This window comes from Bombus vosnesenskii, unplaced genomic scaffold (genome assembly GCF_011952255.1).
Source record: "Bombus vosnesenskii isolate JDL3184/JDL3185 unplaced genomic scaffold, Bvos_JDL3184-5_v1.1 scf7180000013263, whole genome shotgun sequence".
Taxonomy (NCBI): Eukaryota; Metazoa; Arthropoda; class Insecta; order Hymenoptera; family Apidae; genus Bombus; species Bombus vosnesenskii.
The window spans coordinates 4,594,814-4,836,377 of record NW_022882923.1 but is presented as its reverse complement, the minus strand read 5'-3'; the positions used below and the strand labels follow the sequence as shown (position 1 = coordinate 4,836,377).

At 37.3% G+C, this 241,564-nt stretch overlaps 1 protein-coding gene across 3 annotated transcripts; it reads left to right on the top strand.

Moving 5' to 3' along the window:
- Positions 1-58,714: 58,714 nt before the first annotated feature.
- Positions 58,715-241,070, top strand: LOC117232198 (A disintegrin and metalloproteinase with thrombospondin motifs gon-1). Of its 3 annotated transcripts, none has more exons than XM_033491421.1 (30): positions 58,715-58,956; positions 76,391-77,459; positions 116,109-116,237; positions 121,778-121,938; positions 123,183-123,308; positions 178,565-178,754; positions 207,253-207,439; positions 209,246-209,453; positions 222,176-222,390; positions 222,870-223,022; positions 223,579-223,728; positions 224,638-224,782; positions 225,553-225,887; positions 226,139-226,227; positions 226,557-226,904; positions 227,493-227,659; positions 228,327-228,577; positions 228,735-229,113; positions 229,292-229,453; positions 229,624-229,761; positions 229,849-229,971; positions 230,096-230,266; positions 230,634-230,849; positions 231,663-231,854; positions 234,320-234,508; positions 234,945-235,270; positions 235,803-235,924; positions 236,006-236,196; positions 236,645-236,782; positions 237,097-241,070. In XM_033491421.1, the coding sequence occupies exons 2-29, from the start codon at positions 77,162-77,164 to the stop codon at positions 236,732-236,734; spliced, it is 5,451 nt and encodes a 1,816-aa protein (XP_033347312.1). In that variant the 5' UTR covers positions 58,715-58,956; positions 76,391-77,161; the 3' UTR covers positions 236,735-236,782; positions 237,097-241,070. The 3 variants fall into 3 exon arrangements, with proteins under 3 accessions (XP_033347312.1, XP_033347304.1, XP_033347322.1); XM_033491413.1 differs by having other exon boundaries at positions 224,638-224,792; positions 225,557-225,887; XM_033491431.1 differs by lacking the exon at positions 231,663-231,854 and having other exon boundaries at positions 224,638-224,792; positions 225,557-225,887.
- The last annotated feature ends 494 nt before the right edge of the window (positions 241,071-241,564 follow it).

The following is a 241,564-nucleotide window of genomic DNA, read 5'->3' as shown; positions in this document are numbered from 1 at the left end:
ATAGTTCGACGCTAAATTTTCAACGTCGTTTCATTTCGAACGAAAGCGTAAATTAGTCGTTAACAAGCCTCGAGTTCGAAATCTGGTTTAACTAATAAGAAATTTATAGCACCGGTAAAGCGTTTAATTTCGTTTATGGATACTTCAAGACAGACTGTTGATCATGGTTCGTTTTGCCCTCAAAGAAAATAGGAAACATGTATGTCGAGTAAATGCGTAAACTGTTGATTTAACATATTACGACCAAAAATAATTACAAGCCTTTGAGCCTTGCTAGTTACCATGCTCATAGGAGATGTATGATGGCCTACGAACGTATTTGAGCGTTTATCATAGAAAATCATTATGTATATACTGTATACGTTATATAAATTTTGATATTCCGAAACACGCACTGAGTGTTAAAGATAATCCTACTGAATACCGAGGCTTATTAGTATAATGAATAATTAACTGTTTAAATAAATTTGTGACTCAATACCTTGCAACTTCTACATATGTACATTTACAGATTTGTTTTAAGGTATACTAATGTAAATGGACATGAAATGAATACTTTCGTGAGCTACTGTATGCAGCTGCGTCCCATTCTTGTCACAAGCTGTTAAATTTCACGTGGAACTAAGTATCCTAGACTACGCGTGAATTTTCCGAAGCGCTCTTTGCATTTTCCGAATCGGTTCTTGCATTTTATTAATACTCCAACATAAATATTCACACAATTCTCGAAGTCTTATCCCCACAAATATCTCAACTTATTATGAGCTACAATCCACTATATTTAAACTACATACGCATTAATTCACGTACGTATGTTCGCTATTAAAACTATTTTTTTTTATTTGGTAGACTTTTTACAATCAATTCTCATTGAGAATTATAAGTAAATTATAATTAAAGTTATGAAAATATATTAAAACTATAACTATATGTAAATGGATCCAGTGAAAGCGTAGGAAATTAAAATGCTCTGTAACATCAGATTTCGGGACTGTCGTGTATATAGAAATATTTTAAGAACTAGCCGAAAAGTGATTTTGTTTCACTACTCGGGCAGCAGCAGCCAAAACTGCCAGAGAATATAAATGTAGACTGGAAGCTACAGCGTCGCCATTCGAGTGGGATATTTTTCGGGTCCAGCAGTATACTAGAGAATACGAGAATGATTTACGATCCGTTTAGGACACAGGGACAAAAGCCAAGCCTCGGCCCAAGTTCCGTTAACAATTCCATTCTCCTTAATTGCATCGTGCTGTATAAACAAGAAACGAGTCCTGGGTCACGCCTGGTACGTCTGGTATGAACAGAAGAGGGGAGTGCAAAGAAGTTTGGAAACTCTCTTGAGCATTTTCCGGGCGAGAAAAATGACTCTCGAGCACCCAGGCACTTTCTACGGTGTCGCAAAAAGTACGTAACGCGATCAGGAAATAAATATCACCCTTTATTCGCACTCGAGTCAAGCGTCACGAAGAAACCGTGGACTGTATCCGTCTCTTGTTTACCGATCCCGACTGGATACGATGTTTACCGCTTCACAGTCCAGGAATACGCGAAACCCGAGGGAATTCAATCGATACGGGTGCCTCCACGAAATTTTTATTCGAGCAAGAATGAGAGGAATCGCGATTTCCTGAATAGCGAGATCCGGAGAAAACCTAAAAGCTTTCAGAAGTCGGTTCCGCTACGGATTGAAAGGAATATCGTTTCGTTGATCAAACGATGCGGAAATCGAGTTAATGAAAATTGTTTTTCACGCGATATGGTGCGCTCGCAGTAAGAGTGCAACGGATGCGTTAATCACAGAAAAATTGTTCGATAAAAATATATCCCTGCTTGTTTGCCAGCGGCATAACAATGAAAAACAAACGACTATGGGGAGCGTTAAATAAAATTCTGTCTGTTTCGATTAAATCTCTGCGTCGAACGTGATATTAGAGCGTTCACAACACGGCGGTGTAATATTTGATATACAGGTAGTACACTGCTTAATCCGGATCCGGCACAATAAAGTACTTGATGTACAGGTAACACTAGCTGTCGCGCTTCTAATATACAGGTGTTTGGCTACAGGTGTCAGGAAATTTAAGGGGTGATTCTTGAAGCCGAAATCAAGAATAAAAAAATTGCGTTTTGGCTTCGTTTTTTAGTTAATGACAATTAAAATCGGACAAAATATTCCTGCACGCGAGCAATCCTCCTTACACGAACGAAAAGAGGTCAGACTAAGCAGCGGGGCGTACAGTAATCCTCAAATCGAACGACACATGGGGTGGCAACTAACCTCGTACAAGTCGTAGAGAAAAAAGCCATGATATTCACAGACGTAAACGACCCCGCTCAACGTTTTGCAATAAGAATGTCACACTAAACGTTAATCCTGCTTGCTCATGGAAATCCATAAAAGCATATCGAAAACCGTTCTATGAAATTTCCGAGTAGAGGGAATTAATGTTTCTTTTAATCCCTTGCCTCCATAATTCACAAATAAAAAAACACATACCAATGTGCATATGCAATGGTCATAAAAGGCTCGCATAGATGAATGAATATTGATACGAACACCTAGTCAGGATTGCAGCCAATTATCCCATATTACTTGCCATATAATTAATAATTATACCAGTTATACAGTTAATTGCTTTACTGTATAGTGATATAATCAGTAATTATATATCAAATAATACTGATTGCCCGCATCTCACCGTGACGAAGTGCTGCGAGTGGAGACTCACCTTTTCCCTTTTCTATCTACGTAATAATCTGTGGCGGCACGGGCCACGGAACTTTCCAACGGCTCTGGATACAAAGCGCGACGCCGTCAAAGCGCAACACCGACGTGCCCAATGTACCATCGATATTTTCACGCTCTTTCCGCCGAATTCTCGAAAGAGCATACACGTGCCAGCCGCGGCGGCACATCTAATGAATGCACGCTAGTGGGGGATATCGATGGACAACGAAGGGAAGAATCCGTTCGATCCGGAACAAAAGGGCAGTCAATCTGTCTTACGCCGTGAAATAAATAACTCCTCAGTACCATTGCATAGCAACGCGTCGATTGAACTCTTGATGTCTATTGTTACTTGTTAATCGTTACCAGTTATTTGTTGATCGTATCTGTTAATTGTTATTTGTTGACTCTGACTGTTAATTCGTTCTTAATAAACTATTGTTCGTTAAAACATCTGAGTATTCCTTACGCACCTATCACGACACACCACCTCAAATCTAAACGTAAAAAAGGAAAAGTGAAAGGAAAGCGATATTGTATGGAGTATGAATTCTCTTCACTGGATGTCACAAAAAACCCTGAAACAAATTCAATTTGCGAAAGCTTAATAAAATTCTATAAAATACGTATAATTATTTCCTGTACTTAGTATAAGGCTCAAACATTATTTCGTAATATTAGCTTCTTTCTTTTCTTTGCTCGCTTCTTTTATTTCTCTCATTTTTAATATTTTTTTTCTTTATTTTTGAGCCTGAAACATATTAGATATTTAAGATGCTATGAAATGTTCAAATATGTAACTGAAATGTATTTTCTGTAAATTGATAAATCTGAAACAAACTCATTTACTGGATTTGGTATATAAGAGAAACAGGCATCTCTAAACAGAGAATATTTTACATATGAAAAATGAACTACTGATAATGGTTAATTAAAGATAAAATTACTATTGATTAAATGTTAGCAAATATAGAGAATTATTTGTATCTTTTTAATGGAAACTAGGGTTACGTTGAAAACAAGAATTTTAAGTAATTGAATTTAATCTAAATTAAAACTTGAAAATTTCATTTGGAATAACTAAGATGAAAGAAAATCCGATCATTATAAAATCACTTGCTTTGTCTTTCAACTTTTAACAGTATCTGTTATTTCCTACAACAACATAGTGATTTGCAAAATAATGAACCGATAAATATGTACATAAATCATTTTATGCAGAACTTTTGCTACAAACGAACAATAATGGCGAATGAACTTTTGTTTCATGCAAATGAAATTCGAATATTTATAAAATTCCACATTGCTGTTAAAAGGTTGAAAATATCGCGGTCGAAAAGATTCTAAAAGTTCTGGTTCTAAGAACGAACAATCACTACTATTAATTCCAATAGCAACGAATTATGTTTTAAAAAATATTTCAAGTCTTCATAGCAACATTAACACATTTCATTATAATACTTTGTTACGCATGAAATCGCATACAATTATATACATAAAAAAATTTACCAAATGTCCTGCTGGACAAATTGTAAAGCACAAAATAAAATAAAAAAAAAAATTTCTGTCATAAAGTTCTGTATCTCAGTGGTCATGATAACGTTAACGTTAACAAAGGAATAGGGATGTTTCATTAATTTACTACTAATATTTATGAAACACAAAATTTCCAAAATCAAACGCGAAGAATGGTTCGTTATATCTGCAATAGCAATTAACCTAGCACGAAAAAATGAAAAAAAAAGAAAAAATAAAGTCTGAAAATCCCCGAAATTTGATACACAACGCTAATAAATATAAATCTACGCTAATAAATATAAATAAGCAACACTAACAGCAAGAGATCGCAGTGCAACCATTTAGGAGATTGCCGATGAACGATCACACTTGAACAGCTCTTGCTTACTGTATTGTGTCATCCAGGAACAATGTGCGATAAATGCAGTCCGAGGGTTTGGGCATTTTGTCAACGCAACTCTACTTAACAAAATGCGATCATTCATTATCGCAACGCTAATTATTACAGTGCATTCAATGAAGATTACTATTTACTATATGAAAAAGCTACTTTAACAATTCTTGTATTGTAACTTGCAATACCATAAAATTAATTAAAAACTAACATTTCTATAATCTAATTTTAAACAATAGAAAACAGGATAAATTCTGATACGTATAGTTCAATAAGAAATTCTAAAAATTCATAATAAAAATTGCAAAATACAATCGCGCTATCGTAATTCGCAACTCTAAAGTAAACGCGATTATCATTTTATGGCAACTCTAATTCAAACAGTAATAATTCTCTCGCCATACTAATGAAAAACCGCGATGTTATGTCGCAGCTCTAATTCAACCCCTAATTAATCCGTCGCCACACTAATAAGAAAAATCACGATCTGCCCAATGTAACGATGAACCGATATGTACATCGGTCAAAAAGGCAAAAAACTGCTACTACTACTACTACTGCAAATACAAAAGCGAGCATAGTGACAAAGTAGTAACAAGAATGACTACCCATGCTCCGGATGACCCAGAGGATCATTAGTAGTTGCCCCCTTAAATGGCAGTTTACCGGGCCTCTTCGACTTAGCCCCTTCTTTCTTCGGGCGCAATGCTCGTCGAAACTTAAATCTAAGCTCGAGACTTCTAAATCGCAAACAAAAAAAAAAACTTATAAAGGTAAAATAAAAATATAAACCGCGGAAGCTAATTGAAGTGCACATGGACTGACCGATGATCACAGCAGTGATCGTTGCCCACTCGCATGTACGTGCTCGAGCAATATAAGTTCGTTTCGAGCCTATTCGCGACAACGACCGCGAAATTCGAAAAATCGAAAGGACAAAACCAGAGACGAGAGCGTGCTCTACTCTTGCCAGTTTCACCGTTGTTTTTTCAAATTAAATTCCCAGAAACAGGTTGGTCACACGAAAACGCGCCTACCAGACCAGAGACTGTGTCAACCTGCCCGGGTCTACCTACTTATAATTAACAGACACCACAAAGTATGCTATCCTACTTAGGCACACCAACACATTCACTCCACGGTTCTCACGTAAATGTCCGACAAATGAACTACATTTCCCTTAAAAAGTAGGGAGAAGCCAAAGAGAAACAGCAATCAAACACAGAATAAATTCAAAATTGCGACCCTTTCTTTCGTTTGCCAAATCAATGGAGCCACGCTCCCGTACATGAAACAATAAATTAGAATAAAAACGGGAAAAATGATAGGAAGGAGAATAATCTTTTTATATCGTTCCTAGTCAGATAAGTATCATTGTACAGAATGGGCTCACGATGGACTTGACATAATCAAGACATATCCCACGGTGTCCAACGATGTCTAACGGTGTCCACCGATGTCCAACGGTGTCCAACGATGTCAAACGGTGTCCAACGATGTCAAACGATGTCCCACGGTGTCCAACGATGCCCCACGGTGTCCAACGATGCCCCACGGTGTCCAACGATGCCCCACGGTGTCCAACGATGTCCCACGGTGCAGTCCAGTCTAGATCATCCAAAATTCTCTTAGAGGATTTTGGTGATCCAAACTGGACTGTTGCGTAGTTCTTGGCTTGGTATCGTTTTCTAAAGATTAATCAACTGATTAATTTTTGGAAAAGGATGCCAATTACCAGGTCTCACCACGAGGAGGTGACTACGCACGAGACCCGCCCATGGGTTATGTAACACTACACATCGATCTCGACATTCAACCTGTTGGCAGAATGTCGAGTTTTGACTCTACTTAACCATGGGCCTGCGTATGGAAATAGTTGTTTCGTAGCCTAATTGCGAAACACATATCTCCAACGCAGCGCTTACATGAATCTTTACAAACGGAGAACAAAGCCTACGTAACGCAATATCCATCTCCCACACAACGATTACATCGATCAGTACAAATATCGTACAATAATTCGCATCCCTACTGGCATCATTCGGTATCAAACACACATTTATCTAACTTGGAATGAAAGGAAGAAAATGTAGCTATTGACACTGTATATACCATTTCGTGTCTCGCAGAAGGGACATACGAGTCGCTGTACTAAACTAGTTATCGTTCTATTTTTGCGACACTGTAAGATATTGAAGATACTGAAAAGTTATAAACTCTAACGTGATCTCAATCAGTATCCCTTAAAAATGGGTAAACAAGAAAATGCCCGATGAATCAGATGATAAAGGAAAAAAACGCGGCGCGCCCGAAACGAACGAGATCGCGATCTCTCGAAAGAACTAACAAACCTACACGACATACCCCCGTACACAAGATAACCCCGAGGTTCAGCGGAAAGCCCAAGAATTGACCGTAACTCGATTCCTGTTTCGCCGTTCGAAACTTACACGAGTCGCGGTCGATGGCGCCGACCGATGATGCTAGTGATCCACGGGTAATTCAGCCGTGGATCAAGCACATAGGCCAGCAACTTAACACACTCCAACTGAACATGTGGAACCCGGGGATGGACCGCTGAACAGGATTACGAAGGCAAGAGGCCTCAACTGAACAGTGGGGTCCACTCACGGGGAGGGACCGCTGAACAGGATTACGAAGGCATTGACCTCAATTGAACAGTGGGGTCCACTCCCGCGGGCCCGAACAGAATTACGGAGGACGTGAAATTGCAGGTCCCTGACCGAGTACCAAAGTACCAATCGGACAGGACTGCAGATCCACGACTGAATCCCCAACAGATTCGCCAGCATCACCGGCGCGACGACAACTCCCGCGATACGATGCGAACGTCGAGCAGTCGTCGAGCAGTCACCAGGACAGAGGTGTCCTTGGGGCGACTTACGAATCCAAAGAGTTGTCCAGTGGACGTTCACCCGCACGTACGCGGAATACGCGCGAGCGAGTACGTCACGCTACGGTTTGAAAGAACTGAGTGATCGCGAACCGATAAATCGCGAGTACAATAAGTACTGTGTGGTAAGCGAGTGAAGGGAGACGAGATTTTTCTTTTTTTCGTTCTAAGGTGGATAAATGTCGTTGTACAGAATGAGCTCACAATGCACTTGACATAGGTATCTACCTTACGATTAATTAAGACTAAAACGTACGCATCCCACGGTGTCCCACGATGTCCCACGGTGTCCCACGACGTCCCACGGTGTCCAACGATGTCCCACGGCGTCCCACGATGTCCAACGGTGTCCAACGGTGTCCAACGGTGTCCAACGGTGTCCAACGGCGTCCAACGTTGTCCAACGGTGTCCAACGTTGTCCAACGGTGTCCAACGTTGTCCAACGACGTCCAACGACGTCCAACGATGTCCAACGATGTCCAACGGTGTCCAACGATGTCCAACGACGTCCAACGGTGTCCAACGCTGTCCAACGATGTCCAACGGTGTCCAACGTTGTCCAACGATGTCCCACGTTGCAGTCCAGTCTAGATCATCCAAAATTCTGTTGGAGGCTTTTGGAGACCCAAACTGGACCGACGGTATCCCACGGTGTCCCACGGTGCAGTCCAGTCTAGATCATCCAAAATTCTTTTCGCGGCATTTGGTGACCCACACTGGACCGACGATGTCCCACGTTGCAGTCCAGTATAGATCATCCAAAATTCTTTTCGCGGCATTTGGTGACCCACACTGGACCGACGATGTCCCACGGTGTCCAACGATGTCCCACGGTGCAGTCCAGTCTAGATCATCCAAAATTCTGTTGGAGGCTTTTGGAGACCCAAACTGGACCGACGGTATCCCACGGTGTCCCACGTTGCAGTCCAGTCTAGATCATCCAAAATTCTGTTGGAGGCTTTTGGAGACCCAAACTGGACCGACGATATCCCGCGGTGTCCCACGTTGCAGTCCAGTCTAGATCATCCAAAATTCTGTTGGAGGCTTTTGGAGACCCAAACTGGACCGACGGTATCCCACGGTGTCCCACGTTGCAGTCCAGTCTAGATCATCCAAAATTCTGTTGGAGGCTTTTGGAGACCCCAACTGGACCGACGGTATCCCACGGTGTCCCACGTTGCAGTCCAGTCTAGATCATCCAAAATTCTGTTGGAGGCTTTTGGAGACCCAAACTGGACCGACGGTATCCCACGGTGTCCCACGTTGCTGTCCAGTCTAGATCATCCAAAATTCTGTTGGAGGCTTTTGGAGACCCAAACTGGACCGACGGTATCCCACGGTGTCCCACGTTGCAGTCCAGTCTAGATCATCCAAAATTCTGTTGGAGGCTTTTGGAGACCCAAACTGGACCGACGGTATCCCCCGGTGTCCCACGTTGCAGTCCAGTCTAGATCATCCAAAATTCTGTTGGAGGCTTTTGGAGACCCAAACTGGACCGACGGTATCCCACGGTGTCCCACGTTGCAGTCCAGTCTAGATCATCCAAAATTCTGTTGGAGGCTTTTGGAGACCCAAACTGGACCGACGGTATCCCACGGTGTCCCACGTTGCAGTCCAGTGTAGATCATCCAAAATTCTTTTCGCGGCATTTGGTGACCCACACTGGACCGACGATGTCCCACGTTGCAGTCCAGTGTAGATCATCCAAAATTCTTTTCGCGGCATTTGGTGACCTACACTGGACCGACGATGTCCCACGTTGCAGTCCAGTGTAGATCATCCAAAATTCTTTTCGCGGCATTTGGTGACCCACACTGGACCGACGATGTCCCACGTTGCAGTCCAGTGTTGATCATCCAAAATTCTTTTCGCGGCATTTGGTGACCCACACTGGACCGACGATGTCCCACGGTGCAGTCCAGTCTAGATCATCCAAAATTCTTTTGGCGGCATTTGGAGACCCAAACTGGACCGACGGTATCCCACGGTGTCCCACGGTGCAGTCCAGTCAAGATCATCCAAAATTCTTTTGGCGGCATTTGGAGACCCAAACTGGACCGACGGTATCCCACGGTGTCCCACGGTGCAGTCCAGTCTAGATCATCCAAAATTCTGTTGGAGGCTTTTGGAGACCCAAACTGGACCGGCGGTATCCCACGGTGTCCCACGTTGCAGTCCAGTCTAGATCATCCAAAATTCTGTTGGAGGCTTTTGGAGACCCAAACTGGACCGACGGTATCCCACGGTGTCCCACGTTGCAGTCCAGTCTAGATCATCCAAAATTCTGTTGGAGGCTTTTGGAGACCCAAACTGGACCGACGGTATCCCACGGTGTCCGACGGTGTCCATCGGCGTCCAACGGCGTCCCACGTTGCAGTCCAGTTTAGATTATCCAAAATTCTCTTCGTGGCTTTTCGTAATCCAAACTGGACTGTATTAGCGTGGTTCTTAGCTTGGTATTGAATTATTGTGCAATGCTTGTATTTATGGATGTTGTGGTTTTCCAAAAGTTAATCAACTGATTAATCTGCGAAAACGATTACATCTATCAGCACAAACATTGTACAATAATTCGGTACCGTATTGGCAACATTCTGTATCAAAGATACATTTGTCTAACTTGGAACGAAAGAATGGAAATGAAACTATTGACACTGCATATACAATTTAGAGTCTTGCAGAAGAGACATACGACTCATTGTACTAAACTTATGAAAATATCGAAAAGTTATATACTCCAACGTTACCGCAATATGCTTCTTTTAAAAATGGGGAAACGGGAAGAAGCCTGAACAATCAGACAATGGAAGAAAAATCATTTGGGTATCTAGCATACATATTTAATATGCTATGAAATGTTCATATATGTAATTGAAATCTACTTTCTGCTAATTGATAAATTTGAAGCAAACTCGTTTACTTAGTGTGGTATATGGAAGAAACAGGTATTTTTAAAACGAGAACATTTTATACATGAAAAATAAACTACTAATAATGGTTAATTATAGATCAAATTACTATTGATTAAATTTTAGCAAATATAGAGGATCATTTGTATCTTTTTAATCGAAACTAGGGTTACGTTGAAAACAAGAATTTTAAGTAATTGAATTTAATCTGAATTAAAAATTCACTATGAAATTCGAATATTTATAAAATTCTACATTAATGTTAAAAGATTGAAAATATCGCGGTCGAAGAAATGTTAAAAGTTATGGTTCTAAGAACGAACAATCACCAGCGGAAATTCCAATTGCAATGAATTAAATTTTAAAAAATGTTTGAAGCCTTCATAGCAACTTTAAGATATTTCATTATAATACTTTGTTGCGCATGAAATCGCTCACAGTTTCAAATATGTAAATCTATATATAATATACATTCGTAATAAATTTCTGTATTTTAGCAGTTATGGTAACGTTAACGCTGACAAAGAAATATGTCTTATAGCAGTATTTTCAGTAATAAACGTGGTAATAAGGGGCGCTGAAAAGGAAACAAAGCAGTAGCCAGAAGGGCTACTAAAATTCAATCGTATTCCACTCTATATAAACCCGATCAACACGCTGAGAGTGGAACTGAATATTCTTATTTCGCAACACTAATTTACTACTAATATTTATGAAGCAGAAAATTGTCAAAATCAAACCGCGATGAGTGCTTCGTTATATCTGCAATATCAATAATCTACCATTAAAAAAAAAAATTAAGCCTGAAAATTCCCGATATTTGATACGCAACACTAATAAGTATAAATCTACGCACTCGTATTTTAGCAATGCGCAACACTAATAGCGAGAGATCGAAGTGCAACCATTTAAGAGGTTGCTGATGAACGATCACACTTGCACAGCTCTTGCAGCTGAACGTGTGATCCAGGAACAGTGTCCGACAATTGCAGTCGGGGGGTTAGGGCAGTTTGTGAATGCAACACTACTTAACAAAACGCGATCATTTATTATCGCAACGCTAAAAGGAAAAATAAGCAGAACTCGCGATGGAACAATATCGCAACGCTAACTCTTGTAGTGAATTTAATAAAAATTACTATTTACTATATGAAAAAGCTACTTCAAATATTCTGGTATTGCTACTTGCAATACTAATAAATTAATCGAAAACTAACATTTTTATAATGTAATTTCAAACAATAGAAAACAAGATAAATTCTGATACGTATAGTTCTATAAGAAATTATAAAAATTCATAATAAAAATTGCAAAGGACAATCGCGATATCGTAATTCGCAACTCTAAAGCAAACGCGATTATCATTTTATCGCGACTCTAATTCAAACCGTAACCATTCTCTCGCGACACTAATAGAAAGCCGCGATGTTATTTCGCAACTCTAACTCAACCCGTAATTAATCTGTCGCGACACTAATAAGAAAAATCGCGAGTGGAGGGCCGATATATCGCAGTGCAACCATTTAGGAGGTTGCCGACGAACGATCACACTTGTACAGTTCTTGTAGCTGTACGTGCGATCCAGGAACAGTGTCCGACAAATGCAGTCGGAGGGTTTGGGCATTTTGTAAACGCAACTCTACTTAACAAAACGCGATCATTCATTATCGCAACGCTAATTTTTACAGTGAATTGAATGAAAATTACTATTTACTATATGAAAAAGCTACTTCAAATATTCTGGTATTGCTACTTGCAATACTAACAAATTAATTGAAAACTAACATTTTTATAATGTAATTTCAAACAATAGAAAACAAGATAAATTCTGATACGTATAGTTCTATAAGAAATTATAAAAATTCATAATAAAAATTGCAAAAGACAATCGCGATATCGTAATTCGCAACTCTAAAGCAAACGCGATTATCATTTTATCGCAACTCTAATTCAAACCGTAATCATTTTCTCGCCACACTAATTAAAAGCCGCGATGTTATTTGGCAACTCTAATACAACCCATAATTAATTTGTCGCAACACTAATAAGAAAAATCGCGATTTGCCCAATGGGACGATGGACCGATATATACATCGGTCAAAAAAGCAAACTACTACTACTACTACTGCTACTACTACTACTACAAGTACTAAAATCGAGCATAGTGACAAAGTAGTAACAATAATGACTTCCCATGCTCTGGATGACCCAGAGGATGGGGAGCCATTAGTAGTTGCCCTCTTGAGTGGCAGTTTGCCGGGCCTCTTCGGCTTATAGCCCCTTCTTTCTTCGGGCGCAATGCCCGCTGAAACTTAAATCTAAGCTCGAGACTTCTAAATCGCAAACAAAAAAAAAAACTTACCAAGGTAAAATAAAAATATAAACCGCGGAAGCTGATTGAAGTGCACATGGACTGACCAACGATCACAGCAGTGATCGTTGCCCACTCGCATGTGCGTGCTCGAGCAATATACGTTCGTTTCGAGCCCACTCGCGACCGCGACCGCGAAATTCGAAAAATCGAAAGGCAAAACCAGAGACGAGTGCATGCTCTACTCGTGCCAGTTTCACCGTCGATTTTCCAAATATGTCCAGAAACAGGTTGGCTACACGAAAACGCGCCTACCCGACCAGAGACTGTGCCAACCTGCCCGGCCCTACCTACTTATAATTAACAGACATACCAGAAAGTATACTACCTATCCTACCTAGCGCTATATTTGAAAATATGTGCAAAACAGGCACACCAACACACTCGCTCCACGGTTCTCACACAAACGCTCGGGCGCAAAGGTCCTACACTAGAGAGGACGTCCCGGGACGCCTCCGACACCCGAGCTTAACACACATCATGCACACTCTAAGGTACGTACCGTTTTCCTGAAATCGACTGACGAAGGCTAGTGACCATTGCGTAAGACGCGATAGAACACGTCTGAGGAAATGATATCGTTAAAATAAATGTAAGTAAACTTGGAATTATAATTGTAATTGACGGCAATATTAAAAGCGTGGTTACACTTAATCGCGTGGACGGTATTACCACAAATTGTGATTCTATCGAGACGTAAATTGAATCGATATATGTCTCGACATTTTTAATATTTGAAGTTTTAACGAATGAGAAAAAGCGACGCAGTTCCACGGCCTAACAACACACACACATAATGTGGAAAATACGTCGTGCACGATACACTAACACATCGTCAGTCGCTGACAAATTATTACATTACTTAATTCTAGATCATCGTGCCCAATGTCTCTCTCCCATTCAAGTAGCACCTGGGCACGTGAATGAGATTCTGACAATGGGCACGGAAAGGGTTAAACCTGAAAATCCTGATCTAAAAAGATGATTAGTTTGTGTAATTTTTATTTAACGGACTAACGTTCTTTGATTTTATATTTTACTACTTTGTATCTGATTAAATTTACTTTATTAATTTAATAGTAATCAAGTAACTCTACTTTATTAATTTAATAAATCAGAACAAAATTTTAATATTGCATAAAGGTAGCGTTAATTGAAAAAGACTGTGACTCGATCAAATGGAATAATTGACTTCAAATATATTACTAAGAAAGAAATAATCTCAGGCGATCTCTTTATCAAAGCATATACTCGAAAGTGCAGAAGCAGTGTTCAAAATTATTGCTTTGATTCAAAAATCTGCCTGTCGCGAAGTGTCTTCTTGCACGTAAAATTTCACATATTCTTGTACGGGAAAAAATGAATTTTAACTCGTATTTTAAATTCTAGCTAAAGTGAAATAAACGAACGTGACTTAATATTGTCACGATTAATTCATTGCTTAAGAACAAGTATATTTATGTCAAACAAGTATATTCGTGTATATATTTGCCATTTGCAAATATTCATACGGAATGTTAACATGCATGCTTATAAATAACACGAATATATTCTCAAGTGTATGTATTTAAACTAATTATTATAATCGCGCTGTGCAAGAAGACCTATCCTAAACTAATAAATTTAAAAAAAGAACGTTACTACTCACGGGTATAAAAAATACCCGCGGTCACTATGCTCAGAAAATTCTACGTAATACAACCAGTCACCCGTGCCGATTCGGACCTTTCATCCTACGACATGATTGAGTGACCGGAGGAACAAAAATGCATGCGACTCACCGTTCGATGCGGAGAAACAGAGGACGTTGCCCTGGATGCTGCGGTATCCCAGCGAATATCATCAGGGAGGCTAACATCAGGCAGGAACCGTGTAAAGTCCAGTGGTGAAAATGGTGGTTGTTTATGGGCGGGTGAGGGGAGGGGGGTGAGAAAGAAGCGAAACGTCGTTTCGACAATTTTCTTCTTTTTCCTATCGAACGTTTATTTAGAAAATACTGCTATTTTTTTACACTTAAAAATTATTACTAAGTAATTGGAACAAGTTTGAAAAATATTATTTAGTTGAAAATTGTAAGATATTTCTCGATAGCGAACAAATGCTTACGAATACCGCGAATGCAATGCAATCGTTTGCAAGAATTATACTGTTCGCAATTAGAATATATACTATGAATTTTCGTTATTAGAATACGAAATATGCATTCCACTAATACACTATAGTCGCGTGTTATAAATATTGGAAAATATTTGCAAGGATTCAAAAGTTCGCCACTTAAATATACTTAAAGAATACTGCACAAACGCGCGCGAAACCTTGTTTCGAGGTATTTGAATCCAACTGTTACTAACTGTTATAACTCAATTTGAAACAATAAGATAATTCGTCAAAAATTGGCTTGAAATAAGAGAATGATTTCATACATCGGGATCTTTCAGAAGAATCAATGGACTCGCGCGACGCACTCCTGTGCACAAAATAACCGCAAGATTCAGTGGGAAAAAAGAATAGATTTTTATATCTCGTTCCAAGTCAGATAAGTATCATTGTACAGAATGGGCTCAGAATGGATTCGACATAGCCAAGACATATCCCACGGTGTCCCACGGTGTCCCACGGTGTCCCACGGTGTCCCGCGGTGTCCCACGGTGTCCAACGGTGTCCAACGGTGTCCAACGGTATCCAACGGTGTCCAACGGTGTCCAACGGTGTCCAACGGTGTCCAACGGTGTCCAACGGTGTCCAACGGTGTCCAACGGTGTCCAACGGTGTCCAACGGTGTCCCACGGTGTCCAACGTTGTCCCACGGCGTCCCACGTTGCAGTCCAGTGTAGATCATCCAAAATTCTTTTCGCGGCATTTGGTGACCCACACTGGACCGACGATGTCCCACGTTGCAGTCCAGTGTAGATCATCCAAAATTCTTTTCGCGGCATTTGGTGACCCACACTGGACCGACGATGTCCCACGTTGCAGTCCAGTGTAGATCATCCAAAATTCTTTTCGCGGCATTTGGTGACCCACACTGGACCGACGACGTCCCACGGTGTCCAACGATGTCCCACGGTGCAGTCCAGTCTAGATCATCCAAAATTCTCTTAGAGGCTTTTGGTGATCCAAACTGGACTGTTGCGTAGTTCTTAGCTTGGCATCGTTTTCCAAATATTAATCAACTGATTAATTTTTGGAAAAGGATGCCAATTACCAGGTCTCACCACGAGGAGGTGACTACGCACGAGACCCGCCCATGGGTTATGTAACACTACACATTCGATCTCGACATTCAACCTGTTGGCAGAATGTCGAGTTCTGACTCTACTTAACCATGGGCCTGCGTATGGAAATAGTTGTTTCGTAGCCTAACTGCGAAACACATATCTCCAACGCAGCGCTTACATGAATCTTTACAAACGTAGAACGAAGCCTACGTAACGCAACATCCATCTCCCACACAACGATTACATCGATCAGTACAAATATCGTACAATAATTCGCATCCCTACTGGCATCATTCGGTATCAAACATTTATCTAACTTGGAATGAAAGGAAGAAAACGTAGCTACTGACACTGTATATACCATTTCGTCTTTCGCAGAAGGGACATACGAGTCGCTGTACTAAACTAGTTATAACTAGTTATAAACTCTAACGTGATCTCAATAAGTTTCCCTTAAAAATGGGAAAACAAGAAAATGCCCGATGAATCAGATGACAAAGGAAAAAATCGCGGCGCGCCCGAAACGAACGAGATCGCGATCTCTCGAAAGAACTCACAAACCTACGCGACGTACCCCCGTGCACGAGATAACCCCGAGGTTCAGCGGAAAGCCCAAGAATTGACCGTAACTCGATTCCTGTTTCGCCGTTCGAAACTTACACGAGTCGCGGTCGATGGCGCCGACCGGTGATGCTAGTGATCCACGGGTAATTCAGCCGTGGATCCAGCACATAGGCCAGCAACTTAACACACTCCAACTGAACATGTGGAACCCGGGGATGGACCGCTGAACAGGATTACGAAGGCAAGAGGCCTCAACTGAACAGTGGGGTCCACTCACGGGGAGGGACCGCTGAACAGGATTACGAAGGCATTGACCTCAACTGAACAGTGGGGTCCACTCCCGCGGGCCCGAACAGAATTACGGAGGACGTGAAATTGCAGGTCCCTGACCGAGTACCAAAGTACCAATCGGACAGGACTGCAGATCCACGACTGAATCCCCAACAGATTCGCTAGCATCACCGGCGCGACGACAACTCCCGCGATCCGATGCGAACGTCGAGCAGTCGTCGAGCAGTCACCCAGACAGAGGTGTCCTTGGGGCGACTTACGAATCCAAAGAGTTGTCCAGTGCACGTTGACCCGCACGTACCCGGAATACGCGCGAGCGAGTACGTCACGCTACGGTTTGAAAGAACTGAGCGACCGTGAACCGATAAATCGCGGAAACAATTTTTCCAGTGTGGTAAGCGAGGGGATCATGAGAGACGGGATTTTTATTTTTAGTTCCAAGATAGATAAGTATCTTTGTACAGAATGAGCTCACAATGCACATAACATAGGTATCTACCTTACGATTAATTAAGACTAAGACGTACGCATCCCACGGTGTCCCACGGTGTCCCACGATGTCCCACGATGTCCCACGGCGCCCCCGCGGGGGGGTCTTAGTCCGGTCTAAATCACCAAAACTATTTTGGATGATCTAGACCAGACTATGTTCAAGTAGTTTTTAGCTTGATATCGTTTCTCAAATAATAATACTGATATTCAAAATAGTACTTGGTGTATTATTATTTGGGAAACGATACCAATTACCGGGACCCACCACGAGGAGGTAACTACGCTCGGGTCCCATTTACATAAACAGTTTTTAAACATTGGAAGCAGAGATATAAAATTATTTTATAATAAAGCGACATTGTAGCGGCGATATTGTTTTGCCCGGAGTTTATTTTCTCTTACATTACTTGTAATCTAACGGTCTTGATACTCCGAGGCAAAACAACAGCATGATTTGAAATGTCCTCTGACTCATGTCCAGCTACAGATAAGATGTGGTTGCCTTTGGTTAAATTGCACTCGCTTCCTTGATTCCATGAATATGGTGTTGTTTCCTTAGTTTTGAGCAGACATGGAAAATTACATCTTAAGATTACACTCTGTGTTACCACAGGTTTTATACGAAATAGTGAAATGAGAAATTAAATACTGTATTTAAAACTAAAAAATAATGCTATATAGAAATAAAATAGTACATCAAAGACTTGATAGATTTCGTTAATAAAATGAAACAAAATAAATCATTAATTCACTCACTACGAATTGATGGTATTGATTTAAATCAATGAACGTAGAGTTACAACCGATTAACGGTACAACTGCTATAAATTAAGAGCGCAATTACTTTGAATTAATGGCAGAATGTGGTTAAAAATTATTGGTATAACTGTTAAGAATTAATGGAGTGATTGTTTTAGATTAATGGCTTAAATGTTATAAATTAATGGCTTGAATGTTATAAATTAATGGCTTAAATATTAGAAATTAATAGTTTAAATGTTAGAAATGAATGGCTTAAATGTATAAAATAACAGTTTAAATGTTGTAAATTAATAGCTTAAATGTTATAAATTGATAGCATAAATGTATAAAATAACAGTTTAAATGTTGTAAATTAACGGCTTAGATGTTGTAAATTAATAGCTTAAACCTTATAAATTAATGGCTTGAACGTTATAAATTAATAGTTTAAATGTTAGAAATTAACGGCTTAAATGTTATAAATTAATGGCTTAAATGTATAAACTAACAGTTTAAATGTTGTAAATTAATGGCTTAGATGTTGTAAATTAATGGCTTAAATATTAGAAATTAATAGTTTAAATGTTAGAAATGAGTGGCTTAAATGTATAAAATAACAGTTCAAATGTTGTAAATTAATAGCTTAAATGTTATAAATTAATAGCATAAATGTATAAAATAACAGTTCAAATGTTGTAAATTAATGGCTTAGATGTTGTAAATTAATAGCTTAAACTTTATAAATTAATGGCTTGAATGTTATAAATTAATAGTTTAAATGTTAGAAATTAACGGCTTAAATGTTATAAATTAATGGCTTAAATGTATAAACTAACAGTTTAAATGTTGTAAATTAATGGCTTAGATGTTGTAAATTAATAGCTTAAATGTTATAAATTAATAGTTTAATCGTTGCCAATTATTTGCTTAAATGTTATAAATTAATGGCTTAGACGTTATAAATTAATAGCTTAAATGTTATAAATTAATAGCATAAATGTACAAAATAACAGTTTAAATGTTGTAAATTAATGGCTTAGATGTTGTAAATTAATAGCATAAATGTTATAAATTAATAGTTTTGACGTTATAAAATAATTCCTTAAATGTTATAAATTAATGGCTTAAATGTATAAAATAACAGTTTAAATATTGTAAATTAATGGCTTAGATGTTGTAAATTAATAGCTTAAATGTTACAAATTAATAGCATAAATGTTATAAATTAATAGCTTAAGTGTTGTAAATTAATGGTTTAGACGTTATAAATTACTGGTTGCAATGTTGTTATTTGATTCTTTTTTTATTTACCTTATATTTAGATTCTTCTTCGATGTTCACTCTCCGGAATTTCAGGCACAAAAGAGCTCGCGCGCGACTTCCGTGTTCCTTATATACCTTGACAAGATGCCGGTTTGTTAATCAAACGGTAACGATTTTTTGACTTAGCAGTAGACGGTTTTTCCATTATAGCAAAATCAAATTGAACGATTTCTTAATTTTTATCGTAAATTGGCTTCTTTAACGATTTAATACGATATCCATTTTTATCATTTTAATAGTTTCTGCAAACTAAGACTAAATTCACACTTCTTTAATACTAGTTTTCGACTATCAATTAGTTTGAACAAAAAGGGGGAAAAAGCCTAACGGCAATCGATGACGTTACTGTGAAATAAGTTAAGGTATTAAATAATCAGACAGATAAAATTCATATTAAGCATTATATTATATTATCGATATTCGTTCATTTACTCGTTCCAATTACAAAATGAAATGTTCCTTTCTCTTGAATAACACCTACATCACTGTTTGCGATATTTGAAATTCTTATTTAATGCTTATTTAAAATGCAGGTACCTTTTTAATTCTTCTGAAGTTAAACGAGTAAATTTACTCGTTATAATTGTAACGTAAAATGGCTTTATTTCTTCAATACCGCCTGCATCGCTGTACGTGATACAGTTATTAATTATGTAGCGAACAATATGATCTAATTGGCTGTAATCACGGTTAGGTATTTATTATTGATTCCTTGAAGAATGGTGTGATTCTTATAAATTAATGTTTTACATGTTGTCAATTAATGTTTCAGTTGCTATAAATTAATAGTTTAATCGTTGCCAATTATTTGCTTAAATGTTATAAATTAATGGCTTAGACGTTATAAATTAATAGCTTAAATGTTATAAATTAATAGCATAAATGTATATGTCGGGTCACGATTCGAATTTTGGGCGCGCGACGACTCTTCATGTGGACTAGCCATCGTTTCACAAAGCCGAGATTTTATTTACACGTATATACAGGTCTATCACTAAGCTTAACAAATAATAAGTACAACTAATAATAAGTCTAACAAACACTAAGCCTAATGAATAATACGATCTACGAATAATTAAATTAAATAACACTATTAGCAATGTTTGAGTTCAAACGAATCCACGGTCACCGGGATAACTCGTTACTAAGCGAAACTAATTTAGACGCAAATGCGATCGTCGAAAATGCTCGATGTATCACTCTCCAAGGCAATCGCAAGAATGCCAGCCTCGTGGAGATTTTTCTCCCTGTACGATTGCATTTTGTTTTCTATACCCGTTTGGAAGCATCGAGAAGGTTCCAAACGCCGTTGCTAGGCAGTTTCTGCCTGGAGTTTTGATCACTAATACAATGTATGTCCCATTGCATCGGCACCTCCGAGGCAACATCACACGTGGCTCGGCCCGCTCTCGAGGCCGTATGCCGCCACAACCACATTTCTCGGAAAACACATACAACCACTCCAGACCTCCGTTAGATAAAACATCCATCCCGTGACCGTGGCTACGTTCAGCGACCGATTGTCACCTCGAACCCAATCTCGCTTATTACAAATCTTAAGCAATTACAACTATAATAAAATCTAGGCTAAGGTACCAGAGGATGTTCCCAAAATTTCCAAGGAAAGGCTTCGGCTTTCCTTTCATCTCCGACATATAAAATAACAGTTTAAATGTTGTAAATTAATGGCTTAGATGTTGTAAATTAATAGCTTAAACTTTATAAATTAATGGCTTGAATGTTATAAACTAATAGCTTAAATGTTAGAAATTAACGGTTTAAATGTTATAAATTAATGGCTTAAATGTATAAACTAACAGTTTAAATGTTGTAAGTTAATAGCTTAAATGTTGTAAATTAATAGTTTAAATGTTATAAATTAATAGCATAAATGTTATAAATTAATAGCCTAAGTATTGTAAATGAATGGTTTAGACGTTATAAATTACTGGTTGCAATGTTGTTATTTGATTCTTTTTTTCATTAACTTATATTTAAATTCTTCTTCGATGTTCACTCTCCGGAATTTCAGGCACAAAAGAGCTCGCGCGCGACTTCCGTGTTCCTTATATACCTTGACAAGATGCCGGTTTGTTAATCAAACGGTAACGATATTTTCACATAGCAGGGGACGATTTTTCCATTATAACAAAATCAAATTGAACGGTTTCTTAATTTTTATCGTAAATTGGCATCTTTAAAGATTTAATACGATATCCACTTTTATCATTTTAATAGTTTCTGCAAACTAAGACTAAATTCACACTTCTTTAATACTAGTTTTCGACTGTCACTTAGTTTGAACAGAATTCTCTTAGAGGCTTTTGGTGATTCAAACTGGACTGTTGCGTAGTTCTTGGCTTGGTATCGTTTTCCAAAGATTAATCAAGTGATTAATTTTGGAAAACGATCCCAATTACCACGTCTCACCACAAGGAGGTGACTACGCACGAGACCCGCCCATGAGTTATTCAACCTATTGGCAGAATGTCGAGTTTTGACTCTACTTAACCATGGGCCTGCGTATGGAAATAGTTGTTTCGTAGCCTAACTGCGAAACACATATCTCCAACGCAGCGCTTACATGAATCTTTACAAACGTAGAACGAAGCCTACGTAACGCAACATCCATCTCCCACACAACGATTACATCGATCAGTACAAATATCGTACAATAATTCGCATCCCTACTGGCATCATTCGGTATCAAACACACATTTATCTAACTTGGAATGAAAGGAAGAAAACGTAGCTACTGACACTGTATATACCATTTCGTGTCTCGCAGAAGGGACATACGAGTCGCTGTACTAAACTAGTTAACGTTTTATTTCTGCGACACTGTAAGATATTGAAGATACTGAAAAGTCATAAACTCTAACGTGATCTCAATAAGTATCCCTTAAAAATGGGAAAACAAGAAAATGCCCGATGAATCAGATGATAAAGGAAAAAATCGTGGCGCGCCCGAAACGAACGAGATCGCGATCTCTCGAAAGAACTCACAAACCTACGCGACGTACCCCCGTGCACGAGATAACCCCGAGGTTCAGCGGAAAGCCCAAGAATTGACCGTAACTCGATTCCTGTTTCGCCGTTCGAAACTTACACGAGTCGCGGTCGATGGCGCCGACCGGTGATGCTAGTGATCCACGGGTAATTCAGCCGTGGATCCGGCACATAGGCCAGCAACTTAACACACTCCAACTGAACATGTGGAACCCGGGGATGGACCGCTGAACAGGATTACGAAGGCAAGAGGCCTCAACTGAACAGTGGGGTCCACTAACGGGGAGGGACCGCTGAACAGGATTACGAAGGCATTGACCTCAACTGAACAGTGGGGTCCACTCCCGCGGGCCCGAACAGAATTACGGAGGACGTGAAATTGCAGGTCCCTGACCGAGTACCAACGTACCAATCGGACAGGACTGCAGATCCACGACTGAATCCCCAACAGATTCGCTAGCATCACCGGCGCGACGACAACTCCCGCGATCCGATGCGAACGTCGAGCAGTCGTCGAGCAGTCACCCAGACAGAGGTGTCCTTGGGGCGACTTACGGATCCAAAGAGTTGTCCAGTGCACGTTGACCCGCACGTACCCGGAATACGCGCGGGCGAGTACGTCACGCTACGGTTTGAAAGAACTGAGCGACCGTGAACCGATAAATCGCGAGTACAATAAGTACTGTGTGGTAAGCGAGTGAAGGGAGACGAGATCTTTCTTTTTTTCGTTCTAAGGTGGATAAATGTCGCTGTACAGAATGAGATCACAATGCACTTAACATAGGTATCTACCTTACGATTAATTAAGACTAAGAAGCACGCATCCCACGATGTCCCACGGCGTCCCACGATGTCCCACGGCGTCCCACGGCGTCCCACGATGTCCAACGTTGTCCAACGGCGTCCAACGGTGTCCAACGGCGTCCCACGGTGTCCAACGGTGTCCAACGGTGTCCAACGGTGTCCAACGGTGTCCAACGGTGTCCAACGGTGTCCAACGGTGTCCAACGGCGTCCAACGATGTCCAACGATGTCCAACGGTGTCCAACGGTGTCCAACGGTGTCCAGCGATGTCCAACGGTGTCCAACGATGTCCAACGACGTCCAACGGTGTCCAACGGTGTCCAACGGTGTCCAACGCTGTCCAACGTTGTCCAACGGCGTCCAACGATGTCCCACGTTGCAGTCCAGTCTAGATCATCCAAAATTCTGTTGGAGGCTTTTGGAGACCCAAACTGGACCGACGATGTCCCACGTTGCAGTCCAGTGTAGATCATCCAAAATTCTTTTGGCGGCATTCGGTGACCCACACTGGACCGGCGATGTCCCACGTTGCAGTCCAGTGTAGATCATCCAAAATTCTTTTGGCGGCATTTGGTGATCCACACTGGACCGACGATGTCCCACGTTGCAGTCCAGTGTAGATCATCCAAAATTCTTTTGGCGGCATTTGGTGACCCACACTGGACCGACGACGTCCCACGGTGTCCAACGATGTCCCACGGTGCAGTCCAGTCTAGATCATCCAAAATTCTCTTAGAGGCTTTTGGTGATCCAAACTGGACTGTTGCGTAGTTCTTAGCTTGGCATCGTTTTCCAAATATTAATCAACTGATTAATTTTTGGAAAAGGATGCCAATTACCAGGTCTCACCACGAGGAGGTGACTACGCACGAGACCCGCCCATGGGTTATGTAACACTACACATTCGATCTCGACATTCAACCTGTTGGCAGAATGTCGAGTTTTGACTCTACTTAACCATGGGCCTGCGTATGGAAATAGTTGTTTCGTAGCCTAACTGCGAAACACATATCTCCAACGCAGCGCTTACATGAATCTTTACAAACGTAGAACGAAGCCTACGTAACGCAACATCCATCTCCCACACAACGATTACATCGATCAGTACAAATATCGTACAATAATTCGCATCCCTACTGGCATCATTCGGTATCAAACACACATTTATCTAACTTGGAATGAAAGGAAGAAAACGTAGCTACTGACACTGTATATACCATTTCGTGTCTCGCAGAAGGGACATACGAGTCGCTGTACTAAACTAGTTATAACTAGTTATAAACTCTAACGTGATCTCCATAAGTTTCCCTTAAAAATGGGAAAACAAGAAAATGCCCGATGAATCAGATGATAAAGGAAAAAATCGCGGCGCGCCCGAAACGAACGAGATCGCGATCTCTCGAAAGAACTCACAAACCTACGCGACGTACCCCCGTGCACGAGATAACCCCGAGGTTCAGCGGAAAGCCCAAGAATTGACCGTAACTCGATTCCTGTTTCGCCGTTCGAAACTTACACGAGTCGCGGTCGATGGCGCCGACCGGTGATGCTAGTGATCCACGGGTAATTCAGCCGTGGATCCGGCACATAGGCCAGCAACTTAACACACTCCAACTGAACATGTGGAACCCGGGGATGGACCGCTGAACAGGATTACGAAGGCAAGAGGCCTCAACTGAACAGTGGGGTCCACTCACGGGGAGGGACCGCTGAACAGGATTACGAAGGCATTGACCTCAACTGAACAGTGGGGTCCACTCCCGCGGGCCCGAACAGAATTACGGAGGACGTGAAATTGCAGGTCCCTGACCGAGTACCAAAGTACCAATCGGACAGGACTGCAGATCCACGACTGAATCCCCAACAGATTCGCTAGCATCACCGGCGCGACGACAACTCCCGCGATCCGATGCGAACGTCGAGCAGTCGTCGAGCAGTCACCCAGACAGAGGTGTCCTTGGGGCGACTTACGAATCCAAAGAGTTGTCCAGTGCACGTTGACCCGCACGTACCCGGAATACGCGCGAGCGAGTACGTCACGCTACGGTTTGAAAGAACTGAGCGACCGTGAACCGATAAATCGCGGAAACAATTTTTCCAGTGTGGTAAGCGAGGGGATCATGAGAGACGGGATTTTTATTTTTAGTTCCAAGATAGATAAGTATCTTTGTACAGAATGAGCTCACAATGCACATAACATAGGTATCTACCTTACGATTAATTAAGACTAAGACGCACGCATCCCACGGTGTCCCACGGTGTCCCACGATGTCCCACGATGTCCCACGGCGCCCCCGCGGGGGGGTCTTAGTCCGGTCTAAATCACCAAAACTATTTTGGATGATCTAGACCAGACTATGTTCAAGTAGTTTTTAGCTTGATATCGTTTCTCAAATAATAATACTGATATTCAAAATAGTACTTGGTGTATTATTATTTGGGAAACGATACCAATTACCGGGACCCACCACGAGGAGGTAACTACGCTCGGGTCCCATTTACATAAACAGTTTTTAAACATTGGAAGCAGAGATATAAAATTATTTTATAATAAAGCGACATTGTAGCGGCGATATTGTTTTGCCCGGAGTTTATTTTCTCTTACATTACTTGTAATCTAACGGTCTTGATACTCCGAGGCAAAACAACAGCATGATTTGAAATGTCCTCTGACTCATGTCCAGCTACAGATAAGATGTGGTTGCCTTTGGTTAAATTGCACTCGCTTCCTTGATTCCATGAATATGGTGTTGTTTCCTTAGTTTTGAGCAGACATGGAAAATTACATCTTAAGATTACACTCTGTGTTACCACAGGTTTTATACGAAATAGTGAAATGAGAAATTAAATACTGTATTTAAAACTAAAAAATAATGCTATATAGAAATAAAATAGTACATCAAAGACTTGATAGATTTCGTTAATAAAATGAAACAAAATAAATCATTAATTCACTCACTACGAATTGATGGTATTGATTTAAATCAATGAACGTAGAGTTACAACCGATTAACGGTACAACTGCTATAAATTAAGAGCGCAATTACTTTGAATTAATGGCAGAATGTGGTTAAAAATTATTGGTATAACTGTTAAGAATTAATGGAGTGATTGTTTTAGATTAATGGCTTAAATGTTATAAATTAATGGCTTGAATGTTATAAATTAATGGCTTAAATATTAGAAATTAATAGTTTAAATGTTAGAAATGAATGGCTTAAATGTATAAAATAACAGTTTAAATGTTGTAAATTAATAGCTTAAATGTTATAAATTGATAGCATAAATGTATAAAATAACAGTTTAAATGTTGTAAATTAACGGCTTAGATGTTGTAAATTAATAGCTTAAACCTTATAAATTAATGGCTTGAACGTTATAAATTAATAGTTTAAATGTTAGAAATTAACGGCTTAAATGTTATAAATTAATGGCTTAAATGTATAAACTAACAGTTTAAATGTTGTAAATTAATGGCTTAGATGTTGTAAATTAATGGCTTAAATATTAGAAATTAATAGTTTAAATGTTAGAAATGAGTGGCTTAAATGTATAAAATAACAGTTCAAATGTTGTAAATTAATAGCTTAAATGTTATAAATTAATAGCATAAATGTATAAAATAACAGTTCAAATGTTGTAAATTAATGGCTTAGATGTTGTAAATTAATAGCTTAAATGTTATAAATTAATAGTTTAATCGTTGCCAATTATTTGCTTAAATGTTATAAATTAATGGCTTAGACGTTATAAATTAATAGCTTAAATGTTATAAATTAATAGCATAAATGTACAAAATAACAGTTTAAATGTTGTAAATTAATGGCTTAGATGTTGTAAATTAATAGCATAAATGTTATAAATTAATAGTTTTGACGTTATAAAATAATTCCTTAAATGTTATAAATTAATGGCTTAAATGTATAAAATAACAGTTTAAATATTGTAAATTAATGGCTTAGATGTTGTAAATTAATAGCTTAAATGTTACAAATTAATAGCATAAATGTTATAAATTAATAGCTTAAGTGTTGTAAATTAATGGTTTAGACGTTATAAATTACTGGTTGCAATGTTGTTATTTGATTCTTTTTTTATTTACCTTATATTTAGATTCTTCTTCGATGTTCACTCTCCGGAATTTCAGGCACAAAAGAGCTCGCGCGCGACTTCCGTGTTCCTTATATACCTTGACAAGATGCCGGTTTGTTAATCAAACGGTAACGATTTTTTGACTTAGCAGTAGACGGTTTTTCCATTATAGCAAAATCAAATTGAACGATTTCTTAATTTTTATCGTAAATTGGCTTCTTTAACGATTTAATACGATATCCATTTTTATCATTTTAATAGTTTCTGCAAACTAAGACTAAATTCACACTTCTTTAATACTAGTTTTCGACTATCAATTAGTTTGAACAAAAAGGGGAAAAAAGCCTAACGGCAATCGATGACGTTACTGTGAAATAAGTTAAGGTATTAAATAATCAGACAGATAAAATTCATATTAAGCATTATATTATATTATCGATATTCGTTCATTTACTCGTTCCAATTACAAAATGAAATGTTCCTTTCTCTTGAATAACACCTACATCACTGTTTGCGATATTTGAAATTCTTATTTAATGCTTATTTAAAATGCAGGTACCTTTTTAATTCTTCTGAAGTTAAACGAGTAAATTTACTCGTTATAATTGTAACGTAAAATGGCTTTATTTCTTCAATACCGCCTGCATCGCTGTACGTGATACAGTTATTAATTATGTAGCGAACAATATGATCTAATTGGCTGTAATCACGGTTAGGTATTTCTTATTGATTCCTTGAAGAATGGTGTGATTCTTATAAATTAATGTTTTACATGTTGTCAATTAATGTTTCAGTTGCTATAAGTTAATAGTTTAATCGTTGCCAATTATTTGCTTAAATGTTATAAATTAATGGCTTAGACGTTATAAATTAATAGCTTAAATGTTATAAATTAATAGCATAAATGTATATGTCGGGTCACGATTCGAATTTTGGGCGCGCGACGACTCTTCATGTGGACTAGCCATCGTTTCACAAAGCCGAGATTTTATTTACACGTATATACAGGTCTATCACTAAGCTTAACAAATAATAAGTACAACTAATAATAAGTCTAACAAACACTAAGCCTAATGAATAATACGATCTACGAATAATTAAATTAAATAACACTATTAGCAATGTTTGAGTTCAAACGAATCCACGGTCACCGGGATAACTCCTTACTAAGCGAAACTAATTTAGACGCAAATGCGATCGTCGAAAATGCTCGATGTATCACTCTCCAAGGCAATCGCAAGAATGCCAGCCTCGTGGAGATTTTTCTCCCTGTACGATTGCATTTTGTTTTCTATACCCGTTTGGAAGCATCGAGAAGGTTCCAAACGCCGTTGCTAGGCAGTTTCTGCCTGGAGTTTTGATCACTAATACAATGTATGTCCCATTGCATCGGCACCTCCGAGGCAACATCACACGTGGCTCGGCCCGCTCTCGAGCCCGTATGCCGCCACAACCACATTTCTCGGAAAACACATACAACCACTCCAGACCTCCGTTAGATAAAACATCCATCCCGTGACCGTGGCTACGTTCAGCGACCGATTGTCACCTCGAACCCAATCTCGCTTATTACAAATCTTAAGCAATTACAACTATAATAAAATCTAGGCTAAGGTACCAGAGGATGTTCCCAAAATTTCCAAGGAAAGGCTTCGGCTTTCCTTTCATCTCCGACATATAAAATAACAGTTTAAATGTTGTAAATTAATGGCTTAGATGTTGTAAATTAATAGCTTAAACTTTATAAATTAATGGCTTGAATGTTATAAACTAATAGCTTAAATGTTAGAAATTAACGGTTTAAATGTTATAAATTAATGGCTTAAATGTATAAACTAACAGTTTAAATGTTGTAAGTTAATAGCTTAAATGTTGTAAATTAATAGTTTAAATGTTATAAATTAATAGCATAAATGTTATAAATTAATAGCCTAAGTGTTGTAAATGAATGGTTTAGACGTTATAAATTACTGGTTGCAATGTTGTTATTTGATTCTTTTTTTATTTACCTTATATTTAAATTCTTCTTCGATGTTCACTCTCCGGAATTTCAGGCACAAAAGAGCTCGCGCGCGACTTCCGTGTTCCTTATATACCTTGACAAGATGCCGGTTTGTTAATCAAACGGTAACGATATTTTCACATAGCAGGGGACGGTTTTTCCATTATAACAAAATTAAATTGAACGGTTTCTTAATTTTTATCGTAAATTGGCATCTTTAAAGATTTAATACGATATCCACTTTTATCATTTTAATAGTTTCTGCAAACTAAGACTAAATTCACACTTCTTTAATACTAGTTTTCGACTGTCACTTAGTTTGAACAGAATTCTCTTAGAGGCTTTTGGTGATCCAAACTGGACTGTTGCGTAGTTCTTGGCTTGGTATCGTTTTCCAAAGATTAATCAAGTGATTAATTTTGGAAAACGATCCCAATTACCAGGTCTCACCACAAGGAGGTGACTACGCACGAGACCCGCCCATGAGTTATTTAACATTATGTATCGGTCTCGACATTCAACCTATTGGCAAGAATGTCGAGTTCTGACTCTACTTGATCATGGACCTGCGTAAAGAGATAGTTGTTTCGTAGCCTAACTGCGAAACACATATCTCCAACGCAGCGCTTACATGAATCTTTACAAACGTAGAACGAAGCCTACGTAACGCAACATCCATCTCCCACACAACGATTACATCGATCAGTACAAATATCGTACAATAATTCGCATCCCTACTGGCATCATTCGGTATCAAACACACATTTATCTAACTTGGAATGAAAGGAAGAAAACGTAGCTACTGACACTGTATATACCATTTCGTGTCTCGCAGAAGGGACATACGAGTCGCTGTACTAAACTAAACGTTCTATTTTTGCGACACTGTAAGATATTGAAGATACTGAAAAGTTATAAACTCTAACGTGATCTCAATAAGTTTCCCTTAAAAATGGGAAAACAAGAAAATGCCCGATGAATCAGATGATAAAGGAAAAAATCGCGGCGCGCCCGAAACGAACGAGATCGCGATCTCTCGAAAGAACTCACAAACCTACGCGACGTACCCCCGTGCACGAGATAACCCCGAGGTTCAGCGGAAAGCCCAAGAATTGACCGTAACTCGATTCCTGTTTCGCCGTTCGAAACTTACACGAGTCGCGGTCGATGGCGCCGACCGGTGATGCTAGTGATCCACGGGTAATTCAGCCGTGGATCCGGCACATAGGCCAGCAACTTAACACACTCCAACTGAACATGTGGAACCCGGGGATGGACCGCTGAACAGAATTGCGAAGGCAAGAGGCCTCAACTGAACAGTGGGGTCCACTCACGGGGAGGGACCGCTGAACAGGATTACGAAGGCATTGACCTCAACTGAACAGTGGGGTCCACTCCCGCGGGCCCGAACAGAATTACGGAGGACGTGAAATTGCAGGTCCCTGACCGAGCACCAAAGTACCAATCGGACAGGACTGCAGATCCACGACTGAATCCCCAACAGATTCGCTAGCATCACCGGCGCGACGACAACTCCCGCGATCCGATGCGAACGTCGAGCAGTCGTCGAGCAGTCACCCAGACAGAGGTGTCCTTGGGGCGACTTACGAATCCAAAGAGTTGTCCAGTGCACGTTGACCCGCACGTACGCGGAATACGCGCGAGCGAGTACGTCACGCTACGGTTTGAAAGAACTGAGTGATCGCGAACCGATAAATCGCGAGTACAATAAGTACTGTGTGGTAAGCGAGTGAAGGGAGACGAGATCTTTCTTTTTTTCGTTCTAAGGTGGATAAATGTCGCTGTACAGAATGAGCTCACAATGCACTTAACATAGGTATCTACCTTACGATTAATTAAGACTAAGAAGCACGCATCCCACGATGTCCCACGGTGTCCCACGATGTCCCATGTCCCACGATGTCCAACGTTGTCCAACGGCGTCCAACGGTGTCCAACGGCGTCCCACGGTGTCCAACGGTGTCCAACGGTGTCCAACGGTCCAACGGCGTCCAACGGTGTCCAAACGGTGTCCAACGGTGTCCAACGGTGTCCAACGGTGTCCAACGGTGTCCAACGGTGTCCAACGGTGTCCAACGGTGTCCAACGGTGTCCAACGGTGTCCAACGGTGTCCAACGGTGTCCAACGGTGTCCAACGGTGTCCAACGGTGTCCAACGGTGTCCAACGGTGTCCAACGGTGTCCAACGGTGTCCAACGGTGTCCAACGGTGTCCAACGATGTCCAACGGTGTCCAACCAGTCCAGTCTAGATCATCCAAAATTCTGTTGTCCAACCGACATCCAACAGTGTAGTCCAAAAACGGCATTCGGTGACCCACACTGGACCGGCGAACGAGTGTAGATCCCAAAACATTTGGTGATTGACGAGTCCAGTCCTAGATCATCCAAAATTCTGTTGGTGGCTTTTGGAGACCCACACTGGACCGACGGTATCCCACGGTGTCCACGGTGCAGTCCAGTCTAGATCATCCAAAATTCTCTTAGAGGCTTTTGGTGATCCAAACTGGACTGGTGCGTAGTTCTTAGCTTGGCATCGTTTTCCAAAGATTAATCAACTGATTAATTTTTGGAAAAGGATGCCAATTACCAGGTCTCACCACGAGGAGGTGACTACGCACGAGACCCGCCCATGAGTTTTTTAACATTACGCATCGGTCTCGACATTCAACCTACTGGCAAGAATGTCGAGTTCTGACTCTACTTCATGGGCCTGCGTAAAGAGATAGTTGTTTCGTAGCCTAACTGCGAAACACATATCTCGAACGCAGCGCTTACATAAATCCTTACAAACGTGAAACAACATACATAACACACCATCTATCTCCCACACAACGATTACACCGATCAGTACAAATATCATACAATAATTCGCATCCCTACTGGCATCATTCGGTATCAAACACTCATTTATCTAACTTGGAATGAAAAGAAGAAAATGTAGCTACTGACACTGTATATACCATTTCGTGTCTTGCAGAAGGGACATACGAGTCGCTGTACTAAACTGCTTAACGTTCTACTTTTGCGACACTATAAGATATTGAAGATACTGAAAAGTTATAAACTCTAACGTGATCTCAATAAGTTTCCCTTAAAAATGGGAAAACAAGAAAATGCCCGATGAATCAGATGATAAAGGAAAAAATCGCGGCGCGCCCGTAACGAACGAGATCGCGATCTCTCGAAAGAACTAACAAACCTACGCGACGTACGCCCGTACACGAGATAACCCCGAGGTTCAGCGGAAAGCCCAAGAATTGACCGTAACTCGATTCCTGTTTCGCCGTTCGAAACTTACACGAGTCGCGGTCGATGGCGCCGACCGGTGATGCTAGTGATCCACGGGTAATTCAGCCGTGGATCCGGCACATAGGCCAGCAACTTAACACACTCCAACTGAACATGTGGAACCCGGGATGGACCGCTGAACAGAATTGCGAAGGCAAGAGGCCTCAACTGAACAGTGGGGTCCACTCACGGGGAGGGACCGCTGAACAGGATTACGAAGGCATTGACCTCAACTGAACAGTGGGGTCCACTCCCGCGGGCCCGAACAGAATTACGGAGGACGTGAAATTGCAGGTCCCTGACCGAGTACCAAAGTACCAATCGGACAGGACTGCAGATCCACGACTGAATCCCCAACAGATTCGCTAGCATCACCGGCGCGACGACAACTCCCGCGATCCGATGCGAACGTCGAGCAGTCGTCGAGCAGTCACAAAGACAGAGGTGTCCTTGGGGCGACTTACGAATCCAAAGAGTTGTCCAGTGCACGTTGACCCGCACGTACGCGGAATACGCGCGAGCGAGTACGCCACGCTACGGTTTGAAAGAACTGAGACATGGCGAACCAATAAATCGCGAGTACAATAAGTACTGTGTGGTAAGCGAGTGGAGGGAGACGAGATTTTTCTTTTTTTCGTTCTAAGGTGGATAAATATCGTTGTACAGAATGAGCTCACAATGCACTTAACATAGGTATCTACCTTACGATTAATTAAGACTAAAACGTACGCATCCCACGGTGTCCAACGAAGTACTACGGCGTCCAACGATGTCCCACGGCATCCAACGGTGTCCAACGTTGTCCAACGGTGTCCAACGTTGTCCAACGATGTCCCACGGCGTCCAACGATGTCCAACGTTGTCCAACGGTGTCCAACGGTGTCCAACGGTGTCCAACGGTGTCCAACGGTGTCCAACGTTGTCCAACGTTGTCCAACGTTGTCCAACGGTGTCCAACGGTGTCCAGCGGTGTCCAACGACGTCCAACGACGTCCAACGACGTCCAACGACGTCCAACGGTGTCCAACGGTGTCCAACGATGTCCAACGACGTCCAACGGTGTCCAACGATGTCCAAAGGTGTCCAACGATGTCCAACGACGTCCAACGATGTCCAACGCTGTCCAACGATGTCCCTCGTTGCAGTCCAGTCTAGATCATCCAAAATTCTGTTGGTGGCTTTTGGAGACCCAAACTGGACCGACGGTATCCCACGGTGTCCCACGGTGCAGTCCAGTCTAGATCATCCAAAATTCTTTTCGCGGCATTTGGTGACCCACACTGGACCGACGATGTCCCACGTTGCAGTCCAGTATAGATCATCCAAAATTCTTTTCGCGGCATTTGGTGACCCACACTGGACCGACGATGTCTCACGTTGCAGTCCAGTATAGATCATCCAAAATTCTTTTCGCGGCATTTGGTGACCCACACTGGACCGACGATATCCCACGTTGCAATCCAGTGTAGATCATCCAAAATTCTTTTCGCGGCATTTGGTGACCCACACTGGACCGACGATGTCCCACGTTGCAGTCCAGTATAGATCATCCAAAATTCTTTTCGCGGCATTTGGTGACCCACACTGGACCGACGATGTCCCACGGTGTCCAACGATGTCCCACGGTACAGTCCAGTCTAGATCATCCAAAATTCTCTTAGAGGCTTTTGGTGATCCAAATTGGACTGGTGCGTAGTTCTTAGCTTGGCATCGTTTTCCAAAAATTAATCAACTGATTAATTTTTGGCAAAGGATGCCAATTACCAGGTCTCACCACGAGGAGGTGACTACGCACGAGACCCGCCCATGAGTTTTTTAACATTACGCATCGGTCTCGACATTCAACCTACTGGCAAGAATGTCGAGTTCTGACTCTACTTCATGGGCCTGCGTAAAGAGATAGTTGTTTCGTAGCCTAACTGCGAAACACATATCTCGAACGCAGCGCTTACATAAATCCTTACAAACGTGAAACAACATACATAACACACCATCTATCTCCCACACAACGATTACACCGATCAGTACAAATATCATACAATAATTCGCATCCCTACTGGCATCATTCGGTATCAAACACTCATTTATCTAACTTGGAATGAAAAGAAGAAAATGTAGCTACTGACACTGTATATACCATTTCGTGTCTTGCAGAAGGGACATACGAGTCGCTGTACTAAACTGCTTAACGTTCTACTTTTGCGACACTATAAGATATTGAAGATACTGAAAAGTTATAAACTCTAACGTGATCTCAATAAGTTTCCCTTAAAAATGGGAAAGCAAGAAAATGCCCGATGAATCAGATGATAAAGGAAAAAATCGCGGCGCGCCCGTAACGAACGAGATCGCGATCTCTCGAAAGAACTAACAAACCTACGCGACGTACGCCCGTACACGAGATAACCCCGAGGTTCAGCGGAAAGCCCAAGAATTGACCGTAACTCGATTCCTGTTTCGCCGTTCGAAACTTACACGAGTCGCGGTCGATGGCGCCGACCGATGATGCAAGTGATCCACGGGTAATTCAGCCGTGGATCCAGCACATAGGCCAGCAACTTAACACACTCCAACTGAACATGTGGAACCCGGGGATGGACCGCTGAACAGGATTACGAAGGCAAGAGGCCTCAACTGAACAGTGGGGTCCACTCACGGGGAGGGACCGCTGAACAGGATTACGAAGGCATTGACCTCAACTGAACAGTGGGGTCCACTCCCGCGGGCCCGAACAGAATTACGGAGGACGTGAAATTGCAGGTCCCTGACCGAGTACCAAAGTACCAATCGGACAGGACTGCAGATCCACGACTGAATCCCCAACAGATTCGCTAGCATCACCGGCGCGACGACAACTCCCGCGATCCGATGCGAACGTCGAGCAGTCGTCGAGCAGTCACAAAGACAGAGGTGTCCTTGGGGCGACTTACGAATCCAAAGAGTTGTCCAGTGCACGTTGACCCGCACGTACGCGGAATACGCGCGAGCGAGTACGCCACGCTACGGTTTGAAAGAACTGAGTCATCGCGAACCAATAAATCGCGAGTACAATAAGTACTGTGTGGTAAGTGAGTGAGGGGAGACGAGATTTTTCTTTTTTTCGTTCTAAGGTGGATAAATATCGTTGTACAGAATGAGCCCACAATGCACTTAACATAGGTATCTACCTTACGATTAATTAAGACTAAAACGTACGCATCCCACGGTGTCCAACGAAGTCCCACGGCGTCCAACGTTGTCCACGCGTCCAACGGTGTCCAACGTTGTCCAACGATGTCCAACGGTGTCCAACGATGTCCAACGTTGTCCAACGGTGTCCAACGCTGTCCAACGATGTCCCACGTTGCAGTCCAGTCTAGATCATCCAAAATTCTGTTGGTGGCTTTTGGAGACCCAAACTGGACCGACGGTATGTCCCACGGTGCAGTCCAGTCTAGATCATCCAAAATTCTTTTCGCGGCATTTGGTGACCCACACTGGACCGACGATGTCCCACGTTGCAGTCCAGTGTAGATCATCCAAAATTCTTTTCGCGGCATTTGGTGACCCACACTGGACCGACGATGTCCCACGTTGCAGTCCAGTGTAGATCATCCAAAATTCTTTTGGCGGCATTTGGTGATCCACACTGGACCGACGATGTCCCACGTTGCAGTCCAGTGTAGATCATCCAAAATTCTTTTGGCGGCATTTGGTGACCCACACTGGACCGACGACGTCCCACGGTGTCCAACGATGTCCCACGGTGCAGTCCAGTCTAGATCATCCAAAATTCTCTTAGAGGCTTTTGGTGATCCAAACTGGACTGTTGCGTAGTTCTTGGCTTGGTATCGTTTTCCAAAGATTAATCAACTGACTAATTTTTGGAAAACGATGCCAATTACCAGGTCTCACCACGAGGAGGTGACTACGCACGAGACCCGCCCATGGGTTATTTAACATTATGCATCGGTCTCGACATTCAACCTACTGGCAAGAATGTCGAGTTCTGGTTCTACTTCATGGGCCTGCGTAAAGAGATAGTTGTTTCGTAGCCTAACGTAGCGAAACACATATCTCCAACGCAGCGCTTACATGAATCTTTACAAACGTAGAACAAAGCCTACGTAACGCAACATCCATCTCCCACACATCGATTACATCGATCAGTACAATAATTCGCAACCCTATTGGCCGCATTCGGTATCAAAGACACATTTGTCTAACTTGGAACGAAAGAAACAATATGAGGCTACTACGAAAAGGGAGCCCCAACAATCAGACGATGGAAGAAAAACCGCGGCGCGCCCGGAACGAACGAAATCACGATCTCTCGAAAGAACTAACAAACCTACATGACGTACCCCCGTGCACCGGATAACCCTAAGGTTCAGCGGAAGGCCCAAACATTGACCTTCGCCCGATTCCTGTCACGTCGTCTGGATCTTATCACGGTCGATGGCACCGACCGATGATACTAGCGATCCAGCAAATAGGCCTGCGATTTAACACACTCCAACTGAACAAATGAAGGCCCGGGGAGGGACCGCTGAACAGGATTACGAAGGCAAGAGGCCTCAACTGAACAGTGGGGTCCACTCACGGGGAGGGACCGCTGAACAGGATTACGAAGGCATTGACCTCAACTGAACAGTGGGGTCCCCTCCCGCGGGCCCGAACAGAATTACGGAGGACGTGAAATGCAGGTCTCTGCCCGAGTACCGAAGTACCAATCGGACAGTATTGAGAATCGCAGGTATCACCAGTGCGATGACAACTCCCGTGATTCGAGGCAAACGACGAGCAGTCGTCGAGTAGTCATCAAGACAGAGGTGTGCTTGGGGCGACTTACGAATCCAAAGAGTTGCCCAGTGCACGTTGACCCGCACGTACCCGGAATACGCGCGAGCGAGTACGTCACGCTACGGTTTGAAAGAACTGAGCGACCGTGAACCGGTAAATCGTGGGAACAATTTTTCCAATGTGGTAACCGAGGACATCACGAGAGACGAGATTTTTATTTTTCGTTCCAAGATAGATAAGTATCTTCGTACAGAATGAGCTTACAATGCACATAACATAGATATCTATCTTAAGATTAATTAAGGCTAAAACGCTCGCATCCCACGGTGTCCCGCGATGTCCCACGGTGTCCCACGATGTCCCACGGCGCCCCCGCGGGGGGGTCTTAGTCCGGTCTAGATCACCAAAACTATTTTGGATGATCAAGACCAGACTATATTGAAGTAGTTTTTAGCTTGATATCGTTTCTCAAATAATAATACTAATATTCAAAATAGTACTTGGTGTATTATTATTTGGGAAACGATACCAATTACCGGGACCCACCACGAGGAGGTAACTACGCTCGGGTCCCATTTACATAAACAGTTTTTAAGCATTGGAAGCAGAGATGTAAAATTATTTTATAATAAAGCGACATCGTAGCGGCGATATTGTTTTTCCCGGAGTTTATTTGTTCTTACATTACTTGTAATCTAACGGTCTTGATACTCTGAGGCAAAACAACAACATGATTTGAAATGTCCTCTGACTCATGTCCAGCTACAGATAAGATGTGGTTGCCTTCGGGTAAATTGCACTCGCTTCCTTGATTCCATGAATATGGTGTTGTTTCCTTAGTTTCGAGCAGACATGGAAAATTACATCTTAAGATTACACTCTGTGTTACCACAGGTTTTATACGAAATAGTGAAATGAGAAATTAAATACTGTATTTAAAATTAAAAAATAATGCTATGTAGAAATAAAATAGTACATCAAAGACTTGATAGATTTCGTTAATAAAATGAAACAAAATAAATCATTAATTCACTCACTACGAATTGATGGTATTGATTTAAATCAATGAATGTAGAGTTACTTCCGATTAACGGTACAACTGTTATAAATTAAGAGCATCATTCCTTTGAATTAATGGGAGAATGTGGTTATAAATTACTGATATAACTGTTAAAAGTTAACGGAGTAATTGTTTTAGATTAATGGCTCAAATGTTATAAATTAATGGTTTAAATGTTATAAATTAATGGCTAAATGTATAAAATAACAATTTAAAAATTACAAATTAATGGCCTAGACGTTAAAAATTAATAGCTTAAATGTTATAAATTAATAGTTTAAATGTTGTAAATTAATAGCTTAAGTGTTATTAATTAATAGTTTAAAAGTTACAAATTAATGGCTTAAATGTTATAAATTAATAGATTCAATGTTATAAATTAATAGCATAAATGTATAAAATAACAGTTTAAATGTTGTAAATTAATGGCTTAGATGCTGTAAATTAATAGCTTAAATGTTATAAATTAATAGTTTAAATATTGTAAATTAGTAGCTTGGATGTTGTGAATTAGCAGCTTAAATGTTATAAATTATTAGCATAAATGTTATAAATTAATAGTTTTGGCGTTATAAATTAATTCCTTAAATGTTATAAATTAATGGTTTAAATGTTATAAATTAATAACTTAAGTGTTGTAAATTAATGGTTTAGACGTTGTAAATTGCTAGTTGCAATGTTGTCATTTGATATTTTTTTTTTATTTACCTTATATTTAAATTCCTCTTCGATGTTCACTCTCCGGAATTTCAGGCACAAAAGAGCTCGCGCGCGACTTCCGTGTTCCTTATATACCTTGACAAGATGGCGGTTTGTTAATCAAACGGTAACGGTTTTTTGACACAGCAGGAGACGGTTTTTCCATTATAACAAAATCGAATTGAACGATTTCTTAATTTTTATCGTAAATTGGCATCTTTAACGATTTAATACGATATCCATTTTTATCATTTTAATAGTTTCTACAAGCTAAGATTAAATTCACACTACTTTAATACTAGTTTTCGACTATCAATTAGTTTGAACAAAAAGTGGGAAAAAGCCTAACAGCAGTCGACAACGTTACTGTGAAATCAGTTAAGGTATTAAATAAGCAGACGGATAACATTCATATTAATTATTATATTATATTATCGATATTGGTTCATTTACTCGTGCTAATTAAAAAATAAAATGTTCTTTTTTCTTGAATATCACCTACATTACTGTTTGCGATATTTAAAATTCTTATTTAATGCTTATTTAAGAGTCAGGTACATTTTTAATTCTTCACAAGTTAAACGAGTAAATTTACCTGCTATAGTTGTAACATAAAATGGCTTTATTTTTTCAATACCGCCTGTATGTGATACAATTATTAATTATGTAGCGAATAATGTGATCTAATAGGCTGTAATCACGGTTAGGTATTTCTTCGTTAAATCTGTCGATCTATTAGGCTATTAGCCAGAGACGTATTAATTCCTTGAAGAATGGTTTGATTCTTATAAATGGACCGATATATACATCGGCCAAAAAAGCAAACTACTACTACTACTACTACTACTACTACAAATACTAAAATCGAGCATAGTGACAAAGTAGTAACAAGAATGACTTCCCATGCTCTGGATGACCCAGAGGATGGGCAGCCATTAATAGTTGCCCTCTTGAGTGGCAGTTTGCCGGGCCTCTTCGGCTTATAGCCTCTTCTTTCTTCGGGCGCAATGCCCGCTGAAACTTAAATCTAAGCTCGAGTCTTCTAAATCGCAAACAAGAAAAAAACTTGAAAATAAAAATATAAACCGCAGAAGCTGATTGAAGTGCACATGGACTGGATCACAGCAGTGATCGTTGCCCACTCGCGTGTGCGTGATCGAGCGATAAACGTTCGTTTCGAGCCTACTCGCGACCGCGACAGCGAAATTCGAAAAATCGAAAGGCAAAACCAGAGACGAGTGCATGCTCTACTCGTGCCAGTTTCACCGTCGATTTTCCAAATTAGATTTCCAGAAACAGGTTGGTCACACGAAAACGCGCCTACCCGACCAGAGACTGTGCCAACCTGCCCGGCCCTACCTACTTATAATTAACAGACACACCAGAAAGTATACTACCTATCCTACCTAATGCTATATTTAAAAAATGGCAAAGCAGGCACACCAACACACTCACTCCACGGTTCTCACACAAACGCCCGGGCGCAAAGGTCCTACACTAGAGAGGACGTCCCGGAACGCCTCCGACACCCGAGCATAACACATCATGCACACTCTAAGGTACGTATCTTTTTTCTGAAATCGACTGACGAAGGCTAGTGACCATTGCGTAAAACGTGATAAAACACGTCTGAGGAAATGATATCGTTAAAATAAATGTAAGTAAACTTGGAATTATAATTGTAATTTACGGCAATATTTAAAGCGTGGTTACACTTAATCGCGTGGGCGATATTATCATAAATTGTGATTGTATCGAGACGTAAATTCAATCGATATATGTTTCGACATTTTTAATATTTGATGTTTTAACGAATGAAAAAAGGCGACGCAGTTCCACGGCCTAACAACACACACACACATAATGTGGAAAATACGTCGCCAACGATACACTAACACATCGTCAGTCGCTGACAAATTATTACATTAAATATGATCATCGTGCCCAATGTCTTTCTCCCATTCAAGTAGCACCTGGGCACGTGAATGAGGTCCTGACAATGGGCACGGAAAGGGTTAAATCTGAAAATCCTGATCTAAAAATATGATTAGTTTGTGTAATTTTTATTTAACGGACTAACGCTCTTTGATTTTATATTTTACTACTTCGTTTCTGATTAACTCTACTTTATTAATTTAATATTAACTAAGTAATTCTACTTTATTAATTTAATATTAACTAAATTAACTCTACTTTATTAATTTAATAGTAACAAAGTAACTCTACTACATTAATTTAATACATCAGAACAAAATTTTAATATTGCAAAAAAGGTAGCGTTAACAGAAGAAGATTGAAACTCAATCAAATGGAATAATTGACTCTAAATATATTAGTAAGAAAGAAATAATCTCAGGCGATCTCTTTATCAAAGCACATGCTCGAAAGTACAGAAGCAGTGTTTAAAATTATTGCTTTGATTAAAAAATCTGCCTGTCGCGAAGTGTCTTCCTGCACGTAAAATTTCACACATTCTTGTACGGAAAAAATGAATTTTAACTCATGTTTTAAATTCTAGCCGAAGTGAAATAAACGAACGTGACTTAATATTGTCACGATCAATTCATTGCTTAAGATCAAGTATATTTATGTCATACAGATATATTCGTGTAGATATTTGCCATTTGCAAATATTTCTACGGAATATTAACATGCATATTTATAAAGAACACGAATATATTCTCAAGTGTATGTATTTAAACTAATTATTATAATCGCGCTGTGCAAGAAGACCTATCCTAAACTAATAAATTTAAAAAAACAATGTTACTACTCACGGGTATAAGAAATACCCGCGGTCACTATGCTCGCAACAAAATTCTACGTAATACAACCGGTCACCCGTGCCGATTCGGACCTTTCATCCTACGACATGATTGAGTGACCGGAGGAACAAAAACGCATGCGACTCACCGTTCGATGCGGAGAAACAGAGGACGTACCATGGATGCTGCGCCACCCCAGCGAATATCATCAGGGAGAATAACATCAGGCAGGAACCGTGTAAAGTCCAGTGGTGGAAATGGCGGTTGTTTAAGGGCGGGGGGGGGGGCGTGTTTGAGAAAGAAGCGAAACGTCGTTTCGACAATTTTCTTCTTTTTCCTATCGAACGTTTATTTAGAAAATACTGCTATTTTTTTACGCTTAAAGATTATTATTAAGAAATTGGAACAAGTTTGAAAAATATTATTTAGTTGAAAATTGTGAGATATTTTTCGATAGCAAACAAATGCTCATGAATAACGTGAATGTAATGCAATCGTTTGCAAGAATTATATTGTTCGCAATTAGAATATATACTGTGAATTTTCGTTATTAGAATATGAAATATACATTCCAATAATACACTACAGTCGCGTGTTTTAAATAATGGAAAATATTTGGAAGAATTCAAAAGTTAGCCACTAAATATATTTAAAGAATACTGTGCAAACGCGCGCGAAATCTTCTTTCGAGGTATTTGAATCTACCTGTTACTAATTTGCAAGTTTATGACGTTATAACTCAATTTGAAACAATAAGATAATTCGTTAAAAATTGGTTTGAAATAAGAGAATGATTTCATACATCGGGATCTTTCAGAAGAATCAATGGACTCACGCGACGCTCTCCTGTGCACAAAATAACCGCAAGATTCAGTGGAAAAAAAGAATAGATTTTTATACCTCGTTCCAAGTCAGATAAGTATCATTGTACAGAATGGGCTCAGAATGGATTCGACATAGCCAAGACATATCCCACGGTGTCCAACGGTGTCCAACGGTCTCCCACGATGTTCCACGGTGTCCCACGGTGTCCAACGTTGCCCCACGGCGTCCAACGTTGCAGTCCAGTGTAGATCATCCAAAATTCTTTTCGCGGCGTTTGGTGACACACACTGAACCGACGATGTCCCACGTTGCAGTCCAGTGTAGATCATCCAAAATTCTTTTCGCGGCATTTGGTGACCCACACTGAACCGACGATGTCCCACGGTGCAATCCAGTCTAGATCATCCAAAATTCTCATAGAGGCTTTTGGAGACCCAAACTGGACCGACGGTATCCCACGGTGTCCCACGGTGCAGTCCAGTCTAGATCATCCAAAATTCTTTTCGCGGCATTTGGAGATCCAAACTGGACTGGTGCGTAGTTCTTAGCTTGGCATCGTTTTCCAAAGATTAATCAACTGATTAATTTTTGGAAAAGGATGCCAATTACCAGGTCTCACCACGAGGAGGTGACTACGCACGAGACCCGCCCATGAGTTTTTTAACATTACGCATCGGTCTCGACATTCAACCTACTGGCAAGAATGTCGAGTTCTGACTCTACTTCATGGGCCTGCGTAAAGAGGTAGTTGTTTCGTAGCCTAACTGCGAAACACATATCTCGAACGCAGCGCTTACATAAATCCTTACAAACGTGAAACAACATACATAACACACCATCTATCTCCCACACAACGATTACACCGATCAGTACAAATATCATACAATAATTCGCATCCCTACTGGCATCATTCGGTATCAAACACTCATTTATCTAACTTGGAATGAAAAGAAGAAAATGTAGCTACTGACACTGTATATACCATTTCGTGTCTTGCAGAAGGGACATACGAGTCGCTGTACTAAACTGCTTAACGTTCTACTTTTGCGACACTATAAGATATTGAAGATACTGAAAAGTTATAAACTCTAACGTGATCTCAATAAGTTTCCCTTAAAAATGGGAAAACAAGAAAATGCCCGATGAATCAGATGATAAAGGAAAAAATCGCGGCGCGCCCGTAACGAACGAGATCGCGATCTCTCGAAAGAACTAACAAACCTACGCGACGTACGCCCGTACACGAGATAACCCCGAGGTTCAGCGGAAAGCCCAAGAATTGACCGTAACTCGATTCCTGTTTCGCCGTTCGAAACTTACACGAGTCGCGGTCGATGGCGCCGACCGATGATGCAAGTGATCCACGGGCAATTCAGTCGTGGATCCAGCACATAGGCCAGCAACTTAACACACTCCAACTGAACATGTGGAACCCGGGGATGGACCGCTGAACAGGATTACGAAGGCAAGAGGCCTCAACTGAACAGTGGGGTCCACTCACGGGGAGGGACCGCTGAACAGGATTACGAAGGCATTGACCTCAACTGAACAGTGGGGTCCACTCCCGCGGGCCCGAACAGAATTACGGAGGACGTGAAATTGCAGGTCTCTGACCGAGTACCAAAGTACCAATCGGACAGGACTGCAGATCCACGACTGAATCCCCAACAGATTCGCTAGCATCACCGGCGCGACGACAACTCCCGCGATCCGATGCGAACGTCGAGCAGTCGTCGAGCAGTCACAAAGACAGAGGTGTCCTTGGGGCGACTTACGAATCCAAAGAGTTGTCCAGTGCACGTTGACCCGCACGTACGCGGAATACGCGCGAGCGAGTACGCCACGCTACGGTTTGAAAGAACTGAGTCATCGCGAACCAATAAATCGCGAGTACAATAAGTACTGTGTGGTAAGCGAGTGAGGGGAGACGAGATTTTTCTTTTTTTCGTTCTAAGGTGGATAAATATCGTTGTACAGAATGAGCTCACAATGCACTTAACATAGGTATCTACCTTACGATTAATTAAGACTAAAACGTACGCATCCCACGGTGTCCAACGAAGTCCCACGGCGTCCAACGATGTCCCACGGCGTCCAACGGTGTCCAACGTTGTCCAACGATGTCCCACGGCGTCCAACGATGTCCAACGTTGTCCAACGGTGTCCAACGGTGTTCAACGGTGTCCCACGTTGCCGTCCAGTCTAGATCATCCAAAATTCTGTTGGTGGCTTTTGGAGACCCAAACTGGACCGACGGTATCCCACGGCGTCCCACGGTGCAGTCCAGTCTAGATCATCCAAAATTCTTTTCGCGGCATTTGGTGACCCACACTGGACCGACGATGTTCCACGTTGCAGTCCAGTGTAGATCATCCAAAATTCTTTTCGCGGCATTTGGTGACCCACACTGGACCGACGATGTCCCACGTTGCAGTCCAGTGTAGATCATCCAAAATTCTTTTCGCGGCATTTGGTGACCCACACTGGACCGACGATGTCCCACGTTGCAGTCCAGTGTAGATCATCCAAAATTCTTTTCGCGGCATTTGGTGACCCACACTGGACCGACGATGTCCCACGGCGTCCAAAGGTGTTCAACGTTGTCCAACGATGTCCCACGGCGTCCAACGATGTCCCACGGCGTCCAACGATGTCCAACGTTGTCCAACGGTGTCCAACGTTGTCCAACGACGTCCAACGGTGTCCAACGTTGTCCAACGACGTCCAACGACGTCCAACGATGTCCAACGATGTCCAACGGTGTCCAACGGTGTCCAACGGTGTCCAACGATGTCCAACGACGTCCAACGACGTCCAACGATGTCAAACGGTGTCCAACGGCGTCCCACGGCGTCCCACGACGTCCCACGGCGTCCCACGATGTCCCACGGCGTCCCCGGATGTCCCACGTCGTCCCACGATGTCCAACGGTGTCCAACGTTGTCCAATGATGTCCAACGGTGTCCAACGGTGTCCCACGGAGTCCCACGGTGTCCCACGGTGTCCAACGGCGTCCCACGATATCCAACGGCGTCCCACGTTGCAGTCCAGTGTAGATCATCCAAAATTCTTTCCGCGGCATTTGGTGACCCACACTGGACCGACGATGTCCCACGGCGTCCCACGGCGTCCCACGATGTCCCACGATGTCCCACGGCGTCCCACGATGTCCAACGGCGTCCCACGGTGTCCAATGTTGTCCAACGGTGTCCAACGATGTCCAACGGTGTCCAACGATGTCCAACGGTGTCCAACGATGTCCAACGGTGTCCAACGATGTCCAACGGTGTCCAACGGTGTCCTACGGTGTCCAACGGCGTCCTACGGTGTCCAGCGGCGTCCCACGGTGTCCCACGGTGTCCAACGGCGTCCCACGGTGTCCAACGGCGTCCCACGGTGTCCAACGGCGTCCCTCGGTGTCCCACGGTGTCCAGCGGCGTCCCACGGAGTCCAACGGCGTCCCACGGTGTCCCACGGTGTCCCACGGTGTCCAACGGCGTCCCACGTTGCAGTCCAGTTTAGATTGTCCAAAATTCTCTTCGTGGCTTTTCGTAATCCAAACTGGACTGTATTAGCGTGGTTCTTATCTTGGTATCGAATTATTGTGCAATGTTTGTACTTATCGATGTAGTGGTTTTCCAAAAGTTAATCAACTGATGAATCTGCGAAAGCGATTACATCCATCAGTACAAGCATTGTACAATAATTCTCAACCGTACTGGCAACATTCGGTAACAATGATACATTTGTCTAACTTGGAACGAAAGAATGGAAATGAAACTATTGGCACTGCATATACAATTTAGAGTGTTGCAAAAGAGACATACGACTCATTGTACTAAACTTATGAAATTATCGAAAAGTTATATACCCCAACGTTACCGCAATATGCTTCTTTTAAAAATGGGGAACCGGGAAGAAGCCTGAACAATCAGGCAATGGAAGAAAAATCATTTCGGTAAGTACCATACATATTTAATATGCTATGAAATGTTCATGTATGTAATTGAAATCTACTTTCTGCTAATTGATAAATTTGAAACAAATTCATTTTCTGGTTTTGGTATATGAAAGAAACAGTCACCTTTAAGACGAGAACTATTTCAAAAATGAAAAATAAACTACTAATAATGGTCAATATATATCAAATTACTATTGATTAAATTTTAGCAAATATAGAGAATCATTTGTATCTTTTTGGTCGAAACGAAGGGTTACGATGAGAACAAGAATTTTAAGTAATTGAATTTAAACTGAATTAAAAATTAAAAAGTTCATTTGGAATAACTAAGATGAGGGAAACCCCGATTATTATAAAATCAACTGCCTTGTCTTTTAACTTTTAACTTTTAAGAATATGTCTTATAGCAGTATTTTCAGTAATAAACGCAGTAATAAGGGGCGCATTAATAAGGGGCGCTGAAAAAGAAACGAAGCAGTAGCCAGAAGGGCTACTAAAATTCAATCGTCTTCCACTCTATATAAACCCGATTAACACGCCGAGTGTGGAACTGAATATTCTTGTTTCGCAACACTAATTTACTACTAATATTTATGAAGCAGAAAATTTTCAAAATCAAACCGCGATGAGTGCTTCGTTATATCTGCAATATCAATAATCTACCATTAAAAAAAAAAAAAAATTAAGCCTGAAAATTCCCGATATTTGATACGCAACACTAATAAGTATAAATCTACGCACTCGTATTTTAGCAATACGCAACACTAATAGCGAGAGATCGAAGTGCAACCATTTAAGAGGTTGCTGATGAACGATCACAATTGCACAGCTCTTGCAGCTGAACGTGTGATCCAGGAACAGTGTCCGACAATTGCAGTCGGGGGGTTAGGGCAGTTTGTGAACGCAACACTACTTAACAAAACGCGATCATTTATTATCGCAACGCTAAAAGGAAAAATAAGCAGAACTCGCGATGGAACAATATCGCAACGCTAACTCTTATAGTGAATTTAATAAAAATTACTATTTACTATGTAAAAAAGCTACTTTGAATATTCTGGTATTGCTACTTGCAATACTATAAAATTAATTGAAAACTAACACTTTTATAATCTAATTTTAAACAATAGAAAACAGGAAAAATTCTAAAAATTGCAAAAGACAATCGCGATATCGTAAGTCGCAACTCTAAAGCAAACGCGATTATTATTTTATCGCAACTCTAACTCAAACCGTAATCATTTTCTCGTCACACTAATAAAAAGCCGCGATGTCATCTCGCAACTCTAATACAACCCGTAATTAATTTATCGCAACACTAATAAGAAAAATCGCGAGTGGGGGGCCGACATATCGCAGTGCAACCATTTAGGAGGTTGCTGATGAACGATCACACTTGTACAGTTCTTGTAGCTGTACGTGTGATCCAGGAACAGTGTCCGACAAATGCAGTCGGAGGGTTTGGGCATTTTGTAAACGCAACTCTACTTAACAAAACGCGATCATTCCTTATCGCAACGCTAATTTTTACAGTGAATTCAATGAAAATTACTATTTACTATATGAAAAAGCTACTTCAAATATTCTGGTATTGCTACTTGCAATACTAATAAATTAATTGAAAACTAACATTTTTATAATGTAATTTCAAACAATAGAAAACAAGATAAATTCTGATACGTATAGTTCTACAAGAAATTATAAAAATTCATAATAAAAATGGCAAAAGACAATCGCGATATCGTAATTCGCAACTCTAAAGCAAACGCGATTATCATTTTATCGCAACTCTAATTCAAACCGTAATAATTTTCTCGCCACACTAATTAAAAGCCGCGATGTTATTTCGCAACTCTAATACAACCCGTAATTAATTTGTCGCAACACTAATAAGAAAAATCGCGATTTGCCCAATGGGACGATGGACCGATATATACATCGGTCAAAAAAGCAAACTACTACTACTACTACTACTACGACTACAAATACTGAAAGCGAGCATAGTGACAAAGTAGTAACAATAATGACTTCCCATGCTCTGGATGACCCAGAGGATGGGGAGCCATTAGTAGTTGCCCTCTTGAGTGGCAGTTTGCCGGGCCTCTTCGGCTTATAGCCTCTTCTTTCTTCGAGCGCAATGCCCGCTGAAACTTACATCTAAGCTCGAGACTTCTAAATCGCAAACAAAAAAAAAAACTTACCAAGGTAAAATAAAAATATAAACCGCGGAAGCTGATTGAAGTGCACATGGACTGACCAACGATCACAGCAGTGATCGTTGCCCACTCGCATGTGCGTGCTCGAGCAATAAACGTTCGTTTCGACCCATTCGCGACCACGACCGCGAAATTCGAAAAATCAGAAGGCAAAACCAGAGACGAGTGCATGCTCTACTCGTGCCAGTTTCGTCGTCGATTTTTCAAATTAGATTTCCAGAAACAAGTTGGTCACACGAAAACGCGCCTACCCGACCAGAGACTGTGCCAACCTGCCCGGCCCTACCTACTTATAATTAACAGACACACCAGAAAGTATACTACCTATCCTACCTAGCGCTATATTTAAAAAATAGCAAAACAGGCACACCAACACACTCGCTCCACGGTTCTCACACAAACGCTCGGGCGCAAAAGTCCTACACTAGAGAGGACGTCCCGGGACGCCTCCGACACCCGAGCTTAACACACATCATGCACACTCTAAGGTACGTACCGTTTTCCTGAAATCGACTGACGAAGGCTAGTGACCATTGCGTAAGACGCGATAGAACACGTCTGAGGAAATGATATCGTTAAAATAAATGTAAGTAAACTTGGAATTATAATTGTAATTTACGGCAATATTAAAAGCGTCGTTACACTTAATCGCGTGGGCGATATTATCATAAATTGTGATTGTATCGAGACGTAAATTCAATCGATATATGTTTCGACATTTTTAATATTTGATGTTTTAACGAATGAAAAAAGGCGACGCAGTTCCACGGCCTAACAACACACACACATAACGTGGAAAGTACGTCGTGCACGGTACACTAACACATCGTCAGTCGCTGACAAATTATTACATTACTTAATTCTAGATCATCGTGCCCAGTGTCTTTCTCCCATTCAAGTAGCACCTGGGCACGTGAATGAGATCCTGACAATGGGCACGGAAAGGGTTAAACCTGAAAATCCTGATCTAAAAAGATGATTAGTTTGTGTAATTTTTATTTAACGGACTAACGTTCTTTGATTTTATATTTTACTACTTCGTTTCTGATTAAATCTACTTTATTAATTTAATAGTAACTAAGTAACTCTACTTTATTAATTTAATAAATCAGAACAAAATTTTAATATTGCGTAAAGGTAGCGTTAATTGAAAAAGACTGTGACTCGATCAAATGGAATAATTGACTTCAAATATATTACTATGAAAGAAATATTCTCAGGCGATCTCTTTATCAAAGCACATACTCGAAAGTGCAGAAGCAGTGTTCAAAATTATTGCTTTGATTCAAAAATCTGCCTGCCACGAAGTGTCTTCTTGCACGTAAAATTTCACACATTCTTGTACGGGAAAAAATGAATTTTGACTCATATTTTATGACTCATGTTTGATATTGTCACGATTAATTCATTGCTTAAAATCAAGTATGTTTATGTTAAACAGGTATATTCGTGTACATATTTGCCATTTGCAAATATTTATACGGAATATTAACATGCATATTTATAAAGAACACGAATATATTCTCAAGTGTATGTATTTAAACTAATTATTATAATCGCGCTGTGCAAGAAGACCTATCCTAAACTAATAAATTTAAAAAAAGAATGTTACTACTCACGGGTATAAGAAATACCCGCGGTCACTATGCTCGCAACAAAATTCTACGTAATACAACCGGTCACCCGTGCCGATTCGGACCTTTCATCCTACGACATGATTGAGTGACCGGAGGAACAAAAATGCATGCGACTCACCGTTCGATGCGGAGAAACAGAGGACGTACCATGGATGCTGCGCCACCCCAGCGAATATCATCAGGGAGAATAACATCAGGCAGGAACCGTGTAAAGTCCAGTGGTGGAAATGGCGGTTGTTTAAGGGCGGGGGGGGGGGGGTGTTTGAGAAAGAAGCGAAACGTCGTTTCGACAATTTTCTTCTTTTTCCTATCGAACGTTTATTTAGAAAATACTGCTATTTTTTTACGCTTAAAGATTATTATTAAGAAATTGGAACAAGTTTGAAAAATATTATTTAGTTGAAAATTGTGAGATATTTTTCGATAGCAAACAAATGCTCATGAATAACGTGAATGTAATGCAATCGTTTGCAAGAATAATATTGTTCGCAATTAGAATATATACTGTGAATTTTCGTTATTAGAATACGAAATATACATTCCAATAATACACTACAGTCGCGTGTTCTAAATAATGGAAAATATTTGCAAGAATTCAAAAGTTGGTCACTAAATATATTTAAAGAATACTGTGCAAACGCGCGCGAAACCTTGTTTCGAGGTATTTGAATCTACCTGTTACTAATTTGCAAGTTTATGACGTTATAACTCAATTTGAAACAATAAGATAATTCGTTAAAAATTGGTTTGAAATAAGAGAATGATTTCATACATCGGGATCTTTCAGAAGAATCAATGAACTCGCGCGACACACTCCTGTGCACAAAATAACCGCAAGATTCAGTGGAAAAAAAGAATAGATTTTTATATTTCGTTCCAAGTCAGATAAGTATCATTGTACAGAATGGGCTCAGAATGGATTCGACATAGCCAAGACATATCCCACGGTGTCCCACGGTGTCCCACGGTGTTCAGCGGTGTCCAACGATGTCCAACGATGTCCAACGACGTCCAACGATGTCCAACGATGTCCAACGATGTCCAACGGTGTCCAACGACGTCCAACGACGTCCAACGATGTCCAACGACGTCCAACGATGTCCAACGACGTCCAACGACGTCCAACGATGTCCAACGACGTCCAACGGTGTCCAACGCTGTCCAACGATGTCCCACGTTGCAGTCCAGTCTAGATCATCCAAAATTCTGTTGGTGGCTTTTGGAGACCCAAACTAGACCGACGGTATCCCACGGTGTCCCACGGTGCAGTCCAGTCTAGATCATCCAAAATTCTTTTCGCGGCATTTGGTGACCCACACTGGACCGACGATGTCCCACGTTGCAGTCCAGTGTAGATCATCCAAAATTCTTTTCGCGGCATTTGGTGACCCACACTGGACCGACGATGTCCCACGTTGCAGTCCAGTGTAGATCATCCAAAATTCTTTTCGCGGCATTTGGTGACCCACACTGGACCGACGATGTCCCACGTTGCAGTCCAGTGTAGATCATCCAAAATTCTTTTCGCGGCATTTGGTGACCCACACTGGACCGACGATGTCCCACGGTGTCCAACGATGTCCCACGGTGCAGTCCAGTCTAGATCATCCAAAATTCTCTTAGAGGCTTTTGGTGATCCAAACTGGACTGTTGCGTAGTTCTTAGCTTGGCATCGTTTTCCAAAGATTAATCAACTGATTAATTTTTGGAAAAGGATGCCAATTACCAGGTCTCACCACGAGGAGGTGACTACGCACGAGACCCGCCCATGAGTTATTTAACATTACGCATCGGTCTCGACATTCAACCTACTGACAAGAATGTCGAGTTCTGACTCTACTTCATGGGCCTGTGTAAAGAGATAGTTGTTTCGTAGCCTAACCGCGAAACACCTATCTCCTATGCAGCAGTTACACGAATCTTTACAAACGTAAAACAAAGCTTACACATCGCAATATCTATCTTCCACGCAACGCAACAATCATCTCCCATACAACGATTACATCGATCAGTACAAGTAATCGTACAATAATTCGCAACCCTATTCGCAACATTCCGTATCAAAGACACATTTGTCTAACTTGGAACGAAAGAAAAAAAATGAGGTTACTATGGAAAAGGAGCCCCAACAATCAGACGGTGAAAGAAAAATCGTGGCGCGCTCGGAACGAATGAAATCGCGATCACTCGAAAGGACTAACAAACCTACATGACGTACCCCCGTACACGAGATAACCCCGAGGTTCAGCGGAAAGCCCAAGAATTGATCGTAACTCGATTCCTGTCTCGCCGTTCGAAACTTACACGAGTCGCGGTTGATGGCGCCGACCGATGATGCTAGTGATCTGTTGGTGTTCCAGCACATAGGCCGGGAACTTAACACACTCCAACTGAACAAGCGGCGCACGGGGAGGGACCGCTGAACAGAATTATGAAGGCAAAGCTCCAACTAAACAGTGAGGTTCACCCCCGCGTAGTCACTCAAACAGGATTACGGAGGACGTGAAATTGCAGGTCCCTGTCCGAGTACCGAAGTACCAATCGGACAGGACTGCAGATACGCATGCATCACCAGTGTGACGACAACTCCCGCGATCCGACGCAAACGTCGAGCAGTCATCGAGCAGTCATCGAGCAGACACCAAGACAGAGGTGTTCTTGGGGCGACTTACGAATCCATGAGTTGTCCAGTGCACGTTGACCCGCATATATCCAGAATACGCGGAGCGAGTACGTCATGCGACAGTTTGGAAGAACTGAGCGATTGCGAACCGATAAATCGCGGGTATAATTTTTCAAGTGTGGTAGGCGGGGATATCAAGGGACACAAGATTTTCAGTTCTCGTTCCAAGATGGTAATTATTGTTGTACAATGGGTTCACAATGCACTTAATATAGATATTTTTCTTACGATTAATTAAGGCTAAAACGCACGGATCTCACGGTGTCCTACGGTGCCCCTGCGATGGGTATTCGCCCTATCTAGATCACCAAACAGTTTTGGATGACGTAGACTGGACTATATTGAAGCAATTTTTAGCTTGATATAATTTTTAAAAAAGTAATACTCGGAGATATTAATATATGTAGTTTATTAACAAACTGATTATTTGAAATTTGTAGATAATGAAAAATGGAAGATTATTTAATTTGTAACTTTAGTAACGATAAAGACTGAAATTCCAATAAACCGCAATAAGTATGTAGCAAAATGAAACTGATATAAAAGTTTGAAATGAAGGAATTGGGAATTCAGTGATTTTCGATGCATATTAGAGACAATTTTATTGTAATTGAATATTAACACTTTAACACTTCGATCACATTTATTTTCTAAATAACAATAATTCAAACAAAATACAAAGAAGTGAACAAATTGAAATACGATATATCAAACTACTTACATCTTTCAGCTCCTAGAGAGGCTTTTTCTTATCCTCTTGAGAGATGCACTGACTCTAATACCGAAAACGAATGCTCAAAAATATATAAAATATGACCACTTTTCCGCGACTGCTAAAATTATAATCCGCGAACAAGTACTCCAATATAGCGTACGAATTTCTTTGCTAAAATTTTATTACTTTCGCGTGCGATTATTCGATCGAATTTAATTAAAACTATCCTGATTTTAAAATATTGAAAAGAAACTATTGCGTAGCAAACACTGACTCTACAAACCGCATTGCGCGCGGTCACAAATATTAACTGAAAATGAAGTTGTTTAAGGGCTGAGTGGGTGGTGTGTTGTCCAGGTGGGAAAGGAACGAAACATCGTTTCGACAATTTTCTTCTTTTTCCTATCCAACGTTTATTTAAAAAATACAGCTATTTTCTTTAAATTTAAACATTATTGGAATTGGAACAAGTATAAAAAATATTAATTGAAAATTTTGAGATATTTTCCGATAGCGAACAAATGCTTGCGAATACCGTAAATGCAATGCAATCGTTTGCACTAATTATACTGTTTGTTATTAGAATGTATACTGTGAATGTTCGTTATTAGAATACGAAAATGTTATAAATTAATGGTTTAAATGTTATAAATTTATAGCTTTAATGTTATTAATTTATAGCTTAAATGTTGTTAATTAATAGTTAAAATGGTGTTAATTAATGGCTTAAATATTGTTAATTAATGGCCCAAATGTTGTTAATTAATGATTCAAATGTTATAAACAAATAGTTTAAATGTTATAAAATAATAGTTTAAATGTTGTTAATTAATAGTTTACATGTTGCTGATTAATGACATAAATGGTATAAAATAATAGTTTAGATATTATAAATTAATAGTTTAAATGTTGTTAGTTTATAGTCTACATGTTGTTATTTAATAGTTTAAATGCTTTAAATTAATGAGTTAAATGTTGTTATTTAATAGTTTAAATGCTATAAATTAATGGTTTAAATGTTATTAATTAATAATTTTAATGTTATATATTAATGGGTTAAATGTTGTTAATTAATGGCTTTAATGTTTCTAATTAATGCTTAAATGTTGTTAGTTAATAGTTTAAATGTTATAAATTAATGCCTTAAATGTTGTTAATTAATAGTTTTAATGTTATATATTAATGGGTTAAATGTTTATTAATAGTTTAAATGTTATATATTAATCAGTTAAATGTTATTTTTTAACAGTTTAAACGTTATAAATTGATAATTTTATTCGTAACAGTTCTTCGTTCTTTACGGTTCGGGTGGTGTAAGGCAAATGAGCTCGCGCGCGAGAAGCGTGTTTCTTATAAACCACTGAGATGTATTTGACATTGCACCGAAATGTCAATCGACTGATAACGGTTTTTGATATCTTGAACGTTGGTTCTACCGTTATAACACAATCGAATTTAATAATTTTTTAATTTTTATTGTAAATTGACGCCTTCAACAATTTATTACAGTAATGATTTTTATACTTTCACTCATTTTTATAAGCTAAAGCTAAATTTACGCTTCTGTGGTACTAGTTTTTGACTTAGAACTGTGCTAATTTTTATCAAGTGTCAGTTTATGATGAAAATAACTGTACTATTATAGTGAAACGGTGTAACTATTATAAATTAATAGTATAATTGTAAAAAATTAATGGAGTAATTAGATTAAGAGTAGATTGTTATAAATGAATAGAGTAACTATTATAATCTAGTTATTAATAAGTAAATGAAAGTTCTGTTTCGATCTATACGGTACCGCAGATCAAAAGAATGAGCTCCCACGCGAATTGAATGTCCTTACATATATATAGCATATATAATTATTTTATACTGGTGCGTACTATTGGTAGACTTAACTAACAACAAGTTTGACTGGTTTTGATTAGCGTTAATTATGTTTGAATTAGGTTTATTATCGGAAAAATAGAGTTTTCTCTTAAAAAGAACTTTTACAATTTTTACTCTGGGCTCCTTATCTGACGAGGTATAGAAACTAAATGTGTCCAGTTAATGTTGCGGGCAAACACATTGAGAGGGCGGGTTATAGAGTGGACGATAAAGTTAACAGTCGGTATAGTAGAGAAGCGTGTCGGTACAGATAGGCACGAAGCCTGACAAAGTATGTATATATGCATGTCCGACAGACGATTGCATATGTAGTCAATGTATGTACTTATATACATACATACGAACCAAATAAAAAATAAGCCAGAATTAAATTTTATTATAGGATATTAATATATTATTAATGACACAAGTAATACCATATTACTGATAATAGTAAATTGTTACATTTTCTATTATTTTACTGAAGATTTTTTGGCACTTGATTATAAAAGATCTTAGAAATATATGCAAAAATACTATCGTTGTTAACTCGATTCGTTAATTTTTAAGTTATATTATAAAATTTGTGATGCATATGGCAAAATATGAATATATTATACATGTATATAGGTTGTAAAAAGTGTATAGAATATACAGAATTTTTGTTTGATTACGATAAAAATAATTTACAGACTCAAATTCAAACTTTTAAATACAGATTTTTAAATATTTAAATATTCTATTTAAGCCTGTGATATTTTTATTCTAATATACTGTAATATTTTACGAATTTTTGGATTTTAGATAAATTTTATACGAATAAAATTATGCATTAAATATCTTTATTAAATATGTAATTTATTTAAATTTTGCAATATTGCCAAAGATAATCGAAATCTTGAAAGTTACTTCTTACATTTACTGATAAAGATATTGTTAATAAATTTGATGTTTTCTTACGACGTTCGTAAATTGTACGAAATACGTTATATATTTCTCTTATATTATATAATATTTAATAATGTAATTATAGGGTGATTTAAAATAATAAATATGTTTAAAAAATAATGATCCTATTGTTGTGAAGACAAATTTTACTCGTAATCATAAAATTACCTATGAAATTTTATTTTCAACAAAAAGATGTCAAGAACTGTAATATAATATTTGACATATGATATCATCTTCTATGAAATAAATTAAGTAACATTAAAATGCAGGAAAATTGAAAGAATGAAAAGAGACAAGTTTAACATTAGAAATGATATTTTTCTCTGATGATCGATTATCCATGATATATTAATCCATTTCGACTCGATAACGATCTCAACACCACTCGATCGGACCTTCACGCTTTTCTGTTGCTTCACAATGTTTCTGATGAAGTGTCCTGGTTATAAGCATATTAACAAGACTACTATGTGTAAGAAGAATAATTTATGCATATTCATCCATACTATTAGACATTTTTATATTTTATTATTTTATATTTATTTTAATAGGCTTACCAATTTTTGGCTCATTTTACTTATAACATTACAGTCGATTTTCATACCTTTTTCTCTCTTACTTCGCGCATTATATAATATAATAGCAGCTTCTATTTCTTCGTATCAAAATATAAATATTGTCTGAATATATATCTTTTATTAAAGTAATTAATAAATATATCGTACATAATCATTATGCAAGTTTCACTTCTTATACGTACGTATTTCCGACTTAATACTATAACAAGGACTGCAAGGAAATCGTAATACACCTGTTGCAGGTGATTGCTATATATTTACCATGTACAGAACAAGGATTTTATTCTGCTGCATAGTGGTAACATTTGACATATAAAGAAGCTAAACAGTTACAGGTGTTCTTTCTCGACAATAAATCGCTTAACGGTTCCACAGCTTGAAAACCGTTTTCAATTAACATATTTTTATATTTCTATGTATATCTCTATATCTCTGTATCCTTATATCTATACTTAGCGATTCTGTTGTGTGTATTACATCAAATACAGCATGAATTTTTAGAAGTAAAATTAAGCATTTCCAATAAAAATAAGCTTATCCTAATAAATATTCTAATTAGAGATTTCTTTATCAAATTATCATATTTCACATCTAATTTCCTTTTCTTTTCTTTGTTACCTACATTTAAGTTTGTTTCAGTCTTATGCTTTTCTGTTTATTAAAAATACATTATTGTTGTGATATATACAAAATGATAATCTAATCGGAGCATAAAGATGAAACTTAAAAAATATAATTGGCACACCATATAAAGATTATATAACATTTACTAATTAACTGGACCCGAATATATTCAATTTTATATTATTTAATAATATTTTCATATGACTATAAGAAATATGAAAATGAAATGTCTCATTGGAAAATAAGGGTATGTGCCAAGGGTGTGTATGTACTTTTCGTAGCCACTATACATATGTATAATACCGATCTTAGTTGTGCCAGTCCTATATGATGATTATTATCTCCATGTAACTAATCTTTTGTCATATACTATGATTCTATAGCGTAATCTTAATTTTTTCCAGAAATTCCTTTATACTTGTTGAAATTTTCTAATTTCATTCCCATTTCATCTATGATTCACTGAAAAAGCATCTATCGATCAAAAAGTCCCATGTCGTGAAATTTGTTTAAAATTATTGCCACGAAGAAAAATGATCGATATGGGCTAAAACAACATTCGATGTAAATGTTGAATCTCGTACAAACGGGCACAATTGTATTGGAACCGAACCGAGACGTGGTGGGGATAGCTGCCCGATACCAGAGGTCTGTTCGCTTTCAGTTCAGTTAGTGCGTGCTAGCGGCTCGTGTCGCGTGTTTTCACTCCACTTCTTCATCCATCGTCATCCTTGACACACGATCTGCCGCTTCGTTCTTCACACGCGTTTTCGTCCATGGTTCTTCCTGTACTACCTTCGAATTCCCCGTTGAATTATCACGGTGCGACGTCGATAAGTGTCAGAGAAGATTCTGTGGTTCTGGGCAATCGATATCGATCCTTGGAACACCGATCGCGGATTCAAAGGTAGGTTCATTTCTATAGCAGGTGCTCGTCGAGAAACACGTGGATCAGTCGATCGCTCGATAATACCGGCTCTTTCTGTAATACGTTATGTATATGCCTTATAGTAGTTTACAGAGATTCTTTCGTGATAGATTGACACGATAGAGAAGTTAACCTTGGACTATGATGTTTATGCGTTTATGGGAAATCTGTAATTTTGAGTTTCTTGAATTAAATTAAAGATGTAAGAATGTACAGAATACATATAATAAGCAAAAATATATAAAATATCTAAAGTACAGTAATATTGCAATATTCACAGTAAATACATTGTAGGTTATAATATCAACTAAGAGATACAAATTTCTATTTAGAATCTATTTCTTTAGTTGCATTTACAAAATTACAAAATTGAAATTAAAACTTAAGCTAGAAACTTAAAAGTTCTGATGTGATTTTTATTCGAAAAGTCGAATGGTGTGAAAACTGCCATTGACGATAGAGTTCGCGGTTCCTTCATGAGATTTTGGAGGGAGATGCTCCAATTGGTCGCCGGTAGCGTGAAAAGTCGCGATATTGCTATCGATCAACTTCAATTATTCGAGTTACGTAGTATCGTTGCAAAATTGCGTTTTCGAGGTTTAATGGCCGTTTTTATCATTGTGAAGTGTAACGTATTCAGTTGAAATTCGTGGAAAGGATCGTATATTATTTGTTTGTTGACAATATCTTCGGTAATGAGTGAGATTCCATTGGCGGAGTTTTTAAACAGTCGTGGTATCAGCTGAAGGAAACAAATGTAAAGTGTCGATAAACGGAGATTGAAAAAGTAAAAGCGTTTTACATGATATGATAATTTCTTCGCGTAGTAGGAGGTAAGTGGAGGATTGTTTCACACATTGAGCAACTTGATCGACGCGAATTATGTATGCAATCGTGTCAATGATTTTTAAGAATGGTTGTTAAAGTATACGCACAAAGAAATGGTTAGATTCGGGGCTTCGTTATCACGACGCGACCTTATGTAATATTTATATTTTTCTTTCTTTTTAGTACACCGCGCTAGGCTCAGGCGATCATAAATTTTCTTCGTTCCATTGACATTGACAGTCAAAGCATCGTATCGCTTTTGGCGCGCAAATTTAAGAGCGCGAATATTTGAATTTCTTTAAGTACGCTGTTATATATGTTAGTCTCTTTTTTCTCGACGTAGACTATTCTAAGGCATTTTCACACTACATATGTATTACAATTTATTGCTTGATATTTGTACGATTAAATTTTCGATAGCGAAAGCGGTTATTCCAGAAGGATGACAGCTTTTTAGAAAATTCTTTTTCAAGAAACATAAAATATCACGGTTATTTTGGTAAATTCGGGAATTAATAAATATGCCGATTAAGTTATCTCTCTGAAAATAATCGTGTTTCTGTGATGAAACGCGCGAACAATAAGTTTTAGTTATTCTGTTTTCGGAATGTTAAAATTTTATATTTTCCAGTAACGAGGCAATTTTCTCTATGAAAAGATTCAGTTTCATTGCACATAGACAGAAATGAAAGATAACATAGATAAATAAATGATCGATAAAAAATTATAAAACTTGTATGTAACTTGCATTTGCGTTTTAAAGCAGCGATTTTAATATACAAAAATTTCTCTTTCCGTTGCGAATTTTTTTCCACGTGTTTCTCAGCACACAACGTGAATATTACGATGAAATTGGCTTAGTCAATGTTTACGCAGCTCGATTCAACGTAGAAATCCGCAGAAATCCGCAGAAATTCTCATATAGTATTTAAGGCACAATGAAGAACATTCTTAAAGTGTTTCATTCAATATTTTGCATAACGTACATCTAAGTCATTTCTTTAAATTCGATCTATTTCATTTCAGATTTCTTCCAACGAACTTATTCATTTAATATTCAATGTTTAATTTTTAACCCTCAGCTGATATTGTTAAGTTACAGGCGACTACGATAATTTTGATTAAATTTAGATTTTTTTTTAGAGATATGTAGGCAATTTAATTTCAAATTATATTTTATGCATTTAATTTTAATTGTTATTACACTTCTTAAATGTCACTGGTCGTGTCTATAATATAAAATACCGAATATAAACTAAAATTAAGAAATTTAACCGAAACTGCTATGAATCACTGAAATAAGAATCAATTATCTATTATCTAATATCTAATATTTAATTTATTCATTGCCTTATCTACCAAATTCAGTATCTATCGCCAGGTATTCACGTTCTCTCGTTCGTTAGTATTTAAATCCCATGGATTGGGTAATAGAATTTTTATCGCTGAATCATGCCTGCAAGATGTTAGAGACCAAGGTTGCCCGCGAATCGATCGATCTTATTTTCTCCTTTTTATTTAGACGCTTCGTGGTATCCCGAAAAAATAAGGGAGACATTCAACGAGATGGTTGGGTTAAGTCTGTTTTCGTTCGTGTTATTTTCGTGCTGGTATTCGTCGTGCGTACGATGTCTTTGTAAACTCTCATTTTCTTGTGTGTGCTTTTTTCTAAATTTCGCCAACGCCGCAAGTTGTCTGCCACGTTAAAGGAAAGGTCAATGATGATATACGAAACACGAGAGCCAGATAGCTATTTATCGCTCATTCAGTAAAATTTTACATGCACATCGTGACTCGAGAAACTCTGTTTCTTTGGTTTGGACAAATTTCGCCAGTAGTTGAATTAAAGTTCAAATAAATAATCCTTTCTTTTTCTTTCGTCTTAATTTTATTTTTGCTTTCTATTGGATTATATTTTATTATATTGCGAATGCTTCTATTCGGAATTTTAATTATTTCCTTAAATATTCGTCATTTTCTGCGTATGTCGTAGTTGGAGGTTCGAATAATATTCGATAAAAAAATATTTTTCCGTATTCAAACATAGTTCTGTTTAACGTAATATCTATAATTTTATTTTTCTTACTTTCAGATATTTTTTTTATTAGAATTTTTCCATTTTTATTCATTCAGATACACATACCGCTACTCTCCCAATATACAAAGTTTGATAAAAAGTATAGTGATTCGTATTAAAATATTACTTTCAATTTTCTACTCTGCATTTTATGATTTTTGTGCAATCTTATTTAACAAGTAAATCCGTCTCAAGTAATTCTTTCGGATAATGAAATACCTTGACTTTTCATCAATTATCTAATGTAAAAAGCGCATTAATCTGTAGTCGAAACTTTTTAATCAATTTTGTTCTAAATTAAACTTGTATTTATTAAAAGAGAAAAATAATTTTCTTGCAATTGCAAAATTGTAGTCTTTTTGTTTTACGTACACTCTTCAAATAAGATATTTAAGAGCCGAATGATTTTAACAGCACTCGGAGTTACCATATCGTCGAATTATTTATGAGAATCCAAATAAATTAGTTGTAAAATAACTTCGTAAACATCAGATTATTCGGCGCCAATTCTAACTTTTCGGTAGTAGCGAAACAAACGTTTTATCAGATCAGTTCGTGTATCATAGGTTACACGAACTTTATGAAAAGGTTACGCGAAGCAGAACGATATAACATCTCTCTTCACGAGTACAGAATTGCATAGAAATCACATATATCACGTAAATCTCTAATTTTCCAGTCGTCATTTAAAAAAATCCTATCTACCTCCTCACTAAAATATTAATTGCATTAATTTGAATTTATTTATATTCCTAAATGAAAAAAGATTACATAAAAATAAGATTCATTTTTTGTTTTTTTTTTCCTGTGTCGTGTAACGTTTTACATTTCATATTAATTGCGATATTTTTCGACTGATGTCACGTTGCTGATATAAAAATTATTTAATTAATGAAACGATTAACGAATATATGAATACACGAATAACGCGCAAGATCCTTTCGTTTCTTCTCTTATTTTATTTATAAGTTCAAGCAATTTTGTATATTTTTTCCGAATGTTACATCAATAACATAAGACTAATATCTATTTTGCCATACTTCAAACGTTTTTAAATATCTTTTATAATCGCAGATCTTTTCAATTAATATCATGTTACCAGAAATATTTCTGGTCTACAAGTTTATATTCTTTTATTTGACTTCAACACTTATCGGTTAATATTTCTTCGATCAAACACACGAAAGAAATCGAATAAAAGTAGAGGATATTCGCAAGATAGTAGAATTTCCATTCGTTTTTTACTTCATAATGACCTATCTTCAGATAAATTTGTATACGCATTTAGAAAGAGTTGTTTCAAGAATTGGAAATTAATTATTTAAAAAGACGAAAATCATAGCTGATACTGTCGTTTTACGAACAGGTTCATTCCGTAAAAATCATTATTTCTCTTTCTCCGTCTCGTAAATTTTCTTTTCGTTTCGGCGACACTGCTTGTAAATTAGTTGCATTCTCATGCATGAACATCGAAGGCCGTAAATAAAGGTTAAACGAGCTTTGCGGCTTCTTATAATCGAGCACCGAACTTAATTAAAAATCGATAATAACAAGCGGAAGTTGGCCGCCGCGTTTTCAAAAGAGAAATCACGTGTCATTTTGTCACATTCCAGTTTCTTTATCTTTTTTCCTTGCACTCGATAAACAAGTTGTCAATGAGTAATCCTCCTGTTTCTCTGAAAATAGTTTCGATCGCCTTTTACGAACGTTTCGATACTCTGGAAACTGTCTTCTTTTTAGTATTTAAAAGATATTCAAGAAAAATAAAATTATTTCCTTCATATTCGTCAGAAGTGAATAAATTTTTACATTGAAACTCAAGTCCTATTATTGTAACAAAATTTAAGCTACGATTGTTGAACAATTATTGCGTCATTTACGTCCAAATTTTACCGTTTTTAGGACGTAGAAACGCAAGTTTGACAAAATTTTCTTACGTTTCCTACTAAGATTTACTGAATTTATCAAAAACACGAATAATGATACTTACATTGGGAGAATAAAAATTACCATTTCTTGGTTTCTCAACCTTTTTTACTCTTCGTATAGCTATATCCCTAAAGTATTTATAAAGAAACGCTGCAAGTAGAATATTCGGTTAAAATTTTATTAAAATTGTTTCAGTAATTTAAAAGAGTCACGAAATTCCGGACTGTTCTATAAGAATACAGATTACAAGTTAACAAGTTCTCTAATTTTCCCGATACACAGTTTCGCTAAATAAATTATTCTCAAATTAATGGAAGCTTTTATCTTATGAGTATAACGGATTATTAATTAGATTTTCAACGTGGAACCAACGAGTACCGTAAATGATACAAATTCGATTGGAAGAGCGTTGTGATTTATAACAGGAACTTCGATTAAAAAAATACAATTTGCCCAGCGGTGATATTTATGAATGCCGATAAATTACATATAGGCGACTCAATTTTCCTGTAATTTGTTTCACGTCGAATGTAACACCGTGTCCCGTGCTTCGAAAATTTTTTCTAAAACGAAGGATAACAAGTCTTTCACGTTCCCTTATAAGACCGATCGATAAAACATTATCTGCAATGATTATCTTCCGACCTGTTGGTCGCGTGAATTTATGCGCGGATGTTCTTAAGATAAACGGAAAAATATGCCAAGCAGCGGCAAATAAATTCGGGATAAGCGTAGTTATTTTGAAACCAGCTTTGGTTTTCGCCGTCCTTTAAGCCCATCTCCACTTCCTGGTAATTCTTGATTGTTTTGCTTCTCATTCATTGCTGTTACTGCAATTCCAGTCTTCTTTCCCAGACATTTATTTTCAGTTCGCAATATCCTACATACGCTAAGTCACGAAATTATTCCTTATACCGTTCATTTTACCAGCGATTAATGTTTATTTAGAACAAACAAATGCAATCTTTTCAACGAACATGTATATCGATTTTTATTCAGAAACAGCAGTTTACTATGTTGCGAATATTTTATTTACCGAAATTGTAGTTCAACTGCCGCGATATTTTCGTTGATCCGATAAGAGAGAATTTGATAGAATCGAAGGAAGATTTAAAAAAGAGGAAAATCGTTTATCGGGAAACTTAATTATAAATTAATAATAATTATTTGTTAATCGGATGCACGAATGTGGAATGAAATTTTCGACGGTCAAATTTCCAGTTTCGCTTTTCGTGAAACTTCGCTTAGTGTTTTCTTCTACGTGTGTACGAGATATAAAAGTTGCAAAGTGCAAAAATGACTTCACGTAAAATCTTGGAAAACGCAGCGGCGTGCGAATTCGATGCACTGTGTGCCGGTTCTCCGGTTCCTCAGGTTGGATCATGGTGTTTCGACACTACGCGACGAGAGAGGCCTTCGTAAGCAACGAGACCTACTCGTCCGAACGTCGCGATTTTGCATTCCGAAGCATTGCGAAGTAACGTGACACTCTGTCGCCGATCTAAGATCCGAACGTGTCCGTTCTGAATTCGTTAATATCGTCTAGCAAGACGATTCGTGATCGGTGTTCCTTCTGTTCCTTCCTCTTCCTCCATTGCAAACGATCCTACAGCACTGTGCAAAAGTCTGACACCATTTGGATATGTTACAGGTTTTGCATGGTGGAATTTTACCTGAGTTCCACTTATTACAATCCCATTTCTTTTGTTAAATATATTTCAATTATAATATAATAAAATATAATAGAATTTCGTTTAAAGAAATCTAAAGTCTATTTGTTAGTTGACTGAAATTTTAATTAGTTTAATTAAGTATTTTTAGTATATGAATATACACGTAATGTAATATAAATATACAGGGTGGTTGGTAACTGGTGGTACAAGCGGAAAGGGGGTGATTCTACGCGAAAAAAGAAGTCGAAAATATAGAATAAAAATTTTTCGTTTGAGGCTTTGTTTTCGAGAAAATCGACTTTGAATTTTCGCTCGGTACGCGTGCACTTTATCACGTCTCGTTATAACGGATCTCGCTGTAGATCGTTGTCTCGATGGAAAAATTAAAAAAAAAATTAAAAGAAAAATTTTTATTCTATATTTTCGACTTCTTTTTTTGCGTAGTATCACCCTCTTTCCGCTTGTACATTTCTGCCGGTTCAATCTACTTACGGTGATTCGCGAAGGTATTTCAACGTTTGCCATAGAAAACTGTTACGGATATGTTGTGTGTGTTACGAAGAATTTCTTAATATTTCACTGTTAGCGTAATGAGACCTAACTATTCTGATTATATCTCGTAATAGCTATACGTCGTATACGTAGGCTATAGTAAAATTTCAATCAAGGTGTGTACATAGAAGTTACAAGATACGTATCACAATATGAATCATATTCGAATGAAAATGATTTTCTTATCTATCTAACTATTGTTTTAAATTACGATGATAAGAGAAATGTATCCGCATATAATTTCAAAGTTATGGTAAACCGTAAGAGGTTTATCATAAATGGACAACTGCATATTAATAATAAATAGTCGTTGATTAATTAGCAAAAAAATGTCCTTAGAATTAAAATTGAAATCGAAGTATAATTCACAGATCTTGATGACAGTTTAATCTGGCGCCAGGGTTAACGCACGATAAGGGAACAGTACGATATCTAAGAGAGCTTGTGTATTAAGGTCCAGACCGGTGTCTTGGTTATTTTTAAAGTTCCTCGCTACTGTCGTAGGATGCGCGTTACTGTCTTTTTATGTATCTTTTTTTTCACTTGAGAAAAAGATACACGTAATTGACATTTAAAACGATTATAAATAATTTCGTAATACGTGTCGTTAACGCCATCTTTTCAGTATTAAAAAATCTTCGAATTCAAGTTAGTTATATGAATAATCGTTTTTGGTAGCAAATACAATTTATTGTCCTTATTTCCGTAATTTCGAACATATTTAAAATAGTCATTTTTCTCAGTCCATCCTGTGTAAATATTCAGCGATGTATAAAAATAGCACACTGACTGGATTAAATCATCTAGACGTAACTCCAGACGCACAACTATGTAGACACATAAAGGAAAGGAAAAAATTTCTATTAATATTTATATGTTCAAATAATCTCTTCTTGTAACTATGCTTATGCTATTCCTTTCAAAAGACTCGAGGAAATTTATTACCATCTTTAACATTTTCTTTGAAAACATGTTATGAAATTAAAAATTATTAAAACTAAGTCAAGACTGTAATAAAAGAGATAGAGAGATAGAGAGAAAGAGAGAGAGAAATAAAGTAACTTAGAAATTCTTAATATGAATTTTATGCCTCTGAAATTTCACAAGATTGAAATTACATATTCTATGTTTTCTATATTTACTTGTTTATTTATTTATTTTTTGATACTGATAAATTAATTTTTCTTTAACGATTAGTTAAATATTCTTTTATCCTAATGTAGACACAACGATGTATGCTTTATGTTACTGTCTTTTGCAATCACGGGATGTTTCGTCTTGTAACTGGATAGGATCGCCTTTTTGCATACTATTCGAGAAAATGTCGAACGGTGCCAGGTCAGAATTCCTTCAAGGTCAGACTGTTGGGCGCTTCTTTCAATTGAGAATGATCAAGAGGCGCAATGTCCATGGAAAATTTCGTATGCATCGAGATAAGTAGCTTGTAGCTAGCTGTAGAAATTCTTACGCACTTTTAATTATAAATAATACCATTGCCAATAACTCGAAGGTATTCAAATTGAAGATTATAGTGAAGATACTAATTACGATAGGATTTAATAGGAAATAACGTATGACGATAAAATAAAAATAATAATTATTAATTATAATGAAAATAAAAATAAAATAATAATAGTTTAATAATAGTAATCCTTCCATTGTTACTAATACAATGATCTAATAACGATTTCTTCGTTAGTAACGATCTAACAATAAGTTTGCATTTTTAATCAAGATATCTTCATAGAAAAGGAAACGTAATTTTCTCAAAATTTCTTCGCTGAATTTCCAAGGATCAACATCATGTGTTTGTCCAAAACATCTTTGTCGTAAATTCGAAAGAAAATTATTTCCCTGAATTTTCCACTGGTTAGAAGTATTATTCTGGCCGTGTTTACTCCAGACAGCGGATCGCGAAAAACAGACGTGGCACGTTCGAATTTTATTCGTGGCGACGGCATGCGAATTGAAATTTAATGAACGCCTGTCGTTTGGGGAACATTGAATGATACTCGAGCGGATCGCGAAAAGAAAGCCCGTGGACCGCGCGTGTAAGATTTAAGTTGTGACGTGTGCGCGTGTTCGCGCGACGCCGATATTTATGAGGCTCGCTTCACTCGCGAATTTGCCTAAGCGATTTTCTTATGCTTCGTTTAGAAATGGGCGTGCAAACAGCTATTATAAACGAGCGAGTCGTTTTCAATCTCAGTATTTGATGCTGCTACTGTTACACGAACCATTAACATCTTCCTGAATCGAATTTTATTCGGACCGAGGAAGAAATTTGTATTTTATCGATGAAATCAGTGGAATGCGGATTTTTATACATTTATGGGGAATTGAAAGATGCGATAATGCACAGAATGCGTAGAATGTGCAAAAGTAGGTAAAATATTTAAATTGTAACGATTATCATAATATTTAGTAAATAAAACAAATATTTATCTTGAGCCTTCCTTTCTTTTTTTCTTTTTTTTAGTTGTGGTCGTAAAAATCTAAATTTGCATCATAAATTGTTCTAGAAAATTTATATGTACAGATATATTCGTGTGTTAAAAATTAAAATACGAGAACATACGAATTTTTTAAATCAAATAACGCAAGTTCTCGAATACAGTAGTCAGACTATTTAAAAGAAAAAAAAAAACGTTCATGCATCGTGTAACATACAGAATTTCTATTATCTTGTGGAATGATTGAAAGTACACGCAATAAAATCCTCATATGCAAAGTGTCGATAATTCTCGATACACAGGCAATAATCGATGGAAGCTGATTAAGTCACAGTCATAAATCGAAGTTGTTAGTTGAATATTAATGAAGATCAGATATGTACAACTAATAATACATTCTATAAACGATTGCGATCGCTTCCAGACGAGTTTATAAAGGAAGAAACAGTGTCTGTTATGCGGAACTTTGAAGAATAAACTTTGAAAGTCCAACGACTCGATACAAGTTGGCGCAAATTGCAGAAGCATCGCGTTACAAGCGGATAAGTGATTGACTGAAAATACTACAGGCATCAGATACATCCTCATAAATTCTTCCACTACATTCCTTTATGTAAATTCCAGTTAGGAGAATACGAATGGTATACGCCGAATGTGGTCAATCTTTCAATCGATAAGGAAACTATATTCGTCTCATATTTTCTACTAATTTTCATACCTTGCCAGAATCGATCGCGAATAATAGGAACTTTAACAACAATGAAAAGTCATCAGTTTCATTTGAAGAAGAATACGTTTAAATTACAAGGGAAGTTGAGAGAAAATTCTTAACTATTAAATTATTGGATTTGTTACTTAATTTCTGTGATATGTTATGAGTGATTTTCATTTTTACGTTATTGTTTTATGTCACTATCGTAGCGAGAGTTAAATTAGGGAAAGTTCGAAGATATTTAGCTCTGTATCGAATTTCCTAGCTTTGAAATTTTCAAGCTGACGAATTTTCATTTCAGAATTGCCAAAGTCTCCATTCTTCTTTCAAATTTCTCAATTCTTTAATTCTAAGATTCGAATTGTTCGATCCAGAAATATTTTAACTTTGGATCTTCCCTACTTTGCAGTTTCCCAACTCCGAGGAGTTCCATATTTTGAATTTCCAATCTCCACAAATTCTCGCATTTTCCTACCAAATCTTCAAATTTTCTTACGTTCGTGCTTAATTTTATCTGCATTGCACATTAAACTTGTCTACATCACTTGAAAACTATTTGAATAATTTCAAGCTCACTTTACTTCCAGGATAATCATAATAATTTCTAACTAACCATAATGCCATAAATAGACACGCGTTTACGTTCACGAACGTGTCTTCTCCTCTTTTCTCCGATCCAAAATGCGAAAAAACCTAACAAGATGTAAAACACGATTATCCCAAAAAGCCACAAAATTAGCGTGAAACATTTCGCAAGTATAATATCCGATATTAATCGAGACGCGTGCACGCGTTCGCGAGAAACTAACTCGTGTGTCAGCACGTTAGCCAGCAGACAGAAATTCGCAGACAAAGATTGATCGATCGATGGATCGGACTAGGAAAGGTACGCGACAAGAATAGTTTGACCCAGACCTTAAGTGACTGGCGAGGTCAGCAGCCGACGTCGAGCGCCGCTTTTATATTTCACTCGGCGACGTCGTCGTCGTTCCTCTTGGCCGCAGACTCGGCACACCGCCTCTGTAATGCTTCTCTCTAGCTTTCATTACCGTGGTGCGCGTTTATGTTGCTCCAAGATACCAGACTGTGGTCAACTACCTTTTACAAATATCTTGACATTTTGATCCATTTGTACGCAACAGTATTTAAATTTCATCGAAAAACTATGCAAATTAATGATGAATTAATAATAGAAAATTACAGCAGACACACACGATAAAGCATATTTTCAATCTTTTTATCAGGGAACAATATTATGGTTCGTTTTACATATCGGATATACGGGAATTTTTAAAATTTATTGGGACGTTAATTAATTCTGTGTTACCAAAATTGTACTGTTTGCTCTGTTTTAGATAATCTTGTTCGATTGTAAGATTAGATACATAATTTTCATATTTTTCTGATTATTTCGAAATCACCGGTAAAATGAAGTACCTTAACGTAAATTCTTTGTGGAACATTCACGAATTTCTCAACATTTTCGTTCTTCCTTGTTCTTCGATTTGTTTTCTTCGTTTCGTTTAATTTTTATTTTTCTTCTGAATTATGACACTTTTTTCCATACCTTCGATTTCTGTAGTGCACTTTTTTAACGTATTCTCCAATACGTAGTTTGCATCTTGAAGAAAAAATGACCAACAATGTTACATTTTACCTAATTTTTACGCACCGTTTCACTGCTTGATCTTCGATATGTTCATTTAATTAATAACTCAGAAATTGAATTAATTACGTTGAATTAATTAAATAGAAAATGAAATAAAACTGCAGTCCCTGGAGGTTTGATAGTTGCGTATACCAGCTTTATTACCATATATTGTCTTTTAAAAACCAATTTAATCGCGTCACGATATTCTACCGCACATAAATAATAAAATCATTGCAGTTTGATTTATCTGTAATTTTCCAATTGAAATAAATCTTATCAGATATATGCAAATGCCTTTTGTATACTTTTAAATGGTAGTGTAGTTAGCCACTATGTTGCACGCAGACCGCAGAAGTATACACTTTTCATTGCTATTATACCGTTCGTTGTTGTTCGATTTTCTACCACAGCAAAGGGAACTCTGTGGTCGGTTGGTTTGCGAAGGTTCGTTAGAATCGCGTAGAATTGGCCTGAGTTAGAGGCACGACGAAAAGGTCCTTGAAGCTTTAAGTTGGCGATTGTTAGGTCTGTCCACGGTTCGTCTTTGAATAATCCGTTCTTGGATCCTTGATCGATGGTGTTTTCTTTGAACGATAAATGCTAATGAATGCTCGCAAGATTTATTAATTCTCCGTGTGTACTGTGAAAACTTATGTTTCATTGGAAGTTCGACGTTCTGACTATATTGTGTTTCAAGGTATTGTGTTTGCTAACGAGTAACATTATTTTCTAAGTACTGAAGTACATACACACACACACACACACACACACATATATATATATTGATAATTACTTGATATTTTACAATTTGATGCATTAATTTATGTAGAATATAATTCAGAGTTTGTTAATTATATAAAACATAGATATAGCGATTAATGCGCGCATTAATTTTCTCGAAACTATAATTCACTTTTGATTCACGTAATTTTATGAAACATCTTAATAATTGTAGTCGAACAATTCTCGTTTATTACAATTTTCTGTCGAAATACGCCGATTGTTTAACTTATAAACAATTAAGTCTGCAAGATTCTCGAACGCTTTTTTAAATGCTTTTTCTTCGAAAATTTCACATTCTTTGTGAGTTTGTGATTTTTATGAATATCTTCTTCTATGTGGATACGTTTCGTAAATCAAACGCTACGTACGAAATACGATTCTTTCTTCTTCCACGAACGAAATTAGACTATAAAGTCATACGAAACATTAATCCATCACACCCTAGAATTCTAAAGTAATTTATCGCGACAAGCCTACAAATCCATCGACGAATACTAAAATCCTCGAGAAACAAAAACCAGACCGTTTTACAATTAAGCAGAGCCGAGCAGTAGATTTGGACAACTGTTCGATGAAACGCATGAAAGAAATCGTTGAGCGCTATTTATACCCCGTCTGACTTGGTCTAATTACCGATACTCGCTTCCGGTCGTCGACAGACCAAACTAAATCCTCGCTTAGCTTCCGATAGACTGCGAGAAGTCTAATTCAACTGCATGATATAAACATCGAAGAAATGAAAAAAAAAAAAAGAAAAACGAGATCTCATTTTTGAATGAGAATTCTACAAGTGTATTAGAATGGATTTAAATTAAATATTCAGATGAACAATTAGAATTAGGAATAGAAGTTTGAAGATTTCAACCGTCAGAATAAAAAAATATTTGTAAATACCAAATACAGTATTTTTTAACGAAACTCTTTTTTATTAAGGGCGTGTCCTGAATTAGAATTTCTAAAACAGAACTAAAAAAGTTCGTCAAAAAGTTTATTTAAATAATTGTTGTAGCACCTTAAAGTTTATTTTCTCTTTGTATAAAACACATTTCTTCTTTAAACTCGCCAAAATTTTTAATTTCACACTATTTTCTGCCTTTTTTTTTTAGTTCATCGAGAAGAAAAATATATGATAATTTAATCCTTTTTTGGTTTTTTGTTTCGGTCAAGAGTTACGAGATGGATCTTTCCCGCCGATTGAAAACTGCAGCCTATGAAATAGGCTTAGAAATCTGTTATAATTTTCTTTTACTTTAAAAAAAATTGTTTTGTATTCGTTAAATATATATAAAACCATACCTCAAAATTCAATAACTTCATTTCTTTCTTTCCCTTCTAAAAAAAATCACAAAAAGACGCTGTTTTAGAACATTCTAATTCAGGACACCCCCTTAAGTTCTATATTTCACTCTGATAGTATCAAATTTTCAAGTATAGTATCAAATCAAACAAAGTATAGATAGTATCAAACTACCATTGAACGATACGAAATATATTAAAATGAGATCTAATTAATCGGCATAGAAGTGTAACAATAAATGCAATGTTTTACAAATACTTTTCATAGCCATGTGTATATCATGAAAACCTCAAACTTTTAATTCGGGTTGGTTGAAATCGGTAATTTGCCAGAGTAAGATCTTTGTTTCTCTGTTTCTCATTGCTTGATCCTTTTTTCTCTGCTCGCTTCTGCGATCCTCGTGGCTGCTCGTCGTAAATTAAAGCTCAAGGGCTACCACGTTTGAAACCGTACCGCCAATCGCGATTCAACGGAAAACGACCTCGTTCGCGCACCAAGTGAGAAATAATTTTGACGTTATTTTTACCAAACACTTTCTTGTGGTTTTGAAAGCTAAAAGAGGAATTAGAATTTTAGGCTCCCGTTACGTGTTTGTAGATTCAAGTGAGGAAGTTATGGCAGCAGCATTATGCTGAATGATGTTACACCCGTTTGTGTTGTCACGTTTTGTTTGGCTCGTTTTGGTTGTGTTGCCGTTAATTTTTTAATTCAGATTAAATTGTAGTGTTATCAGTTGTTTAATGCGATTGGCAATTAAACTCCACGTTTCGGCTAACCTGCTACGCGCAGGAGTACTGACACGGGAGAGAATCAAAGTTGGTGAAAATAAATGTTCGCTTAATCCTATTATATTATTAGACAAATATTCTTCACAAAAAAAATGTTTATTCGTATTCTAATTGGATATTGACAGAATTGTCGTTGAAATTTCGAATACTCGAAGTTACAATCGTTCGCAATACGTTTTCACTCTTATTAATTACAAGATTTTAATTTGATAGATTTTCAATAATTTACAAATTGACAAATACAAACACGTCGATTAACAAGACTAACAAGAACTGGGAACTAATGAAACAAAGAACTAAAAGCTAAAGAACTAAAGAACCAAAGAACTTAAAAACTGAGAACAAAAACTAAGAGCTAAAGGAACTAAGAGCTGAAAAAACTAAGGAATTAAAGAATTAAAAGGCAAAGGAACTGAGAAATTAAGAGCTAAAGGAATTGACAATTAATCGCTATGAACAAGGAAATTACTTGCCAAGAATTGGGGAACTGGTCGCCAAGAACCAAGGAATTAATTACCAAGAACTGAGGAACTAATCACACAGAACTGAGGAATTAACTACTCCGTACTAAGGAATTATATCTCTATCTTCTATGTTGCTACGCTTATTTATATTTAGGTCTACCGTGGGGGGGTCGTCATGTGACGGGTTATTCCGTGGGGGTTGTGAGGCTCGAATTTGGTTTCTATACAAATTGTTAAAATTTATTTAAATTTCAAATTGGAACGCTCACTCGCGCTATTGGTAGTTTTAGTCTACGTTACGGTACGTGCGCAGCGCGGGACGTGACAGTGTGTTAATGCTGGTGATTACGTTACCCGAATGGTCAGGATGATTATGTAGAGCGAATCACGGAAACGTTTCGATGTGATTTACGAGGAAAGTGTTTTGGAAAAAACTTGCTTCCAGTAGACACATTTGAGCGAAAAAGTTTTATATCATTAGGCATAGTAGAATGAGAAAGTAAAAGTTTTCCTTGGTATATCCAGGTTTTATTTTTGTATCTCTAGACCTTCGAGTTAATAAATTTTCCAACTTTCCAATTCTCGAATTCTGTAAATTTTGGAGTTTTCCAACTTTCGAATCTGCAAATTCTCGAATTTTGTAAGTTTTAGATTATCAAACTCTCGAAATTTGAACTTCTGTATATTCGATTCTTGTATATTCTAAACATCAAATTCTTAGATTCCCAAATTTTCATTTACTTGAAAATTTATTGTCCCTCAATTTTCGCATTTCCTGGCTGCGAAATCTTCAACGTTTCAAATTTTCTACTTTCGAGTTTTCCACGTCTAGAATTTATAATTCGCAAACTTTCCCTCAAATTTCCCGACGATCACGTACTTTGAAATTTCCGAATTTTCCATCTCCAGACTCTCTAGTTTATCAATTTCCAAGTTTTCTAGTCGTCCACGTCTACAATCTTCGCCTCTCGCACTTTCCAGCTCTTAAACGTAAAATCTCCCGATATTTCTAATCTGCAAATTTTTCAAGAAATTCCCGAGCTTTCTCTCGGTTTCACCAAATCCTATTTCCCCGCGCATTCTCTGTTCCCTCATATGCCACACACCTCGAGCAAACAACAAAAATAACATTTTTCTTTCCACTTATATGATTTGCAGTTATTCCCTGTAATTTCGTACAATCAGAATACGCATTCACGGCGTTAACTCGACACAGACAAAACGACAAATAATCTTTAATCCATTCCTTCTCGGTTTGATCGTCTGAAAGAGAGCTAAGAGAGGTGATTTTCAGCTCAATCAAGCGTGGCTTGAGTCAATTATTTCCGAATTAACGCGGCTGCTCGATCCAATCAGCGACGCGTCGATTAATCGCTGATCCTTCTCTCGCTTCCCTTCCTTTCTCGAAGATACGATCGGAAATTTATTTGCGCGGTGGTCTCCGTGTCGCGCGATAAGAAAACGACGCAGCGCGTCGTAAATGTTTAACGCGACACGAATCGGTTTCACGGTGATTCGCACGGTTAAATTGCCCGACACGGAGAAATCATCTCCTGTGCCGGTGACCTCATCATGGAAATCATTCTCGTCTTCACCATGTCCAGGCGATTTTCTTCTTTGTGCTTTTCTTTTGTTTCCCCTTTTATCCTCTAGTTAGTTAATCACCTGGCTTGCAATTTAACTGACCGTTGAACGAGCCGCGTGTGTTTCTTCGATCCTGTGATATCTATTGTTGAAGCAATGTATATTTGTTAATTTTCCAGTTCAAGTAAAATAATATCGTATATTACTTACTCGCAGAGTAAGGAAGGTTAAAATAAATCGTAATCGTTTCTGTTTCATATAAATTGAAACAAAGCTGTGTAGTCAAATTGTTCAGTTCGGAAGAAATAACAGAATTAATGAAATTCGTTATTATGTATATGTTGAAAATATTAAGTTGTAACATATGATCTGTCCGATTTTTTTTAACGAATTATATCGAGCAATGTAAAAATTTAGCAAATTGGATATTTCACGTGTCACAACTCGACGGTGCATTGAATTCTCTCCTTAAGAAATCTAACTACGCAAAGAACGAATTACATCTCTTTCTCCCTAATAAACCTGTCTTAGCAGACACTTTAACGATGAAAAAACACACACACACGTAAAACACAAAATTATCACTAGCGAAATCTAAAATCGTCACTCCTTCTGTTTTCAGCTCAGAATGAAACCGGAACTGCCCACGGACCCTCACTGACTGCGAGCGACCATAAAGCCGTGCTATCCATCGCATCAACCACTTCTCCGAGAGCTCCATCGGAAAAATTACCCCTTAGAGAAACCATCTCCTCCTCTACTATGCTCGTTTCTTAACGATCCGGAATTCGTTTCACCAGGTCATATGTCGAAGGCAAGGACGTGATCCTGGCGCGTAAACCAGCGAGGAAGTATCCGAGGAGGAAGATAACGACGTCGTGGTAGATAGCTGGCGGTGCACGGCGAATCGAAGATCGTCGAGCCTCTTAATGGGCATTCCGCGGTTGGATCCCGGTTGGATTTAGCCGGCTGGTTCTCCGCGAGGGAAAAACAGGATCGAAGAGAGGAGGAAGGCGAAACGAAGGGAAACCTTGAGATCACCGGCTGCGAGGAAGGACTCTATGGGCGCTCGAGGGTGGCGCAGAGTGGCGAATGACCTGGTGCCGCCGCGATAATCCCTCCTTTCTCCTCCATCTTCGTCTTCACGTAGCTCGAAGCCACGAAAATGATCGACTGACTGCTCGACCGGCTGGCGTGTAACCGGACGGATCGGGCCAGGATCCTTTTTCTTACCTCTCTCTCTCTTTCTCTCCCTTCCTCCCTTTCTCTCTCTCTCTCTATCCCTCTGCATCTCTCTCTGTCTCTCTCTCTCTCTCTCTTTAGTTCACTTCTTCTGACTTGGATCTTTCGGTGGTTAACGAGCCGAGGAATAGCGAATAATAAAGCAAGTTAAATGTGCCTGGCTGGCAGAGGAGCCGCAGATATGTCGCGGATCTCGAATCGCACCTCGACCATCGTCGCGGTGATCAGCATCGTGCTTCTGGTGCTATTGCTGGTGATATTATGGACTGGTGTGCGCACAGTGAAACAAGAGACGATAGAGAGAAATGTACATGGAAGCCTCGATACTGTGGAGAAGACTTTGAGCTTCCTAGTGGAACGATCGAACGAGTCCTCTTCCTCTTCTTCGTCTTCTTCTTCTTCGACCACTGTCAAGATCGTGTTCGATGACGAGAGCTTCAACAACGAAGGTAGGAGCTGTTTGTTTGCTTGGGTTACTCTGTTGTGTTAACTGGCATAGAGTATTTGATTGTAAAAGGATCTTTAGGTTTTTACGTTGATACGTTACTATGAATCAGTTTATAAGTATGTTCGTTTCTTGTACTCGTAACGTTTACTATGAATAAATTTCTAGAGATCCTCGGTCTGTTTATGTTTGCAAGGTTTACCATGGATTAATTTGTTGAGATTTCCGGTTTTTACCTTTCAAACGTATATTACCAACGATTATGGACTTCTGCTTTTTTACACTTGCAAGGTCTACTCGGAATCAGTTTTCTTCTTGTTGAACCTTCGTTTGTTTTTTTTTTCTGATCAAAAGGAAGTTTCATCGAGAAGCGATCTCTAGTTAGCAGGTTAACACAACTTACGCTATATTATTGCATCTTTGATATCATTGTACATACGTCTAATTATTCATATTTATCGACTAAAAAACTTGGAAGACAAAAAAATAATTACTCTGTAACAGTAAGTCCTTCACGCTCGAAGGATGGAATATTCTAATATAACTTTTCTACTTGAAAATTGTCTTACACTTTATAATAAGAATACTTTTTACCGGCGAGAAAAAATATTGCAATCTCTTCCTGTTTACTTTAATTTCAAGAAATAGCAACAGCTACAAATGAATAGTTCGATGCTGGTATAATGTTACGATGTGTAAGAAGAAGTAATTTATAAAGGGTTAATGTACTATTGCTAGACCGTTTACATTTCTTTCAATACGAAACATGTTACTAAATGAGTCATGTTCAGTTTTTACTGCGACGCTTGCGTACGATCGATCTTCGAAAGGTCAGTCGTTTTGCAATGGACTGATTGATGAATGGCGTGTCACTTATGATGTGTGACAATTAATCTGTCTATAATATCGACAGGAATTTTTCTAAACGATAAGAAATATTATATTCATAAAGTAATGACGTGTTTGTGGAAGTGATATAAATATTCTGACAGATGTATACATACACGTTAGGACTAATTCGAAAGTTCCAAGTTAGAAGGTTACTTCTCTCACCGCTTCGTATTCACCACGTACAATTAAAAATAGTTTTTAAAACATTCCTCAGAAAATAACCGTCTATTTTGAAAACGACATTTATTGTAGAAAAATTTAATCGAACATACAGTACATAAATCAACGGTAGACGGATAACACCGTAACTCGCCAATAAGTATAAAACGAAGAAAATCCAATGGATTACGAAGTTTCATGTTGGAACAAGTTACACTTATTGACAGCCTATATATCAAAAGTCTAATAAAACATCCATGACATATAATATAACATATAACACTTCGATAGTAGATAATTAATAGACATAGCATTAGTGGACAGGTAACACCGTGATTCATTAACGTACGTGAAACCAATTCCAAGAAACTGCTCGTAAGAAAATAGCAGTAAAATCTGTACGTAGCTATCGGTGACAAATTGGATACGGTTTGTACACGCTTGAGCGAGGATCGATGTCGGATCGAAGCGAGCCCGATGGACGTACGAGCACACCGGTGCAAGTCGTAATTCGACGTATCGTCACGCAGAAACGGCAGAGTTGTGAAAGATCCGTTAACACGTTTAGTCTCAGTCAAGGTGTGCAACAGAGGCTCTCAGGGAAAGCTAGAACGTCCAGACGTCCTTGTAAGGCCGCTGCTCCAAAGCACCCACACCTACACCAACACCCACACACGTGCTTGTATCCTCTCGTGCTGCGAGTATGAACCTTTATTCGCGTTAGCCGCTTGTACGTACTCATATTCCTACCCAACCTGCACCTACATCCTAAGTACTTACCGAGTCGCTTGGCTCGAATCTCGCTTGCTTCGTGCACCTGATGGTATTACGGCGAATCGTGGTCAGCATTCCTGGTAGACCCATTGAAAAATCACCAAAGAGATCAGGATCACCCGCCCCTCCCAGGTCACTCTATTAAAGAGCGATTTTCGAGATTCTTTCCCCGCCTTTTCTTTTTTTCTTTCTTTCTTTTCCTCACTTTCGATGGCAAATATTCGAGGAATTATAGGCTTCGTAGAAGACAGAAGAGATTTTTATACGTGGAATTGTCTGATGATACGAGTTTGGAATTAATTGGATGTTGTAGTTCGTGGCAAAGGAGATTTTTAACATTCTTTCTCGCGTGTTTTTATTTCATATTTTTACGTGACCGGCCACGATTCTAGGAACTGCTAGGTTTCCAGGCAAGTATTTTTGTACGTGGAATGGCCTGATGACGCGTGTTTCAAATGAATTGGAAGCTTTGATTTGTGTTTGAGAAGAGTGATCAGGTAAGCTTCTTAATACTGATGGTTTAGGCTTTGCTGATGATTTTGTAGCTGCAGGAGATAGAAGTGTGAGAATTCTTTTAGTAATTTCGTTATGGGAAGACTACTTCTTCTTAAAAGTTTCTACCTAATACTTGTAACTGTAACCTACAGCGTGTACCTCTTTTCAATTAACTATGAATTCCATCGATCCTTAAAAGTTCACCGTACTAAAAACAATCACGATAGATGGCATAGTTAAAAACGTACATACACATTACACTAGCCCAGGTAAAGGAATGGAAGATCTTCGAAGTGGTTCTGTAACGAATGTACACGATCCAACGACGACTCTATCCCCATGTATAGACGCATAATTATTCCCGCGGGTTCGCCAGATAGCGGCAAGCAGCATAACGTTCGCCTACACCTTTATTGCCGATCGTTCCACTAGATCCCCGCGTATAACACTAATTTCGTGCAGTTTATTAGTTTCTCTGATGCCTGCTATCTCGCCGCATCTCTTCACCGAGTCCCGATCTAGGTCGGGTTCTCTACCCATCATTAACGAGCGCTAATTGCGCCGACCATGGATTATTTCGCGACCCTCTCGGTTTCCCTCTTGTCGATTTGTCTGTGTCGTTCTTCGACTTGATGCGCCTTTCTTCCTTTTCATCCTTTTCTTCTTCTTCTTCGTCTTTTTCCTTCTCGTCTTCTGTATTCATTCTTGGTCATTGGTTTCTTCGTTGGTAACGCCGCGTTCGCTTGATCTTCGATCGCGAACGATAACAGAGAATCGTAATTTACGCCCGTGAGATCGGTATCTCGCTTAATTGAAACGGAAATTAATGCCCGAGCGCGAAACGATCCGCGCCGAGGAGATTGCCCGACGCTTCTTTCGCATCTTGCTGCCGGGATCAAACGCGTGAAATTGTCCCTTCGGGATGAGTAACGAAAGGGCTCGTGTTAATTCGATAAACGAGCTGTGTCCAGGTATACAGGAAGTTTTGAACGGCTTTACGTCACGAATCACCATGCAGTTCGTTTATTTTGTGAGAAATTTTACCGTATTTACTTGGAAGTTATTTAAATAATATTTATCGTAAGGGCCAGAGCGTCTTTTATCCAGTAATTTTGCTAACTGATATTAGGTCGCCCGAAAAGTTTCTTTCCTTCTATAAGGAAATAATGGATGCACATTTTCCGTTTTATATTATTTTTTCGAATTTTGTTCTATCAAAATAAAGATCACAACGTTCGACGGATTGGGTTTCATATTTGTATAAAAACGCGTCGTTGTAAAAGAAGGACACTTTTCAGATAACCTAATATTTTAATAGTAATTTTACTAATCGTAAGTATTCGTCGGATGAACAACGAATAATCGATCGTGAGATATATCGATATTTATAGAAACTTTTTAAGAACGTATTATTCTGATCTTAAACTAGAACAATAAGATTGAACTCTAACTATATGATTATACCAATATGATTTGGGCCAATATTGGACCAATATGATTATAATATTTATGTCATACGCGTATGAATATGATTACGTATATCATGATTATGCTAGACGAGTCCCATCGCAGTGCTAATGAAATTTCAAGATGTTTCGTATATAACACACGTAATATATTCATAAGAGGATTCTATAAGCAACTGTGTATGTACGCTGGAAGAATCACGACTTTTCTTCTAAGGTGGCAAGAAATCACATGCCAGATAAATTGACCGTTGTATTTAGGCTCCTATAACCTGATTTGACGTCACGGGCTAGACGAACTTACAATCACAGCGATAACTCGGTAAGATAAGACCACGGATGTTTGAATATTTACGATGTAAGCACGTCGCTTCCTACCTTTGCCTCAAGACGACGATTACATTACAACACGATAATCGAAAGGTATCATCTGGTGATAGAATCTTCGTATGTCTGTTGAACATATTTCAAACAAGTTAAAAGTACAGAAAAAGGGAACAGGTACCGATAATCTTAAAATAAATAAAGAAGTTTCTATTTGATCTTTCGAGTCCACAAGGTGAAATATCAGGAAGCTTCTTTCTTTTTTAATAAAGATATTCCAGGATTTCTAAGGTTAAAGTTGGACCTATAAATAGCATACGTGCAATCGTTTCTCGTAACTCGTCAGCATCAAAAGATTCGTGAAAATTCTCGTTTTCATTTCAATTTTCATTTCCATTTCCTCCGCTCGTAGCTATCGATCCTTCGCTGGTGTCTTGCTTTTAATTCGTCAGATAAGAGTTTAATGACTAGAGATAGCGGGACTCTGGCATGATATCTTTCCGGTACGATCTGAAAGCCGAGCGTTGACTCGTCGACTCTTGTATTTGCATATTCGTCGCTCTGGATTTATTTAAAGAAAGCACGTGCACGCAATGTGACGTAAGGGTAACGTAAAATTGGCCGGGAATCGCAACACGAGGGCGTGTTCCATGACTCTGTTTTCCTTCTTTTCTTTCTTTTTCTTTTTCTTTTGGTCGATACAGAAGTATTACATGGTTTACTCAGAGTTTAGAGAGTCTTAAATTTGTTCATTCGTATAATCAAGGTAAGGAGAAATAGAAATTTCCATTCGTTTCTTGCACCATCGACGATTTTGAAGACTCGTTAGGTTCCGAATTTTTGTTACGATGTTGCATTTTTATTATAATTTAGTTGCCGTGATACAAATATATCGATGGAAAATTTCAAATATAATTTGGAGTTTGTAACGCTTGAGTTTAACAATTGTAAGAAATAATACAAATTTTCGCTCTTGCAAATTCGAAGTACGTTCGATTCTTAAGTACATTAAACTCGACATTTTTAATACATCGTTGCATTATATTTATATTTATTATCGTACTACGAGTATTCGTATCAATTCACATTTTTACGAACACGAATAAAAAAGATGCAAGCTAATTTGACGAAGCTGGATGAAATTTGTTTTACTCCCTAAATATTTACGTAACCATGTACTTTGGTCTTATCTCATATTTTCACATATCGTGTATATGTATTCTCTATGTTGGAATTTCTTATAAATCCATAAACACTTCCGTAGTCTATTTACCATAAGTATATATCACATACAATATTTATGTACGACGTAAGTATTATATACTTTTCTCTGGGTATGGTATTTCCTACTCAACTTACAGTTTATTGAAATGTAGAAATTTTTATTCTTCGAATAAGTCGAGGTTTAGAACAACTAGCTGGAAACTTACGATTGTGTATAGTATACTCTAGGTCCGTAATCTTACGATGTATCGCTAAATCTAGTAACCAAGGTCTACACTTGTTACATGGACAATTTTATCCAGTAGTCAAGGCTATGTCTTCGCGTTTGATCAATATATTCACTACCTGTAGATCTGCTAGTTTCGAGTCATTCATTATAGTCAATAACCAAGGATTTATACTGCCAGGTGAGTCAGTTGTATCGATCATCAGACATCTACAATTTCAGCTGAATCACTATGCACAGAAGCAAAGATCCACTTGGTCTTCAGTTAGCTATTATAGTCAATAAACAATTAGTTACAAATTTAGATATGTAGTTTGCGGGTTTTCTTTCGGTAAAATTATATGTATTCGTATAAACGCGATATAATCAAATACTGATGCGAAGAAACACAGTTTTTAGTATAATCAATGGTTTGCATATGAAATGTTCCCTTTGAAATTAAAATAAAAATGGAAAAGAAGCGTTAATGCGTTTAGAATTAAAAAATTAAATTCTTTTTATACGAACTCGTTAAATTTTTATTATTTTCATAGCCTTCGATTAGTATGTATCACGAACCTAAAAGGTTTCGCTTAAACTCTGTAAATTAATACAAATGGTACATTAAATATAATTAATATTCGGAATTTCAAATTATCGCCATTACACAGATGATTATTTATCTACTATCGATTTCTCAATTTTTATCGATAACCATATTTAGCAATCATTTATTTGTTATTATGAATTAATAATTTCCTTCGTTAAATATGAAATTACCTTCTCAAATGGCCATTCACGTAACATTCTAAACAAAAAGTGTTCTCATTAAATGTATCATTGTCTTTCGAATACTTATCAATCCAATATTCTAATTTTTAATACTCTAGTTCTCTAGCTATTAGCTATCTGTATAATAATCTATCTGATTAAACGGTTGCTATAATTATTCAGTAATCGTGTCACTGGCATTTTAAACCAAATATCGCGTTATTAAATTCGAACCACCATTGTCGATATTCTGATTCTCCAACACTTTTATCGTTAAATGAAAAAAAAAAGAAAGACTTAGTATATCGCTAAATATACAATATTTCTCAGATGCACTTAAGTTTCCCCACCTAAAATTCTCTTATCGTTAAACGAACTGTCGTCGCGGTCGCGTCGTTACCGTCTCCAGATAATTAGCCACCTAAGTGCTGACGAAGAGACAGTGCTTTTCAGCACAGTATGCCGTTGGTGTCTCCAGAATTATCTCTAGTGCTACGTGCAAGTTTTTGTGCATAATGCACTGCACATCAGCGCGTGTAAGCACGCTTGCACGAAGGCGTGTAACGTTGTAGGAACGTTCCTCGCTACACGTAGCCACGCGTGCATACTCAGCGTGTCAGATGGACCTTGCCTAGTAAGAAAATAGCTACGCGATTTTATGATAAATCGATGACTTTTCGTTTTTACTGCAAACGATACTGTAAACAGGCGTGGAAAATGGAGATTCTACCGATCTGTTCCGAACGAGATGACTATTTTAAAATAATATATCTATATTGCCAAACACAAAATTAATCTTTCTTTACTCTCCACTTTAGAAAAATTATTTGTCAACAGATTTGTATTCTCTGATTCGTATTATTCGTAATCGGGTTGTTTACAGGTTGTTACAGCAGTTGATACAGATTTCAAAGCGATTCTAAAAATATTCTCTTGTCCAGCTATTTCAAAATCTTGTCCGATATGCAAATGAAGCAAACCATGAAAGGTAATTTGAATGGAACGCTTGATTACGAAATATTTAAATTTCTTCGCTGCATAGTAGCGAAATCTGTGGATCGCGTTGTTTTCTCGCTGAAACAGGAATCAAGTATCGCATTTCTCGTGATTTGATTAGCAAATTAATTGGTCCGTTTATATCCTGGTGTCTAGGTCGATTCCAAGTTCTTTACAGGGGATAAGCCAAACCAGAATCCGCGTGAAATATTTTGGAATCGTTGATTAATATCTTGATATCTGTAGATTGAAAGTTACGATTTTTTTTGGATAAAATCAACGTAGAAAGTGTTATGATAAAAGTAGCGCATAGAAAGATCTATTTATTATAAAATTGATAATTAAATGGATTTGGTTAAAATTCACATTTAGTTCAAGATTAATTAACATTTGAATATCGGTATTCTGTTCGTTGTGTAATAAACTTCGTGCGTCAATAGCTGTGACACAAAACATGTCAAGCAATTTTTACGAGCTTCCGTAACTTCGCGTGATAAATGTCAGTCAGTTAATTATTTAAAAAATGCTTTATTGTAAAGCGAACTAAAGCCACAGTTACTTGTTGGGCCAAATTACGAAAGTTAATCGGAAAAAACGAGACGACCACACGTGGCGAACGATGTCCTCGTGGACGATGTTGACGAGGGCGAACCACGCGAGAAGTGCGTACGTGACGTTTCGTATTTCTGCGGACGCTAGCTTATACGGATATCACATGTTTAACAGAGCACACCACCTTGTTCGACACTTTTTTTCCATCGCGTTTGCTTTTTTCTGTATGTTCGTTTCCCTTTGATTCGATTCAATTTCTACAAAAACAGGTCATCGGCAAGTAAACCAAAATAATATTTACGTGGAGGATCATTTGTGAAATTGTCAAATTATTAAATTATCGATAGAAAAACTATGATAATATATATGAACAAAATCGTACAAAAATTTATCAAATTATAAAATCATTCGTAATAGAAAGAGATTCGAAATAACATCTACCTGGTAACAGTTCGAATAAAAAGTAATTCACGCGGAGTATTCCATGTAGCAACGACGTTCTCGAAGAAAATTAAAAAGCAACTTTCAAAAAATCAAACAGTCTCGATTAACATCTCATCTTCTGAAAATACTTCGCTTATCCCTTTTTCCATACTTGGAGTAATTGCTTGTCTTCGCGATAAACCTCATCAAACAACACCTGTCCTCGAACACTGGTTTCCGTGAATGGACGTGGGAGAAAACGCGGGAAGAAGAAGAAGAAGAAAAAAAAAAAGAAACGAAAGGAGAGATGTTGGAAAGTGAAGTAAATGCAAATGATTCGAGATATCTGAACGATGGTATTTACACGGGTAGACTGCATGGCGACGACCTCCAACCAAACCGGCCGATCTGCTTGGGATACAGTATATACGCATTTTTATGAACGAAGCCTCGCATGGTCCAACGTGATACGTTTCTTTTCGTGTTATTCGCCTCGAAGGCGTTTCACAATGACCCTGGAGGGAAAAATTATAGAGCGATGTGATTCGTGATGTGTACGCGATGTTAATCGTGTCGAAAGCGATTAGTAGATTAGTGGATTTCTGATGAAAAGGCTGTTTCGTTCGACCGGTTGGAATTTACGATTCTTTCTGGAGGAAAAGCATTACGTAAACTGACGTAAAGTAAAATATTTTTGGGCTGTAGGAAATGGATGGGTCAGTAGATATATTGAAACTGTCTTAGCGTATTAATAACTTAAGTAAAAATAGAGAATAACTGAATGGGCAATGGACAAGAAGTAAAGTAAAAAGGGAGAATAAATTTCTTGATATACCGCGATTTTATATATATATATATTTTTTTTTTGTTTTTAATAATATAGGTGAATATACGGTGGTTAAAAGTGTTTTAATATTTGCCATAAGAATCTTGTACGTATATATTGCGTGTTTGTTATATCAAATATTTTTAAATCTCATTAGGGTTATAACGAGACACGATATTGATAAAATTGAAAAGCAATATGAAAATTCATATAAAAATTGCAAGATATTTACTGCGAATATGTATTGAATAGAATATGAACATACAGCATGAATAAGCATCTTAAGCATATGATAAGTGTTTCAACTTTTACCTTTATATATGGTGATCAGAGATATTTGACAAATTATCCATGATACTGATTATATTGGAAAGAGTACGAGCTACAATTTCTAGACAAAGCGATGAAACCTGTACATATATGTATATCACTTTCATAATTAATAAGCCTCGTGAAACATAGAAAAATGTTGAAAATTTTGCTCCTAATTCGATGGGTAGAATCTGTGCAATAAAAATTTCATCTTTCCATTAAAATCCAGATACAAAAGACTTGTTCGAAGACCAATTCTATTCAACTTGCACGCAACCTTGCTGCACCCTCTATCGTTAAAAAATGTCTTACATATAAAATACGAAATTTCTATTCTATTTCGATGTATACGATTTCTCGTCTCGATCGAATATTGTAATTATTTCTTTGCAACATTTAAACATTTCTTCCCACGTAGCTAAAACGATATGAAGACATAAAATATTGGAGGACTGCAGCAGAGTTAATCCACTGTCCGGGCAAGAATATTCGAGGCAAGTGAGTTTTTGAAATTCTAATGCGTTTAATCATTGTCGAACGGAAAGTGGCGATTATCTCGATCGAAGTTGCCACATCGCCAGTAAACACGAGTTCGCAATCAACGAGGTAATTATTCGAGTCCACTTGGGCAGCCCTGCCGATCGGGTCGAGTTCCATTCCTGGTTAACGTTGGACTATGCTCTCGCAATTAGACGTTTGCCTGTCCGGGACCTTGATTGTTATAGTGTGTGCATCGACTCATACGAAACGATTGCATACCATCGCTTCCCCTTATTCGTGCGTCAGAATTAATAAGTAATTGTTCGTTCGAACCCTGGCGAGCCTTTTCGTAGGTTTTTATTGCCTCCAAAAAGGGAACTCGCGTACCCAATGGTGTTTTAAATATAGGTATGTTTGTAGCTCTTGCGATTGTTTGAAAATTGACTCTAGGGTGGAGTGTTAGGGTTCGAGCGTGTCAATTATAGCTTAACGCGAATAGCGATGTCCTGAGTTCATATTGCGAGGATTTAACGTTGCAGTGACTCATAATTCGAAGTATAATTGGGACACGGCGAAGGGGATGGGAAGAATGTAGGAGGTGAAACTTTAGAATGCAATGATTTTTAAGTGTAACTTGGTAGAAATAAGAAGATTGGAAAGTTTTATTCTGTGGATATTCGTTATTTTCCTATGATCTGAATTATAACCAGGCCAGAGTGTTTCCGCTGTTTCTAACTTTATGTAAATTCTTAGACAGTGTCTGAATAATCAATTTCTCAATTGTTGTTAATATAAGAATCTACCTAAAGTTAGACGAACAAAAGAAATAACAATGAACGTGCAATTTTGAATGAAATTTTGGAACCGGTCATTCGACCAGGCCTGATAAGGTTAGTGTTAAATATAAAAGAATGGAGTGATGTTTTAAAGTATAATGGACTTTGTGTTCTTACATAATGGATTGTTGCAATAACGATGTTCCAAGTTAACATCTTAAGAATTAAATTCCCCGATAACAAATAACTTTCAAACTAGGATACAGGGTATTAGAGTATCCTTTAAACCTAAATAGTGGTGTCTGAATAGTCGATATCGTGAAGATTCAATGCTCCAACGTCTCACAATTTAACGCTGTAATAGGCGATCGAGCAAATAAACAAGAAAATTAAAGTACATAAAGTTCCCTTCTCGCGATTAAATTTCTCCTTCGCTAAAATTTACGAATTACTCGCCACGCTTGATACATGGCTCTCGGTCTCACGGATTCACCTAATCGCGAGCACCAGTCTCTGTCACCCAACAGCTCTCAGGATTTCAATTTTCCTCGCTGGAACGAGCACGGGACATGTTAAATATTCTCTAGGCGGCCTAACGAGTTTCTTAGATACTGGAAATTATTCGTCGCGTCGCGTGTTAACACGCATTGACCGATTCGCGATGAATTCACCGCCTACGCGCTTTGCTCTGCATACCGAGCGAATTAGAAGGAAATCGTCGATCGAGAGACGCATTAGAACAAGTACTACGAATTAGAATCTTGATTTGTCTCGCGTGGCGTATATCTTAATTTTTGATCGATCGATAGATTTGGCAATTTGTCGCAAGCAAATGATTTTGGGATCTTGGAATACGGTAGATCGTTAAATTAGATACTCGGTGAGACGTTGGAAAATTCGTATCGTCGATTTGCTAGAAGCGTGACATATTTAAAAAATTGCCAATCTTGTGATATACAGAAAAATCGCTTTGAAAGTAGATTTTTTTTTAAGAAATTAGATAAAATTATATTATTTTCTTTATATTATACATGTACAGATATAGACAATACATATTATGTTAAACATCTCTGAAATGCACAGACAATTGTAGAAGAAGAAAAATTAATTGTTAAATGGTCGAATTCTGAGATCGATTTTCTAAAAAATGTACATTTCTTAATCGTGTTATTTCTGTAAAAAAAATGAAAAAATCAGTTTCCAATAATGTACACTTTTGCAACATTGTACATCTGGCAACAAGTAGTTGATTAGTTCTTCTTATAGAGAAAAGAAATACGATCCCGATGGACCAGTTGCTCTACCTTTTGTAGCTGAAGTCTCTTTATGTAGAACAAGTCGATCAAACGACTCGAGAATGGAACATGCGTATTGGTCTGATCGACTTTTTTCATCGGGATCAAATCAATTGCCTGTCAGAGATGTGCGAATAGCGCCACTTGACGACGAACGTTGGTCATTGAATTACAAAATGCTTTTAAAGATGCACCCTTGAATGATGTTATAAAGTAACAAATTATCCTTTCTTCAGAAACAAAATATCAACTACTTTTTCTTCTTCATTTAGATTCGCTTATGAAGTGAAAAAAGAAGTAGCCATTACATCAATGAATATCGTCATACCTTTTGAAACGAACATTAACTATTTTGTCTGATTGTTGACTAACTCATAATTTTCCCAAGTTTCCAACAAAACAATAATATCTCTATACTTGCTCAACGTAACGATTTATTTCATCGAATACCATGTTTCTATGATCGACGATTTCCTCGATTTTCCAATGAAAGGAAACGATCAAACGAACAATCGTTCAAATTAATACCATATTCCCGTGGTCGACACACTAGAAGATTACCACTTGAGAAATTCACTCGACGCCTACGTACTTCACACTCGAGAAAATCCCCACGCGATTTTCCAACAAAAGAATAACAAGCCAGCTGGCAATATCTGCGTGCTTCAGCTATGCAACCGCGAGAGAGCAACAGAGGAAAGGGAAAAAGAATAGCGCTTCAAAGGATCGCGACCTCGTACGCCTCTCCGTATCCGTGCACCCATTATCTAGCCTGTAGAAACGACGCGCAGCTCTCAGCTGGCCGGAGAACAAAAAGAAGCTGAGAGAAAACGGACGAAGAGATCCCTTAGAAAGGAACGCGGCGAGACTTTCCTCCGTAAAAGGTAAACGCATAATGAGAACGAGGATTGCGAAAGAAGCTCGGTTGACACGTTCCACGGTAATTTCGCGTTAGATATGACCGCGAGAAAAATTGTCGGACGTGGGTCAAGTATAATTGACGTGCCAGTGACATCGTGCGACGATCATTACGCCATACGGCGATTCATAGTTGCAGGGACTGTAGCCGATCGTCAATATTGAAATCTACGAGAATCGAAGGTAGACAAAAAAAAAAAAAAATAAAAAAGAAGAAAACAGACAAAGAAGAAGAAGAATCGAAAAGGTCATCGTGAAACGACTCGTTCTGTTCCTCCACGCTTTTCTTTGGTACGGCTGCGTACACGTTAAGGGAGTATCCCGTCTTTATGGTGTGGATGGTTCGTTTGGAATGTTCTTTGCGTGAGCTCGTCGCATGTACGGTTGAATCGTATTCATACGGTCGTTAATATCGTCGACGACACGAGTTGGCTGTTCGAGCAGCGCAACCTTTGATCGCGTGTATGCTGATCCACGTGGTATGGTTGTTTGAAGTAATGTAAGAGGCTGCAGGGAGGAACCGGCAGTCCTGCGGTTGGGATTATAACGTACTGGATCAAGTTCAGATTTATTTTTCCCATTCTTTATTTGTTTTCTGCAGCGTGCGCTGGATAGTTAGAAAGCAAATGAGACATTGTTTATCATTGTTATTATTGTCGTATTTTTATTGTGTTCGAGTTTGGATGCGTTATTGAGTCAGGTGTGAGGACATTAGCCTTTTTTTACGCGTCTTTTATATCTTTTTCACGTAAGATAAATTGTTGGTTTAATGGAATAATTGGAATAATTGTTTTCACAGATTTTTTATTTGATTCTTTTTTACGAATGTGGGATGGATGGGATGAATATTGTGTGGTATAGATATTATTATTATATTTATCGCGCACATTGTGTTTTAATGCATTATCGATTTACTGAGATGTAAGCTTGGAAGCACTAGCGTTTTGTTAAGGCCTTCCACCTTTGTTTCGTGTATTATAAATCATGAAGGATTCTTCGTACGAAAATGACACGAGTAGTTGGACAGAGAACGCGAGATGATTAATCTAACTTGCTATATACGTTATATTTGTATGTATTATTAAGTTTAGAAGTTACGCACTGATAAACAAAATGTTAAATGACAGAAAAGCTAGTTTCTTAGCAAGTCTTAGCAAAAGCTAGTCTTAGCAAGTAATCTTTTATTCAAATATTTTGGTGCAATCAGCATAAATTATTTTGTTAGCTTTTTATTGGCGGTATTGAACATTTTTTGGCAGTCTTGGGATAATTTTTCGCAGAGAAAAGGAGGACTTTTTCCAACAGAACGTAAAATAAAACTAGATTCGCGAGGCTCACAGGCGAATGAGCGAAATCGAATTTGCAAAGCTAGGAATTCGAATGCCGATTAGACCACACGCGATATACGCACGCGATTCATGAGCTATGATATATTATGCATATCGCCTGTCAAAGGCTACATGCATCGGTACAAATCATTTATCAATCGTTATCGATCAAATCCGATCGAAGCTCTTATTCGAGTATAGTACTATCTATATCTCGATGGAATGAAGAACGGAATTCTGTTGGCAGGCATGCAATGTATCGAGATATCGTTGCTTCTGGTTTGTCTTTATTAGTTTTACCCTTTCATTGTGTGCACTTTTTAGTATTATTATTAGTACCAGAATTACATGAAACAATCATATAGAACAATTTAAATTGTTCGATGACGTTAAAACATTTTTTCTAAAATATATATATGTTCTGAAATATTTCGGGTGTTTCTTCGAATAAAATTGAAATTTTATTTATGGATCACGTGGTGCAAACTGAACATTTTTTTCAGCATTACATCTACATTTTACAGACAAAATTATTTACGATCAGAGAAAACGATCAGGTTTCTAAATTTATCTCTCTCAATTTTGCTATTTTCTGATCCTAGTGCTATATTTTCAAAGTATGTAGTTACTGGCAACAACGCGATCAGGTTTAACAAAGTTGCTCGATTTTCGTCACGTACGAGACTTAAACTCACGATAAAGTGAAAATCGAGTGTAAACAAAACGTGAAAGCACAAAAGCAAATCCTAACGGAAACAAAGTGAGATTCGTGTGAAAATTTCCATCCTCCTTTTTTTCTTCTTTCTCTAAATTACTTATTGCGCCACTTGCGAAGGTTCCTCGTTTTTCAATTCGATAGCACAACATTTTTAACAATATTTAATTGTAACGATTTTTTAATAAATTCATCCCGTATTTTCTCTTATCTGCTCTTCTCCATTTAATGATACTAAGATATCGAAATCCTTAATTTCTATTTCTCTCAAAATGCGAATCTACCTGCCTTGTTCAAAATATCAGGAATTTTCGATGAAAAAGAAACACTATGAAATCGACACAGGTGTTGTGCTTTCAGTACTACAGAATGTGCCTCTTCTTCTCTAAGAAAATTGCAAATTTTCGCAAGAGAGCGACGTATGAAAACTACGAAGGGATTGGGTTTTCGATAAATGCAGTGAAATATCGTCTCTCCAAAAGAATCGCGGATTTTTTAATATACAGTTTACATAGAACATACAGTTGCGTTTTTTCATACCGTTAAGCATTCTATCTTTTTTTTTCTTTTTTAAAGAATCGCAAATTTTCAACGAAAGAAGGTAGAGTATAAAATTCATAAAAGAGTCGCGTTTCTTCCAATATCGTTACATATTCTATCTTATCCAAAAGAATCTCGAATTTCAGAAGAATAAAATTAAAGTGTGTAACTACGTAAGAGTACGAGTTCACAAGGGGGTGCGTTCGATGTAGAGGAATTTCGAGCGGTAGCTATCGGCTCGATCGGTTTCCTTATTGCACCAGGCCGGTTCCTAATAACTGTCACGGTGCAGCGTATAAATTACACGGGAGCTCCGTCAATCGAGCATGCGACCTATTAATAGGATCTCTTTATGCGTTCGAACGGCCGAGGGAATGACATGCACGCACGTGCGACTGCGGTGAAATTACATGCACGTTCTCATGCCTCTTCGGATTAGCGCGCGTTTCTACATCGACGTCTCGTGTCGCTTTTCGAATAGAAATCTGCCACACGGCTCCGATTGCTCTTGTGAATCACTGCCAGCTGGAACCGGTTGAATCTCTGTTGCGAAATCGGTGCAGGACACTATGTTTCAGATTTTGTAACTTTTTCGAATTATCATAGATACGAGAAATTTATAAATTTATAGTTCCTCGTTTTATTTCTGTCGTTCTTTTTTTTTTATCGCCAGATTGCTAATTTTTATCGCGTGTTAAATTTTTATGAATCTATTAAATATGCAAATAAGCAGAGACTTCATTCATTTTGCTAAGTATTGTAAAGCTTGTAACTGTGCTTTGGATATTTTCTATGTTTTTATTTATTATATGCATTCTCTATATTTTTTTAAGTTTCTGATAAACGCATGTAAAGCCACGGTCTATTTAACACGGACACAGAGATTTTGTATGTCATAACGTACGTAGTATACGACATATTTTCTTTTCTTTTTACTAGATCGCTGCATAGATATAATAATATAGATTAGTAGAGTAATATAGCTGCACTAAATCAGAAATTCCATTTTTTTGTGTTATTGTTCTTTATCGACGAATTAGAGAGTTTAAATTGGAACGTTAGTCTACCATAATATTACACATTATGCTAATATTTCATTTTTATTTGAAACGAAGGCAATTTGTTTTATTACAATGTACATGTGTAGGATATATAAAATGCATAAAAAAGTCCATCCTATTGGCTATATTTTACTCTGGAATGTAACGTAACGCATTGATACGTATTCTGAATAAAACATAATCTATAAAATACGATATTTGCATGTTTCTTGCATATTCAATAACAGCCAAGTATATCGAACTACTTACGATATATGTAGTAGAATCTCGTTTTAATGGAGTTTTATAGTTTTGACTCGTGAATGTCCAATTTTATTCTTCCTTTATTTGCGCAGCTGGCGAAGACAAACAAGTTTCGATGTTTAATCAGCTACATTAATGATGCTTACCAAATATTATTCTCTAGTAGCCAAGTACTGTTCCTTAAGTGTCCATAGGCTAATTTTAGCTAATTTTAGAGATCAGTAGCAATATAAAAATATAATTTTATCATAACAAATTATCGGGTGAATCGAACGAATAAAGATTGAATAAATTAACAGAGAAAGAGAGAAAAGGAGAACAACTTGTGCAATGAAATAATATAAAATCGTACGATACTCTTTTAAACAGAAAAGATAACGCTTTATGGTAGCCAAATCGGTGAACTTCCCGCGAGGACAATCAATTTGCGCGATTCGTTTCGACACTTTCAACGATATTCACAAAACTTGTCAAAATAAAAGATAATTTTGTCAAGTTCCACTGGAATTAACGTAAAATCGGCTGAGTCTTGGCTAATTGATGTCGTGTTTGTACTCGTGTGTAATTAGTTTCCTATGTGAGAATTTATTTTCATCGTGTCCATTTCATCGGTTACAATTTATTATTAAAAACAATCACCTGATCATAGAATCGATCGATAAATCACGCTAACATCTTTCGGTCGAATTTTAGTAAATTAATCACGAGATATTTCGATATCGATCTTAAGATTGAATAACTCGGATAAAAACCGTAGAAGTGAATTTATTTTGCTCGTTAAAGTTCGATCTGTCTCGGAACGTTTATTATAATATCGATGGAGTAATCTCTTTCATTACGCTATAAACACGTTTCGTAGTAGATTCAAAAGTATCGCCATTCTCTGCTTTCAAAAATATTACAATACGTGTTACTGACTTTCTATAATAGCGACTTGACCAATGCTACCGCAAGACTAAGAAATTTCCTCTAACAAGCATACCAATTGTCACTACTTAACAATTCATTCTGAAATCTAAAAATAAGCGTCTATTCGCTTTCCAATGATAAATCGCATCGGCGTAATCGGCATCGTTTTTCGTTTAAACTTGTTTTCTCATTTCGTTACTAATTTGTTCGTAAATACGTTGCCGTTGACAGAGACAAATATTTGCCGATATTTTACCGTCGTTTTGCATTTCCTACATTCCACGGGACACACGCGAGAACGAGCACGATAATCAACCACGGTGCGTGTACACGATACGCTCGTACACGAAATAACCCTCAACACAGCCAAGTAATTACATAATCGGCCGCGTATCGTTTTTTAGATATCGCAACATCAAATCAACTACGATTATAATTTATAACCCGGCGTGTCCGAATGAATTACATTAACTCTCGATTTTACCTTTACGTAATACGTGGATTACACGAAGGCGTTAGGAACCCTAAGGCGATCGACGATCGAACTCGCACTTTGGTCTTCGTGAAAGCTTCAACTGTGTCATTCATCTTTTATACTGGGATTAATGGAGGGATAATAAGAGGGAAAAAGTCGGAGAAAAATACTGTGTACTTACTTTTATTGTTAGCGAGTAACGATCGAATAATTGGATAATTAAATGGTAATAAGATGAAATCTGATTGAAGGCTCGAAGAAGATACTATTTTCCGTAGGTTTAACTCTCGTATTCATCTTCTGTATTGCGAACGATGCGAGGAACATATAAATATCTATTTTTCGTTAGCAACGATTAGTTATTTCTGTAATTGTATTTTTCATTCCTAATTGGTTAATTAAGTGGTGATAAGACGAGGACTGGGTCGAGGACTCGAATTCACGAAAGATTTGACGGGGTCATTCGTCTTCCATCTCCGAGGATAATTTACTTTCGAAGAAAGAAGAAAGATATGTAAGAAAATAAAGCTATAGAAATATTTATTTACATCGAACAAACGTGATCACAGACAAGATTTATATATATAGTTTCAGGAGAATGATCATTTTTTAATTTCACCAAGGAATTGTTTAAATTAATTCGTGTTTTAATACAAAGTTTATTTGAAAAATTTTAACGTTAATTAAGATTTAAGTAACATCACAATAAAAAAGTTACTTTCTTTGAAAGGAAGTCCTGTTTTCAGTGGCATTTGTACGCTTCTATTCTGTCTACATTTTAATTGAAGGGGGAGTACTTATTGTATTAACAGACGTAAAAAAGGAAATAAATAAAACAAGAAAATAAAAAGATTTTAACTTTATTAAGCAAACATGATGTTGAACGATGCACGAGTCTTAATTGGGTGATTAAGTAGCAGCAAGGGGAAGTCTGGTTAAAGGTTTAAACGAACTTTCATCTTTTTTCGTTTTGCTTTTTCCTTCAGTGCACTATCAGCTTCAATTGAATGTTTGTTACGAATTTATTTTGTTTCAGATTCTTAAATGCCAAGGCTAATCGACCAACGAGAACAACTGGCCTGTCTTATCAAACGTGATTAACCCAACAAATGAATCGCTAATTTCAGGCCACTGACTGCGAAGTTCTTCTTCACGTCGATGAAAGATATTGTTTAATAAAGAAAGCCTCTTGATTTACAAGAAAACAAAGAGTTCTCCAGTAATCTACACTGACTCGTGCTTGGGGAATAATTTCGAAATATGAAACTATTAATTTATCGAGATGAATAGATTTTTTGTTTGAGAATTTCCAGATCTATTTCGAAATTTCATTTATTTATCGCCATGATGAAATTCAATTATTGAGGTTAACATTATCAAAATGCAGTAATTGCCGTGATAATCTTACTGCTTGTGGATAAGTTCGGTGACATTGCAAAATTTTCTTCGTCAACGTCGTTTTGTCAACAGCTTTCCTATCGACGCTGTTTTCAGCAATATATCCCTATCAGCGTTCAATATTTCAAACTTTAGTATCTTACGTGAATCGAGGTTAATACTTTGCTCAAGCAATGAAATATTGTTTGCAAAATGATCTTCGATTTCGATCTGATACGAAAGAAAACTCGATATAAAGAATGCAAATAAATTGCAAAACAAGGCAAACAAACGATTCTCTTTCTGTCTTTGTAAGTCGATAAGAAAAAATCTCACAGATAATGGTTGCAGATTTCTGATACATTAAGTCTTCTGGTGCCTTTATCATTATCTCATGATATTATTAAATAAATTCTTACATAACTTTCCATTAATTTTTCATCTTCCATTACGTAATAACCAATTTCTTGCGAAATAGATGTATTTTCGTTCACTTTCTTTATTTTTCATTTATATCGATAAACATTTGAATAACTAAAATACTACTTCATTTAGAGCTCGAACAAGATCGTTCCACGTTATTACGTATCGACTGTTGTTTATGCTAATGAAGTTTAATGCCAGCGCGATTATTTCGAGGAAATTAATTGAAATTTTGACGGATGTACCGATATGATATTGCCACGAAGAATTTCTCTTGAGGATAATCGTTAAAATAACGTTATTTCAAATATCCTGTTAATGTTGTGTTATATTCAAGAAAATTAATCAGTATATCGTTATTTTTCCCAAGCTAACACATGGATAATACACGGAAACGAGTGAAAGATGCACGAAAATTAAATTAAAAAGCTGTTATAAATCGAGAACAAAAATACCACTTGCCTATCGTAATATGTAAATCTCTGAAATTTTGTAATCGCGAACAAATTTTTATCGAAAAACTCGTTTGCAAATGGAACAGAAACCATGCGTTTGTCATTCCTATACTACGTTATATTTCGTCTTATATCGTTCCAGAAAAATTCTAAAATATCGCGATGCCGGTGGCTACCTCCATAATTATCGATAAAATAATATAACAAATAATGATAACCAGCAAAGAAAAAATGAATCAGCTGGCACATAATAACAAGTAAATTAACAAAATAGCGACATTCGAAAGAAAACAAACATCTCGCTTAATGACGGCTTTTTAATACGAAACGTGATTTCCAGCTTCCGACAAACGAAGACTCGATCCCCGACGAAGAAACTCTGTTAATGCCGCGAATGATTTATCGATACAAGATGCTCGGACGCGTGGAAATAGCTGTCGAACCCCCTTCGCTATCTCCTCCGTACCGCCATTCGGTTTGTCATTTCTGCAGCTAAGTATGTCAAAACAATTATGCGTATGCCGGAGTTTATCGCGAAACCGGCGACCAACGATGCACGGACGAAGGTAAAGCAACGATTAGGGAGATATGTTAAGTGGAGCATCGGCGTTCTCAAGATCATTCGTCAATGTCGGATCCTTGGTGGACAAAGAGAATAAGAGACACGGCCTCTTAACGACCAGTGAATCCTTGTTTTCTAATTAGACTTTGCTGAAGAGATTAGAGAACGTTACGAGAAATATTTGCGCGTGGCGTCGTTTCTCTAGCATTTGGAAGTCTTTCGATGATTTATGGCACGGACGATTGAATTAGTAATCAGTAACTATACGTATAGTCTCGTTTTCATGGGAGGGCTTTGATGGATTAAATCGAACGAAGATCAGGATTGTAGGTAGGACATATACGATTATGGATTAACGTTGGATCTGGAAAGTAGTTTCGGTTGACATTGGTATTTTGATCAAATTAATCGAGTCACGATAAAACCCCGAAGGGTCTTTTTTTTTTTAGATAAAATTCTTCCTCGCTTTGGTTTAAAGGGATTTCGTTGGAAAGAGGAACGTGGGTAGACAAAACGAAGCAGGAAAATGAAGGGAAAGAAAATTGTAAGTATCTTTTCTACTCGTGCGTTGATCGAAACTCCTCCATTTAACAGATAATCTAAGACTGTTATACGATATCGTACACCTAAATTGCTCTGACACAGGAATGCATGGAATCCATAAAAATTTGTTCTGTGTTAAAATTCTTCGCCCTCGCAACGTTATCGTAAAATCGCAAAAAATGAATACCAATGAATAGGCAAAAAGTAAGTGGCGGTCTATTAGGTTCGATCTTAATCTAGATGAAAATTAGATGCGATATAAATTATCCAATCTACGTGCATTGCAATTATTATTCCAATTACCGGTGCACGGGCCGTTCTTCTCGACTAATTAGACAGATTCTGTCATTAATCGCAATTAAACGATACGTAAACTCGATTTGCGATTATTGGCCGCGAGGACACGGCGACCAGGCTGTCGATAAATCAGTCGTCAGGTCTTTCAGTCTCGTAAATTATACTGATTAAACGACAATCGATTGGTCACAAGCCTGTTGATCGATTCATTTCGTCGCGGTTGAAAGATCCTGCGGATACATGATTGGCGGTCTCCTTTGCGTTCGTGAATTTCTGCACGCGTTCAGCCTTGAAACGATTAGATACGTTCAATAGCTATGAAAAGATTCGCTTTTTTTAATTGTCGTGGGTGAACGAGTGTATCCGAGGCATGAAACGGCGTGATTAAAGACACGTGGTGAGGAACGAGGAGATTCAAAGTTATTAAAAGCTTGCGCGACCGATAATATTTAAAAAAGAAAAAAAAATTGATTAAAATATGCTCATTTTGCTTTTTAAATAATTCGGTCGAATATTCACGTGTCTCATATATTTGTTCGTTAGTTTATTCCGAGTGGAGAAATGGCTATTGTTGTATAGATTCTAAATATTTATCGTTATGATGCAATGAATCTGTTGGGCTTTGCTGTTCCAGAATGTAGAATTCTAGTATGTTATATAATTTCGAAGTTTCAAGGTTTGTAAATCCTGCAACTCTGAGATTTTACAGCTTTACAATTTTAAACATTTTAAAGCGATAGGCATCGAATATCATAATAGATGTCAATATCTGCTGGCACAAAGTATATACGATTCTTAATGAGACGTAACATACAGTGGAATCTTTTCTCAACAATAGCATCGCAGTATATAAATTACTCAACGCCAGCGTTCGGAACAAAAATACTTGTATAAGCGTCTAGCACGTAAATCAAACTCCACAAATACTCCCCCACCTACAGCTAAAGAAAACAAATCTATACACCATCCTGCAGCTTCCCTTGATTTTTTAAAAACGGGCAACCTTATCCCCGAGCCTATTTCCATGTCCAAAAAGGTACCCTACACGCACTACGGCCAAACGGTTCTTTTAATCAACGATAAATTTCACGTTCGAAGCTCCGAGTCCATAAACCTTCTTCCAAATATACCGTCGTATTCTAATACCTTGGAAACTCATCTTCGCTGGTCCATGAAACCAATAAAGTCGAGCCACCCAGCTGGAGACATTCCGGTTAGGACCATGAGAGAGTTTCGATAGCCCAAGTATACGAGTGATCGTAAACATAGAATCCACAACACGTGCGATCTTTGTACCGTGGAATTTAGCTGATGGAGAATTAGCCGGCAGAGAATCTGATATATCGACTGTGGATTTTTATGCATTCGAGTGGTAGGTGCAATTAGGCGCGTAATATGTACGTAATACGCGAAGATATACAGAACGTGTGGAGTACGATGCTCGTAATGATACTTTGTGCGCTAATTATTGGGTTGGCAACTAAGTGATTGCGGGTCATTAGGTGATAATGACAAACCCCACAGTCACTTAGTTGCCAACCCAATAATTCTCCACTTAGATTTCGTTTTTATAATTATCTTCATAGAAATATAAATTTGTACGTTATTTAATAATTCAATGATATATGAAACGCATTATGGATGGTGATAGAAAGAAATTTGGCAATTGAGGAGTTGGAATGGCAAACGATGCGAGTCTGAAGGAAACAGAGAATCTTGTGATAGGGAAGAGTGTAAATTCTATGCAGAATACGGTGGAGGAAGTTAATTACAAATGAAAATGAAGAATGAAATCGATTTCTGTTTGAGGAATTGATAGTGTAAACGACGTAACAATCAAAAATGCAAGAAACGATACTTTTTGTGGGAAAAGATATAAATTCTATATTCATGGTTAGAAGAGTAGTTTGCCACAATGAGCAAATGGTCAGTGCAATAAAAATTATTTTTACATCTGGCAATTTGTAACTAGTTGTAACTATCAGGCACGTTAACAATTCTATTTTCCAGGATATAATAGAAAAAGATTTGTCAGAAAGGAAAGACACAGTGGTAGGAGAAGATAGGAAAATCCACAGTAGTATAAGACCATCATCGGAACTACTATACGCACGGACTACATTTTGAGCTTCTGTTTGAAATCCCTTGCGTCTAAACTGAATAATTCTTTGTGTAACTACTTCTGAATATTCAATTCTTATTTAACTATACGTTCTAACAATATGTTTTTGGCACTTAGAAAAGCAACAAACGATCTCTGTATTCGAGAAAAAGTTCACTTTCTGGATCAACACAATTCTCAGCGAAGAGCGTAAATCGTCTTTGAATCTACATGAAATTAATTCTACGAATCACAGCAATTATCAGCTTATTCTGAGAAATAGTACTGTAGGAATGTTTATTATAAATTAACAGAAAAGAACAGTATGATAAACACAATATTGTAACACTCTCGCAAAATTGAATATAATATCGCACTTCACGAATTCGCTTAACACTATTTCTACGTCTCAGCAACACGATAAACTTCTCTCGATCACGATTAATTCAACTCTGACCATTACCATTACTGTAACAAACCCTGGCAACGGTCATAACATTCCTTGACAACATTAACATATCTTAACAACGTTTATAAACAATCAGCCACGTCTTTCGCTAACGTCACACCATCCCACAGTACCTTGAAATAAAAAAAAAAGAAAAGACACGAAACCCGTTACTGTTCTTATCAAGCTGACACGATCCACACGCTACTATTAACTGTTATTAAAAAATTAATACGTAATATCGACATTTATCTAAGTAAAAATGAACTGTAAAACTTGTAACCCTTCGTCTAAAACGTTGTACACGATCAGCTTCTTCGCGAACTCCCTAACAGTCGTTAAAGAGCGATAAGTGGACACGCAAAAAGGATTTTCGTTTGACCTTGGAGTTTGGTCGAAAGATGTCGAAGTTGTAAAATGCTGGCAGCTCGTGCGAGAGATATTGCTGGCAGACGTTTAACTTCTGGTGCGTAAACATTTTTGTCAGGCCGCGGATCGCCACCTCGCAGCGGGATATATCCGTCGTTCGCTTGTAATTTATTTCTAAGGTGGCTACGGCGAAAATAGCCGAAGCTGTACGCGCACTCGGTCCACCGTCTATCGGAATCGCGAGATATCGTTCGATGCTCTTGAAGTTTACGCTAATGCGTTCCTCGTAACTCGCCTGTTACTATATTTCACGAAGATGAGAACGAATCGATTGAGAACGCCAGTGGAAACGAAAGAAGGTAGAATTAACTGTTGAGTAGTAGGTACCTGTTAAGATAGCTGTAACTCGCTGAGCTCGAATATAGGACTGTTTATGGTTGCAGTTCCGTGTATTTCACACCTGCAGAGTTTTTATGTTTGTTAAGGATGGTTCAACCAATAAAGGGCCAAGCAATATATAATTTATTATTACGTTGTAAGTACTTCGATTTCTTCGAATTTCATACGATCGTAGAATTTAAATGGAAGGAATACCAACGAAAAATATGTTTCCAATGATAAACGAACTTTTAGAAATATTTTCAGGCTCGCAATGTCTTTTTATTTTTCAATATTTTCTATGTTACTTGGAACTTCCATGTTTCTAAGATCTTTAGAGCTTCTTAGTTTTCTATCATCTTCCAGTTTCCTGATTTTTGCTTTATCTTTTTAAAATTTGTACATCTTTTTCTCTTTAGATTTTCCATCTTCTTTGGACTATCTCTTCACATTTTTAACGACTCCATCCGCCATAAAAATTTGCTTCAATCATACAACGATCCGTGTCTCATTTATACCGTGCAATTTTATATTTGTAATTTATAGAATTCGAATCGCACAATGAATGTGTGTTTATTAACTTTCGTCGAACGAGAACACACGAAAGAGAAGATATTGTTTGACATCCAAACGTTTCGTCTGAGAACTTGAGCAGCCAAACTGCAATCCCATTGGTAGGAAGAATCCAGAGAATCAGCCGAGAAGATTTACGCCCTGCAGATTTAAACCCATCGCGAGTAACAAAAAGATTCAAGCTCGTTAGAACAGATTTCCAATGCCAATTTCCTCGTGCTGTTGAAATTTTGTTTTACCCGAGAAACGTATTTCAGTCACGCGCAAGTAGGTTGCTGCTATTTAGTCGCATGAAAATTCCACCGTGATCCGGAATTAAAAGCGGAACAGAAGAGCTGGACAACTACACGACCAGCTGCCTGATATTCCAAAACGACCAACACGTCTGCTCGGTCTATTTTGTCCCCAGCGTAATTTGGCTGGCTGTCTGCTCGCATTATCCTGACCTGGGATAAAAGCGCTAGGTGACATCGGTGTGCCGGAAGCCTGTGTCCGTAGAAAACTGGCTGAATCGCTCGTCTCTCTGGTCTGCGTTCACGCTTTTCGGTGATATAATAAAATAGCTTTCGGTATAACCAACCGTACTACTAAATGGAATTCTAGTGAACTATGTTTACAGAATGATAAAAGGGAAAGCAGCTATGGCTTTAAGAATTTGGAGTACTCGACAAAACGAGTAAATAAAAGACACTTTCAGACTCTGTCATTCCCAAATTGCGTACTATGAGGTAATACAAGAATGATGTTACAACAAACCAATGCCACAACGAACAGTTTTCTATGAAAAAAGCTGTTGCAAAATGTAACTGTTCTATTCTAAGCAACTGTTGCTTGAATTTATAGATGTTGTCTTTCTCTATTTGTCGAGGCAATTTGAATTTTCACAAGACTATTTCGCAGTGTATTAGTTTCTTCAAAATTAATAATCGAGATTGCGAATTACTTTTTATTAAAGAGAAGGTTTAACTGTGCGTGGGGTTTCACGTGTTATGGGTGTGTAGAATGCGTAAAAGTTGAACGGATTAATTCGATTAATTAGATCACCAGACTGAAAAAGATTTTCCCAAAATACATATACATATTTTAACACGTAAATAGTCACAAGCAGTTCGTCCATAATTTTTCTGTCTATTAATTCCTACAAATATTTCGTTCTGAATGACTGACTTCAAGCCAATGGGTTCTCTAATTATTTTGAACAATGTACACGAGAAACTTCATGTATTATTTTACATAACGTAATCAATGCAGATTACGATTATTATTATTAATAAAAATTTTCTCCTCGAAGCATCCGCATTTTTAATTTGCATCCCAACAGACAAGCGTCAGACAGATCTGACAACGACTCGATATCACACTCGCGTCGTAAAGCCACGCGTCGTCTCGCATCCACAGCGCAGATTCGCAACATCTTGCGCTATATTTCATTTTCGCGTTCGATCTCCGTACGATCACCCCGGCTCTTTGTCCGATCGTTACGAACGACCAGTCCCTGACTTTTATTCCCCGAATAACATCCGCTTGGTCGACGCGTCGGGGAAAACGGCCGAAAGCTCGCCTGGTCGCAAAAGACCGAAATGTTTATGCAAGAGTTGGCGAGAGAAGAGAGTCGGATGCGTGCGAGGGTGCAGCCTCTTACACTTTGAACAATGTCGTCCAGTTCAACGACACGTGGTGTATTGGCGCCGCTAGTCTGGCGAAACAGACGACACACAGTTTGCAAAACCGCTTCTAGCTCGGCGTTCTTCATTTTCTTTTGCGCGTCGTCGACGTTGAACCACGCTTGGTGATTAGCAAGCGTCTCGCGAGACGCTAAGGTTTATTTGAATTTTGCGCGAAGCAGGAAGCAACTATTTGCTGCAACGTGGCCACAGGACTCTTTGCATCTTTCGTGGCTTATGGCATCGGTTTCTAGAATAGGTTCGTATATTCTCCTGAATAGGATATTTTCCTAGGCCAGACGTAGAATGTTAATGATAGATGCAGACGCTAACAAAGAGAGAATTATTATGGAAAGGAAGCGTGCACGCAGAATATGAAATTTTAGGTTTCACGATAGAGCAGCAAGATCTTTCCGTAAAAGGGCTCATATTTTTATCAAATCGTGTTATTTCTTCACGCGATATCTATAACATTTGTGTACTTATCAATATACGAAGTAAGAATATTTTATAGCAAATCTTGTTACAATATGAAAGTTCATTCAGTTCAGATAAAAAGATATAGATAGAGTTCTTGTAGCCTTGATATTTGTTTGAAACTATTTGAAATTTCAAATTACGTTAAATATTTCCTAGAGACATCGTATTGTCTTCAAAGTAGCACTTAATTCGTCTCCGTGGTATAACAAACCTGCAACTCGCCGTTGAAACTTACAATCAATGAATCTTAGTTGTTAGAACGACGTTAAATTAATTTACATAAGATCGAATCTTTTGAAATTCCTCAAATTCCTACGAACACTGAAGATTCTTCTGCTCGCGCGAAATGTTACAGACAAATGGAAACATTCAACGAAGGAATTTTGAAAAGAAGAGATACGAAGTATCGATCGATCGTCACATTTGGTTACGCGTGGTATTGGGTCAAAGTTCTCATTGTCCTTCAGATCAGCAAAAATGAAGTCACGTAGACGATGGAACTAACTGACGATTGGTTACGTTCTGAGAAGTTCGTCTTCCTTTTATCGCCAGTTTGTCATACAAAGCATCTATCAGTGTTCAGTGATGAGAATTGCTTGATCTTCCCCATATTCACGTGATCGACAACGCGTGTCGACTGGCTCGTATGATACAACTATGTATCGTCTGTCGCTCACCCCATATCCTGTATCCTGTGTCGGGATATCGGATTATCACGCGGTAAGCGCTTTTTCTTCTGCGGTTCTGCGTTGCCGCCGCCTAGTCCTTTTAGAATCGTTTTCTCATCGTGTGTCCCGCTTCGACTTCGTCGCCTGCCAACTACTCCGTATCTCGTTTCTCATGAAGTTAATGTAGTTTCTTTGCTTTATCTATGAGAAGCTTTTGCTACTGCAACTTGTAAGATTTTAATCCTTCCATTGCTGCAACTGGATTGCCACGACTTTGAATGTTCTCTTCGTCGAAATAAGAAAATGAATTATAAATTAATTTACGAAACAGACTTCGTATGAAAAATTTATCATTCACTTTCAACGAGATTTTCACATACCTTCGCGTATCCGCTTTATCGATATTTTATTGTTCTTTGGTTTGGATTTCTCAGCGTATTGAAAGCGTAGTCTAAATGTCGGCTGAATTGTGAAATATAGATGAATCTTGAGTTTAATGGGAATTCTGAATTTATATGACTTGGTAACTCCGTAGAATTTGTTAAATAAAAGTTACTTTTGTATTTCGAATAACTAAGAAGGTAGAATCGCGAAAACGATAAAACGATGAAATGTATAGTGAAAGGGATATCGAATTAGAAAAATTGCAGCAGAATCTACATATCAAAATTTGTTTGACGATTGTAAATCTTACATTTACTAGAAGCTGATCGAGTTTTGAAAAAGATCTGGGAAAACGATAAACACGGTAAAACACAAATCCACTTTTATCAAAGAATTGTAAGAATTCTAAATTAGGAATGATATTCCAGTAATATTAAAATCAGTAGTTCTCAGAAACATACCTGTAGTTTCTTTTTCTGTTTTGCTGGACACTGATATCCCATAAATCCCTGTCACTGCCGTTCGTGAGTCAAGGATCATGCGGTGTTGAAAGAGGCTTCTGAAATGAAAGCAGCAATAAAAAGGGTTAATTTTTACGAGTCGTTTAAGTGAAACGTGGTTTCACGGATGGTCGTCAAGGTCGTGTGAAAGAAAGGTCGAATGTCTTTAAAGAAAAGTATTTGATTTCTTGGTTGACCGCATATTTCTCGCGGCCGTAACACAGACCCTTCGTTCTTTCACGCGATAAGTTTCTCGATGAAGTGGCCTGCTTCCGGAAAGACTTGCACTTCGACGAAAGCCATTCTCCAATGATTCTTCGAAATTCAATTAGTTATTCTCTAGATTCTAATGATAATTACTTAATAAATACTCTATAACAATCCACTATATTATTTATATATGTATATCATCGACTCTCATATTATAAAAATTTTAATTTAATCCTCGTGGCGAATTTTTATTTTTATTCAGGAATTTAATAGGTTCAAGCACATAATTTAACGAACAATTGTACAGCGCAGGAAAGATATTCGGTAAATGATTTCAGGCTTTTTACAACTTTCCGAAGTTCTAAAATTACAGGGAACTTGGCATTACCGCGAAATACGTAAAATACAATAGAAAAGAAAATTTTAACAACGAAAGGAAGATTAATGAAAGGTGTAAAACGAAATTCTAACAGCCATTTCAAGGTACAAATATACCGGAAAGAATATCAACGATATAGCGAAACGCGAGGAAAGATAAGAAGCGTTAAGACTGAGCGAATTTTCCACAAGTGAAAATAGGCAAGGCAAATTAATAATAAATTCTCTTAAATGTAAGTGGCTTTTCAAGTTCTAAAGACGTTGCAAGATTCTGAGAGGCATATTATGTCAGAATTGTATTCGTAAACTATTCACTGATAATCTATGGTAACGCTTCGCATGACCTAGTCTCTTTAAACGAGATTAGCATTTCCAGCCCTATTAAATTGCCTACATACAGCTTTATTGATCTGGCTCGAGCAACGAATAATAGAGACATTGTATGGATCAGAGCCAATCACGTCGGCTAGTTTAGCCGTTTTACGATACGGTAGAATACAAATAATACGATTAAGTCAAAGACGATATCGCACCTTGTATAATTTCTATATACAGGGTGGTTGGTAACTGGTGATACAAGCGGAAAGGGGGTGATTCTACGCGAAAAAAGAAGTCGAAAATATAGAATAAAAATTTTTCGTTCGAGGCTTTGTTTTCGAGAAAATCGACTTTGAATTTTCGCTCGGTACGCACTTTATCGCGTCTCGTTATAGCGGATCTCGCTGTAGATTTTTAAAAAAATTAAAAAAAAATTTTTTTATTCTATATTTTCGACTTCTTTTTTCGCGTAGAATCACCCCCTTTCCGCTTGTACCACCAGTTACTAACCACCCTGTATATATCGGTGTCTTCTGGAATTGTTCGATTGCCCCGCAACATGTTACAATTTTATTTTTCACCTGGATGTTGTCCGATGCAACGTTTTATAACGCTTTACGTTCCTATTTTAAGTGGTGAAGTCGGAGAAAGAGAAGATCGAAGATCTTGTAAATTCAACCAACATGAAATTGGAAATCGTTCGTATTGTTATTATATCATCTGCGGCGTGAAATTGTAAATCGGATTGTAAGTGATCAGAATGAATTTCGAGTTAAATTCGAATCGATTTGAGTTGTAAATTATGGATCGCAAGGAGTTGATATAATTTGCTCTGAGTTATAGCTTGTAACGACTAGAGCGCGGATATTTATGCAAGTTCGTATTTTTACGAATATAATTTAAAAAAAGAAAAGAACGTAGCTTAGAGAGAAATTTATTTCATCTAATAAACATCCTGCTACACTTTGGATATTTCGTATATTTTATTATACTGTATCTGTATTATACTGTATTCTGTATCTACCATACGTTCTGTACATTTTTGCATCTTCAGATTTCTCACAAAAGCATAACTCACATTGAAGCGTCAAAGCATCGCTTCGCTTTCCAAGAAATTCACTAAACCAAACACTCGCACAATGCACGAGCGTCGTCTAATAATCATAATCGCTGCGCTTGAAACGGAAGCAGAGCTCCCATCCTCTATTAAGCGGAGGTCCACTGTCCGCGTATCTCTGTACCCGGTAGGCGAACAGCATAATCGCTGTGGACGCTGTCCTAGGCTCGCCGAATCCCTTTTTCTCGGTTGGATCGTAGCCGTGTGTCGTTATGCAATTGTACAATGCGCACGGTGTCTGTGTCGCCCACGCGTCGACATTTAGTAAGCGCGTTTAATCTCCTCGGACGTGACGTAAAGTCCCTTTGTTCCGCCACACGGTCCACGATACTAAGCGAGTGGGACGTCAAAATTTCTCCTCTCATTGTTCGGCTGCAACCGGCTTTAGGCTGCACGCTTAACGAGCCGCGGTAGCAAAACGTTTGATCATTATCTACGATGAAACTTTTGGGATAGAACCAGGCATCCGTGTTGTGTATAATTTCTTCGTTCGTTGGAATCGAGTTTACTTGGCCAAGGTTTGCTTCACAGAGACAAGATACTTACAATGCCTGGACATCTTTGAGACGTCCAAATTAGGTATAAAAAGCAATAACATTCCTAGTTTTTATAGGAATCGTAGACGAGTCTCGAGGGAAGGTAAAACGGCTTGGAATCGCGTCGAATAAATCGTAGAAAAGCTTGGTGTTTTAAATGCAGATTTGTAAAAAAGAGGAAATTGGTCGAGGAAATGTATAGGTTTCTATAATAGAAGACGAAAGAAATTTCTGTTCTATGTAAATGGATGAATCGAATCGTTTACGTGCTAACTCTATCGTAGCTTTAAATTTCCAAAAAGGTGTGAAAACATTCTCAGATATTTATCGATATCTTTAATATGTCTGAAACTTGTACAATTTTAATCTTTCGATAAAAATAGAACGGTGGAATTTCGCTCGAGCCTTCGACGAGCCAGTTTGCATATGAGCGTCGTGAAAGGTCAAAATTTCATTTTTTTTCTTATTGTAGCTGAGTCTTGAAAATCGTAGCAAATATTGTAATAGGTAATAGGTAAATCATATGATCGTCATTGCCATTTTTAGTTCGTCCAAACGAGTCTTCCTTATCTACTGGCAAGTACACGAACTACGTTTCATCGTGTCGCGAACAATGTACGAAACAATGTGCCAGACAGTCGTCTATAGTCTGTACGTGGAGACGCCGACAAAAATCGACCAGGTTATCGGTTGACCCGCGATTCTTATTTTGGCCGCGAATCGCGTTAATTAATTATACGAGTTAAACGATCGAGTATCTCCAGTTGCGACGTATCCGTCGATTGAGTCGCGTATCACAAACGTTTACGAGGATTATCTGCAAGTTTGTCCAAATATTGTTTCGAGGATGAGTTACGTTAGGTCACTACAGTTTATGAGGCATGTCGACGGGATCGTGAAATCGAAGATTTATGTTTCGTGGGATGTTATTGAAGTTTTGTAAAATTAGAATATAAGAATTAATAGGAAATAGGATATGATAAAGTACGTATTTAATATGTATGTAAAAATACGTTTTATTAATTTTACGAATATAATACATTTTTATGGCGGAGTGTACAAATTGTATTTTTTTTTCTTATAAATAGAATAAAATTATTTTACTGAACGTGACAGGTCCGTTTACTATAAGAAAAAATATAACAAGTTCCTAGAACGTGTTTTTGAATTACCGTCAGTGTTAATTAACTTTTGGATCCTTCTTTTTTGTAAAAACAAACTTCTCTGGTCGAATTAAAATATTTTTAAATAACAGATTCGATATTAATGTAATATTAATAAAATGCTAATGTAATAGCCTGTAAAAACAACATGCAATCGATGTGAAATAACAAACCAAATGAATTATTTAATGTTTCATTATGTTTACAATTAACTGGATATTTAGTAGTAATATTCACCCGTTATATATAATTTATTTAAGTAGGTAAGAAGGATTTGATTTATGATGGCGATAATGGAAAAAGTACTCTACTAAAAACCTGTTTTAATTTGCATTTCATGAATGAAGTATTACTCTAAGCTACCTACTAAGATTACGAAAATCGTGCTATGGAGTTATCCGTAACTATTGTATAATCAGGTACATACGCGTGTACAAGTGTCTTTAAGCCACTCAGGTCATTAACGAGGATTACATTGAACACAGAGGTACTTGATATTAGAAAGCTAGGTCGTTGCTACTGCACTTCTACCTCATTCAGACATTCAGTCTTTCACTGATTTTCTGTTTGTAATTGATCTTCCAATCTATAGAATTTCTTGTAATTTAATCCAAAAATTAAAATCTACAAAAAGCTGTCAATTAATAAAATATCATTGTACGACACGAATATAAAGAAATTTTAATTAGACGAATATATTAAGTTGTCCCAAAGGTTCCTTTCGTTTTATAAGGAAATAATAGATACGCAAGATTTTTTGTTTTATATTATTTTATTGAATTACGTATGTAATAGAACAAAATGTATCATACGTAATAAAAAAAAAAAAACGTGCATCTATTATTTCCTTATAAAACGAAAGAAACTTTTTGAGACAACGTGATAGAAAATTTTCAAATGTTTCAGATTATTTCATTCTCGATCTAGTCGATCAGTTTCCAAAATGGCACAAATATAAATAATTTTTCATTATTTCAAACGATATAGAGATATCAAAAGATTTAGATCACTATCAAATTATTTAATCTACAATAATGCAATATTTTCATTAATTCTTAGCAGAAACTAAGTAGAAACTCAGCAGAAATAAATTTTATTTCAGATCAGGTAATTTTCAAAGAATCTCAATTACTTCAGCTCGGTCAATTGATCAATTGTTCAATTGGTTTTGTTAAACTGCCACGAACACAAGCGAATTTAATTTCACATCAGATAAACACGAAAGAATCTCGATTATTTCAGACCACTCGATGCTCGACAATCCAATTCAAACACAAACAAATGGTAATTATTTCGAATGAGACAAACACCAAAGAATCTCGATCATTTCAAATTACTCAATTCTCGGTAATCGAATACCTCGGTAAATTCTTAAACCGCAGCCACACCTAATTAGTCAATAAAATTCCAAAAATTTCTCGACCAATGGAATCTCCTATTTGCATATAAAAAGCCACCGACGATTACCATTGCTAACCGATTTATCGATCTAGAGCTTTCAAGGAAATCTCACAAGCCGATCCCCATTAATCTTTCAACATGAGTGAAATATTCCACGATACACTTCCTCCTCGAACAAAAGTGCAGGGAAAATCTGCATCGGTGTTTTTCCAACTTCGAATGCCATCGCTAATCGTATACTTGCATCGTGTTCAGTCATCGCATTTTGCGCAATTAGATCGCACGACAGTACTTTGGACGTTCTCCATGCGACAGTTCTATGAAAAATTTACAGTACGAGACAAAAGTATCGTAGTTGGAATGTAGAAATAAGCAGAGAAATATTTCCGACGTTATTGAATAGACGGTGAGTCAATGAAAACGATGAAGTTCAGTATCTACTGATTTTATAAACAAATGTTTCAAGTGTAATTTATTGTATTTCAGATGGCTCATTGCATATATCATCTCTATATATGTATGCATTTCTATTCTTGTATAATATATGTTATAGTTCCTGAGTCATAAAAGCATATAATAGTTACTCATAAATGTTTATAATTTTCGGTTCTGTTTCAAACTTTATCCACGATAAATGACGATATTTGAACATCGTAATAACGCTAATGAAATTTCAAAATCTGTGCACACGTAATTTCATATCATAATAAAGGTGTGTAAAAGAATTGGAATATTTTGTCGAAGTATTTCAAATAATAAGAAATATGTGTGAGATTTTGTATATATATAGGCAACAAACGTACGAATACTTTTGTCTTCTACTGTACATGATTCCCGCGCCATTTTTCCAATTATCGGCCGACTAATCAACCTGACGTCTAATCAACGTCATGAAATTTCGTCTTCTCTTCCGTTCAATCGACGTGGTTATCTGAAAGCCAGGAAATCGCTTGTCGTTGGAAATCAGCTTAATGAGCTTGCGTAACACAGATCGCTTGTACGTGGATCTGACTGGTTCGCGGAACGGATGAATCGCTGATAGATCGAATGGCAGAATTTTTTACGATCGTTTGTTCCTCCTCTTCGTGTTTAATGAACGTCGAAGGTTGACGTTCGAGAAATTCGTCGAACGGATGAACCTCGCCCTTTTGCGGTTGTCTATGGGATCAGTCGTTCGGTTAGTCATTTAAGGTTGGGATTTTATTATCTACAATATAATTCCCAGACATTTAAACATTTTGTAACACTGATGATTTCAGTTACCATTTGGTTCTTTAACAGCCGGCAGATGTATTTCAAAATGGCATTTTTTCATCCGAGAAATAATTTTTACATAATTTTACGTATTTCATATTTTCGACGATTAACCGATTTGTTACTACGTTAGCACAGATAGATAAAATTTTGTCACAATCAGGACTCTGAGCATAATAATTTTTACGATACCTGATCCTACTACGCACAATCCTCGACAATTTTAACTAACTTCGTAACTGCAGATTTAGGGAAACTGTCGATACAAAATTGATCAACAATGTTTTTTCTGATATCGTTTTGAACATGGTGAATCATCGATAGAATTAAATGGACAGCATATACAAGATTCGTACTGGTCGTTGTTGGCCTCGGACGTATTAATGGAAGATTCAGCTTTGTTTCTTGCGATTTCGTTGCTGCTATTTTAACTTAACAGGAGCGAAGTGTTTGGATACTGAGATCAGTTTCTGTTGATGCAGCGTGACGAGTGCTTTAATCGAGAGCAAAAGTGCACAGTTGACGTGGCGATGGATATTGAGAAGCCTTCATAACGATATTTTTAATGTAATTGTTGGATTCTTCTTGAGAATGCGCGAATCGAGCAGACGAATGACGTAGAACAGAAGTTTATCGACAATGACGTTGAATCGTGCGATTTTGAATGAGAACATTTTTTCTAATTAATAGTTTTACACGCTGTTTAATTTTCTAAACATATGGCAAAAATGTATGCAGCACAGCTAATAATAAGTTTGTAGGAAAATTATAAAGTTTATTTTCTCGTCTATCTATCTGTGGTCGCTTGTACTCGTACGTTCATCTGGGTTATTTGTTCTTTTCGATGGTAGATCGACGATCAATCATTGACGTTGTAGAATCGATGTTATTATGTCAAAGTAAAAAGTTTTTCAAGTATCGAATATTCGAATAAAACGTTAATATAGTGACAGTGACGTTTATTTTCTAATATTCGACTATTACTATAATGCTGTAATTATTAATTCTTTCATCTAATTTATGTAAGTTTTCTTTGGGTTCGTCTTAATGTGACTTTTAGAAATCCTTTGTATCGTCTACATTTTTGTTTGATATTTATAGTTGCAAGAAATCTTTCGCTTCAAAATTTAGAAAATATGTAACACAAAAAAGGATTTGTAAAATTTGAACAAATATTTGTACGAATCCTTTTGCTTTGAATGGTATAAAAGTAACGTATCGTTTCTGAATGACTTCAAGTATTTATCGACTATTTGAAAGGCAAAGTAAAGAGTATTGAGAATTTGCAGCAAAGAAGCGAGTACTCGGATCGATTCCAAAACGCTCGATTGCGGTTTTCTAAACTTGCTGTGCAAAAAAGATACCACGATCAGGATAAATTCGGCGATTCAGCAATGTGTTGCGTTACAAGGGACAGTGGAGTGAACCAATTGGTTCGATATATCCAATGTTTATTTATAGTGTTTCGTTTATACATACGTATGACCACTCGAGTCTTTCGAGTGTCGACAAAATGAAGTCAGAAACCGAGTATTTATACTTTGATTATGTACTTAGCAATAAGTATTAGAGAAATTTGATCAGACTCGCGTTATTGTTTAAATAATATTCTGAAGCTTTTTTATTTAACGAAGAATCGTCTACATCTCCAAAAGATATAAATTTTCGCGATCTCGAAAAGTAAGGAACATCTTCTATTGAATGATGTTCGCTTGTTGAAATTCGCAAACTTTTTATCAGAGAAACTTTTACCGAGAGACGTGTGAAAATGACGCGAGTAGATGCAAATTCAAAATTCAAACTGAAAAATATTAATAACGATAGTACATTAATTTATTGCTAATAATAATAACGAAAATATGTTACAATTTTTATCCAATGAAGATCCCATAGTTTTCGACCATTGTAATATTAAAAAAAAGAAACACTGTCAAATATCCTTCAAAATGGAAACATTTCCTTTTCTCTAACCCTGACGTTAACAGAACCCTATAATATTTGTTAAAATATTAAATGAAGAATAATCATCAAACATCTTAAAAACACAAAATTTCTATATTTTTGACTGTAGTATTATATTAATAACAGATTTTCATCTATTGATGAAAATGACGCAATGAAGTCACACGTGATTCCGCAACCAGAAACGTTGCTGAACGGAGAATCCTCGTGCATCGTTCGAATGTCGCGCATGTGCGTCTCGATAGTCAAGGCTGATGAGATATCTGGAAATAATTTTGATTTTTCTTCTCGCGAGATGAGGGTCAATTAATCGATTCCAAGTAACCGCATTACGCAATGATCGTTGCTCGTCGTTCGCACGGGCGCCTTCTTTTTTCACGAGCTTATCGCACGAGCGCATGCTGTCTGACAGAAAGGAAAAAAAATACTCTGGCGATTAATTTTAATTTCAACAGCGAAACGCGGGGTCATCGCGCGAATTCCCGTTTAAATTTGTACCGTGATATCTTAATGCTGAATCGGCCTCGATAAGACAACCGTCGATCTATCGCCATGCAGAACGCACAACGTTCGATACGTTTGTTCATCTGGAATACGATGAATTCTCAGCCAGATATTATAGCTTGTAAAAAAACTGTAATTTCGAAAGTTTGAGTAAGATACGTTAGATTTTAGGAACTAAGCCGTACAGCAGAAACAAAGCTCTGGATGAGGCTTCAAATGTTTGAATAAAAAAGTACTGGGGTGATAGATTTTGAGATTGAGGAATGAAACTTAACAATTAGAAAAATAATCCAAAGTTAGAAAGGTATAATAATTGCTTTTTAGATTCTACTATATCTTATATACCTCGTAAGTTTAGAAACGTTAGATCTAAGCCGTTGAACGCGATTATCGAGCACTTTGCTTAAAATATTACGTTTGTTTGTTACAGTGATGTCGAAAGTGGAGAAATCATCAAAGAAGCAGAGTGGTTCTAAGAAAATCAAACTGTTTTCTCAGAAACCCGACTTGGAGTACATTCAATTGATGAAAATCAGTGAAAATCAATACGAGGATCCACGTAAGTTCATAAGAACGATTGTTAACTTTGTTTCTTTTTGAAAAACTTTTTTTGTTTACTAAAAAATAATCATACTATGGTAAAAAGTGGAAAATAATAGTTTATTACATTTTCACTGGTGATTATAAATTTGGAATTAGTTAAAAATTAGCTTTAAATAATTAGCTAATATCTTCCGTCATTATCAGTTATTAAAAATAAATGACGTAATTAGTGATATATATATATATATATATATATTTGAATTATTACCGAATTTAGGAATTTATTTTGAATCTTTTATTATTCTTTTCTCTAACAATGAGAAACATTACCGATGACCGCATTAAGATCGATAAGATTAATTCGATCATTGTCGAGACAGGAAGAACAGGAATAGTATGTTTATTGTTAAAACTGGCAAATACGACAAATTCGACTAGAATGAATAATTTGCGGAGTATGTTTGTTATCCAAGCTAGCAATAGGATCAGATCACTTGTTATTCAAAGTATCGACGAAATTAATTTAATTTTCAATACCAGTGTTTAATTATTATCGAAGCTAGCGATTTAATTATTTCGTGCATTCGACCACCATAAAACAATAGTAATATTCAACTCAAGAAAATTCTACGGTGTATTTCTTACATATTTTTTATGGCAAAAGGATCAGTTTCAAAGTATCACACTATTCGACATAAATTTATCTTTAGACTCGTTTCAAACTCTACCAATTCTGGTCTCGTTACACAGTTAATGAAATTTCGAAACGTTCCATATTTCGTTTTCAAAATAGTATAATGTTTTCGTGAAAGATCTCTTTGAATATTCGAATATAAACGCACACTGGAGGAAGACATTTTCGAGAATTATACAACGCCTAGTTCAACTTGGAGGTTTCCATAGTATCAGTCATCATTGTTTGAAGCCGTAGTTTGAAACCTGCCCGTTTGAAATGCAGGTCAAACGTCGGAATAAATTTCTTCTAAACAGAGATACGATCTAAACCCGGAAGTTTCGGCCCACGAAATTATGTAACGCTTTCCACGGATTGCGTGCAGGACACCGTTACGATGATTGTCAATAAATAAGTAGCATTTACCATTCCGGCATTCGCTCGCACCATTCTTTGCCATTACTCTGACACGGACTAACTGCAAAGTGTCACTTTAACGATGATGATGCTTAACACGCTACTCGAACCAGTTAGCAGATCGTATTTCTGGGTGAATCAGGAAAATTATAATTGTCCAGTGTCGCTTAAGCTTGCACGATGATGGCGTTAAACGTATTGCTGGAAACGGTGGATCGTATTTCTGGCAAGTTTATAGCAGTCGCTGAGAAATGGGTAAGGAGGTAGGTTTAACTCGTGCAATGGTGTTTTTAGGTGGCCATTAATCGTATAATACGGGATCTGGAGTAATGGGTATTTAAGTAAGTGAGTTTACTTTTGTTACCCGCATAGTAGAATAGCGTTTAATTGTCTTATGGATAATTGTGTAATTGCCTGACTACGTTCTTTGTTTTATTTTTGGAAAATTGTTGGTATCAGGATATGCGATTGATATTTAATTCATCAGAAAACGAAGGTTCGGAATTTTAATGGAACTTTTACTTCTTCGGATAATGTTACATTTTGAAATTCTTTCAGGTTTGAATTCTTCGAGTCCAGCGTCTCGTTTTTAAACAACTCTGTGTCGTCTAATTACTACGCGAGATTCCAAACTGCTAAACACCCTTGGACACTTGAATTGTTTATTTCCTTACAAACGATCTCTCTGGCCAAGTAGGTTGGCTCTTCTATAAATCATACAATATGAATAATTTGACAATGCTTGAAAATATTATACGTATACGTCGTCTCTAATGTATCAAAATTGCAGGAAATTTTTGGCAATTGTCATTATAAAATTTTGGCATTGTACAAGGCTGTCCTATTTGAATCGACTCTCAAATTCTGGCAAATTTGAAATATTTGTCGTAATAATTACGTATTTACGGGAGATTTAATAATTCTGCTGGACGATAATTAATGGAATGCATAGATCAACGAGTTGCATTCGATCCTTGGTATATTTTCCGCGTTTTAAATACTCAAAGAATATTTTCTGATTTTCCTTTTAACGAGGAGTTGGTTCTCGGGAATATTTTACGAACCGTTGATTACGCAAATTTATATTTTTATAACACAACCAGGACTCAAATAGAAATTCAATTAAAAATTAGAAACGGGGCTTAAATAAAAATTGGTTTCATCTTCTGAATATCGTAACTGATATTTGATTTTCTACGTTTCGTACATTACGATATGTTACGCACGTTTAAATTTTCCATAAATTCATAATCATGTACGGTCTACACGTTTGGTAGTCCACTACATAGATACCTGTAATAACAAGGAAACGTTCATCCTCGTTGAACGATCGTAAGGCACACAGCCGTTTAGATCGGGGTCATTGAGATCGTTGACTGGATCATCGATCCCATCTTCTCTGTACCGAAGACACGCGAGATGCGCGACAGAGCAGGGCGATTCAAATTAGCGCAATTAGACCGCGATGCGTTTGGCTACGTGTTCCGATGATGGAACGTGCACGCGTGATCCTCGAAGCGTATCGGCGTGTGGCCGTGGCGAACCGTGTACACCACCTTTATCAGGATCACGTTCGCCTCGTTAGGCTCTCGATTGTGCGAGACGAGCCGGCGCATACACGACGATAAAAAACAGACAACGCGAACAGAACCAGATATTTATAAAGAACGCGATCGTTTCGTATCGAACTGCGATCGCGATTCTCGGAAATGCGAATTAAATGCAATACCATTGCAGAGGGTGGTTTTGTCCGTGGCGGCCGCCAATCTCCAAAAGACTCCAAGCATTTTTGAAACCGTGGAAATTCGGATTATTTCGAATACAGTATAGAATCCCGTTTAAACGAAATTTTATAATATTATATCAATATTAATATTAATATTAATTAATATTAATATTATAGCTGTTTATAATTTCTTTCTTGTCCACATTGTGTGCTATATATGTGTTAGGTGTAAATTTGAAATTTCATTAGCATTGTAAAGAGAAACATTAGATTCCAAGCTTTTTTGAAACAGGGAATTTCGGATTATTTCGAATAGAGTATAGAATCTCGTTTAAACGAAATTTTATAATATTATATCAATATTAATGTTATAGCTGTTTATAATTTCTTTCTTGTCCACATTGTGTGCTATATATATGTTAGGTGTAAATTTGAAATTTCATTAGCATTGTAAAGAGAAACATTAGATTCCAAGCTTTTTTGAAACAGGGAATTTCGGATTATTTCGAATAGAGTATAGAATCTCGTTTAAACGAAATTTTATAATATTATATCAATATTAATGTTATAGCTGTTTATAATTTCTTTCTTGTCCACATTGTGTGCTATATATATGTTAGGTGTAAATTTGAAATTTCATTAGCATTGTAAAGAGAAACATTAGATTCCAAGCTTTTTTGAAACAGGGAATTTCGGATTATTTCGAATAGAGTATAGAATCTCGTTTAAACGAAATTTTATAATATTATATTAATATTAATATTATAGCTGTTTATAATTTCTTTCTTGTCCACATTGTGTGCTATATATGTGTTAGATGTAAATTTGAAATTTGATTAGCATTGTAAAGAGAAACACTTGTCATTGTAAAGAGAATTTGTAATCCGATAGTGTGACTTTGTCATAATATGAAGAATTAATTCATCATGCATTTATTACACAGTTACTGTGCTTGATTTGTTTCTATTTGTTCGTAGAGTTTGCATCATTATGCATTTACAAGCAAATGTTTGGTGAAATCTACTATTACATTAACGTGGATGGTTATTTAATAACGTAACGAGAATTCATAGATAGTGAACCCACACGTTTGTGCATTTATGGAAGAGAAAAAAAACTATGTTTAATTGAAAAGAAAGTATACGTTTTCATTTTCAACAAACGAATGAAAAATCACTGGAATGCATTACAATTACACTTTGGGTGTTACACAGTCTATGAAAAATTCAATTCTAAAAAAATATAGACGATCTATGTATATACAAAATATTTATTCAGAGCATGTTTTGTAAAACAAGATTCCTTTTTTTTCTTTTTGTAAGTTCCATTTTTTTATCTGTATCGATGAAAGTATAATCGCCCACTGTCTAATTATAAAACTGGTTTTAATTATGAAACTGTTTTCGTCATTCTCACGTCGTTTCATAAATTCCAATGGTTATGGTAACTTCATTCGCTATCTACGCCATAATGTACGCGTGTTAAGTGCGCCTCGAATACTCGAAATACAAGGTACGTGCTAGCTGGTAACTAGTTCATTTGTTGCTGGTAATCGATGACAGTCGCACGAACTTGGCAAAGCGAAGTGACAAGGTGCGTGACAAAATGCGTGACAAAATGCGCCTGTCGCATTCAAAACGTTCCTCTATACTGTACAACCTGTACTGTACACGGTTGGCATGGTTTTCTATCTGATTCCTCAACCCTCTGCAAACTTGTTTTACGGGAAAGGCTACTGTTTCATTAACTGTTTCCCGATCGCGTGACTATTAATTTTCGCCGATTATTTTTTCGCCTTAGGACAAAAATAAATCATCGATGCTGTTTCACCTCATAGCTCGTTCTTCGATACAACACGCAGTCTTTGAATTTAGTATCGTTTCTATCGTTGCTACGTACCTTCTTCTTCTATAGAATATTTATATATAGAAATATATAAAACGAGAAATTTTCTTATTTTAGCGCATTTGTTTATAGGCTTGTATATTTGATTGGGGAAATTGGCGACTTTATATAAACACCCACAGCGTATTTATAATGCATTCTAGTGAATTTGTAATTGTTTGTTAAAGATAGGAATATATCCTTTTTCATAAGTTAAAAGAACTATCGTTCTTTTCGTTAAATTTTTCGTCATATTTATTTTTACTGTTTTATGTCGTAAGATCGAGAGATAAAAATTCTTTGAAAATGCAAACGCGTTATAATGCATCATTTTCTCATTAAACCGTTTAGAGAAAGAAGAAGAATCGATGTACAATTTACAAGTTACAATAAAGTTATTTAGTCCAGAAACTTCTGCAAGGATATTAACTACTAATCATTCGTAACTCAGTTTATTTAACGAATTTCATTTGTAAATTTTACGAAAGAAACCATTGATCGATGTATCTTTACAAATTCATATCTCCAGGAATAAAATTAAAAACACGAAACCCAGATAGAAAATTATTTTACCTATTATGTGTTTAAACGAATATTATATTTTAGATATTCACAAATCTTTACATTACGTGCATTCCGTGCATATTTAGCTATTTAAATTTCCCATAAATGCATAAGAAACCATAATCTATTTAGTTATGGCAAAATATAATACAGCGTTATAAAATGAATTATATAACGTCATAGATTAAAGCTACAGTTGTGTTTACAAACTTCAACACACGGCTCAACCAAATACAAAAATAGATATATATATATATATATATATATCAAGGGTGTGTTTTTGTCGTTACAGCGGACAAATACACAACAGCGAAACGACACCACAGCGGTCATTTCCGACATGCTACGGCCGAAGTATGGGATCCTCACCCTCAGTACGAGTTCACCGCCTTTGGGAGACGGTTCCGTTTACGTTTAGCTCACGACACCAGTTTCGTGTCACCGAATATTATGGTAAGATAACGTTCTATATATATATCCATTTCGATCGATTTACGATGCAATTTAACGGGTTAATTTATCGAAACGGCAACACGCAGACGGCCAATTCAATTTCTTCGCTACGTGCCGATCTTCAGATATGCTTTTATTGGCCACTAATCCTGTTACGATTATCCGAAAAGTTATCTCGTCGCGTGTGTTATTACTATGCTAATGTAGGCGATATCATCGTCGATGCTTCCGTGCCGAAGCTTGCATAATTTTCCTTCCGTGAAATGTGATGGACGAGGCGTTAAAAGCCGCCTCGAGTGGTAACGTCGATGATGAATTATTTATCGCCAATATTAGATAACTAATCGATCCTAAATACAAAGTGGTGTACCAAATCATCGAAGAAATTATTCGACGTTGTTACGTATTTAACGAGCAGTTGAATTTGCAGAATTCTTCGAGAAAATAAATTTACATACGGTGTAGAAGAGGTTTTTAAGATTTCAATCGAGCTCTATCTTTTCCTTGACGGAAAATGTGACGAAGTTAATACTTTTCAAAGATTCGTGGGATAAAATTGTACAGGATGCTTTTCAAATATTCTGGCAAATTTTCATAACGTATTTTTATAAACACGCAGATCTTATAAATAATTTATCAAAGAATTCTATTGACAATATGCGATATTCAAATTTACGTGTATGTATATGTTTTCCAACATCGATGAAATATTCTATCTATTCAATCGTACCGCATTGTCGATCGTTAAATCATTAAACCGAGCTTACGGTACTTTTATCATATTTTTCTAAAATCATTCATTTTGAAACCATGAACTTTCATCGAAGCATTGATAACGTTACTTCTATACGTTTTTATTTTTACCTGTGGAAAACAAGGATTGTTATTTTACACATTTTCTACATTACACCTCGTTTATAAATCTTCCAGAAACAGTAAAACGTGAGTTGAAAATTTGTTTGCTTGGAGAAACCTTCGTAAGTTTGTTTATTGTCAAGTGAACGTATATCAACCATAGAAGATTGTATCGCTGAGTCTGGAACAATTTTACGCTTTCCTTCCCTCGTGTATCAAAGTTTACTGCTCGTTCTGAATTTTTATGTATTTTCATCGAAAACACGGTCATAGTTGCATCCTTTTTGTTTCAATACATCATTTACAATACGTGTTACTGTAACGCAATATTCTATCACTTTCGTAATTGAATACATTTAATTATGGTTTCTTTCTTTCTGTTTGCGTAGATTACTCACATGACTGAAAACGCCAGCAGAAGGGAATATCCGGGCCCTGAACTTGGCTGTTTCTACAGCGGAACCGTAGACGGCGACCCATACTCTGCTGTCACCGTTAGCCTTTGCCACGGAATGGTGAGTCAGAGTCGCACTATTATCTTTATAATGATTATCTTAATCTCTCTTTACTTTTTACTTGTTGCAATAAGAATTACATACTTCAAATATTTATTAGATAATCGTGCATCATATGGATGTGATATTTTGTACTTCGGCGATCCAATTTAATCGTTTGAGTCCCAAGCAGCGCGATCGCGTCGTTTAGATTTTGCATCGTAAAGTCCCTGTACATTTGAACGCTACGGACGACTGACAGTATTTTGCATTTCATTATTATCTTCTCGGTAATTTTTATTGAACAAAACTTGAAATAAAGTAGTATAAAAAATAGTATTTTTTCAATGATTCCTGGCACTCAAACGGTTAAGAATAGGAAACTATACGATGCAACATAATTTATAGAATTTGTATTTTAGATAGATTAGAATGAAAAGAAGATAGGAAAGTAAACAATAAATCGAAATATTCGTAATATTTAAAGAGAACTAATTTGAATAATAAGAATAAATTTTACTGTACGTCTTAGAATCTTCATTGAACCAATCGTAGATTAACAGAATTTCGATATTAAGTATCGTAAAAGCTAGACAATCAGAAACACAAATTGTAATACGAATAGCAATTAAAAACTGATATTTTTTTCAATTTAGCGCTTTCCGTAGGAATTTTCTTTTCTGGAAATTTTTAACCAATGTATAAATTTCTAAAAAATTCCTCATTATTTCAGCTATTTAATAGTCGATGTAACGTGAAAGGAATTACTATATAATATCGTACATTTCAAGAATAACATGTGCCCTGCTTAAAATATTTTTTTACAAAGAAGAATCTACAAGTTTGTATAAAAAAAAACTTGCAGCAATCTAAAGTCACCATCAAGGTATCCAAACACCGTACACACCCACCATCTAAAAATACTTTTGCATCCCAGTTAAAAGTCATCGTCCAAGTGACCTCTCTGTAGGGACGCAAATTCCTCTTAGAAATCGCGTTAGCGGAAAGAAACGGAGTTGCGAAAATGCCTAGCGCGTTTCACATTAGCCAGCTCGCACAAAGGCGGCTGTTTAAAGCCGTTTCGCGTAAAACAGGTATTTTCGCCTCGCCTCTACCTCGAGTGCTATCGACAAGCTATCGATGCACGCCTTCGAATTCTAGTCCTTTCATAAATTTTATTGCCAGCCGTGCTCTCTGACAGAAAGAAAAACCGTCGGCATCACCACTGGCAATCGTTTCAAAATATTTCGCGTCATTGTGTAAGTAATGAACGTCAGAATCACTTTGGCTGCTGTAAAATTATCATAGGATGGAATAGAAATAGCGAGGGAAAACCGTACTTCTCGAAACCATTGTGGTGTGGACGGTGTAACGTGTTGTTGGTTTAATCAATGACGAGATTTAATTAACTATATTTACAGATATTTTAAACTGTAAAATACAAAATTAGTCGCAAGCGTCGTTCGCTTGATGATACTCGTTATAAGATTCATTCGCTATACTAGTTCGCTCTGGCTGACTGACTTACTGACTCGATACTGATATTCCTTCGCACTACTAATGACTGACTGACTGACTGGCTAACTATGTTTGTTTGTGCAACTGACTGTGTCTAGGGGACATGGTCGTCTATTTATACTAATCGAGGGGAGTATCGAAAGGTTTGAATATGTTGCACGTAGCAGCGAAATTGCTTTGTCCAGAGTTTGTTTATTACATTATGTGCGTGGTATAGTGTTAGTCCTCTATAGTAAAACAACCATGTGAGACATCTGCGTATCGCAACGTCCTAAGACGCATATGCCGCTACACCATTGACATCGAAATACGATATTAGCGATAGCGAATACATGGAAATATCCGCGTATTTAAATATTAAAAGCATCAATGTCTATCCATCTTCCGGAAACATATATATTGGATTGGCAACTAAGCGATTGCGGATTTTGCCATTAGGTGATATTGACAAAATCCGCAAACACTTAGTTGCCCAGCCAATAAAACAGAACGTGAAGATCTGAAAATACCATAAAATATACCATAAAATATCGTAACAGACGGGGTTAGAGTATGGTTTGCGCAAATCATAGAAATTAGGTAGCTCGGAGAAAGAGTTTGACGAAGGTAATTGATCGAATAGATCTTAGAAATCGTAGATACGATATCAGTTATATATGTATGTTCATTGAGATACGAATTTGCATAAATAAAATGTCAAACAAGATATGAGATATTTTGCGAAATGTCGGTCGGTATACTAATCAAGAATATGACAAATTCTACTTATTTTGTCCAGGCTCCTATCCTATCTTTTTTTTTTCTTTCTTTTTTACAATCTTATAACAAACTATATAAATAAAATATATGTAATAAACTATACATATGTTTGTATTATAAGGAACTTATAACGAAGCTGTATAATCGTTTCAAGCTGCGATAATGATATTTCGTAAGACAACCACGTTAAACAAAGTGCGTCTGGATAGCAGGCGCCACTCCATTTGAACGATAGCATAATTAAATACTAAATCGTTTCGAATTCAAATAAGTACAGTGAGAAGTTTGTTATCTGAGCACCGATTATCCGGGCTATTGATCGTACGAACGTTGATCGTTGTCCCGCTGACTATCGATTATTATCGAACCGTGTAATCGTACTATTCTTGCGGTTAGAAAGGGTTTCTGACTGATATTAACGATTTATCGGGTTCACTTGTCTGGGTAATTGATAGCGGAGTAGAAATTATCCGGAGAGAGGGTGATTTAGTGGACCGAATTTCCCAAGGTTAGATCGTTTATCGCTGAAGAGACAGACACAATTAATTCTCTGCTCTTTGTATACGTGCTGCGTGCAGAGTTCTGATTGTTGTCTGACTGGCCAAGTTGAATCGCGTTAGGTATGGTCAGTACTTGCGATTGTTGGACGATTATCTGGCTAAAGTTGCGTCTTCGTGACGATTAATAAATTGCCAGGAGATGATGTTGATCGGTTGTTGAAAGAATTTGATTAATTGCGTTGACAAAGACTTCTGGTCGATTTTGGTCGGATGAAATGGATTCCATTTTATGAAACTCAATTCTTACGACATCGATGACCAATGGAAAATTTAATCACAGACAGTAATCAACGCAAATACGATTATCGAGTATTAATGGTCGCTTAAAATAATTGCACTGTGTTCAAACCACCAAATTAATTCGTCAGAGATTGACATTTCATTCTTCCATCTTCATCTTTTTCCATCAATTGGCACCATGAATCTTTCTATATCGTAGCTATCGGGAAGAAGAATAAAGTTCCGTTCAATTATATTTCCCACTGTCATTCCTCTTGTCAAACAGTTTCGACAATTCCATAAAGTTTGAAGAAACTCAACTACTCGTAGCAGTATGATAAAAGCTATTTCTTTCAAATTATGGAAATTTCTACCCGTGATTTGTATATTACACTTCTTACGAAGTATTTATTATTCTAAAACATTCCTTGCTTGTTGACAAAAATATTCGAGTCGCTCTAAGTTCGTCCATTGCCTGATAACGTTCCTTTATTAATTACCTTACTGTTTGCTTCTTAATTGGGTCAAATGGACACGTTCGAAAAGGAACAAACAGTGGGCATTTAATAAATGCAGAAGAACAGTGTGCACGCGTTTACGAAGGTTCGTATGTGCTTTCACGACCGCATTCTAGGTGCGTTTCATAGCTGACGCTGCATCGTCGTACACGGTACACATTGGACATTTGCCATGGTAACGCTAGAACGAGTTTCCGGATTATCTTGGCAAACGCGTGGCCAAGTGGCGCCGTGCATCTGTCGGCCGAGTTCGGCAGTGAATCTTGTCACGTCTTGCAAATCGATTTCCTCCGGTATCGAATTGTCTTCTGACAGACCGAGGACAGATTTTTTTGGCCGCTTGGAATTTGGGGGACCTTGTTCGAGACGTTTGAAACACTGGCTTGGCGGATCCGTATCGACAGAATTGAATGGCTCGGTTGATTGAATTGGATTTAGGTCTGCTAAGCTTAACCTGTTGATTATGTCGCACACGATGGTGCAATTTTCGTGCGAGTATTATAAATATAAATGTCTTTTTTAACGGGAAATAAAATCTTACTTCTTAATAGACAAACGAGATAAAAGGCACAAGATTGGAGAAACGAAGTTTTCTATTTATATCGGTAACGTTGAAGCGTTTCTTGGCCTGCATACTTGCAAAAATTTAACGATCATGCAGATTATCATGAATTTGTTGAACATAGTAATTTCGATATTTATGAATTCCCATATAATATCGTATACTGATAGTATCATAGCTTATCCTACATTCTATAAATTCTTCTTTCAGAAGGTCTCGAAATAATCTCCATATCCATGATATTACACTTTATCCTAGATTCTACAGATTCTGCTGTGAAAGGTCTCGAAATAAATTACTTCCCGTACATCGAAGTAATCGATAACGTTGTTTATGCGTTTAAACGAGCCACTTTGTATTTCCGTCGCCGATAGTGGTACGACGCGCAATAATATAAGTTATCGAAGATTCCTGTGTATCGATCTGCCGAACAGCGAAAGGATTAAACGAGCCGACGTAGATTTGCTTCTGTAAGTTAGCAGGAGTTGGGTTCCGCGAATAGTTTATGCGTACAACGCGGATTTTCTGTCGATTCCACGAATACGGCGCATAGAAGTGGCCACGATTAATTAAATACGTCTCAGTTGTACGCAGTCGATGACTTCAAGTCGATCGTTTAGCGAACAGGAAGACCAGTCGATCGATCTATCAACTTTTTTTTTTTTTCGTTTGTTCTTGGTTAAATTATAGAGCAATTTTTGGGACATTTCCTTCTTCTTCTTATGATACGTATTTTTTGCTTATAATAAGTAAAATTTCAAATAGCTGTTAATATTGTATCAATTAGATGGAAATGATTATTAACGACATCAATTTCCAGTAAATATATTACGTAGAATTATATTGTTGTTGTACAGCTTCGAGTCTCTTTCTAAACAAATTTTTCAAATATCTAGACTTTCGTTTAAAGTTACTTGAAAGTTTGGCATTTGGGATTTTGCAATTGGTCGACATTTCGCATTCATCGCAGATCGAAGTGTTTGATTTCAAAATAAAAAATAATAGACGCCGAAATAATTGTTTTACAAGTGACCAAGTCTTCGTTCAAAATACTTTTAAAGAATTATCGGGCAATTTTTGGAAAACTCTGTGTAAAAATTTCAAAGTAACTTTATTATCGTTGAGAGCGATTTCAATCGGTAGTTTAAAACTTTTCATACAACACGTTTTTTATTTAAATAAACAACAGATTTGGAGATTTTTGAGCAAAAGTAGCGAAAAGTGGAAATTAATAAATGACAAAGTCTTACAAATATTTGAAAAATTTGAACTTGATTTATATTTTATATAGGAAATATTCTATCGTCTGGTTATTTGCGTGTCTGACAATATCGCGGGCTACACTACTTACGAATATTGTAACACGTCTAGCATAAGACTAGTGAATTGCATGTTATCGCTTGTTTTACATTATGAAACATTATGTAATCTTCAATTTAATGAGAAGAAATTAAGAAATCGGATGATACTTCGGATTGGAAAAGAAAACGACTCGAACAATCGGAGTTATATTTGCCAAGAAGAAGATTATTCGGACCAAGTAAAAGTTTCAGACTCGAATGAAACATCATTTTAATATAATTATTCGAATTTTCTACGAGACACTGTTTTATGTATTATTTCACTTCGCGAAGTAAGTATTTTTTACTTAATCAATCTCAATTTCCAGCTAATCAGCTTTCTAAATCCTATCCCAACAACCATGGAAATCCTATTATATCCATTTTCGAAATTCTACGCTAACCACTGCAGAAATTCTACTCTGACGTCTGCAAAACTTGATCGACCGTAATTCTTTTCTCTCAAGTGACACTGTCCACGGGCGAATTTCGCATGACCAGGCACAGAGTCGCGAAATGTAAAACGCAGATTCGCGACAAACACGAAAACCGTGATGTTTGATTACACGTCGATGTTTGATAGATGCAATTCCACGAACACAGCCTCGTAACAGTGATTTTCTGAGGAAGGAAAATAGTAACCGAAGGCTGACTAACGGCAGACGATTATTTGTGTGTTTTATTCCTGCGTTCTAGGACTCCAGATTTACGAGTTCTTTTTAAATTCTCGTCTCGCCAGGTTGACGTTTTCGAACGAAAAAAGAAAAAAAAAAACATGAAATTTTGCGTTCGCATGGTCCGTGCAGTTGCTTTGGCTAATATTTGACCAGTCGTTTGGAATATTTAGCGATACGTGTGAAAATCGATGAATGTTTGTTTGCAGAGCGATAATTTGTTATGGGACATCGAGATTTTGTAGACTGCGATACTTTGATAACAGTTGCAAATTTTCATTTTTTGGAATTCATTCTAGGAATTAACAATTTTGGAGTAGTTTTAACGTAAGCAATAGAAATTCGCATAATTTTTACGCTCTTTTTGAAGAATATTTACGCGTTTAGTCGATGATAAAACCGTTTGTGCAAAGTAAAATTATACATCTGCAGTCGTTAAATACATTTAGTATATGTTATACGATATTATATGAAATTATATGGTAAAAAAAAAAAGAGTAACAAGAAAACTTTGTTCGACAAATACGGTTGAAATAAATTCTGAATAAGAAAGTTTTTCTGACGCAGTGTGTTTCATCTGGTTGAACATTTCTATACTTTTAAGTAGACGTAACAAAAACGGTTTTCTAGCAATTTCGCTGTTGCATATAATTTTCACCTATTGTACGCGAAGTAAAGTATCTTTTTCGTTTTGAAATTTATAGCGTTTACGTTGCGTCACTTTTGTTTTATACGCAGACAGATACGTATCGCTGTAGGTAGCGACTATTTTTAATGTCTGTCGATTCTCTGAAATTGACGTAAATTCCTGCTGTTACTTGTACTAACTTGTAATTTTACTGAATGATATCGAATTGATCACGGAGTTTAGATAATAGCGTGACAGCTTTTTACCAAGACTTGACCATGTCGACGTGGTAATTGATGACTGTTATTAAGAGCATCGATACGTTAACCGTTTACAGTTGAGTCACTCCGACATAAAAAAATTCCTCGAATCTTGTTCGTCATTCTGAAAAATGTCACGAATGGAAGTCTACCTTCTAACGTATACTTGTCTCGTACGTTTTTACTATCGTCGTATCTAACGAAAAACTCGATGATTATACAGGGTCATTGGTAACTGGTGGTACAATCGACAAGGGGGTGATTCTACGCGAAAAAAAAGTCGAGAATATAAAATAAAAATTTTTCGTTCGAGGCTTTGTTTTCGAGAAAATCGACTTTGAATTTTCGCTCGATACGCGTGCACTTTATCACGTCTCGTTATAACGGACCTCACTGTAGATCGTTGTCTCGATGGAAAAATTAAAAAAAAAATTTTTTATTCCATATTTTCGACTTCTTTTTTCGCGTAGAATCACCCCCTTTCCGCTTGTATCACCAGTTACCAACCACCCTGTATATATCATTTTCTGAATTCAATGAAACAGCGAACGAAATGTATGCGAAATAAAAAATACATTGCACAAAAACAAGTAAGAAATATTTAGAAATTAACGATATATTTATAAACGAAGGTGAACGCATTGGACACTGATTTTTCTCGGTCAAGTGTTTACTAGCCGCGTTTTCTTCGTTTCTTGGACGACTCGCGGAAGTTGATAGACGAGAATCGGAGGTCATGCATAACAAGAAACGTTCGCGTTACCGAGAACCAGCGTTTCTGCTGGTTTTTAAACCGTTTCCTGGACTACCGTGGCTTCCAGGTGAATGTTTCATTCAGCAGCATTTTCCATCCGATGACCGATTTAGCTTGTGTGAGGTAGATGAATCTCGTTGGTTGTGGTTCTTTCTTTTTTTTCAATTTAACGCACAAATATTAGGTTGCCCGAAAAGTTTCTTTCGTTTCACGAGGAAATAATAGACGCACAACGTTTTTTATTTTATATTATTTTGTCGAATTACGTACGAATTACGGTCGATTTTGTTCTGTTAAGATAAACACCGTGACATTTCACAGACTCGGTTTCACGTTTGCGTGAAGGTACATTGTTGTAAAAAACACGTTTGCGAAAGAAAGACACTTTCCGGACAACCTAATATCTTGGAAAAAATGTTGGTATTTTATGATTTGGATTTTTAACACGACGTTTTAATTAAACGCAGAAATAAAATGTAAATTATGCAGATTTAGAAAAATATTGGCTGTAATAAGTCACATACATGTGCACGTATGTAAATAGAATGACGAAATTTACCACGTATCCAAAATTTCAGTTAAATCGATGACTCAGAATCGTCGATTCTCTGCTTGTAAATTATTTAAAGGGAATATTTTTCAACTGAATTTTATTATTTTTTTCTTTTAGGATATTTTTTAATATGCTGATTCATTCCCTTCGATCACGCGTACGTAAACATGAGGCATCGAAATGTTTTTCGTTGAAATTACATGGTTTCTACAAGGTGGTTTCATTTTCGTATTTCAAGTTTTTCTTTAAATTTATTTATTACCACGTTTTAGAGGTAGCACTCAAACGGCTTTCAAATATTCTCAATATTACGCTTTCACGATGTCTGAAAATTACGACGCGTTTACACAAAGCGAACATCTGTAGGCGCGAATTTCTTTCAAGAAAATTTCTTATCTCTTATGATCTTTCTTAAGCTTCGAAGTAGCCATCCCTCGAAACGAATCTGCATTTTTAACAACGTCTTTGTCGTCTTTACAATTTTTATGCACTTTCAACAATTCTTTCTTTCTTGCTGCGTATTCTGTAGCTTGACGAAATATCTTTGTCGCTGCTTCAATCACGTTTCGTGACTTCTAAAGATATTTGCATCGAATATTATCGCTTTCAACGCGTTTTCTTTGTCCTCCTATGTGAAAGTCATGCCGTGGGAGTCATAAGGAACAAATAATTGCGGCATGCGGTATGATCTTTATTCGAAACAAAGAAGAAGGTCGAAAAGAGAAACTTTAAAGGCCAACGGTTGCACGTGGTTAGCTGTTTAACTTTTCCAATCGCTTCCGGTTATTCTTCTTGTTTTTTTCTCAACTTTCAGCTTCACAGATCGTTGATGTCCATTTCGAGAAGCGTCTGACCTTTCCCTGGAAAAGCCAAGACAAAGAGCAATATAAACTGCACGCGTATGGACTTTCAGATCTTTTCTACGCTCTTCTCTTAGAATCAATCGACCAATCCTTACAGTTTCTTTTAGGAAAAATAAATTACCAGGAATTTCAATCGGTAAATTAACTATGCTATTTACCAGCACTGTCCTAATTTTTCTCTTCCTATATTTTTTCGATATCTGGTCAATTACCATACGTCGATTCTCTTCACAACCAACCAACAATTATTTTACTCGCAATTAATGGACAATCGCTTGGAAACTTAGCAAAGTTTCTCCATACGAAAAATCCTCCGGTATCATACGATTACTCGTCGCAATTATATTCCTCGCAGTTCCTACAAGTTCTACGAGTTCGCTCAACGAAAGGAAGCCTCGATCACACGAAGCTACGAAGAAAATAAAATCCGCAAGACGCTTGAAAAACTCGTATCGTTACGCTGTCGCCAAGTAACCTTCGCTGGGAAAGTCACAAATTTTCCTTCGACCGATGGACCGGAGAAAGTAAAATTGCAGGTGTGTGCGAAGGCGGATGACCAGTGCGATAACCTGAGCTCTCTATCAGCCTGGAGCCGTAACATTTTTTACCTTCTGCATAAAATACAACCGAAAACAGACTGTCGGACGTAACTGGTAGGATCGTCGTTGTTATTTAATTGCCGAGGATCATCAACAGGCTCGTTAACGAAAAATAAAATGAAATCCAGCCACGATGCCGGTGTTCCTTCTTTCGCTCGAAAGATCGACGAGTTGCTTCGGCCGTGTAACGGGGAAGAAAGACGAAGCGGAAGGGGATTTTTTGGGTGGAAGTTGCACAGACTGCCGCCACCGGATTTCATGCGCGTGCACATTCCCATGGTACAGACTGAAAAACGTTTTTACGAGCGTGTTTTTACGAGCATCTCGTACTCTTTCACACGGCTATTTTCGACGCGACGCCGGGGACCCAGCCAATTTAATGAATGAAATTTGAACTTGTGGCTCGTTCAGGTTCAACGACACACGTCTCACCCAACTGCATCGACACTTGGCGCGTTTCTTCCCTTCGATTTTTTTCTCCGTGTTGGCAGAGAGGAAAGGGCGAGCAAAGGCGAGGAAGGATGTTCTCGACGAAACGGGGAACGAGAAAGGTGGCGGAGGATGTTTCACGGAGAATTGAAACTCTCAACACGGTCAGACGGTGATATTTGCGATCGTTCGGGATTCCATCGCGTTATTAGCACGTTGCACGTCGTTCCCACGTTCCGCGAACATTCCAATCGTTTCGTTTCGTCTAATCTATCGTGGAAATAAATCTAGCAGGTTTTTAAACGTGAAAAGTTTCTTATATCTTTGAATGTTACGCGAGTTTTGTACATTTTTGCGTTTGCTAATTTCCCGTAAATCGGTGGTCGCGAAATCTTTCAACGTGGCGCAAAACTGATCACAGATATCCGCCGTGCAACACGGTAATTGCAAGCTAGTTTCGTTAGACGCGAAGATTTAACAGAAAATTGGTAATTAACAAAAGTACGTATACTATGTCCTCGTAACTAAGAGAAATATGTTTATTAAAGTAATAGCGAATTAATTTCAAGCATTGCATATTAATATTACTCGTGCGACTTTTTATCCGGGAATGTACTCGGAGCTCGAAGAATTAGTGCAACTGGACGGATTACAAATGGGTTAAAAAGTTCAATATTCAAGAATTGCGTACGCGAATTAAAAACAGCGCCTGCTTCGCTAAGAAACATCGAACGATTTAACTTGCTGGCGCTTAAAAATTCACGAGCCGTGGTAGAGCGAAATCGCGTTACAGGAATACCGCGTTGTACGACTGTTTTCCCGGTTCTGAAATCGTGTTAGAGCGAACCTGTGTTGTAAAAATATCCTGTTACACGAGGGATGCCTCTACCATTGAAAATTGAAATTACCTGAGAGAATTCGCCGGCGAAGAAAAGACGAAGACTCGATAAAACGCCGTGAAAAAAAGAGCAACGCCTAAGTAAAATGCTAATTTCACGAACGTACGTTACTTTCGAATTCTTCTTACATTTCGCTACGAATTTTCCGGCCACTCGAATACATCAGGTAGTCGAAGCAAAACCTCGCCTTTTCCTCCACAAACGAGTCTCTTCTTCTCGAACTTGGACGCGGTTCAATCGTCGAATGCGGCAAAAACGAAAAGGAGGAAATGCACGGAAAGCAATCGGCGAATGGGCTTGAAAAAGACGTAATCGTAAATCATAGTCGCGTTGCGTTAAGTCTTCAGTTTTTCTCGTGAGTCAACGAGACGCGTTTGCAGTCGGCTTTCAACGGAAAGATTGACGACGTGAACCGACCGAAGACGTTCCCTTTTTCTCTCTTTTTATCGACAGTTCCGCTGAATGCTAAGTAAGAAACAAGCGGCGAACGACGATTTGAAATAATCAGCGACAATGGAATTTTGTGAAAGTCATACGTTGCTTTCCGTTCGCCACTTGCAGCGGACATTGTTGGCGGCAACCTGTGTAACTGTAAACGGTGATCCGCGGATGGAAAACGTGAAAACCGTGGCAAATGGATTCTTAATGTCGCGGAGAGTCGTATCGGTGGATGTCGAGTGATAGAAATGCTCACCAGGTGGGAAGTTTAGGTGGAATCTTTGTAAGCGGATCAACAATGTATTTTTTATTCTTATCTGTCCCTTTTTCTATATATTTCTTATTTGGGGAATCTTTTTATCGATATAACGTTTTCTAATGATATCGCGAACAATTGTTTCTGTTTTGAAACGCGCTACTTGGCTGTGTCTGTTCTCTTTTCTTCTTTTGCGAAACAGTAAATTTACAATGAATTTTATCGTACTACATGTCTGAGGCAGAAAATCCATTTACAATTTTTTCACGTTGGTCGTCGATGATGTGAAAGAGTACAAGATCATCAGAAGAATCGCCATTACTGCCGCTTTTGCACTTTACTTCGAGACTCTTAACATCCATAAATCCACACTTAAAACTGTACACTGTCACCGTTTCTAAACCAAACGCCATCGCATTTTGCTATTTTTAACTGTTACATTCTGCTAGCCAATCCATCGCGCATTTTTAATAGCAAGACCGCTACTATACGAGGAAAACAATCTCTTTTTCCGACGTGATATTTTATTTTTTGACATGTACATAAGTATAGCAAAATTTCTTTGATATCTGCCGCTGAATATCTCACTAAATTCTACTTTTATAAAACTTCTCGAAACGCCATCCAAAGGTCAACGATCCTATTACCCAACTTACACTTGAACCTTTCATAATCCAATAATCGTAAACATGATTTTCTTCCGCCAAACTCATTTCAACGCCTTGCTATCCGTTTATTACTTTCATGCTGTTTAAACGTAAAAAACTAAATTCTTCAGATTGTCAACAGTTTCTACCGCATCGGTAATTCGATGATCATTAATAACGTTGCTCGTTTTTTATTTTTTACTTTTCCAAATCTCCAGGAACTCGAAGAACAAGTCGACCCTGTCGCGAGCAAAAAATTATAAACTACACTCGCGTATCTTCCATATTTTAAATTAAATGAAAATTTCAAAATCTGAAGCGTAAAATAGACCATTCATATGTGGAATTATTGAGTTGCCAACCCAATAAATTAACAATTACATCGCGCCTCAAATCGGATTAAATTGCAAAAAAAAAAAATCGAACGATATGGGCAATTCCCAATCTTTAGACCGACATTCGCCACCTATGAGATTAACTTCAATGCGAGATACTAATCTCGCGCGTCTGTGTGAATTGGACCATCATCTTTTCGTGGAAGAATCGGGCAGACGAGGAGCCAGACGGCTTCGACGTCTGCGTCCATCGTGTAATCGGTATCGTTCGCGACCATGACCGTGCCAAAGAAGCTGGCCACGTGGAACTAGGTCATAGGCAGTCATGGTTATTTCAAGCACAAAACGTCTTCTTTTCTTTATGGCGTTCTGCCCGTCTTTTGCACCTTGCGCGCGCGAGCTTCGCGTGCACACGCTTGCCTCTCGTTAATTGAAAAATTCTTTGCTCGTTGAAAACCGTTTCTTCGAACTGCTCGTGCCGAGCAGTTCTTCTTTCTTTCTTTTTTTTTTTTAACTTCGCGAATATGACGGTATCGGCGAATATAACGGGTACACTCTGTGCGTCCGCAGTTCTTTAAACGTTTAGAATAAATAATCATCGGATATTTGAAATAAATAAATCGGCAGAATAGATAAATTAACGATAGAAATAGGAACCGATCTTTGTTTGTTGTTGGTTAACTCTTTTACGCTGTGTGACGTCTATTGTACGTTCTGTTCGCCAAAGTGCACAATGAGTGTACAAGTAAAAATAGAAGAGAAATGGACAGAGGTGGAATAGTGGTTTCGTTTATGCTTTCACTGGCTTTCGTACTGTAAACCGCTAACGCGTTGACCCGCTCAAATCAAAGATTTTGCACGAACGAAGTTATAAGTAGACCGCGGATGTGTAGGCAGTTATGGCAAGCTTGCACATCCAATATGTAACATATGTAAAGTACAGTAAGCGCGAGTAAAGTACAACTTCTATGATATTCAGGGGGGTAAAATAAATTTTTTGTAGCTTCCACTTTTTTTATCCATGTTTCTAGAGATACGAATTTCCATGAAATTAATTAGTTAGCTAGTTAGTGCAGGCAATAAATATTGGCAAATTTAAGTAACGAACGTATGATTAACATGGCTTTCCGAGTAATCGATACGAGCAATTCTACGGTAAAAATTATTGCAAGCTTCGATTTTATTTGCCAACCTTGACCGATGTTTATTTTTTCAAAGGAACGTTTCTCCGCCAGTCGGAGCTCTGGTTTGTCTTGAAGATCGGAAATCAGTGAAATCGCGGATGCAGATTTGCGAATGCAACGAAACCAGGATGCTTATAAATATTCCGTGCAAGCAGAACCAATATTTCTTTCATCAAAGATTCCTTGAAGTCTGCCTCTGCTCGTTTTTTGAATTTTAATTAAGCTTTCTTGCATGGCTTTTTATTTCCACACGTTTGTCGGTCGTTTGTTCCATCGTGTAACGTGTACAGTGGCTCACGAAAGTTTCTTCCGTGCTATGGTATAACGTACAGCTTATTAATATAGTGGATAATTGGCTGTTTAAAGCTTCGTGATCTCAGCGAAATATACAGAGTGGCTACAAGAAGTATTGCCACACGTCCTTATTTTCTACTGAAGCATTTTTCTTTTTTCTTTTTTTTTTTTTTTTTCTACCAAATTCTATACTTCATTTTCGTAGTTTCAAATTTTTGTAATCGTACGAGGATACTGTTAAATGATACGAAGTTCGATATACTAGAACTTAATTAGTTAACGTAAGTGTTAGGATATATACAGTAGCGTGCCAATAAATTTTGTAGCCACTGTACCTTACGCTAAATATTTTCACTTTTGTTCCATACTTCACCAATAGTATTATTACACTATATAACATAGCTATAATAATATTATTTACCAAAACATAACCGCGACAATCGAGTTTCGTTACAACGCTAATGCATAGTGTTCACAACGATGCATGCAATGCATCCATAAAATATTCCTGCAAGCGTTGGAATAGTTTCGTCAGCAACTGTATATTCAAACATACAGCGTCTTTTTGTAGCCACTGTAACTTCGTAGGAAGAATTACGAAGAAAGCTTGTGATACGAGTTTTACGAGACTTTTACACACCTTCCACCTTACACACCTGCTGATGTGGTTGACTGGAAGTCATCAAATGCCTTTGCACATTACCCGGAAGCGCCTTGGGCGTTACGCCAGCCCCTTCCAACGGGTATCCGAAAAAATCTCGAGGACTCGGCCGTATATCAAAAGCTGCCGGATTTACCGAGTGGCCCCAAGTCGCTCGAAAGCCGTAACAAAGCTGCCTCGAAAGCGCTCCAAGCGTTGTTCAGCATTGATCTGTCACGACTTCTCGAGAGTGCTGAATAATCGGAGTGTCTTGATACATTCCTTAATCTAATCTTCTCTCTTTCTTCTTCCTTTTTTTTTTTTTTGGTATTTAATCCTGGTACGGGATGTCGATTTTGGAAATTAAAGTTTATAGATGGATTCTCTGAAACGATGCATATTTGATCGAAATAATTCATACGCGGTTACGTGAGGTTTCGTTGAATCGAAAGATGGATTGATTGAATCGCCGCAGATTTGTAAAGGTTATAGGTTCCAAGATACAGAAATTCGTGGAATATCGGCTTTTCAAGGACCTTTTGCTTGGACAATTTATTCCTCCAAACGATTGTACAAAAAGAAGAAAAATGGAAATTTACCAGGGATTCTCAGATATCGCGCAATATCCTTAGGACTTGTTCGCAATTCTTGCGATTTTCAATCGCGTCTAAACTTGAAAGTCTTGAGATCTGAAAAACCTATAGCCACGTATCTCTTGAACCTATTTCTCTGTATATTTCGAAACTCTGTCAAACCGTCGAAGAATCTGTTACCTTCGAAACACTTACGGTACCGTCAGATTCCACGAAATTCTACTCAGCCTCGGATTCTATGAAAAACACCACGAACATATCAAATCTGAACAGTCTCTCACGATTGGACGCTCTATTACGATGAGATTGCCGGAGTACTCGGATGGAATCGAGAATAGGCAGATCGTTGAAGGGCCACGATTACCTCTCGATGGAAGCTGAAAGACTGGTCGATGGAGCACGAGCCTCCGTGTGGAAATAGCAACGGTGTGATTGCCGGTGGATTTTAAATTGCGGCTCTGCGCGCCCTTAGGCTCGCGGCCACGGGTGAACACAGTCAGAATTATTTGCGACCGTTCCATCTGCGAATTTATTGCCAATCTGGCTCGTACGTCATACCATGCGTCTCCTGTACGCGAGACCAATGATCCGACAAGGAAGCCACGTTGTTCGCCGGGATACGTGTCGCCAAACGACGTGGAAAGTGGGAATATTTTATTTTAGCGACAACGGCACGAAGGTAAAAGGAGCGCCTTGGCGCGCGATCTTGAAAGGTTGAGGAAAGAAACGGAATTCTGAGGATAACGGGATTTATTCGGAAGTTTCTGAAACTGCTGTTAAGGTCTTTGCGGACTTCTTGGGATTTCTTTGAGAATTTTTTCCACGCTGTTTTAAGAGAATCGCGCGATTTTTGGCGATTTCTGGTGGTTTCAAACGTTTTCGTTTACCAGTTTACAAGTCCTTTGTTTAACTCGTCGATGAATTTCGAAGGTTTCCAAACTTTTTTACGATCTTTAGGACGAGTTAGAGCTTTCGTAGAATTTTCTTACAAGTTTCACGAGTCTCTAGACCTTCTCTCCTTCGCGAAATTTTAAGATTTCTAAAGCTTCCAGCGAGTCGTAGAAACTTGTAGAATTTTCTAAGTATCTTTTGCAACTTCGAGACATTTCTCAGAAATGTTTAGGATTTACGTTTGGAAATCTTGAGACTCTTTACGAACGATCTTTCAGAACTGTTTAAGAATCTACAAGATTTGTATACGAGCGACTGAACGAAATAGGTCAAGCGAATACGCTTTTTTCTCACCCATTTTTGTATCTTATCAATTGGATTCTTTCTAAATTAGATCTGCTGCAAACCTAATCGATGCAACTTCCCTTCTAAGGCAATTATCAGCTTGCAGCAGTACAATGATGGACATTAGTATAAACCAAGATCGGTAGTTTCGTCATTTGTATTTATAGTGCAATGACAGTCGCTGTTTGCAAGCGTCCAAGCGATAAGCTCGACATTTTAGCTTGAAAATATGTATTTGGCGGCCTGGTTATTACAAGTACACCCGTCAAACCTTAGATTCAAGGAGCATTTCATCTAATTTTCAACTGTTTGGATAAGATTCATTGGCATTGTCCGCCATGATACGCTCTATTCAATTCGATTCTTCGTCGTTCACTTAGAACCGTTCTGGACCATCTGGCTCGTGTTTTAATTTAGCTGCATTTAGGTTCGGCTAGTCAATCGGACGTCTGTTTTCAAATGTAGAAATAGGAAGCCATAAACACCGACAGGCAAATTCCCAGCGTCGTTACACTCGACGTTCGATCGAGACACTCGACCTAATTACTCGGTCCTTTTAAACACTGCGCTAGTCTCGTGCGAGTCTCACACGAGCCGATCAACCGCATAAACTAGAAGAAATACAGAAAATTTGGTATTCGTTCGTGTCGTTTCCTCGTGATGGCGAATCGTCCATTTCGTAACAATTGCACGTCGATCATGTTACGCGTGTGACGAAATTCAGAAATTTGTAAAAGACGAATGTGATCGATTTGGCTTTCGAGAGAAATCCTCGTGCCATTTGGACGCGTTTGCACATCTTGTGCACGACAATGATCGATCGAAAGAAATTATTTCTTTAATTCTTAGAATTGTTACATAAGTCGAAGATGTAGAATCTGTGTTAAAATTGTTCTACCAAATTTTTCAAATAATTTGGATCAACTACTATAACTACTATACAGGGTGGTTGGTAACTGATGGTACAAGCGGCAAGGGGGTGATTCTACGCGAAAAAAGAAGTGGAAAATATAGAATAAAAATTTTTCGTTTGAGGCTTTGTTTTCGAGAAAATCGACTTTGAATTTTCGCTCGGTACGCGTGCACTTTATCACGTCTCGTTATAATGGATCTCACTGTAGATCGTTGTCTCGATGGAAAAATTAAAAGAAAAATTTTTATTCTATATTTTCGACTTCTTTTTTCGCGTAGAATCACCCCCTTTCCGCTTGTACCACCAGTTACCAACCACCCTGTATATCTAATAAACACGTGTGTGTAGTTATAGTTAATTCACTAAGACAATTGGTGTGTTATAGATAGTACGTGGTAGTCAGTTTCACGAACGTTAAATATAATAATTATATGTATAAGCTACTTGCTTAAACAATTACTGGAATTTAATTTTACACTAGTTCATCAATCGTACGAAATATATAGATTGCACTTGGTAGTTTAGTCTAGAACTATGTATAGTTCCAGGAAAACTATAGATAGTGGAATAAATGTATTTTCAATCCGTCTAGCAGCTGTTTCTCTTTTCTTCTGTCCAGTCATTAGTTATCCTAACAATATCTCGTCGTTGTCAAGGATCGAACAGAACCGTACGATAAATAAACCAATTGCTCGTCGAAAGGTTTCGTAGTTTGTCCCGCCAACAATAATGTAAGACAAACAGAGTCACGTCTGAAAATGGAACTCTCCAAGTAGTACGAATGCTTGCGATGACTCAAGATCATATTTCTCGCTTAATAATTTGTGACAAACTTCTGGCAACGTACACAGTTGAGAAGAGCTGACGATCCGATCGAGGGAAGAAGAAGAAGAAAACGATGTGAAAGGAATGAAGCAGGAAAATCTGCTTTCCTACCGGTCTCCCAAACGTTCAGAGATCGTTGAACTCTTAAAATTTTCGGCTGCTCGAAAGTTTCACGTTTATGGATCATAAGGAATCCAGTAAGATACGTTTCGTTAGGTTTTTTTTAGATGTAGAGGATAAAAGTGATATAATTACATTACCACGTGGAATTTTACGTTTCATTATATTTATTATTAGTATGATTTTATTAGCTACTAAAATCCTCTGGAATTTTCCCAAATTTCCTACATCCATTGACATTTATAGCGACAATTTCATCAGTTCGACGATTCTTCATGTTAGTGGTAACTTCAAATTATTTACAATTTTCTTAGTTGCAATTTTTCTTCGTTACAAAGACCTTCGATAATCATGTCAATTATCAGCTGCAAACTTCCAGTAGCAAAAATCTTCTCCAATATCGAATTTTGCAATTATTTGAAATTGTTATCACTAGGGTAATTTTCCATAGAAATTTCATAGATTCTCAATGGGAATTTTTAAAAATATTTAGGCGATTATTGGACCCTCTACAGATGAAACCTTCTTTTCTTCCTTTTTTTTTTGTAATTCTTTAATACAACTTTCGACTGAATTTTCTCCGTTGCAATGTCCATAAACCCTGGTCGTCGCTAATTTGAAAATTAATCAACGCAACACCAACGTGACTTTCGTTCAACGCGCAAAGTCCACGGAAACAAGGAGGCCAGTTTAAGACCCGTTCGCAATAACAATCTATCCGTGACAAAGAAACAAGGAGAGAATAAAGCCGGTCCAGACGACGACGAGCAAGGCTACATCATGTTCGCGAGCGCGTAACCCACTTTTGCAAAATTAGATTTCGCACGCGTGCAGAGTAAGGAGAGACGCAGAAAACGTATCTAGCCAATGGACTCCCTGCTGATCGTTGCTTACAGCGGCCGATCGTCTAACTTTGAAAACGCTGTGCAGACCAGTCATCCTCGAGAGGGTTAGACACGTGTCGAACGAATCGCTCGTTTAACGCGTTCATCGTTACAACGATCATTGGTCACCGACAGGAAATTTTTCGTTTACGACGTGTCGATCATTGGACACCGTCGTCCTATGAATTTATCGACCCTTTGTCAATAAAAATTAACAATTAAAAATTAGATTTACGAGATGAGAAAAAAATTTAGGATCCCTTTTTTTTATTTCGGTTTACTATGATTAGGATTGGCGATAGTATCAACGACCGATGTTGCGTTAAGGGAACCGTAGTTAAAGATTAGGTCTGTCGAGGTGAGATCCACGAAACGCAAGAATTTGTTATCTTTTAATTTCCAATAAATTGTTCAAGTATTGTTCATAGGATAATGGGATTTTTTAAACGCGAGATACGTTGATATTTGTTTGATACGATAGAATCTGTGAATAATGTTTGGTAAATAAATCGTGTTGCTGAAAAATATGGAAAGCTTTTACATGAGATTCTTCGAAGGGATGGAACATCTTTATATAGTTTTCTGTGAAGGGATAGGACATCTTTAAATAGTATTCTTCGAAGGGCTGAAACTTTAAATAGTGCTCTTTGTATGGATGGAAAATGTTGACCTGGTTTGAATAAATGGAACGCTCTTAAATAGTATTCTTGGAAAAAATTGAAGCTTCGAAAAGGTGTTGGCTGGTTCAAGATCATTTTTATTATAGAAAATATATAAAAAATCACGATATTCGACTGAAGTATAAATATTCAATAAAAACTAGGCTATAGTTAAGAATTATTTTAATCGATTATAGATTATTTCTCTTACATGTAGGCCTCATATCCGCCAATAGGTGTTCAAGTAAAATATACATATATGTAGAAGATAATAGACACTTAACTCTAATTTTGACGTTCTAATCTTTATGCTCTCATTAGACTCTACATTGTTGGAAATTCTCGTGGAAATTGGCGCAGATATGAAAAAGCAGAATTCCAGGAAACGAAACTAAAATTTCAAAAACCACTTCCCCTCCTGCTCCGCTCCTGTCTTCGTTGAGAACACGATTGATTAAAAAAAATCACCTAACATCTAACATCAAACAACAGGAAACTCGCAAGAAAAATGCCAGGTCACCTAATAAATAACGTAGCCGTTGGTTTTCATATGGCAGATGAAAATAATTAACTATTAATACTTAACTCTAATTAACTAATTAAGTATTCTATGGCATTTTTTTAAAACTCAGAAAACAATTTTTTAATCCAATACGTGCTATTCTCAAAGCTGCTCGCATCTCAAACTCGGGCATCGCAACAAAGGCAAAACCTCTTGGAAAAAGCCTCTTCACCCTCCATTCCATAACTTCACCCTCATTAAAAATACACCAATCAAACGTTGAAGATAGCCGGTTAATCAAAGAGCACCACCTAAATTCCACAGCAAACGAACCATCTCTTTCCTCTCAAAGGACCCGGCAAAGTGGATCACCCGATTGATAGATAATCCATCCTTTGATCACGGTGAGCCACGTGCATCGAGGCGTCCACGTGGTCCCATAAACGAAACGATCGATATAGATCGATCTAACGTCAATTAGTCTGTCTAATATCCTGACATCCGATCTATTTTTATTATTAAGTAACATGTCAGAGGACACAAGGTCCATTTGATCCATTTATCTCGTTAAATTGAACAGGTTCGGCGGTTGGGTTAGGTTTTTGGGTTAGGCTGGAGCACAAATCAGGCATTTCGTTCGAGTGGAGTCGATAAAATCACCGGTTTCTGTTGCAGCTCTTCTCTCATCCTCTCTTTCGAGGCCGTTTATATATTCTGAAAGCCGCTTACGACGAAAACGGGACTACAATGAGTTTTCTGTGCGCTAAGAATACTCCGTTTCCATGTCGGCGGAACCGTTCACGTTGCACTAGGTTCTGTACTGATTTCTGACTGATTGACGCTTACTGGGCCATTAGATGACTCAAGCTTTACTCGGAAATTTAGAAACTTTCGCTGGCTAGTTGGATCGAGGATTTTGCTGCGTTGACGTTTCATTTTCACAGGCGGTTGTTTGGTCTGTCGTTTTAAGAATTCTACTTTTCACATTACATGAGAATTACATGAGAATTTACGCGAGAATGATCGTCAGGATTGTTTTAGACGCTTCTTAGATGATTTGGGGAAAAACGATGGTTGATATAAAGGTCGATCAACGTTAGGGAAATAACTAAATTAATAGAAAACTCTTCTTTAATTAAAAAAAAAATCCTTGCCATTTTTTCAAATGGAACCACATTTAGAAAAATAAGCGCACTTCGTGTTTCGATGGTATAACAAGAATTATATGCAGCTACAACACAAATTTGTATTCAAGGTTTCCATCTAAAAAGAGCACTTAGGATTTATGACGCCGACAACACGTAAGAATTGTTTTTCGAGAAACTCGAGCCAGTTTCAAGGGGCTTAACACCTGTTGGTCCAAGTCGAAATCATTTAGAACGTTCGAATTTTGACGCGAGGACGCATTGGAATTGATGTCTGAACAGGAGGTTGGACGTGTTCTTATTCGACTACCAACAAATAGAAGGCTATACTGTTGGCAAATGTTTGGATATCGATAAATATGCATTTAGAATAATTTTAGAGCGTACAGCGTTGTTTTGTCGTTACAGAGATCTTATTTTATGGGTCAGTTTTGTGTACGTTACCCTTCGATCGATTTTGTAAATTGGCTACGTAGGATTACCCAAGAATCTGAGATCTTAGAAAATTAAACAGATCTTCTTTCAGCCAAGTAAGTCTAAACACACCAATAGAATAGGCTCTTTTAGATTTTATGAAACGTACCAGGCTATTGACTTGCCCGCTCTGTCGGTTAAATAAAAGATGCTTCCCAATAAAAAAATTGTCTGGTTCATTGCAAATCTTAATTTACCGCGATTATTATTTGAACGAATTTTTCTCAGTGGAATTTCCCTGTTAGCAAAATCGATTAAGTACAAATAGTTTAAAAAAATAATTGGTTTTCGTAATTGTGTAATAATAGTTCCGCAAAGTTCTTTCGTTACACAGTTTCAGGAAAACAGATTTTTCATTTTTGCATATGAATAAGAAAGGAATACAAGTACAGCCGATTGAGATTTTGCGCGATTCATATTTCTATCGTTAATGATACAAAATTGAGTTTAAACGAAGAGAAAGGTTGCTTTTATAGCTTCTACGATAAAATAACGATAAAGTACGAAAATAAAATTTGAACGCTTGGAATTTTCGCAAAATCCAAAATATTCAAAATAGCGTACGTAAAGCCATCAGCGAGAAATCGTACCATTTCCAGAATGCGGAAACGCACAACTTCAAACACAGGTGCCCTTCTAAAATAGCGCAGAAATTCTCAAAGTACACGAAGATTCCGGCAGCTGGAACGATCGAAATTACGTTTAATTCGAATGGATCTGCGATCAATTGGCTGGATTTTGAAGAAGCTCGTTTCACAAGGAAATGGCGGGCCGGATGTCACGCGTCTTTTACTACCGGCCCACGTACCATTTTTGCGAGTCACGTTACATTTCTCGCGAGCAAACCACTCGATATTCACGACTTTGGATATCCTTATCGAGAATAGAAGAGAAAAAGTGTTCACCCACGTGAATCCGTTTTTCTTCCCGCCAACCGTTTCCAGCGACTTATCGAATGATAAGGGCCAGGCAATCGACGATTTCCACGTATGTCTTCCCTCATTCAGACCCGGTTTATTTCGTGTCTCCGATCTGCTCCACATTTTTCCGATCGTTTCACGCGATTTTATTAGAGTTTATGAATCGCTTTACGACTCGCCACGGACTCGCTACATTCCGTTACAGACGAGGATGCAGAAGTTAGATTACGAGGTTGAGAGTTTTGCGTTGTACCGTCGTGTCGTATCGCGACGAGTAAAATTTCGACGCGTGAAAGCCGGTAGATGACAGATACTTGTTAACTACTTGGAGCTTCGAAAGTTCGTGCGTCGGATCTTTGATCTTTAATATGCGTTTTATTAATAAAAATTAAATAGCGAAGTTTTACATTTTTTGTAACTTGGAATTTGCGATGTTTCAACGTTTGCGTCTTTCAAAGTGAAGAGAATTTCGTTCGTGAGTTTTTGAAATTCGTTCGATTTACGAGGCTTGAGAAGGATCTTGAATGACAACTCTGAAAGAAAGAAAATTCATGGATATTGCTAGTACGCGTAAATGGGAACTTAATTTCGAACGACTGTTTTACTCGTGTTTCATTAAGTTTTTGCGTGTTTCGATTAGATGAGAGTTAAAATTAATGGTAAGTCGTAAAGAAACATGCATCTATATTCGCGAAGTATCGCGAGGCTTGTCTTGGATTCGCAATTGGTGTCGTATTAACCTTCTTATCACGCTTACGACTCAATAGAACCTGCATAACGTTTTTCCTCGTTCCCAATGTAAAGATAGAAACGCATCATCTATCGAGATATGCCAATATCAATTAAAATCAATAAATTAGTCAATATGAATATCGATAAATTTCCAATTTGCTGGAACCAAGTTTCAATTTCAAACTCTTTTATCGACCAAACTTTTATCGTGTGAAAACTACTACGAAACGAGAGAGTCTTTTACTCTGTCGAGTTTGAAAAACAAAGTCTGTTTCATAAATTTGATACAGTGTAACAACAAACTAATTGTCACTAAGTGTCGCTCGAACTACGATACCTCAGTAAGTGTCGGCAAATCTCTCAAAGTTTCAAGTTCTTTTAAATTTCCAGATTCTCTAACCGAGTCGTCGGTCCTCTGATCCACTCGTAGGAAGTTCCATTTCAAGTTCGCTCTTAAACCAATCGAGACCACATCCTTGCGTCTAGTTGTTATTAAGCTTCACGGAGCGTGTTAAATATTTCAATGGAAACGAATCGTTGCATGAATCGTCGCCTGGAATATGACTCGAATCTGGTTTACGATCCACTTGGCCGTTCATTATTCTGTTCGTGAAATTTTACGAGCCTCGCGAGCCTGAAATTGCGGCCGCGTCCGCACGTCTCTTTGTCTCTCGTTTGCATCGATCTTCCGTAATGGAACTCGTTGAAGAATCTCGCGGACTAACGAACAAGGACAAGGATACGTGATAATCCCTCTTTATAAAAGTCTCCCACGCGAGACCATAAATCGTGCCTCTACTTTACGAGACGCCAATAACGAGATCGTATTGCCATCCTGACGTTTTAACTGAAAATTACGTTGTTAGGTAGTTAAGTATTATCATTAACGACAGATATACCGTATAGAAGCGCGAAATATCGTAATAAGTCTTGTTCGAAGGATTACTAAGGCCAATTTTCACGAAACAAAGCACGAAAGTCTTTTGAATTGGAGATTTTAAGCTAACAATGTCTCTCTCTCTCTCTCTCTTTCTCCATATATCATTTTATTCGTATCATTTATAAAAATTCTGCACTCTGGGTCACCCTATATAGCGTTGTACGATGCTGTTGATTGGCGATGATGCAGCGATTCGTTGATAAATCCATTTATAGATATCTATTTCTGTGCCAGTGACAAGATTCGAATGTGATTTGCTCTGGCAGGAAAGAATCATTCGACTGTGTATAGTCGAATCCTCGTTTGCGATTATTAGAGAGAAGATAAACACGATTGACATATTCAAAATAGGAATAGTTTTACAAATTAAATATTGCAATTTTTTAGTCATTATATGGTCATGCCATCCTTAAATTATACAGTTAAGATATTAGAAATATAGTTAGTTTTAGTCCTAATTAGCAATCTATACAGCGACAACAAATTTAAAATAGACAATCTAGAAATTAATTGTTTCTTTATACCGAGGAATTTTTGTATTTCTGGTGTCGTTCACGGAAAACATATATTTTCAATTTTTTAGACATTATATGGTCATGACATCCCTAAATTATACAGTTAAGATATTAGAAATATAGTTAGTTTTAGTCCTAATTAGCAATCTATACAGCGACAACAAATTTAAAATGAACAATCTAGAAATTGCTCGAATTTTTGTATTTCTGGTGTCGTTCACGGAAAACATATATTTTCAATTTTTTGGTCATTATATGGTCATGACATCCTTAAATTATACAGTTGAGATATTAGAAATATAGTTAGTTTTAGTCCTAATTAGCAATCTATACAGCGACAACAAATTTAAAATGAACAATCTAGAAATTGCTCGAATTTTTGTATTTCTGGTGTCGTTCACGGAAAACATATATTTTCAATTTTTTGGTCATTATATGGTCATGACATCCTTAAATTATACAGTTGAGATATTAGAAATATAGTTAGTTTTAGTCCTAATTAGCAATCTATACAGCGACAACAAATTTAAAATGAACAATCTAGAAATTGCTCGAATTTTTGTATTTCTGGTGTCGTTCACGGAAAACATATATTTTCAATTTTTTATAAAACAAATACAGTATTAGGTCGTCCGAAAAGTTTCTTTCGTTTTATAAGGAAATAATGGACGCACAATATTTTCCGTTTTACATTATTTTATCGAATTACGTATGATCCATTTGGTTCTAGCAAGAAGAAGATCACAACGTTCGACAGATTAGCTTTCACGTTTGTATAAAGACGTGTCTATAAAAGAAAGAGACTTTCCGGACAACCTAATATTAGTATTACGTACGATGAGATTTGAGATATGAAATTTATCCACAGTACTATATTTAATGACTTGGCCGTGTTCCTCTCGTGATATCACGCTGTGAAGGGGTTAATTTTGGTAGAATGAATCATCAGCGATGCAAACACCCTATATTTTTAAATGTTCTAATGTTTTTATTCAAATGATTAGAAACTTTATTTCGATTCAACGTATCTTTATTACTTTGGCTCATTAAACGAGAAAAAAGCGTAATAAGAAGGTCAAGTTTTAACACCATATCATTGCGTAGCTTCTTCGTGGGTTATATCGTTTGAGACATAACTTTTTTTTATCTATCCAGTTGCCGAATCATTCTACTTAAACATGGTATCTCCTTATTTATGTGCCTAGCTCTTTAGTCATAGTTCCGTGAGAAAAACACGTGCCAGGCATTTGCGAGTGACTTGCTATTGACTATGTTAAAGAAGCATTTCCGGGCGTAAGTTTACGATGCCTGACTATGAGGTCGTAAAACTTTTAGAATAATAGAGGCGCCAGAACGGCCGCACATAGAAAGTAATAAGGAAGACGAAGGAACACAAAATCTGGTTTAACCGAGGCTATTATATGTATACATATTGCATAGTTTCGTTGATAAGCGAAAGAAATATTTTTTTTAATGTTGTAATTCCCTTAATAAGTTCACTTGGAAATTAAGATAAAACATATTTCTTATTCGTACTGGGACGTATCGCAGTATAGCGTAATTATAGTGGTCTCTTTATTAACTTCGAGTTTTGCACGTGACATTTAATTAGCAAAGATCCGGCAAGAATTATCTGGTAGTTTATCGAAATGAAGTTCATAGATCGAGTAAGACCAAGCTCCTTGCATTCTCGTAATTGTATCGATAAACGATCAACGATTAAGGATTCCAGATACGCTGATTGCGAAGACGGTCGATTTGATGTGAAATCGATGTCCAAGTAAAAAGTCAAGTGTCGTAGCCGAGAATTCGTTCGCTCGGAAACTGGTTCTTCTCTTTAGTTCGCGTGTACTTTTCGTAATTCCTGCGATTCACGGATAAAATGATTCGATGATCAGAACTGATAAAGATACCACGCGAGGAAAAATATTTAACAGCCATATGGAACTTACAAAAATGTGAATATTGATTATTCGAATTTTGAACGTAGGAATTTTACTATTATCAAGTGGAAATCTTCGATCCTTGTGATCGAAAAGTCCAGGCATTTGGAATTCTTAAAACGTGAACGTTGAAATTTTAGAATGTGAACAGATGTGCAAATTTGACGATTACCAAGTGAAAAATTGAGAAAATTGGTTCATAAAGAAAGCCCAGCCTCTCCAAAATTAGTTCGCGTAATCTGGAATTTTTCAAGTTGGATATTCGACTTTCCAGATTCTTATAGCTATGAGATCGTAAGACTATAAGTTTTTGGCGATTCGCTCGGAAAAACGTGTCAAAGAAAAACAAGCACTGCTGCCTCCTCTAAACTAACCGAGCATTACCATCAATATCCCGTCCTCCTTATTAACCACAAATCTCTTCGGCTTATCCAACCTCATTCACATGGACCTAGGTAAAACAAACAGTTGAACTTCCTCCTACATAAGTCACAAAATCCCATAAACTCCAAGGAAAGTTCACGACAAAAAGTCTTCAGAAATACGGATCCGCTTCTCTCTGGAATCTCTTTTGACGTATCTATACCAGCGATTCTCAACCTTTCCATAAATTAAAAACATAAAAAAAAAGCTCCAAAGATTTCAATATACATTTAACACATTTTGGGTACAGCAGTTTTTGAGTTACATCGTCTCTTAACTCTCGATCAGTTAACGTGCTTTTTATGTTCAACGTTAAATCGCATTCTGACGAAATATCTGCAATCTGTATGCACTAAAACGAAACGATCGACTGTAATAAATTATACTTTACGGTCGATTCAGATTTGACTAAAATCTGTTACAGACCTTTGTTTGACGTTTGTTAAGTGTATAAATATCCACAGTTTATTTACAGCCCATAGAAGAATTATAGTCGCTGCATAGAAGATGTATCGCAGGCTACATCTCGTGCATTATCACCGATTTATATCAATTTATATAATTTGACGTTACGCTCGGTCAATTTCATCTCAAAGCATATTCGCTATCAATTATACGAAAGGAACGCGGGCAGAACAGAAGAACAGAAGGTTCCTCGCCCTGCTGGAGGCCGATTCCAATTTCTAACATTAATGGCGATCGCGGTTACGTCAAGTTGTTTCGATTCGTTTCCATTAAGTTTACGAGACCCGGTTGCGTCACCTCTTGATTAACGTTCTCGCGTTGTCTCGTAACTATTTCCAAGCTGTTGGTAGCCAGCCGACCAACAGATTCTCGTTTGCATTCTTTTATTTTCCTATCTCCCGCTTCTGCTCCACTCGGATCGAGTAACAAATAGCCTGGCTGAAAATTAGTTTCGCCGCGTGGATCGATCGTTTCCTCTAGATACTCTCCTAGAGATCGTCGATCATTCTATTAGCTTGATCAATCTGGTTTCCAGCGTTTCAGATCGTTGTCGGCCGATCTATGGGGTAATTGAATAGTTTGATCTTTTAACGAGTCTTCAGCCTCTAAGTCGCGTTTCATTGCGTTTGAATTAGTTGGAGTTCAGGAGGATGGCGTTTAGCATTGCGACGGTGTGTTTGAGAATTATTAAGCAATGCAATCGGATCGTTTCGTATGGATCGTGAAATGATGGATGGTACTATATTTCATCATCGTTAACTTCGTTCCAGTTCTGTCAGTTTGGTAACTCGTGGTGCAGGAAGCCTGACGTTTCCTGGTGGATCGCGTGATACGAACGTTACATGGATTTGGTGGCATTTTATTGGATTAGTGACGGAGAAAGTTCGATATTTCGCGATGGATTATATATTGTAACATTCAGCGATGAATAAGAAGAACATTACCATGGATTATATTTTTTTTTTATAAAACCCTGTGTAAATCTACAAAATTTACGATTCTACGAACGTTATGGAAATATAATATACAGACTAACAATAAGAGGCTTAACAACGAGATCTCGTTCAAAATATGCTACTCATCGCGATGTTATTGATCGTCATTGATCATTCAGATTGAGTGCAATGGTATAACGAAGAGAAAGCAAGGAAAGATGAATGAATGGGATAAGAAAAGTGCGTTTCATTCAGGTTTGTTATTGAATTTCTTATTGAGATTGCCTAAGAAGTATAGACTATAGCAAGTGCCTAAGTCCATGATTTAGTCATTAGGAGATTATGCATAGACTTGAACACTTTTATCCCATCATTTCTATTCCACTGTCTTTAATTTCATTTCTGTGTGTGTAATATACAGGGTATCTCCGAAATCATAGTACAAACGATCGTGTGGTGATTTCACATGCAAAAATAGGTCGAAAAAAGAGAATAACATTCTTTCGTTGAAGACTTCGTTTTCAAGAAAAATGAGTCGAAAGATCCGTCAGGTGTCTGTGTACTAATTGTAAGTTTCCAGAACTGTGCGTGCAGTAGCATTGGTCAACATTTTGAACACTCGTTACGTTCATAAAATGATTTTTAAGATGCAATACTGTTATCGTTATTTACGAAATCATTTCAAACGAGGACACTGCGGAAATACGATAACAGTAATGACAGGAAGCAAATCGAGACATTGTCCATGTTTATAAATATCAATACGAGCAGTAAGAGACATCGAGTATTTTGAAACGTACAATTAGCAGACGGACACCTGACGGATCGTCAAATTCGTTTTTCTCGAGAACGAAATCTCAGATGGAAAAATGTTCTTCTTTTTCTGCGACTTATTTTTGCAAGTAGAATCACCATCCAGCCGCTTGTACAACGATATCGTAGACATTCTGTATATATATTAGGTTGTTCAAAAAGTTTCTTTCGTTTCATAAGGTGATAATAAATGAACGACAATTTCTGTTTTATATTATTTTATTGAATTAGGTATGATCCATTTCGTTCTATTTCTATTATTATTATGTTCGTGCATAATTCAATAAACTAATATAAAACAGAAAACATTGTGCGTCTAGTATTTCCTTATAAAACGAAAGAATCTTTTCGGACAACCTAATACATACGCGCGTATGCTACACTTAAAAGTTGCATCGATCAACTTTACGAAAATAATGGAGAAAATAAGCAAGAAAGAAGCAATATTATTTTTTCGAAATTATCTTACTATAGATCACGTTTAATTGTACCATCTTCCTGTGATAAATAACCTTATTTATTTATTTATTTACTTTTTTTTAGAAATTAGCCACTAATCACGTACGTATTCGGTTAATGAAATGAAGAAGATCGATGAAAATGGAATTTATTAATTGGGCTTCTGATAAGTTCACGCGTATGTGAAACACATTTCTCTTATTTTCGATAATCTTGAAATTAAAAAAATCGTGCCGAAGATTATGCTTTCTTTTTTATCTTTATCAAGCTTGTAATTGGCAAGGAAATGACGTGAAACGTTGTATACCCAGGCGTTTCACGCGAATATCGATCGATCAACGTTTAACAGCACGTGCTCTCCTTACGGCTCGTAATCGGCGGCTCGTCATCGGAATCACGTACAATTTACAGTGTACGGCCCCGAAGGTGAAGACAAAGATGATTGTAATACGATTTGACTTAACAGCTCGTGACTGAAATTCAAACAGCCACCAAGTCTTGTCATATTTAAAATAACAATCGTGACTCATGAATACTCGACGCTTTTCCCTTGTAAACACGATGTGTCTGTTTATCGATATATCGATTTGTTATATCAAAAAGACGCGACGCTAAATATCGTGGGCCGGCATCGATGGTTGTAATTTTCGCGTCTCAGTGTTGACTTTTTCCGATCGTTTAACTTTCACTGTAATCGTAACAGGGTTTATGGACGGATTGCGAGACCTTTTTATTTATTCGTCAACGCAACAACGTTTAATTATGGAAATCGTTACGTATCAGGGATGAATGGCACGTCTTTCTGTCTTTTTCTTTTTCTTTTTTCTTGAAATATTTCAGGTATTTAATTATGGAAATTGCTACGCACGGGGGCTGAATGATACTTTTTCTTCCCTCAGTGTCAATGAACTTACTTTGCATTTTCTTCAAAGTATTCAAAGATTGTCAAGCGTCGGAATCGAATGGTACTTTTCTGTGAAATACTCGAGATATATAATTATGGAAATTCTTATTTTTTCGCCGATTATCCACGTAAATTGCATTATGCAACTGTTATTTCTTTAAAAATTTTCCTCTCGGTGTGTCGTGTATATAATCCAGCAACTTTAATATTGACAAACTCTCAGAACGACGTACAATTAGGAATCTATGCAGTGCTGTTTGCACGTGTAAATTGTATAAATTTCACAAAGCATTAATTAAAAAGAAAAAAAACAGAGCAATATAATTTCAATAAACTTATTTTCTTTTTCTTTCCTTTTTTTTTTTTTTTAATTAAATCCGGCGAGACTTGTTATTCCTTTCATAATCCTATTTTACATTCTTTATACGACAGATGTTAAAGTTGTTTTAATTAAATCTGTCAAGCCAATTTTCCCATACCTCGTTAGCTATACATATACATATTCTTCGTACTTTTAATTTTCTTAGAACGGTACGAACAAACAAAGAACGAAAGGTTCTTCTGTTCAGGTTTCAGCCACATCAATCCGTTTTAATTAAAAGGCCCAAGGTTCCCGACGCTTTTTTCTACGCGTCCCTCGTTCGTGTTTCTCTCACCTCGTCGTCGTCGTTCGCTTCTTTATGCAGCTGAATGTTTATTCTCCCGTCTGTGAATAGAAAGTGAAAACGCCGTAGCTACATAATCGAACCGGTTGATTGATAGTTACGAGGAACCGGATAGCCAACAGTTTATTTACTTATTGGCTCGTTAAAGTACTGGTTCAAAAGAGACAACAATTTTCGAACGTGTGTATCCTAAATACGGAAGGGAAACGAGTTCGAGTTCCTTGCGCTGCTCGTAATACGCTGGATACATACACCTTAGACGTTGTCTTCCTGTTCACTACCGAAATTTTTCTCCTTAATTCTTCTTTTCAATCTGGTCGATGTTTGCTGACTGAAAATATCAGATTACCGTGGACGTTTGTAAAATGTTCATTTCGATATTTTTATGTAACTTTCACGATTGAGTTATTATATCAGTCAATATCAAATATATTATATTTTACGTTACGTAAGACAGATTCATTAAACAGACGTGATATTATAAAGCAATATGGAAATAAAAAAACACACGTTATTAAATTCGACAATATTATTATTCGTACGATTCTACGCGTAATATTCGTAGAATTCACAGATTGAATTCCTTGGACGTCTCGTTTTTAAGAAAAATTATTGCCAGCCCCGAATATTTTATAATCGGAACAAAAATTATTTCAGCTGATAGTTTGATCCCTTTTTGCATGATCAGCATTTTTAATTAGAGAAACTTGCTCCAAGTCTATGTTTTACCATCTTTCATAATTCCCAATAATTCACTGATCTTCCCACGCAGTTCTCACGATTTCTCTGCAAAAAGGTACGGTCATCAAGTAACATCCGATTTACCTTGTACAACGTTTCCTTCACAACTTTACGCATATATCGTTGCACTTAGGCTCCATTTAGATCGTTGAACGTCCTCTATGATTAAAGACTTCGTTGATCAGCAATAATATCCGAATCTGTTCAGACGTATCTGAACGGTCTTCAACCTCCATTAGACTCAATTTTTTTTTCACCTCCTTTCATCCTCCAATCTGATCTTTAGCTGATCAAGGGAGCAGAAAAAACGTGGTGTTCTTTTGTGATCGGAAGCTGCAGAACAACTTGAACCAACGAGACATCCGTGGGATCGTAGTCTCCTCTACTTTTAGCTTCTCCTTTTCTTTTCTTTTCTTTTCTTACATCCTTGCAAACTGCTCTCCGTTTTCACGGTTATTATGTTTAATTAGTCAGTCGTATATCATTTCTTTTCCACAGTCTGTTTAATCTTTTACGCAGTACACTTGGGCCCATTTCGACCATGTCGAATTTTTCATAATTTAGGTTTTAATATTCGAAATTTCCAAAGGTTCTAATATTCGAAGTTTATAAAATTGTTAATTTGCTAGGTTTTCGAAATTCTTAATATGTACAATATACAGGGTGGTTGGTAACTGGTGGTACAAGCGGAAAGGGGGTGATTCTACGCGAAAAAAGAAGTCGAAAATATAGAATAAAAATTTTTTTTTTAATTTTTCCATCGAGACAACGATCTACAGTGAGATTCGTTATAACGTACCGCACGCGTACCGAGCGAAAATTCAAAGTCGATTTTCTCGAAAACAAAGCCTCAAACGAAAAATTTTTATTCTACATTTTCGACTTCTTTTTTCGCGTAGAATCACCCCCTTTTCGCTTGTATCACCAGTTATCAACCACCCTGTATGTAACACTGTAATATTATAATACGCTTGGGTCTTAAATTCTGTGCACCTCGGATCGTTAATGATCCAGGTTTCCAGAAGTTTTCATATTCCGTGTTTCGAAAATATTTAATTCTCCAACTATTAATTGAAAATTTCAATACGACGTTTCCATATCAGATAAGAATAGTTATAATCGCCGTATTTCTTGTATGGACGAAATCATAGATTATGTAACCGTTACAAAAAGAAAATTGCAACTCAGAACAGCTCTTCGGACTCAAATGATGTACTATGTAAATATTTGTCAAATAATAGAATGCATATAAAATTTCGAGAATTGTTCTTTTCGTTACAAGTAGAATCGTGATTCACAACACGTACATTTACTACGATCTTTGTTTCCTTAGAAAAAATTGTCCACGAGATTTCCAATATGCATCGATCTCCAACGTACAATATCAACGCGCTTTTTTATCTTTTATATCGCTACTGCGCTTTTGCATCTTTGTTAACCAATCGGTGCGGTGCAGCGGCGTCCTGAATATGAATTTTTCGCGTTCGATGTTTCACCAGAGAGATCCTTCGAACTTAGCCTCGCGAGCAAGCAAAGTGGAATGACAACTAAAATTAGACGCGTCATATTTCAAAGATATTTTTCGCGTTTGTCGCTGGCCTTTTTCTTCCACGCGTTTTCCCTGGTCCTCAGGTTGCTGGACCTCGAATTGTATTTTTGGGACGGTCACAGGCACCAGCTCGCATGCGGAACCTTTTGATGAGAGATTTCTTTATGATAGGTGGAAGCAATTGAGAGCTTCGTTTTATTAGACTTCGTGTACCGTATGGATCTTCCTTTTTTTTTCAGCGGAACGCGGGATTAATATAGGACGATGAGGCTTTTACAGCGATCGTAGATCCCGAAGAGCTGTGCACGATTTCACAGGACGTGACAGTAATTGGAAATCTACGTGAAATTGAAGACAGCGATTTTTGGCACAGCTTTGAGCTACTCGTTATGTTCTTGAGTTCATACGGACATACATATTTAGAAGTACAGTAGAATTCCATTTATCTAGGCCTGTGTGATATAAATATAACTCATATTTCCGTGTTTCTTGCGTTTGTTTTTGGAGGGTCAGAAGAAGGGGGAAAGATGAAGTCATTTTTGGTGGGAAGAGTGAAGTATTTATTAAGATTTTTTACATCTTGAAAAGTTTACGAGACTCGTAGTTAGAGAAACACACTGTAGAGAGATACACATGCTGCATCTCGTAATTATTCGAGATTATTAAAAGACGTTTCTTGGATAATTGATATTTAAAATACGCGCAACCTCTGACCGATAATATCGTACGATTCACGTACGTTAACGATAGCAAGATTATTATTATCTTGCTCAACTTTTATGGTAGAAGTGAAGTATGTATGATCCATCTTGTTCTATTACTATAAAATGGATCGTACGTAACTGAATAAAATAATATAAAACGAAAAATGTTGTGCATCCCTATAAAACGAAAGAAGCTTTTGGGACAACCTAATATAAACGATATATCCTTCGAATAATCATCAACTATGAGAGTAACCTAAGCCAAGGATCTAAACGAAAATGAGCAAATTGTAAAGAAAAATTTGTCGCTTATTTTGCGTTACGTCTATCTAACAGAAATCGAACCGTTGGGTCGAGTTAATTAAACAGAATTTATTCATAAAATAAAGACCACTCAAAGATAAATACAGACCACTTTCGTAATCACCGGCGCATATAACATGAGGTACGATATGAGATACGACATAGAGAGACAAAGACTCTGATGGAAGTGGTGCGATTTTGTCAGAAGCGTACGAGAGGATCCGAAAATCGTTGAATGGCTGTAGAAAAACGAAATGGTTGTAGAGGATCGAGAGGAAGGTACAAAATGGTAGGAAGATGATCTGCAATCTATGAAATCGAAAAGGGCATCGGATCGAAAGTATACAATAAGAAGGTGGATGCTCGCTTACGACCCTCTAAATTGGCCGTCGAAAATTTAGTGGGCTCGTTGCTCGGTGACATAGCGTGATTTTAAGTAGCTCGTTCCTCGGCCTCGTCGTGCCACCCCGAGCGCCATAAATTCGACGGCGTATATTCCTGTAATAAAATAGCCTCGTTTGTGCTGGCCGAGTTGGGGATCATCGCGTGGACGATGCTCCACGTCCGATTTCCAACGGGACACGATAAATTCCGGGACTTTAGCGCGCGAAGTCGCGGCGAAGAATCGGCAACGAGGGCGTGCAATATCTTTTTAAGACGCGATTCTTTCGACTTTGAGGATCGAGCATCGACTCGTTTGCGTCTCGTGTCCGAAACATCGTAGCAAATAGACGACGGAGTAAAAACGTAAACTCGAATGTTGTCCGCTTTTAAGGATCTTAAAAGGTACGCACTTTGTATCTGGAAATTACGTGTTTCGCGGTGAGAAGTTGCTTCGTTAGAGAGGATTTTAGGGCCCGAGGATTCTGCATGCGACATCCGTAGCGATGCAAGAATTTTTCGTTTCTTTGATGTGAACAGTTTATGTGCGACGCGGATCCCTGTGTTGCGCTGTATTGGTATTTCAGGGTAATTTCTATCAATGAAATACGAAGAACGGGATAATAATTTATGTAGGATATTCTTTGCGAGGAATTTGAAATAATTTTTATTAAGGAAATGATAAAATAAATGGGGGAAGAGTGAAAGACGAGTGAAAGGTATATTATAATGATCGGAGTGTAATGGTCTGCATGGGTGGAGTCTCTTACATGGTTTTGTCACGTTCTCACAGGAAGTAATTACATTCACAGATGCACATCTCACACACACACGAGCCATCGACTACCATTCTTTACTATTCTTACACCATGGTAACGGAGACTATAGAAATAGAGGAAGTCCTTCAAGCTATAAACCTTTAAATAGCAACGGTGGAATAAATTAATTAAAGATTCGAGAAATTTAAAAATTACCTACTAACGTGGAAACCTAATGTATTGCCGATATCAGACGTACAAAGGGAAGAAGAATTTAGTTTCGCTTTTAATTAAAATTTTATCCCTAACCCCAAGGTTTCATTGACTTAATCCCAATCGAAACACACGAAGATAATTTCTAGTAAAATTATACTTTCTCGCTCTAGGTAACTGACAACATATTATTTCAATAATCGTGTACGATGTTGTATACTGAAAAAAATATGAATGTGCTTTTCATATAAATTTTCCTTTTCATAAAATCTCTCCCTCTGGAATGATACGTAAATATGAATCACGTTATTATCAAGTTGAACAAAGATCTTCCCAAAACCAGAAAGCATACTCCTTTTACGAAACTTATTCGACATTCACCGCACTGATGTTCTTAAAAGGAATATTCAAACTTTCATCGTTTCGAACCATCAAAATTCACGAAATCGACTCGGTCCTGCACCAACAACTTCCAAAGATAGTGAGAAAAAACGGCTAAAAGAAAATTCGCGCGATTCTTGGAACAGGTAGAAAGGAATAGATCGAGAGCCAGTGACTCCTGTGACTCAGAATTTCTAAATTCCTCCGGTGCGCGTCAGGTAGAATCAAACTTCTCAACGAGGAAGACGCGCTGAGATGCTTTTTTATTTTATATTCGGCGGTTCCTTTACGTTTGAATTTCCGACAAAAATGCACAGTTTCTGGCAGGATGCCCAGACCAGCTTCCTGCTGACCTGTCGGTCTTGACTGAAATGCGTATTATAATAAGCGGAATTAATTGAGAACTGAATTGTTGGCTGAATCCGAGGTATGACGTTTCCATGGTTTCACGTGCAAGTCCCTTTAAAGGTCGATTTATGTTAATCGTATCCGACACGGAACGGTTCAGTGTTGTTTCTATACAGACTCTAGTACATATCATACGTTCGTCGATGACGTTCGATCGACGAGAATCATCGATAGAACATCGAGTAACATATAATACAAAGTGAACGTACAAAGTGTCCGATTCAAATCGACGTCTGCGAATATCTCGAAAAGTAATCACGATAAATAGGTTAATATTTTTATACGTCCTCTATATTTCTACCTAGAAGAGAAAAACCTACATAAAATTACGGCTTCCTCGGAACCATTTAACTTTCCTTCGGAACGTTTTCCGGTATCGTAATTCCCTTTAAAGATATACGCAGACGTCGATTTAAATGGAACACCCTGTATAGATACATATTTTATTTACCAGATTATCCAAATTTCTTTCCAATTTCAACTCCTGTTGTTTCTTCTCTCTTTCTCTCTCTCTGTCTCGTTATCGCTAATATCACATTTGGTTGTAGTATTGCGACGATGATCTACTCTGGTTTTGTATTGGGTTGGCAACTAAGTGACTGCGGATTTTGTCATTAGGCGGTATTGATAAAATCCGCAATCACATAGTTGCCAACCCAATTGCTACTACGTAGTCTTTTTATTTCCTCACAGATATCGTGTCCTTGCAAAATTTTCATTTCGAACGCACCGACTAGGAACATTCGCGACTCTATTATCGATTGTAACGATTCAAGCTTCGTAATATGACTACAGAAAATGTTAGCAGTAGGCCTCGTAACGCTTAACCGATTGGTACACCTCGAGTGGCAAAGGTATACCGTTGCGGCTTCGCTGTGCTGGATATTTTAATTGAACGAAACGTTACGTAGCTAAGAATAGCGTACATATTCCTTGCACTGGGATGCATGTACAATTGTTCGGTGTAACGATCGCAGTGTCCATGGATAGACTCTGGAAGTCAGGAAATAAGTAATTTCAGAAGAGTATTAAATTGAAGTTAAGTTTATTACGTTTCCTGCGTGGCGAGAATCTAATCCTTCTCGGTTTTCATGTAAACGTAGAAAGCGGGGGCCAAAGAGTAACGTAAGACAATGCCCAGCAATAATACGACGTACCGTATGCTTACCGAAGTAAGTTCGACAGGGACACGCGATCTCTCGGAGATTCCTCGTAGCAAAGCTCTTATTCAACAGTCTAAGTCTTGTAATTGCTCTTATTGTATCCAAAATTTGAGAGAAAAAGAGATCTTTACGCTGAATTTCCATGGAGAAGATTGTTACTTCGCGTCGAATTCTGAGCTTTCCCGTATTTAAGCCGAGCGTACGATCTCCAAATGAGGGAACTACACGATGCAAACGTAAAAATATAAGTCAACCTCGTTGAAGACTTCCTCGTTGAAGAGAACCTGTCCGAGTTTCGCTAGAAACGAACTCCGTCCAGAGAAGAGCAAAGACGATTTAAAAAATAATTTTACGATTATAAAACTTGAGATTGCTCGGATATCAGAGATTTCTCGAAACGACACAGCGAGGTAAAATATTTGAAGAAGGAAAGATAGAAGAACCGAGCGCCAATGTCTAAATCGATCCATGACGAAACTGTCTTTGCTGATCCTGAATGATTTCAACGATTGGCGGTGTGTTTAATTTTTCCACGCCGTCCTTACTGTCACGAAACGATGTTAGCGACGCGTACAAGAATGTATACATGGATCTTCTGACAGGTTTAATTACAAGAGGCTCGATCTTCGTCGTGTACGGTACACAACGTCGCCAGCTAGTCAACAAGCTCGGGAGAAATGTCGTAGCTGACAATCGGGTCAAACGTGGGCACGAAGCATTTCGTTTAGTCGTCATTAATCAGTTACGCGCTTACACAACGATGCCGCGTGTGCCTGGCTGATTAACACAGGCACCTTTGCATCCGCGTAAGATCGTCGATTATGCAAAGCCAACCCTAAGCTCGTGCCGGCTCTCGTGTGAACTAGCGTCGTAACGACTTAGGAAAGAAGAGAGAAGCGTATTCGCGGTAAAAATGAAAATTAGAGAGGACAGTGATAGACGAGGACATATAGCTTTTGCATTAATGATCGTTTTATGGTCGTTTCGCCACCTTTGTCAAGTTCTGTTTACGTCTCGATTTATTTGTTCGTTCTTTTTATAGGGTAGGTTGCGATTGTTTAGAAAGTTAAATGGCGGAGTTCGAGATGGGTTTCATCATGTTAGCATTTTATTGCAGTCTGTTTAGTTTGATATTTACAATGTTTTTTTTATATTCGTCCGTAGCTAAGTTGATATATCTATAAAAAAGGAAATAAATATATTGAACGAGGAGAATATCATAGATGCGAAAATGTTTCACTTCAACTATGGAAAACTCCTATAGAAATATTCGTATTTCCTTCAGTTTAATTCTCGTTACTTTGTTAACGTAGACAAGTGTCGAAACTTTTCCTTTCGGACGATTGAACGAATCCACTCAAATTTTGTGAGAAGCCCTGGCGAAAAAATTGTAGCGGGAAATTAATATGGAACAATCAACGTTAATTGTGGCAATGTTCGTCGTTTTTATTAATTGCAAGAGACAAAACTGGAGGTCGTAATATTAATTGAACTTTCTCTTAAACGATTGTCAATTTCTAATCAATTGAAAGAACCTCGTCGCTAGACTGCGGATTTTTATGCAGATTTATATTTTTAAGAATACAATTAAAAGTGTTGGAGTAATTATTAGGTTGTCCGGAAAGTCTCTTTCTTTTACAGACACGTCTTTTACAACGACGCGTCTTTATACAAACGTGAAAGCTAATCTGTCGAACGTTGTGATCTTCTTCTTGATAGAACAAAATGGATCATACGTAATTCGATAAAATAATGTAAAACGGAAAATATTGTGCATCCATTATTTCCTTATACAACGAAAGAAACTTTTCAGACGACCTAATACTTCAAGAAAAACTCTACACCTTTTCTTTTGCATATCGAAGAGAATTTACGAAGAGAATAGAATTTAGTGAAACGAAAAATTCGAAATAAGGAGAGGTCCATATTATCGTACCCTTGAATATAAATTTTGTTTTACATTACATGGTCTAGAAACAAATGAACTATAAGCAGATTTCTATTGCTGTTTCTCGTAGCCTTCAGCTAGAGCTACAAGGCTAACTTTTTGGTAATGTCCTTTGTTATAAATATATGAACGTGCTCCCTATCAGCCCTTCTTCTATTGTATTGTAGCACTGTAAGAGTGAGGATCTGGATCAGCACACACTATACCTGGACTTATACTTATACCTTTACTTATTTCAATATATTTTTCTATTACAAATTCACCCACTCGTTCCTCTATCAGTCAACCTCAACAAAGTAAGTAAAATAAATAAATAAATGAAAAGTAAGTAGATAAAATCTTACCAAAAGAAGTAAAATCTCGGCAGAATGTAGTTTTGCCTACTGAATATTACAAAAAGCAAATTTGTAATTCGGATATTTTATAGATGTTTTTCATATGACGCGCATTTTGTGCAATTTTGCACATTTAGATTTCCTGTAAACGCATAGAAAACCGCAGTAGTTCTACTCGTCGCTTTTCCAAATATCGAAATACAAATTCTCTGTCCGATTCCCTAAATTTCATCCGACCCGGAGATGGGCGCGGGGCCTCGGAGCAGAGACGCTCGTTTCCCAGCATCGAAATCGCCGGATTTTGCAATTTCTCGCTTAATATTAATGTATTCGGAGGCGCGTTCGAGACGACAAATTACCGCGCCTCGTCACTGTCCCTTTTAATGCCTCGCTGCGTAAACGCACGCTACGGTCGCAGCCTCCTTTTATTATGATGTATCGCGTTCTGCATATTAAGTCGGCCGACTAAATAAAGATAACGTCTGCCCCTCGGGACCTGGCTCTGCCTCCAATTCCCAGACATTTCGAATCCACGGTCATCGTCCGTTTTTTTTTTTTCGGGAAAGAGCGTGACATATCCCAAATTTATGTGACGAAATTAGGTAAAAGAGGATTTAGAAAAATTATTTCTAACGCGTAAAATCCTAAAGAAACTATGAGAAAGGGTCAGGAAATTTAGAAACGATTTTTGAAGATATTAGGTCGTCCGAAAAGTTTCTTTCGCTTTATAAGGAAATAATGCACAACATTTTCCGTTTTATATTATTTTGTCGAATTACTTGTGGTACATTTTGTTCTATCAAAATAAGGATCACAACGTTCGACAGATTAGATTTCATGTTTGTATAAAGATGCGTTGTTGTAAAAGACGTGTCTGTAAAAGAAAGACACTTTTCGGACAAGCTAATACAATCTTCGAGACATAATCAATCTTCAAGATAATCTCAAAGAAATATCCGATAACACAGAAGCGCTATAGTAAATTTTCGATAATTGAAATTTCATCCAGCTTAAATTGGACAAATGTTTTCTAATCGAAATTTTCGTGGCCAATTCTAAGAGTTAATTTTCGCTTAATTCTTAAAGAATCGCCAGTAATATCGAGTAAATGAACAACCTTCTAACTGTATTTAAATTCTACTCGAATCACATAGAAAAAATCGAATGGATTTTGAGAAACTACAGTAACAGTTTGAAACGCAGGAACACATCGAGCAAACTCGATTTACCTTTAATTTCGAGACACCACGCGGTCTCCTTTTTCCGGAAAAGAGCGCAATATATCAACGGTCCACTCGTAAATCGACTCGATCTACTTCTTTTTTCCGTATTTGTGTTTCTTGGATGGTTTTTTTGCGGTTGAATGTGATGTTCGAGGCTGATTGGAACAGCAGTGTGAATTTAATTGCAAGAGCGTACGGTTGAGACAGTGAAAGGTGGAGGACCGTGGTTGGTCGCGACGCGGAGGACGCTTCCGGTTTCGCTGGATAGGTTTTGAAGGTGCACCGAAACTTGACTCGTGAGCAAGAGGAACGAATTTCCCATAAATAAGTTGCTGTAAATTTTACATTCAAGCCGTACAATATCTTTTGACGACGTCGAAGTTTAGAAAAACCTGTTCTGCATCCGTAAAAATTAAAAATATAGAACGATCTGATGAAATTAAAACAAGGAAACATGAGATAAGACAATGTTAAAAATGCTTCGTTTTCTCTACACTCGAAGAATTTTTAATTGATTGTGTAATAATTCGACACATTTCTTTGAAGAATAAATATCACTGTCGCTTTGTAATATCTTATAACAAACAGTATATCAGTTCGTTATTAGTATGTACGTCTATCTATTGTAAGATATTTGTCGCGGTTATTTTTATGAAGAACGTGTACGATTTTCAAGTCACCTAATTAATCTAACTAATCCTCTGATAGAAAAGTGTTAGGATATCTACAAATTATTGCCATCGTGTATTTCCATAATACCGTAATGAGATATAGAAATGAATCTTCTAAAATTATTTGATATAAAATTGATTGTAAGATTAATTATAAATAAAATAATTCTGAAGTTCTTCTGAAATTGCAATGAAAATTTCCATATAACGGTAACAGGGTAAAAAGGAGGATTGTAGTAATTCGTTAAGAAGCAAATAGACAGAAATCAAAATTACATCGACGTGAAATATATTGCAGATAAAATATTGATATTAAAACATTAAAAATTATCTTTCCCATCGCGTTTAAATTAATAATCAACACCAGCGTAAAATCGAACTTGTCAGTCGTTTGCATCGTCGCTCTCGAACCATCTTATCGTCGTTTAAAACTATTTAAAATCCATAATAAAATTATATTTAGCCATCATCCGGTTAACGAAGCTCTTTTATCGTAGCATGCGCGACGATTAGTCGCCTTATACGGGTTTACACAGAGGCGATCGGCCGTGTATCGAGAATCGTACACGTAGCCATCGATTCCATACAAAGTATCCTGCGTGCTGCACAGGATGCAAAGACCTGCTGCCGCTCGCATTGAAAAGTTTAAGGCCGGTAGCCCACCCAGAAGCCGCCATTGTATCCTCGTTACCCATCGAACACATAAAACATATCGCATAAAATCGTGTTCTAAGAGGGACTCGATGAAAAATCCTGCGACCTGTCGTGTTGCTCTTTTTAATTGCCATTACACCGGCCAAGAGGACGAACGTATTCTTTTATGGCGAGTCTTAAGGCAAGTAACATCGATGTCCGATCGTACTTGACAAGGATTCGTAAAAGTTTCATTTTATCCTCCGATTTCTAAGATTTATGCTTTTTGGGTCTGGTTGTTTGGAATTTGATCGAAAGTGGAAATCGTCCATTCGAATTTTGGATATTTTGTTCGCGTAGAATGTTCATCCTGTCGCTCGTTTTACTCAGAAAAATTTAGTAAAATGAACTTTCGTTATTTTCCATTGATTTCTCCCCGTTGGTTTTAAGTTGTTCGATTTATTTTTCGCTTAAGAATAACACTCGTTTCGCGTTATTCTAAACGTTCTGAGATACGTGTTCCCTCGCTAAGATTAGTTCAACGTTCGTTACCTTGTCTATTAGTTTGTTCAATAAGTGTAAAGATGATGAAGAAGATACGACTTGAATTTTCGTGACCGTTCGCCAATGGTTCAGCTAATTGCAAGTATAAGATGAGTCAGCTATCAAGAGTTAGCATTTTGTTTCGCCAACTGGAACGATATTGCTCTTTAAATAACTCCAGATGAAGAAGTGGAAAAGATTTATGATAGGATGTTACGTAGCCACGTTATGTTGACAAATTAGATTTGTATTGGCTTGGCACGTGCTCCTCTTGAAAACGTTATTGGATATCAAATTTGACCATAGACAGCGTAATGATTCCGAGAAATTATCGATGGAAGTCGGTTTTTATTTCCAATCCTTTTACGTATCCTTTCTACGAGTTTGTTACCAGACTGCGGACATTTCTGCAAATTTAGATCTTTACGAACGCAGATCAAGAAACGGAGCCTACGAAAAAATTCGTTGTACCCGTTAAATATCACAAGTATCATAATTTGAAGATTTTATATATTTTTACCTATCATGTGCATTCTCTGTATTTTTTACGCTTCCCGTAAGTTTCCCTTAAATACATAAACGTGCGCGGATTATTTATAACGCGTTGTCCACCGAACCGTAGATCTCTGTGCATTCGCAAGAAATTTAAAGATACGTAAAAATACACAAAATATACAAAACGCAGTATTAGGATGCCAAATCAAACGAATCTCTGTTTAGATTCCGTTGCTTTAGTCGCGTTTACGAAAATACGAAAATTCTCGTGAACGTGGACAGGCAGTCGAACGATGTGAAACGATGCGAAGAGTTGAAAATCGTTAACAGCCGAATAATAAATAATTCGTCGTGAAATTTTCGCTGTCAAGTGGAGATCAAGTTTCGTGCATTGGAGCAAGTGGGTCGGAAGAATGTTGTACGGTTTCCATCCAACCATGCACTCGATATTTGCGAATGGGTGTCGAGGGTGGCGAAAGCGAGACTGTAATTCGAGTAGAGAAAGTGAAACTGTGTTTTAAAACGAACAAGCCGATCCGACAGCACGAGGGTACCTAACAATTTCGAGATTGAGTCCTTTCAACTTCGATCAGACGCGTGGAATATGTGTCAATCGAAACGATATAATAAGTACTTACACATAAACGATACACGTATTACGGTGTATCGTGATAGAATTTGCTCGAATTTATCGAAATTGACATAAAATTGTTGGAAAGTAGAAAATCGTTGGATCGTGGTGCAACATCGTTCGATCCGATTAAAATTGTTTCGACTTTCTCAAAACGCGCTCAAGTTGAACATGATCGTTCAAGATTATCGAAATTTGCTGAAATGCAGTTGCAACGTTACGAATTTATTACGAAGATCGCGGAGTTCGTTTGAGCTTGCCATTCGACTTTCTTAAAATTATTCAACTTGAAGGAAGCTGCTTAAGTTGGTGAATGTTCAACTGGATCAATAAATCAACGACAAAAATCAAGAACGACTTTCTAGTAGAACACATAAAGAATGAAATAGCAGGTAGAATATAGGAGATGAATGCTATAATGGAAATTAGATCGACAGAAAGACATAGAAATTTAATTAGAGGAAATAATTCAAGCGTTTATCAAACGCATCAACATCTTTTAACTTCTAACATTTCGTCGTCGTTTTTAATCGTATTCCGTACCATTAACTAAATTGTAAGAAAGAAAAAAGCTAGAAGACATATTTGAAATTCAATGAAACTGCATATGTTTGGAAATAAAATAGAACAATAAGAATACAGCATACGGTCTATCTGTGTTCATCGATGAATATGTATCCTCAAAAAACATGGAAGCAGACAAAGAATAACCTAAACCGGGATCCTTCAGCTCCCGAAATTTCTCTGCCAACTCATCCGAAACCACTGCCCACTCAAATCCCACTCGAATACACCTTAATTTCGACGAGAAAAACGAAAGGAAGCGGTCGACGAATCTTCTCAATTTTTCGAGAAGAAAAGTTCATTATTCGAAAAAAAAAAAAAAAGAGGAAACACCGCGCACTCTAATCTCGATAAAAGAAACGGAAGAAATCGACGAATCTTTTCGAAAGATGAAAGAAATCCTTGCACGTCCTAATCTCATCGAAAGAAACGAAAACAGTGGACAATGAGAAAAGATAGAAAACAACCGTACGCTACGATGAATCCAAAAGTTGACGAACCTTGTGGAAAAATCGGAAAGAAAAGCTCGTTGGCGAAAAACGTAGCGGCGGTCATCGAAAGGAAAAGCAGTGGCCGTCGATGGAGATCAGCTGTACTCGTCGAAAGGTCGATGAGTTGTTCCAGCGGTGGATTTCGAGGTCGTTGCCAGCGTTCGCCGGTTGAAAAGGCAAAAAGAGATTGCGAGACGTGGGCAGAAGAGGGACGGACTGACAGAGAACGGGAGGAGGCTTTCGGCGAGGAGAAGAGAGCCAGGGGAAGGAGAGAAAAACGGCGTTCTTGCCAAGAGTTCTCGGTAACCCTGAAGTCAGTCTTTGTGCCATCGGATAGCCACGGGACGTGGAGGTGCACGCCTGCAGGAATGCAAATCGCGAATGCACCCAGCGTACGACGCGATTCTTTCTCTTTCCACGCTCTAGCCCTCGCTGTCTGTGTACGTATCCAGCGAATCGAATGATAGATAGGTTCGATAGAAAAGATTCGACTCGTTGCAGGCTTCTATGGCAAACTTGGAAGAAGATGGACGATGCAAGAGGATGATATTGTTGGAAGGCGTAGAATCGATGGAAAGTCGTGCACGAACATTGATCGATCGATATCTTTGTTACGTAGTGGCTGAACTGGGTACAACTTGCGCGTATCTTCGTTAATAGTGGATTGAACGAAACGTTTGTTGTTCTTTTTGTAAGCAGAGATAGCGTAGGTTTTAATCCATTGGGAACCGCTTCGTTCGTAACTGACGTCTCGGTCAGTTTCCATCGTCGAATTCTACTTGAATTGGCGTTGAAATTTTGACGAGGAATTTCAAGGACATTTACCGATTACTATTCCTTTTTTCATCTAGATTTCGCAAGCCTGTTAACAGACTGCGTTTACGCAACTCTTGCGCGTTATTTCACTGTTAACGTGCGACTAGAAAATTGAAATCATCGAGGCAAGAATTAGAATAGACGATATAACTTTTTCCAGGATCTTCGAGTACAACAGAAATTTATATCGATAGAGTAACGTTTAAATGTATAAAAATTGTACACGTATCCTCGAACACGAGAATATTCGTCTTTGATAATTTTCTTATTTCTTAGCCGATCGTTATAAATGTTTTTCCGCGAAAATTTCTGGGGTTATTCAACTGTAGAAAGAATCGAGATCACAGATGAAAAAATGTAATTTTTAATGACGTTCATGAAGCAAACGCAAGATCGTACGTGAGTTTAATGGAACATCGTTGCTCTATGTTTCTTCATAGATAATTGCAAGTGTAATGGCGATATGCAAATTGGAACTGCGATAGAAATAGAATGGGTTAAACGGTCATTCGATCTTTACTTTTTTCTCATTTGCGCTCTTCGCGATTGCAAATCAAGCAATTTTCACGATGCAAGAGATCCAAATGGCTTCTTACTGTACGTATATTCTTTATGGGCAATAACGTTTGAAACCATCTCGAAAGACTTAAGAGGTTCCAGAGATTTGATTCAAGGAGAAATTACCAAGGTGGATGGTAGAATCGATTCGCAATGATAGCTTGCACGTCTGAATTTTCATTTCGTTCTTTGTTTGAAATAAAACTCTGACATTTATTGCCCGTCATTTTGATCGATATTGCGTTATTCTATTTTGAAAAAAAAAAGATAGATAGAAACAGCTATTGTGGAAAATACTTAATGATTCATTCGTAGCCGTACTTATAAAGATCTTTTGTAATAGACGTTCCTAACATGAAATAAAACATCGAGTAATAAATAAACGCTTTATGTCATGGATATAAGTCATGGATATATTTATATTCAAACTGTTAATTTATATTAAATATCGCCTGTATTGCGTTATATTTTAGAAATAAAATTTATATGTATATTAGGTCGTCCGAAAAGTTTCTTTCGTTTTATAAGGAAATAATGGATGCACAACATTTTTCGTTTTATATTATTTTATCGAATTACGTATGATCCATTTTCTTCTATCAAGATGAAGATCACAACGTTCGACGGATTAGGTTTCATGTCTGTATAAAGATGCGTTGTTGTAAAACACGTGTCTGTAAAAGAAAAACACTTTTCGGACAACCTAATACATATCTATACATATATGTACTGCATGAACGGAGAATAAATAGAGAAAACAGATAAATATATTGAAACTGTTAAAAAATAATTCACACCTGAATTAATAAATGCTTGGTATTTGAAATATTAAAAAGTATTTCGTGCTTCACTCGTAGTAAAATCTATATTATATTTGTAAAGTTGCAAAAATCGAGAAAATATTTTTTAAGAGATTTTCCCTGATGAACGAAGTTTAAAGAATCGATATAAGTTAAAATCGAGATAAACGATATGAAAGTTATTGAAAAACTTGTTAAGCACACTGTACACGAAATTTCGAAAGACGGTGAAAACCTTGAAGTCTCCAGAGCAACGTGAAATGTAATTCATTGGCGTCATCGTATTTCCCTTTTCTGTATCAAAACAACCTTCTCGAAACTTTTATAGAAAAATACGAGAAATAATTCCACGTATACTCGTAAACACGGCATACCATAGAAAAATGAAAATTTCATTAAACGTGGAAAAAAGGAAGGCTCGATAAAATTATGCCAGTCATCCTTCTGGAGGAATTTAATCGATTAAGAAAAAATCCAGGCTTTTACTCGAATACCATGTTGACACGTTACAAACGATCGTTAAATTCAACAAGCGCACGGTTAATCACCGACTCGAACACGACGAATTCCATTTAGAAAATCTGGGTTAAGAGCGCTTAATTCTCTGGAAATCGAGTAATTTGTGAAGCAACGATCAACCAACAACGCCGTAAGTGTTAATTCTCAATGTAGGTTTAAGGCTGTTTAAGGAATTTCATCGTGGATACAGCGAAGGACGTAAACTGGTATAAAAATAGATTATATAAAATTAATTTTCTATTACGCTTGTAACATAGTTTACTTTGTATTTTAAATGCCAGTAGATTATACTGTTTCCAATTCTATATATGAAACATTAATTTTATATCATGACTCAACTATGGTTTATATTATATTGTATTCTACCATAATAGAATGTAGATATATATATATAAAAATTTCTATTATTTTTAATTCCATATAATAGAATATAGAATTTTGACAATAAATGAGTATTAGCAAATCTTCAATTATCTTCCTTGTAGCAACGTGGTCTTCAATTTGTCTTCTCCTTAATTTATTCGTTTGTTCGAGTTTTCCTTTTGCCTCTGTTTCGTTAAATTTTTGAGAAGTTAACTTTTTACGACAGAGATATTATATGATATAATTACTGCTAATTTATTATAAAAGATAAGCAAATGCTGGGCGCCATTAATACAAATAGCTCTTAACATATTCACAGCCGATAATTTTAATGAAACTGCAAAGCAGAAAATTGCAAAGTCCTTGAATAATTAAGATAAGAAGAATCGTTAAACATTATTTACATGTAACAAATGTAGTTGAAAATGTATATATAGTTATATTTCGGTCACTTCAAATTAATTTCATTACACTTTCGCTATAGTTTGCTTCGAATGAATTTAATTGCATACACGGTATGTTAAACAGATTTTGCAAACGAGCAGAAATAAATGGTATGAAATGATAACAACTACGTACACGCTTTCGTCCCTAAATACATCTTCGTATTGAGACGGAAGTACAACGCGAATTATCAGGAAGTTGAAGGCGAGACGTTGCCCCTTCTCGATTTGTTGATTCAATGATTAAACAAACTTCCGAAGAAGCATCTCGTGAAATTTATTTGTTCTCCACCGAGATGGAAGCATTCCTGAACGATTGTGAGAAGAGATGCTAAGTCATACACATAGACGCAAGGGGTATGTTAAAAGTGAATCATCTGTAGCATTGGGTATTTCCTATTCTTTCTTCGTTGTTTTTTGGAATTAAACTATCAATTTCCTTGAAACTACCCAACTGAGAAAGGATCAAATAACATCAAAGAAATATTTCGTAGAAATATTTACCAAGAAGGAAGTATGTTTTATTTCAATAGAATTGAAATATTATAGATTATTACAACATGTACATACTGCAAATTTTTTTAGATGTTTAGATGATGATTTGTTTAGATGTAAATTATTCTGCTTTCGCTTTCGAATCGTTAGATCCTTGCACATCACACACACACACCATATAACGAAATGTTTTATTTGTAATTTTCTTTATACATAATAATATAAGATATGCGATATTTATTAACACGTAAAGTATATTTGTTAGCTGAAGAGCGACGATGAATTTTAAATACAAAGTGGATTTTAAAAATGAAAATTTTAGAAAAAGCGCAAGACCTAAAAGGAAGAAAAGAAAGAAACTATTCATCGTAAGATAAACTTACACATTCTTGAAAATCTGCTTTGATTTAGTGATAACTTTGGGAGGTCGATAAAAAGATTTCCTTTCTAATTTTACATCGTTGATAAATGATTCCATTTACGCGCGGATTACGTAAATATTGTCGGCATGCAAACGGTTTTCTTCAACCTGAAATCACTATCGAAACCTCAACTTGCGTGTCTATTATTAGTACCGGACAATTCCGCTCGAATCTCTTCGAACGAAACGTCTTTTCAACAATTACAATTCGCTCGTACGAAAAGTTTATAGAGGCATAAACCGATATAATCTAAAAAATTCTTAAAGAAGAAAAAAAAAGGAAACATCTGCACCTTGTAATTAAAAATAAAAATAAACAAATGCACTCGATATTTTCTCTTTTCTCCCTTTTCGCCTCCTCGTGTCTCAGAAACAAAGAAGACGCTTTCTCGTGCTTGCCATTTTTTCACTTGTGTCTCGAACACGCTCGAGCTCGACGCTTCGCGTAAAAAGCACTCGTAAATGGAAGAAAACATGGACGGTGTGTAACGATCGTTTAAGGGAACGGGGATCGACAATCAGACGGATTTCCAGCTGGCCAATAAATTTCCTCGCTCTCCTCTCCGAGAAATGCACCGTGTGCACGCGCGTACGATCTTCGATTCTGAATGAGCGAACCAACATGTTCGTAAAGGTGAACTTCTTTTTCCCTTATAGGTGGTTTACACGCGTGCAGAATGGCCGTTTACGGCTGTCGTAATCCATAGGACGACCACGACAGCTGAAAGGCCACGTTGTCTTTCGGCGTTCAATAGAAAACCACGCGGTTCTCGTTGTATACGTAGCTAGGCACTCGCAACAGAAGTCTATCCATACGTACGTAGTTTTCTTATTTCGATCCCTTTGTCCGAAAGGTTTGCGCAGCTGCTTTCCTATTTACGTATTCCACCTTGCTGCGTATGATCAAAATTTTGCCGGACAACGTGCAAGTGTTGCGCAATGGATGCAAGCTATCTTTGCAGACTTTCTACGTAGGGTAAGATAGAATTAATATGAGTCGGTTAAGCTTCCGCGGATTTTTTTATTTATTTAATTTGCACTTTACAATTTGTCCAGCTGGATATTAGGAAAATTTTTCTAACTTTACTGCTAAGTAACACGCGGATGGCTACCCCCAGCCGCATACCATCTTCGAGATTGTCTATTTTATTTCTTTAGCGAGGTCAGTGGGGTGTTTTCTCTTTAGTCTTCTTTTTATGTTTCATGGTATAATCACTTATATTGGTTGCATTAGTTTTTAACGAGGCTGTTGTATATATTTTATAAAATAACAAGAAGAATGGAAATGATTTAGGGAAGAATAGGAAATTATCGTGTGCTTCTACAAAAATGAATATAAAATACGAGAGAATGGATAAAAAGAACGTAATCCTATTCAAGCGTCCTCGTTTGAGTCAACGAGGAGATTACGTGGATCATATACTGTAGCGTACGTACGAGAAGTACCAGTCTTAAACTTTCTTTTGTCTGTTATTATAACGAACAGAAGGATATAATCTTAATTTGTAGAACGCATAAATTTTATATCGATGGAAATGTTGTATGACTAGAGTAATACGAACGTTCATATACCTAGAATTTCGAAAGAAATAATAGAGAAGAAACGTGTATTAAATAAAGAAGCAATCAGATGCCACCTATGTAGATCGAATGATAAAAGGACCATCTAGGATTTTATAGTTTCAATAAAGAGCACATAGACTATAAGACACGTGTATAATATTTAATCTGCTGTGTAACAGTTCTAAACACAAATAGCAGTTCCTTTATTGCTGGCGAAGTTGTTAGACCTGTGTTAATGTCCTGTTAACACGCAACAATTCCTATTTTATTTATGTCAGATGCTATTTAAGTCATCTGTATATCAGGGGTTACACTCGAGAGACTGAAACTACAAGCGGAAGTGCGTTAAGGAGGCGTTGATAATAATCGACGTGTGGCCGTTAGTCGCCCTTCAGCCAACAAATCGTATCGTTACTCATTGCTCTGTTCTCGACGACGAGCAGAGATTCCTGTAATTAGGAGCAATAATTAATTAGGGCGACTTTCTCTGGCTCTGGTTCAACCAGTTGCCCGCATGACTCCTTTTTCTGCAACTGGTCGACCGATAATAATTATAAGCTTCTTAATTAGACCCGTCGTCGATCAACAAGCAATTATGTGTATTATATGGCACGTCATTTTTCTGTCAGACTATCGTTCGATATTCTTTCTCGTATCTTCTTACAGTATTATATCTATTAATATTTTTTTCTTTTTTTTTTTTAGAGAAATTTCTTTCAACAGTGTTGGAAACAAAAACTTTTGTTTCTTAGATCTTGCGTTATATACCGTGTGTTTTTCTTTTTTCTTTTTTTCTTTTTCTTGCATTTTACGTTTGCAAAAGAAATTTGTTACTTTTGGCGCTAGGATCGAATATCAGAAGAATATTCTTCGAAAAGAAGACGAACGATAAGACACGAGAAATAATTACGTAATCTGTTACTAGACCACGAATTCTTATGCAAATTTATATTTCCTATTGCTTTTATAAACATATCAATAATTCAAAGAATAGAACTTAGAATAGACTGCGTCTATTACGAATTATAAGAAACAGAGCAGTTTCCTTATTTTATCTACTTTTGTATATTCGTACGGTGAATTTTTCGCATTTTTTGCATCTGCAAATTTTCCGCGGTCTACCGATTATCGTTGAAACAACAACGAGGCAGAACAGAAGACCGGCATGTTGAACGCGCTCGGTTTTAATCGATTATTTTCACCTGATCCGCTCGAGTTCGTCCGCGGTTCGCGGCTTTGCCCTCACACGGAATTTACGTGGGTGGCATATGCTTAGCGGGGGCGTCTCATGTAGCCGGTGTGTTTCACATTCAAATCGAGGAAGTTATGTCAGGGCAGCGCTGCATGTATAAATAAATGGCGATGAATGCGCCGGGCTAATCCGCGATACTTTTCGTATCTCAGCTTGTCGATCGGCAGGTTCTTCGACAAATTTCGAAATTTTCTATTTGTTTTACGTACACACACGATCGTTAGTCATTTCTCTCCAAACTCGGATTATATTTGGCTAAGACAATAAATCGTTAGATCGCGGATGTTCGTTTCTGGAAAATTAAAATTTGAAAAAACATGTGCAGAAGATATTTAGCGATAATATAATTTACATAATGCATACATATGATATTTAAGATGAGATATTTGATAGGATTTGCAGGAATCAATGTTTGGCTAATGAAATTTTATTAATAGCTGCGTATCATTTAATTTTGACGATGGTTAAATTATCATAGGAAATTTTCGCGACAACAATTTGTAATTTGGTTTAGTAAATTTGTAATTCTGGTTTAGTGAAAGTATCGACGAAGAAGTGGGAGTTTGTAAAGAAATTTCAACCGCAGAATTTTTCTTCTTCTTTTAACAATTCTTCAAACAGTAAAAAGTGCTTTTTCTGTTGAAAGTTTTATGGGGTTCGGTAATAAAACACGTTTTGAGCGTTGTATATTTTACGAGCATCAAATGGACAAAAAAGTGACAACGTCGGTCGGAAATTCCTGTAGCATACTCGAAAAGAATGGCACGGATGCCAAAATTTCAACGAGCTGAGTCTTTGAGTGCTACGGATGACTCATGTTACTGGACATTGATCTATGGTTCGTAAGAATAGCCCAATGAATTCGTCGATTTTCAAACGCACTATGTATATTTGAAATTGTATCTAATTTTAACTGTATCTCTTCTTTAACGTTCACTTTTTTAACAAAATGTAGAATGGCTTATACATATGAGTTTATGCGAACTTTTAATAGAAAAAGGTATTCGCTTTAAATATTTGTATTCGATAAAAAAAAATTCTAGTTATTATCTGATAACATGCTACACTTTAATATTTAGCTTGCAACATATCTATAATTATCCAATTTTCTCCATTTGTAGATAAAGTTAGAAACAGGACGAATTTATGTTACAACCTACAATTTTTAGGACACATTTTTAGAAGAATATTTTGCGATATTTTTCAAAATTTTAAATACTCCGTTGCTAACAATATTCAAAAGTTAAAAATCGAGACTTTCCTTCGCCTTCTTAAATCAGCACCTGAATTGTTTGCGACGCGACAAAAAGTCGACTACGATTTTAAGAAGGTTGTCTTTAGTAATTAAAATCGTAAACGGTGTAATATAAAGATCGGGTTTAACATCGCAGAGTAAAAACGCTGGACTTTGCCAAACGCGATCCAGTCTTTTTGCGCCAATTTAAAGAGAACGAAAGTCACATAAAAATGTTCGTAAATCAATTATCTCCTTTCACCGTACGATGAATCGCGATTTTGTAAGATTACCTGGTAATATCTCGTACAATGAAAAATCTTGTTTGCATGCGACAATCTCTGTTTAACCATTAAAAAAGAACGACGAAAAGTAAAAAGGGTTAAAGAAAAAAGACTCGATCGATCACTTTCACCGCGACGGATACGATTTAACGAAACGTTATCAAAGCTCATCTGGCTAGAAATTACGCGGACAATTGGACGAAATTTCACGGTTCGGTGGCTTGAGAAAATAAAGAAAAAAAAAAAAGAAAGAAGGGGAAAGAACGAAAGAGAATCCGAACGAAAGAAAGAAAAAGAAAATAAGAATGGTTAGCAAGTAGGTAGCCAGTTTCATTGAGGAGATAAAGGCCAATCATGCTGCAGTGACTCACCGAATTTTTGGCATACTTTTTTGCCGCAGACGGGCCACGTGAGAACGTCGACGGGAAGCTACATAATTAAACCAGCCAAGCCCTGGCGGCAGAGTGACAAGGATTCTCTAGAATTTTCGTTGGAGCACGCCATCCAGAGGATAAGACCGTACACCATGGATCATAATCGAATGAACGACGTCGATGATCGTGCTGAGACGCATAACTGTGGCGTGAAGGGTGAGTTGAAAACATTTGAAATAATTAAAGCGTAGATTTGTTCACTTTGTTTTTTCTAAGACAGCAATTTAAATAAATTGAGTACGTCGTGAAGCAACTCGGCATCAAAACTATCTTTGCATTTGATTTTCAGATCGTTCACGTGTGTTTCTCTCGAAAATATTCGTAATATCAGCTACACGGATTAATATTAATCGAGTTACATCATGAAAAATAACAATATTTTAATAGACATCAATTGAAAGGATTCGAGCTTCTCCGAGTTGATAAGTATCTTTGGACTGTGTATATTTATGCAAATTCGTATCTTTATGGAGCACAATTACAGTGGCTGTAACACGTATCTGTGCATTGCATTTACTATAGCACTTATATACCAATCAATAAGTTGAAGTCTATTAAACTCCGCAATATTTTCATACGATTACCAATATTTAATTACAAAAATGAAATGTGGAAATGATGAATCGTTGTAGGATAAAGCCACCTACAAATACGTCTCTCAGTCACCGTATATTAAGCCCAATAAAGCTTTATTTACATTCTACACACTTTCACGACGGCGCTCATAAAAGCATGAATTTGCATAAAAATCCGCAATCTAAACATCGCTCCCCTAAAACCATGTTGGTTCTCGGAGAGGAACGAGAGTGGTCTCGCGCCGAAAACGTATTAATAATGCATGCAGTTGGTGCAGCTCGCATTAGGAGGGACAACGATGCACACGTGTGCAACGAACAGGCACAGCCTGTTTGTAGTACTACAAAACGTTCAGGTGACTTCGATACCTATCGTTTTATTCATGACCAACGTACGTCGGTTGGTTGGTTGGTAGGTTTTCTTTTAAAAAGAACGACATGTCACGCGTGTGTCGCACGGTGAAAGTTCATTCGAGCGTGCGCCGCCAAGATCTGCGAATAAATAAATGGACAGGGGCCTGAACGATCGGATCGTTCTTTTCTTTTTTCTTTTTTTTTTTTTTCTTCATTTCTTGGCCCAGGACCGGTTTTTTCGACAGCTCGATTAACATTCCGTTGTCGAGCCATTTCATTGTCCACCAAGGCGCGGATTAATTATTTCGTCAGCCGTCGACTGGTGTCTTATGTTCGTTGGATGATCTTCGAGTTTCTCCGAGAGATGATGATCGATTCGCGAAACTCCTTTTTTATTTATGAATTCATCGCGGTTCTGGTTTCTCTTTTACCGTGTAAAGGTGCAGCAATTTCGTATTGATCGAGCGTCGAATAAATTAATTTTGAATGTGTAACGACGTTCGTTTCCAGATTGCCAGCCATTTTATTCGTACTTTTCTAGGTTCCAGTTAGATACGTTTGATTATCGTTGTTCTCGGTGCAATCAATTGTTATGCAAGGATTTTCGTAAAATAGAAAACGAGGTGGATACAGTAAATCTCCGAATTATTGAGAGCAGAAGTGGATCGAGGTAAAATTTTCCTAAATCTGAGTTCATAGCACTGGTTTGATACGATACGCTGTATTATACAAAAGTGGAGGAATTTTTGGCAAAAGAAACCGAGAGAACGTTTTACGAAATCAAATTGCTCAAAAACAACAACAAATTGTTGAGTGTTGGAATTAGTTCGCATTTGTCAGAAAATAGTATCTTGATTCTTCTTACTGGCTATGATTATTCTCATTCACACAACAGGAACTCGTACTTAGATATGTGAAATAAGTCGAATTTCGGCCCGATAAATTTTTTTCAACTTTTTTTCTTCTTAGATCTTTTTATTTTTTTACTTTTTTAAATTTTCTTATTTACGGTAGCCCGGGCGCCTCTCGAGCTTTACATTTATTTTTAACGCAGATGCATGTAGAAGGATAGGGAAGAAAGGAAACAAATGTTTCGGTCTAATAAATTGAAATACAATTTTATTCGCGATACGTACGAGCGACCCGAGATTATACAAACATGAACAGACGTCGTCGCTCGTGCGTCTCGTGACGCTGGAGAGAAACGGAGAAAGAAGAAACAAGAAGAAAGGAGACAAAAGGGAAGAGAGATAACTAAGTACATCTAAAACACACGGTGGATGCTGACCGTTTCACATTATCGATACCCACACGTACACGTTCACGGTTCCGCTTTATACCACTTGTTATATCATACAATTACGATTGAAACTTTACAATAGGTTACGATATTCATTCGCGACCTCGGTTCGCGAATACTCGCTTCTACCTTACCAGGGATTTACTGACGTCGAACGAAGCTCAACACTACCTTGCAGACTCCGGCTTATTGCCTTGCTACGGATGTCTGTCATACACGCGCGAGACTCGTACAAACCGCGAGCAACTCGTTACAGGGGCTTGTAAGTCTGAATTCGTCTTACCGATTGTTGCAAGACTCAACAAACGATTAACAAGCAGCACACGAGTGAGTCCTTGACTACTCTTACCGTTTCGTTACCACTTTACTGACTATAGATCTTCAGTTCAAAGACTCTGTGTGTTGGAACCTCAGCCTGCGACAGTGTTACAGCGCACATAGAATCGCCGAATTTGCACATTCCTGGACGAACGCATCAAGGATGAGATAGATAATGGTGCGCCCATTGCACCCCGGGTATCCATCACGTCACTCGAGGCACACGTGCGATAATGCGATCGAATTACACGGATCTATGTGGGGCGGAAATTACCACGCCACTCTGTTGCTATGCCTCCGAAGTCGCAAAGGTGTGGTCGTAATTACGATCATCCCGTACGAGTTGCGAGGCTAACGTTAAAGTACAAAGAAAGGACGTCGTAATTTCTCGCTTAAAGTTCTGGTAATGCTCTAATAGACAATTTGGCACGTGATGATCTTCGCGCCATGCGGATCGGATCCTATCTTAACCCATTCTATCTTAACACTTTGACAGCCAGGCATTTCTCGCGCGTAGCACTTACTATCAATAGCCAGCACTTTTCGCTTGGTCTATTATCGTATAATTACGATACACTTTTCGAGAAAATTCCATCGAGTTCATCATCATTACTGAATCGTATCGTGTTAATTTATTTTGTACATTTATGCATTGTACGAATTTATTGATTTATTTCCTGGTCGTTGCGTACAGTTATACAAAAATCGGGATTATAATCATCTTCTGACCATTCTGACTTTCACTAGACCATTAGGCTCCAGTGCATTTGTAAATCATTTCTTATATCTTATATTTAAAATGATAAAACTATCAAACATAGAGATAATTTATCTCGGACGTAAATGCCGATTGAATTAAAAAAAGAAGCTGAAGTCACTTAAACGTGACAATGGTCGGCGACGGATGAAAGAGCGAAATTATTATATCTAAGTGACAGCGGCTGTCAAAGTGTTAATACGTTCATTCGCTCATACACGCTACCAGAACATCACAGTCATAATATAGTCGTTCTTCGTTGCGCCGGTCAGAAGAGTAAGTTGCGATAACCTTGATCTTTCCAAACGTTCGATCTTGCGTCTAATCTCGTCCTTGATCACCCTGGTCCGACGATGGCATTATCGCTTGTATTGGGCCCTGGTGATCCACTGGCGCGTCCATCGAATTTATCTTGTCGAATTTCTTTATCTGGTTCGATGGTAGTCGATTACGGGAGGTGACACCGGATCTCTCGAAGCTTCACATCATCGTAGTCTTGTCTTTTACAGCTGCGCCTGAATTTTCTCGTCTGGTTCCAGTCTGCGCCTAAATTTTCCTGTCCGGTTTCAACTTGCACCTGAATTTCCATATCTGTTTCCGACTCGCACCTGAATTTTCCTATCTGTTGTCGGCCTGCGCCTGAATTGCCCTGTCCCTTTCCAGCTTTCGCCTGAATTTCCCTGTCCGTTTCCAGCTTTCGCCTGAATTTCCCTGTCTGTTGTCGGCCTGCGCCTGAATTTTCCTGTCTGTTGTCGGCCTGCGCATGAATTTTCCTATCTGCTGTCGGCCTGCGCATAAATTTTCCTGTCTGTTGTCGGCCTGCACCTGAATTTTCCTGTCTGTTGTCGGCCTGCACCTGAATTTTCCTGTCTGTTGTCAACCTGCGCCTGAATTTTCCTGTCTGTTGTCGGCCTGCGCCTGATTTTTCCTGTCTGTTGTCGGCCTGCGCCTGAATTTCCCTGTGCTGGTTCCGCATGGGTTTGTGGTTAATCGGGATGCATAGCATGTGGTATTGAATGATGATGGTTGGCATTTCGTCCTTGCAGCGATCAGCTATGGCTCTTGTCTGAGAAGGTTTCCTAACGGCGGCCGCATCAAAAGTTGCGTCCTTTATTCTTACAGTGTTGGTATCCTAATTAATTATGTGTCTAGACACCATATGACGTGCATATCGTATACTTTTCCTAGGATGTCTTAGGCGCAGAAGTAGCACCTGACTAGATGCTCCAGCTATGACCAATCTACTTGCTTAGAGTGGCTCATGTAGAAGATGTGTTCCTCTTGCGAGGAGTTACTCTAAGCTGGATGAACTCCTCGCAAGATGGCCACTATTCCATGTTCTGATCGTATCCTTTTCGAGCGAATTTCTTCTCCGCGCGGGTTCTAATTTATTAGGGTGGTCTGCTTAAGATTAACACGTGGAATTGTCCGAATGGCTACTTTATAGTTCTGAGAAGCTCCTTTGAGGATTCTGCTTGTACTGCACCTTCGATGTTGCTATCTGATTCTTTCGTTATCGCATTCCTTACTTTCTTCTTTGCGTTCCGTGATAACACAGTTACCGGGAAGGTGTATCATGTGCCCGATCGAAATATTTCGTACGATATCCTGTAGAGAGTCATCGTCGTCGATCAAATCCCATGCGTTATCGTATACGTGTTATGTGTTATCTGTAATACTGTCCAGTAACAGTATTGAGCGTTTGAGCGAGGCTGTCGAGCAACGCATAAGATGTTCATTTTCTTCCGAGATATCTCTTAGTCCCTGGGTGAGTCTGATGATTCTTTCTCTTCCATGTACTCAAATAATTTTGAGTCAGCTGCCTGAAGTCATAGTGATGTCATCCTTTCATAATAAATTCCTGATTGTTTGTCAATCTACGGTATATTATGTCTCTGCATTCGTTAGCGTCTCTACTCCCATGCAGACGCTATAAAAGAGGAACATAAAGAGGTGTCCTATTTCCATGGTCTTAACGTGAAGTCTTCAAGAGGGTCTTTGCGTCGTCTGCCGGATATTACGCGTCTCGCGGTACATTACCAACGGTTACATACGTGGATCTACACGCATGCGATTCATCGCTATTTGGTGCTGATTACGCGCTCCCACAGCTGGCTGCATACTATTTTTATTTTATCAACGTGTTTACGCGCTCGTGTGCCGTTTTTGGTTTCTGATATTAACGTTATTACCATCTAGTATGTCGACAATTCTGTACAGCCTACGTTAGTAACTATCAGATTTCCACTTTCACGGTTCTTTTAGCAAGTATCTTTGATGTTGCCCATAAAAGGACGCGATTTTTGGTCTCGATATGCCTTCGATCGTTGTTTCGCTCGAGTGGGAATTTTCCACTTCAAAAGGTTGTCGAGCCTGACAGCTTTCATTCATTGAATATTAATGTAATTATATCCACGACTCATACGTTTGATTACACATCTGATATTTATGATTTTCTTTCTTTTGTTTCACGGCTGATTGATGTAAGACCGCGATGATTTATGAACAATAGCCTGACTCATTAATAAAGGAACACGAAAGGATACATCAAATTCCAAGAACAAAGTAATTAATTTTGGCAAGGTCTTTCATACTTCGAACTCTAGAAACTTGCAACGATTCAACGATAATACAATTAAGCTTACAAATTGCATCCTTAGTCTCGCGTGATTTATGACTTCATCTCAAAGGAGAATGGCTGCGTAAATGATTGATCTCTAACCACGATAGTTTAGAAGTAACATCTTCACTCGACAAAACGACGGTACAGAGAAGCTTCTTAAGAAGACGCCTAATTGACACCACAGAGGAAAACGTAAAAATCTTTAGAAGCGTTTAAATATATAGAGAATTGATAATCAAAGGGAAAATTACGAATTATTTTCGTGAGTTCTTGACGAACAAATTTATTTGTCGTTTAGAACAGGCTCAAAAGTTATCAATTCATTTTAACTTCTTTAAAACATACTTTAAAGTTTATTTTCAGGATTAAATCTTTCTTCGGGCTGTGAAAAAATTATTTTTCTTACATATTAGTTATTTCGTCGGTTAATTGTTAGTTAGATAACAGAAACACATCTTTCTGGATAGCTTTGTTTTTGAGAAACATAAAGAGAAATCAAAGACAGGCATAATGTACTAAAATTTGAAACTCTTATTACACATTATCATATTTATCATATCATGTCATACTTATATTTCATTATATTTAGTTTTGGATTTATTACGTTTGCAATTATATTTCTTATTACATTTCCCTCGAACTACTTTAATCTATAATCGTCAAATATATCGTAAGCTCCTTATCATTAGAGACGCCATGATGAAGATTTCTCGCTGACACACGCTTCCATCTGCTTATGGAATCAGCAGCGTGGTTAATTGATGGTTGCTGGTATATTTTTTTTAATCTCAGGGACCTTGATCATCTCCCCCATCGGTTGCTGCCCTTTTTCTTCGCCCGAGGGCCTAGCGCGTGTGTACGAATTTAAAGAACGTTAACCCTACGCGGTCGAAGACCGCAGGCTCACCTCCGGAGTAGCGCTTTGGGGCTTTCGTCATTTTTCAGGAAAAATAAACGGACCGTGTTCGACTACTGACGAAATTTATCGCGCGCCACCACGTTCCACTGGTATTAACATGCGATCCTGGCCGAATCGTTTGTGTGTTTATCGAAGAGATATTGCAGGGTGGAGGCCCTTTACAAGCTGCAATAAAAGAACAGGGAGATTTCGTGCCCATGGACAAGGAGATATATATAGAGAGAGAGAAAGGGAGAGAAAAAGTGGGAGTAGTTTTTGATGACTTAGTAGTTTCGGAAGTTTAGAGATGTTAGGTAAACAGAAGTTAGGTACTTAACCCTTGGGTAATCTTCAACTCGTTCTCTTCTTTTTAAGTTTCCACGGTAAAATGGAAGAATCGTTATCGTAATTTCATATTTCGATATTAAAGATTCTTACAAGTCTTTATCGGTCGCAACGAATAAGAAAGTAACAACATTAAGTAGACTTGGAGAAAGGAAGAAGAAAGTTGCCACGGTAGCTTCGATTGAATTTTAATTTCTTCCTAAAATCTTCGTCAAGGATTTCATTATTCGAACATGGTGAAAAAAAATTAGATTCGCAATTTTCTAGATTCACGAGACCATCGTTCGTTACTTTTCCATTTTCGTTATTTTTCGTTGTTCGAATCTCGCATTCACCTGTTCGAGGCGACATCGCGCGAAGATGCACGAACACGCAGAGATCAGAGGTGGTCGGACGCGCGTGCAGAGACGCAGATTTGGACAGCGTTACTCGCGGACGAGGCGAGCACGTCGCCAAGCTGTCTCGATGGAACGTCAGAATTCGCCTGGGGGGGATCCGTAAATGGCTGAACCTGTTTCGGTACAGGTGGTCGTCGCCGCGGGACCAACTTCTTTAATGCCTCTTCCCTCTGACTTTGCTGGATCCGCGCCACGGTTACGCCCTTCGCTTTCAAACGAGATTAGGTCACGATCCACGTCGCGACCATCTACACGATAGACCGTGACTTTTCACGATGGCCGTTGCCCTGCTTTTGCCCCGTGAGCCATCGGCCTTATCGCGTTATGAGGCGTTTAACGTTCGATTCAAATACTTCGTGCCCTCTATCGTTTCTTATTCGCATCTTGTTGCGCATTCGTTTCTTGTTTTCCGAGAGAGCTGCACGAATTCGATTATATCGTCGTTGTTGGTTGTTGAGAGGTCTCGCGACGATGCTTTACAATGCAATGTTCTTAGGAGATCGTTTCGCCAAGTTCCAAGGTTATTGGAAAATCTGAAAAATGAGAAGATTTTAGGAATATCGTCAACCTTCGAGCAACTTCTAGGAAGCTTTTGAAATTTAATGTACTCAGTCGAAGATTTATTCGGAAATATTGAAAAATTTCAGAGAAATTTCAAGAAACTTGAAGGTTTCTTAGGAAATGTAGAGATTTCGCGAGAATGTTGAAAGTTATATTGAGTTGGCAACTAAGTGATTGCGGATTTTGCCATTAGGTGGTATTGACAAAATCCGCAATCACTTAGTTGCCAACCCAATGTAATATTTCAGGCTCTCGAGTACAATCTTTAGAAAATTCGACGAATTAGAGAACCTTAGAAGATCGTAGAAACATGGAATTATAAAATTAGAAATCACTGATTATAGAAATATGGAACCTCTGCACGTACATTTCTACGCGCTGTCTGGTTTGAGTAAAGTTTGAAGATGTTGGAATGGTAATGATCGATTGATTAAGCTTTGATTATTACGATCTTAAGTACATGTTAAGAACATTTTTAGTAATTTGATTCAACGAGAAATCGTCGTTTTCTTCGTCTTGTGCAAAAAGCCTTGCGAAATTACTGATAAATCATTGATCAATAGGTAATACAACGATACTTGGTCCATTTTCCTGCTTAACCAATGGAATATCTTATTTTTCTAATATTTATTATTTATTTGTGTTTGGTCATTCGTGTAACTTACACTGAACAGAAGATGTAAAGTAAATCAACAAGACTAGAATAGGCATGCTGAAAGTACTAGACAATCAAGTGGGTTGAGAGTATGGCGGTGTGAATGAGATTTTAATAGCGATGTAGGTGTGTTTGCAAAGAGCTGAATGATGTAATTGATTTATGGTTTTGGGTTGCTTGTAACATACGTTCGTTCGTACTTCCTGTGACGTTGTAAGGTTGATTGTACTCCGATTGTAATGGGATATTTTATTACCCAGCTGAGTGTCAATTACGATCTTGTATAATTAGGATAAAATCTATAAAAGAACGGAGTAGCATAATAAATCACAACAATCGGTCGAGTATAGCGATGCATAAATAGTAGGCCATCGAATAGAAACGACCTACGTTTCTCGAATAGAAATGTAGTTGGTGAATACATCTTTTAACTATGCGTATGTACTTCACTTGAACTTAATATCTATATAGATATCAATTTAACGAATATAACACGCAAAATACACACTTAAAATCATCTGGCTGCAATTTTATTTTTCAACATGCAAGATACAATGTTTAATAAGAACGTCTATCGATTTTATCTTCGATTTACTATTAATTGATTATTATTAATTAGATTTACTATTAACTCCGATATTGCTACGTTTTCTTTGTATAACTTTTCTCTATTTGACAGTTGAATTACATATGTCGGAGATGTAGGGATAACGGGCCTTTCTTTTAGAATTTTGGAATGATTCCCAATACTTTGGGCTAAACTGTTTGTTTTAGCTGTTCATTATAGTATTATAACAGTGGGCTTGGGGTCAAGGTGACACAACTGGTCACCGAACGTAGCCACGGTCACGGGATGAACGTTTTACTTCACAGTAGAAGTACCAATGTTGAGGGACACTCGTTGTATTAACAAACAAGTCCCGAGGCAGGAGCAATGACGGCTCTACGCGAGTCTGCCTAGTAACGGCGCCTGGAATTTTGTTGATAACCCTGATCAATACGCAATTGACAAGTGTGAACGTGTCAGTCTTTTATTCTTATGAGCACCTTGGGGAGTTTATTCACAACGTCAGTCTGTCAATCTGAAAGATACCGCACGTCATAGCAAACGTCATTTCGAGTTTAACACATATCCAATTGAACAAAGAGTTGACCGTGCATTCGTTTGAACCTAAGAACATTGTTTACTTTAAGAGTGACTTATTACGTTATACAGTTAAACCTTGTTTAAACTCCTGTACATATCACTGTAAATATAAACCTCTTTGAACAACTACAATGGCTTGTCCTAATGAAGAAACACAACGCGCCCCAAGAACCAGCGCCAAACCGACTAACCCGACACATATATTAATTGTTGAAATACAACGATATTACACACATAGACACAAATAGTCTTATACAGACACTTACACAGGTCATACTTACTACTGTATAGAGAGTGGGGTTGAAAATCTTTTAAGGGGCCATGGATCACTACGTACAGTCAGTCTGAGGGTAACTGGCCAACTGTCAACAATCTATAAATTCTTTACCTGCACACTTTGTTAATTATACCATATCACTCACTTATATTTTAAATACTTTTGGTTCTGCAATTCTGTTTAATAAATATCACCTAATATTATTTCAACATAAACATTGTGTCTTCCACAGGTTATTTATCTTAACTTTAAGATTAAATTCTAACATTAATTAAATTTTGGTAGCATAAAATGTAATATCGTAAGACTTTTTTTTAGAAATTTTTAAAGCATCAATAAGGAGGAAGCAAATAGATAAGTGAAAGGAAAAGTAGAATATCTTTTTGCTTCGATTTATATATAACCGACCCTAAACTGGATTTAGGTTTGTTAAAGTAGAAAAGAAATATTGGGAAACTATCGAATTTATTAGAGTAGAAGATCGATAATATTAGCGTAGTAAATCTCGCGAATATTAGCATTAGGAACCTTCCGAGTTGGAATCTTCTTACCCCGGAAGTTGTGTTGTAATCATCGATCACTTTAAATAGATAGAAGTTTACCTTCGAGTATTCTAACGTTTATACCAAGAATAGTGTACGCGACGTTCAGATCAACGATTTAGCTGGCTTTCACATTGTCAAAGTAATTCGAATTTCAAATATTGATATTAACAGGGGAATTTATTTCTTTAAAAAATTACTCGCAAATAGAATACGATAATTATTAACTACTATTACCCAGCATCAACTAATTTAAAAATATTACTTAAAGAAAAAATCCAAATTTTCCCAAAATATTTGAACAGAAAGTTCCTTTACGAGCCTGAAAAAAGTGTGGAAAATTTAAAAATATATTTCCAAGTTACTTGAAGAATCCAAAAAATTACTTGCGTGAATGAACTCGTTACTGCAACCCGATATTATAATTACAAAAAAGAAAAAGAGTTGCTCACATTTCCAAGATATTTGAACAAAAGTCCTTTACAAAAATACAAAAGCAAAACGTTGCATGACAAGCAAGGATATATACGAAGCGGCATACGCATTGGGTAGAAGAGGCACGTGGGCGGTAGATCGCGATCGATCGAGGATCCATGCCGGTCGTGGGCTCGATACTCTGGTCGATGGCTCGTTCCTTCCTTTGGCACAGGCTGGAATCGGGCCTGAGGCATGGTAAACCTGTTAAGCCGATGAACCTGTAATCACGCGCGAATTTCGAACGAGAAACCAGCCCTTCTGCACCTCCGAGCAATAAACTGAAATCTCCTGGTTAACTTAGGGAAGAAAAAGGCGGGTGAAACAGGTAAAGCTGCGTGACGCATGAAAACGATGACAGAGAAGCTTGTTTCGCATTCGAAGGAACAAAGATCATCGTCGTGATTAGGGTTCGTGCATGTAATTGAAGCAATTTTTCGAATGATATTGTTTCCTTCTATTGAACAGTTGCGGCGATGGAAAAAATTCTTCTCTTTCGCGAATAATTTTTTTCTTTTAGGCTTCTGTAAAACACTCGAAAAACATGTTATAAGGAAATTTACAAAAGTTTAGTAATGTTTAATAATTGTATTAAAAAATTGTCGGAGGAATAGTTCGGTACTGAACGTATACAGAAACTTTAATTACGCGTAAGATATGCGTCAGCTTCACTTCAAGTCTTGATTAATACCTTTGATTTAATAAATAAAAAGCACTTAAAATAATCTACAACTAAATTAGATAGACACAAATTAGATAGACAGACGGGATGGATCCTGAAACTTCAGTCAGAAAATATGTGGCAAATTTACAACTATCTTTTATCTGTTACTTCGCTCATTGAGCTAACAAGAAAAAGATCGCAAAGAAGTGAATGGAATTGTTCGAAGAAACCAGAAGAACACGCAGTCGAACAACAAAGAATTTCTATCAAACTGTTAACAAAATCCAAGAACTCAAATATCTTTCTAAATCGTTGATCGAATTCTTTTCAAACCTCGACCACCCCTTTCATCCACTCGATTCAACTTAACGTATTACAGTCTACGTGTAAAGGAATAAGCAAGTTGTTAATACGTTGACAGATTATCGACAAGATTGAAGGAAAATAAAGTACTGGAAAAATACTAAACATACTGCAAGAACTTCAAGCAAAAAGTACGCGCTGAATTCTCGGTCAACCCTTTTCGTACCGCCTTCTCAACAAGCCAGAACAAAACGAAAGAAACCGACCGACCGAATTATCTGACAAAACCGAATCGACATGCAATGGAACAGTACGGAGCCTGCAATAAAACGAAGTGGATGTGAAACGAAAGAAGAAAAGAAGGCGGATGGAATGGAATCAGAGTTGCAAAAAGCACCTTGGGCAAGAAGCGCCCGGTTAAATGGAAGGCGTGGTGAGATGCGAAGATTTCTTTGCGCAAAGAGGGCGTGTGCCCTTCGAGGGTGGCCTTTCGAAACCGAATGATCTCTGATCGAATCCTTTTCAAACGAAGGGTTAACGACGAGCGAAGAAAAACTGTCGGGCGGAAAGAGTGTGCGGCCGTGTACGATGGCGCGATGACCTCAGACTATCTCGGTAATTACTAATAATCGCGCTTAGGCTAGCTTCTAACCTCGTATAGGTACACTATATTGACGACGAGCAAGCCAATGACCGAACCTACGTTGGATGATACGCGACGACGAACGATCGGTTATGCAACCGATGAAAAGTGAAATGATTTTCAATTGGAATGGTATTTTTATTTTTATTTGATATCTTTCGAAAATATCGCTTGGTTCGTTGGTTTATAAACTTTATTTCTTACTGTCGTTACGAAGTAAAGTTCGAACACAAACGAACAGTAATAGCTATATATGTAGTTTATTGATTCTTCTATCTCACGATTGAAGTGATCTTGATTCGATTCTCCGTTTGATGGCAGCAAATTAGAAACAAATAGAAAGAGAAACGCGATTGTAATTGAAGATTAAATACTCCTAGAACGCATATGTACGTCAAAGGACGTTAACAACGAATTAGAATGCATAACTAGAAAATTGAATAGCTTCGAAGCTCGATAGTTCGCAGACCTTCAACTTCGATCCAATTATCCATTGAATAGTAAGAAATTAAAATGAAATAAAATGAAATAAAATTGCCCGAGCAAAAATTTGATCGATTAAAATGGATTTCTCAGTATAGAAAAAATTGATCGCAAGCAGGCTTGCCAAATTCGGTGAAACGTTTCTCAGTAGACAGCTGGGCGCCGACCACGTGGATATCGATGAAGAAGAAGCAACAACTCTCTACCGAACGACGAAGCGAAAAGATCGATCGAGAGATATGCAAAAGTCATTGACTCGGCGCGATCGTCCCGGAATAACGGACACGATGATCAAGATCGAACGTACACGCCGCGCCCTTCGGCTCCCCTCTTCCGCTCGAAGCACAGGGCCCATTCTTTCTCTCCCCTCTCGCCGTTCTCGATCTTGATCTCGTGGATCGCGACACGATCCGACAATCGCGAAGGTAGAAGTCGTGTTATTACGGGTTAGCAACGAAATGACAGACATTACAGTACAACCTTCCATGATTACCGTTCGGACCTTCTCGCACAGCTTATCGGCTTTATTATGTTCGAAATACACGGAAATCGACGATGCGTCGACTTCGTCCACTACAAATCACAATTTCGATCTCTTTGAGAAAGTTTTAGCTCCGACGATTTGAACTTCGAAACGTTCGACTGGGATTTCGACAGTTTGGAAATTGGAGAGCTTGAGAAGAGAGAAGAGTTTGAAAATTGGAACGTTCGAAAGGTAGAACATTCGGAAGCTTTCAGTTTGTTAAGTTGGAGGATCGTAAACTCGAGGAGTGGAGGAATTTTAAGGTGGAAACTTTGGAAATCTGAGTGTTTAAAGGCTTGAAAATTCGGCAGCTTGAAATTTTGAAAGTTGGAGAATTGTAGATTTCTGGGATCCAAAGATTTAAAGTTTGAAGCTTTGGGCATTTGGCTATCTGAAGGTTTGAACGTTCAGAAGCTCCAAAATTCGAAAGTTAGAGAATTGTGTAAGCCTCAAAGATTCGAAAATTTCAAGTTTCAAGCTTCGGAAGTTTGAAAGTTCGGAGGCTGTAAAATTCAGAAGCTAAGAAATTATCAACTTTGGAAATGCAAAAATTTCAAGTTTGCAAATTTGAAACTTCGAACACTCAAGCGTTCTATTGTTTGACAATTTTAATGATTCCGAAACTCGAGGATTTGAAAGTTACGAGCTTCAAAAATTATCACGTCTCTAAGATCGAAGGCGTTAACGCCACCTCGACACGTTTCGTTCGCATGATCATCTTGATCTCTTGATCTTTTGATCCTTGATTGGATACCATCATCTGGAAATCGCATTGCATCGATTGTTACGTAATATTGAGACGTGAAAGTGTTCGTGATGTAAGCGATTTACTTTGTGCTTTATTTTTTCGTTTCTTTTGGCATCTCCTTTTAACGTAGACTTTGGAATCTCTGTTCCTTTCAAAACGTTTCTACAAATTGAACTTGGTCTGAAAGAATTTTCTAATTATATTCTTGCATACTTTCGATTTAAACGTAGATCAATAGGGAGTCAGCTCGATTAGAATTTTAATTACAGTCGGATTAGAACAAATCCAAAATTATCATTTTTATTCAAATTTCATTCGATTTATAGATTTAGTTTCAAACGTAAATTGCATTTAATTCAAGTAAAATTCAAGTAAAAGGTACAATACAATGTTTCCAATACCAGTTAATTGTTCCTAAAACATTTGATGCATGATAACATAAAATTAAATGAATAATCAAATAAAATCTATACACCAATATTCTCACATTCTGACAAATTGTCAATGCGCATAAGACAACGGTATAATTGTTTCGTTTGGTTTAAACTAAATTTGACGTAACTTACAAATTCAGTCGCTTTTAAAACCACTCGATACATCCGCAAACGAAATAATAGTTGCAACATCCAAAGCATTCCAACGAACTGACTCACCACACCTCGCTGGAAGGATGTTAGAAACTTGAGTTATCGCGATAATTACCGGTTTCCAGCCCGCATTAGGAACATCCACACCGACGCTAATAGACCGATTCAGCGATTCGTTGATGCATTCACGACGTAATTATGGCGGGAAAATATTTGAACGAAGGATGTTATTAGAGAGCCGCTTCCGTGTTATTAATTGACGATCCATGAACGATCGATCGATGTTTTCTCTCGCTACGATCCATCCTACCATCACGATCTCGCTACCAATGACTTAATAATTCGCGAAAGGTTACGAGTCTCGCCGTTTTCTACCATCTTTTCTCCCCTTTTTTTCGCAATTTTTCTCCTTCTCCCATATTTTTCCCTTCTTTCTTTCTTTTTTTTTTACCATTTTTTATTTTATCCACGATCCATCGAGACGAAAATCGCGCAACTTTCGATTATACAAATTATACACGGACACTTATGTTACTCGCTGAACGCCCGATAATTGCTGGAAAGTTACGTTGCGCGCTGTAATTTCGGGTGAAAGTTCGTATCATCCGTAATTTACTTTTCTGCTGCTCTTCGCGTTTTGCGGGCAGATTTGCGATGAAACATACGCGGGAAAATATAAACCTGAAACGACGAGCAGAGAACCCGGCTGTTTCGTTGCTTCGCGTGGAACAACGACGCGGACGTGGCCAATTTGATCGTCCTTAAAATCGAACGTTCATGGTTGATGCTTAATTTCGAGAAAAATTGGTAAGTATAATGTAGGAACGTATATGGCGTACGAGGCGGAGATTAATTAGAAAGTTCGCCTTCTCTCGTTAGCATTAATCTTTGCGCCAAACGTATTGATATCGATGAAATTATCGACACGAAAATTGTAGAGTTAGTTGGTTTAATTTAATTATTAAATTTTCTCAATTTATATATATATATACTTTGTTCTCCTTTTTCATAAATTATAAGAAATTATTAGTGCGATGCAACTTATTTTTCCTGACGTATTTTTAAGACATTTTCTGTATCTACGAAACCAGTTATTTAGCATTAATTGTTAATTAAATTTTCTACAAAATAAGGATTTGGCGAAATCAAAAATTATACTAAATAATTAACAAATTAATAATTAATAAATTCTAAACGATTTAAACATTTTCTGAATTTGCAGAATTTCCGATATTTTGGAAGCTCCAGAAATGTTGAAAATTCAAAAATTTCCAGAAATAGCAAAAATTCCAGAGGTGAAATTTCTCATTCTCGTTAATTTTACACCGTATCGAAGCAATGGAACGCGAACTTATCGTAGAAATAGCTGAGCGCGATAGGTTGAATAATTTCACGCGGCTCGTTGGAATCGGTCGTGACAGAAGTCGTTTCGAATACGTTCTGCATTGTGGCGTCGAACGGAAGAAACCGGACGACCGTGCATGCTTAATAAATTTCACGTGGAGGCAGGTTTATACACGGCAGAACCCCTATGGCGATTGGTTCAAATCTACGAATAAATCACCGCGCCCGTATGAAACCGGCCGCTTACCACCGAACTCATCCTCAGCGTGGAATTCCACCATCTTTCAATCGCTTCTCAGTCTTGCACGCGTGACGAGAAAAAGGAAATCACTGTTCTAAATGGGAAAAATTTCACTTCTGTTTAATTAATGGATGCTATAATTAAAAATATAATTGAAATAATACTCAGCTGTGTAACATTTCATTTCGACAATTAATTGGTTTATTCTCATTTATCAGATTATTTCTCTTTAACTAATAATTCATAAGATTTAAGAATTAATTTGCAACGTTTACGCCTCTATACATATATGTAATTTACAACGTTTAAATTCGATTACGTTGGAATGGTAGAAATCATTTTTCGCGACATGGGTAAAACTCGTTGACCATATTTGTCAAACGTAAATCGCCTTGTATATAAAAAATATCCGATTCGCACGGAAATTCATTTCTGAAGCTTCGTAACAAGAAGATATCATCCTATGTTGAGATCGATCAAATTTTAGAATGCAAAAATTTCGATGATTCGGACTTTAAAATATAAAACACCTTAAAGTCTTTACATTCTTTCGAGAGTAAATCTTTGTAAATTTATGCCGCGTTTCAAACTCGACGATATTGCTAGATACGGCAGAAATTCCGTAAAATCTCGATAAAAAGGCCGGTCGGCGAATGAATCAATTTCGTTAGAACGAGTCTATAAGCCCCGGCATTCATCGGGACTGTCTTAAGGCCATTATTCGTCCGGCACACGGCAAGTGCCTCTGACGATGAAATCGCGGTACGAACAACGGTCTAGGGATTTTTCGACGGATGATGTACGATCCATGACGAAAGGGTTGGCCCTTTTTCTCGTCCTTTGGGCAAGAAACCACCAGATACCACTCTCACGATCATTCACTCTGACGTGCCATGCTATGTCTTCGCCCTCCGTTTAATTAATCATCCGTTCCTTTACACGTGTTAACACGTTCTACGGGAAAGGGTAGTCGTTTGAAGAGGCGCAAGAAAAGTAAGAGTTCCGCGTCGAAACTTTTTTCCATCGTCATAACTCATTCTGCTTTTTCTTCCTCCTTCGTTCGACCATTCTTCCGTCGTTTCGAGACGCTTATTGTTAGAATGCACCTATCAGTCGCGAACCTCCACTTATAAAGATGTGTCAGGCGGTTTAGACATTAATTTCTAGGACTTTTGAGAGACTAGTCGTAAAGTTTACTTACTTTGAAAGTTGGGAAAATGAAGATGTCAGAGAGAGAAATTCCTTAGAACTTTGGGAATTTTTAATTTGAATTATGTACATGTTTGTGTTTGTATATATAAATATGTATATGTAAAGCTCTTAGAACTGTTAAAGCGCTCGAATAAATTTATTCTTTTAATGTTTTGGAATTAAATATTAGCTTCTACGATGTAATTGGAAGATCAATTCAAAGTTTAGTTATTTCGGAAAATAGGAAGAAGAAAATATTGAAGAAGCTTGACAGGAAAATATTAGACGTGAAATATGTTTGAATATACATCGATGCACGAGCAGATAAAAATTTAAAAAATGTAAATCGCTCGTACACCTATGGCTATTCTCTGCTTCGGCTCCCTGGTTTACTCTATCCCAATGCTTCCATAACAGAATCCACCCACATACAGCACAGAATCCCGCGTCATTACCAAACGAAGAAACCTATCCAGTGGAACTTGTAAATCTGATAAACACCCCCAGTCACGCCTCTATTCTCCGCTCAATCTCTCGCACGATCGACCAAACCACAGGCCACTTAACAGGCTAACCGAGAAAATTCCTTCAAGAACGATCCGTATCTCGCTAATCGATTCAACCGACAAACCCGCTACTCCGCGTTGGACAATCCAGATTTATCTAATAAGCAACTACCGCTAGACAAGTCACTCTGCGTGTTGGAGCCGGAAAAAGGCTGGTCGTCAACCGTTTTCCACCTAAAGCAAGAACAGAGTCGAGCGAAGGAATTCCAACGTCAATTAAATCCTCCCGTCGGTTCCTCGAACCGGAATACCATTGGACGATCGCGATTACGTCGTGGCCCGCGATTTATTCTCCGGTTTCCGCGAATGTTGGCCGGCTGACTAACGTTAGAGAGGCACGGCGCGTGACAATAACGCGGATAAAGGCTGTGCACGCCAGGCCTGGTCCCGGGGCTCGATCGAGATCCAGCTTGGGAAAAACATAGCGAGCGCGGCCACGGACACGAAACCAACGACAAATAGGCTGCACGCACCCGCCGCTTCTATTATCTCGCGAGAGAGGCGCCTTCCGTTCTCTTGCGCCGCGGCCAAATGCCGCTCGAAGCGTGGGCGTTCGCTGTCTCTACAGACAGATACCGCTTATACATGGTGTTTTGAACACCTTTCTCTCGGGATGGGTATTTTTGTTTCCCTTTGCTCTGGATTTTCGGTAAGAGCAGAGATAAGAGGCGAAGACATTTTCGGTAGAAAGAAGGCGATGTTCTCTGAAGATCGACGGGTTCCGAGAAGTTCAACCGTTAGGAGGTTCGTAGAAATTAGAGGCTTTCTTTCAGGAAGGTTGAAAATTGTATCGTAACGATTCTTAGAGATGCATAGATATACATTTCCCAGGGTCTAAAGATTGTTTCGTAGATTTCCTTTTTTTGGGATATCTCCTATCTAGGAAGAATTCAGAGTTTCTGGCAGGTCATAGAGGAAATCTTTCAACGAAATCTAGAAGTCTCCAGAGACTTTCAGGAATATTTCGAATTTTCTGAGAGAGAGCACGTGGAGAATTTTTAGGAAACGCTGCAGGCTATGCGAAAGTTTGAGGGTTTTTAGAGACTCGGATATACCTGCTAGAAAGATCGTTAGCAGGTGTAGCAGCACTTGACAGTAAACTTCCCAACAATTTACGTCGCGTGACGCACGACACAAAGACCCTATACCTGCGGACAAGATGATTGCCAGATGTCGATACATTCGTACCGAATATTTCCAGCTAGCCTAAGGACCGCTATAAATCTTAGGATTTATTTTAACTAAGATCCTCCAAAGAGACAAACAGTCTTTGTTTATCAGTCTCGAAGTCGACCACCTACCACGGGGACACACGAGAAATCTCCTATCTCTCACGTACGATGTTTCCCGCTAGGAACACCCTCTCAAGGGCAGCTAGCATTCTTTTCCAACGACCAACATTTCCCTCATTTTCCGAACCAAAGCTTTTCTCAACGAATCCGATGCCTTCGCATCCTTAGATACATACCAACGCAGTCTTCCTCCGCAGCAGCATCGCGACAAAAAGTCATTCTATTACCGCGAGTCAACATATCACGATCGTTATACTTACACGGTTCGAGTCGAATAATTATCTAAGCTCTCGACATCTCGTGCAATCATTGTCCGCACTCGCAGCGCATCTCGAATCGTAGCTATCCCAGCTCTATCTTATAACCGCGCATTCGCGAACCGAATATAATCGCGAATCCTGCGTCAAGTGTACTCATTGACATTAGAATGAATAAACATTTATCGTTCAATAAATCTGAGTTTTCCTTCCGACCCTATCACGACATACCACCTCACAGGTTTCAGTGATGAACAGATTTTATGTACATAGCGTGTCATAACGTGTGGCATCCATTGCAGGAGGTACGAAAATAAGGAAAAACTTCATAAAAAGAACAGTGTCCTATCTGACTTTGTCTCGGAGCTGTAGCCATTTTTGTATTTCATTAATCCGCAATTGCTTACCTTCGTACAAAGTGCTCGAAATGACCACGGTCTGATTGTCTCACAGTCGTCGTATCAAAGAATTTCTCATTCTCTCAAAATTTCCAGATGTGTGTCGAATAATACGCACCGAGGATGGACATTTCCAGCATTTACCATTTACCATTTTTTTTGTTTTTAATTTTTCCATCGAAACAACGATCTATAGTGAGATCCGTTATAACGAGACGTGATAAAGTGCACGCGTACCGAGCGAAAATTCAAAGTCGATTTTCTCGAAAACAAAGCCTCAAACGAAAAATTTTTATTCTATATTTTCCACTTCTTTTTTCGCGTAGAATCACCCCCTTTCCGCTTGTACCACTAGTTACCAACCATCCTGTATATTTATATTCGATATATCTATATGGAAACAGAAGAATGGCCATTAATTTTGAAAAAGGGTGTCAGATAAGTGACACGTTCGTACGAATCTTTTTCCTTGTTTCTGTGTCTCCTATCCTGTCTTGAAGTGGCTGCCACGTGTTACGATACACCCTTTCTACAGATTTATATTCATACAGAAATACAGAAGTTCGTCTGTCAGAGAAATTAAATCGATCAACTTTCCACAGTCGACGCTTTCTCCGCGAACAGAAATATTTTCACGATCGGCTTTCTTGCATTATTCTCGTTTGTCATTCAGTGTCAGGGCACACCCTGTGTTATAAGTGTAGCAACCGAAGCCAACGAAAAAGCAGTTGGCATCGGCGAAGGAATGCACGTTTGAAATTAGAATGACAAAAGCCGCGCCCTAATGGCTGTTAAAAGGCCCGATGTGCCGGAACACGCTAACAGACCGCAGAAACATGACTCTCGACATCGAAATTTTTTATTTATTTGTTGAAATTACAATCAATTCTCGCGTTGAGAATTTTCAGTAATTTTTCTGGCGTGGCGCAGTGACATGGCTATTTATTTACAATAAGTTAATACTATTATAGCTAGATATAATTTATAAGTATTATAAGTAAGTGCATATGCTTAATTTGGATAATTAAGTGAATCTGACGTTTAGGTCTAGCGGGTAGTGCCTCTTCAGCCTGCGAGTCTGGTCCGTCGTGTGGAGTAGTCCAGTGATTAGGGGGTTTTGGTGTTTGTTGATTCTTTTGCTGTATCTGTTGCTATATTTTGCTATTTCCTCTTTGACGGTGGGTATCTTGAGGTCGCGGTGTATTGATTCATTGGTTACATACCAAGGTGCGTCAATTAGGGATCTTAGCGTTTTCGATTGAAAGCGTTGGAGTATTTCTATGTTGGAGTTGCTTGCTGTTCCCCATAGTTGGATTCCGTAGGTCCAGACAGGTTTTATTACGGTCTTGTAGAGGGTAATTTTATTCTGTATATTTAGTTTGGAGCGTCGGCCCGTGAGCCAATAGAGTTTTTTAGTTTGTCCTTTAGTTGCTTCCTTTTATCTGAGATGTGTGTCTTCCACGTTAGTCTCCTGTCCAGGGTCATGCCCAGGTATCGGACTGTGTCCCTGCTAGGAACTGTTGCATTGTTGATGGTGACCTGGGGGCAGGTTTGTTTTCGGAGCGTGAAGGTTACATGTGTGGATTTCTTTTCGTTGACTTTGAAGCCCCATTTGTGAAACCACTTTTCCATGGAGTCGAGACTTCGCTGGAGAGTGGATGAGGCTATTACCGGGTCAGCGTGGGAAGCTAATAGCGCTGTGTCGTCTGCAAATGTCGCTATTGTTATATCATTTGATATGGGTAGGTCGGCAGTGTAGATGGAGTACAGTAGGGGTCCGAGGACACTACCTTGGGGTATGCCGGCTTCTATTGGGAATGTTGCGGAAGTGGCGTCTAGGTATTTAACCATGAATTGTCTATTGGTTAGGTAAGATTTTAGGATGGAGTAGTAGGGGTGGGGTAGGATCTTTTTAAGTTTGTATAGTAGCCCTTCATGCCATACTTTATCGAATGCCTGTTGGATGTCTAGGAAGACCGCTGAGCAATATTTTTTCTTTTCGAGTGTTTGGCTGATCGTATGCGTTAGGCGGTGGATTTGCTCTACTGTAGAATGATGTTTTCGGAAGCCGAATTGGTGATCTGGGAGTGTTTTCAAGTTCTCCAGGATTGGAAGGAGTCGGTTCGTGAGCATCTTCTCGAATAGTTTGGACAGGGTAGGTAAAAGACTGATTGGGCGATAGGAGCAGGTTTCGTATATCGGTTTACCGGGTTTGGGGATGAGGGTAATCAATGAGATTTTCCAAGCCTTAGGATAGTGTTCCAGGCGAAGGATAGCATTAAAAATCGATGTGATGAGTGCTATCCCTTTTGTGGGAAGTTCCTTGATTGCTCTATTGCCTATTAGGTCGTGTCCTGCTGCTTTCTTGGGGTTTAGGCGACTGATTGTTTCTATAGTCTCAGCAGAGGAGAAGGGTTCGATAGGAGGGGACATTTGGAAGGGGGTGTGCAGGTATTCAGTAACGTCCGCGGCGGTTTGGGGGGAATGGGGTTTGAATACTTTTGACAAGTGTTTTGCAAACAGGTCGGCTTTTTCTATGGGGCTTCGCGCCCATCCACCTTGCGGACGGCGGATAGGTGGGATTATTTGTGGGGGGCGTGTGAGTTTCCTGGAGGCCTTCCATAGTGAGTAGTTGGCGTCGGCTGTGGGGGACAAGCTGGCGAGGTATTTATGGAAACAGTCGTTTTTATAGTTTCTTAGGGTTCTGGATAGCTTTCTAGTTGCGTTGTTAAGTTTGCGTTTGTCCTCCGGTGTTCTATGGGTCTGCCATACTCTTCTTAGTCTTCGTTTTTCTGCTATTTTTTAGTATGTAATGGAGATATTCTTGTTTGCTGTTAGATGGCTTTGTCGGTGTGGAGAGGCGGATTGCGTTTATTATGCTCGTGTTTAAGTATTCCGTGGCTGCTTCGATATCTTCCTTTGTTTTTAGTGGGGTGAAGGCTGAGGTTGAGTGTGTAAAGACTTCTCTGAAGAGCTGCCAGTTGGTGTGTTGGTTGTGAATGGTGCCATTAGGTGTATTCTCGATGATTGTTGAACTGACTGTTGCTATCACGGGAGAATGATCAGAGGAGAGATCAGCCGAGGAGTTGATCTGGACGTGTCTAGATCGACATCGAAATGAGAGCTAGAAACAAGCTGCCAGCTTGAAAAGTACTCGAAATGCATCTTGTTGGGATGGGTCTAAAATGCAACGATTTACGTTGCATCAAATTATCGAAGCTCCTATCGTGCAAGATTGAAGAGACGTTTACGATGCGAAGTTACAAAATTTCGTATTCTATTGAATCGCGTACTGGCACGTTCGCAGCTACAACGATTACAATTTTAATCTATGACGCAAATATATTGTATGCATATTTTAGTATAATCAGACTGCCAATTATCTTACGTTTGTAAGATATACAACGTCCACCTACTCGGTATACGTAATACTTAGTACGCAAAATGGTCCTCTGCTTAAGTTTCATTTTATAATAATTTTACAAAGTGGATTTATATTTAACAAGGGCAACGAATAAATGTAATATACAGGGTGTGTCGTAACATGTGGAACTCGCTTCTGAAGTGGACAGGAGACATAACGCAATGGAGAAGGTTCGTGTAAACACGTGTTCTGTTTGACCATGTCTCAAAGTTATAGCAACTTTCGTGTTTCAATAATACGCAATCTAGCTTCGTAGAAAATACTCGAAATGGCTACCACTGGTATGTATTATTCGACATACACCTGGAATTCCTGAAAGATTGCGAAATTCTTTGGCACGACGACTGCAAGCTTGCGTGCAAACCGACGAGGGTGGCCATTTCGAGCACCTTCTCCGGAGATAAAACTGTCGCGAATTATCGCAACACAAAAGTGACTATAACTTTGGAACATGGTCAAATAGGGGAGACACGTGTTGATACGAACCTTTATCATCGTGTCTGTGTCTCCTGTCCTCTTGTGAAACGCGAATCGCACGTGTTACGAAACACCCTGTATATCACAAAGCAGATAACTGTTATCAACATCCTGAAGAATTTTTAATGTAAAAGTTACCAGAATGTATGGCGTATTGATTAAAATGAAGATTAAAGTCATTTGATCTTTCCTTTATCCGCCGCCGTGTTTTCATAAAAGCACGAATTTGCATAAATGTCCACAGTCTGCTCGTGATCAGCCACATTTAGAAAATGAAATCCCATTCTCGTGGTTACGGAAAGGTACACGCGCAACGATCATCAATCTAATTACTCGTGTCAGTATCATTTCGCCAAACAAAAAATCTCACGAATTACAAAGATATTTCCGTTCGTCGAACGATGATAGTCACGCGGAACAATGTGTACGAGCAATCTCGTCCAGGCATAATAATGGCAATTACATCGAGCAATAAAGCTGTCATTACGATTGGAATGAAAGCGCATTCCATCGTGGACCTACCGCAACGTAAAGGACTGTACGGTGGTTTTTTTGCGACGATTGAAGACGCGATGCCTGGCGTCGAGACGCGGCTCCGCGATGCCCGCAGGCATCTCTTTCTTCCTCTATCGCGATTCTTTCGGTTGCTCGTCCATGGGACGCGTTATTATGTCGTTAGCGAATTATATCGTCGACTTGTTGGTTCGTTAAGGGGCTGCTTCTGTTGAACAGGCGATCTGTTCGCCATTTAGCGTAATGACCGGCTGGTTATTGTTATTATTATACGTTTGAATGCGTCGTAGGTTTGTATCTTATGGGAATTTCGATTTCACGGTTGTCGACTGGTATATTATATCGTGCATACGTGAACGATGCTTTTTGTTTCGTGTACGCTACTATCGTTATTTGTTCATTATAATACAGGAGTTTCGTTTTTGGAATTTAGAAAATTTATTATTCATTGTTCATGCGATGATAGAGAATCTTTTAACTTGAAGTTTCTACTGTAGTTTTCTTGATGTTTTTGCCATGGTAGAGATGTTTTCAAAGCAGGCCAAATGATCAACAAAAATTGAGAAACTGACTAATCAGATAATATGAGAATTTGCATAAAGTTAGATGAACGAATGTACAATTTTACATTTAATTTCGAAACCGATCGTTTGACCGGGCCTGGTATACTTAGCGTTAAAGTATCCAATGATATATTAGATCGTAGAATTTTTTAGTGAAACACATTTTCTTTGGAAAATTTTATCATGCAAAAATTTGTTAAAGAATTTTGTAAGGACAGAGCCGATTTATTAATCTTACTTTGTACCAGCAAACAATTTTTGGATTATTAACTACAGGTGAATAAAATTTGATCGTTCGTGAGAAACATATCATCTCCTTCATACACTGCAATATTTTCAGAAAATTATTGCAAACATTAAATTTACATTTAGCCATTTTCCTACAGATCAGAATGAATAAATAAATCGATCACCTTTTTACAGTTCAAAAAATTGTTCAGCAACAACCTTTTCTCGCGAACACACGTTACATTCTGTATACAACTTAGGCTTTAGTCTCAGAGATTGGAACGAAAGTATCTGTACTATGCAAGTACTTACGAGAATGTCAATAATCGTAGAAAAAACAATGAATGCCGCTAGAACATCGATGATCACGACGCACACGCAACAATGATGACTGCATATCGATATGCAGTAGCTAATGAAAGTATTTGAATACAATAGTAAACTTTTATTAATTCATTGTGTGTGTTATACGAAACATTTTGAAATTTCATTAGCGCTGTGATAAGGCCATGAGACATAACTATAGTTATGCTAAAGACGTTGCTAAAATTTAGAACAAATTTGTATGAAATATGTATAGAAGTTACAAAACATTTATTACAGACATAAGCTTGATAAAACAATCAACGTACGAGTATGTAACTAACTTAGTCAGAAATTAAACTTACTAAGACTTGAATAAAGTGTGAATCACGTAAGCTTGGAATGATCCTTCAGACGTCAAAGAACGCGTGATACGGTAGAAATCTGTTGGAATGGTTTGCATTTCATGGTTTCCATTTCATGGTTACGAGCTGCAGACATTGCTGTTTATCAATACAGCAATCTGTATACGCGGAACCATGAGGCGTGCATACACACGATCAGATGAATGCTTAATCGATCCAGGCTTAATCGATTTAACGAAATCGTTAAGCAACCGTTCGGCCGTGATTCATCGACGCGCATGTAACGACTGATATAAAATTCTTTCCCCTTTGTGAATGACTAATTACTATGCCCATTATATGCATAACATTTAAAACAATAGAGATTAACGTAGAGATTTGCTTCGTAGAAAAATCTTTTCATATTAAATTTTAACCGTTTTGCAAAGAACAATTCTTTCAAATCTACCAAAATCGATTCATATATTTTGTAATGTGAATAATTTAATTTTTTCACTTTGTAGATCACGTACTTACGAAATACGTTAAGAGATTAAATTAATTTAAATAATCTTTGTTAACATCTGTTAACATCGACATCTGAAAATTCGTGTTAGATACGAATATTTAAACGATAAGAAAACGAGAGGAAAATCGAGACGCCGCGAGATTAGACTCACGTAGAAAGTATAGTGATTTAAGAGCTAAGTATCTAGAGGCAGAAAGGACGTCAGGATGAATCGAGGAACGAGTAAAGCGGTATGAAAATATCGATTTCTCTCAAAGTGTCAACTGCACATTCAATTAGACGCGTATAATCGTTGCGAAGATTCTTCGATATACTCACAGCTGCGCGGCGAACAGTTCCCCTTTTGTCTTCGATTAATTCAACTGGCTCCTTATGTGCCGCGAAACAACGACATTTTTGTGCTTTACTTTCCTCCGTTTTCCTCGTCGTCGACGATTAATCGCGGCATTAAAAATTTCAGTTCGAAGGAAATACTATCGTAATAAATCGAGCGGTGAAGTCACATGCGTAATTAGATTAAACATAGGCTAGTGTGTTTCCAATAACGTTCGAAGATCGATTTACGATTGTGTTTTAGAGATTATTTTCAGCATTTTTATGAACTTCGGGGTTTCCGAGCGTTTTATTACTTTCCAAGCTTTTTCAGAGATTACGTAAGTTAATATTTCCGAAATTTTTGAAATGTCCAGCTTAGTCGTGTCTTACAGTTGGAATTTTAAAGTGGAGGATGCCCTCGAATAATTTCCAAGATGGTAAGATTACGATGTTATCTTTGATACTCTTCTGTTTCCGATTATACGATATTAGAATTATTTAAACAATTTTTATTAGCTTCAAGAATTTTGGGGGAAACTTCACGTAACCACATAATTTATAATTCCTTCGAGAATATCGTCTAACGTAAAAGTAGCAAAAACGAATCAATGTTCGATCGAAGTTTCTATAAAAATATGAAATTATAATTTCGACAAAAGTATGAAGCTAAAATTTCTATATTGGATCCATTATAAACGCATTTCCCTATAAGTGCCTCAATTCGGGAAGGAAAGATGTTCTAACGACGTAGATTTACTCGATCACTTTGAACGTGCATTTCTTCATCTCGCGAATGATTAATAGTTTACGTCCGCGAGAAGACGGAAGTCACTTTTCAAAGAGATGGAGTAGAACGTCTGTTTATCTGGATGACTTCATTGCAGGCGCCCGATATTTGAAATTCCCACCATAGATTTAATCGAGAAATTATCCAAAAATCGAAACGTTAATTTCCACTTTACGTTTCAGGATGTGAGATCTTGAAGCTCGTAACGAAAATCGTGATTTACATTTATTTAGTATATTCTCTTAATTCTAGTATTTCTACCTTTCTACGTTGCACGATATATAAAAATTATTTCTATAAATCATACAAAATCTAAATTTCTATTTCCACGAAATAGAAATGTTGTTTACTCGCAGTGTGGCAAAGTCTGGCGAAACGAACACCACGTTTTTACAAATTGCAGAAAATTATCTATTCCAAGAGCAGACTATCTTGCTCCTCTTTCGATATATACCTCGTCATATAAATTAGTCCCTCTATTTCGTAAATCATCGCAAAGATCGAGCAAAGAAAAACCAACGCCTCTTGAATACACCTCGCAACATAAATCAACGGTTGTATTTTTCGTGAAACAAAAACTACCGGACCATTGCTTAGTTATTCCTACTATAAGCAAGCAATATATCGTAAATTCTTTCCTTTGTATCTCTCGTTCGATATTTTTATATTCTATACTGATCAAATTTATGTTTGATGTTTGTTCGCAGATGACAACGCGGCAACTCCAATTTTGGAAGAGTCGTCGAGGGGTAAAATTTACTTTGATGGTCGACGCCGCAAGCGCAGGTCTTTAACCGAGGAAAAGAACGTAGAAGATTCTCGGGACGGCCGTGTGTACGAGCAACTCGTGGGACAAGCCGAGGGGCATCGAAATTTTTTACGAAACAACGCCAGGTACGAGAGGTGATCAACCGTTTCTTTTTAAGCTGCTTCTTTGATTGGTCGTTAGCTCGTAAGCTCTCTCGAGGATGTCCGGGCGGACTTAAACGCAATTTGATGTAACTCCAGGAAGACACAGATGGAAGGGTGCCTTGCGAAACATCGGTGATGATGGATGACTGTTGGAAATCAGATTTGTTGTTATAATTGAAAAATTATAGACGCTGTGCATTCTCTGCGATTATTATTGACGATGGTCAACGACGAATACAGAGACGAATAAAGAGACTGTCGGTCGAAATTTCAGAATCGTAAGTGGTGTTATTTTACGGGAAGACTATGTTTGCATCCGTAATTTGAAAGTTGTGGATATTGCAAATTCGTAGAGAATCGGTAATCGTGATTGATGACGAGGAAATGGAATGGTTTTTCAATCTTATGAAGGAAATTTAATTTCAGTTTCCAATTTATTTTAACGACGAAAGTCGTACATGTTAAAATTTGAAATATAAATTAAATAATTTATTATCGAACCTGCTTCCGCTAAAAATATTTAACCATCCATCGAAGAACAATTATGAAATATACAAATACACAATTGGATACGTATTGGTGAATAAGACAAGTCTCCGCTTAAGTTTCATTCCCTTAGTCACGCAAATATCTGCAGACCTATCGATTAAAACAAATTTCTGTGCGGAAACGGAAACGCAAAATTTCACTGAAAGAATAGTTGATCGAAGAACGCGGGGATATATGCAGATGCACTTTGTACAATTGCTGCGCGTTGATAAATCGTAATAGACAATAACAAATAAATTAGAACGCACCAAGTATTTCAATATCATCGAGAATTACCTGTCAGGCGTAACAACTCGGCCGTAGTAACAAATAGTCAATTAAGGATACGTTTGAATGAAGTATATCTGATACGACAGTAAGTTATCATCAAGAAACAGTTACTAAATGAGTACTTTCAACGCAGGCAGAGACTGATCGTCGCATTAATCCCTGCCTGTTTGCGTCATGAGAAGAAATCATACATCACATGGTCTCGCGTACTTTTTGGTAGGCAATATAGTTCATCGGTTGCAGTAATGAGAAAAAAATTGCACCTTCTTTTCAACGAACTTTCTCGGCTTTCTCGCGAAGTATGGGGCGCGAAATAGTCAGAGGAATAATAACTTTCCAGCCAGTCAGAATTTTAAATTGAGTCCATATCGCGATTCCATGTATGAAAATGGAAATTAAGACCTTAATGTTACATCACGAACGTTCCGTTGCTGCCTCGCTGTACAGATCTTTATTTCGTCCCTTTTGTATCTTAAAATGTAAATCGATATGAGCGAACGTTGTGACTGAGATATTTATATTTTCGATTCATTTTTATAATTCGGACGATTGAAACGAGATCGGAATTCCTATAATTTGTAATTTAAAAAAGATGAATTCCAGATTGTGTATTGTAACGAGTACTACATTTTGGATGCTCTATATATTTCTGCATATTACGTGGATTGATGGTAATTACTAGAATAGTTACCAGCGGTGATTATTAGTATCATTTTCTCGGTGCGATAGACAGTAGAAAGAAGAAAATGAATAAATTAATAAGATTCATAAATTCGCTTTCAATGATATACTCTTCTAAATGAAAGATTTTCTAGCTTCGAAAATAAGATGATCTTTCGACCTAACGATAAATCACGTTGACAATAAGTCAGGATGAGTCACTGAGACCGTGTGAATGCTTGATATATCCGGAATATCCTAGTTCTCCAGTGTCAAAAGCTAAGAAGACGGCCGTTTAAAATGTTACAGATACTACTCCGTGGAGCAAAGACGAAATGATCTGAGCGAGGAGTATAGCCAAGACTCGGAAATGGAATCGGATCCCTCCGTGACTTGGAGACCACGTAGAGCCTTGTCAAGTGAATATTTCATCGAGATCATGGTGGCGGCAGACGCGGAGATGAAGAGGTACCACGGCGAGGGTTTGCTCCATTACATTTTGGTCCTGATGAGCACGGTAAGACTTTAATTCTCATTTTCTTTTTTTTTTTTTACATCTGTTTTATATTCTTACTCTTAGTTGTATAACTAGATAACAATTATACAACAATATGAATTATTACCAAGATAATCGTTTCGACTCTGTAGAAAGACTTCTTGGACTACTGATTGTTCTTTCTATTTAATCGGTTGAAGATTACAGTCTTACCAATTTTTTATCACGGTTCGCGTTCTCATACTCTTCCTGAGTAATTTCTTTTCAAAAGGTTGCTTCTGCATTAACGAAAGTCTAAAGGAATAAATATGACGTAATTATCCCATCAGACAGAATAAGAATAAGATATTTGTCCCACGTACCATTCTATATAAAAAACAAGTACACTTACTTGTTGTAAAATATGAGTCATTGAGTCGGTTAGCTCTTAAGAATAAGTAAGCAAAAAATGAAGGAGTACAAGATAAAAGGAACACAAAAGGAAAACAAAATATATCATATCATTCGAAAACGAACAAGATTTTCTCATGGGTCACGCTGTATAAAAACCAAGTATTTATTACGGAGCATCGGTGGGACATTTGTTTGAAAATGAAAAAGGTAAAAGAAATAGGAAACGAAGGGAAGATAGAGGGGAAAGAAGGGGACAGAGGTCGACAGCCGGCGTGGGTGTATCACTTTGTTCGAGCATGGTTTCGGTGAAACGAAAAAGAAAAGCGCATAGGGTACCGAGTTGGATGATACACGAAACCGCGGCGGTCGTGTTCCTCGGATGATCGATCTTGTAAGCCAGCAGGATCTGTCGCGAGCGTTAAATATTATGCTAATGCGACCGCCGTGTTCCTAGTTAATTTTCGATGCCGAAATGGTAGTAGCATGGTTGCTTTCGATCATCAGTCATCCGCCTCGGCAACTGTTTGTGGAGACTAATTCAATTATCGCTCGAAAAATCAATGATTTGCAATTTACGATTCCTTAAATACGTCGGATGCTTAATTATCGTTTAATTTCATTTCTTTTCTTTTTTTAGGACAGATTCTCTTTTTATTTATTCTTTATCCTTTTAACTACAATTACGTGTATTTTATAAATGTATGAATATTTAAATAGCATCTACGTGCTTAATTCGCTATAGTTACTTTAGTCAGTGCTGTTAGTCAGTATGTATAATTAGTTAGCTATTAATTAGGTATTATATTGTATATACTATGCAAAAGATCTATTTCTTTCGAGAAGATTTTGCTGCAGTAGCAAAATAGATGTTCGATGATGCTATTGGTATTGCAGTATTCACAATGTTCAGATTCTATCGATACATATTTGTTTCAATCGTTACTTTTAACTGATGTAAATTTGCTTATCAGAAACGTGGAGCAACTTCGGCGTTTCTTTCATTGCGTCATTTTGCTGTTTGATGATTTGGAAATGTTACTATTGGTATTTTTCCTTCTTTCGATATCATTTGTTCTCTGATACGATGAATTTCGTATATAAATATGAATATAATAATTATATTAAAATAATAATTTTCCTATACATAAGTGAAACCTAATGCGGAGGTAGCACTTCGTAGCACAAAATATAATTCTTTATTTATCAGGTTCCTCTTGTAATCTTTGCTGACAGTCTTTACAAATTCTCAGATTGTCATCTCATACTCTGATAAATTAATTTCTCTCGACAATTTCCTTCAGCATTTTGTTGATTATGAAATCTTATTTCTTTGGTAGTTTGGTTCGATTATGACATCTTCTGCGAGTCAGGGAGTGCCCTAATCTTAATACTTATAAACGGGGGTGTACATCAGTCTTAACACCAATTCAACGACACGCTAGCAATTTTCTCTTCGAGAAACCCACTAGTTTCCCCCCAATCGCTTCATCTATCCAATTTATTACCTTTGCCCCGAGCAACCTCTGTCCAAGTGTATCCAAAACAGCTAGGAAAGTTTCGTTTTAGCGCGAGAAACACGCGTGGGTCGGATGTTTCGCAAGCGTTGCCCCAAAGGGTCATTAGTCATCTTTAATCAGCTCAACCACGTATATAGTCGAATTTCTAACGAGATATTAAGGTGGATTACGAAAGTATTTGACTTGGAAAAATTTTGCGTATATTTTATGTATGTTATATAAAGTATTTTGAATTTCAGTATTTTGTTATATAAAGTATTTCAGTAGCTCTGTGGCGAGACACGGCTGTCATCATCATGTTGGTCAAATTTGAAACCAATCTGAAAGTATATTTAGAAATTACTAGATATTTAATACAAATATGTATTTCGCAGAGATCACGAAATTTTAATTAAAATCGAATATAAATTGAAATTTATCATATTAAAACAGAGAAGATTTACTGTAAGCCACGCTATATCGAAATATATTATTGTATTTAAGAGATTTAATTTTATTGAAATATTATATATTGAAATGGTCTAAAATAAAAATTGTCCGTTATATTTGGTATCGTGAATAATCAGAATATTCGTTTAATTTTCTGAAAATGAAGAAAGATGTCATCGTCTTTTCCTATTTGTAATATGCAGTAGCCTGCAGATATTTATGCAACTGTATATTTCTATGAATATAGTTAAAGAAATGGAATTTATGTAGAGATTTATTTAATTGCCAAATGTCATAATAAGTTCTCTACTTTGAATATTTTCTACGTTTTTTTGCATATTATATGCATCCTGTAGATTTTCGAAATCTTCAAATTCTCAAGAAACGCGCATTCACAGTTTCGTTAACGCGTGTCTCTGTAAAATATCTTTTTTATACATTAACAAAACTTACATTAAATGTAAGTTATGTAAATTTTTTTTCTAATATCACGTTTATGTAACTTACGCATTATTCGCTGGTTGATCGTTAATGACCTAACGTAGCGAAAGATTAGTACAATCGGTTGACATAATGGACGTCCCTTGTTGAAGGGGATACAATCTGTCGACGAAGCTGAATCGCTAAATAACCGCGACGTCGGACATTTAAAAGCCTTATATTCTAAAGACATAAATTTTCGTGCTATGGTCAGAGCCGGCTGTTGTTGCTTCAGGCGTAAAATTCACCGTCGAAAGAATAGAAAGTACAAGTTGCACCTTGACTATTATAAATCCTGGTGAAACGATACGATCTGCAACTCGCGGGCGGCTACCTTACCTAACTATTATAGCTTTAACGCGACGTTGACATTTCGGCCTCAATCGGAGCCTGGAATTCGACTCGTTATTAAAACGTCCAGGTAGCTTGGTCCAGTATCGTAGAATTCAACCTTGTTTCGATTGCAAGGTGTGTACACGTGGCGTAGAGTTGTAAAAGAAACGCGCGTGATGTCGAAATAACTCTCTGTAAACAAATTAGATTATTTATCTTCGAGATGAATTTCTTCACCGTTCCAGACTTTTAGAAAGTTCGTGAAAACAGTGGGACATTTATCGAACGCTCTGTTATACCATACGATTATTCGTTGAGCGAAACGTTTGAAAGTTTTACCAATGAATATAAAAATTCCTTCTGGAAAGACTCGACGCTGACGATTTGTTAACCTTTCGAGGATAACTTTTAAGAATTATTATCTCACTTGTAACCTCGCTGAATACATAATACTATAACGGTATAATATTATGTAACGTCGATGATTCGGTTCAACCATAAGCGTTAAACTCAATTACATGCGTTACAAAAGAAAAGACGTTGCATAAAAACATGACATGTGAACGTTGCAGATTTTGACTAATCTTCTTATATATGTATATATATATATAGGGTAGATTATACGATATAATTCAACATTATGCGATATAATATTATATAATATTATAATACAATCTGCACAACCCCATACCCTACAGTTGAACCGAATAATCAACATTATCATATAATGTCTGTTTTTTTCTTCATTTCTTCTCCGCTGCATACTGAATCATTGTGTTCGCGAAACTCTTGGTCCCAACGTTACTAATCGTGCAGACCTCAGCGAAACGAATCACCTTTATTTTCTCTATTTTGTCGGCTCCGCTAGGCGCCGCTTGCAAAACCAGACCAACGCGCATAAATTACAACGGTGATACGTATACGGTTCACGTTTGCCGGAGAAAAGTATAGCGGCTGGTACGCGAAAGCAACTTAGTAGGACGCATCCCACGCGATCCGTGCTACGCTATTTAAAGTTCCTAGACTATCGCCGATTATATAATCGATCATCCCACCAGCTGCTTAGAATCGATCTTCCATCGATGTAAAATCTGAAGAATTTTCGGATATTTTCCTCTTTGTCGGATTCGTTCGATGTGATTTTTCAAGAGCTTCTCTCCTACAAATGTGTTTATTATTTCGATCGAATATTTAACAGATCGATTACTGGCAGATAGGAAGATCAATAGATACGTTAAGAACAACTCTCGATATTTGATAAACCGTGTTTCACGTCTGCCAGCTCGTCTCTTTCAATTCGATCTGCCTTCTCTTCGTCTCCTGATAATAAAGCTCCTCTTTTCCACGTATCGATCGCCGATATATCATATATTTCTTTAAATAAAAAGTCCATAAAAGTAGCATTCTAGAGATTCGACGACCAATGAATTGTGCCAATGAACAAGCGTAGAACGACAGAATTGATCAACCATTGCGAACAATGTAACAGAATCGCCTTGAGCTTCAGGATATTTCACAAACTATCCTCGTATGTAAAATACAAAATCGAATCTGACAATCAAATATATCGATCGACTACATCATTCGCAAATTTATTCAGACGTTCCATGAACACGGTGGCCAGCGATACTTCAATAACTTTTCAGGAAACATACTGAAATAAAAAATCTCGTGTCGAAGTAAAGAAACCGCGAAAGTTATAAAATTGTACGATAGTTGCCCTAAACGTAGAATAATTAAAAATTAGTCGATCGTTGAAAAGAAGCACCACTAAAAGAAGAAACACGTCGCAAGACACTGTCGATCTAGAAAGAAAATGATCGAATCTCGTAACCCGTAAATAAAACCCCCGTTCAAATAAAAATCCGTAGACCCATGATAAACCCCATCAATCGATCCCCGGACGAGGATCAGGGAAACGTCGAGGAGGATGAAACAGCTCGAAGGAGGGAACTCGATCGACTTGATCGATAAATGAATGATTCATGTAATTTGACGGTTAGCCTCGCGATTGTCAACCAGGTCATTACCATCCGGTCGGTTGCATATCCCACGCGAGACAGACCACACCTCGGAGAAGAGGGCAACATCCCACGAAGCGTCCGGGGCTCACTTTCACGTGCCCACGCCCGTCATTCATCCGACGATTCAATCAGCCGTCCCCGGCCTGTCGATCGTCTTTTGATATTCATTCACTCTTTCCTTCCCTTCTTTCTTCCTTTTTTTTTTTCTTCTTCTTTTTCCTCCTGCCGAATCGATGAAATCTAATTTGACACCGCGTCGAGCGCCGGTTTGATAAGTTGAGCGGCCGGTCCTGATCCTCGACGAATCGTCTCTGGTCGCTTGGAGAGAGGATTACGTGCAGGGTGGTCCGTTATTGGTTATTAGTGGAGTAAGAAATTTTATGCAAATTCATGTTGCGGTGAATCTAATTCAAAAAATAAGGGTAAATAATGTCGAACATCGGAAGAAGTAGATACTATATTTTAGATGTTTTATTTTTGCATGTTGTTGCACTCTTAAATTTCTTACAAATGCTTGGACGTTTGTTATATATTATTAAATTGTAACATATTATTAAGTTCTACATATTTATAGGAATTTCATATTCTTGAGAACATAATCGAGAAGGTACTAGGTTCTTTCAGAGTTTTACAACGATGCATCTTTATACAAACATGAAACCTAATCTGTCGATCTTTATTTTGATAGGACAAAATGGATCGTATGTAATTCGATAAAATAATATAAAACAGAAAATGTTGTGCGTCCATTATTTGCTTATAAAACGAAAGAAACTTTTCGGACAACCTAATAGAACGTACGCGGGGATTTGTTTGATCCGCTGAACGTCATAAGGTATCATATTTCGGATATTTTATATATTTTTATATATTTTTATACATTACCGTGCCTCTAAACTTCCCCATACATGAGAATTCCTAACAGTCTCATAGTTTTACGAACGTTTCTAACGAGACTGACATTTTTAGAAACGTGACCAGAGCAGAAAGAAATTTGAATTTATTCTATCGACCCGATGCATTTCAATGATTCCATGGAGCAAGTATGGAGACAAGAAACTCCTAATTAGCTAGAAAGAAGCTATTAAGCCTCGGCTTGACACGAGAAAACAATTTCTCTTTAACAAACGCAACATCTCGTACGTGAAAACAAGACGAGTTTGCCTGTAAGAAACGATCTAGTTAACAGTCAGAACAATCACGCGCCACCCATCTTCTTCCTTTTCTCTATTTCTTCAGCCGTAAGAATCACTTAAGCAGCCAATCTCGAAAACCATTAAAACTTCATGGCTTTAAGCCGCGTTACGACCGCTCGATAAGATTACGAGAGCAACGGAACACCATCCACGAGGCCCCGTGCGTGTCGAGTAGAGGAGCATTCACCGTGTACTCTCGACAACGTCGATCGACGATTGACCGAGTTTCAGATAAATTTATGCTCGATGCACTACGTCGACCCTGTCTAGCTATCTCATGACGGAAGAACGCTACACGATTCGATAGTTACCAACGTATTAAGGAGAGACTAATTGAAATATAGAGCTCAGGGTTATAGAAATAGCGTTACAGCGACAAAATATGAAATATGATGCAGGATATTGTAAGTTTTAGTGTTATACTTGGAATTTTAGTCTGGTTTTGAGCAGCATACGTCTAATGTCTGACACTTAAGTAGTATAGGTCTATTGTTTAGTCTGACGCGTCAAGGAAAATACGGTACACAGTCGGTTTCTATTTTTCCTTGAGCTTATAACACTTTGTAATTGAAATTTTGTTTCCTTATAGGGAGAGCAATTACAGGAATTGTTCGTTACAGTCGGGTACCTTTGTTTTCATCGGAAATTAACAAGTAATTGAAATTTTTACTTGGTAAGGGATGGTAAAATGAAATAAATACAGTGATAAGGCAATATAATATAAGATGATACCAAAGTATATTGTGGACAATATTTATGTATAACTATGACAAAGCCAGGTCTCATTACACTTCCAATGAAATTTCGGAGGAATATACTGATGATAATACTCGAATGACACATTCGCAAGAGATTTCTAATATCCAAATATATTTTCATTTACTCGTTATGATATTTAGAGATCGATATAATCTTCTATTTATTATTGTTCTATTCTTTTAATATATTCGGTATATTCGTTGGAATATAAATTTACATAAAAATCCACGGTCTACGAATGGTTTGTCCATATTTACGCGCAAATATTTCGTTTGCTCGTTGTAATATTTACAAACTTGAATAATCTTCTGTTTATAATTATTCTGTTTCTTCGTTTATATTCGTCAGAGTATAAAAATCCACGGTCTACTAATAGTTGGTCGATACTGACACGCAATGAACGAAAAGTGAACAAGAAGAGGAACTGTCGGCAGCTGTTACTCGATAAATATGAATTTTTGTCGCCTGGATAACCCATTTGACCATACCTGTACAGTGTGGGACAGGATCGTGGTAGATGTGAACGGTGCTTTAAGCGACATCGCTCACGGCTGACCACCTCCGATGTGGAAATGAAAAACTTGCCTCTTTGCGCACGGCTGACATTGCGATCTCCTGGTGACACGATTCGATTGCCGCGTTTCTCGGTCGGTTCCTCTAACCGGTCCAACGAGAGACGCTTCTTTTCCAACCTTTTTCCTCGCGTTATCGCGTGTCTCTTTGCGATCTTGATGCGAAGATTGATCGGCCGAGTGACCAGTTTCAACAGTAGAGTCGCGGCAATGTATCGGCGTATCGCAGAAGTTCGGTACTACAATATCATTGTAAGTAGAAAGCAATGGAAATCGATAAATCTGCAGATTGAAAATACCTATCATACTTGGAATAAAACATAGTATAACAATGAATAAAATACTATGGTGAATCACAGGATTGATCGGATGGAAGTTTTCATGCGATGGAAAAATGGTAGAAGTGGAATAGTTTGTTGTTATGAAAGAGAAATATTGTTTCCCTTGTGGGTTGATTAAGTTAATCGAATTGGTAGGTTGAGAAACGTTGAAATTTTATTATTGGAGAACGCTGCAGTAAATAAGTCGTACGTAAATTCATATGAAACTGATTAAATATAAAGATCGACGTGGTTTCTTCTGTTTCTAAACGCGAGCATATTGATTCTATGAGCAGGACATGCAATCCAATGAATATGTAGCAGAAATAATTTGTTTGCTGCAGCAGACTACTTCTTTTTTTAATACAGTTTTTTCTACCTGCTTTCATACCGACTTACGCAAAGTTGTAACACTCGACTGTCGTAAATCATACGATTATAGTGCTATGTCATTATATTGCAATGGATATATGCAACGAAGATATGCAACTTTTTACTCTTTAAAGTACAAACTACTACGCGCTAATGACGTAAAAGATCTAGTTTCATATTTAATCACATAATTCTTATTATTTTTATCTAATAGAATCTAAGTTCAATCAGGATATCGCTTAATTTTTAAAACGTATCCGAATGAAAAGAAATTTTATTTACCTTTCATTCTCTTTGCCTTATTTATTTAATTATATTTCTTCAATTTCATCAAAATTTTATTTAATTCTTTTTTTTTTATATTAATCGATTTCTATTAACATCTACCGTTTCAAATTAAGTATAACTTTCACTTGCAGTTTCTAAATGTCTTTCAATGATCGATATAACTCTTCTATTTTCAGTTTCAACATTGTTTGAAGTTCGCGTAATTTCTTCTTCCAACTGTTAAATTACCAGCTACTTAAACCAATCAGTGCTATATCCAAACGCTTGCACGCAATTCACAGCAAATTCCAAACTTCTGCAGTCACACCTAACGCAACGACCACGAAAAAGAATCCAAAACTACCCACGTTATCTCGATAATATCCGCTCTATCTACTTTACCTCAGACAGACCTTCGAATTCCTAAATCTCGATATCCTATCAAAACTATTATTTTTAAATCCTTTTTTATATTCAAAACATTCGGATATCCAAACTTGTGAATTTTCAAATCTTCAAATTTTTACGATTCTTCGAATCGTCAAAGCTAAAGCTTTAAAGTCTTAAAAGTCTCGAATTCCTGAAGTTTTCAAACCATCGATTTCCCAATTCTTCAAATTTTACTACATCGCATTCCCAATTCTTTGAATGTTTAACTCTGCGAATTTTCCAACCATCCACTTTCTTCCGATCTCAAACCTTCGAACTCTAAGAATCTCTGAACTGCCAAATCTCTAGATTTTCAAATCTTCGAACTGCCCAACCCTCGAAAGTTTGAAATTTGCGAACCTGAGAATCTGCAGACCTACGAATTTCCCAGCTTTGCCAATTACAACCCTTCAAATTGCCCAATCTCCGTCATAGAATCCTCTAAAATAGCTGGAGGAAAAGTGACAAGTTAATCGTCTGGACTGCTCAGGTAGTCGTAGTATTAATTCGTTTCGCTTTCACCGTGTGATTCTCAAACAGATAACGATCGACAGAGTTGCTTACACCTGGAACAGCAACACCTGTTCGACACTCGTCGTTCTAATCTCTCATAGATCCATTCACCAGCGTCCATGGCCTATCAAAGGGAGACATGTCGAAACACGATGAAAGCAAAAAGTCGCTCGAGTACCACGCAAATCGCGTTATATCTTAGTAGAAAAGCTCGCACGCGTTTAATCAATCAATTACCAGCTATCAAACGATTCTGACGCGAACGAATCTGTTGTAATCGTTCTGCTCTATTCCTCGGTAAATTCTCTAGAAGAAATTGTAGCCAGAGTAACACATCATCCGGACGTCGAAAGAATTATTCCAATTGAACGCATCAGGCCCGTGGTTCGTTTCATCTAATAAAGTTCGTTTCAGTTCGAGACAACTTGCGATTAATCGGTCGAACGAAGATTTTCTGGCATCGTCCATTGCCATGAGACTCGAGGAATTATCTCTGTCTTCTTTTTTCCACCAGCTTGTCCAGTCGGGTCTCTTGTAATGAATCATTATAGTGCAGTTACGAGTCAGTTCATTCCGGATAGCAGACGATGTAGGAAGAGGAGACGAAGATTAGTTCGAGTCGCTTTGGTCGATTAAGTGAATGGATTTGGAAAGCGGGGAAGAAATTGTTTAATGCGGATGATGACTGTTTGATGGATGGGCGAGAGTGGACGATGGTGTTTGAATCTGAATATTTTTACTTTTCCTTTATTTAGGCATTCGTAGAATTTCCTTGTATAGATTTTTCTTGCATTAACACTATAATGGGTGTGTTTGCTAACTCTTCGACTAATTTTTTGAATAATTTCGAATAATTCAGGATAAATGGTTTGAAAAATAATTATTTCTCTATTCTCGAGATTTATCGTATTTTATGATATTAGGTATAGGAAATGTATTTTCTCAACTTTGTACAGGAAATACATGTTAATAATAGTAAAATAAAAAAATGATGATATTCAAAGTACTAAAAAAGCAATTGTGGTACAGTAGAAACGATATTTGACAGTTTGCACAAAAGGACGAAATTTTTAATTGATTTTTACTTAAATCAAAAACCTTCAAACTTTCACATCTCCAAATATCTGAATGCTCAGATTTTCAGATATTATTCGAACCTTCGATCTCCAAATTTCCACACGTCGATCCTTCGAATTCGCAGATCTTCTAACTTCCAAACTGTTAAACTCTTCGACCAAACTTCTCGAATTCCAATCTGCGATCTATATAAATATTCCAATACAACGAGACGCGTGACAATGGTGAAAGTAGCAAACAGAAGTTACCAAGTACAACTGGCGATCGTGATCGACATCGACCGACGTATCCGAGTTATTTGCTCGCATGTCAACCGGAACGCGAGGAAGAGAAAAGAAAGAAAAAGACAGCGAGGTACGTCGAATAAGTAGCGTGTAATTAAAAAGCAAGGAAGAGGACGTAAGGTTGACCGATGTAATCGAAAAGCAGCCACGCATCCTCCGCGTTTTATCATCCGTCCCACGGATTCGTTCCATGAAGATTGGGCGATGTCGGTTGAGATTCGAGACACGCTACTAATTAAGAGTCGACTGTGTCTCGCATTGTTTATGCACGGTTATATCCTTGTTTTGCTCGCGTCTCGTCTCCGGTACTGTTCTTCTGCATGAGCCTCGCCCTTTCCTTTTCGAACGCCTCATCAAAGATGCAATCGACCTCGCCTTTGTAAAAAATCATTATTCCATCGTTATCAAACGACGAAAACGTGTCGCCTTTCTACAAGCGAAAATGTTAAACTGACTCGAGTTATGCGCGATAATTCGGTAATAATTGTCTTTTGCAATTTTACAATTTTATGTTAGGTTTTTGTTGAGAATTGTGGATCTTAAAAATATATGCGGAAATAAAAGTAAAGGAACACTGAGATTACACTTAGAATTTATATTAAAATAGTTGTAGATTTATTTAATAAATGATTGACAGGATCTTCGTCGATATACATTTGCACGCGTCTCAGCATTCTTTTTGTCTCACCATCTTCTATACCACACTGCCAATGGAACAGTTGCATTCATCTGTTTTTCGAGCGTATATGCACACACATACTTCCATACAGCACACAAAATTATACATATCTCAATAGTTTTAAATTGATCATTTATAAAATGATATCTATATCGTTATGAAATTTGTTAGCGTAACGCCTCATCGAGAATACGATCGAACTCGCCCTTGTCAAAAATTATTGTATCTTGCTGGATGGGATAGTTAGGTATCTTACTATTTGAAAAAATGTAAATTTAAAGTCCAGTTTGTTTCACTGTTATCTGACGTGTTACTATAATAACTGACATAAGCATCGATACATGTTTGGAACTGATGAAAATTGAGAATAATTTTTGAGAAAATGTAAGACAGCGTGGAATTAAATAAAAAGAAGAGATTACAAGTGTTTCCTTCAACTTGCACTGGAAAAATTACTTGAAAAAGGGGGAAATCCATTGCAGGCGCTTAGATAACTCAAATATCTGGAAAGTAGTTCTCGAACTTCCCTGTACTCGCGATTACGCTGATTTATTATTAGTTAAACGACGGTTCTGGTCTAGTAATTTATAAACTGTTATCGCGTTTAGAAAGCTAAGGGAAGCGACAAGGAACGAGGATTTGCGTGATACGGTTTTAATATGCCGTAATCACCGAACGTTATCGTAACGAGAACATAAATCAGAAATCTTTTAATACTCGTATTTAAAACACATTTACTGCTTTTTCCTCTTTTCTGGTTAATTATTCGATGCAACTACACATCATTTCTGTTGATTTCTCTGGTCCCAATGATGAAATGCTTCCAACGAATAAATCAAATAAAGAGAAACAGGCAGGATCTTTTTAGCAGAAGAACTTACTGTTTTGGAGAAAAGAATTGAAATATTTTCAGAAAATATGATAATTTATCGTCAAATATAATATGATATAAGAATGGAGTAAAAATTATCCGATTATCCGATTGTTATTCACAATTACTTATATTCATTCTCAAGATAAACCTAAAGCAACGTGACGATTCCAATGCAGTAAAAAAGTTGAGCATAGAAATAACACTAAAATCATTTCCTTTTCACAGGTCTCGCTAATCTACAAAGATCAGTCAATTGGAAATCCCATAAGCATTTCGGTGATGAATATCGTGCCGATAGAGAAGATATTTGGAGCTAGACGTACCAAAGGTGAAGGAATCGCAGCGACTGACATGTTGAACAAGTTCTGTCGATGGCAGCAAAGCAATAATCCGAGCGCATCGTCACCAGGACATTACGACACTGCTCTCCTTTTAACCAGGTATATATTTGTTACTTGTAACTTGTTTGTTTAATTGTATCTGAAAACTGTAGTATATAGGCTTCCAAATAAATGATATAATAAACTTATTTAAGAAAAATCTTCTAACATTTCGTTAGCAAACTTGATCAAGATCTAAGGATGGACTAATACTCTGGTGTGTATCTTCGTAATCATCAAAAACAGTAATAATTTACAAGAGTACGAGTTTTATCCTTGAGTAATTTGTCCCATGAATAGAGTGGATTTACTAGCAACAAGATAATCGAAATTGTAATTTTTTTTAAACAACAGAATTTTATTTGTATTTTTTGTTTCTTTCTTTTTACCAAAAATACGTTCTTGTAAATTTACAGATTTTTTTGTTAAAAATGTATACAATTTTTTATTTCTATGTCTGTTATAGAATTATGAAATCGTTGAAGTTATGGTGTTTCCAAAGAATGGTAATGATTTCAAATAAAACAAAACTTTTACAGGGAAAATCTGTGTCACAATTCCGACGAAATGAGCTGCGACACTTTGGGCTTGGCTGAGCTTGGACGAATGTGCATGCCCGGATCTTCCTGCGCTATTGTTCAAGACAATGGTCTGGCTGCTGCATTCACAATCGCTCATGAGATTGGCCACGTGTGAGTAAAATTATTAGGAATTAGAAATCTAACAAATATAAAATAAAAAATTTCAGTTCAAAAAATATAACATTCAATTACCCAGTTAACTCGTCGTCGTTGACTCTGAATTATCATCAATTTTTGTATTTAAAATCACCAAACTAACTATTCTTCTCCTAAAATATAAACTGCTTTCGGTACAATACATCAAAATTATAACACATGTTTCTTATCAACTTATTACGTATGCACATAACACAAATGACTTAAATATACAGCTTTAATCCTTTAATACTAATTCCGCTAAAAAATATTTGTATTCTGGTTTTTATATCGCCTTGTGGCTGAAGGAGGGTATTTTAATGTACAAAAAATTAATATTATGATAAGTCTAAGAAATGAAAATCAACATTTTTTTAATATTTAAAACTAGCTTTTAGATATAATATGGGACTAGGTAACAGCGTATGGAATTAAAAAATTGCTTCCTCACCCATGGTTTTCATTTTTATGCACGTTACATTTATTCTAAAAATCTGCATCGAATAAAATTGATACCCAATTTGGATTTTAGGCTGAGCATGCCCCACGACGACGATGTGAAATGTACCTCCTTCAGAAATCGGTCTGGTGCGCACAACATAATGTCGAGGATGCTGGACGGCAACACTCGCCCCTGGGAATGGTCGAAATGTTCCCGGCACTACGTCACCGAGTTCCTCGAGTGAGTCAGTCATTACCTTGACGAACCACTAAACCGTCTTCATTTTGAAAAGTGTGACACTGACAGATTGACCCTTGAATACAACTGCGACTTCGTTAGCCTCGTTAGGATTTCCTTTTCCTTCATCAGACCACCGATGATCGCATTAAAAAAGCACGTGGTTTTAAGAAATAACACACGTTTTCCTGCAAAGGCGGATCCAGCCCAGAAATGCCATGTAAATCTGCGATGAAGTTTATGTAAAAACACGTGGCAGGGTCGTGTAAAATCACGTAAAAGTTACATAATACGGTACAATATTTTGCAAAGTGTCGCTAAACTTCGTAGGACGATGTAAGATCGTCAAATCGCTATTACAATATACAGAATCACGAAAACGTAATTATTACAACACCTTATCGCTTTAATCCGCGAAAAAAGAGCCTACCTCCCACGATCTTTGCACGTCACTGTATATTTTTCGTTGTTGAAATCATTTGTATCGCGTCCGAAAGCTCTGCTTGTCGATCTTCGATAAAACACTGTGTCTTTGCTTAAATGTAACCCGCGTCCAATAGTCAAAAGGAGTTTGTTCTCTGTCACAACACGAGGCAGGAGATATCGCGTTTTGCTAGTATTTGAAATAGCGATATGAAAACTAAAGCTAGCCAAATTGGAAGCCGATGCTCCCATTCAGAACAATTCTAAATTCGATTCGATCGGGTCGAGAGCCGGTGCCGCGAGTTTTTCTGCGAACAACCTGAAGAAGACGACTCCTCGCTTAGGAATCCGGTTCCGCTGCATTTCTGAATGACCGGCCGCCGCACATCTCTTGGATCCTGTCCGTTTCTGACAAAAATTCGGCCGGCGAATGATTCAAGAGCCTCCCCTCGGATGGACCTGTTCAAACTTGGTGAAATTTATTTCAAGGGCCGGAAACGGAAACTGTTTGCTGGACAGGCCGGATAACACAATGGTGCGAGAGAACCCGAGAAGACTCCCTGGCGAAGATTATTCGGTGAACAAGCAATGCGAGCTGGTGTTCGGCAAGGGATCCGAAGTCTGCGCTCACATGGTGGGTGATGGTAAGTCACACATTTTTGTACGTATACATGCAGTGGTTACAAAGAGCCACTATAGCATTTATATATCGATTAGGTTCAAATACATTCAATTTCGTGTTATTTAGCGATATGTATTTTCATATGACAACGAAAGGAAAGATTGTTATTGTGAAAATGAAATATAGAAGCTGTTAAAAAACCGCTTCATTGATATTGGCACACACCTTTATTTTCTAATGAAGCGTGTTTCATCAAGTTCTGTATATTTCGTAGTGCTATGAGAGTGCTGCTAAATGAAATGTTGATATACTCGGACCTAATTATTAATTAGTATGTAAATGCTATAATAAATACAATGATGTACCAATACTTTTTATAGACACTGTATGTTACGTACCAAATTATTAACCCTTATTGGATACTAACATTTTGTATATGACTTGCCGCCAGATTCGAGCTTCAATCTCCCTGTGTCTTCAAAATAATCTATACGAATAATATTTGAAAGCTCTTCTAAAGCTGCCCTTCTTTTTTGTCACTGTATAAGTAGGCATATTGTTTTACCAGATATACCATGCATGATCAATTTCCTGAATAATCAACGTGAGTAACTCTCCAGTAAGAGTTGCTGTATATCTCATCTTTAACAAAGGTCAGAGTTTTCTCAAAATTACCGAGCCACGGTTAATTGTTTCGAGCAACACGATGCTCGAAACAATACGCAGCAAACATACTGCTTAAGAATTGAGGTAAACTGAGCGGTTGGTTGGTTATTGGCCAGGCAGTGTGCAGGAGACTGTGGTGCACCACACCGCACGGAGGTCAGTGTCGTACCCAGCACATGCCGTGGGCTGATGGAACCGCCTGCGGCCAAGACAAATGGTGTCTTCGAGGTGAATGCGTCTCCCGCAGAAATCTCGAGCCAGTGGATGGCCAATGGGGCGCATGGGGACGATATGGGAAATGTTCGAGGACCTGCGGCGGTGGTATCAAGAAAAAATACCGTGAATGCAATAATCCACCTCCGCAAAACAACGGCCATTACTGTATCGGTGAACGAGTAAAATATCGCAGCTGTGGTACCAAGGAATGTCCACCAGGAAGTCCTGATTTCAGGTATTTATTATTCCGGTTCGGATTAGTCAAGTTACTTTGAATTCAGATCATTTCAACTTATAACGATGCACGAAAAATATCTGAACGTTTATCGTAGGAAACATTTACGAATATAGTATGTGGTGTTGTATAAAACTTTTTTGAGATTTGATTAGTGTCGTGATGTTAGCGATATAAGTTAAGCGATAATCTTTAGCAACTTTTGCAATACTTTCTCTATTAATCTACCTGTTCTCCACTCTGTTCTCTAGGGAACTACAGTGTTCGTATTTCGACAACAACAATATGAGAATTCCAAACCTGACGGAGGACGTTAAATGGCATGCCAAGTATTCGCGAAGTAAGTGTAATGACTAGACCGCGAATGTTTGTGCGAATTTATATTTTCACCAACATAACTGGAAGAATGGAACATATGTAACATTTTCTTTTCACATTCTGAAGCCTTTAAGACACAAATTTTTTTCTTAAATCTATCAACGGAAATATGTATACAAAAATATAGAGATACTAATAACACCATAGCAATGGTTTCAAATTTTTAAAAGAAGTTTATGGATTATGAACTAGTCAAGATTAAATGTAGAATGCTGCTTGAGCCGCGAAGAATTTAACGCTCGTCCTTATCGTCCTCGACGTTACAATTTCTGTTCTTTCTTCCTGTTTCAGTATCGCCGGGGGATCGTTGTAAATTGTACTGCCAAGTGGAAAGCAATCAGTATTACATGCTGGCGGACAAGGTGATCGACGGAACACCGTGCAGCCGGGATACCTTTCACATATGCGTGAACGGCCTCTGTAAACCAGCGGGATGCGACCACGTTTTAAACTCGACGGCGGAACTCGATATCTGCGGCGTATGCAGAGGCGACAATTCCACCTGCCAGTGGATCACTGGTTCCTACAACTCCACCCAGTACGGCTATACCAGAGTCGCCAAGATCCCAGCGGGTAGCAATAACATCGACATCAGGCAACACGGTTGGAAGGACATGCAAGGCGACAGCAATTACCTCGGTACTTGATTCCTTTCAGTTTTCAATGAACGTGATACCTGACACGTTGCGAGAATCGTGTGAAACCTTCCTGTTTCAAGGGAGCTATTAAACTTGCTAACTTTAACTGAACTTTCTTTGAGAATTTCTTTCTTGTTTTTTTTTCTTTTCTTTTTAAGAAAATTGTCGAGAATAATTAAATGATTTATCGTTACGTTTGTTAAGATATCCTTATATGATGAGATATCTTTTTAAAACTTATGTACAATTTGCTTACAATTTTATTTGAAAGATTAGATTATGATAAAATATGTTTTTATCAGAATTTTGTTTCCTCAGTTTTTATAAAAAGATGAGATTATAAAACAGTGTGAAATAATTGTTAATTGGTCTGTACGATACGTACTACAATTTAACAGTTCAATGACGCAATAGAATACTGTATGTGCAGATAAAGAATGTTTTCTTGCTGTACCAGTATATGCCATGTAACGTATCTTAACAAATATAGAAATAATCGTACAATTATCTTCATTTTGTGGGAAAAAATTGTTGATGAATGTCTAAATTTTAGTATTCATCGCTAAATTGTGACATTGATCTGTTTCAGCTTTGCGTCTTGGAGAAAACGGGAAATACATACTAAATGGGAACTTCATGGTGATGACCCAAAGGGTGATCGTAGATAATGGCGTAACTATCGAATACAGCGGACCTGAATCAGTTGTGGAACGTCTGAACACTTCCAGGCCAATCGAAACTGACCTAATTCTGGAAGTAAGTGTGTGTGTAATTCAACATTTCCAATTATATATTAACGTATATGTAGTATCGTGGAAAGATTGTCTAAGAGAGATCCGACGAAATATAAACAAAGATGCGAGAAAGCCTAAGTGTCGACAAACCGAAAGGGTCGGGAAACTTCAATGGGCCAAGCGGCCCATCAATATGTCCTCGGTCCTTCAGTCAAATAGTTACGCGGAAGGAGACGTACGGTGATTATGATCGTGGATGGTTACGGAACACGTACGTGGTAGGAGTATGAGAAGACAACAAAGAGATGCTTAAGGGAGAAACACGATTAACCTTCAGTCGTTAATTGAGAGTCTAGTTGCAAGGAGTTAGTTAGTTGCGAGTCGTCAATTGAGTTGAGAGAATTAAGTCAAGAGAGAGAGTTGAGAGCGAGTTGCGTGTTGTTATGAGTTGTTTAATTATTAGTTGTGAGTTGTGAATTATCAATTTAGTTGTCTTAGTTATACCACGTTACTGCATTAAGTTCACGTTAAATAACCATCGTTTCCTGTTTAATCCACATAGAATAGGAGTCACTGGAAATCCTAATTTCTGATAATTCTGATCATGATTCTATATATATTATATATATGATGAATATAATATAATATAATATTACATAATATTTATCATATTACTTATAATCTTCTAGATATTATCAGTGAGGGAATTAAATCCGCCCCAAATTACTTACGAATACACGGTACCGCGAGATATTCTAGAGAGCTACGAATGGAAACTAAGCCAGTGGTCAGATTGCAGTCTCACCTGTCAAGGTATGAAGCATCGTAAGGCTGAGTGTATAAGCATCGAGTACAAAGAGGTCGTCGCTGATGATTACTGTCGCGAATTAGAAAGGCCGCGGGAAGAGAGTCAAATGTGCAACAATCATTGTATACTTGAGTAAGTATGCTGTCGATAAGTGTATAGTTATTAGTTAATTAATTATATTGGACTAAGTGCATTTTTACTCTGAATGCTTTAATTAATTTGTTACTGTCAAGCTATAACAAAAATCTATTTGAGTAAGACAAATCACATTTCTGTTGAATGATTCCAGATGGAATATCACTGAAGTATCAGAATGCTCGAACCACTGTGGTCTAGGAACTCGCATGGTGACCTCTAGATGTATGCAAAGGCTGTTGCATTCGAATCATCCACCTCGTGCAATTCCAGCACAATCGTGCGCTCATCTTGAACAACCAAACGATACGGAAGCTTGTATAGGTCCCTGTGAGGATGCTCACTGGAGTTACGGAAAATGGAGTGCGTGCAATACCACATGTGGTGGTGGAGTTCAATACAGAACAGCTATCTGCGTAGATTCGAATCGAAGACCAGTTTCCGAAGAAAATTGTATGGGACAAAAGAAAGATTTGGAAAGAGCGTGTGGAAACGAAGAATGTCCCAAGTGGGCGTTCAAGAATTGGAGTCGTGTAATTATATGTCTTAATTATTTTGACTTATTTAATTCCTAATCTTATCGCTAATGTAAATTAGCTGAAAAAGGTTGCAAATGAAATGTAGCGTTAATGCAACATTGATCCTTAAGCAGTTAAGGGATTTCACAATTAAATTGTTTTTTTGTAATCTATTTATTTCTTTTTGTAATAGTGCTCAGTAACGTGTGGCGTGGGGAAGAGAAACAGGCACTTTGTTTGTCACATACAGAATCGTATTGTTCCAAACAGTTACTGCGGTGACACTCCTCCTAATATTGCAGAAACTTGCAACCCTGGACCTTGCGAGCAATGGCACTCTGGTGATTGGAGCCCAGTACGTAATGGTGTTACACATATTTAAATTTAAAGCGATTTCAAAAAATTGAAAGCTTGTAGTTAATATAATAATATAATGTAACTGGCAATTATTAATATAATTGATATATACTCAAATAAAATACATTAAGCACGTTCTGCATTAAGTAAACTTGTCTTTGTTCACAGTGTTCAGTTACATGTGGTGAAGGCATAAAGCGAAGAAAAGTTATATGCAAACCTATTGATGGAATGACAAGTAACAAATGTTCTCCTGCCAACAAACCTGACGATACTGCAGTCTGTGTACTGAAACCTTGTCCAGTGGTACATTGATCTTTTTTTAATTTGACATTCTCACTGTTCCTTAGTGTATATTACTTCACTTGTAAAATCATATTTTATTATTTACAGATAAACAAACCGCCAATTAAATATTCTTCTGATCCGCCATATGAGATTCCTTCTCAGCAAGATAACGAAATTCATGATATAATTTTCCGTTATGGATATAAATGGCACGTTCAAACACGGCAGGTTGGTATTTACATGATTATAATATTTCACTCAATTTTTTAATTATCGTAGTTGTAAATGACTGATTAATTATTTAGAAAGAAAGATAGTAACGTTATATATGTATATATTATTCGTATTCCAGTGCTCCAGACCGTGCATCAAAGGCTATATGAATACAGCGGTAAAATGTGTCTCCATCGAAACAGGAACCATTGCACCTGACAGTTATTGTGATAACGAAAAGAAACCATCTACTCAGATCCCCTGCAATCGTTATCATTGTCCAATGTGGATTCATAGTGACTGGGGCCAGGTTAGTTTAGAAATACATAAAACGATAATGATATGAATAGATATTCTATCATTTTATTTCTGACATTCAGGAATATTTACCTCATTTAGGAATTATGGAATTATACGTATTAATGATTAAATTATATAAAATATTACTTTAGGATAATTAACAATCTTTAATTAATATTTAGTTTACTTATAGAAATTTGATTACAGTTTCCCTTTCTAATCAGAAAAATATAAAATAATAATTGTTGTGTATAAATTTTTTGATCTCAATATAATAACATAGTAATAAAATATAACAGTACAGTAAATAAAATACGATTTAAGAAATATTATATAAATTATGTATATTAATATAATTTAATAATTTATCAATTTAGTGCGACGTAGAATGTGGATTGGGACACCAATATCGACAAGTACGTTGTCGAAGTCCACGTGGTGAAATTTTACCAGACGAGAACTGCCATGACATCGAAAAACCGGAAATAGCAAAGACGTGCCGAAGGAGACCTTGTGTAAATACTTCTACAGACCGAAAGAATCGAGTAGAAACGAATATTCTCCGCAAGTGGAAAACTTCCAAATGGAGTGCCGTAAGTATTGTATTGATTTGCCGTATTTTCTTTGATGTCGCTTCCTTTTTAAAAACCTTACTGAATAAAAATACATAGGCCGATAATCTGTTGCTTATTATCTTTATATTGTACTTGTTATTTATATAAAAATATTATTTATGATAAAAAGACAAAATCTCTTTAATAACTACAATAAAACAATAGGAACTATGGGTTCAAATTTTAATTTTGTTTTTACAACAATATCAAAGAAGGTAAAGTAATTAAATGTCGTTTGTCGATGTCGTGATTTTTCAATTCCACCATTATTTAAGCTGTCCACATTTTGCACTATATAATACGCAAATCACTAATACACAATATGTAACAGCGGAATCAAAAACATTAAAAAGATATTAAATAGAAACAAAAAGATTTAATTAATACTATTTATCTAACTTTTAACATATCCTAGGGTAATTACAATTAATAAACAAACAATATTAGTTCTTAATAGACAGACAAAAAATAAAAAAACAAACGACCATGATGTCTGCTATAGAAAGACACTACTAGACACTAACAGAAATATTAATAACCCTTGAATATTAGCGACCATTTATTAGGCTATACCAGAATAAATTAAACAACAATTTCGAACTGTCTTTTCATAAATCTTTTATGAATTCTGAACCTTTCTTATTATTACAAATAAATCCCCATTAGAGTCTAAAATACCATGCTTGTCGAATAAACGTCAGAAGTGTAAGCGTCAAGGGAGTTGACAAGCGATCGAAGGGAGTTGATAAGAAGTTTCCATCGCAGTTTGGATCGAACGAAAATGTTTTGCAGTGTTCGAAATCGTGTGGTACCGGACACCAAAGGCGAAGAGTGGAGTGCACGATGAGGAGAGGAAACCACGGGCCGGAAGTGACTGTAAAGGACGAGCAGTGCTCGAGGCTTGGCCTGAGAAAACCGAGATCGCAGAGACCCTGCCGACGTTTTGCCTGCAACTTTATTTGGCAGGAAGGACCTTGGTCTGAGGTATCTTCATACCTCGCCGCTATGATCTACGATTTATCGATCATGTTTTACACCATTGCCTGCCTCTTGTTCATTTCGATCCACTTTCAATATTCGGATTTTGTCTTGGTTGGATCCTCTCGATCGAGCTTATCGATGAATTTTATGAATGAGATTAAGTTACAATACTTTTCTTGTGTCCAAACGGTTCATTAATGCTTCTACTTTCTGATTCTAAGAAACAACGATATTATTTACGAAGAAATTACAATAATTATTAATTTATTGTATTCAACCAGTACGTTATTATCCTAAATGGAGAATGAGATACTCCAAAATAGATGTAAAATAATCTTACTTAGAGAGGTCTAGAGTCTAGAGATACCGAAATCTTTTATATTTGTTTCCTATGATTCATCCGTAAGCTCGATTTCGTATGCTCGATATAGAAGTTGTTTGGCGAAAGATATTCACTAGGAAGTCGTATTTTATCGTGTGGTTTGAGGGGCCGATATTCTCACTAATCCTTAACCAATCTTTGTAATCCATTTTCGATGAAAATGGATCATAAACTGGGCGATTATTGTGAGTCAAATTTCGAGATAAATTTCGAATTTGCACAGAACCATATCAGCGTCATTATTTACATTCAACGTTAACTTTGATCGAATGAGGTCTTGGTATGTTTCCGTTATATCATAAAGATATTACATAATTCAGTAGATACAGTAACCCAGAAGCCTATATTACTTTAACACGTGTCTAATAATTTCCATGTTTTTTGGACGTTTCATTTCTTAATAAAATATATTTTTTTATTTTATTTTGTCCACCTCTGATCAATAAATACAAGAAAATTCCAAGGACAACAATTGGAGCAGAGAAGTCTGTCCCATTGGATTCCATACGAATACTCTAATAATAATTCATCCTATTAACACTAATAATATTGTGTTAATCCACGGTTGATTCACGCTTGCATATTTAATCGTTTAAACGAGCATGCGATTTGTATGATTTTCTTCATGAAATATATCATTCCTGTCGATGCAGCATGCGGAAGTTATCGATATACATGACACTAGATATTGGTGTCATCGTTCCATTATTTTTTTTCTTTTCTTTTTTTTTGTCAATGCTCTTTCCCAAAGCATTTCATGAAACCTTATCATCTCATAACAACATTTATCAGCTATACTTATCTCTTAATTGAACGCACATCAATTTATCTTCGAGTGAATCACTATAGTATATTGTATATATAGTATGTAGGTAGATATAGTAGCTATTTGATTTATTGCAGAAAAAATTAAATAACATGTTTCCCACCATTTTTATATGTACAGAATATTAAGTTACTAAGTAAAAAAGGAAAAATGATAGTCTGGAAAGATGTAAACATTGTAAAACAATATCATCGATGTACACTCCTGTTCAAAAGTATGACGACTCTTGTTATAGCAAGTATTGATAAATTATAATTAATCTATAATGTTATCAGAAATTTCTGGACAATGTTATAGGATCATTAACACATATTAATATATTTTTTTATTTTTATATACTACATCAGAGTATATATTTGTAATAAATAATAAATAATAATTAAATATTTTATATGGCCATGACTCAAATAGTTGCCTAACATGGAATAATAATTATACATTTTTTTATATATCTGTATCTCGTGCTTTTCGTCATTGCATTTACCATTTTAGGCACCTCAGCTATTAATTTGTTTATTGCATTAAGTGCGATACTTATCTATTCTTCTTCAAGAATATTCTATAAATTTGTTCAAACTTGGCAATGTATGTAAGTGATTCAAATTTGTATACCAGAACCTTGTTGTAACTGTATCAGTATTTTCTATAGATTTTTACAGTCTATTCTAATATTGATCATTCCTATCCCAAAGCAAAATATAGTTGAAGATAATAAGTGTCCTCCTGCTTGAATACATAGATAATATATAATTTTCGCCACTAATAATAAATATCATTAACAATCACAAATATTGTGAAAAACAGTAGACATAAAAAATAAACGTTAATGTAAAAGTTTTATGTCAATTTACAAAATTGTTAAGTGTTAACACCAATTTAGACATCCTGTGTATCATTCTATATTTATATGTATACCATATATATGCATATCTGTAGATATAATGATTCAATGATATTCACTTTCTTAACATACACTTTATATAGATTTTGTGTACAAACACCATCGGTGCATGAGCAATAATGAGCATGAAACCCATACATTGTCACGCTTTCTGCACATCAACAGCGAATATTTATCAAAAAAATAACAAATGGTGCGAGAAATATTCTGATAAATCACTAAGATACTTGCACATCTTACGTGTACAACAAGCACCAAAATATAATGCACAAAAAGAAATAGATGAACGAAAAAAGATGATAAAATATTGAAGATATGTTACTACTTTTCTATACTAAAATCAATTAATATGTTTCAAGTGTTCGGCAGAGTGTGGTGAAGGAATTCAGCAACGATCAGTGTCCTGTCACCGTGCGAATCGTTACGGATTGATCGATCCTACGCCCACTGATAAATGCCCGATGGATCAGAAGCCTAAATCTCAACAGCCTTGCAAATTGCGGGAGTGCGACGATGAATATTATTGGCGTGCTGGTCCGTGGGGGAAAGTAAGTGTAATTTAAATAAAGAAGACGTCAAGAACGATAACAAGCAATTAAGTAATTGAAGATCATACAATTAATCCTGCGTGATTATTCTTCAAAAAAATCTTGCGTTGTAAATTTCAGATCTATTATTTTTAGTTTGCACTTCTCAAATCTTTTTCCCACGACGTACAGTATTTTGCATTTTGTACGTAACGTGGTGTAAGATCATTGGAAGTTTCTGAAAATAATTCACAATTTTGAATTAATTAAAAAGGATCGTGAAGTTTACAATGCAAAATGCTAAAATACTGCTGATAAAAAATTTAATTAAAGTGTCTGTAAATCAGTGTAATTAAGCTAGCGAATAGTTAAGAAATATTTTTAAAATATCGAAATAGCATATGTTAAAGATATTTGATGAAAATCACCAAATAACCGAAAGAAATTTCAACTACAGTGCACTCACAGTTGTGGCCAGAAGGGGCATGAAACACGAAGCATATACTGCGTGTCCCTAAAAGGCAACAGAGTACACCGTTCCCATTGTCCTAAGAAGTTCAAACCGCTACAGAAGCGGAAATGCAACCAAAGAAAGTGTTACGCAATGTCCTGCTATGAGGAGAAAAACTATTTCAACGCTACCAAGGATGGCGAGTACATTTTGGTTTTGAGCGGAAGAAACATGTCGATTTACTGCCATGGAATGTCGACCTCCGAACCAAAAGAATATTTAACACTGCCAGCTGGTCCTGAGGAGAATTACGCGGAAATATACGATAAGACGTTAGTATAAAAAAAAAAAGAATCTAAAACATTGTAATGCCATCGTTAACTCACCACTGTGTTACGTAATACAGAAATTACATTTGTCCAAAAGTTATGTTGCTATTAAAATTACTATTACTATATTACTATTAAAAGTAATACCTTTTATGGTACTATGTACTTGTTTGTAACTTTTTTGGAGTTACAAGTTGTTTTGGAAGTATTTTGATAAATAGAGTCCTAAATCAAATATTATAAAACAAACATAGAACGACTTGAATATGATCACTTGTCCGAAAAAGAAAGAAATTAAAAAATAAAGAAATTGTTTGAAATATTAAAAACGAGGTAGTGCGAAACAAGTTTATCAAAGAATTATTTGATAACATTTTTAGAAAAAGAAAAATTGTTGAGGGAAGAAAAGCTGACATAAAGTATTAATTATTTCAAATTAATCAATATGTTTTTAAGAGATTGACATAGATTGAAAATGAGAAAAAAGCAATTTTATGTCATTAATACTGGAAATTTATATCATTATCTGTTTTAGATCAAACGATCCATATATTTGTCCTTATAATGGACCAAGAAACAGCAACTGTAATTGTTCCACCTCGGGAAAGACAACATTCAGGAGGGTACGAATTGACCCTGTAGAATTGTACATCATAGGTATGCTGTAATAAACGTCTTAATACGTATAACAAATAAATTATTTATAATAAATCTTGGAAAAAATATTGTGTCTTTTAGAGAATGATTATACATTTTCGCGGATGACAGGGTTAAACCGTGTCGAATATGGAACAGCTGGTGATTGTAATAGCATTGCGCATTGTCCTCAGGGTCGTTTTAGCATTAACTTAAAAGGAACTCAATTACAATTATCGTCGAGTGTTGTTTGGACATCGCAACGTGAAACGTCGATGGAAATCGATAATATTGTAAGTTTAATATTCTATTTATATTACAGAATATTTCATTTTTTGTTATCTAAATGCTATAATATCCATAATATTATCCATAATATTAAATCTACTTAATAGTGAAACTAAAAATTTGTATATTCTTCCTTCGCAAGTATGTATGCCTTTTTTAAATTATTACATTTATTTTTTAAAGATATGACTTCGCAACTAATTTGATAAAAGGTCTCTATTCACGTAAAAGGTCGTAATCCATTAGAATAAAATCAGAATAAAATACAGTAGTAGAGATACTCTAAGGAATGACGAATAATAATAACAATAATAATAATAACCATATAGAGAAAAATAAAAGAACTACAACGTATTCAGAATAGTAGCATATAGGAGGATATTTACCAGATAAAAAGAATGGTTTCTTATTATTTATATGTATATTTATATATAATTATGCTTGTAATTTTAGAGCAGACAGCATGTCACCGGGAAATGTGGAGGCTATTGTGGCTTTTGTAAGCCGAAGAACGGATTGAAACTAGACGTTCTACCACCCTAGTCCGCAATATATAGGGCTCAATAATCTCCAAATGCCTGTAAAGTACAGGTGAGTGAAAGATATTTTTGAAATATACTAATTACTGTTATCATAGTAGCTATAGCATAGTAGCATTAATTTAAAAAGCTGACACTCCTCTTTGAAGATAAAGTTATGCTCATGATAATTACTAACTATTTAAAAATTAATAATTAATACGTAGAAAACTTTGATATATTGCTATATGAAACAACAAAAGATAAACTATACTTTTCTCTTACTTTTATTTATAAAATTAACATGGTTCAATTAATTTATCAATCATAATCATCTCTTGTGAATAAATTGAAAATCTTTGGTAGCATAAACGTACGTTATTGCAGTTTTCAGCAGGTAGAAATTCCACTAATGGATCTTTGAGCGTATCGCAAAAGACTGGTTCGACGAACACAAGATGAAATCGACAAGATCCGCTACCGAATCGATCCCCTCCACCCCGAACTTGCTCTGAATCATTCGCTTAAATCGTTACTAGTCCGCTAGTAGATTTTTAACAATAATCATTGTACATTCAAATGAAAAAGAGTCTACTTCGAAATAGACTCAATGGACCGTAGATAATGTTTAAACGCTACTGACGAAATACCAAATATGGTAAAGAATAATTAATATTACGTTCATTAATCGTTCGACAGTTTGCATTTAATCTTCAGTAGTTTTATCCATCGGAAATAAGTATACTCGTAGAAATGGAAGCTTCTTGATAAGCGACCTAAAATCAATTTAAGGAAACAAAACGCGAGGTAAAGTTAATAAATTCGAAATAGGAAACTACATGCATATAGCCAATTTCACGAAACGAAACTGTTCTCCATAATGGAATCGTTCCAAGGGATGAATAGTCAAACATTACTAGTAGGAAGAATTCTCTGTAAGAGAAAATACAGTAGAAACCATTTATTGGAACGAAATCTTAGTTAATGCCTGATCAACTGAACACTAATTGAAAAATAGTGGATAGTGGGAAAAATTGGTAAGCTCCAATGTATATATATATATATAAACTGTTCGTCCCCTGGCAGGTTCAGATAAATGAAGTTCTACTGTAATGAAAGTGTAACAAAAGTTATACGTTCGACAGAGCCGCGTAAATTTTTCGCCTCCCCGAGTTATTCGTCGAATTCAAATACTTGTGTCCGGTTAAGAGGTCCGTTTAGGTATAGAAGTAACATAATGCCCGGTAAGAATTGCAGTATTCATTTTGTTTATACTCGTTGGAACATCATGACTGCTCGAAAAGCTAATTGTTTATCAAACAAGAAACAATGGAAGTATCGTAGTAAAACATATGTATACGTCGATCTTAGCACGCGAAGTACAAAAACTGGAAAACGGCGAGCCACGCAAAATCCACAAACCCAGCGTTGCTTTAATTGAGCCGAGGAGTTTCAATTAAGGATCTGTTCAATTGAGGTTGATTATACCGAAAAAGAAATTAGACTGCCTTCGCGAATTTTTTACAACTATGGTGCTATTATAAGTTTACTTGGAAAGAGTGAAATTAATTAGGCTTGAATGAATATAAAGCCAGCTAACGCACTTCATCCCTTCAACTCACTTTTTACTACTGAATTTCAATTGTTAGAAAAAGAAATGTTTTCTACGTCGGCTTCCCTTCTGAATGAAGTCGCCGGTCCTATTTCAATAGGACACGTAAAACAGCAGCTGTAAAGCTTGTTCAAAGTTAAAATTAGTATATTGGCAACTTCGTTAAAGAAGGACCATTTAAAGTATTTTATTTTGTATTTGGTTATTTGTATAGATACTCGATGTTGTATGGCGTATAGTCTTCTACAAGGATTATCCATAGCAACTTATTTTAAGCTAATAATAAGCTAGACCATCAAACGCTTATGCAAATAACCGGATGTTCGTAAATAATTTTCTTTTCCGTGGAAAACATTCTTCTAACGATGCAAACAAGTAAACAGAATAGCTCGAGTACTAGAGCCTTCTGGATTATCTTCTAATGGAAGTCCAGGCGTGAATTTTTACCACTCTTAGTAATTAAGTTGCATTAATAAAAAAGAAAAGAATTGTAAAACGCGAGACAAGTTTGCGACCGAGTCGCGTTTCCTTGATGCGTAAAACAGTTGTACGTTCTGCCACTGCCATAATACCTTCGTAGTGCTTTCGTATTTCATCCATATACATATCGCGTGTAACGACCAAATGTTGAAATAAATACAAGTGTCGTTTGGACGAGACGATTGCATTACTATCTTATGAAATTATTACATCATAAAGAATCATAATTTACGACTTTAGTATTCAATTTAGTATGCGATTTTAGTGGCACGTACGTAGTAGTAATGGTAAACGTTTATAGACGAGCTATGATTTAGCATGGTAGACTCGTAAACACATATTTTCGGAGTTAGCTGATTCAACTAATCTAATCGAAACTCCATATTAGTGAACGAATTAACTTATTAACTCGAGTCCGCGTAGTGGACGTCGACAATAGCTGAATAATAATTCAGCTGGTCTTGTCTCGAATATTTTATAGAAGTATATATATATACATATATATATATAGTAACATCCGCATATATACATCTTTTTTAAAGATATTTAGAAGAACGACGCCTATATATTATAAGGAGAATCTAACAACTAGACCAAGTTACATCGCTGTTCCAAATGGAATTAAGAATAAGCCATATAGAAAAATGTTACCTCCTTTCCTTGAAATTTAATTTTTAATTGCAGTACGAAAATTTTACTCTAATTTTTGTCATTGTAATTTTCTTCGCGAGCGTTCTTTCAAATAAAACCTCGCCGTCTCGCCTCGCCAAATAAAATGACTCTCCGATGTAAATTGATCGCAAATGCAAGATCTAAGATATAACCAGTAAAAACTCGATAGAACAATAGATAACATAGTTTCTTAATTCAGTATCAGTAATTAATAAATAATATATCTTTGTTACAATATTGTATGTTTACTATCTTTATATCAAGTTTTCTAGTCTTCTTTTATGAAAATCATATTCTCTCGAGTTCCATCGTTTTAAATTGAACTCTCAGAAAAAGTGAATTATTTTTTAACCGATTTTATGGACATGTCTAATTTCACTTGGAATATAGATATAACCTGATCCAATTGTTACAGTCAACCTATATATTTTCGAATTTTTCAAAATTATCAACCGGATATGTCGTTCGTATCATTGAAATCTCTTTGATTAGATGTTCGCATGATTTCGAGTATCAATCAATGTAATCAATTCGATTAAGAAGCGAAAAAAAGAAATGAAAAGAGTGTCGTACCTAAACCAAAATACCAAAACAATTTCCGAGTACAAATCCGTTTTGGCTAAAGTACGACCAATCCCTCCTCTCCCCCCCCCCCTCTCCCTCCATCCCTGTTCTCGTTAAGCTATTTTTTAACGAAGAAACCGAAGGGAATTTTTAGTACTAACTAAAAGTATGTAACGTTTCAACAGACTGCCATAGTTAATGTTATTAATGAGTACATGTATTAAGTATCATTTATTAGAGAGCGAGTAACGCGACGAATTTACGGTATACAGGGTGATTCTACAAAATGGAACCATCGATGTTTATCTTTTTTATATTTTTGTAAAAGAAAGATAAAGAAACAAAATACAGGAAAATGTCATAACATCTCATAAGATTTTAATTATCGAGAAAGTTTCGTTATCTCAAATTCGATTAAATTTTTATCTTAATTTTTTAAGTAGAATCGCAAGATATATTCTCTTCATCCTATACGTAGAAATATTTGAATGTTACATATTTTAGATTTTTAATACTTAATATTTTTAATGCCTGCATTGATCGAATATTCAACGTTTTTCCTCCTATGTTGAAACAAAAGGCAGTGATTCTATTTAAATAAGAAAAATAAAAATTTCACCGCGTAGCTATAAGAACAAAGTAATTTGTAATAAAACATGAATTGGTCGAATCATGGAAAATTTGTCTCTTTCCATTTTAATTATTTTCACGCAATAAAAGAAGTTAAGTTAAAGCTTCTGCTTGTTCCTGTAATCACCCTGTATAATGAAGCATAGAAGTTGAATCAATCGATCCACCGCCTTCCACGATGTCTAATCCGCGCCATCCGATGTATTTGGATGAATTTCGAGAATTTCGCGGAAGACTGCATTGTAGAACGGAAAAACGGAACATATTTTGTCTTTATATATTTACTTTTGTACAGCCGCATGATCAAAATTTTTGTTACAGTAGTGCGAATCGTAATGAATAAAAGAAAAAAAGAAAATTACATTGTTGTAATCCGTTTGAATAGCTTTTTGTAAAAAAAAAAGAAAAGAAAAGAAAGAACGCGCAAAGCAAAAAAGGAAAATGAATAATTGTACGATTTGAATATGCGTCAGCGAATATTTTATAATGTACGAGATTTATTCATCTTCCACAATTATTTTCCTTTCATTGAAAATGTTCATAATGGATGCTAGATAATGACTGTTTAAGAATCTTGAATATAAAGCACGTTACATAATCGAATGTATGGTTTCTTTTGTATGTATATTGATCATAATCGAACGATAGTTTACAAACTAACATATGACAATGTTTTCCCCCGTATATATTATTATACACGTTCTTGCTACTTCTTTTTTTCATTTACCCTCGATTTACACCATATGTATTCTTTTCGTATAATCATACTAGTTTCTAAACTTCATTGAAACGATCTTTCATCCCCTTTCTTGTTACGACAATAACCTAGATTGAGTATCTTTTTTTATATTTCGAAATATATTAATTTCGTCGCAATAGTATAAGTTCGACGCGGTA

Bases quoted from the DNA above. Each gene is read 5' to 3' on its own strand.
- LOC117232198 (XM_033491413.1), top strand. From the start codon at position 77,162: ATGTGCCTGGCTGGCAGAGGAGCCGCAGATATGTCGCGGATCTCGAAT. The intron at 226,228-226,556 runs GTAAGTGTAATG...TTCCTGTTTCAG, and splicing joins GCATGCCAAGTATTCGCGAA to TATCGCCGGGGGATCGTTGT. The intron at 235,271-235,802 runs GTTAGTATAAAA...TATCTGTTTTAG, and splicing joins GCGGAAATATACGATAAGAC to ATCAAACGATCCATATATTT.